Raw genomic sequence first — 288,358 nt, 5'->3', positions numbered from 1 at the left:
TTTGGAAGATAGCCTCAACCAATAGCATCCTTTTTTTTTTTTTACAAAAAAAAAAAAAAAAGAGTTTTACTCCTGGTGTTACAGCCACTGTTTCCCAGCAAAGCCATGGCTGGTCCACAGTGAACGCGTTTCTCACTCTGTCATAGATCTGTAGAATGAGGTGAGTTTGGAGGCTTTGAGAGCAGTGGTTCTCAACTAAGGAGATTTGGGTTTTGCCTGGAGATGTTTCTTTTGTCACGCTGGAAGGGGAGGCAGTATTGGAATCTGGGGGGTGGAGCCCAGGGACGCTGAAGAACATCCCACGAAGTAAGGGACAGCCCCCACCACAAAGTACCCAGTCCCGAAGATCACTAGTCCCGAGAACCCCACTTTAGACCCGGGGCAAGGTGAGTAGGCTTGTTACATCTGCTCTTATAGTCAGACAGGACATAGCAAGCTTGGACGACTATTGAGTCAGGATGGGTCTCTGAGACGCCACTGAAGCCTAACAGAGATGCGGGATGTTGGTGCCCAGGCAAAGCCCTGGGTGACCCACAGCTCAGGTCTCAGGTGGCGGGCTTCAGAGCGGGGTGTGCACCCTAGAGGCAGAGCGATAGTCATGGGCTAGGAGGAAAACATGAGAACGTTCCTTGATTAGGGTTTGAACAAGTTCTAGGCTTGCCCACCATCTCCTTCCCAACACTTGCCCCCCGAGTGTTCAAAAGAAGGAAGCTACTCCAAGTGGACTGACTTGGAGGAACTCCAGGCCATGTCACTGGTAGAGGAAGTGAGATGCGGGTTCAGGCTTGCAGGCCTGTGGTTGAGTGAGACATGGGGGAGAGACCCCAGAGCGTGTCCCTCCAAGGATGCCCTGGACACGGATGGCAGGTGATGCGGGAGGTGTGGAGTGGACAGGAAGCGGAGGTGAATCTGCACTCAGACAACGTATGCAACAGAGACAGGGAGAGACAACACGGCCTCTTCAAGGACAGCCTCGGCCTCTTGTCCAGCCCTGCAGGTCAGGAGACGTGTTACACCCTCGCCCAGCCAGCAATCTCCCCTCTTGTCTAAGCAGGTTGGTGAAGGCTGTTGTCCTTCACTGATGCCCCGTCTCAGAGACAACCCCACTGGAGGGCAGCTGGATGAAATGCAGGACATCCAGGCAAATCTGAATTCTAGATAAACAACGTTATACTTAGTACATCTCAGATATTATATGGGACATAACACAGGAATTATTCATTGTTGAATCTGAACTTCCCTTTTAACAGGGTGTCCTGTATTTCTAGCTGCTTACTCCTTGGAAGACAAGTTATGACCAACCTAGACAGCATATTAAAAAGCAGAGACATTACTTTGCCAACTAAGGTTCATCTACTCAAGGCTATGGTTTTTCCAGTAGTCATGTATGGATGTGAAAGTTGGACTATAAAGAAAGCTGAGCGCCGAAGAACTGATGTTTTTGAACTGTGGTGTTGGAGAAGACTCTTGAGAGTCCCTTGGACTGCAAAGCAATCCAACCAGTCCATCCTAAAGGAGATCAGTCCTGGGTGTTCATTGGAAGGACTGATATTGAAGCTGAAACTCCAATACTTTGGCCACCTGATGTGGAGAGCTGACTCATTGGAAAAGACCCTGATGCTGGGAAAGATTGAGGGTAGGAGGCAAAGGGGATGACAGAGGATGAGATGGCTGGATGGCATCACCGACTCAATGAACATGAGTTTGAGTGAACTCCGGGAGTTGGTGATGGACAGGGAGGCCTGGAGTGCTGCAGTCCATGGGGTCTCAGTGTTGGACACGACTGAGCGGCTGAACGGAACTGACTGAAGTCACCGCCACGCACTGGGCATCCCCTTGACCCCTGAGGCCTCCCCACTGGGCTGCCCAGGCCCCGGACACACACACACAAGGGAACAGGGGAGGATGGTGCCTGGAGGAGCCTCTGGGGCTGGGCCAGGCTCGGACCCTGGTGTGGCCGCTGTGTCAGGTCCGCCCGCTGAAGTCACCAGGGCAGGATGGCCTGAGGTCTGGTGGGAACCTCAGCATCTGTTTAGTTGAGCCCTGGGCAGTGCTTCCTATTTCCTTTCCCAGTCTCCAGTCTCCAGTCTCATCCAGTGGGAAACCTGGCTTCGTCTTGAAAAGGACAGGCCTGGAGCACAAACCGTCTGATTACCAGCTGCAGAAAAGAACACATGATATGACCACACAGTTGTCTCATCCCTTATCCACAACCCTGAATTCCAAAAAGCCCTCAAAAGACATATTCTGGTGAGTTTTTTAGAGACAAAACCACATATTGGGAGGCGAGACCGACGTGAACCAGCATGAGGCTGTGTTTATGCCCCATGGTTGAACAGTACCACCATGTTGGCAGTGGGAGATGAGGTTCAGGATAAGCCCCATGTACCTAAAGGCCCCCGAACTGGTGCCAGAACCTCAAAGGGTGTTGCTGGGTAAGGGATGATACAGTGGTAACAGAGCGTGTCTGCTGAGGGCTCAGATTGTGGAGCCCTGGGCTAAAGGCTTGACATGACCTCTCTCAGCTAGTCCTCACCACCTGTGAAAAGGATGGTTTTCATTTTTGATAAACTGTTTTTAAAAATTAAAGTATAATATATGAATAGAAACAGCCTCCCCGATGACTCGGTGGTAAAGAATCCGCCTGCACTGAAGGAGTTGCAGAAGATGCAGGCTTAATCCCTGGGTTCGGAAGATCTGCTGGAGAAGGGAATGGCAACCCACTCCAGTATTCTTGCCTGGAAAATCCCATGGACAGGTGAGCCTGGCGGGCTTTAGTCTACGGGATTGCAAAGAGTTGGACACAACAAAGCGACTAACACCTTCACTTTTCAAAGCCAACCTACCATATTAAGGTAGAGGTTTTAACAAAAATGCTTCAAAGGGAATGTTTGGGGTTGAATTGTGATCCCCTTCCTAACCCTGCCACCCCATTCATGTACTAAAGTCCTGACCCCCATACCTCAGGGTGTCACATTGTCAGTAGAGTGACTGCAGATGTAATTAGTGAATCTGGATTCATACCGGATAGAGTGGGCGTCAGTGTGATCTGGCCAGGGACCTTGTAGAAAGTGGAAGTTTGGACACGGGAAACCAGGCCATGCAGAGTGTGGGGTGATGAGTCCACAAGTCTAGGAATGCCAAAGATTGCCAGCAAACTTTCAGAAGCCGGAAGAAGAGACCTGGAACAGATTCTGCGGACAATCGACCCTGCCAGCACCTTGATCTTGACCTTGTAGCCTCAAGAACTGAGACACTAGACTTCTGCTGTTTCAGGCACTTGGTTTACGTTACTTTATCGCTGCAGCCCTAGCAAACCAGCACCCGGAGTGATTAGTCCCCTTTAGAGAGATGCCCGTTCAGTACAGAACGTTCATCACAGCATCCTCGAGGTAGCTGATTAGCTATTGTGTGTACAGTATGTTTTGCCTTTTAATGTGATCCAGGAAGCCATGTCCTGCGTCATCAGTTATATTTCTGAATGCCTGAAATGAAGGTGAGACACGACTTGGATGATAATCAAAAGCGAGCTGATTCTGGTCAGCAAGCCTCGATACACATGGTAAATGGGCTCCCACTGTCTGGGAACAACAGACGAATGTGTCTGACCTTTCGGGGTGTTCATCCACCAGGCTGCCTTCTCCTTCTTACCCCGTGGTCCAGACCCCTGTGGAGGATGAGCCAGACCATCTTCTAGGGCAAATAGGCCTTGACTGGAAACCTTGGCTGGAAGAGCTCATATCTACCCATGGCTGAGAGCTTGGCCACCTGATGTGAAGAACTGACTTATTGGAAAAGACCCTGATACTCAGAAAGATTGAAGGCAGGAGGAGAAAGGGGGTGAAAGAGGATGAGACGGTTGGATGACATCAGTGATGCAATAAACATGAATTTGAGCAAGCTCTGGGAGATGAAAGTGAAAGTCGCTCAGTTGTGTCCAACTTTTGCAACCCCATGGACTATATGGTGGTGGTGGTGGTTTAATCACCAAGCTGTGTCTGACTCTTGTGACCCCATGGGCTGTATGTAGTCTGCCAGGCTCCTCTGTCCATGGGATTCTCTAGGCAAGAATACTGGAGCAGGTAGCTGTTCCCTTCTCCAGGGGAATCTTCCCAACCCAGGGATTGAGCCCAGGTCTCCCACATTGCAGGTGGATTCTTTACCACTGAGCCACCAGGGAAGCATAGTGAAAGATAATGAAGGACAGGGAAGCTTGGCGTGCTGCAGTCCATGGGGTCACAGAGCGCTGGACACGACTTAGTGACCTGAACAGTGAACAACAAAGACCTTGTCTTCTCTGACTTGCCTGGGCAACCCCATCCCACGGGGGTCTCTCCAGAAGGTTGGGAGGTGGAGGGGTCTCTTCTCCGGGGTCTGGTCTCCCATCCTCCAGCTGGAAGCACAGAATCAGGGTGTTCTCTTCCTCGGAGCACGCAGAACTGGGCTAAAAATAGTGCAGCTTCTTAACACTACACGATGCTTTGATTACAGAGTGTGTTGGTTTCCTGTGGCCGCCGTCACACAGTACCATGAGCTGGGGGCTTAAAATGGCAGGATTTTTTTTTTTTTTCCTGGAGCAGCTCCGGATGGTGAGGAGTCCTGACCTGACAGACACACTCCCTCCCAAGTCTCTGGGAGGGCGTTCCTGTCCTTATTCTAATCCTGGGTGCTGCCAGCAAGCCATGGGGTTTTTGGATTTAAGCTGCATCACTCCAATCCTGCTTTTGTTTCCACAAAGCCTTCTCTGTGTATGTCTGCTGTGTCTGAACTTTTCTCTTGCCGTAAGGACACCGCCCTTTCCCAGGGTGACATCAACTTAAGCTGACGGCGTCAGCAAAGATCCTATCTCCAAATAAGTTCCCATTCTGAGGCTCCAGGTCGGCACGAGTATGGGGAGACACCATCCAACCCCGTACATTTATCTTCTGTTTCGATGGAAAATTTTTTGCTCAGTGAAATTGGCTATGTTTAAGAACATCTAGCTCCCTGGCCAGAGATTCAGAGACCTTCTGCGTAGTGGAGTGAGCGCTGTCTGCCAGTGGCCTTGTGGTGTGAGTGAGTCTTGCGATGTGAGTGAGACGTCACGGGAGTCTGTTTCTCACTCATGTGAAGATCAGAATGAATGACGCTGATGAGCAGGTGGTGTCCGCCTGAGCACCATTCCGGGACCCAAGGCCCTTCTGTTTCCACGTGGCCTCCGAGGTCCCTGTGCTCGGCTGCTTCCAGCCACGGAAGGGAGGGCATGAGGGGACACGGGGCAGTTACACTGGGCCAGGTCAGTGTGTTGGGGCTTCCCTGATGGCTCATCAGGTAAAGAACACCCCCGCTCCCCCCAGCTAGTGCAGGAGACACATGAGATGCGGGTTTGATCTCTGGGTTGGGAAGAGCCCCCCTGGGGAAATATATGACAATCCACTCCAGTATTCTTGCCTGAAAAATCCTATGGACAGAGGAGCCTGATGGGCTACAGTCCATGGGGTCACAAAGAGTCACTTCCCTCTGCCTCTGGCGCCTGCCCACCAGGAGCTCCAGGACATCCTTGCATGGCTGCGGGCTATCTCTCCGAGGAGCACAGGAAGCTGGGAAGGGTCCGTGGCCCTGGGTGGGGAGGAGGAGGGGAGGGAGGGGAGGACCACAGCTAGACTGGCAACTCAGGACGGCACCTGAAGGCAGGTCCTCCCGGCCCAGGCTGTTCTTCCAGCTTCTTCCCCTTGCTCCCTCCATATCACTGGGCGCCCAGCTGGTCTCCAGTCCGAGGTTTGCGTCTCCCTACTCTGCAGCACCAGCCCCTGGGACACCAAGATACAAACAGCAAAGGAACATCTTCCTTTTAAACGGGGCTTCCCTGATGGCTCAGCAGGTAAAGAAACCGCACCCCCCACCCCGACCAGCTAATGCAGGAGACACAGGAGATGCGGGTTTGATCCCTGGGTTGGGAAGACCCCCCTGGAGAAAGAAACGACAATCCATTCCAGCATTCTTGCCTGAAAAAATCTTAGGGACAGAGGAACCTAATGGGCTACAGTCCACAGGGTCACAAAGAGTCAGATGCAACAGAGCGACTAAGCATGAGTGAATGGAGGAAACTCTAAGGAACATGCTCTCGGACATGGCTGAGTGACTCTGGATGACCCAGACCAGCCTGTGGGCCTGGAGACGGGCTTCCTGTGTTTCACGTTCCCTCTGCCTCTGATGCCCACCAGGAGCACCAGGAGCTCCAGGACCCTGCGTCTCAGGACTGGGGTCTTTTGGGGAGAAACTGGTACTCAGGGAGCCGAGGCCCAGGTAACCCAGAGGGAGCACTCAGACCACACCTGGCCAGGCCTGCTCAGAGTAAACTCACTTGCCTGGTTGCTGGTTTTCAAACTACCACTGAAGGTCAAGTCGAAACCAGCTCTTAAAAACGGAACAAAATAGAATCGAATAGAAAAATACCAGGGTGCATAAAACAGTGAAAGTGTGAAGTCACTCAGTCATGTCTGACTCTTTGCAACCCACTGGATTGTAGCCCGCCAGGCTCCTCTGTCCATGGGAATCTCCGGGCAAGAATACTGGAGTGGGTAGCCATTCCCTTCTCCAGGGGATCTTCCCCACCTGGGATGGAACTCAGGCCTCCTGAAGGCAGATTCTTTACTGTCTGAGCCACCAGGGAAGCATTGCTTCATTAAACTTCTATACACATCTGTTCCAGGTCTGGATGTAAAATATTTCAAAGCCATTTGGAAGCCCTGGGTCTGCGTAGAAGAATTTGAAAATTGATGATGACAACACACCAGGGAGATAATAGTCATTTTCTAGATTTGAGAAATGCTTTGAGTGGCTGGGCAGGAGGGATTGTGCATGGAGAAGGAGCCTGGCCTGGTTTGAATTCCTGCAGGACCACACACCGCACCCCCCGCCCCCCGCCCCCCGAAGTGCATGCGAGGGTTACTTCATTTCCTCGAGCCTCTGTTTTCTTATCTATAAAGTGGGCTAAAATAGCCACCTTGATGAGGAGAAGGAGGTGGAAGATGTAACTCCTGATGTTTATTGAGTCCTTTCTGTCTCATGTCTTTGTCCTGGGCATCTTGTGTGTGTGACTTCAGTCATTACAGCAGCCCTCTGATCAAGTATGACTACTGTGAGGTCCATTTGTACAAAGAAACTGAGGCACAGACAGGCCAAGGACGCTGCCTGAGTGAGCTGTATATGAAAATACTTTATACCACTGCTTGTATCCACTGCAGCGAAGTGGGATTCTGTCCATGGGATTCTCCAGGCAAGAATACTGGAGTGGGTTGCCATTCCCTCCTTCAGGGGATCTTTCTGTCCCAGGGATTGAACCCGCTCATGTCTCCTGCACTGGCAGGCGGACTTTTTACCACTAGTGCTACCTGGGTGCCTGGCACATAGTAACAAACAAATGTTAATTTCCTTACTGTTAATATTGTTCTAAATGCTTTAAAAGATCCTTAAAGGCAGGCAGATGGATGAGCTGGTAGAAGGTGGTGTGCGATGCTGGCTAGAAACTCCTGGAAAGCCACTCTAAGAGGGCTCTGCAGGTGTTAGGTTAGACCCTGCCCCTCCCCACCGCCTCCTCATTTGAAACCTTGACTTCTGGGGCAGAGGGGGCGAGGCGGGGCGGGGCGGGGATGGGGGCGGTTAGTCCCTGCGGCCTTGCTGGGAGGTCTGACTTTGCAGCATCAGAGGAAACGGATGGAGAATTGCGAGTAGGGGCCTCGCCCTGGCCCTTAGGGGGAAGATCGGCAGTAGCTCCCAGAAGAAAAGACAATGACGGGCGTAGCTGCCAATAACCGGTTTACTTCAGGTTTTTAAAGATTAGAGACCCAGGAACCCCTGGCCTCTATACCCATCACCTGAAACCCATGCTGCTTCTGAGAAAAAAGCTTGAGATACAAATGCAGCTTCAGGAAGCCCCGCCTCCCCGCCCACGTGGCCACCCCAAGCCCCCCAGGGGACAGGAGGGTTGAGTTCCCCCAAGGGTGTCAGAAAAGTAATCAGACCAAACTACAGGAGGCAATTACGTCTTTGTTTGGCAGAAACTGTAAACAGAGAGCAAGAGGGTTGCATCACACCATCCCCGGGGCCCTGAGACACTTGCTCAGAAAACCAAAGCAGCGTCGCTCCTGTTAAGGAATGGATACGTTTCATCGGAGATGGCTGGTGCCGCAGGAAGACACCTCACCCAGGAAGAGGCCACCACTGATAGCCCTCCTTCCTGGCAGTGCTCCGACCCGGCCTGGTACCAAACAGCCTTTCCGCATCAGCTTACTGACATATGGTACTTCATACCATATTTTATTTAATAGCACAGTTGTTTTTATAGATGCCATTAGCCTTTGACTGTGTGGATCACAATAAACTGTGGAAAATTCTGAAAGAGATGGGAATACCAGACCACCTGACCTGCCTCTTGAGAAATTTGTCTGCAGGTCAGGAAGCAACAGTTAGACCTGGACATGAAACAACAGACTGGTTCCAAATAGGAAAAGGAGTACATCAAGGCTGTATATTGTCACCCTGCTTATTTAACTTATATGCGGAGTACATCATGAGAAACGCTGGACTGGAAGAAACACGAGCTGAAATCAAGATTGCCAGGAGAAATATCAATAACCTCAGATATGCAGATGACACCACCCTTATGGCAGAAAGTGAAGAGGAACTCAAAAGCCTCTTGATGAAAGTGAAAGTGGAGAGTGAAAAAGTTGGCTTAACGCTCAACATTCAGAAAATGAAGATCATGGCATCCGGTCCCATCACTTCATGGGAAATAGATGGGGAAACAGTGGAAACAGTGTCAGACTTTATTTTTGGGGGCTCCAAAATCACTGCAGATGGTGACTGCAGCCATGAAATTAAAAGACGCTTACTCCTTGGAAGGAAAGTTATGACCAACCTAGATAGCATGTTCAAAAGCAGACATTACTTTGCCAACAAAGGTCTGTCTAGTCAAGGCTATGGTTTTTCCAGTGGTCATGTATGGATGTGAGAGTTGGACTGTGAAGAAAGCTGAGCGCTGAAGAACTGATGCTTTTGAACTGTGGTGTTGGAGAAGACTCTTGAGAGTCCCTTGGACTGCAAGGAGATCCAACCAGTCCATTCTAAAGGAGATCAGTCCTGGGTGTTCATTGGAAGGACTGATGCTAAAGCTAAAACTCCAGTACTTTGGCCACCTCATGCGAAGAGTTGACTCATTGGAAAAGACTCTGATGCTGGGAGGGATTGGGGGCAGGAGGAGAAGGGGACGACAGAGGATGAGATGGCTGGATGGCATCACCGACTTTATGGACGTGAGTCTGAGTGAACTCCGGGAGTTGGTGATGGACAGGGAGGCCTGGCATGCTGCGATTCACGGGGTCGCAAAGAGTCGGACACGACTGAGCGCCTGATCTGACTGCTCTGACCTGGTAACTTGGTTCGCTTTCGTCAACAACATGCAGTCATTTAACTTTTGCACGGTGCTTGGCACAGGTGGCTCAGATGGAAAGAATCTGCCTGCAATCCAGGAGACCTGGGTTCGATCCCTGGGTCAGAAAGATTCCCCAGAGAAGGGAATGGCAACCCACTCAAGTATTCTTGCCTGGAGAATCCCCATGGACAGAAGAGCCTGGTGGGCTATAGTCCATGGGGTCGCAAGAGTTGGACATGACTGAGCAACTAACACACAACTTTCAGACACGGTATATACTGGACATGAATGAAGGTGGAATAAAGAGGTAACTTTAATAACATACATAATTATACAATCATAAAAATAACAAGATCAGAGTGAACTTGCTAGGGAAATTTGTTTCCTGTCATGCTTGTGGAAATCCCTCAACCCTAGTAGGTACACCTGTCTTGAGAGGGCTGTCTCCCCAGGTGACCTGGAAATGGTATCACTGGGAAGATTACACTCTGGATCTGAGGACAGGTAGAGGCGGAGGCTGCCTGGGGGAGGAGAAATCAAAGAGCCTCCTGCCTGAGCCCCAAGCCTGCATCCCAGAGAAGGGATGATCCGAGGTGCTGGAGCTTGGGTGCCTTGTCATCTCCCCACCTCAAGCCGAGTGGGTTTGCTCCAGCCGAGTGCTCAGATGGACACAGCGGCAGCAGGACTGAGCTCCAGAGCTTGTGGGTGGGTTTAGGATTCCAGAGTCCCCAGAATATGGGGTGGCATTGGACACATTCATCTCTGAGGGGAGGGGGCAGATGAGAGGGGACCAGGCTGGGCTGGGGTTATAGGAAAACGACCCTCCCTGATGCTCACTGAGGGTGATACCCGAATCCCCGCTGTGACTGCCCCCAGCCTCACCCTCGTCTAGGAGCAGAGCCTGAGCTGAAAGAGCTCTTCCCGCAACCTCCCTCCCTGTTGAGAAACCGCTTCCCTGTGCAACAAGAAGGCCTGGGGGATGATGGCTTCTCATGTCCTCTGGGCAGCACTGCTGTGAAGCCAGCCCTCAGATCCTCAGGGAGCAGGACACGAACAAATAATGAGGCCGTGGGGCCACGGACACGATGGCTGGGAGCCGTCTTTGCGCTCATTTCAGGGGCATGTTAGTTTGCTCGGTCTGCGTAACAGAACACCGCAGACGGGAACTTAAACATCAGGAGTTTTATTTCACACAGGCCCCTCCTGGAAGGCCAGCTGTTCACCTGTCTTCACAACTCCACTGGGCAAATTCTGGATGAAACCTTCCAGGTAGCCACGTGGGTAGGAGATGCACTCATACTTCGCACTAACAGAGGCCTCGTGCACGTGGCTGTCACGGAACTCCTCACAGGGCCTCCGACTCTGTCCCCAGGTAGGCTGGGACGTTCCTGGAGCAGCGCTGAGGTGGGCATTGCTCTTTTTCTGCTGAGAGTGAGAGCCTGCCTCCTCCTGGGATATGTGCTTTCCGCTAGAAGGTGCCAATGGGAGCTGTTACTGACTCCACCCACATGACCACCACTGATTGGTTGGATGTGGGCACCTGATCCCAGCTGGACCAATCAGGGCCCTTCCCTGAGATTCCTGAATTTGGGAGGGAGCCGCTGATGCTGTTACACTCTGCTGGTGAATATCCAGCGTCCTTGCCGGAGGAGGAGCCTGGGCTGGGGGGTAGGAGAAGGTGAACTCAGAGGCTGAGATAAGCCCTGGAGAAGTCAGCTTAGTCCCAGACGCTCAGAGGCCCAGCTAGGCCCTGAGTCTTTCCTGGGTGCTCTGAGCCTTCCCTCAGGTTCCTTTTATTCTTCAGCCAAAAGCGTTCACTAATATAAAGTCTGTATTTCATTCTTTTTGCGTCTCCAACTGGTGGCAAAAGGCCAAGCATGTACTACATCTCACATGATTATTGAGTGAATAAAATCGATGCGCTCCAGAGGCCGTGTGGTAGTTTCACAGTGTTCCTTAGGGCCAGGCCTGCCTTACTGTTCCGGTACATGGAACCTGATAGACCACAACCCGTCACAGCCTCTCCCTTGTGAGTGTGTGTGTGTGTGTGTGTGTGTGTGTGTGTGTGTGTTAGTGGCTCAGTCGTGTCCAACTCTTTGCGACCACATGGACTGTAGCCTACCAAACTTCTCAGTCCTTGGGATTTCCCCGGCAAGAATACTAGAGTGGATTGCTTTTTCCTTCCCCAGAGGATCTGGGTCACTTCAAATATGTTGAACGGCATTTACTTCACAGGCACCTTCAGGAGACTGTCCAGGTTATTTGCAAAAACAGTCTGCCAGCCTCCCGAAATCAGAACAGCCAGTGTTTTCCATCCTAAACTTGGGGATTAAGAGGCAAAGCTGTTGTAAGCAGAGCACCGGGGTCAGCACAGCTCTGAAGGCGTCCAGAGGAGGCGCACAGCTCAGCACAGCTTGAGACCGGGAAAGCTAGCTAGGACGCAACCCCACAGGACAAAGAAAGAAGGAAAAAAGGAAGTCCAGATTTTATTTCCCAAAGTCATGTCAATTTTATTTCCTAGCCTCACCTTAAAATCGATAAATAATTCAAGACAGAGTGAACTGGTTAGACAGTAACGTTATTTCTCCTCTGTGGCTATGCCTACAGTAGGGGTAGAAACAGGGAACTTGTGTATATTTTAGGAAATTAAGCATCTCTTTAAAAAATTAGGTTTATTCTGTATTTATTGGGTGGCACGGGTCTTAGTCGAGGCTTGTAGGATCTTTCAGTCACAGCCTGTAGGAGCCAGCTCCCCGCCCAGGGATTGAACCCATGCCTGCTACATTGGGAGTTCAGAGTCTTAACCACTGGACCACCAGGGAAGTCGTGCTTTTTTTGCTTATTTAAAATAAACCTTTTTCTTTCTGATTATAAAGCATACAAGTCTGTTTACAGAAGAATATCAGATGCCCAGGGCTGGGGCATGGGAGAAGGGTCAGACTTGCTTGGCACCCACCCCTGGAAGGGCCAGTCCAGGGGGCCTGGCAGGGTGGTCAGGGGGTGGGGTGGGGATGGACTCTTGGGAAGGAACACACCCCAGGGAAAACAGCCTCATACAAAAGGCTGGTCCTTAGTTTCTCTGCCATTGGAGCAGCAGGAGACTCGCCAAGTCTGCAGAGCAGAAAGCCGCAAGTCACCCTTCATGGGAAGGGCTTCCTGCCCTGGGGGGTGGGTGGCGGTGGGTGTGGAGAGCTCTCTGTTGAGCCCTACTTTGCCTTGGGGGGAGTCAGGGGAGCTCTCATGGTGGTGGTGGCCTCAGCAGAGAGATTTGGTGGAGTTGGGGGTTACTCTAGATTATCCCCCAGCTTTGATACATTGAGCCTCTGGCGTTGGTTTCCATGGCAATAGGCTTGGAGTCCCAGACTGTGGTGGCCATGAAAGGCTGAGTCTGTCCTGGTGTGGGGGCTGCGGGGGGAGAGGGAGGCTGTTCTCTGGGGACACTGGATGCAGTGTCTTTGGTGGGGCTGTTTCGTGGAGTGTAGGCCGCCCTCTGTTGGAAGCCTCACGACACTGGCAACAGTTCAAAGGAGTAATTAACCATGAGGTTCATTGTGCAGTTATCTGTTTTAGCAGTAGGGTGACCAACCTGTCTAGTTTGTCTAGGATTTCCTCAATGATAGCACTGAAAACACTGCATCCTAGAAACTCCTCAGTCCTTTGCAAACCCGGGACAGCTGGTCACCCTACTTAGCAGACAGATGGAAATCTTCATGAGCAGGACCCTCAGGTCTGTAATCCACAGCATCTCCTGAATCCCCACCCGGACACAGCACCCTGCACAGAGTGTGCATCCAATCAATAGTCACCAAAAAAAAGGATGACTATTACTGGAAATGCTCTGCAAATATTTGCTAAATGAATGCCCTCTTGCCAGTAAATGAACTCTTCAATATTGTAATATATTGCTAATACACGGGACACGCTGGATTTACAAACTTCTTATAAAGGAATGAAGATTTTTGTGGAAGTAAAGAGTGCTGGGTTGGGGTTGGGGGAGGGTAAGTTTAGCTGAGCTAAATCCTCTAAAAACAGATCAACAAATGACCTCCAAGACTTGATGTCTTGAATCAGTCTTAAGTGGAGATTATGGATTTCTGGATCTTCTCAGAAATGAGGGGCCAAAGCAGAAAGACAGATGTTGAAGAAATGCAATGATTAGGGAGAATAGGAACTTGTTACATGGCAGGTCACCTAATAGAGCAACTTCACAAACATTCCCTTGGATGAGACACATGAGATCATGGGCTTGGAAGAGTGATATGATTTGAAAGGAGGTCATCTGGTTGCTTTTCCAGCATGTTCTCCCACTTCCTCTTGACGGGAGGCACAGTGATGGAGCCAGTGGCCCAGTGGTTTCCAAGACCCAAGCCTCTAGATGCACCTGTAACTGTGGCTGATGCCCGTGTAACGATGTTAAAATGCTGGGAAGAACCTACGCAGCAAGTCTGGTTGCTTGTTCCCTGCGTGTCTCCAAGGAAACCTGGCGCCCTGACCAATCCTCGGCCCACCCTTGGGAGCATGGTTCCCAGGAGGCCTGTGATGTCAGTGACGGATGGTGTTGTGTTCGCCTGGAGCAGTGGACCGTGCCCTGCTGGCCTGTTAGGACGGTTTTGCACAAATGCCAAGACTGATGATGTGCACCTGGTTTCATTGCTGGAGCCTGGAATTTCAGTTGCGTGGCTGATTGATAGCCGGATGGGTCTATGTGACCCACCTCCTGTTAACACCTGGACCCTCAGGCATGTGTGGTTTTTTGCACAAGTGACTCTGCAGTTCTCTGTTGGAGAAAAAGCCTGTGCTGAGTGGGCTCAGATGAGGCGGCATGGCAGGGGGTCCCGTGCCAATTGGGGATTCTGCCAACATGTAGGGAGAAGGCAATGGCACCCTACTCCAGTACTGTTGCCCAGAAAATCCCATGGATGGAGGAGCCTGGTAGGCTGCAGTCCATGGGGTCGCTAAGAGTCAGACACTACTGAGGGACTTCACTTTCACTTTCCACTTTCATGCATTGGAGAAGGAAATGGCAACCCACTCCAGTGTTCTTGCCTGGAGAATCCCATGGATGGAGAAGCCTGGTAGGCTGCAGTCCATGGCGTCGCACAGAGTCGGACATGACTGAAGCGACTTAGCAGCAGCAGCAGCAGCAGCCAACATGTATCTTTCCTTCCTATTTCTGTTCTGCATCCTTTGCTGAAATAAATCTTAGGATAAATCACATCGTGGAGTCTTGTCAGTCTTCCTAGCGAATCACCAAACGTAGGGCGGTGTGGGCCCTCCAGCCCAGAACAGGAAAGAGCGAAGGCCAGTTCCTCTTTATTCTACTGGAAGCTGCCCAACCAAGGTCCATGCCCTGCACACTCTCACTCAGCCCAGCACCTTCCAGGTTTGAATGCAGGTGGTGAAGAATAAAGGGCAGAATAGTTACAGGCAAAGCAGGAGCTCCAACCATAATCCCCTTTGGTTGGGTTCCTTTTGGGCTCAGAGCCCCGGAGTCTGCCCATCTGGGAAATGCTGTGGGAAGCATGATGCCGGGGCAGAAGGGGTAGGGCGGGTGAAGGTCCTTGGGGGGCAGATTTCAAGGTTCATTGCCTTTTGGAATCTCTGGGATTTCTGAACTCCAGTTAATTTACCTAACTGGAGTCAAAGCCACAATGACTGCCCTGGACCTCTGTTACTTATTACTGGTTCAGCCAGGCAATCACTTTGGGTCAAAGTACCCTCTGGCCCTGCAAATCCCCCTCCATGTGTGCATATCTCTGTTTCACAGTCCAGAAGCACATTGCAAACCCATTCTCTCCTTCTATCTGTCTATCTACCTGACTATCTTTCATCTGTCTTTATATTTCTATATGTATAAACTGAATAGGCACAATTCAAATCCATTTTCTCTCTTTTAATCTATTCATCTGTCTATGTTTATCTGGTTGTTTACCTATAATCTTTTTACATGTAAAAACTGATGAGCACAATCACAGACTAAGTTGCTTCAGTCGTGCCCGACTCTTTGCGACCCTATGGACTGTAGCCTGCCAGGCTCCTCTGTTCATGGGATTCTCTAGGCAAGAATACTGGAGTGGATTGCCATACCCTCCTCCAGGGGATCTTCCTGACCCAGGGATTGAACCCATGACTCTTATGCCTCCTTCATTGCCAGGCGAGTTCTTTACCACTAGCACCACCTAGGAAGCCCAAACATAGACACAAGTACCAATTAAATATTTAAAGAGTAAGATAACTGAACAACTATAAATATGCTTGCTAGTCAAAACATCCCAGCATTTATTTTTAAATCCAAGTGAAAAAGTGAAAGTTGCTCAGTCATGTTCGACTCTTTGCAACCCCATGGACTATACAGTCCATGGAATTCTCCAGGCCAGAATACTGGAGTGTGTAGCCATTCCCTTCTCCAGGGGATCTTCCCAACCCAATGAGTACTAATCCAGAATAGTGAAAAAAATTCTTGTAAAAAAGGAAAAAGGTAGGACTCCTGCTTCTTGATTACAAAACATACTACAAAATGGTAATCAAGACAGTGTGGTACTTATGTAGGAAAACCATAGAGACCAATAAAAAAGAAACATGGAGTTCCAGAAATAGACCCATGTGTCTGTGGTCAACTGATTTTCAACAAGGGTGCCAAGGGCATTCAGTGGGAGAAAGAATGTCTTTTCGGGACTTCCCTGGTAGTCCAGTGGCTAAGACTCTGCTGAGACACTGCTCCCAATGCAGGGGGCCCGGGTTCCATCCTCTGTCAGGGAGCGAGATCCCGCATGCTGCAACGAAAGAACCCGCATGCTGCAGCGAAACTGAAAGATTCCAAGTGCCACCACTAAGACCAGGTGCAGCTGCATAAATAAATATTAAAAGGAGAATGTCTTTTCAATAACTGGAAGAGCCACATGCAAAAGAATGAACTGTGATCTTTACCTTGTGAAAGTAAAAGTGGCTCAGCCGTGTCTGACTCTTTGCAACCCCATGGGCTATACAGTCCAAGGAATTCTCCAGGCCAGAATACTGGAGCGGGTAGCCTTTCCCTTCTCCAGGGGATCTTCCCAACCCAGGGATCAAACTCAGGTCTCCCGTATTGCAGGTGGATTCTTTACCAGCTGAGCCATCAGGGAAGCCCAAGAATCCTGGAGTGGGTAGCCTGTCCCTTCTCCAGCAGATCTTCCTGACCCAGGAATCGAACTGGGGTCTCCTGCCTTGCAGGAGGATTCTTTACCAGCTGAGCTACCAGGGAAGCCTGATCTTTACCTTAGACCTATTCAAAAATTAACTTGAACTGGACCAAAGATTTATATGTAAGAGCAAAAACTATAAAAGGAAACATATAAGAAAACCTTTTTGTTATTGGATTTGGCAATAGTTTCTCAGATACGACACCTAAAGTACAAGCAACAAAGGAAAAAACGTCAATAAGCTGTACTTGATCGTGATGAACGTGACAGCATCAAAAGAAAAGTGAAAAGACAACCCACGGAGTCAGAGAAGGTATTGACAAAGTGACATATCTGAGAAGAGTCCCATATCCAGAATACGTGAAGATCTCTAACAACTCAATAACAAGACAAACAACCCAATTTAAAAATGAGCAGAGGACTTGCATAAATATTTTCTCAAAGATGATATACAAATGGCCCACAGGCATATTAAAAGATGAGGCTTAAACTGAAAGGCAACATAATAAAAAAAAAAAGGACAAAATGAACATCATGTGCCTCCAGATGGAAGAATGTGAGAAGGTTACTTAAGTGTGCATTCTCCCCTCAAAATCTGAAACGTCAGATAAGGCCAAATTGCAGGTCATCTCGGTGAAAGTTATACAGAATTTTTAATACTAGTCTCTTACAACTCTCTGGCAATGACTGTCTTGCTCTTTTATGCCCTTCAAAAATATCATTGTCATTCAAGATGAAGAGAAGGCTAACAAAAGATGTCAGAAGAAAGAAGACTAAACAGACTTGGCAACTAAATATAACGTGCAGTGCTGGTGTGGGTCCTGGGCTGGGAGAAACATGCTCTAAAGACCTCACTGGGGCACTTGGTGATCAGGAATAATATTCCATCAGTGACAAGTTTCCTGACTCAGATAACTGCACTGCGGTTACATAAAAGAACGTCCTTGTTCTTAGGAGATATATGTGGGAATATTTGGCTTCCCTGGTGGCTCAGATGGTAAAGAATCTGCCTGCCATGCAGGAGACCTGGGTTCCATCCTGGAGAAGGGAATGGCTACCCACTGCTGTATTCTCTCCTGGAGAATTCCATGGACAGAGGAGCATGATATCTGAAACCTACTTTTAAATAGATCAGGGAAACATTATTTATTTATCTAGGAAAAGAGGGATGATGTGGCAAAATCGGGCAAAATGTTAATAACAAGTATGCATATGGGGGAAGGGTACGTGGGAATTTTGGTACTGTTTTTGCCACTCTTCTGTAAGTTTGCATTTATTTAAAGAGAAAAAGTTAACATAAGTTAATATATTATTAAAAAAAAAAAAAAAGTAAAAATATTCCCAGCCAGGAGGCCTGAGAACAGAGCAAACTTCCAACTGACTCTGACATCAGCAGAAAGTCCCTGAGGCCTGGGGTTTGCCCGGGAGAGAGGAGCATCACTTCCTGGAAGAAGGTGAGGAGGAGAAATCGTTTCTGAGCCCACAGGAGCTTCTAGAAGAATCCATGAGTCCAGAGGCTTCGCATTGTTCTTAGCCTTAGAGGTCAGGCATGGCTTTCCAAGCCTGCTTCTTCCTGCTCAGGTGATCAGAGTTACATTAATTCTAGCCAAGGTGCATGGGTCGAGCCCCTACTGTGTGCAGGAGCCACTGAGAGTGAGGAGGTGATCAGGGGAGGAGTGTGTGTGTGTGCGTGCAAGGTATGTGTGTGCACGAGTGTGTATGTGTGTGAGTGCAAGCTGTGTGTGTAAGGTATGTGTGTGTATGTGTGTGTGTGGTGTGTGTGCACACATGTGTGTGTGAGGTGTGTGTGTGTGAGGTACGTGTATGTGTGCACATGTGTGTGTGTGTGAGGTATGTGTGCACATGTGTGTGAGATATATATGTGTGCGTGTGTGTTTGTGAGGGGTGTGTGTGAGGTACGTGTGTGTACGTGTGTGTGTGTGAGCTGTGTGTATGCATGTGTGTGAGGTGGGTGTGCATGCATGTGTGTATATGAGGTGTGTGTGACATGTGTAAGGGGTGTGTGTGCGTGTGAGGTGTGTGTGTGTGAGGAGTGTGTTTGTGAGGTGGGTGTAGACACCCAGCAGAGCTTTGCAGCAATACTATGCATGGGTTATTACAAATTTGGGGGTGGGGTGGGAAGGCAACCTCATTCCCTGGAGGAAACCACTTCCTCAGGGGAGGATGGGGAAGGCTTCGCAGTGTTTACTCTGAGCCAGGGAGCTTGGAGGTATTTCACGTGTTAACTCCTCACCGCCCCAGGGGACAAGGCCCACCACTGTCCCCTATTTCCAGACGGGAGGCTGAGGGATCCGACCAAGGCCCCTCCACCGGGGGCAGCTGCCACCAAGACCCGAGGCTCTTAGTCAAAACCGAGGTGGCCTCCCTAGCGCGGGAAGACGCAGCTGGCCCCTTTTTGATCCCGTCCTGGGACTTAAGTTGAGTTGCCTGCAGGGAACAGCTCTGAGCAAACACCAAGGACCTCTTCTCACCTCGGGAGACAAGCCGACAGTTTTGCAATATGGTGAGTTTGTACACGGAAGGAGATACGGCCCATCCCCGCTTGGGCAGCGGGCTTATCTTGTCACGGTTTTATTGCTCGGTTATGAATAAACTGCTTACAATGATCTTTGTGAATTTCACACCAAATTAGAAAAAAAGAGACGGGTTCAGCCACTTGGCATTTTAGGAGTATGAAAAATATTCCCAGGCACTAGTTCCAGCTTTCGTGCCCTCCCAGGTGGCGCTAGGGGTAAGAACCTGACTGCCAGAGCAGGACGTGCAAGAGACACAGGTTCGATGCCTGGTTGGGAAGTTTCCCTGGAGGAGGAAATGACAACCTACTCCAGTATTCTTGCCTGGAAAATTCCGAGGACAGAGGAGTCTGTCAGAATACAGTCCATGGGGCCACAAAGAGTCAGACACAACTGATCGACGGAGCACGCAAACACAAAATTTTTTTAAAAGTTGCTGTTAAACATATTTTGAGCATATTTTGAGTATCATTTGTGGAGTTGCCCTGCGTGCACTGCACCAGACCAAGGAAAAGCAAGTTTAAAGGGAGCCTCCTATTGTTTCCCATTGGAGGGTCATTTTTTAAAGGCCAGAAGTCCTTTGGGAAATGCTCTTGGCCCCTACTCTGGAGTTATAATTAAAGAGTTACAACCACACAAGGAGCCTGCATCTCAGTTCTTTGTTGACACTGCAAAGGAACACAGTAGCTAAACAGGTTGAATCTACACCATTTTTTTTCCAGCACAAACAGCTACTTGTCCTTGGTCAGTGGGCAGGTGACAACACCTTCAAACTCTTTAAAAAGAATATTTTGAGTCTAGCAGCCAATGAAGGCATCATGTACCCACTGGGTTTCTGGAGAGGGAAGGTCGTCTAGCCCAGTGATCACAAAGGCCTTCGTCTAACACAGGTGTTCTCAGACTCAGGAACCCTGAAGAAACCACCAGTGCTCAGACTTCCTAGTGGTCCGGTGGTTAAGGCTTCGCTCTCCCAAGGCAGGGGGCCGGAGTTTGATCCCTGATGGTGAAACTAGACCGCTTACGCTGCAACTAAGAACCCGTGCAGTCAAAAAACAACTACAAAATAAAACAACAACAACAAAACAAAACAAACCCCACCAATGCTGCCTGATCTCAGACCATTTTGACCAGACCCTGTGGGTGGGCCCCTGGGACCTGTGTTCTCAACAAGCTCCTCCATAAACAGAAACTGGAGGGTGGATTTGGGTCAGAAATGCCCAGAGCCGATGAAGTGAGCAGTGTTGTTGTCTTCTATCACCTAAGTACCAGGAAAAACTCCAGGACACCACGAACAGGAGGCCGCCGTGGGGAGCAGCTGGGCCTCTCTGATCAGGGCCCACTTGTGCTCCCGGCGGTATCACCCCTAGAAAACCACCAACAGATGCTTGTATGCTACCCATCAGGGCTGGCTTCCCATTCCCAGGGAAACAAGAACACAGAATGGGAAATTAGTATCCTGGGACCAGAGGGTGAACTGTAACTGAGCCAAAAAAGTTTTTGGAGGAGGGAAGCCAGGGCTAGGCCAGTGAGTACCAACCGCGTTTTCCAAAGGTGGCCCCAGGTCCTCTCCCATCTCCCGTGTTCTTCTGTGGTGTGACCTCGCCAGTCTCCCATCGAGAAGAGGGAGGAGTCTCCTCCTTCCCCGGGGACCTTGGTTACCTGCGGCAGCAGGAATGCTGTGTGATTCCGAGGCTGTGTCCCAACAAGCCCAAGCCTCTGCCCAGTTCTCTTGGATAGTTCCTTCTCAGTTCTCTTGGCAAGTTCCTTCTCAGGAGAGTCCTGCTCGGATCCCAGCTGCCCCTGCAGGAAGCCCACGGCACCCACAGAAGTCACCTGCAGGGGCTCCATATGCATTTTCAGCTGAACCCACTCTCAGGTCAATCCCACCTCAGGTGCTAAGAGTAAAGAAGCATCCAGGTGACCCCAGCCCCACACCATTCAGGTCTTCCTGCTGGGCCTTCAAACCATCCCCCCGTCCGCTTGTCGGAACTCTTGACCCACAGAATCCCTGAACATGATACCATGGTTCTTGTTTGATGTCATTACATGTGGGATACTCGTTACACAGCAAGGACCACTGAACATCAGGGCAAATCCAGCAGCAGCGGATGATTGGGTGATGGAGGCCTGGGGATGGGGACCCTCGATGAGACAAGGCCCTCCAGGCTCTGGCTAAGAGAGTGGGCTCTTGGGCTGTCCAGGGTTGAATCCAGCCTCTGCCTGTCACCAGCTCTGTGACCCCGAGAAATATACTTAACCTCTCTGGGGAGTGGAGAGAGTAATCGTCCCCATGTGAGCAGGTTGCTATGGGGATGAGATGCGCCGACGTGTGAACATCCTGGCTCCTGGGGATGCTGTAAGTGTTGGCAGGCATTTCCGATTTGCACGGAAATCAGCCCCAAACCGATCACAGGAGGATTTAGTTCTGATCTAGATGGCGCTTATCCTCGGAAAGCAGTTCTATTTCTTTGTCACAGAGCCTGATGGGGGAAGAAAGATAGGTTACCTGGCTCTCACTGTCTGTGTGCTGGGGGCATGAGGCCTGGAGATTCTGTGTTCAGAGGAGGAGGAGGAACTGGTGGGGTCCCAGGGAAAAGCATGCAGTGGGAATTGGGAATAGAGTCAGGCAGGTGGAGAAACTGCAGAGAAAGAGAGCCAGGCCTGGGCCAGGGGACGGTGGTGTCTTAGTGATGTGTCTGTGTGTGGGCAGTGGGGGGGGGGGGGGGGAGGGTGGCCCAGGGAACAGTGGGAGAAGCCCCTGGGAGAGAGCCAAGTTTAGACAGTGAAGGGCCGTGTAGGGGCACACGCCTTGTCTGGGTGCAGCCCACAGTTGATGAGTAAAAGGGTTTTATATGAGGCCTTCGCAGGAATCATGATGGAAAGTCTCTCTCTTCAGGGTCTCCGGCAGCAGGGTACCGAGACCAGGGAGGCCCTAGAACCATGCAGAGGCAGGACCCCCGAGCCTGTCCCCCAGAGCGTGGTACCCTCCCCATCCTCTGCCCTCTCTGGGAGAACCCTCCCTCTGAGATGGAAGGATTGAACATGGTTCTCAGCACACGAATGAATATACACCAACACGGGACCCAGCTCCTGGGTTGATTTTTCTCTTGACCTTTCTCTACTTGGGTGAATGAGCTGGCTCCACTTTTCCTGGTCACCAAATAGTAACAATTCCCTTGCAGCCAGTTCTCCCTAATCACCTGCGGGGGGCTGACTGCACTGGATGCCAAGCCAACGTTATTCAAGCTTGCGAAATGCCATCCCTGGGGGGGGGGGGCTGTTATAATAGTTTTAAGGACCTTGAAATTACTCTGATGAAAGTACTTATAATAAACTTATAATGAACTCCTATCACGCCTGCAAATCTGTGTGTACCATCTGCCTTTATTAAAGATGATGATTTGATGGTTTTTCCATAAAGGATCGCAGACGCCGCTCTCAGGCTCACCAAAGAAGATTTATGTTATAATCACTCTGGGCTCCCAAACGGTTAAGCGCCATCGTGCCAGTAGTTGGCACATAGTGGGTACTTAATAAATGCTTGTGGGATGAGAGTGAATGAGTAATTGAATAAAAGGCACTGGCAGGGATGATGACCTAATTAAATCTTGCTAATTTAACGATCTCAGCCCAGAGCAGCTGTGACTTGGAATGCCACCCGTGCAAGGGGCAGGCTTGCTCAGTGCCTGGATTCTGCAAACGGGAGGGAAAAAACCCAGAGCAAGGGACAGAGGAATGCCACCTGCCCTCTCAGCCACTGTGCCAGCCTGTCCAGGGGCATCTGCCACCTGGGCCCCACTCCGCATCCTTCTACCAGGCTCCCCAGGGGGCTCCCGGGTCTCAAATGTGATAGTGGAATAAGCCATTCCCCTGGAGACAGCACAGGAGTGGCTGAGCTGCCCTGTTAGGGACAGGTCCATGGTTGACCTTACCCAGTGTTGGCCCCCTGCCCTGGGAGCTCCTGACCCCAGAGGCCCCAGCGCCCAGCCAAGGATGCCTTGTCCAGTTCAGCAGGTTAGTTCATCTTTCTCCATGTCAACATCTTCCAGGATCCAGCCTACTACTCACCTATTTTGATTTGTATTTGGGAACTCTTTTAAGCCTCCAAAGGGTCTCCCTGGTGGCTCAGATGGTAAAAAATCTGCCTGCAATGCAGGAGACCTGAGTTCGATCCCTGGGTCGGGAAGATCCCCTGGAGGAGGAAATGAATGGCAACCCACTCCAGGATTCTTGCCTGGGAAATTTCCATGGACAGAGGAGCCTGGCAGACCACAGTCCATGAGGTCACAAAGAGCTGGACAGGACTGAAGGAGTAACACTTTCACTTTTCACTTTGAGCCTCAAGGCACACGTTCACCCTCTGGGTGTTTCTCCCATGGGAGCTCGGGCTCCCCAGGGTAGCCAGCCCCTGGCAGACGCGTGAGCCTTCTCCAGAGCCCAGGAGGATGCGTCACGGTTACACAGCAGATAGTTCACCCGCCGCAGAAGCAAGGACCCCAGAGAGAGTCACCTTGAGAAGTGACATGCATATTTCAGCATCCCTAACACTTGGACTGCTTTCAAACCTTGTGGTAAATTGTCTAAGATATATTATTTAAAAAAAAAAAAAAACAACCACACAACTTCAAACGCTGAGGGTGATTTGAATTCTAGCAAAAGCTGAGTCATTCAGAGCAGAGTCTGGGGAGAAAGGGGAGCGATCAAATTTGGATAAATAAGGCATTTTTAGGTGAAAACTGAGGACTGCTTTTGAAAGCAATTGAACTGGTTTTCTTATGTGCCTCTTCACCTGGATGTTGTAAGGACCACGTAGATGTCTCAGCAAAGGCAAGCTGTATTATTGAGAAGTAGGATGTACCAACACCCCATGACAACCTCCTTTTAGATGGGCAAGCCTAGGCATGTTTCTCAAAAGCTTGTCGTTTTCATTTATTGTCATAAGCATTGTTTCCAAAACGAATATGAATGTACCAGAATGATCATGGTATTGCTCTCTCCAAAATATTAGACCAAACTGTAAAAATGTCCTTGCTTTTAAAGAGCAACAGATTGGACTTCCCTGGTGATACTACTGTAAGACCCCACACTTCCCCTGCAGGGGGCAAGGGTTCAGTCCCTAGTTGGGAACTAAGAGCCCATGTGCCGTGTGGCACTCCAAAAAAAGAAAAAAACAAACAAACAAATAGCAGATTAGTGTGTATGTGTGTGTGTGCTGACCATTTTCCACTTTTTTTTCTGTCTTCACAAAAATAATAGAGGCGCCTGAAAAACAAGGCTTCTAGGACAGGGCTAGCCCCAATTCCTGTCATCTCAGAAAGGCATCAACTTCAGTTATTTACTAGCCCCTCTCCTAAATGGCTGCCTTCAGAACAGACTCTTTAGCAATCCATCCAAAAGCCCTCCCTCACCTCTGCCTTGTTAGCAAAATATGTGCCCTCGAAGGAAGCAGAAGTCCCCTGGCTTTTGCAAAATCTTTGGTGGCTCAGACAGTAAGAAATCTGCCCGCAATGTGAGAGCCTCAGGTTGGATCCCTGAGTCTGGAAGATTCCCCTGGAGAAGGGAGTGACTACCCACTCCAGGGTTCTTGCTGGGAGAATCCCATGGACAGAGGAGCCGGGCGGGCTCCAGTCCACGGGGTTGCAAGGAACACTTTTACTTTCTTGATAAAAGACACAGACGTGGTCAGAGCCTCCCCTTTTCCCTTCTTGCTGTCTTGAAAGAAGATATGTTGTCTAGAGCTGCAGCAGCCCTTTTGAAACCAAGAGGCAAATAGAAAAGCCCACTGGACAAGAGTCGGAGAAGCCTGGGTCCCTGATGGCTTTGTCCAGCAGTCTTAGACTTCTGGGCTTCTGAGCACACAGGAAGCACAAGGCTGTCTGCGCCGGTGGTCAGGCTCTCTGCACCCAGGACTGCCGGACCTCACCCACTGTCCACTCCCTTACTAATGAACATGTGGCAGGCCTAGTCGTCAGGCAGGCAGGTGGGCAGGCAGGCAAACATAGGCACTGGAAGCATTTCCAAGCCTGAGCTGAGGCTGTTTGTTTAGAGGAAGGGTGGGGAGAACCACAGAACTTCAAGGCTGATAATTCTTGTCTTGGAAGAATTCTAGAATCTAGAGTTCTAACATAATTACGAGTTTCTTATTTAAAAATGCATTAGAGCAGTTGTATACTAACATTTTATATTTGCAAGTGACTCATGTGCTTGGGAGGCTGTAATTTCCTTGTGGGTAGCGGGGAGGGGATGGGAGGCTGGTTAAGACCCCTTCTCAGGGAGGGGTGAAAGGGATCTGGTGTTTAACGTGGGCCTGCTCTGTGTCAGAGACTCCACCCATATCACTTCATTTAATCCCCACGCCCACCATGACAAGGAAGTTTTGTGCTCCCTCTCTCTTTTTTCTTATTAAAAAATTTTTTTTATTGTGATAAAGTCACATAATATAAAAACATACTATGTTAACCTTATTTAACTGCACAGTTCAGTGGCACTAACTACATTCATTGTGCAACTCTCACTATCACCCATCTCCTGGATTTTTCACCTTCCTAAACTGAAACTCTGACCCCATTGAACACTAACTGCCCAATCCGCCTCACTCCCAGCCTCTGGCAGCTGCCAATGAATGTACTTTCTGACTCTATGAATCTGATGATTCTAGGTGCCTCTTATGCTCACACGTTGGCCGTAACTCTCAGAGAGGTTGGGTAATTTGCCCAAAGTCACACAGCTGGTGGAACAGATCCCTCCCATAGCCCTAACCTCTTACCTTGTGCCTGGAAAGATTTGAGTCACAAGTTTTTGATACAAATCTATCAGAGAAGAGCCCAACCTTAGAAGCCTACAATTTGGGGGTCAGGGGAGGGGAGCCGGGGGCAAATTTGATAACTTCTTGGAAGGCTCTCAAATTTCTCCTCTTGTGTATTAGCTTAAGAAAATCACTGCATTGCTCTCTGGAATATTTATGGAGAATGTGAATTAGGAACTGTTGAAAGAGACATTAATAGATGTGAGATTTCTATCGTGATTAAACTAATGCTGTGCTCACAAGGAACAGACTGAAGGGGCCATCTGTTTAATCCTCCTCTCTTCTTGAGAGGATTTAGCAGATTTATGATTAAGTAACCCTGAAGACAATCACAGCATAGTCTTTCTCATGTCAGATGTGTGGAAAGATAGCTCAAGGTCGGAGCCTCAGATACGGTGTAGAAATATCCGTTACCCTACGGTCTTTTCAGTTAGCTTCATTTCTACCAAATGAATCCTGAAAGCTGTATCGTGACCCAGTGAATGGATGTAGGGTATCTGGAGGAAAGTTTAGCGAGCAGTTAAGAGATGGGAACGTACACAGTTTCTTCTGTGTTATTGTCTCAAACGGCCCACCTGGCATGGGGAGCTGCAGGGGAGAGAAGGTGAGACGCCCACGTTGTTGTTGTTCAGTCGCCAAGTCGTGTCTGACTCTTTGTGACCCAGTGGACTGCAGCACACCAGGCTTCCCTGTCCTTCACTATCTCCTAGAGTTGGCTCAAACTCATGTCCATTGAGTCGATGATACCACCCAATCATCTCGATGCCATCCAACCATCTCATCCTCTGTTGACCTCTTTCTCAGCATCAGGGATTTTTCCAATGAGTCAGCTCTTCGCATGGGTGGCCAGAGTATTGGAGCTTCAGCTTCAGCATGAGTCCTTCCAATGAATATTCAGGGTTGATTTCTTTTAGGATTGACTGGTTTGATCTCCTTGCAGTCCAAGGGGCTCTCAAGAGTCTTCTCCAGCACCATAGGTCTAAAGTTGAATTTTGTCAAGCCCCCTCAATCGCTCAGTTAGGTCCAACTCTTTGTGACCCCATGGACTGCAGCCCACCAGGTTCCTCTGTCCAATGGATTTTTCAGGCAAGAGTACTAGAGTGGGTTACCATTTCCTCCTCCAGAGGATCCTCCCGACCCAGGGATTGAACTTGAATCCTGTGTCTCCTGCATTGAAGACAGATTCTTTTCCCACTGAACCATTGAGGAAGCTCTACCCCAAATTCAGAGCTGAAGCCCTAACCTCCAGTCCCAGAGGATGTGACTTGACTCAGAGATGGGCTGTCGGAGATGTGATTAGCTAAGATGAGTTGATTCTAGAGTCGGGGGTGGTCCTGATCCAATGAGACTGCTACAAAAAGAGGAAATCTGCACACAGACATACACGTGGGGGGAATGTCATGGAACGTGAAGACAGACACTGGGGTGAAGTGCCTGCAAGCCAAGGAACACAAGATGGCCAGCAAAGCTCCAGAAGCCGGGAGAGAGACACGGACCAGGTTCTCCCCCACAGCCTCAGAAGGAATCAGACCTGCCCACTGCTGGACCTTGGACTTCTTTCTTCAGACCTGGGAGATGATACATTCCTGTTGTTTAAGTCATCCAGTCTGCAGGGTTTTGTTATGGCAATGTGAATAAGCTAATACACCCCACAAGGAAAGAGATGTTGATAACTAAGATGTCACAAGGAGTTTTCCAAGTCGGAGATGTTTGCTCATTTCTTCATGATTTCTGCCTTCATCTGAGAACAGCCGTGGGGCCCTTTATACAGGCTGGGCACCTTGCTGAGCACTTCAGGAAACTGATCCTGGCTTCCCTGCCCCCCAGGAATCCTAATTCTTGGGAAGAGAAAGAACTCCCGAAACTGAGGGGTCCTGGAGGCTGTCTCCATGCCGAGTGCTGGGTGATTACAGAAGCATGTGTGTGTGCGTGCTAAGTCGCTTCAGTTGTGTCTGTTTTGGACTCTATGGACTGTAACCTGCCAGGCTCCTCTGGCCACGGGATTCTCCAGACAAGAATACTGGACTGGGTTGCCATTTCCTCCTCCAGGGGATCTTCCCCTCCCAGGGACTGAACCCGCATCTCTTATGTCTCCTGCATTGCAGGCGGGTTCTTTGCCACTAGGGCCACCTGAGAAGCCCGTGTGCATATGCGGGAGCAAATGAGTATATGTGGGCGTATGAACCTGTGTCTGTTTGCATGTGTCTGTGTGTGCGCATGCGTGTGAATGTGTGCATGTATGTGCGTGTGTGTGAGCGAGTCGAGTGGCAGCTCTCACAGTAAATCCGTCCCAGATTTTGTTCCTGTCACTCTAGAAGTGAGGCTGCGTTCACCATTGCAGGAAAGGAAACCCACTGAAGGGTCTCCGCTCTCCTGAGGGATAATATAATGGAATATTATGCAGTCAGTGGAATTTCCATCTTGAGGAGTTTTTAGCACCTGGGGAGGCTGCCTGTGGTGGGTGGGAGACACCAGGGGGTGGACAGTGGCTATGGGGTCGTGAGGCTGGGCGCCTTCCTGGGGTCAAATTCAGGCTCGCCCTTTGCTGGCTGTGTGCCCTTGGCAGGCACCTCAGTTTCTTCATCTGTAAAGTGGGAACATCTGAGTACCAACCCCACGGGCAATGGCATGAAGCTAAAGGGGCTCTCAATTCCTTGACCTGTGGCGTCTGCTGGTTTCCATGGAGGTAAATATTTCCATAATGACCATTTCAAGCTCCCAGTGGTTTAAGAACTGAATCACAAAATTCCCGAGAATGTAACAGTTACTCTCCTCACATGCTCGTCGGGGTGATGGGGTGCTGGCGGAGCACACCACAGCCGGGGGTACCGTGGGGATTCAGTGAACATGTGCAGGAAACACAGGAGCAACGCCCAACACAGAAGACGGGCATCAGCCGTCATCGCCGTGCGGGTCTCTCCTGAGCCACGTGACAGAAGAGAAGGAGCAGAAGCAAGGCCCCACGATGATGCGCTGGCTTCCCTGGTGCTCAGCTGGTGAAGAATCTGCCTGCAGTGTGGGAGACCCGGGTTCGATCCCTGCGTGGGGAAGATCTCCTGGAGGAGGAAATGGCAACCCACTCCAGCGTTCTTGCCTGGAGAGTCCCACGGACAGAGGAGCCTGGTGGGCTACATGGGGGTCGCAAAGAGTCAGACACGACTGAGCGACGACCACTGCCATGATGATGCGTGCTGAACCAAGGGTGATGATGGATCGGATTCTGTAAATCCCAGGTCCAAAAGATAGTTTTCATTTTTATCTTTAGTTGAAGTGTGGTTGATTTACGATGTTCTGTTAATGTTTGCAGTATAGCAAACTGATTCAGCTATACATATATATTTATATGTTCTTTTTCGTATTCCTTTCCATTACTGTTTATTCCAGGATATTGAAAATAGTTCCCTGTGCTGTACACTGGGACCTTGTTGTTTATCCATCCTATATATACTTGTCTGCATCTGCTATTCCCAAACTCCCACGCCTTCCCTCCCCCAAGCCCCTCCCCCTTGGCAACCAAAAGTCTGATTTCTGTGTCTGTGAGTCAGTTTGTGTTTCGTAGACAGGTTCGTTTGTATCGTACAAAAAAATATATATTACCTTTTAAATAAATGGACAACTTCATTCCTTGACTTTGCTCTCTTTATTCATTTAGTTTCATTTTTGACCGCACCCTGTGGCAGGTGGGATCTTCATTCCCTGACCAGGAATTGAGACCACACCCCCTGCTCTGGAAGGTGGAGTCTTCACCACTGGACCCCTAGGGAAAGTACCCACCCCCCAAAATCATTTTTAAATATTTAAACGTGGCTAAAGTGGAATTCACCGGAATGCTGAGTGGTGGGATGGTAGTCAAGCGTGGAGGTCTGAGAATTTGTCCAAGGTTTGCACAATGAGCAGATAGAATGATGCAGTCATTTCACTTAAAGATGGGAGAAGTTCTGAAGATGGGGACACCATCTCTTGGCGGGGACAGGGAGGGGAGCCCCCAGGGTGTTGGGAGAGGCCGGGCCAGAGGAGACGGGGTGCCCAGAGTGAGGGAAGCTGGCTGCTGGAGGACCCAGCCCCCGGCCCTGGCCTTCAGGTGACAGTCTTCATGACCCCTCCATGCCCTCGGGTCTCAAGACTTTCCCTGGGCATGACCCGGCTCTCGGACACATCCTGTGAAAGGAAACCGACCCTTTTCTGTCTGGAGCTGTGGGTGTTACTGTTGGGTGTGTGGGGTTGACTAGTGTCCCCTGTACCTCCAACTCCTGTCTGCTTGGAACCTCAGAACGCAGCCTTATTTGGAAGCAGAGTCTCTGCAGACATAATCAAGTTGAGATCGCAGAGGGTCATGCTGAATGAGAGAGGGCCCCTCACCCAGCACGACCAGCGTCTTTGTAAGAAGAAGGCCATGTGAAGACAGAGCCACACAGAGGGGAAGGCCATATGATGCTGGAGGCAGAGACTGGGCTGATGCTTCTGCAGGCGAGGGAGCCCCAAGGATCGCTGGCAGCCCCAGGGCCAGAAAAGACGCAGGGAATCAACCCTGATGACACCTCGGTCCAGAACTAGGAGAATTCATTCTTTTAAGTGACAGTGACTGCAGCCATGAAATGAAAAGACGCTTGTTCCTTGGAAGAAAAGTCATGACCAACCTAGACAGCATATTAAAAAGCAGAGACATTACCTTGCTGACAAAGGCTCGTCTAGTCAAAGCTATGGTTTTTCCAGTAGTCACGTATGGATGTGAGAGTTGGACTATAAAGAAAGCTGAGTGCCGAATAACTGATGCTTTTTGTCCTGGAGAAGACTCTTGAGAGCCCCTTGGGTCACAAGGAGATCTAACCAGTCCATCATAAAGGAAATCAGTCCTGAATATTCATTGGAAGGACTGAAGCTGAAGCTCCAATACTTTGGCCTTCTGATGTGAAGAACCGACTCTTTGAAAAGACCGTGATGCTGGGAAAGATGGAAGGCAGGAGGAGAAGGGGATGACAGAGGATGAGATGGTTGGATGGCATCACCAACTCAATGGACATGAGTTTGGGTAAACTCTGGGAGTTGGTGATGGACAGGGAGGTCTGGCATGCTGCAGTCTATGGGGTTGCAAAGAGTCAGACACGTCTGAGGGACTGAACTGAAGTCACCCAGTTTGTGGCCCTTTGGTACAGCGCTTGAGGAAACGAATACATGGGGTCCAAGTGGAGAAAGCTCCCATGTGGGTGCTGTCCCTGGCCTGACCCCCAGGGCGGCGCTGGGGAGCTGGGGCCCTGGCTCAAGGCTGCCCTGAAGCAAGCAGGGGAAGCCGCTTGGTGCCTGAGCCCCAGGCAGGGACTGAGCACAGCTTTCTGTAAACATTTTCCTTTTCTTCAGAAACCTTCTTCTGATTTGCACGGAAAATGAATTCTTCCCGACCAACACGATGCACTGCCGGCGTAATCCTGCATGAACGATCCCCCAGTGATGCTCAAAAGAGAAAGAGGAAGAAAAGATGCCTCAGGGTGGCGCACCTGACGCTGGCTCAGCAGGGCTTTCCCGGGGACTGCCGGGGATGCCGGGGGCACCGGAGCCCAGGCCACCCCCCCTGGCTGTGCCTTTCCGGCTCCCAGGGGCTCCTCAGAGGCTGGGTGACGTCTCCCTGAGCTCTGGCCCGCACCCCGCCCCTTTCCCGCCTCCCCCACCTCGTCAAGGATGATCGTCCTAACCCAGCAGCTTAACAGTCACTTCAGAACTAGACCAGGCGGAAGATTAAGGCTTGCTAATTTGGAACCAGGACTGATGTTCTATAAAAAGCCAAGGCTTTGGGATCTGTTTGGCTTTTTTAAAAGTAAGCCATTTTAGAAACTCTTCCTACATGAAAAATGATGAAGTCAGTGCAATTTGTCCCTTTCCACGCCTGCTTCTTCTTCTGTGCACCCCCTCTTTTTCCAGCATCCCCCCCATATGCCCCTGTCCCAGGCTCGGGATGCTGAGGGCACAGCGGCCACACATGGAGGCTCATTCCGGGCAGGTCAGTGCCTATAAAGAGATGTGCCCCATCCTCACAGGAGTCTAGGATCAGAGAGGACGAGACAGGTTGGGGGACCTGTGACCCTCTGGGGTGAGGGCCCAGGGCCTGCGGTGGACGGGGCCACAGTGGGTGCAGGGAGGGGGTGACTGACCCCAGAAGGCCCTGCCCAGAGTGGCTGCCTTTCAGAAAAACGCTGCGGAGAGAGGAGCCCTTGGGAATGGAAGGAGCCTACTGGTATCACCGAGCCCAGGTGAACCATGAGGAACCGGGAGGCCTTCCTAACCCCTGGGAAGTCTCCCCCAGCACGTGCTCAGGGCCGGGCATGGAGTCAGGCCCTTCTCCAGACTGGGCCCTGGGCTGAGCAAGGCCAGGGAGACACACAGCCTCTTCACACTCTACAGCTCAGGTCAGTTCAGTCGCTCAGTCATGTCTGACTCTGTGACCCCATGAACTGCAGCATGCCAGGGCTCCCTGTCCATCACCAACTCCCAGTGTTTACTCATACCCATGTCCATTGAGTCAGTGATGCCATCCAACCATCTCATCCTCTGTCATCCCCTTCTCCTCCTGCCTTCAATCTTTCCCAGCATCAGGGTCTTTTCCAATGAGTCAGCTCTTCACATCAGGTGGCCAAAGTATTGGAGCCTCAGCTTCAACGTCAGTTCTTCCAGTGAACACCCAGGACTGATCTCCTTTAGGATGGACTGGTTGGATCTCTTTGCAGTCCAAGGGACTCTCAAGAGTCTTCTCCAATACCACAGTTCAAAAGCATCAATTCTTCAGCGCTCAGCTTTCTTTATAGTCCAACTCTCACATCCATACATGACTACTGGAAAAACCACAGCCTTGACTAGATGGACCTTTGTTGACAAAGTAATGTCTCTGCTTTTTAATATGCTGTCTAGGTTGGTCATAACTTTTCTTCCAAGGAGTAAGGGTCTTTTAATTTCATGGCTGCAATCACCATCTGCAGTGATTTTGGAGCTCCACAAAATAAAGTCAGCCACTGTTTCCCCATCTATTTGCCATGAAGTGATAGGACTGGATGCCATGATCTTAGTTTTCTGAATGTTGAGCTCTAAGCCAACTTTTCACTCTCCTCTTTCGCTTTCATCAAGAGGCTTTTTAGTTCTCCACTTTCTGCCATAAGGGTGGTGTCATCTCCATATCTGAGGTTACTGATATTTCTCCCGGCAATCTTGAGTCCAGCTTGTGTGTTCTTCTTCTTCCAGCCCAGCGTTATTCTACATGAACCCCAAATCTAAAGAGGAGGCAGCTCCATGGTGCAAAAATGAAGAATGCTGAGGCTGCCTGGGGAAAAGGAACTTGACTTCCTTTCTCATCTCTATGCATTAGAGAGCAATTGGGCAAGCAGAGTAACTCTGCAAAGCAAGCTATGTGAACACAAACACACACACCCACACCCTGAAGAGAAAATTTATGGTTTTCTCAGCTCCAGAGTGAGCAAAATTAAGTAGGATCTGGGAGCCTTGAGTGAACCAATTTCAGCTCCACTCTGGGGGCAGGAAATAGGTAGTCTTTTTTTTTTTTTTTGGCTGTGGCATGCAGCATGTGAGCTCTTAGTTCGCCAGCCAGGGACTGACCCCACGCCCCCTGCAGTGGAAGCCCGGAGTCTTAACCACTGGACCACTAGGGAGGTCAGCCTTTTTGTTGAGATTCACCCTCAACTTGTGTGTCTGTCTCACATGTTTTCCCTGCATCAGCCAAGCTAGATCTCCCGGGAAAGCTCACACACTGCGAGCAGGCCTCCACTTTCAGTGGTAAATTCCAGGATGTGCTTTTAGGGGTGCAAGTGTCTGCTGTGTAGCTACCGAGTGAAATGATGAAAATGATGAAAAGCCCAGACAGCAGGAAGACCCAGGACACAGTGAGGAAAGCAGAGGTCTAGACCACAGGTCCGGCCACGATCAGCAATACCATCATTAGGAGCTGGGACTCCTGGGCTGGGGGTCTCTTTGCCCGAAGATCTCCTGAAGCAAGCACCTCGGGGCGGGCCTGCCTCTGGTCCGCGGGGACTTGATGCCGCTCGGCCTTCTCAGATACAGCTGGGGGGTGTGCGGGTGCCGGAGGGCACAGAACCGGGTGGACGCCTTGGCCAGGGAGACTCTTGAGGGTATCCTTATTTATCCCAGTGTCCTTTTCTTCCAACTGGGGAGGGGTGAGTTGCCTAGATGGTCAAAGTCCCGCGCTAACAGCGTCCTGTGGATGGGGTGGGCAGGTGGCAGCTTCGCTACGAACAACCCTCCCCCGCCTCTGATATTTTCTTTTTCTAAGTCAGCTCATTGAAGTGCCAAACCATTTACACATCACAAATATAATTTATAGACTCATATGATAGTATAATTTTTGTAGATACAACAATAATTATCTAGTATAATTTATACATAGATAACTTATTTATATATAATATTTTACATAAACTGAAAGTGCAACTTGCTCAGTTGTGTCCGACTCTTTGCGACCCATGGACTGTATAGCCTGTATTATCCAGGCCAGAACACTGGTGTGGGTGGCCTTTCCCTTCTCCAGGGGATCTTCCCAACCCAGGAACTGGACCAGGGTCTCCTGCATTGCAAGTGGATTCTTTACCAACTGAGCTATCAGGGAAGCCCCTGATTTTACATAGTACAATGTAATTTATAATATTACGTAACTTACACCATATACTGGTATATGACTTTTTGCAAATGTGGACAATTATGTAATGATGTCATAATCAAAATACAGACCAAACCCATCACTTTCTGCACAATGATGCCCCCTTTGGGGGGTGGTCTTCCCTGCCCTGAAGTCCCTCACCATCCCCCTCTGCTTTCTGCCCCGTCCTGAGGTCCTGCTGAGCCTGGCAACTCTGGGAGCCAGAGCTGTGGTCACAGGCACTGAGTCCCTGGATTTCCGTGTGCAGCTTTCTCTGAATCCTATCCCTCCTCTAATGCTGTTGTTGTTATGTCTTTTTTTTTTTAAGCTTAAATATATTATTTACACCCAAACCAGACTTAATTTTAATTTTGCTTTCCAGGCTTTAAGGGAAGCAAATGCAGTCATAATATTTGAAAATATACTTCTTAGCTTATCTTGTTTTCAGCTGGGAGAACTGCCGTGCTTGACGACCAGTCAAGACACAGTGAAGCTCTTGAATCCTCTTTAATTCACTTCAGCTTTCTGAAATGTGCTTTGCAGGACCCTGCTATGATTAAAAACAAAACAAAAACAATAAATAAACAAAAACAACATAAAGCCAACAAGCCCCACCGAAACATCAAAGTCCAATTCCAATTCCAGATCTAGATTTAGATTGGAGAAGGAAATGGCAACTGACTCCAGTACTCTTGCCTAGAGAATTCCATGGACAGAGGAGCCTGGCGGGCTACAGTCCATGTCGCAAAGAGTCGGACACGATTGAGTGACTAACACATACACACAAATTTGGATCAGATCACCCTAAGCGTGGTTAGGATGAGATGGTTGGACAGCATCACGGACTCAGTGGACATGAATTTGAGCAAACTCTGGGAGATGGTGGAAGACAGAGGAGCCTGGCGGGCTGCAGTCCATGGGGTCTCGAAGAGTTGGACATGACTGAGCAACTGAACAGCAACAACCCGAAGCAAAGGCTTCCCTCATAGCTCAGTCAGTGAAGAATCTGCCTACAATGCAGGAGACCAGGGCTCGATTCCAGGGTTGGGAAGATCGCCTGGAGAATGGAGTGGCAGCTGGTATTCTTGCCTGGCGAATCCCATGAACAGAGGAGCCTGCGGGCTACAGTCCGTGGGGTCACAAGAGTCGGACATGACTTAGTGACTGAAACCACCAACCACCAACCCTGAGCAAAGTTCCGCAGTGTCCATTGTCTGTTCATCCTACACCTGACCAGAGCCACTGCTGTTCCTGAAGGGTCCCCTCCTGGAAGACGGGCCCCTCAGCCACCTGGTGGATGCTCCCTGTCTGAAAGAAATGAATCTCTCATTACTGCTAATTAAAGATCTCACATCACATGTTCCACTGAACTGTACCCGGAAAGCACTGCACGCCCATCCTTGCTGATGTTCCTATCCTTGACTGTTTTAAGCAAACGCTTACGTAAGGCAGCGCTGGCTCCGTATGGGCCCTGCTCACTCCCAGCCCCCGTCAGTCACTGGGGCCAGGCGACAGCCCCCTGGGGCTCCACAGGCGAGGGAAGGAGGCCTGGCTGCCCAGCTACTGCAGTCTCCTGTGATGATCCCAGCTGGAAGGTCTCCTTTCAGGCCAGTGGAAGGCTCCTTCTGGGTGCCCCCTTCCCTCTGCCCCCTGGGGCAGCAAATGGTTTCAGGGTGAATCAAAGTCCCTCCTCTGGGGCTTCCCATGGGGGGCTAGTGGTAAAGAACCCACCTGTCAATGCAGGAGACATAAGAGATGCAGCCCCTGAGTCTGGAAGATTCCCTGGGGGAGGACATGGCAACCCACTCCAGTATTCTTGTCTGGAGAACCCCTATGGATAGAGAAGCTGGGCAAGGATTTACAGAATCCGGCCCATCATCACCCTTGGTTCAGCACGCATCATCATCGTGGCAGTGGTCGTAGCTCAGTTGTGTCTGACTCTTTACAACCTCCATGGATTGTAGCCCGCCAGGCTCCTCTGTCCATGGGATTCTCCAAGCAAGAATACTGGAGTGGGTTGCCAGTTCCTTCTCCAGGGGATCATCCCAACCCAGGGATCGAGCCCAGGTCTCCTGCACTGCAGGCAGATTCTTTACCAACTGGGCTATATTCCCAGGGGCCCCTAACCCTAACCCTAACCCTAACCCTAACCCTAACCCCTAGGGCCCCTGGGTCTCTGGCTCTTTGCTGCTGCTCTAGGTGAGGATACTCACATCTTAGGGGGAATCTTCCCTGGCAGTTCCCCAGGCGCCGCCCCCATCCCCCCTAGATGTCCCACTGTTCTGCAATAAAGACCTCGTGAAAGTTGGGCTCAGCCTCCTCTGCCCTGGCCAAGCCTGCTCTGGGCTGTGTGAGGCTCAGAGGAGGGTGGGATTGGGGGCGGCCAAGCTTAGAAAGGAGAAAATTCAAGGAGGTGGGGGAGGGGAATGGCACCCACTGGGGAGTGGGGCGGGGAGGAAGAAAGACAAATTCAGATGCTTGTGACTCAGGAAGTTTGGCTACAGCAGCCTGGAGAGGAGAAGGGCGGGAGGGGCCATAAGGGGAGAGAGGAGGGAAGAAGGGGTGAAAGGGGGTAGAGAGAGCATCACTGGGGGCCGGGATGGGGGAGGTGAAAGTGCGGAGAAGAGGCAAGGCGGGGCTGGGAGCTGGGAGGTCCAGCTGGGGAGCTGGGGGGTGTTCCCTCCTCCCGCCCCTTGCTTTTATTCTTGCCTCCCAAGGACCAAGGGAGGATTCAGGATGGGGGAGGGGAGTAGGGAGAGTGGGGCGGACAGCGGATGGACCCCGAGCCCCGCCCGCCAGGAAGCGCTGGTTCTAAGAAGGGAATAAAGTTCCTGCTGGAAGAACGCGCTGTGCGAGTGGAAAGGAACAAACAGCCGCTCCCACGCGGCCGCCCGCGCGCGCGATGCTGGCAGCCGGAGGGGCCGCTGCCGCCGCGGAGGCAAGAGCCGGCTGCGGGAGCCGCCCCCCGCGGCCCTGCCTGCGGGTTAGTGTTGATCCTAATTACTGGGCACGGTGCGCTGCTCCAAGGAGTCTCTGTAAACACGCTCGGTGTCCCTTCACCCCCACTCCCCTGGTGGCTTAGACGGGAAAGACTCCGCCTGCAATGCGAGGAGACCCGGGTTCTGTCCCTGGGTCGGGAACATCTCCTGGAGACGGAGATGGTAACCCACTCCAGTGTGCTTGCTCGGAGAATCCCAGGGACAGAGGGGCCTGGTGGGCTGCAGCCCTTGGGGTCGCAGAGTGGACACGACTGAGCGACTTAACACTTTCACTCTTCACTTTCACCCCCACTTCACAGGCACAGACATGCAAAAGGACTCCTTTAAGAACAGGCTGATAAAATCCCGTCTGGAGGAGCACACAGTAGACAGTTAGCTTCGGCAGATTTTATCAAAGCAGATTCCCTGAAACAGGTTGAACGGAGGTTAACTTTGCATGGAGGAAGTTGGAGGAAGTTGAATGGAGAGGTGATGGAGTTGGGTGTTTGCAGGCAGAATCTCACAGTGGACCACCCTGCTGGTTGCTCCCCACCGCCTCCCTACACACACATACACACACACACACACACACACACACACTCCTCTGACTTCTCTAGATAATTCCAAAAGCTTTGTGACTGAATTTCAGCTGTGAATCAGGCCAGCCTGTTTCTAGGTGTTCAGGTAACATGTAAGCCAGCTTGCTGTCTCAGGGAACTTGCCCCCATTCCAGGCCCTTGCTGACCGCCTTCTGAGCCTCAACCGAGTTGGCCAAGGGTGAGCGGGCTGCCGACACAACAGAAGTGCCTCTGGTTTTCTGCAAAAGGATCGGCACGGAGGGCCTTGATGCAAAGAGAGCCCCAGGTTGATCAGCCTCCTGGTTTCTGGAATTCATCCAGCAGAGCTAAAGGTCAAGGTGAAGACGTCATCAGCTGCTGGAGCAGGGCCATGGGGGCCCCAGGCCCATCGGAGTGCTGTGAGGGGGGAGGGGGGAGGACCAGAGAAGGATGTGGGGTGCAAGGTAAAGAATCCAGTGTTGCGGATGGCTACGGGGAGATAAGAGAGAGATGGCCAACCTGCCACAGGCATCCCCAAGGCCAGTTCCAGTGTGGCCAAGGCCCAGCCCAACGTGTGTCCTGGCCTTGGACTTATAGGAGATCCCGTGGCTTCCCTGGTGGCTTAGAGGGTAAAGCATCTGCTTACAATGCGGGAGACCTGGGTTTGATCCCTGGGTCGGGATGATCCCCTGGAGAAAGAAATGGCAACCCACTCCAGTATTCTTGCCTGGAAAATCCCATGGATCAAGAAGCCTCGTGGGCTACAGTCCATGGGGTCGCAAAGAGTCAGACACGACTGAGCCATTTCACTTTCTTTCTTTATGGCTTCCCTGGTGGTCAGTGGTAAAGAATTCACCTGCCAATGCAGGAGATGCGAGTTTGATCCCTGGATCGGGAAGATCCTCTGGAGAAGGAAATGGCAACCCACTCCAATATTCTTGCCTGGGAAATCCCAAGGACTGAGGAGCCCGGTGGACTGCAGTCTACGGGTTGCAAAAGAGATTCATCGCCCCTGTGACAATAAACTCCACCCCCTGACCTGAGGGACCTGAAAGAGTTTCTGCTTCTTGGTTGGGGTTGGGGGGCAGGGCGGGGCGGGAGTAAGTAAAACCCAGGTACCTAAGTCAACTTCTGCCAAGTAGGATTTTTAAATGCAGAATGGGATGAGGTCAGTCAAGATCAGAGCTCAGCAGATTTCTCTGTGTCTCTGAGATGTGGAAAAAAAAAAAAGATCAGAGCCCTGGCCTCAGGCCACTCCTGCGGGTGGATACTCACCAGTCCAGCCCATCTCGGTCGGCTCCTGCGGCTTTATCCTTACATGCCTACCAGCATCCCGATTGGTTTTATTAACTCTCAGCTAAAACCCAGTTCTACTCCAAGTCTTCAAAGATTCATCAAGCGCCTACTGTGTGCAGGGCACTGGGTAGGGCCTGTGGGAGACGCAGGGATGATGGAGCTGCAGTGCCAACCTTCTACCAGCGCAGGTGGCATCCAGGGAGGCAGATGGCCTGGGGGCCCTGAAGCTGGTGTTAGTGGTCGCAGCACTTTATCACCTACAGTTCTCTGATCTCTGGAAAAACAGACTAAATAAGAACAGTACACAGTGGAAAGGGGGACAGGGGAAGAGTAATAGCACAGGAGAAAAACTTGACAGATGCTTCCTTGGCTGAGCGACCAAGGTCAACATCAACAGTGATAAGTCATGCTGACAGCGGGGACCTTTGGAGGTGATGAAAACGGAATTTACCTCCGTGACCGTCCTCCCCCAGCCCACCCTCCATGTCTAATCATGAGAAAAACATCAGGCAAATTCTGATAGGCGAGCATCCTACAGTCAGCCCGAGGAGTTCCTCAAAACTGTCAAGGTCATCACCATCAAGGAGAGTCTGAGAAACTGTCACAGCTGAGAGGAGCCTGAGGAGACCTGACAACTGAACGTGGTGTGGACTCCTAGATGGGATTTTTCAGCAGAAAATGAACGAGGTAAAATCTTCGGAAATCTGAATGATCTACAATCATCAGTTAATAATAGGTATCAATATTCGTTCATTATTTTTAATAAATGCCATTGTTGTTCGGTCCCTCAGTCGTGTCTGACTCTTTGCAGTCCCATGGACTATATCACGCCAGATTCATCTATCTCCCATTACCTCCCAGAGTTTGCTTAGATTCATGTCTACTGAGTCGGTGATGCCATCCAGCCATCTCATCCCCTGTCGTCCCCTTCTCCTCCTACCCTCAACCTTTCCCAGCATCAGGGTCTTTTCCAATGAGTCAGTTCTTCGCATCAGATGGCCAAAGTATTAGAGCTTTAGCTTCAGCAACAGTCCATCCAATTCAGGGTTGATTTCCTTTAGGATTCTAATATTAGATTTTATTAATAGGGAAAATGGTACAGGTCTTATAGGAACTCTGTACTTTCTGCTCAACATTTCTATAAATCTAAAACTGTTCTAAAAAGTAAAACCTGTTAAAAAGAACCCTGCAGGAATGAGGTTTGGGATGGCCAGTCTGTGAACCAGAACTGCTGCTCTCCAGGCATTCCGGTGACTTACTCAGTATCTTTCAATAAAGCCCTCTTCTGTTTAGGCTAGCTGCAGTAGGAGTTCGCTTGTTTGCAATCAACAACCTAGATGAATGCACACATTTACATACTTAGAGCATTTAAGAAAACAGCTGCAGGAGGTTTGGTGTCATTTTCCATTTTGAAGCACAGTCATTTTACAAAGGCAAGATAATGTGCATAAAATATCTAGGGGTAGCATCAGAACTAATGAGATCATATCTGCAAAACTCCCTGGAGCTACTAAAAGGCAAGGTACAGGTATTATCATCATGAGAAAAAAACAAGCTTTGAGAACTTTGGCAGAGAGGTGGCTAAAAGTGGAAATCAGTTCAATTACTTCTTTTAAAATAGACAAGTTCTATAAAAGTTAAAGATAAGTGATTTTTTTTCTTGGTAAATTGAATTCCTCCTTACTTCTTCAGTCAAACATTGCTGTCTGTTCTATGATCTCTCAATTATTTTTGGTGCTGGGCTCCCTCTGACAATATATCCAAGCAGCTTGAGTTTTCCTGCTTCCAGATTCTCCAGCACAATATTCTCAAACTTCAAAATCTAACCTCATTTTTGAGGGGAAAAAAATCATATGCTTTCCTTTAATGTTATTGGAAATTTAAAAACAAATAACATTAAAAAAGATCCAACCAATACAAATGGTAATAGTAGAAGAAAGGGATGCTTTTGTCTCTAAAGACGCATTTTAAAAATTGTCAGCTCATATAACACTGCAGTTTTTGTCCATCCTATAGGAGACAGAGACCGGAGCTCATCATGACCTTTAGACACCAGGTCTGTTGTGCTGTTTTGTTTTCAAAGTCTGTAGTAAAGAAAAAATAATGAAATACGTGTGGGTGAAAAATGAGGTCACAATAGGAATGCTTTCATATTTTTTAAAGATATTTTACCTCCAAGTGTTTGAAGTCATTGTGTCAGTGAAGATTCTGTCATGATTAACAGGGATTATAGTGTCTCATTCCTCCTGGTCCACCTTTAACCTGAGCTGTATTTCTTGTTTTTGTTTTTCCTTTTATAACCTTACAAGAGGCTATAAAAATCGGCCAACACATTTCAGAACATTCCCTCCTAAGTTCCCGACACATGGCCAGTTTCCCAAGATGTAATTAAAGACAGTTTGACCATTTTGCAAGCATGTAGCAAGAACCGTTTCAAAACTGGGCTAAAGACCACTGGCGCCCTTCTCTCCAGGCCGATTGGTGTCTTACAGTTTCTGAATTTGCCACACTCGCCCCCAGGCGTGAAATTCAGATTTAGCAAAGATTCCTTAGGTGGCAAGTAATTAGAAATCCGGCTGAGAGGACCCAGGGGATTCTGTGGCTCCCATAATGGAAGTCCAGAGGTGCGTAGATTTTCCTGAAGGTTGATGTGGGAACCGCAGCTATCTTCCTCTTGTGGAGACCATTTTGTTCCAAGTTTTGTTCCCCTTGTGGACTTGTAGAAGTCAAAGCCATCTTCTTCCTCCTTCACGTCCAGTAGGAGACACGGTGGGTCCCGTGATTGGATAGTTTCCATCATAGGCTTATTGCTGGTCCCAAGGTGTGACCGGGATGCTGTGCGGGTTAACCAAAGCCCAGCCTCTGGACATGGTATCCCCAGCCCACCCCCAACACCAGGCTTCCCCAGGACAGAGGGCGTGCACCCCGTGAAATCTGTCACCCCTAGAAAGGAGGAAAGGGCATCTACTGCCAGGACCTCTGTTGTGATTTTTGGAAGTTACCTTTGGCAGAAGCCTGAACAAGAAGCATTTCTCCTTGGCGATGTTTTCTGGCAGATATGGAATATGAGGGGAAAAGGGAATTTCTCGATAAACTCTGAAATGAGATTGTTCAGCCATGTCACCTAGAAAGTAGTTCCTGAATTCAGCCTAGACACACACTAGATGCAAGGTAAATTTTTCCATGGAATATTTAAAAGAAAATGTGATTATTTATTTTTGACTGTGCTGTGTCCTTGTTGCTGAGCGGCTTTTCTCTACCTGTGGTGAATGCGGTCTTCTCTCTCAGAGCAGAGCACAGGGTCTGGGGACTCAGGCTTCAGTGGTTGCGGCTCCCAGGCTCTAGAGCACAGGCTTGATAGTTGGGGTGTACTGGGTTAATTGCTCCACGATATGCAGGTCTTCCCAGATCAGGGATTGAACCCGTGTCTCCTGCATTGGCAGGCAGATTCTTTACCACTGAGCCACCAGGGGAGCCCTCTAAGAAATATTTTTCAGAACCTTGTCTTTGAAAATTTTAGGTTGAAAAAATATAAAAAGACAGTTTTAGCCATGATTTTTCAACTTCCATTGAGAAATGGACTTGGTTGGGGCGGTAAGTGTTTTAATAAGGGGAAATTTATATTCAAACTTGCAGGTATAATTGTCAGATAGGACAAGATTTGCTCGAGGATATCATTTTAAGAAGTTCACAGTCGTATGTTTTTACCTTCGTATTCCACACATAAGACACCTGCCTCTTCAGCAGGTAAAAATGTTTATTTCCCTTTGCCAATCATCAAACCTCAGTGGAGAACTTTGTGACTGGCATTCAAATTTTCATAGAGAGCAAAGCAAATCATCGGAGGCAACCTTCAGATGCATAGCTGTTCATGTAATTGATTACTATTAGTTGAGTTTTGCTTATCAATTCCTGGGCAGAACTTTGAAATGTAACACTGGTGATGTGCGATACAGAGCATTCCAAAAATGAGTGATTTCCTTTGATTTTCACTCGGTATCTGCAAAGCCCAGTATTTCGGGAGCACCACCAGGGCAGAACCTCACTGATGTTTTTTTGCAGTTTGAATCATTTACTTTGGAGAATTTTTACACAGCTTCAAAACTGTCATCAGCTTTCTCGATGATCTCTAAAACCACATTTCTTTTCCAACAGTATCTTGAGCTGTTGTGCCTCATCAAATTATTAAGCTCTTTTCCAACAGTATCTCAAGCCATTATGTCTAACCATATTATTAAGCTCAATTTCCTCGATTGATTTAAGTAATAGGGAAAAGAGGGTCATTAAATCAATATTTTGCAAAATGTGAAGTTTGATGTCCTAAGCTCATTTGCTAATGATTATTTGATTGAAAAATTGAACTGGCATGAACAGCAATCTGAATCTTTTTCTTAGATTCTTCTCCAAAGGAAACTTGGGCGGCAGTCAGAATGCAAATTTTCATGAGTTTCTTCACCATGAAAGGTGGCTTTGGTTGTTATTGTTGTTTTAATCTTAGTAATGGAAAAAGCTGAATCATACAAAACCTTCTGTGCTTTGTCAATTCCCGATGTTATATTCTAGTTCTGTCCAATCTTATGTGCAGCTGAAAGTTCTCTTTTGAAGGAAAAATAAATGGATAAATATAAATGTCCTCTGAAAATATTTTGACTAAAATATCATCTAAATCAAGAATTTCTGTCATAATTACACAGTATTTCTGGAACTCCAACGTACTGGAAAAAAAAATACTCCACCCCTTTGCGTGAATCCGTATATGACAGTAAACGCTGGCAAAAAGTTTTGATGCCATCTTCAGTCACCCAAAGTTAAAAAGGGGAGTAAGCAAAAATGAAAGGTGTTGATGGAAATAGCTGGTCCCGCACTTGCAGAGTGACGAGGGGTGTGGCGGTGGGTCCAGACCCCCAGGGAGGTCTGAGGTTTAGAATGCTGAGATCACTTTCAATTTCCGAGCACCATGCCCTTGGCCTAAGTCCATGGCATTAGACGTCACATTGTTGTCAATCAGTCGCTAATTGTGTCCGACTCTTTTTGACCCCGTGGACTGCAGCACGCCAGGCTCCTCTGTCCTCCACTATCTCCTGGAGCTTGCTCAAATTCATGTCCACTGTGTCCTTGGCCTAAGTCCACCACATTGAGTGTCACCATGGTAAGATTTAAATAATCTCTCTGGATAGTAGTCTAATGTTGCCCACTCAAGTTCAAGGACAAGCACTAACTTAAACAGAAGACGGTCCCAGAGTCTCCTGTTTTTTCTTTATTCTGGAGTCTACTTCCATACTTTATTACAGTATCTATAAAATCCGATGTTATTATTATTGCTTTTTTTTTTTTTTTTGCCTCACCACATGCTTTATAGAATCTTAGTTCCCTGACCAGGGATCGAACTCATGTCCCCTGCAGTGGAAGAATGGAGTTCTAACCACTGGACTGCCTGGGAATTACTTAAATTAAAAAAAGGCGAGGGGCTGCTTCCCAGGTGGCACTGGTGGTAAAGAATCCACCTGCCAATGCAAGAGATGCAAGAGAAGCAGGGTCCCTCCCTGGGTGGGGAAGATCCCCTGGAGGAGGAAATGGCAACCCGCTCCAGTATTGTTGCCTGGGAAATCCCATGGACGGAGGAGCTTGGCAGGATACAGTCCACAGGGCCACAAAGAGTTGGACACGACCAAGCGACTGAGCACACACACATTTTTAAAAATATAGGCACACTCATATTTAAACAGCAGACTCACATACCGTGAAGTAGTAAGCAGCAGAACAAGTTAGATTTTATAATCCAGGTGAACAGAATATATGGTGTTAACATATGAAAGTGAAAAGTGAAAGTGAAGTCGCTCAGTTGTGTCCAACTCTTTGCGGATCCCATGGACTGTAGCCTAGAAGACTCCTCCATCCATGAAATTTTCCAGGCAAGAGTACTGGAATGGGTTGCCATTTCCTTCTCCAGGGTATCTTCCCTTTCCAGGGATCGAAACTGGGTCTCCCATATTGCAAGCAGACGCTTTAACACATGAGTTTCCTCTAAAGCCTTTCTTGCTTTATTTTCTGCCTATATGCACCATTCAGGAGACTTATTTGGTCTCTGTAGTTTGTATTATGCAATAAATATGTTTTTAATTTCCCAAATATAACATTAGATTAGACTACTTAATATGTTTCACCAAATTTCTCATACCTGCCAGCCCTTATTCTGACATTTTCTCCAACTCCCACTAAACGCTTCTGAAGAAAGAGTCCTTGGGAATTAATTCCCTGGTGACTCAGTGTCTAGGACTCCACACTTCCACTGCAGGGGGCCAGGTTCAATCCCTTGCTGGGGCACCGAGATCCCAGAAGCCATGCAGTGTAGGCCAAAAAAAAAAAACAACAAAAAAAAAACTGTGCTTAATATGGAATGACCCAGCAATGAATCTCAGAGAACCAAGAGTTATCTGGTGAATCTTGACTACCCTGATTTTTTTTAAATGGACATAAAACCAAATTTTAAAGTAGGCAACTCTCAGGTTAGGAAGAGAGACATGTATCAAAATGCAATTTGTCAGTTTTTTATTTTTTGGTGTGGAGAATCATGTTTCCATTAAACAATATGTTACAAAGGGTACCTCTCCAGTGTCCTATATACATGGGAATTGACATAATAATCAAGGACTCAGGTAGATTAAAAGCAGGCTGTCCACAAGTTTGGATGCTAAGGTGCAGGGAACTTTAATGGAATATAGGAAAACCCTGTCTACCAACGGCACAACTTTCCAGGTTGTCTGATTCTAGTTTCTCATAGTCTTGGAGCTGTTTTCTATCTCAGTAAGTTGTAGGTTCCCGTGTTAATTTCTCAGGACTATTGTAACAAAATGCTGCCAACTAAGTAGTTTAGAGCAGAAATGGGTTGTTTCAGAGCTCTGGAGGCTAGAAGTCAGCAATCAAGGTGTCAGCAGGTCCGCACTCACTCTGAAGGCCTTGGGAGACTCTCCCCGACTCTCCCAGCTTCTCACTCCAGCCACCAGCCACGCTTGGTGATCCTTGGTTGATAGACGCATCACTACAGTCTCCGCTTCACATGAAGTTCTTCTTGGGCATCTGTGTCCAGACTTCTTTTTCTGAGGATAGAAGTCAAATTGGATTCGGGGCTCACCCTCATTCAGGAGGACCTCATCTTAACTCGGTAACATCGAAAAGATCCTCTTTCCAAATAAGGGCCCATTCACAGGTGCAGGGTGGAGGTGAGTTTTTGGTGTATGCTCTTCAGCCAGGCACAGTAACTGAGAGCAATGCAAACAGTTCGTGTTTACAGACATGCAAGTCTGTCCTGTTCAGAAGAGGTTCAACTGCCTTCTCTCCGTGGACCTGGAACAACCAGTGTTTCCTTCATTTGCACATTCATTTCAATATTCTTGATCTATAAGACGGTCAGCTCTTCGGAGTCTCTTTTAAACAGGTTCTCATGTGTGCCTGGTTCCTTCATTTGTTGGGTGATATCTTTAACAAGCATTTAATTTAATATGTATGTGAACTCATGGTATTACTTTAAAAAAAATTATTTTTCCCCCTATTATCCAAATGATTATTCTAATACACTGAACCAATCAAAGATAGTGCTGAATGTAATACAATATGAAGGAAATGGCAACCCACTCCAGTATTCTTGCTGGGAGAATCCCGTGGACAGAGGAGCCGGGCTACAGTCCATGGGTTTGCAAAGAGTCGGACGTGACTGAGTGACTAAGCACAGCACATATATGGGGTTAGAGTCAGAGAAGTGGATTTGGCATCTGGAACGTTTCAAAGATCTAAAACTGCCTTAAGCCCAGGGAATATCCGTAGTTGCACCTTGGGTGGCTTTTCCATCTTCAGGGTTGGCAAGCAGTCCCTCTGGCAGGAAAGACTAGGCCTGCCCCAGGAAGGGATTGTCAGCAAGTGGAGAAAGGTCGGAGACTCAGTTTCCCCACTGAAAGCTGAGAGTAGGAAGTCACCGGAGCTTCTGGGTTTAATGGTGGGAGGGAGCTGGTAACTCCAGATCTGGCCCGTAGTTACAAAAGTGTGGAAGGTTCTGGAAGCTTTTCTATGTATTTCTGTGCTCGCATTCTGGGCCACACGGAGAGAAGGCAGGCAGGTTGGAGGTGACCATGTCCTACTGCACAGCTGTGCCCAGGTATGGAAGGGTTGCCAGGGTTGTGTTAAAGAGGGACCTACTTAAGGAGGGTGACACCACTTGCCACTGCTGCTGGGAGGTGGCCGTGAGCTCCCTCGAGGTATAGGAAGGAACCTTTGTATTCTGTTACACAGTTCAGTTCAGTTGCTCAGTCATGTCGGACTCTTTGCGACCCCATGGACTGCAGCATGCCAGGCTTCCCTGTCCATCACCAACTCCCAGAGCCTGCTCAAACTCATGTCCATCGCTTCGGTGATGCCATCCAACCACCTCATCCTCTAAGTTAATCACTAAAGGGATGTTGCCTATAAGCTTATATTATACAAAACGGCCTATCTCTGGGAGCCCTGCTTCCCAGGAAATGAGCATTAAGCTAAAATATCTTTGTTTAGCTCACAGGAAACATTCTGACCAAGCCCACTTGTGAATAACTATGGGGAGGAGGAAATTAACACATTCCCTCTGGAGGCTGACTGGAACCAGGAATGTTTGAGTTTACTCCCCAACCCCCACCCTTTTTAGTATAGAAGAAGCCTGAATTCTAACTCAGGCAAGATGGTTCTTTGGGACACTAGTCCACTAACCTCTTACAAGCTCTGTTCCTTGCCCTCAGAACTCATCTGTTGGTTTATTGGCCTGTGGTGCAGTGAGCACTATGAGCTTGGACTCAGCAACAGAGATGACCCAGGACAGGTCCACCTCGATTTTGTGGCACCTGATGGCACTGGAGGTTTGGAGGGTATGATGATGATATGAGTGTGTGCTCAGTCATGTCTGACTCCTTGTGACCCCATGGACTGTAACCTGCCAGGCTCCTCTGTCCAAGGGGTTTTTCAGGCAATAATTCTGGATAGGTTGCCATTTTCTTCTCCAGGGGATCTTCCCAATGCAGGGATCAAACTTGAGTCTCCTGCATCTCCTGCATTGGCAGGTGGGTTCTTTACTGCTGAGTCTTCGGGGAAGCCCGTGACGATGATGTTCCTGCCTAATCTCTTTACCATCTTGTGCAATCAGTTTTCAGTCTTCCCGGATTGTACCTGGGTCTCAGGTGGCTGATTCTCTTGGCGAGTTCCAGTCTGCGTCTCTAGTCCCTTCTTCCAGAATCTGGGACCACTGGAGTCTATTTGGAGCAGAGGAAGCCCACAGCTCACCCTTTAGGATAGTTAAACTGGAGGAACCATGAGCTTCTGTTCTGAAGAACAACAACAGTAATGCCAGCACTAACGCATATATTCTTATTATGTGCCAGGTGCTGTTTTAAGCATTTTACATAAATTAGCTCATTTACTCCTCATTAAGAAAACTAAAAAGAAGGCACTATTACTGTTCTCATCTTTACAGACAGAGAAACTGAAGCATGAAGAGGTTAAACAGTAGTTGGAAGATTATCCTACTTGCCAAGGGAAGCTCATTGTTTCCTTTAGGTGGGGTGGGGATTCATAATGTCCCGCCAACAAGACAAACAGTGTTTATTTCCACTGGACCTGTTGAGGACGGGGAGCTGCTGGGCACAGTCTTCATCGTCAATGTCATTCTTTGGGTTAAAATGTGTGGTAATAGGTCAGCGGGACACACAGTACTAGCATCCTCTCACCGGTGACCTGGCCTTGGGGAATTTGGGGTAAACAACAATATGAGTAGAATGAGGAATGGTTAAGCTTCCAAGCCAAAGAGAAATGCCTGAACCATGAGTAGCACTAGAAACAGTCTTGAATTCCAGACCCCCAGAAGACCTGGAGGTGTGAGGGCCCCACCTCATGCCACTCTACCACTGAGTGGGGTGGAGACACGAATTACATTCTCAGTGGGAGGTAAGAGGTGGGGTGGGCAGTACCCCCCAAGGTTCCCAGGAGGACTTCTTGAGGGGCACAGCCTCCAGTTACAAGGATTAAAGGAATTTCTGGGGTGGGGAGAGAGCTGGGACTCTGAGTTTATCCTTCCTTTCATAATAAATCTTTACTGAGGGCTAATAATAAGAACAGCAGTAGTCATGTATGGATGTGAGAGTTGGATCGTAAAGAAGGCTGAGTGCTGCAGAACTGATGCTTTTGAACTGTGGTGCTGGAGAAGACTCTTGAGAGTCCCTTAGACTGCAAGGAGATCCAACCAGTCCATCCTAAAGGAAATCAACCCTGAATACTCATTGGAAGGACTGATGCTGAAGCTGAAGCTCCGATACTTTGGCCGTCTGATGTGAAGAGCCAAGTCATTGGAAAAGACCTTGATGTTGGGAAAGGTTGAAGGCAAAAGGAGAAGGTGGCAGCAGAGGATGAGATGGTTAGATGGCATCACCAACTCAATAGCCACAACTTTCTACAAACTCTGGGAAATAGTGGAGGGCAGAGGAGCCTGGCAGGCTGCAGTCCATGAGGTCAGACACAAGTTAGCGACTGAACAACCACCACCACAACAATAAGTGTACCCAGTCTCCTGTTGGTGAACATTTGCTTTCTTCTTTCTTCCCCACCTCCTTCTCTTCCTTCTTCCTCTTTCCCATGAAGAAGAAAGCTTCTCTGAAGAGCCCAGTCTGTGCCTTTTGGACATCTGCACGTTGTGCGGGCTACATAACCAGGAGTTGAATTACTGAGCCAGAGGGTTGATTCTAAGTAGCATTTTGAACCCTGATGTACCAACCCTAAACTTAATCATCCTGCTGTGATCCCACTCCCCCCACCCTGTGAAGAATGGACCAGCACCACGCTGGGGATATAGAGGGAAGACCCCAAACAGGTGTCCTGATGTGGGAGGAGCAGAGAGGGAGGGGTGGGGAGCACAAGTAATGCTAGGGAAAGCCTGGGGGTGAGGAGGAGGATCGGGTCTCTTACTTGGATGTCTGCGTGGCAATGGTGTCACTAAGTGTAAGAAGGGCAGAAGCAGAAGCCAGTTTGGGGGAGAGAAGTATGAGTTCAGGATGGCCCAGGAAAAGTCTTGAGATGCTGAAGGACCTCAGGGGGTACTACTCAGAGCACAGAAGTCTCTGTGTGTTCATAAAGCTTAACTCAGGAGCCCCATGTATGGGAGAAAGCCAGGGGGAAGATGTGATTACCTGGAGAGGATGGATACAGAACTAAGAGCCTTGGGCATCCCTGACCCTGGAGGGTCAGGGTGCCTGCTGAGACCAGGTAGGCTTCAAGGGGGAGAAAGTGGTGAGTGTCTAGAATGGCCATGGATTGGACAGAGGATTATTGAGGGGCTCTAAGACCCATGCTCAGCTCAGGGTGGAGACCACACCCACATTGGAAAGACCCCTTGATGGGTGGTACTTAACAGGCTTGGTGATGGTATGGGCAAGGGGTGGTGGGCATGACCCCAAGGGAAAGATGAAATGGTTGTGGGTGGTGGAAGGTCAAGGTAGGATCTGGAGGCAGAGTCTGGTTCTAGAAGACTTTGGGTGAGACCTCGTAAAAGTGACCTGAGACCAGGAAAGAAGAAAGAGCGGGAATGACAGTGCAGTGCTGGGTGAACCAAGAAGGGGTTGGAGGGTTCTGGGGTCTGGTAAGGTCTAGGAACCAGATCAAGTGAGGCATAAGAGCTGGGGTAGGAATGAGACTGCCTGAGTGTCCACAGCTAGAACGAAAAAAAGGCAGCCTTAGACTTACAGCAAATGTGTTCCACCCGATGTGTAGAACTCTACGATCTCAACGTCAAGTTGTTTTTGCAGCATTTTAACTTTACTCTCTAGTGTCTGCTCCAGCTGAGTGGCAAACGTTCACACATGACCCTGTGGCAGAACCAGGTGAAGTATTGTCACTAGAAGCATTTGCAAGGGGACAACCCTGCTTCGTTCGAGAGATCTGAGGCTCGGGCACATGGTGCCTGGGGGCATAGAGACATGTTCCGATTTTCTCTTGTGTGGGTACAGTCCTATTTTCTCCCCGGCAAGAGTCATCCCCAGGGCTTCCCTGGTGGCTCAGTGGTAAAGAATCTGCCTGCCAATGCAGGAGACACGGTTCAATCCCTGATCCAGGAAGATCCCACATGCCATGGAGCAACAAAGCCTGTGTGCCATGACTATTGAGCCTGTGTTCTAGAGCCTGGGAGAAACAACTTCTGAACCCATGTACCAAAAATACTGAAACCCATGCACCCTAGAGTCTGTGCTTCACCACAAGAGAAGCCACTGAAATGAGACACCCTTGCAGTGCAAAGGAGAGTAGCCCTGGCTCACCACAACTACAGAAAACCCAAGAGTAGCAATGAAGACTCTGTGCAACCAAAAATAAACAATACAATTATATATATAACAAATAAAATTTTATATATATATATATATATATATATATATATATATATATATACACTGACCAACGTCCGTATAGTCAAAGCTATGGCTTTTCCAGTAGTCATGTATGGATGTGAGAGTTGGACTATAAAGAAAGCTGAGAGCCAAAGAATTGATGCTTCTGAACTGTGGTGTTGGAGGAGACTCTTGAGATCCAACCAGTCCATCCGAAAGGAAATCAGTCCTGAATATTTATTGGAAGGACTGATTCTGAAGCTGAAACTCTAATCCTTTGGCCACCTGATGCAAAGAACTGACTCACTGGGAAAGACCCTGATGCTAGGAAAGTTGAAGGCAGGAAAAGAAGGGGACAACAGAGGATGAGATGGTTGGAAGGCATCACTGACTCGATGGACATGAGTTTGAGCACTGACACCCTGATGTCGCAGGGGACACCTGTTCAGTTACTGGTTGGGGAACTGATATCCCACAGGGTACGTGGCAATGGCCAAAGATAAAAATAAAGAATAGAGGGATATAGTTCAGATATCTTTAAAAGGAGAGACTATCTGAGTGAGACGCTCCAGCTGGAGAGCGATTTGGTTCCATTCCCCTGACGATCTTGTGAAAGGCAATCTGGGTCCAAGACCTGGGGCTTGGAGAGTGAGTGCAGACTGACATGGTGAGGGGCAGAGAATCATGGTCAGAACTGCTGGGGTCTCTGGCCTCTATGCTGCAGGGGTGGAGTTCCGGGGAAAGATACTCCCCTCCCCAGTTCAGCACGAAAGCTCTTCTGGTTGAGACTGGAAGGTCTGGGACAAGGGAGGTGGGGACAGCCAGAGTCCATCTGCCTACAAGACAGCAAGGACCCAGGTCCTCCATGACTCAGCAGCAGACACACACAAGCTGAGGCTCCCCTGAGGTTGAAGGGAGTTGAAATACTGACTCTCTTCTATTCTTCCAGATCTAATGCCCACTCATTCAGTCAACCGGCGAGGCAGCCACTGTCTGTCGCCCTTGCCTCCAGTTTGGGTCATAAAGATTCTGATTGGGCTGCTCCCCCACAAGACAAGTATTCGCTGGGCTCTACTGTCTGAGTCGGAGACAGATTCTGTGGGAGAGTTGCCATGGTTTCCTGCTTCAGTTGTGCTTGGAGCATCGGGCCCCCGTACCCCACCCTAGCCGGTCCCTCAGAGCCAGACCTCCATCACCCTGCTCCCGGGACCCTGCCATCGCCACCAGGACACCTAGACGCCCCCGGTGCACCAGCAAAGACAACAAGATTCCGGATCAACCTGGAGTTCCCCGCCTCCATCTGTGCCTTGTCGACTTTGACCCGATGATGCAGTTTGGAAGAACTTTGCCAAGTACTTTCTTCACTGATCTCCCGTGAGGAGAATGAGAAACTGATGAAGCTACAGAGCCAACAAGGTGGCCAGATCTTCCTCGAGGAGGTCAAGAAACTGGGCCGTGACAACTGGGAGAACAGGCTGAATCTGCTGGTGGTTTAGTAGCTCAGTTGTGTCCGACTCTTGCGACGCCATGGACTGTAGCCTGCCAGGTTCCTCTGTCCATGGAATTTTCCTGGCAAGAATACTGGAGTGGGTTGCCATTTCCTTCTCCAGGGGATCTTCCTGACCCAGGGATTGAACTCAGGTCTCCTGTGCTACAGGTGTTCTCTTGCATTGAGGGCAGATTCTTTACCAACTGAGCCATCAGGGAAGCAAGAATCCCCTGGAGCATGCTTTTGACATTGGGAAAGAAAACTGTAAACCAGTCATTACCAGAACTGCACAAACTGGCCACTGACAAAATAACTCCCACTAGGACTTCCCTGGTGGCTCAGATGGTAAAGCATCTGCCTACAATGGAGGAGACCTAAGTTCGATCTCTGGGTTGGGAAGGTCCTCTGGAGAAGGAAATGGCAACCCACTCCAGTACTCTTGCCTGCAAAATCCAATGGATGGAGGAGCCTGGTGGGCTATAGTCCATGGGGTTGCAAAGAGTCAGACACAACTGAGCGACTTCACTTTCACTTTCACTTTTGGGTAACTTCACTGAGACTCGTGACCTGAATGAGCAGGTGAAATCCATCAAAGAACTGGGTGACCACATTAGCAGCTTGTGCAAGTGTCCTGGCTCTGGCACGGCAGAGGGTCACTTTGACAAGTGCATCCTGGGAGACAGTGATGTCATGAGCTAACTAAGCATTACGCTGGTTTCCCATAGACATGGGGGTGACCTGGTCACCAAGGCAGTGCATGTGTTGTCAGGGTTACCTTTAGCTTTTCTAGAAGCAGGAAAAAACATCTACTTAAGTTCCTTCATTTACCTCATAAATAATTTTGCTCCCCTGACCTCCAAAATAAATTAGAGAACTTTCTTGAGGTTCTGCTCTGTGATACTGTTCAACCCTTCCAGTCTGGGTTATCTACAGCCCCAGTGGCTGGTAGCTCTGGGACATTCGCTTCATATGTCATGAGCATATCAACAGGTTCAGGCATCTTACTGTCAGAAGCAACTGCAAGCTTTCCAAGGCTGTTCTATCCCTCCCATTCCACTGACACTTACATTCTCAAGAAATTCTGCAGACATGGGGAACAGACTTGTGGACACAGGGAGGGGAGGACAGGGTGGGATGAATGGAGAGAGTAGCAAGGAAACATACACCGTTACCAGATGCAAAATTACATAGCCAGTGGGAATTTGCTGTATGATGCAGGGAGCTCACCCCAGTGCTCTGTGACCACCTAGAGGGGTGGGATGGGGTGGGAGGTGGGAGGGAGGTTCAAGAGGGAGGGGGCATATGTATACCTATGCCTGATTCATGCTAGTATAGGACAGAAACCAACACAATATTGCAAAGCGATTATCCTCCAATTACAAATAATTTAAAAAAAAAGAAAGAAATTCTGTCAACAGACTTCCCTGGAGGTCCAGTGGCTAAAACTCTGAGTTCCCAACACAGAGGGCTCGAGTTCCATCCCTGGTCGGGGAACTAGATCCCACATGCGCCAACAATGACAACGAAAGACCGGCATGCCCCTATGACAATCAAAGATCCCGTGTGCCTCAACTGAGATGCGGCGCAACCAAGTTAAGTACCCAAATAAAAATAAATATTAAAAAAAAAAAAAGAAATTCTGTCAAGGAGGATGTTTGTGAGGGCTGGCAGGGGAAGAGAGAGATCTGTGCTAAGAGAGAAGAAACCAGAACCAGGTCTCGAAGGGGTGCCGATCCCTGTAAGCATCCTTGCAGTCTGGTGAGGGGGACTCCGAGCCGACTGTTGCCGCAGGGACGGTGGGCGGAGTCACCAGCGGGGAGGAGCCTGCAATAAAATGTGCAGATTGAGATGCTGGGTGTGCGTCTGCTTCCTCAGTAAAACCAGGTGACTGAGTAACTGCTGATGAGAGAGGGAAGAACAGAACTGTGGGGTTTTTAGCATCGTAAACTGGGGGGATACTTTTAGTCCAAGAATAAAATGCCAAAATGTGGTGAATTCTTGAGACAACCTATACCCTCACAGCCAAAGAGTGAAAATGAGCTGATAAAAAGTTGTAAGTGTCGCCTGCACCTCCTGTTGTAAGAGGGGGGCGTGTGGTTCCCCAAAACCTGTGCCCAGGGTGCTGGTCTTTGGAATTGATGAGCTGATTGTTTCCGGGTTTGGTAGGACAATCTAGGTCTGGCAGGGTGGGAGGGTTGTCTTAGGTTTAGGAGCTAGAGAAAGCTGGGATCGAGATTGCTCAGCCATCTCTTATTTATTCATTCAGGAACAGGAGGCATGAATGGATGAGGACCCCACGGCTGGCATAGCTCACACTCCCACTTCCTTTCTGTCTTAATTCCAAAGCTCCTTCCTCAGCAGGACCTTCTCTAGCTCTCTCAACTCAAACTCTAACCCCTGGATCCTTCCATTTCCTCTCCTCATTTTAGTTTTTTTCTCGGCCCGTAACACTATTTCCCATGCTATGCATTTCATGTACTTATGTTGTTTATTTTACGTCTCCCCAACAGAATGGGAGCACCCCAAAGGCAGGAGTTATGGACTGAAATGCGTCCCCCTAATGTTGAAGGCTTAACTTCTCTGTTCTCAGAATGTGCCCTGGTTTGAAAACAGGGCAGTGACACATCTAATTACTTTAGATGGGACCACTGGGGTGGGCCCTAATCCAGCATGACTGGCGTCCCTTAAAAAGGGGGGAGATTCAGATCCCCAAACACACACAGATGGAGGCAGGGATGGGGTGATGTTTCTAGAAGCCAAGAGAATCAGAGGGCCAGCAAATCCATGGAAACCCGGGGAGAGCACAGACTAGATCCTGTCTCACAGCCTCAGAAGAAACTCACCTTCTGACACCTTGATCTTAGGCCTCTAGCCTGCCGAACTGTGAGAGAACACATTCCTAGTGTTTAAGCCACCCACTTTGTGGTGTTTTGTTACAGCAGTACTGTAAATAAACTAATGTAGCAGGGAATTAATTTTTACTTCAGTTTAAAAATATTTGCCCAATGACTCTACCATCAAGCACTGCATGTTCAGCCTAAATTCTCTCTGCCCTTAGCTTTGACCTCCTGGGCATGGTTTGACAGGAAACCCAGCCAGAGTTAGGCCGAGTGATAGGTGTAAGCCATACTGAATGATTGATGGTACTTAAAATTCTGATTTAGTCTTTGCTTTGATTATGGGATTTATGCTTGGTTTGGGACAGTGATGGGGCCTGGAGACCCTGCCCTAAGGACTGGTGGGTCCAGGCTCAGAGCTGTGTGTATCACCCCATTCCTCCTGATTGACAAGATGCACCTCTAGAGGCAGGACCACCAGTACTGGGTGAGACCTGAGTCTCCTTGGTGTGTGGTCCCAGCAGTCTGAGTATGATGGTTACATATGGCAAGATATTAATCTGGCTTTATAGAGAACCATTGATAGTCAGAGTTGGTACAGAATCCAGATATACCCCCAGGGTCCTATTTAGATAGGAAGGGAGTAGGGCACAACCTTTAAAAAAAATGACATAGCCATTGGATACGACATAAACTGGTTAGACCCAGCTAGGTCCAAGATGGTGATCGATTTGACTTCCAAGACACCTTGAGCCTTAGTATTTTGTTGTTGCTGTTGTTTAGTCACTAAGTCTCATCCGACTCTTTTTCAAGCTCATAGACTGTAGCCCACCAGTCTCCTCTGTCCATGGGATTTCCCAGGCAAGAACTGGAGTGGGTTGCCATTTCCTTCTCCAAGGGATCTTTCCAACCCAGGAATCAAACCTGCATCTCCCGCATTGCTAGTGGGTTCTTTACCTCTGAGTCAGAAGGAAAGTCCTTTGAGCCTTAACATACACTCATTGTAACACATCAGCAGGCTAAATGACGCACCTACAGGTGCCTAGATGGTTCCGGAGCTGACCATAAAAGGCCAGGAAATAGGCGGTGGTCCAGTTCCTGGAAATACCCATCACTTGCCCCAACTAATTGGAATAACACTCCCACTTTTAGCCTATGAAATTATCAGCTTATAAAAACTAACAACCCCACACCCTGGGGTCACTCTCACTTTCTGTTGATGGAATGTGTCTCTCTCTAAATAAACTTGCTTTCGCTTTACTATGGCTTGCTCTTGAATTCTTTACCGCATGAAGTCAAGGATGCTCACTTGGTAGCCTGCCCCAGGGACTCACCCAAGGTCTGGGACGTGACCATCTTGTAACATCTCATTTTTCTTTACTGACACACTGTGTCTTCCTACCTTTGATGATATGTTGCTTTTTAATTCCTGAAGGTCTGAAGACTTAGAAGTAACAAGTTCAGGTTGCTACTCGGTACCTGATCTTGTCTAAATTCAGAAGGTCCCAAGAGATGGCAGAGGTTGGTTTAGGATGCTAAGTCTTCTCCTGGTGGCTCAGAACGGAAAGCCTGCAATACAGGAGACCCGGGTTCAATCCCTGGGTCGGGAAGATCCCCTGGAGAAGGAAATGGCAACCCACTCCAGTATTCTCATCTGGAAAATCCCATGGACAGAGGAACCTGGTGGGCTACAGTCCATGGGGTCACAAAGAGCAGGACATGACTGAGCAACTTCACTTTCACTTTCAATCAAGACGGTGAGACATCCTCTTAGATGCTGGAGATTAAAAACTAGTAATAAATTAAGTTCCTGTGGTATAGCACAGGGAGCTATATTCAATATCCTGTGATAAACCATAATGGAAAAGAATATGAAAAAGAATGTCTATATAGCAGAATCACTTTGCTGTACAGGAGAAATTAATACAACATTGTAAATCAACTATACCTCAAAAAAAAAAAAAATCACCTAGTAAGACCTGGTTCTTGAATTTTGAGAATTCTCAAGTTATAAAAAGGAAGACAGTTTTGCAAAAAAATTGTTGGAAAACAGTAACAGAAAGTATTATAGGTGCGTGAACAAAGGGGTAATGATGGGAAAATAGATATTTGCCCTGTTCCTAGGGTAGAAGGCCAGGGTGGGTTGTGTAGTCTTCTGCTGAGTAATTCCTTGAATAGCTTTTTATATCACATATGACTCCCTAAGTTAACCTTAAAAATCCAACCACTTTTATTCAGATGAGGAGCCAAGGACTTTTGTCCTTGAAGGAAACATGGTTTCTCTGCTGCTGCTGCTGCTGCTAAGTCACTTCAGTCGTGTCCAACTCTGTGCAACCCCATAGACGGCAGCCCATTAGGCTCCCCCGTCCCTGGGACTCTCCAGGCAAGAACACTGGAGTGGGTTGCCACTTCCTTCCTCAATGCATGAAAGTGAAAAGTGAAAGTGAAGTCCCTCAGTCGAGTCCGACTCTTAGCAACCTCATGGACTGCAGCCCACCAGGCTCCTCCGTCCATGGGATGGCTTCTCTAGTTATACCCTTTTATCTCTAATTCCCATCAAGAGCAGGGACAAGGCAGAAGTGTTGGCAGTGAGGAGCACACATGCACATGCTTCTTCCACGTATTTACCCACAAGGGCAGAAATCCTCCCTAAGTTCTTAAATGGCTGCACCAGTCCCGATTACAGCGGGAGGGATCTCATCGCTGTCCACTGAATGGAGTTAGAGGCAGAGGGCGGTTAATCTCTTTAATAGGAGAGCCAGAAATACACAAGAGGCTGCTCCTTATATCTCTAAGTAGGTCAGATGGATAATCTGGCCCAGTCATTCTGTAGATGGACTCCAGGACATGCTAAGTTACTTCTATTTCATTGCTGAAACCAAGCAAATCAGATGGGACTTGAACCACGGGGTGGGACTGGAACCTGGCCAAAACCCAGACTGGGACTTGAAGGTGCAGTCTTTTTGTTATTGTTGTTAAAATATTTTATTTACCTGTTTTATTTGTCTGCATCATGTCTTGTTTTGGCACAGGGGAGCTTCATTGCATCATGCAGGATCTTTTCATTTCGGGCCTTGGACTCTCTAGTTGTGTTGTGTGGGCTTAGTTACCCTTTACTTCCCCAATCAGGAATCGAACCTATGGCCCTTGTAGTGGAAGCACAAAGTTCTAACCACTGGACCAAGGAATTCCCCAAGCTCAGGTTCTTGACATCTTGTAGCAGAAATAATTCAGTGAGAGACAAAGTGATAGGTACGAATTGGATTTATTTAGAAAGGCAATGGCAACCCACTGCAGTACTCTTGCCTGGAAAATCCCATGGACGGAGGGGCCTGGTAGGCTGCAGTCCATGGGGTCGCTGGGAGTCGGACACAACTGAGCGACTTCACTTTCACTTTTCACTTTCATGCATTGGAGGAGGAGATGGCAGCCCACTCCAATGTTCTTGCCTGGAGAATCCCAGGGACGAGGAGCCTGGTGGGCTGCTGTCTATGGGGTTGCACAGAGTAGGACACGACTGAAGTGACTTAGGAGCAGCAGCAGAAAGATACACATTTCATAGACAGAATGTAGTCTACCTCAAAAGGCAAGATGGGCCCTGAGAGAAACACATCTCACAGAGTGTGGACCATCTCAGAAGGTGAGAGGCCTGGAAATTTTGGGTGGTTAGTTTTTATGGGCTGAATACTTCCGTAGGTGAAGGAGTGGGAGAATTATTCTATTTCAGTGAAGGGTTGAGAGTTTTCAAGAATAGGGATACCCCCAATTTTGGGTATTTTATGGTTAGCCTCTGATGAACTGTCACGATGCTGGCTTCCCTGGTGGCTCAGAGGGTAAAGCATTTGCCAGGAATGCGGGAGACCAGGGTTCGATCCCTGGGTTGGGAAGATCCCCTGGAGAAGGAAATGGCAACCTTGGTAGGCTACAGTCCATAGGGTCACAAAGAGTTGGATGCGACTAAGTGACTTCATGATGCTGGTAGGGGTGTCACTTAGATGCTAATGTATTATAATGGAGGCTTCCTTGTTGGCTCAAATGGTAAAGAATCTGCCTGCAATGCAAGAGACCCAAGTTCCATCCCTAGGTCAGGAAGATTCCCTGGAGAAGTAAATGGCCACCCACTCCAGTATCTTTGCCAGGAAAATTTCATGAACAGAGAAGCCTGGCCATGAGCACATGAGTGCATAATGCGCATAATGCGTGCATATTACAATGAGCATATGGAGAGGCTCATGGTCCGCTGGAGGTTGGATCTTCCGCCATCTTGGACCTACTTGGTTCTAGCCAGTTTCTGGTGTGTCCTCATGGCTGTATCTTCCTTCCAAAGGTTGTGCCCACCCTCCTTGCGTCTTGTTTCAGGTGCTGAAATAAAAGCACAGAATGTAAAATCTGGGAATTAAGTTTTATCGAGACCTTACTGAGGATATAGTCTGGGAAACAGCCTCTCAGATAACTCCGAGGAACTGCTTTGAAAGAGGTACGGAGTGGAACAGGAAAGTGAAAGTGTTGGTCGCTCAGTTATGTCTGACTCTTTGTGAACCCATAGACTGTAGCCTGCCAGGCTCCTCTGTCCACGGAATTCTCCAGGCAATACTGGAGTAGGTAGTCACTCCTCCAGAGGCTCTTCCTGACCCGGGGATCAAACTTGAGTCTCCTGCATTGAAGGCAGATTCTTTACTGTCTGAGGGACCTATATGTATAATTTGCTGGGAAAAAACCATGGAACTGAACATCAAAAGATCACTGTGAATCACAAAGAACAGACATCTCAAATTAACGAGTTTAGTGCTTTTCTCTTTATGGAAAAATGCAAGAATCTAGGATCATGGAAATCTTCCCTTAGATGTTTATCTTAACCATCTAGGGGCAGACAGCCAAAGCACAAAATATTTCCTTTTTTTCCCTTTCCATTCTGGATTCCCCTGTCAGTGGGTGACTGCAATGCCTTATGACTTGATCCTTGTAGAACTGGAATGGCCAGCAACATTTTTTTTTTTTCTTTACAGATACAGTAGGAAATTTTTGGGAATATCCTAAGTATCAAGACTAGGAGTTGGTCAAATACAGGTGTAACTCAGTCAAGATCTAGAACTATTATGATTGCAACTCAACAGTGGGGATGTCATCAGAAGTCAGTTTGTCAGATAGCACAGTCTGCACTGTATCCCAAGGTGCACTGCCTTCCAAAAGAAAAAACGAAAAGCATTTCTCTTTCAGCTCACGTGGGTAGTTCTCTTGGCAAACAGGGCAACACATTTGGAGCACCTGTTGCCGCAGAGGAGTTTATGTCATACAGCAAATGGATACTCTAACTTTCATAATAATGAAAGTCAACAGTTACTACGTGCTAAAATTCAGACATATGAAATGCTTAAAATCATTCTGCCATTCGTTCTATTCTAGAGGTTGGGACCTTGGTTATTTGATGAGCAATGAACTCACCTGCCAATGCAGGAGACATAAGAGACGTGGGTTTGATCCTTGGGTTGGGAATATCCCTTGGAGGAGGGCATGGCAACCCACTTCAGTATTTCTTGCCTGAAGAATCCCCATGGTCAGAGGAGCCTGGCAGGCTGCAGTCCGTGGGGTTGCAAAGAGTCTGAAGTGACTTAGCACACACGCATGCATGGGGAGGGTTCATGCATGGCTCCACCGTTAGGTCATCTCACTTTGCTTTCTAAACAAATTTTGTGGGGAGTGTGCCATTACAGGTGCATTCAGTTTTCAGTCTTTAAATACACTGCTTGTAATTTTTTAAGACCTTCCTGTTATAGCTATTACAGTTAGGTGGCCTCTTTGAGAAATATAACTAAAATAGTGGATTTTTTTTTAAATAGCCCAAGGACAAATTATTCAACTGAATCAACCAGCTGTTTAATTGCCATACATATATAAAACTTAACTATCACAACATTGTCAATTGGCTATACCCCAATACAAAATAAAAAGCTCAAGAGAAAGAAGGAATATTAATATTTAAAAACTTAAACATCATCAATCAAAAGAACAGAATTCAGCTATTCCATTGAAACTTAACTATCTTGGATCAAATACAGTTCTGTAAAATGTTACCTATTAAGAGTTCTGAGTCCGTTGGCAGTTTTGATAAGCTGCTTTCTCCTTCTTGGGTAGATTTTGTACATATAATGTTGACTTAAAAATCCCCAAGGCCTAATTGTGTGTTCTCTCACAACACTGAGCATCTCTTGTCTTTGTGGTAAAAGGGGAGCATTTCTAAAAGGGAAAACCAGTTTGGTTTGGAGTTGGATCCCTCACAAAAGGCTAGTTTTTATTTGGAGCTGGCCATTTCAGAAATTTACCTTTAAAGGTTACACCATGTAGTGATATTTGCAACCGAATTTCCAAGGAAGGAAAGGAGGAAGTGGGGAACTCTGAAGATAGAGCTTAACTTTGGTGGTGAAATACCCAGGGATGAGGGCTGAGGGGTTGCCCACTCCTGGGGGTCCACTTCCCCACTCCAGGACCACAGCCCCATCCCTGGGGACCCCCAGCCCAGCCCTCTGGGTACTTTGATAGGCACAGCTGGCCTGGGGTTAGAGGAGGGGAGGGTTAGCAAACTCATCTCTCTGCCTGGGCAGAGGGGGAGGGTCACTTCAACTTGTAAAAATCCCCTGACTTCATTTAGCCTCTGGAAACACCAAAAACAGCGGTCAGTCTTGAAAGGTGGAAATTTCCAGTGGGGATTTATGTAAATATGGCTACTTAGAAAAGAAAAAGCAAACTATGACCCGGGGTATTTTTGGCTTCAGAGAGAAAGCCCCGGACTACAGGAGGTCGGTGCGCCCGGGGTTCACTTTCGGTTCAAGGCTCGCTCGGGCGTCCATCTCTCCTGTCCGCAGCCCCACCCCGTCCTCCCGACCTCGGGGATGCCAGGTTCCCAGTCAGCCCGGAGGACACTGGAGGCCACGGGGATCACCACGGGCAGGTCGCACAGAACGCCAGGGCCTCAAGATGCAGAGGCCTAGGCAGTTGGAACCTCACTCAGGCCCCCGCCAACCATCCCCGGTGGTGTCTTTGACCGCGTTCCCCACTGTGGCCCTCAGCCTGCCCGCCCAGGCCTGGAATCTTCTAGTTTGTCCCCAGCTCCAGCGGCCGCCCGGTTTTGTTCACCTTGGTGCCCCGAGGGCCTCTCAGGAGCTGGCACCGGGTAGGCACGCTGTCCAGAGCGGTGGAAATTAAAGAAGGAAAGGAGGGTGAGGAGACAGAAAGAAGCGCTGTTTCACCCGTGGGCTCCGCGTCCGCCCATGGACCTGAGGTGGTTTCTGTCCAAGATGCGACGTCCCCCGACGGCCCCAACCCTCACGCCACATCTCCCCTATCCTAAAAGCTTTTTCCATGAGGATTTGGCCCACGGTCCCACGATGCGTCTTCCTGTAGGAGGCCTGAGGCTCCCGGCGGCGGGGCTTCACCCTCTGCGCTGGGACCGACGGGGCGGAGTGGGGGGGTAGGCCAGGCTCTGGCCGGGGGGGACCGGGGTTGAGGGGACGGTTCGGGGATGGGACCCGGGCCATCGCTGCGGGTCGGCTCTCTGTGTTTGGCAAGCAGCAGCGGAGTCTGAGCCGGGGTGGTGGCTTCCGCCTGTGCATCCGTCTAGACTCCGCAGATAAAGGGACCCTGGCCAGGGGTGAGGGAGTGGGGTACCCTTCGGATCTGGAGCCGCCCCTTCTCACCCAAATGTCATTCCCCCAACCCCGGCGGCTCCAGGACAGCGGCTCCGAGGCGCTCGTTGAGAAGCCATCTGAAAAGGGATCGCTGGCCCGGGTCTTCTCCCTCGTCTCCCGCCTCGCCTCGGCCTGGGATGTCCCCGGGGGCAGCCCGGAACTCCCGGTTCAGAGGGGCAGGGTCCCCAGCTGGATACCATCTCCCACGCATCCACCCGTCCTCCGTGCCCAGGGCCGTCTTAACCCGGGAGCGAAGTTGGCCTCGGAGCCTAGACTCCCGGAAAAAATGCACAAACAGGCTGGGAGTCTCGGACGATGAGAAACTGCCCACCCCCCCCCCCAACCCCCTCCCCACCCCGCCACCCCAGCCCGCAGGCCTGACGCCCGGGGTGGCTCCGGGCCCAGGGATTTGGTGTTACCGACGGCTGAGCCCGCTGCGTCCTCCGACCCCCACCTTCACCCTCATCCCGAGAGCAGGGGCGGGGCCACCAGCCACGAGGGCGTTCAGGTTCTTTAGTTGTCGCTTCTGGTTCTCCCGCGTGCGCATTTCTCAGCTCCCGGGCACAGCAGCCGGCTGCACCGAACCCGCGGGGCCGAGGCGCCCCCTGCTTGGCTCTTAACTTTTGCCAGGATCACGCCGGGTGGTGGGGGGCGGGGGGCGGCGCGGGACCCCGGGGCGCGCACCTCCTCGGGCTCGGCCGTCCCCGCCCGCGCCCGCCCGCCGCGCTCGGAAAGCCCCCGCGGCTCCTCCTACCCCCGAGGGGCTTTCTCCAGCCTCCGGTGACTCGAGTCTTGGAGCGCGGCCGCCCGGCGCGCGTTTCCGCCGAGCTGGAGCGCGCAGAGCCCTCCTGCTTTTCTGGGGCCGCCGGGGACAAGGGGCGGTGACCTCGGTGCGCGCCCGGCGTCCCCGGCTCCCGGCCCGCTCCCCGGCCCCCCGGCCCGCGCCCCGGCCGCCGGCATGGTGCTGCTGGCCGGGCCCGGGCCGGAGGGCGGCGGGGCGCGCCGCGTGTCCCCAGAGCCACCGTCCCCACCCCGGGACGCGCAGGCCGGGGAGGACCCAGCTGACTACGAGGAGTACGAGGACTTCTCGAGTCTGCCCGACACCCGCAGCATCGCCTCGGACGACTCCTTCTACCCTTACGGAGATGAGGAGGAGTACAGCTCGGTGAGCGCGGAGAGCGCTCCGGAGCCTGTTCCGGAAGGCGTCCCGGAGGCGGCTACCCTCCTGCGCGCCGCCTGCGCCAACGACGTGGGGCTGCTGAGGGCGCTGGTGCGGCGAGGGCCCAGCGCCGAGGAGGTGCAGGAGACCGATCGCAACGGCCGGGTAAGAGCGCGCCCGTTCGGGGTTCTGGGCCCCTCCGCCCTCCTCGGCCCCGGCCCGGCGATGACTTTGCCGCGGCCGAGAGTGCCGTTTCCCAGCTCCATGGGAACGCGGGACGCCCGGCGCCCTGGGCGGCCTGCCCATCCCCGGCTGGAGGGAGCCGCACAATTGCTCCGTGGTCACAGCGCCTCGGGGACCGTCGCCAGACCCGCGCGCGTGCTCACCGCAGCCCCTTCTAGTTTCCCGCCCGCGAAGTCTTCCATGCTCCCCTGGGGCCCGCGCTGGGATCTGAGCTGGGGCGTCTCGCGGGTCCCTTCACTCCGGGTCCCCTCTGACCGTCAACCCTCCTCGCCTGCAGGGGAAACCCCTTCTGCAAAATGCCCCAGTCGCCCCCAGTGCCCCCAGGGTTCGGCCCTCTCGCTGCCCCTGCGCTTGGCCTTTCACGCCGGAGCGCGGATCGGCTTCTGCTCGCCTCCCGGGTTCGAAGTTGGTTCTGGGACCCCCTCCTTCCTCGCATCCCTCCCCCTGCCCAGGCGCGGCTGCGCCCGATGACCCACGCGGTGGCCGGCCAGCGCGATGTCCGACTGGGCTATCCTCACGGTCACCGCGGAGAGCCGAGGGCCATCGCGCGCCCCCCTCCCCGGGGCAGGTCCCTGCAGGGGAGCACAGCGGGGCGGCAGGAGCACACCCGCAGGGCAGGCGGGCGTGGGGGTGGGGAAAAGCACGAGGGATCCATGAGTCATGACAAGACTCAGGGACGATGAGAAACACTGAGAAAAAAAAAGAAAGAAAAAGTTGGCTCGAGAAGGACTGGCTCTCGGAACGCAGCCCACCAAAGCCGCGGGAGGAGACAAGCCGCAGGGTGAGCGCAGCGGCCAGGTGCCCGTGGTCGGTGCCCAGCGGACAGTGGCCGCGGTCTCCCTGCCTGTTACGGTCCCCGGGTCCCGCGGGATGGGCAGTCTCTGCCTGGCGCGCAGCCGGAGGGAAGGTGCCTTTGCTGGGGAGGTCCCATACTGATGGGAAGGATGTGCGTCTCCTTGGAAACCGGGGGAGCCGGGTGCCTTTGGTTTATCGCGGGGGGTGGGGCTGTGGGGCCCCGGGGTGTTCCTCCCCTGCCTGTGGTCTGGACCCGGCTCAGGCAGACTGGAGCTCCTGCAGGTATGGTCGAACTTGACACCGCAGTTGAACTTGGGGAGGGCTCTCCGCTTGGTGTAATGTGTCAGGTGGTGCTGGCCCCTAGATCTCGAAGGCTCCCAGAGCTGGAGAGGGGCCCGCGTGGGCAGCATCACCCCGGTGACCCTGGGACACCCCAGGGATGCCTGCACCCCAGCCCTCCCTCTGGCCGCCAGGAGGCTGACTGTGCAGCTCTGCTTTCGCTTTTACCAAGGTGACTTTTCACAGATGTTCACGGGAAACCTCAGTTTCCTGAAGCAGGTAACCGGGGGCTGCCTTAAAGGAAGCCCCACAAGGGTTAGGAAGGGTCAGGGATGGGGTGGATCTCTCCCCTGTTGGAGGCAGCTTGGGGTCTCCTGGGGCCTGGGTTGCCCAGCCCCCACTCTGGGCTCCACTAGGCTGTGCTTTGTTGTGTTTCCTTTGGGGGCAAAAAATAAAAGTTGGAAAGCAGCTGTACTGGAGACCACTGAGGACAACATGAACCATCCCCAAGGGGCTTGGGTCTGTTGTACTGAGTTTTGCAGCCTCTTATGAAAGCCTCGAGGGCTTCCCTGATGGCTCAGTTGGTAAAGAATCCAGCTGCAATGCAGGAGACCGGGGTTCGATTCCTGTGTCGGGGAGATCCCCTGGAGAAGGGAAAGGCTACCCACTCCAGTATTCTGGCCTGGAGAATTCCAGGGACTGTATAGTCCATTGGGTTGCAAAGAGTCGGATGCGACTGAGCAACTTTCACTGTGAAAGCCTCTCCCTCAGTGCAGAGTCAGGGGTGGCCAGCTCCGGTCTCTGCCTCAGTTTCCCTGCTGTGATGTGGGGCTGATGGCAGCTTCAATCTGCCAGGTTACTGAACACTAGATCCCTAGCGCACAGCTCTCTGACGTGGCCGTGTTTACTGTTTTGTCCTGTTTTTCACTCACCTACCTTCTCCATGCTCAGAAGAGACATCCTCCAGGTTTTTTTTTTTTCCTGAGATCAGGCAAAGCTATTTTTCTCTGTGCTTTCCCCCTTGATTACAGAGTCTCCCTTCATTTTTCTGCTCTGAGCCTCCTCTCTGCTCCCCACCAAATCAGGATGGAGAAATGGCCCACAGCCCATCAATGACAAAGGCCCACAACCCATCAAGCCCTTTTATCTTTTGATCAGAAGAAGTGGGTCCTGTGTTCTGGGCTTTGAGGGGGTGAGGCGAGAGCTTCTGTTCTTCCTGGTGGCTTCTTGATCTTGTTATCAAACAGCCTCTGTCTTTCTGAAGCACTTTGAAAGAATGAAGTGTCACAAAGGCCAAAACACAACCCTGTAGCAGATGGGGTAGTGAGTCACTGATGAGCGTTCACTGCAGACCCACTGTGTGCCAGGCACGAGTGGGCACTGCAGGGTCTCCTGAATCAAAGGGTCTCTGCCTTGAGAGTCTTCACCTTTTAATTGAGGAAGAACTCAGAGTGATAGTACCAAGTGCTTAGACGATAATAATAGTACCCAGTGCTTAGAGAGCAATAATACCCAGTGTTTAGAGAGTAATAGTGCCCAGTGCTTAGAGAGTAATAGTGCCCAGTACTTAGAAAGCAATAATACCCAGTGTTTAGAGAGTAATAGCACCCAGTGCTTAGAGAGTATTAGCGCCCAGTGCTTAGAGAGTATTAGCGCCCAGTGCTTAGAGAGTATTAGCGCCCAGTGCTTAGAGAGTATTAGCGCCCAGTGCTTAGAGAGTACTAGTGCCCAGTACTTAGAGAGCAATAGCACCCAGTGTTTAGAGAGTATTAGCGCCCAGAGCTTAGAGAGCATTAGTACCCAGTGCTTAGAGAGTAATAGTGCCCAGTACTTAGAGAGCAATAGTGCCCAGTGCTTAGAGAGTACTAGTGCCCAGTGCTTAGAGGGTAATAGCGCCCAGTGCTTATAGCCAGAGGCAGGATGTGAGAGGAGCTCTATAGAAGTGCAGAGCAAACATCTTGGAAGCCGGGACGTGAGGACAATCAGGGAAGCCCAGTGAAGGGCGACTTTTGGAGGTGGTGGTGGGAGGACCTTCTAGGCAGGCAGATGGCTCCAAGGCGGTGGTCGGTCACGGTGCGGGACAATGTGGTCGCTGAAGCCAGAGGGGCTTTCCAGGGCTAGCTGCTGAGGGGCCGGCCTGGAGCTGCTGGTTAAGAAATGGGAAGCTGGGAAATCTGGTTTCAGCGTGCTGGTGTCCGGTCTCGGGGCCGTGATATCCCTCCGCACACGGCCACACGACTCGGCTGCTCACAGCCTTCAGCTTCAGGTCTTCAGGGCGTCTCCTCAGGGAAGTCTTTCCTCCCATCCCCAGCCAAGCCAGCAGCTCCTGGAACCAAGGGAGGACAGTCCGGGTGTTCAGCAGTTGAGGCCTGCAATGGCAGGTAGGGTGGTCATTCGAGAGAACCGGTGACGTTCTAGCAAAGACGTAGAGAAGAGGGCTTCGTTGGTGGTTCGGGGGTTAAGAATCCCCCTGCCGATGCAGGGGACACGGGCTGATCCTGGCCCGGGAAGATTCCGTATGTCAAGGGGAAGCTAAGCTCGTGTGCCACAGCGCTGAAGCCCGAGCACCCTAGAGCCTGTGCTGTGCAACCCGAGGAGCCACCTCAGTGAGAAGCTTGCGCGCTGCAAGTAGGGAAAGGCTGATCATAGCCATGAAGACCCAGCACAGCCAAAAACAAAACAAAACAAAAAAAAACCCGAGTCACATTATTTAAAACGAAAAGATGCAGAGAAGAAAACTCGGAAAGAGCACTTCAGGAAGAGGGCACAGCAAGTGCACAGGTCCTGAGGCAGGAGCTGTTCAGGGGCTGGTCTGTGATCAGTAGCAGTAAAAAGCTTATGGAAAGTCTGAGCGTTTTTGCTGGAGGACAAGGGGAATTGCATTAACTGGCAGACTACTCAGGCCTTCCTGGTGAGTCAGTGGTAAAGAATCCACCTGCCGATGCAGGAGTCGCTGGTTCCATCCCTGGGCTGGGAAGATCCCCCAGAGAAGGAAATGACTACCCACTCCAGCATTCTTGCCTGGGAAATCCCACAGACAGAGGAACCTGGCAGGCTTCAGTCCGTGGGGTCACAAAGAGTCGGGATAAGTGACTCAGTGATATCTGAGTGACTAGATAACAACAACTGAACTGCTCACAGGCTGCAGATAGCAGCCTCCCAGAAGGAAAATGTCTCTAAAGGCTTTTTAGGGGTTGTGTTTATTGAACTGTTGATCTCTGGTCCATTAAGAACAGAGTTTGCCGAGATGAGTGAGGTTTCATTTGGCTGGAGTTAACTAAGGATCAGACTTGTTTTGTTTAAGAAGGTGTGTTCTGGGGACTTTGCTGGTGGTCCAGTGGTTAAGACTTCAGGTTTCCAGTGCAAGGGATAAGGATTTGATCCCTGGCCAGGGAACTAGATCCCCTGTGCTACTCTGCATGGCCAAGAAAAAAAAAGGTCTGTTGTTTCCTGGCTCCTGAGATCGGTAGAATTTTGGACCTAGCTCAGCAGAGTCTCCTTCTAAAATATTTATTGTTCTAAAAGGATTGCATAACTGAATATGCAACATGTAAATATTTGTCAAACAATCCTTCAGAAGTATTCAGAGTGTGCTCTGCTGTCTTGTAGATTTATGCTTGTTTTGTTCCCGCTGACTCGGGGACAGTTCTCCTTGTTAATTCTTCACTTCTCTCCTGAGGTAAGGCCCTGACAACTCTGCAGAGAGGACTGCAACCAAAGGAAATGTTTGTGCTGTGTTCATTGTTACAGAACGGTGGTTTGAATGTCAGACAGCTCTTGAACCAAATTAGGCCCAATTCTGCTACCTTGAAAATATTGTACTCTTTCCTTTAAAAAAAAAAATTAAATTTATTCTGGCCATGCCACGTGCTTATCAGAACTTAGTTCCATGGCCAGAGATTTAACCCGGGTCCTCAGCAGTGGAAGCAGAAGCCTTAACCCCTGGACGACCAGGGAAGTCCCCCTCCTCTCTTGATGGGACTCTTATCTTACATGTTTAAGTTCCAGTTCCTCTTGCTGAAATGTTTCCAAGACTACTTCACCCATTTCCTCAGTTGGCTCAGGAATGGCTGCATTCACCATCTGCATGATTTTGGAGCCCAAGAAAATAAAATCTCTAACTGTTTCCATTGTTTCCCCATCTATTTGCCATGAAGTGATGGGACCGGATGCCATGATCTTAGTTTTTTGTATGTTGAGTTTTAAGCCAGCTTTTTCACTCTCCTCTTTCATCTTCATCAAGAGTCTCTTTAGTTCTTCACTTTCTGTCATAAGAGTGGTGTCTTCTGCATATCTGAGGTTATTGATTTTTCTCCCAGCAATCTTAATTCCAGCTTGTGCTTCATCCAGCCCGGCATTTTTCATGATGTACTCTGCATATAAGTTAAATAAACAGAGTGACAATATACAGGCTTGAGATAGTCCTTTCCCAATTTGGAACCAGTCTGTTGTTCCTTGTCCAGTTCTAACCGTTGCTTCTTGACCTGCATACTGATTTCTCAGGAGGCAAGTCAGGTGGTCTGGTATTTCCATCTCTTTCAGAATTTTCCACAGTTTATTGTGATCCACACAGTCATAGGCTTTGGCATAGTCAATAAAGCAGACGTAGGTGTTTTTCTGGAATTCTCCTGCTTTTTCTATGCTCCAGCAGATGTTGGCAACTTGATCTCTGGTTCCTCTGCCTTTTCTAAAACCAGCTTGAACATCTGGAAATTCACGGTTCACGTATTGCTGAAACCTGGCTTGGAGAATTTTGAGCATTACTTTACTAGCGTGTGAGATGAGAGCAATTGTGCTGTAGTTTGAACATTCTTTGGCATTGTCTTTCTTTGGGATTGGAATGAAAACTGACCTTTTCCAGTCCTGTAGCCACTGCTGAGTTTTCCAAATTGAGTGCAGCACTTTCACAGCATCATCTTTTAGAATTTGAAATAGCTCAACTGGGATTCCATCACCTCCGGTAGCTTTGCTCATAGTGATACTTCCTAAGGCCCACTTGACTTCGCATTCCAGGATGTCTGGTTAGAGGTGAGTGATCACACCATTATGATTATCTGGGTCGTGAAGATCTTTTTTGTATAGTTCTGTGTATTCTTGCCACCTCTTCTTAATATCTTCTGCTTCTGTCTGTCCTTTTTTGTGCCCATCTTTGCATGAAATGTTCCCTTGGTATCTCTGATTTTCTTGAAGAGATCTCTAGTCTTTCCCCATTCTGTTGTTTTCCTCTACTGATCCTCATTGATCACTGAGGAAGTGATATATTTTTAAAATGTTTATTTATTTGGCTGGGCTAGGTCTTAGTTGCAGCATGTAGAATCTAGTTCCCTGACCAGGAATCCAACCTGTGCTCCTTGCAGTGGAAGCACAGAGTCTAAACCACTAGACCGCCAAGTGGGTCCCCCATTTCTTTCATTTTCTGGTTAAAAAAGGACAGGACTTCCCTGACAGTCCAGTGCTTAAGACTTCATGCTTCCACTGCAGGGGGCAAGGTTTGATCCTTGGTTGGGGAACTAAGATTTCACATACTGTGAGGTGTGGGAAAAAAACACAAAGTGGGAAAAAAAAAAAAGGACACAATTTTTTAAAGAATAATTTTAGGTTCACAGCAAAATTGAGGGGAAGGAGCAGAGATTTCCCTTATATCCTCTACTCTCCCGAGGCACATCCACCTGCCCCCATTGCTTACATCCCCCACCAGAGTGGTACGTTTGCTGTAGCTGATGAAGTTACACTGATCCATCACAATCAGCCAAACTCCACAGTTTACCTTGGTTACCCTTGGTGTTGGACACTGTATTGTTGTTTCATTTCGGTGTCATGTTCGACTCTTTTGGGACCCCATGGGCTGGCTGTAGCCCGCCAGGCTTCTCTGTCCATGGGATTTCCCAGGCAAGAATACTGGAGGGGGTTGCCATTCTGTGGGTTTGGACAGATGTGTAATGACTCGTATTCACCACTGTAGTGCCATAAAGTGTCCCTTGTGTTCTTCATGTAAGTGTGTCAGTTATCTATGGCCACAGCAATGCTGCATAACAAATAACTGAAACCTCAGGGTGTACACACCAGTCACATGTTGCTGAGGGTGGCCCAGCCCAGCCCATCTCAGCCAGATATGCTTTTAGCTGGGGGTTGGCTGCAGATGGCAGGACGGGGACGGTCTTGGCTGGGGTGGCTGGTCTCTGTCTGTGTGGTTTCTCCTCCTGCAGCAGGCTGGTCTGGGCCTGTTCTCCAAGGCAGGGGCTGAGTTGCCAGGGAGCCAGCAGAGCAAGAAAGGTTCAGCGTCAGTTCTGCTGAAGCAGGTTACAAAGCCAAGCATGAATTTACCCTCTAGTGTGAACTTGCTTTTGCTTGTAGTCGATGCTGTTCACTAACCCTCAGCATTTCTGTTTATTTAAAATGTATCTTTATTGAGGAATATTTCAGATAGGTGCCTGAGGAGAAGGTATCAAGAACCTCCCATGTCCTAACCGTCCAGCCTCAGTGAGTATCAGCTCCTGAAGGCCTGTTTTAATTTTGATGGACAGGATTATATTTAATGCTGCTTTTGGTGTGTGTGTGTGTATAGGTTTCAGAAACCTAGGAGAAGCATTATCAGGGGGTCTTGAAGCCGGGATGGATTTTGGAGCTTGGTGGTCCCTATCATTTTTTAGTAGAAGAAAGTGGGGCTCAGAGAAGAGGGCCTCTAGATACGTCAGGAGAGCTGGCTTCTAGAATGACCCGGCAGCTGTTCATGGTCTACCTTTTGACCCCTGTGAGCCTCCCCAAGGGGTTTCTGAGCCTTCCACCTTTGCCTCCTGGCTGCACTTGAGGAATGGGCTACCCAGAAATTCTGTGTACTGATTTTATACTGTTGATTTCCTTTCCAACCTATGTTTGTAAAGGAAGACTAAGACAGAGATGTTATAAAAATCTAAAGCAGTAAGATGGTTTAGAAATTCTTTTGGAATCTCATTTATTTGCCCAACCTTCATGTCAATATGATAAGTGAGCTATTAGTTAAAACTATTTTGAATGACAACTTCTAGTAAATATGGCTACAGTATAGGGAAGGCTTTACAGTATAGGGAAAGCTTTAAGTGTGATTTAACTAATTTTAAGTTTCTAAAATTCAATTCCTCTGACCAGACCTTTAGGTCAGTAACTGATGGTTATAGGATTATTCTGATTTTCTCTTTCTTTCTGAATCCATTATGGTAATCTATGTTTTTCTAGGAAGCTGTTCCATTTTTTTTCCTAAATTTTAAAGATTAGTAGTATGAGCTTTTTACAGAATTCTCTTTTTAATCTCTGCTATAACATATTATATCCTGTATTTTTGCATTTTTTGCATTTAAGCTGTTTCTCTTTTGTGGTGTTGCTTAGTCACTCAGTCGCATCCGACTTTGTCTCTTCAAAAATATGTTATTGTCTTTTCAGAGAATCAACTTTTGTTCTGGATCTGTTTCCTTGTTCGCTATTTCATTAATTTCTGCTTTCCTTTTTATTATTTCCTTCCTTCAGGTTTATTCTACATATAACTTTCAAAGTATCACTTTCATTTTTCCCCACAAGTTTTGATATGTAACATTTTATTATTGTTAGGTTTTCATTTATATTAATGATTTCTTTTTTTTTGACCTAGCAGTTATTTAGAATGGTATTTAATTTTTTAAGTATATATTGTTAGGCTTTATATAAAATAACCTTTGAAGCCTGATTCAGAGACTATGGTCTGCGTGATACTCTGAAAATTTTTGAGACTGACTTTATAGCCTGTTGGGCCAGTAATTCTAAATCATAATGAAAGTCGATCAGTCACGTCCGACTCTTTGCGACCTCATGGACTATACAGTCCATGGAATTCTCCAGGCCACAATACTGGAGTAGGTAGCCTTTCCCTTCTCCAGTGGATCTTCCCAACCCAGGGATTGAACCCAACTCTTCCACATTGCAGGCAGATTCTTTACCAGCTGAGCCACAGGGGAAGCCCAAGAACACTGGAGTGGGTAGCCTATCCCTTCTTTAGCAGATCTTCCCGACCCAGGAATCGAACTGGGGGTCTCCTGCACTGCAGGTGGATTCTTTACCAACTGAGCTATGAGGGAAGCCCCACTATCTAAATCATAACCATGTGATATTTTATAATTTCTCCAAATTAAGTCAAAATAATTCCATATGTAAAAAATATGTAATTTCCTTTAATTAAAAGAAATAAGAGGGATGTAGAGAAGTTGTTAAACTATGTGAACAAAGGAAATATGTGAACAATGGAAATATGTTTCATTCTAGATGGTTGGGAAGTAATTCTTTTAGACAATTGGTAGAATAATGGTGTATGTGTGTGTTTATGAGTTCAGGTTTTATGATGAAGTAGGATATTAAAAATCCTTGATGTCACTTGATGTATGTGTACAAAAAGAATAGAGACTATTTTTTAATGGTATTTCTGAATTTTAAAGACAGTTGAAGGTGGCATTTACTTATTTCTACTAAGTCAGAGACACGGAAATGAAGCGAGACGTGAAATCCCAAGTGCCAGTTGGGTAGGTGGCAGAATTGGATTGGAAGAGTAGGATTTGAGAGCAATTTCCAAGTATCAGAAAAGCAGTGTATGCTTCTAAAGGCATATCGATGTCAGCTGTGAATGAGTTCAGATCCAGGGCAGGCATGTGATGGGTAGGGGGAGATGAAGGAATCAAGCATTTCCCTCTGGCTTCTGTTTCTGAAATGTAGCTGGCTCATGGGTGAGAGGTCACACCTGGTGAGGGACATCCCAGCGGAGAGAGGTGTGCAGGCAAGGGCAGGGGAGAGGCAGGACCTCTGCTCAGGGCTGGTGCCCGCCAGTGAAGGGTGTCACATTTATAGCAGCACACTTGCTGGGATAAGGAAAGACACGTGAATTCAGTTGAAAATGAAGGGCTTCCCTGGAGGCTCAGTGGTAAAGAATTCGCCTGCCAGTGCAGGAGACATGGGTTCGATCCCTGATCTGGGAAGCCCCAACATGCCTCGGGGCACCTAAGCCTGTGAGCCCCTAGGGTTGAGCCTGTTTCCTAGAGCCCATGCTCTGCAGCAAGAGGGCAGCGAGAAGCCTGTGCCCCACAACCAGAGAGGAGCTCCTGCCTGCTGCAGCTGGGGAAAAGCCCACGCAGCAGTGGAGGCCCAGCACAGCTGAAGAAATGAATAAAGGAAGGAAGGAAGATGGAGAAATTAGGCTGAGTGAAAAAAAAAAATCTCTAAGGATTATATGCCATGTGGTTCTATTTACGTAATCTTCCCAAAGTAATGCAGTTGTAGAGATGAGACCTTCTCTTGGGCTTCCCTGGTGGCTCAGCTGGCAAAGAATCCACCTGCAATGCAGGAGACCTGGGTTTGATCCCTGGTTTGGGAAGATCCCCTGGAGAAGAGAAAAGTTACCCACTCCAGTATTGTGGCCTGGAGAATTCCATGGACTGTGTAGTTCATGGGGTCGCAAAGAGTTGGACATGACTGAGCGACTTTGACTTTCAGAGATGGAGAACAGATGGGGGGTTGCTGGGTTAGGGCTCTGCGGGGAGGAGTGGATGGTACTCTGGCTGGGGCAGGCCTGCTTCTAGATCGTGGTGGTGGTTACCCGGAGCTGCACGAGGGTTACAATGGCAGAGGACCACACACAGACACACACAGACACACACAGACACACACACACACACACACACACACACACGCCAGGGACCCCTGAACAAGCTCTGTGGAATGCAGCAGTGCCCCTTTCATGATGCTCTTGCACTATAATTATGCAGATGTTGATACTGGGGAGACAGGCTGAAGGGGTGGCTTTGTGTCAGTTGACCACTATTTCAAAATCAAAAATTTAGTAGAAATGAGGGGAGGCATGCATTACCTTTTATCTGCAGCCCTACCACATGAATAGACTGGATTTTGGAAGCTAAAGCAAGATCAGATGTGGTTAATATGGGGAGATGAGACTGATGGGAATGTTGGGTGTTTGAATGTTGCTACTCAAGTGTGGTTTAATGAGGTGCTCATCTAGGGTTTTTCCCCAAATGCAGGATTGCAGGCCCTCCCTAGATGTACAGAACCAGAGTCTGCGCTCTTGGTGATGGGCATGTTCACTTGTGGGAAGAGCTATGGAACTTTATTCTGAGAGGAGAAAGCAAGTGTGGTGGCCAAAGATGGTAGCCTTAGGTCGGTCACATGACCCTGGACAAGTCACATGGTCTTCCCAGCCTCAGTTTCCTCTAGATGCCCATCTAGAAAAGGGGGTGCTTTTTATGAGGCTCACAATAACCTCATGGAAGTTCTAGGCAGAATGAATCAGTGACTTAGGCATAACAGGGGGTGCTCAGTGAGGGCAGCTGTTGTTTCTGTGGGTGAATTAACCTCAAGGTGGGTTTCTAGTCCTGCAGCTTCAATTTCAGCCAAGGGAAAAGGTGGGGGCAAATTAACCATCTAGCCAAAGAAGAGCGGTCAAGCCAATAGTGTGTCTGTCACTTGATAAGGGCCTGTTTGTAAATGTAAACGTTAGTTAAGAGGGTAGATCTCGGGTTATGCATTCGTACCTTGAGGACAGTGGCGGCTGGGGCCATGGGTGCAGATGAAGCAAGGTGGGAGGGGAGGGCCGGGGACTGGGACCCCATCTCGGGAGCACCTTTGACTGTGGGCGGTGGCGGTGGTGGCTTGGAGGAGAATGGACAGAGTCCAAACTCATTTCCTGTGAGTTCATGGTCATGCAGAGCCCTGGCTGGGAGCCCTGGTACATCCTGGGACTCTCAGTGCCTGACCCAGTTGTGACATTCTGCTGTGAACAAGCAGCTGCGGTGGGTTCCTGAAGTCCCCTTCCACTTCTGTTTCACCTCCTGGGCATCCCCAAGGACCTGGCCCTGCCTGCTTCTGGGCAGGAGGGTCAGGCTGCATTGCTTCCTTCTAGACCTTCCAGCCTTTGTATATGGAAACACAATGGTCATGTGCTAAAAATAGCAGCGGTGACATAGCCGCCTGGATGGTTTTGTGGATCTGTGAGTCAGGCGTTTTTTCCTTGGTCATAGGAAATGGGTGGGTTTCTAGGAAATGAATTCTGTGTACTGTAGCCCGGGATGGTCCGGCGTCTGGACCAGGGCGAGGAGTCCTGGTATCACCCAGAGACGCTCCTGCCTGCTGACCATCTTGTTTCAGAGGACCAGTTCTTTGGGGAGCCTGTGCTTCCGCAGTGCAAAGGGACATGGAGGACGCCATGAAGCAGGGGAGGGAGTGACTGATGCGTTGTTACCCACAGGCCCAACTCTGTTGAGGGGTGCTGGCACAGGCCACCTCTGAGGCCCCCAGGCTCACTCTCCATGTGCGCTGGTGGGTGGGAAGCACCCACTGGTGCTGAAGGGGGATCGGGTCTCTCCGGTCTGCCCAGAATTTCCTTGTGTTGGCATCAAGGTCCCACATCCTGGGAAATCCCTGTGCTCCTGGCCAACCGGGATGGCCCATCATCCTGCTTAGGATGTGTGTGTGTTTGTTGGGGCCACACACAAAGTGTCACCTCACAGAAGCTGAAAGGCCCACTGACCACAGAATTCCTCCTTCAGCAGAACCTGGAAAAGCTACTTAGGAGGAAAGCTGTTCGTTAAGTTCTAGTTGGACCACAAAGAAGCGTGAGTGCCGAAGAATCGATGCTTTCAAAGTGTGGTGCTAGAGAAGACTCTTGAGAGTCCTTTGGACAGCAAGATCAGACCAGGCAGTCCTAAAAGAAATAAACCCTGAATGTTCATTGCAAGGACTGATGCTGAAGCTGAACTCCAATCCTTTGGTCGCCTGATTCTAAGAGCTTACTTACTGGAAACAACCCTGATGCTGGGAAAGATTGAAGGCAGGAGGAGAAGGGGAGGACAGAGGGTAAGATGGTTGGATGGCATCACTGACTCAATGGACATGAGTTTGAGTAAACTCCAGGAGATAGTGAAGGACAGGGAAGCTTGGTGCACTGCAGTCCATCGGATCACAAAGAGTCGGATACAACTGAGCGACTGAACAACAGTAGTATCTGGGGCACGTCCACTGAGAGGGAAGCATCTGCCTGAATGTAGTTGTTTAGACTGGGTCCTTTGATATCATGAGAGAGCTCTCAGACATGGGGGACACAGCACAGATGCATCTTCCTGGGAGGATTTTGGGAGACAGGAGAGCCCTTGATCTGTGTGGACCCAGGGCAGGAGGCCCTGGAGTGGGGTTACTCTCCACTGCTATACCTGGAAAGCAGAATAAATGCATTTCTCTAAAAAATTGAGCGACTTAATCACATAGACATATATACACTACCACGTGTAAAGTAGGCAGTCAGTGAGGAGTTGCTGAGTAACACAGGGAGCCCAGCCTGGTGCTCTGTGATGACCTAGAGGGTGGGGTGGGGAGAGAAGGGAGGCATAAGAGGGAGAGGGTACATGGATAATTATGGCTGATTTGCACTGTCGTATGGCAGAAACCAACACAACATTGTAAAGCAATTTTCCTCCAATTAGAAAATAAAATTTAAAAAATTCAGCTACTTGTCATAAAATGCACCAGGAAATCTCTGGTGAATTTGTTTTAAACAGAAATAACGATTTTAAAATATCTGGTGTAAACAAATCTAAGTCCTTTGGTTTACTTAGAACGAGGTACAAGTACATGGGGGCCTTCCCTGGTGGCTCAGATGATTAAGAATCCGCCTGCAATGCAGGAGACCCGGGTTCAATCCCTGGGTCGGGATGATCCCCTGGGGAAAGGAATGGCAACACACTCCAGGATTCTTGCCTGGAGAATTTTGTGGACAGAGGAGCCTGGCGGGCTACAGTCCAAGGAGTCGCAAAGAGTTGGACATGGCTGAGCAACTTTCACTCACTCACTCACAAGTGCAGTGCGTTAACCTACTTCATTTGTAAAAGGCAGTGACTCACAGTGATTCTACTAATAATATCATTGGGCCCAAAAAGTACTTAAGGTACTGTTACATTATTTCTTAAAGTTACCTAAGGTTAATTGGCTTGAGGGGCCTTTGAAAATAACTGAAAACTCATCAACATTTTGTTTGCATCTGGCAAGTTCTATCTATCAATCTGCAGATGGCTTGATTTCCACGTGTTTCTTAAAAAAATATATTTATTTTATATATATCACCTATTTGGCTGCATTGGGTCTTAGTTGTGGCACTCAGGATCGTCACTGCAACATGCCGGATCTTCCGTTGCAGCGGGTGGGCGGGCTGTCTAGTCGTGGCGGGGGGCTCAGTACTTTCAGCTTGAGGGCTTAGTTGCCCTGTGGCATGTTAGTTCCCCACCAGGGATCAAGCCCGTGTCTCCTACACTGCAAGGTGGATTCTTCACCAGTGGACTACCAGGGAAATCCCGCAACATAAGTTTTAGCAAATATGTGCAGGCTCATGTTTCCTTGTCAATGACATGAGTACTTTAGAAGAGAGTCAAAGTAAGAAGAAAAGAGGGACTTTTTTCTTAAGTCACTAGCACAGGCGGTGCTAGTGGTAGAGAATCCGCCTGCCAATGCAGGAGACATCAGAGATGTGGGTTCAACCTCTGAGTCAGGAAGATCCCCTGGAGGAGGGCATGGTAACCCTCTCCAGTATTCTTGCCTGGACAAACCCATGGACAGAGGAGCCTGAAAGGGCTACAGTCCATGGAGTCACAAAGAGTTGGACACGACTGAGCGACTTAGCAGGCATGCAGGCAAGAAGAAACGAGACCTTTCCCCACCCCCAAAGAAGTGGATATTACTGAATGTTAGCTATTAAAACCTGTTTTCATCCATTTGGGCTGCTGTGACAGAACACCCGGCCGAGTGGCTTATAAAAATCAGATATTTATTTTTCACAGCTCTGGAGGCTGGAAATTCAAGATCAGGGCCATGCAGATTCAGTATCTGGTGAGGGCTCGATTCCTGGTTCACAGACAGTCATCTTCTCTGCATCTTCACTTGACAGAGCCAGGGGAGGAGCCCTGTGGGGTCTCTTTATAAGAATACTCATCCACCTTCATGATCTAATCCCCCAAAGGCCCCACTCCTAGGACCATCACACCTGAGGGTTAGGATTTCAGCATATGAATTTTCGGGGGACACAGACATTTAAACTATAGCAAAACACATTAACTGCTGATGCATTTAAAGTGTCTTTCCACTTGCAGAAAAGGTACATAGTTTTTGTTTTTTTTTTTAATATTTGTGGAAATATTTGTGCAGGTCTTTTACTCAAAAAATTCCTGAGTCTGTATGTGGACCATGGGATGGGTTTACATATAGAGAATCTCTCTCTCTAAAAATAGAGAATCCTGCTTTTCTGGGATTTTAAACAGAAGTTTAGATGCATAAAACGAAACAGTTCAAAATTAAGTGGTCAGAAGATGCCTAGAAGTAGAAAAAAAAAAATTCTCAAAGGAAACTAAACCTTTGAAGCTCTACGTGATGGGAAATCCCCAAAACGCAAAATTAAAGGAAGTAATCAAAAGGAAAGTGAAGAAAATGTATTTAAAAAAACACAGTGTTGATATATAATTCACACAGTATACAATTCACTCATTTAAAAGTTTACAATTCAGTGCTTTTTAGTATATTCACAGATGTGTGCAGGCATCACCACAGTCCCCTTTAGAACATCCATTGAGGAAAGAAACCTTGTACCCGTCAGCTGTCCCCTTCTATTCCCCGTCCCCTCCAACCCTAAGCAACTAGTATCTCCTTTCAAGATCTTGATTGCAAATTTCTGGTAAATTACGGTATATGGTAAGAAATCACATTTTTTAAAAAAGTATGCAAAGCCCCAAATTTTAGCCATGTCACAGTGAGCCTTGGGCAGAGCTGTCCTTTTATTCACCTCTGCTTGCGTTTGCTGATCTGTCACTGAGGCCCTCAAAGTGTGGTCCCCGTGCAGCAGTGTCTTTGGGGACCTGGGAATTGGGAACTCTGGAGTGGGATCAGCACTGTGTTCACAGCCCTCCAGGGAGTTCTGATGTGCACTCTGGGTACTCCTTGTTGTTCAGTCGCTCAGTTGTGTCTGACACTTTGTGGCCTCATGAACTACAGCACGCCAGGCTTCCCTGTCCTTCACTGTCTCCTGGAGTTTGCTCAGACTCATGTCCATTGAGGTGATGATGACATTCAACCACCTCATTCTCTGTCACCTGCTTCTCCTCCTGCCCTCAATCTTTCCAGCATCAGGGTCTTTTCCAATGGGTCAGCTCTTTGGATCAAATGGCCAAAGTATTGGAACTTCAGCTTCACCATCCAATGAATATTCAGGGTTGATTTCCTTTAGGACTGACTCCATCTCCTTGCTGTCCAAGGGACTCTCAAGAGTCTTCTCCAGCATCACATTTTGAAAGCATCAATTCTTCAGGGCTCAGCCTTCTTTATGGTCCAACTCTCAGATCTGTATCTGACTACTGGAAAAAAACATAGTTTTGACTATATGGACTTATATGGGGATTCTCCAGGCAAGAATACTGGAGTGGGTTGCTATGCCCTCCTCCAAGGGATCTTCCCAACCTAGGGATCACACCCAGGTCTCCCACATTGCAGGTGGATTCTTTACCATCTGAGTCACCAGGGAAACCCTGGGTACCCCTGGTGGACTGCATTTCCATCTCCATTAATGTTTCTGCCAACTCCTCCTGGAAGAGTCTGTGCTTGGGCACGGCCTCGCTGTCTGGTCTGAAGAGAGGCTGGAGGTCCGCGTCCTCAGGCTTGTCTGGCTTCCCCACCTTTTTTGCTCTTGCATCAGGGGATAATGGTTGTGCTGAGAGCAAGACCAGCCTGGTTTTGTCCTTGCCCGGGTCTCCGGGGCCGAGGACTGGGGAAGTGCTCAGTGAAGGCCGTGGATGGCTTGTCACCGCGTCCCTGCCCCGCTGAGAGAAACCCCTTCCTGGGTGGACTTGGCCCCCACTTGCTCCTGCCTTGGCGGCTGTCCCTCGCCGCCTCTCATGACCTTTTCCACCTTTCCCTGTGCTAGTTCTTTCCCTTCTTCTTGCAACATCTTTGGATCTCTCTGGTCCTAAAAAAGAAAACACACACACGCACAAACTCCAAATCAAAGAAACCCATGATTCACTTGCTCGCAGGCACCTAAAATTCCTCTGCTTCTGAAAGCCAAGGGCATGTGGAGCAGGTGGGTACTTGCCCCGGTGACTGACGTCCAGCCTCGCCCCGGGGGCTGGGAGGCTGTTCCTGCACCTTCTCTGGTTGCCCCTGCCACTCAGTCTGCAGTTTCATTGTTGGGCGTCAGAAAGCATCCTTTCCTGGGTTCTGGCTTCACGCTCTTAAGCTCTGATTTCTTCCCTCCCAACCCACCCTTGGCCTAGGACAGGGCTGCCTGTGCCTTGTGTCCCCGTCCCTACCATCAGCATTTTGGAATCAGAAACTGACACCCCTCCCTGGGGAGCTGGGGGGTGGGGTAGAGTGCCCATGGTGGGAGCAGCCCACTGCATGATCTTGTCTGTGGCCTGACCTGGGATGACAGTATCCGGTCCCTGAGGCTGGGATCACACCCCCAAAGCCACCTCCTGAGACTCCTGGGTCCCCCGCACACTGCCCACTTCCAGTCTCCCCTGGACCTTCTGGTTTCTACTTCTTTGCTCTGAGGCTCTTTTAACCAGCTTGTCTCTCTTTACTCCCCGGCTGTGGTTATTTTTAAGTGTCAACGTGGTTAGGCTATTGCACCTAGTCATTTAACCACACTAGTGCTGTTCCGAGTATCTTGTGCACATGCTTAACAGCCACCATCTTCTGGCTTGAACTCAGGATGACCACTGATGATCTGGGTGGGTCTTGTCCAATCAGTTGAAAGCTTCAAGAGCAAAAACTGGGTTTCTGGGGAAAAAGAATTTCAGCCGTGAAACTGCAGCATTGGCTCCTGCCTGAGTTTCCAGCCTGCCAGCCCCCGCCATCATGTGAACCAGTTCCTTAAAATACATCTCTTTGTGTCTCTATCCCCAATTGGTTCTGTCTCTGCAGAAGCCATTCCTTGAGAATCTTACCTGCTGGCAGAACCCCCACCCCGCCCCCAGGCTGGTCTAGCTGATGCCAGCTCTCAGCCCACGACTGCTCTCCCGAAGTCAGCCTTGCAGTCAAGATCAGCTGCAGGGTTTCTCCCGCCAACCTCCCAGCAGCTCGGACTTTCCGTGAACTCATCGTGACCCCCAGCCCCAACTTTTTGGCACTGCTTCTGTTTGCAAGCCTCTGTGAGCATATAACCGCCGCAGCCCCGGGGCTCTGTGCTTGAAAGGGTCCATGTTTGAGGTACTGCTCTGCTGTTGCTGTCCTGAAATTCTTAATGATTTTGAATCTGGGGCTCCTTATTTTCCCTTGGCATCAGGACTGCAAATTACGTAGCTGACTCTGGTTGCTCCATGCTGGCTGGCTGCTCATATTTGCAATCCAGCAGTTGACCCAGCCTCACTCATCTCTCATATACAGCCGTGTTCTCAGCCCTGCACCGTCTCTGGTGACGGTGTCCCACTTTTCACTGGGGTCTCACTGCCTCTCTAATCTGGGGCTTGGAGACATCTCACCTTAACAAACGTGGTACTTCCCCGTGGCTCTCCCCACCGCGTCTCACCACTTATCAGTCTGTTCTGCTACCACTGGGTTGATTTTCATTTGTGTAGCTTGTGTTACAACAGCATCATCTTCAGAAGCTCTTTCTTGGACTTCTCAGGGGCTCAGTGGGTGGGAATCCGCCTGCCAATGCAGGACACATGGGTTCAATCCCTGGTCCAGGGAGATTCCCCATGACATGGGGTCGCTAAGCCCGGGCGCCTCAACTACGAAGCCCTTACTCGAGAGCCAGTGAGCCACAACTACTGAAGCCCGCGTGCCTAGAGCCCTGTGCTCTGCAGCAGGAGAAGCCACCACAACGAGAGGCCCACGCACTGCAAGGAAGGTTACTAGAAGATTACTGTCCGTAAGTAGAGAAAGCCCGCCTGCAGCAGCTAAGACCCAGTGCCTCCAAAAAAAGGTTAAAAAATAACGAAGCAGCAGCCCTTCCTTGAAGATTCCCCCAGCAATACTTGATTTTCCAGTTTCCTTTTGTGTCACAGAAGCAGGTGATGTGCTGTCCCCAGAATCACGGCTGATCCTTCTTCTCCCGAGGACAGACACGTTCCTCTCTACTATTGCAAGGCAATCTCAGTGCCACCTTCTCTGAGAACGCCCACCCCCCTCGCTGGGTGGCTTCTCTCTGAGGCTGGAATCTCATCACTTTTGCAATTTGTTGATGAGATTCCTTTCTTTCTGCTGTGTTTTTTAATGATTGGTTGATATTGTCTCTCTCTACGCTTGATGAGCTCCATGAGGGGAAGTCCTTGGCCTCATTCATTCAGCTTGTGTTCTCTTGAGTCAAGCAGAGTTAGTTGCAGATAGTAGGTGGTTTGTATCTGCCTGTTGGATAAAGTTTGGCTATTGTGTCTTGCTGCCAGTTATAGAACCTTGATTTGAAAATACAGTTTCAGGTCTCACATTTAAGTTATTAATCATTTTGAATTGGTTTTTGTGGTTGGTGTAAGATAAGGGTCCAATTTCATTCTTTTGCAAGCGAACACATTCCCAGTACCATTCATTAAAGAGACTATCCTTTCTCCATTGTGCATTCTCCACTGGTGTCTTTGACTAAAATTAGTTGACCATACCTGTTTGGACTTCCCTGGTAGCTCAGCTGGTAAAGAATCTGCCTGCAATGCAGGAGACCCAGTTTGATTCCTGGGTCAGGAAGATCCACTGGAGAAGGGATAGCCTACCTACTCCAGTGTTCTTGGGCTTTCCTGGTGGCTCAGGTGGTAAAGAATCCGCTGCCATGTGGGTGATCTGGGTTCGATCCCTGGGTTGGGAAGATGCCCTGGAGGAGGGAACGGCTGCCCACTCAAGGCCTAGAGAATTTCAAGGACTGTATAGTCCATGGGGTCGCAAAGAGTCAGACACGACCGAGCGATTTTCACTTTGACTTTCACACATGGTTGGGTTTATTTTGGGCTTTCTATTCTGTTCCATTGATCCATGTGTCTGTTTTTGTGCCAGGATTATACTGTTTGGATTACTATTGCTTTGTAATAGAATTTGAAATCAGGAAGTGTAATGCTTTCAACTGTGTCGTCTTTATCAAGATTGAATTGGCCAGTTGGGGTCTTTTGTGGTTCCATACAAATTTTGGGATTGTTTTTCTATTTCTGTAAAAAAATGCCATTAGAATTTTGATAGGGATTTTGTTGAATCTGTATGTCACTTTGGATAGCATGGACATTTTAGCAACATTAATGCTCCTGTATCTTTCCACTTATTTGTGTCTTCTTCAATTTCTTTCACCAAAGTTTTATAGTTTTCAAGGTACAGATCTTCACCTCCTTGATTAAATGTATTCCTATGTATTTTATTCTTTTTGATCCCATTGTAAATAGGATTGTGTTCTTGATTTCCTTTTTCGGATTGATCTTGGTTGATGCAAAGAAATGCAATTGATTTTTGCAGGTAGATTTTTGTATCCTGTAACTTTACTGGACTTGTTTATTCTAACAATTTTTTTTTTTTGGTGGAGTCTTTAGGGCTTTCTCTATATAAAATCATGTTGCTGTTGTTGTTTAGTTGTGTCTGACTCATGTGTGACACCATGGACTGTAGCCCCCCGGGCTCCTTTGTACATGAGATTTCCCAGGAAAGAATACTAGAGTGGGTTGCCCTTTCCTTCTCCAGGGGTTCTTCCTGACCTGGGAATCAAACCATTTGCAAACAGATAATTTTACTTGGTCCTTTCTTATTTGGATGCTTTTTATTTCTTTTTCTTGTCTGCTACTTCTGGCTAGTACTTCCAGTAGTGTCTTGAATAGATATGGTGAGAGTGGTCATCCTTGCTTTGTATCAGAAGTTAGATGAAAGACTTTCAGTTTTACCCCATTGATTAAGATGTTAGCTATGGGTTTCTTATAAATGGCATTTATTGTATTGAGACTTCTCAACCTTGGCACTACTGATGTTTGGGGATGCCTGATTCTTTGTTGTGGGAGCTGACCTGTGCATTGCAGGTTGGCGAGCAGCTGCCCTGGCCTCCACTCGCTAGCATACCTGTCCTGCCCCAGGGTGACAACCAAAAATGTCCCCAGACATTGCTAAATGTCCCTCTATAGGGACAGAAGGGAAAAACTACTCCCTGCTTGAAAATTACTGAAATAGAGAATAAAGGCACCAAAATTGTTTAAACTGTATGTAGACATGAGTGCTTTTTTATATGGAGAAATTCTTGAGGCTGTAGAAGGATCTAGAGTATTTGGCAAGCCTGGTTGCTCTCTCCTCCCTCTTCTCAGTGAAAGTTTTGTCAGATGCTTTTTATTTTTTAAATTAAAAAAATTTTGTTTACTTGCCAATTTTCATTATATGAAATGTGTAAGCTAGAGAATTAATTCTATATACATTTTTTTTTTTTGGTCTCACCATGCGGCTTGTGGGATCTTAGTTCTCTGACCAGGGATTGAACCTGGGCCCTTGGCTGCAAAAGTCTGGAACCCTAATCACTGGCCCACCAGGGAATTTCCTGATTCCCTGTCAGGTGTTTTTTGGAGGGCTTTTTTTTTTTTTGGTATTTTTTAAAGTTAAAGAATTTACATGGTGACTGCAGCCACGCAATTAAAAGATGCTTGCTCCTTGGAAGAAAAGTTATGACCAACCTAGACAGCATGTTAAAAAGCAGAGACATTTCTTTGCCAATTAACGTCCATCTAGTCAAAGCTTTGGTTTTTCCAGTAGTCATGTATGGATGTGAGAGTTGGACTATAAAGAGAGCTGAGTGCCAAAGAATTGATGCTTTTGAACTGTGGTGCTAGAGGAGACTCTTGAGAGTCCCTTGGACAGCAAGGAGATCCAACCAGTCCATCCTAAAGGAAATCAGTCCTGAATATTCATTGGAAGGACTGATGCTGAAGCTGAAGCTCCAAACCTGATGCGAAGAACTGACTCATTTGAAAAGACCCCGATGCTGGGAAAGATTGAAGGCAGGAGGAAAAGGGGATGACAGAGGATGAGATGGTTGGATGGCATCACCGACTCTGAGTAAACTCTGAGTCTGAGTAAACTCTGGGAGTTGGTGATGGACAGGGAGGCCTGGCGTGCTGCAGTCCATGGGGTCGCCAAGAGTCAGACACGACTGAGCGACTGAACTGAACTAAAGTGACTTAGTAGGAGATTTGTATTTACCAGCTCTTCTGAGAGCTCCTATTCCATGAGAAAGAAATCTATGAGTAGAATGCCTAGCACTTGTAAACACTTCTCAGTTTCTTATTTGGAGTGTTTGTTGTTAGAATCTTGACATTTGACTGTTATTTTCCTCTTGAAAAATACTCGTAATTGGACAAGTAGTGCTTTTAAACATGTAATACGAGGAGGTTTCCCTGGGAGGCGTGACCCATCCACTCCATATCCACCGAGCCTGCCGATCATGATGATGACTCCGTCTTTATCCTCGAGCCAGGAGGACCTTGGAGGGCCCCACATGCTCGGTGGAGATTTAATTGCTGATGAAGCATATGAGGAGCCAGAGATGGCCATTTCACGCCTAGAGGACAGCATGTGGCACATTCTATCAGGAAAACAAGCAGACGCTGGGCAGCAGTTCCTCCTTTAAAAAGAAACATCAGGATAAAGTGTGTGCCCTGCACTGGGCACTCTTCTAGGGAACTGAGCGCTGAGTAAAGGGGAAATAACCATTTAGATGGAGCTCCCATGCTTTGGGGCAGGAAGAGAGGTGCTTCCCTTGTGGCTCAGTCGGTGAAGAATCTGCCTGCGATGCAGGAGACCTGGGTTCAATCCTTGGGTCCGGAAGATCCCCTGCAGAAGGAAATGGCAACCCACTCCAGTATTCTTGCCTGGAAAATCCCCATGGACAGAGGAGCCTGGTGGGTACAGTCCATGGGGTCTCAAGAGTTGGACACGACTTAGCGACTAAACCACCACCACCAGGGGTAGACCAGCAGGTCACGGGTTACACAGCTTCGGGTGGATGCTCTGGAGACAGCCTTTGAGTACAGACATTGTGGAACTGAAAATCTTCAGGCATGGGCATCTAGAGGAAGAGTGGTCCAGGCCGAGGGAGCAGCAGGAACAAAGGCTATGAGGTGGAGGACCTGAAATGTTCTGGAACAGCCAGGAGGCCAGACAGGCTAGAGCAGAATGAAGTGGTGGAGCCGCTAGGAGCAGAGATGAGAAGTCCATCTAGTCAAATGGAGTGATGACCTCACTCAGAGACAGACTTGGGCAACGTGTTAGAGGAGAAAAGAGTTGCTTCCACTCTGAAGTGTAAGTTTCAGTAACATCTCCCTGAAACTGGTGCTTTTTCAGGAGGACAGAGTGTTCCAGGCTAGAGCTTTATAAGGACTGGTGGTGAGCTTGCCTCTTATATTATACTTAACTAGATTGATGCTTTTTCAATATTTATGTCCCCAGATCATCAAGTATTTCACAGATGCATACGGCATTTGCAACTACTTTCCTCAAACACTGTCCTTGATTGACAAATCCCTTTTTGAGCTTGCCATCCAGTATCCTTAAGCTTTGGCTTTTAGTTTTATTTTTCTATTATTTTTTTTGGCCCAACGCAAGGCCTTCAGACTGACAGCCTTCTTGGTGTCAGAGCCTGGGCAGGAGTCCCGAGGCCCCGGAGAGCTACACATCCTGGGGCTCTGTCTTCAAGGAACCGGATCAGTGAGAAAGTGGTTTGGAAAGTTTGTCCTACGGCTCAGCACCATGCTGAGTATTATGGTTGACCCTTGAACAATGCGGGGTTCGACCAGGGATTGCTGCAGTCCATGGGGTCGCAAAGAGTCAGACACGACTGAGGGACTGAACTGAACTGATAGCCGATGAAAGAACAATGCTGTGATAGTTTCAGGTGAGGAAGGCAGGGACTCAGCCATACATACACATCTATCCATTCTCCTCCAAACTCCCCCGTCCTCCAGGCTGCAAGCTCTGGCTTCTCAGATCTCACTTCAGGTCTGGGTTGTCATTTCCACTCCACACAGCAAATCTGAGAATGTGATTATGTGAGTCTTTGGAGCATGAGGCTTCGCTCTTGTGAAAGGAAACCCCAAGAGAACCCCCTTAAATTAGAAAACAGTTCCTGTGAGCTTGTGGCTTCTCCGGTCGGCCTGTGGCCTGGCTGCCCAGAGGTTGTCTGCCTGAGAAGTATGGTGGGCGCCCCCTCGGAAGGGGAGTTGCTGGGTTTCCACCAGGGATTGAGGGCTCAGATGCGTGCATCAAGCACAGAGATAGTTCTGGGGCCAGAGATACAGGAAGGCACCTCTGAGCACAGCGAACCCCTCCCACCTCCTTGCTCACCTGCATGGATGCTTCCTGATGCCTTCTCAGGGTCGGGGCCTGGGCAGGAGTCCTGAGGTCTGGAGAGCTACATGTCCTCGGGCTCTGTCTTCAAGGAACAGGATCAATGAGAAAGTGGTTTGAAAAGTTTGTCCTTTGGCTCAGCGCCATGCTGAGTAGTACGGTTGACGCTTGAACAATGCTGTGTTAGCAGCTCCACCCCCTGTGCCGTCAAAAATCCGCATGCACCTGCCGTCTCTGCCTCAAAAACAAAGGAACTGATAAGTGACTCACCCAAGTGCAGGAAGATGAAACGGTCTGGACAGTCTGCACTCACACCCTAGCTGTTTTGCTTCCATATATTGTGATGTCTCATGGGACAGAAACTTTCCCCTCACCCTTACTTGATTTCAAGATCTGTAAAATGAAAATACACACTTTATGAACTGTATTTAGTATGTGTGTAAGTGGACCTGGGGCTTCCCAGATGACTCGGAAATCCCATGGACAGAGGACCCTGGGAGGCTACAGTCCATGGGGTCACAAAGAGCTGGATATGACTTAGGGACTAAACAACAACACAGCTCCAGAAAAGTGGACCTGTGCGGTTCAGACCCGTGGTGTTGGCGGGTCAGCTGTATTTCTTTTTTCCATCTTGTGACGGTGGGAATCGTGCAGCTCTGCAGGAAGGAGAAAGAGCCAGGAGGTCTTTGCTAAGTCGCTTCAGTCGTGTCCGACTCTGTGCGACCCCATAGACGGCAGCCCACCAGGCTCCTCCGTCCCTGGGATTCTCCAGGCAAGAACACTGGAGTGGGTTGCCATTTCCTTCTCCAGTGCATGAAAGTGAAAAGCAAAAGTGCAGTCGCTTAGTCATGTCCGGTCTTTAGCTGGTTGGAAATCATTGTCTGAACCTGATACACTGTGGAAACACCGTGTGTATGGGACCCTGTAACTCAGTGTGTGTATGTATGTGTGAAATGCTTTCTTATCTCTATTTTCCATCCACTTCATTACAACATTAGACCAACCGAATGGTTCTCATTTTTTCATGCCAAGTTTTTTGGTGTGCTCTCTTAATGCATAATTGAGGAAATTGCTATTGGTCTCCTGTAGTCAGCAGATTCAAATAGGGAAGGATTTTTTTCAGTGCAAATGCAGGCCTTTTCCAATAAATTTACATCTCTCTGGACATTTATTCTTTGCTTCCTGGCTTTCAGCAGCAGTATGTGCTTGGCTCAGAGGCTGGGAAAATCTTCTGCTTGCTGGATTTCCAGGGGCACTGAAGTTGGGGGTCCCAGAAGTTTTCACTGTGGCTGATGCTTCTGATACGAGTAATTTGTGAAGGCTTTTCGGGATAGAACTTGATTTTTCCCTGGGAATGATCACACCAACTTCTGTTAACATTTGGTGCGATCTGTCAGTCTGTGTATCTGTAAAGTTGATTTATAAATACAGTTCTGGACCCTGCTTTTTTTTTTTTTTTACTTATGAGCGTACCCTGAGCTCATTTCTATATTAAACTGCTTTAGAATCTTGAGTTTTCAAAACCTGTTTCTGTATACGTCATTGTTTTGTTAGTCATTTTTGGGTATTTTGGTTGTTTCTGAGATTTATGAATAATGTCCTGACGAATGGATGTCTTAGTATATTTTCTATTGGCACTTGGAGCATTCCTTTTCAGATCAGTCTTAGAAGGTATATTATTAGTTTTATGAGTATGCGCCTTTTAAAGGCCATCTTGCTTTCTAGGAAGATTGTACTAATTTCTCCTTCCACCCACACACTATAAAACTGCCTGCCTCTTTTGCCGAGTCCTCATCATACAGCACATTGATTATCAAAACTGTTGAAATGGCTTATTGGTCTTTGCAACATTAAAAGTTGTACAAGCTTATAGTCAGATAACATAGGTAGGTAGTCAAATATGAAAATCACTGATCTAGAAGAATTAAATTTTTGATATACCTTGAGTCATTTGTTATAATACTGCTTTTTTATGACAGTTATAATACTGTCATCTGCTTTTTTCCTTAGCAACTTATTGAGGCTATGTTTTAATATCTGCATATACACATCATTATTTTTCATTACTGCAAGATATCTTGTTTTTTGGATAGTTTTCATTTTTAGAAAATGCGTGACTTCCTTTTTTTTTTAGAGTTCGGCATAAGAAGTGAGTCATAATTAGTCTTTGGTGCAGGATTCACAGTCAGTTTCTGTGAGTTCTGGCTCAGGCAAATACACAGGAGGGAAAGTGAGAATGAGGATAAATACATTCAACTTTTACAAAAGCAGAAAGATTAGAACTATTTTACTTAAACACATTAAGAGGTGATTTGTAGTTTGTCATTTATGGGCAGTATAGTGGTCTGCATATATCTTTGCCAATTGATCTAATTATTTTTAAGGAAATTGTTGCGTCTTGAGTTTGGAGCCACATGGTGGGTTCTGTTATTTTCACAAATACTCCTGCTTCTCCCTGGAGCAGGGGTAGACTTCTCTTCCTGTGGCGTCTCACTCGGGTGTGCCTCTTGCTTTGGCAAATTCAGTGTGAGATCTGACTTGTGTAACTCTGGTCATGATTTCTAAGACCCAGCGTATGACTTGCCATACCTTCTTTCCCCTCTGTGACGAGACCCATAGTATTGCAATCAGAGGGAGAACAATTGGGAAAGAGCCCACCTGCAGTGGACATGTCCTGTGGGAAAGTGGACTTTTGTCATCAGCCTTTGAAATTTAGGGGCTGATTGTTACTGCCTTACAACCTACTTATCCTGACTGACTGGCTGTAACACATGGTAATTGATCACCTTCAGAAGAGTGAGCCTGCTTGCCAGTTACAAGAGTGCCTTTTCTTCCATTTACCAAAGCTAGTTATGTTCACTCTTTTTAATCTCTTCTAACTCATGGTCAGAAAATGATAACTCACTTTAATATGTGTGTCTTTGATGACTACTGAGGTCAAACATCTCTTTCTTTTACTTCTTTATATCCTTTGCCTTTTTGTTGTTGTTAATCTGTCTTTTCTTCCTGAGTTCTAAGAACTTTAAAAATATGCTAAAAGTATTATTCTTTGTCGACCATATGTTCCACATTGCTTTTCCAGTTTGGGTTTATTTTCTAAATCTTATTTGGGGCTTGCAGAATTTTTTGAATTTATGGCTTGATATCTTTTGTCAGTTTTGAAAAATTTTCTGCCACAGTCGTGTCAAATATTGTTTTGTCCCATTCTCCTTTTCTCCCCCATTCTGTGACACCACATTCCAATATACTAGAACTTTCTACCCTGATCCATTTTTTCCTCCTTATCTTTTCCATCCTTTCCCCCGCGCCTCCCCCCCCGCCCCCCAACTGTCTGGGCATTTCTGGTTAACTCATCTTCCAGTTCACTAACTCCCTCTTTACTTTAATCTACTTCTTCATTCCTGTTAAAATTCTTAGTTTTAGTTACTATATACTTTATTTCTAAAATTTTTTGTTCTTCTTTACAGATTCTCTGCTAAAATTTTGTTTGTCATTGTGTTCTGTTATATATGGGCTTCCCTGGTGGCTCAGAGGTTAAAGCGTCTGCCTGCAGTGCAGGAGACCTGGGTTCAATCCCTGGGTTGGGAAGATCCCCTGGAGAAGGAAATGGCAACCCACTCCAGCATTCTTGCCTGGAGAATCCCTTGGGCGGAGGAGCCTGGTGGGCTACAGTCTGTTACATGTGAATTACAGCCTCATACCTTCAATACACAGCTCTTAGAGAGGTTTTCTGTTGTCTGTTTTTCTCCTGGTCCTTTCGCCTGATACTTCTGGTAATTTTTTTTAACGTTAGGTACTGTAAGTGAAAAATTGAAGTAGCTCTAGGTGGTGTCGTCTTTCTCCGGAGAAGATTTAATTTGCTTCTGGCAGCTAGAGTGGGACAGATGATAATAGGCTGTGTAGGTCTCTGTAAGGTCTGGTCTGTCTCTGGCTTGCCTTTCTTGTGGGCCTAGCCCATCGGGCTTCCTAAGAGAACATGGAATGTTCAACAGGCCTATCATCCTTGGGAGGCCATGGGCTCCAGTGGCATCTCCTTAATCCCTGAGACGGTGGTTTATCGTCTGCTTCACACCTTTGGTCATCGCTGCTGTTCTCTGCTTGGTTTCTCAGCCTCTCAGCTTTTGTTGTTGTGTAGATGCTGAGTTGTATCTGACCCTTCGTGACCCTATGGACTTGTAGCCCACCAGGTTCCTCTGTCCATGGGATTTCCAGACAAGAACACTGGAGTGGGTTTCCATTTCCTTCCTCAGGCGATCTTTCTGACCCAGGGATCAAACCCACATCTCCTGCATTGGCAGGTGGATTCTTTACCACTGAGCCACCAGGGAAGCCCCTCTCTGCCTATATGAATCAGCAAATACCCTGACAGGGACAGATATGAGAGTGGAAGCTTATCTCAGAGCTTTCACCTTCTTTCTGGGATGTCAGGCCCACAGGTCGCAGTTGTCTTGGAAGTCTGATGCCTCCAGATAGATTTAAAAACAAGTTATTCCCTCTTACTCATTGTTTTCAGTGGGAAAATGAATCTCTCGAAGCAGGGTTGTCATGGCTGGAATGGAAAGTTCTATCATTTGCCTTTTACTTTCTTTAGACTGTTTTGCTGAGAAGGAATAGATTTCTGTTTAGTCAGATTTCTCTTTTTCTTTATGGTTTCTGGCTTTGCTATCATGCTTCAAATGCTTTTTTAAAGCAATTTTGTAGAAATAGTTATCTAAATTTTCTCCCAGCGTTTTTATGGTTGTATATTATTTAATGACTCATTTTGGCATAAGACATGAGGTAAAGATCCAACCTTATCTTTTCCCATATGGCCAGGGCATTTGTCCAACACCATTAATTGAGTAATCTATCTTCTACAAATGTCTGAAATGCAATTTTTTTTGTTAAGTATGTGGTGTCTCATTAATATTTTAATTTGCTAACTAGTATTTTTTTTTAATTTTTCTGTTCTTTATCCCCTTAAAATGTTGTGCTTTTGGTATATTTATATTGATATTTAATACATTTGTGCTTCTCAGTTGCTCAGTCATGTCTGACTCATTGTGACCCTGTGGACTGTAGCCCACCAGGCTCCTCTGTCCATGGAATTTTTCAGGCAAGGATACTAGAGCAAGTTGCTAATTCTTATTCCAGGGATCTTCCCAACCCAGGGATCGAACGTGCCTCTCTTGCATCTTCTGCATTGGCAGGTGGATTCTTTACTGCTGTGTCATCTGGAAAGCCCCCATACTACACTTGATCTTAGTCAAAAGGCCAAGAAATAGTGTTTGTATGATTACTTAAATAATCCTGCATTAACTTGGTTGGTATTTTAAAATTTCCTTTTAATCTTCCTTATAATTCTTTCTGTAAATGAAAGTTGTTTTTGTGTACAATAAAACTTTTATCTTTTATTTGTTATTTTATTCATTGTTATGCTATTGAACAGAGAAGGCAATGGCACCCCACTCCAGTACTCTTGCCTGGAAAATCCCATGGATGGAGGAGCCTGGTGGGCTGCAGTCCATGGGGTCGCTGAGTCAGACATGACTGAGCGACTTCACTTTCACTTTTCACTTTCAGGCATTGGAGAAGGAAATGGCAACCCACTCCAGCGTTCTTGCCTGGAGAATTCCAGGGATGGGGGAGCCTGGTGGGCTGCTGTCTGTGGGGTTGCACAGAGTCGGACACGACTGCAGCCACTTAGCAGCAGCAGCAGCAGCAGCAGCAGCAGCATGCTATTGAAATCTTTCCTGTCTCATCAGTTAACATTATATAATATAAATGTATGTCTATATTTCTTTTTGCTCTTAATTTTTTAGTCCTTTTAATCTGTGTCTTGATACATGGAATGTGTGTTTCCTGCTTAATAATCAATTTTTTCAACGATGTTGGTTAAATAACCTATCATTGTCCAGATTCTTCCTTAAATACACCTTGACCTTTGTTAACAAGGATCTTATTTTGGGCCATCTGCTTAGTTTTTACCATTTAAGATCCTTTGTTTTTCATTCTTAGTACTTTGCTCTCCTCTTCCCATTAAAAAACACTGAGCTATACTTGACATATAAGACTATATTAGTTTCAAGTGTACAAAATAAAAATTAAATATTTTTATATACAGTCATCTTTCTGTATCCATGGGTTTTGAATCTTCAGATTTACATCCATGGATCAAAAATATTTGGAAAAAGAAATTCCAGAAAGTTCCAAAAAGCAAAACTTGATCTTGTTGCCAGGTGGCAACAATTTATATAGCATTTACATTGTGTTTATAGCTATTTACATAGCGTTTACATTGTGTTAGGTATTAGAGGGAATCTAGAGATGATTTGAAGTGTAAGGATGATGTGTGTGGGTTGTATGCAACACTGTCATTTCATATAAGGGAATTGAGACTCTGCTGATTTTAGTATCTGTGGGTGTCTGGGAACTGATTCCCTGTGGATACTGAGGGACGGCTGTATTGTGAAATGACCACCACGGTAAGTCCAGTTAACATCCATCACCACACATAAGCACGATACTTTTTTTTCCCTTCTGATGATACAGTGTGTAAGATCTTCTCTCTCAACAACTTTAGAACAAAAAAATAGAACGTTGTTCGCTCTAGTCACCATGCCGTACGTTACATCTTCATGGCGCATCTGTGTCTTAACTGGACGTTTGTGTCTTTTGATCTCCTTCCTCCTTTTTTTTGTTAAAATCGCACACACATACACAGTGGAAAAGAGGATCTTACTTACACATGCGCTTGTGTGAACAGCTGCGGCTGCTCACCCCAGACCCTTCCCCCTTCCGCCTGCTTCCCAGACCTGATAACCATCCCCCTTCCATTTCTTCTGGTGGCCACGCCCTGTTGATGGACAGCTTGCTCGTAACGGGCGTTTTGATTGACCCATTTGGGACAATACTATTGACTGCCTGCAGCAAAGATGGCGTTTTTGCTGACCCACAGCTCTCTTTCTCTAGGGGCTTCTCTAGTGGCTCAGAGGTAGAGAATCCGCCTGCCAGTGAAGGAGACGTGGGTTCCATCTCTGGATTGGGAAGATCCCTGGAGAAGGAAATGCCAACCTACTCCCATATTCTTGCCTGGAAAATCCCATGGACAGAGAAACCTGGAGGGCTACAGTCCATGGGGTCACAAAAGAGTCAGACACGATTGAGCAACTAAACAGCAACTCCCCTTTCTCTCCCTTCTTTACAATCACACACACACACCCATCATCTTTTATATTTATGGTTCTAATACCTTTGTTTTCTGTGTCCTCAGCCCATTGAGAGTGATGCTCTCAGCTTGAAAGGCCTGGGGCCCATCCTTCCTGTGGCAGCCTCCACAGACATTCCCCCAGCGGAGCCCAGGTTGTGCCTGGACCAGCCCTTGTGGTTCTCCTCAGGACTGCAAGACATACCTCAGCAACCACTGTCAGGAAACTTTGAAAAAGCAAGTTTTATTACTTCCAGGACCTGTTGGGCACAGGGTGTGCCTGGGCCCACATGATGGGGGGCGGGGTGCAGGTGGGGAGAGAGAGAGATGACCACCTGGGGTTGTGCTTCATTGGCAGGGCAAGGGCCAGGGTTTCTCACGTTCACTCTTTTTTGGTGAATTTAAAACAAAAGAGTGGGAATGAAAGTGTAGGAAGGAAGGCGCCCATCTGGATAGATGGGCTGCTATGTAGGTCCCCTAAAGCTTTCTAAACAGAACATCATGTGGGGGACTTCCAGCCTCTCTTTGTAGTTGAATTGTTGGCCGTGTGTTTATCTGAGATGGATATCTCTGAAATACTAATGAATGTCTCAGCAATCCTGGAGACCTGGGTTCGATCCTTGGGTTGAGAAGATCCCCTGGAGAAGGGAATGGCAACCCACTCCAGTCTTCTTGCCTGGAGAATCCCATGGACAGAGGAGCCTGGTGGCCTATATAGTCCATGGGGTCTCAAAGGGTCAGACACAACTGAGTGACTAACACACACATGGCAGTCTAAAGCTTGACGTCAGGCACTTACGTTACAAATCAGGAAAGCTAGTTGTGGACTTCCCTGGAGGTCCAGTGGTTAAGACTGCATGCTTCCAATGCAGCGGGCACAGGTTCGAACCCTGGTCAAGCTAACTGTCCAGAACCTATGCATGTATTTTACTTCAACCTTCCTCTTTTGCTTCAGCTCTAGTCAGTATTTCTGGACGTCTTCTCCTTTAAGGAAGGTCATTCCTGACCCTTCTGTACCTCCTCTGCCCACACCACCTCTCTCTGTGTCCTGACAAGATTAATAACATTTTTTTCCCCTCTGACTGTAATTATTCTTATGTACACCTTGACTTCATCTGTTGACTGAGTCTAATGGTTGGAGACAAGTAACATTTATCTCACTGTTATAACATTATATAATGTAGCTCTTGTTAACTGAAGATTGAAGTGTGTTCAGACCACCTTTCCTTTTCTAGGCAATAACCCATTTAAAAATGGCATATATTTTTTTATGCTATATTTCTTTTCATTTGTTTTTTGTGGAGCTTTAGCTATTAACCCATTATGTTCTTAAAAAAAAAAACCAAAAGGCTGGTCTTAGCTATTATAGCTGTACTGTTGAAATTTGAGTGTAGCAAAGGACTTCCTTTTCTCTGGATGTCATTTGAGATAATGAAACTTTGCACATGGGAAATCTCTGAACCTTCCATTCAGTGTGGCCGTGAACCTACAATTCCTCTATTTTTATTTTTCATTTTATTCTTACATTATTATTTTTTGGTCGTGCCGCATAGCCTATGAGATTTTAGTTCCCCGACCAGGGATTGAACCCCGGCTCTTGTCAGTGAGAGTGTAGAGTCCTAATCACTGGACCGCTAGGGAATTCCCTAAAACTGCTCTACAGAATAAAATCTATTGAAACAGCAATAGCGACAAAATGTTGCAGGGGTGAGTTTGGAGTATTTGATCAACTTTCAGGCTGCTGATTTTGGAAGGACCCCAGGCATGTGTCATTCTTAAGTAAGAGACCGGAAGCCAGAATGGATTACATAAGGCAGGAGAGCATCTTAGCCGTCTGTTAGTCTGTGAATTGCATGTGCGTGACATGCTGTGGCAGCATCTTCCTGTGGGTAGATAATTCTTGGGAGTGTAAAATTCTCCTTAACCGGGAACCGGGAACTTGGAACAGTGAGTGAGCTGCAAGCTGGTGGGCTCCACTCAGAACTCATGTTCTAGGGAACCATAAACTCGCTCTTCGTGTGGATTGATACACTTCGATGGTGTCAGTGGCCCAGGTGGTGGGTTTTCTTTGCATTCAGCCACTCTGAAGGAGCAGCATTTGTATCCTACAATCTCTTTGCAGGTTATTCTTTCTGTTCATTTCCATAACCAGCTGTTTTTTCCATTTGTTAAAAGTTGAGGTTACCGGTAGCAGGAGGAATCAAAAAGTTAAGCAAATTACCAGGCATGTTGAGTGTTTTACTGCCCGGCCTGGTTGGATCTTATTTTTGCAAATGCACCAAGCGATGCTTGCCTCTACCACAAAGGTGTCTCAATCCAGACTCAAGTTGACAGCGGGTTTGCACGTCCTCCGCTGACCCTAGGAGAGGATCCCTCCTGCCTCTCCCAGTCCCTGGTGGCCCTGGGCATTTTTGGCTGGTGGCTCCATCATTCCAGCCTCTGCCCTCATCTTCACATGGCCTCCCCTGCCATGCCTCTGCCTCTCAAATCTCCAGGATGACCTCACCAGGATGACCTGGTGGTCAGTGGTTAGGATTTCACCTTACAATGCAGAGGGTGCGGGTTTGATCCTTGGTTGGGGAGCTGAGACCCCATATACCTCGAGGCCAAAATACCAAAAAAAAAAAAAAAAAGAAGAAGCAAGATTCTTGACCTAATTCTATCTGCAAAGACTCTGTTTCCTAATGAGAGCATGTCCACAGGCACCAGGGGTTAGGACTTGCGTATATCTTTTTTTGGGGGGATATATCTTTTGAGGGGGACTCAGTGGGTAGGTGAGGAAGAGAGGTCATGGCTCAGATGTCTGAGGGGAAGGAGACGTCTCAGAAGAGGGCTCTGGGGGGCGGGGTGTGCTAAGGGTGGGGGTGTCTTGACAATCCCCCCAGAGATGAATGAGATGCTGCCTTCTGGGCTCATCCCTGTGTCCCACCTGGATGTTTTGTCCCATTTGTTTCTCACCGCCACCATCCAGATGATTATGACGCTGGAACTCTGGCCATTGTTCATTTTTTCCCTTCTTGCTGGACGGGCGGGCATGAGGTCGGAACCGAGGGTGGAGATGGTGGAAGATGCTGGGGTGTGGAAGGTCCCAAGTTCTGATCCTTGGTACAAAGGACACTGTACTCACTGACTCACGGGAGACTCCAGGGTGACCCTGTTTGCTGGGAGGGATTGGGGGCAGGAGGAGAAGGGGACGACACAGGATGAGATGGCTGGATGGCATCACTGACTCGATGGACATGAGTCTGAGTGAACTCCGGGAGATGGTGATGGACAGGGAGGCCTGGTGCTGGGGACCAGCCCCAGCTGATCCAGGGTATTCGAAGGAGAGACGGCCTAGGCGACTATTTATATGCTAATTAGAGATATAGAGAACAATAGAATGAGGATAGCTCAGTAGGAAAATTCAGTGGAGAAAAGAAGCTGAGTAGCTTGGTTTACGCGGGAGACCAATAAAACTTCAAGACAAGAAGTTTGCACCACTTACGTAGGCCGCAGGCGCCCTCTCGAATAGCGGAAGGTGCCTCACCCTAGACACCTTCTCGAGTGGGTCTTAGAAGCCCAGGCATAATTAGTAAGCGTGGTGGGTTCCGCGCTCCAGATGGAGACTCAGCTGGAAGTTAAAAGAAAGAATGACATGGGGAGACCAAGCGTTGGTGAGCAAGGCCCGTAGCTTTATTTTTAACAGGGGCTTTTATACCCTAAGTTACACATAGAGGATAATAGGAGATGCAAAGTCAGCAGTCTTTGATTCTTATCAAAAACCAAGGTTTCTTTCCTGCAAATTTATCGTATACAAATGGTTTAGGTGATTTACATCATCTTCTGGCCAGAAGGCCTACTAACATTTTATGACTCTTGACAAGGACTTATCAACAAAGACTTATTTTCTCTAAGAGTAATTATTTTAAGGTTTGGCACCATCTTCCAAAGATAAAATTGCATTCCTATAGGGCGGATGTGTAGTGGGTTTACAACAAAGAAAGAATTTATTACCTTAAGGGTCTAAAGTTACTAACACCAAGGCCACTACTTATTTTTTACTATATACCAACTATTAATTAATACACATTCAAGGATACAATTCAGGGGATGTGAAAACTTGGCAACAAGCATTGACTCATCAATGAAATCCTTTACTAGTTTATTCTGACAGTTTTTAAGTCTCTGAGAGGCTCTAAGCTATTTGAATATCTTAAGCTTCCCGTGCCTCTGGAGGCTAGGAGACTGTAAACAATCGTATGCATAGCTGCAGGAGTCCGGGTAAACTTGTCAGGCGAGTTAGAGAGCCATCTGAGGGGTTTGGATTTAAACACTCCTAATTGCCGAGGAACTTTATTAATTGGAGCTGTAAGTTAACTCTTTGACAGAGAGAGAGAGATGGTGGTAGGGGACAGCCCCCAGTAAAGTCAGAGGTGAGAGCACAAAGCAATAAAGTAGGCAGACTCTGGTTTTTGGGGGGAAAATGCTCGAGAATATCCGGGGGGACTCCTGAGGCTCGATCCCGCCTTTGCGTATGCCGAGCCTCCTTCCTCATGACCTTTGTCATGAGCAGAATGCCTCACCGGCTCCCCGCAGCCTGGTGTGCTGCTATTCATGGGGTGGCAAAGAGTTGGACACGACTGAGCGACTGAACTGAACTGAACTGGGGAACATACTGGTTTTGGCATGCGTCAGGCCAACTGTTCCCCGGAAGGAAAAAAACAAACCCAAAGAAGCCAACGAAACGATTCCACAGGGAGTTCCCTGGTGGTCTAGCGGGTAAGAGTCTGCCTTGCAATGCGGGGGATGTGAGTTTGATCCCTGGCCAGGGAGCTAAGATTCCACATTCCTCAGGGCAATGAAACCTGTCCTGCAATGAAAGATCCTGTGTGTTGCAACTAAGACCTACACAGCCAAACAATAAATAAATGTTAAAAAAAACCAAACAGCTCCACATGCAAAGACCCAACACAGCCAAATAATACATAAATATTTTAAAAACCAAACGACTCCACATGCGTCCGTTCCCTTTGAAATTAACTAGACTTTGTGTCCCATACCATGAACCTCTGATTCAAGTTGAATGTCTCTCGTGTGTCCCTGCGAGGCTTCCTTTAATTGGCAGCAGATTTCTGGGCCTTGATTTGTTTACCGAGAGTCCTGAATGCTCTTGATGTGTTTCTTTTCTGGGCAGATAACGGATATTTTCTTAGGGCCCCGAGTCAGAAGCCAGCTCCCTCTCCTCTCATTCTCCCTGCCCCCCATGCCTGTGACCTCATCACTCTGGGGCTGGCTTCCCACGGCCTCGATGGAGTCCCATCTACCCCGGCCACTCAGAACGAAAGGGAAAGTGTCAGTCACTAAGTCCTGTCTGACTCTGTGACCCGTGGACCTCAGCCCGCCAGGCTCCTCTCTCCGTGGAATTCTCCAGGCAAGAATACTGGAGTGGGTTGCCATTGCCTCCTCCAGAGCGACTCAGGAGGTTTCTCAGCCCTGGTCCGGTTTTTCCTTCATCACACCCTTCCCAGCGCTATCAATGCCTTTCGGCTTTTTAACCAGGCTTTGTGGGAATAATTGTTTCTTGAGACATACTTTACTTACAGTAGAGTGCATAATAGATTCTTCTTGGGCAGCTGGGTGATTTTTGACACATTCTTGCTCTTGTGCAATCATGCCCCCAGCTCTGGTTAAAGAGCATTTGCTTCACTGTGGTAAGTTTCCTTTTATTCCCTCCTACCCAGGCCCGCCCTTCATATTTCTTTCGCCATGGGCTAGTCTAACCAGCCTGGGGGCGGCCGTGGAGTCAGAGTGTGTACTTCTTCCAGGTGAGACAGAATGGCTTTGAGATCTACCCAGGTTGTGTGCGGGCTTCCCAGGAGGCACAGTGTTAAAGAACCCGCCTCCCAGTGCAGGAGACGCAGGAGATGTGGGTTCGATCCCAGGATTGGGAAGACCCTGGACAAGAAAGCGGCAACCCACTCCAGAATTCTTGCCTGGAAAATCCCATGGACAGAGGAGCCTGGCGGGCTCAGTCCATGAGGTCACAAAGAGTTGGACATGACTGAGCATGCACACACACACACACACACATGCACACACACACACACACGTATGGGTATCCTCAAGCTGCTTTCTTTTCTTTTTTCATTTTCAACAGCTCTATTGAAGTATCATTCATAGTCCATATAATTTGTCCACTTAAGCTATAGAACTAAATTTTTTTGGCATATTCCATTATGAAAAATTTTAATGTGTAAAGAATATAACATAAAACCCCATTTTTAATGACTGTAACCAGCTTTCAGTTCAATGGCATGAATTACATTCACAATCTTGTTCAGTTGTCACTGCTAGCTGTTTCCAAGATTTGGTCATCACCCCAAGCAGAAACTCTGTAACCTTGGCAACAACTCCCCTTGCCCTCCTCCGCCTGGTTCTAGTAGCCTCTAGTCTACTTTCTGCTCTGTGCATTTGCCTAATCTAGATATTTCACACACACGGACTCATGCAACATTCACCCTTGCACGTCTGGCTTTTTTGACGTAGCACAGTGTCTTTAAGGTTCGCCATGTTGTAGCAGGGGTTAGAATTTCATCACTTAATTTAAAGGAATAGTAGTCTATTGGGTGGATGGAGCACATTTTGCTTATTCACTCATCTGTTAATGGACTCTTGGGTTTGTCCTGACTTTTGGCTACTATGAATAATCCTGTTATGAACATGGGTATACAAATATCTGTTTGAGTCCCTGCTTGAAATCCCTTTGGGCGTTTACCCAGGTGTGGAACTGCCAGATCATATGATACTTCTATGTTTAGCCTTCTGAGTAATGCCCCGGCTGTTTTCCATAGTGCCTGCACTATTTTACGTTCCTATCAGCTGTGCCCACGGGTTCCAGTTTCTCCATGGCCTTCCCTGTGGAGAAATTGCGCTTGGTAATCTCTGCTTGTTGTTGTTTTATTTTTATTTGTAACCATTCTGGTAGGCTTCTAAGATGTAGCCTGGTATGGGCAGTATGGAATCTCATTGTGGTTCTGGCCATTTGTGTATCTTTGGCTAAGTTGTCTTTTATGACATATAGTTTGCACACGGAGAAACACAAAACTCTTAAGGGTATGGGTCCATAAATTTTGACAGATGAATATAAGCATATAAATATCATCCAGATCAATATATATGATGTTTCCATTAACCGGGAAATTTCTCCCATATAATCACCCCCTTCACTGTTTTTTTATCACCATAGATCAATTTTGTCTGTCTTTGGATTTCATTAAATGGAAACAAATAGCAATGTACTTTTTTGTGTTTGGCTTATTTCATATCACGTAGTGAGTTTGAGTGGAGAAGGCAATGGCACCCCGCTCCAGTACTCTTGCCTGGAAAATCCCCTGGACGGAGGAGCCTGGTAGGCTACAGTCCATGGGGTCGAGGAGAGTTGGACACAACTGAGTGACTTCACTTTCACTTTTCACTTTCATGCATTGGAGAAGGAAATGGCAACCCACTCCAGTGTTCTTGCCTGGAGAATCCCAGGGACGGGGGGCCTGGTGGGCTGCCGTCTACGGGGTCTCACAGAGTCAGACACGACTGACGCGACTTAGCAGCAGCAGTGAGTTTGAGATCTATTGGTACTGTTGCCTGTATCAGAATTTAGTTTTGGTTGCTGAGTGGTGTTTCTAAGCTTGACTATAAGACAGTGTGCTTATCCAGTCTCTATCTCTCTTTTTATAACAGCTCTTTATTTTATTTATTTATTTTGGGTGCACCATGTTGCATCTGGAATCTTAGTTCCCTGACCAGGGATTGAACTCAGGCCCCCTGCATTGGGAGCATGGAGTCTTAACCACTGGACTGCCAGGAAGTCCCTGCTGAATGAATGTTTGGATTGTTTTTGATTTAAAGCGTCCCTAAACATTGGAGAGGGAAGTGCAACCCACTGCAGTATTCTTGCCTGGAAAATCCCATGGACAGAGGACCCTGGCAGGCTGCAGTCCGTAGGGTCACAAATAGTCAGACATGACTTAGCAACTGAGCATGCAAACATTCTTGTACACCTTTTTGTGTGGACATAGACTTTATTTCTTTTGGGACTATGCTTGTGAGTGGAATTGCTGGATCAGAAGGCAGACATGTGGTGTGTTTTATTAGAAACTGCCAGTTTCCCCATATGGTTGTCCCATTCAACACTCCCACCTGCTGGGCGCCCCATACCCTCACCAGCATTGGGTGTTGTCAATCTTTTTAATTTTAGTCGTTTTGGTGGGTGTATGGTGGTATCTCAGTGGGGTTTTAATTTGCATTTCCCTGATGACTAATGATATCAAGAACCTTCATATTTGGAAAAGGTTACAATTTAAATTTTTGAGTTAAAAAAAAAAAAAATCAAGTTACAAGACATTAATGAACACCTGGAGAACAGACATCCCTAAGCCCAGAATGTTCTGTTGAAGCTGTCCGCCCTGACAGCTATGAGTCAGACAGACAGATGTCAGTTTCCATTACATCTTAAATCACAAAGGAGTAAAAGGCGAGCGGGGAGGGCACAGATTTAACGAATATTTTGGAAATAAACAGCAGAAAAGGAGGAGGAGCTCCCCTTTCACCACCCCCACCCCCCCACCTGGCCTCCCATTTGAGAGGCAGGATTTTAGAAGGAAAATCTGCTCATGACACACCCTGCCTCAGACCGTGAGTGGTTCTCTGCTAGTGCTTCGGGCACAATTCAGATTTCTTAGCTCCTGTCAACACTCAGGACTTGGAGAGCTGTCTCCTCCTCCGTAGGCAGCCGGGTGAATCTGCTTGTGAGTTTCCTGATTCCCTACGAGCTGTCAGTCCCCAACCTTTGCTCATCTGACACTCGGACCACCATCTCCATCCTCCCTAGGACCCTGGGACTCCTGCCTTTGTTTGGCTGACCAGGCCCAGCTGTGTGGGTGCCAGTCCTTCCCCCGGTCTGGAAGTGTTTCCAGTCTTCTATCCCCTAGGGCCAGGCTGGTCTTCATTGTAGACTCTCTTGTCTCTTTCTCCAGACTGAATTTCCTAAGGGGGGCAGGCTGTCTGATTCCAAAGTTCGTCTTTGTCTTCTCAATACCACCCCACCCAGGTACCTGGAGAGGTTACTAGCTTGTTGGATGGTGACCAGTGCTCATGGTTGAGGGAGAGAGAGTTCTGGAAGCAGCGTCATCCTCCTCTCCTGGGAGCCTGCCTTCCACGGCGCTTGTTCTGTTTCATGCACTGTAGGGCTAACAGTCAATCTATCAGGCAGATACAGACCGCAGAGCCTTGCTATCTCACATTCTGTCTGTGGTCCCTCTGTCCTAGCCCAGGGATGCAATTTGCCAAAGGATGACTCAGGGTGAAGGATCAGAGAGCAGGTGGCAGACAGCCAATCAGGGGGTCATTTAAGGAAGTGCTGTCGGCACCTGGGCCAGGACTAGGTGAGAATTTGATACACATATGATGGGAACTGGACATGACGAGAAAGTGGATGCGCCTCCCAGAACTAGTCGGAATGCAAATTAACAGGGAAAGCAAGCTGAGCTCCGTTTCTGGGATCTGGGAGAAGTCTGTACCGTAGGCTCCCAGGTATAGCGATAGCAGCCATCATTCTTCCGAGAGCCCCAGCCTGTGCCCCGGGGGCTTCACATCTTTTGTCCTTTGGACCAGCCGTGGTCTTGTGAAATGCAGGTTCTGACCCATTAGGTCTGGGCCGGGGCCCAAGGATCTGCATTCCTAACAAGCTCTCAGGTGATGCTGCTGCTGCTGCTGGTACAAGAACCCTCGCTTTGAGTGGCCAGGGTCCAACCTGAACCAATCAGAACACAGTAGGTAGACTGGGGGAATAATTACCAGGTTGTTTATTCTTCATGCATTGGATTGGATTGTCCTAATCCCAGGTGGTGCTAATGGTAAAGAACCTGCCTGCCAATGCAGGAGACATAAGAGACGCAGATTCGATTCCTGGGTTGGGAAGTCCCCTGGAGGAGGGCACGGCAAACCACTCCAGTATTCTTGCCTGGAGAACCCCATGGACATAGGAACCTGGTGTGCTACGGTCCATAGGGTTGCAAAAGTCTGACAAAACTGAAGTGACTTAGTACTTAGCACAATTTATATCACTTTCTATGTGACCCAAACCCGTGTTTGTGCATCACAGACCTAATATTTGTGAAAAAGTGGCCTTGAAAAAAGTCGTAGAGTTTTATTATCACAAGTAGAACATGCCATTGTCAGAGCTTACAGCAGAGCAGCTGGAGTGAGAGGCACTTAGCTGAGTAAGTTAAACATCAACAAGGGTTTCAGTTCTTTGAGGTCAACATAATGGACAGCTTGGATTTCTTTCTTGAGACCTCATGGAGTGTTTTTGTAAGAGATGCATAAAGCTGATCATGATGTACAGATCCTGAAAGGTCCAGTTGGTTTTTCCTGTATTGATTGCTTACTCGATGGTAAAGTTATGTAAACTCTCCCCAATTCCTTCCAGAAAAGGAATAAGTAGCAGTTTTATCTTGCTTCTCCAGTTTCTTCCTGGTCTATGAATTTGCCACCGACTGTAAGCAGGAGATTGGGAAGCTTTATCAGAACTTTTCTTCCTTAAAAATTTAAAATTTTCTGATTATTAAATAGAAGTAAAGTCATAATAGGAAAACATGGGACTTTTTTACTACAGAAAAGTATAAAGAAAAAGAAGTCACCTGTATGTCACCATCCAGAATTTACTGAATTCTTGCTGCCACTTTTTTTGCATTATTGATACATAATTTTACAGACTAGTTTATTAAAGCATATATTTTCATTTTATAGTATGATTTCAGTCTTCCCTCATAACTGAAATTAATCTTTATATAACCTCATTTTTATTATTTGATCACATACAAGATTATGTAATAAAAATGTTCTTCAACTTTTTTAAATTTCTAAAGGAAAAAGTTTTTGAAAAAAAGGGAAAAAATGGCATTGTTTTCATGCGTTCTGAGAGTGTAATGAGTTTTAAGCCCCAAAGGGGAAATATTCTTAGCTGGTTTGTAGCATTAATTGTATGTCTCTGTAACCGGCATAATATTTAGTAGCTCTCAATAGTTATTAATGAAATACTGGTACATTTTATTTAATTATGTATTTCTTTGTAGAAGCATATGTTCAACCTGAATCTAAGGATCCAGTTCTTAGGATGAATTTGTTAACATATGTGTGGGCTTCAGAAGACTGTGATCGGATTTTGAAGTCTATCCTTAGGGCTTGCTGGTGTTTGGATTACTTATCTAATGCTGCCTGACATTGTAACTGAAAGTAGGGTCCAGCTGCTCACTACTCAAAAGCCAATAAAGAGGCCAAGTTGGTGGACAGGAAACGGACGTCTGTCCAAAGGTCGACTCCCCCCCACCCTGTCAATAGTCAGGGGGCTAGAGCTCTTGTATGCAGAGGGAGGGGCTCCATGCAGAAACAGCACAGTCAGCTCTGACAGTCATGGTGAAATTAGGCATCGATGGTCTGACCAGCGTCATGTTGGTTGTTTCGGGTGCAGTTAATCTTCAGTTCCGGGGTCCTTTTCTTCCAGTTTCTTTGAGGCCAATTCTCAGAACTGTGGCAGCTTACGTCATGGCTACAGACTGGTCACCATGCAGTTAACTTCTCCACCTGGTGGGGGTTTCAGTATCTACAAGACAGCCCACAGGAGGTGGTTCAGAATGTTATCTGTAGCCCGTGAGGAGGAAAGAGCCTTGACTACGCTTGATGATCAAACTATTTTTATGTGGTCCCCTTTGCCTGTTTTTCTCTGTTTCTGCCTGTTCCCATTTCTCTGATTAAACTTACTCTTTGGCCAAAGTTTTTCCATAGACAAAAGGAATGCAGAGGGCATGAGAGACAAGGACCATAGGGTCCTTCTCTGTTTCAACATCACCCCCAAATACAGTGACTTGAAAGACATTAGGGGCTTCCCTGATAGCTCAGTTGGTAAAGAATCTGCATGAAATGCCGGAGACCCCAGTTTGACTCCTGGGTCGGGAATATCCACTGGAGAAGGGATAGGCTACCCACTCCAGTATTTTTGGGCTTCCCTTGTGACTCAGCTGGTAAAGAATCCACCTGCAATGCCGGTGACTTGGGTTCGATCCCTGGGTTGGGAAGATCCCCCGGAGAAGGGAAAGTCTACCCACTCCAGTATTCTGGCCTGGAGAATCCCGTGGACTGTATAGTCCACGGGGTTGCAAAGAGTCGGACATGACTGAGCGACTTTCACTTAAAAAGATAATTAGCATTTATTTTTGTTCACAGTTTCCAAAACTCAGGAGTTCAAGGGCACCTTGGCTGGGCAGTTTTGACCCAAGATCTCGCATGAGATTGATATCAGATGTTGGCTGGGGCTGTAAGATCTGAAGGGGTGAGTGGGGCTGGAGGGCTACGACCCTGGTGTGTGTTCAGGTGAGGGGGCAGCCCACCCTGATGTGAACTCTTTCTCATTGAGAAGGTCAGTTTCTGCTCCTTTTTGTCTTCCGTATTTTTGCTCTTTCTGTTCTCTTTAAAGATCTCTGTTGAGCTTTGTATACCCATCATAAAAATTCCAAGCTTAAGTTCAAATAGATTAACTAAATAAATGGTGAGAGGAACATGTTATTATTGACAGTCACTGCCTTCAGGTCAACTGTTTGCAGGTGTGGCTTTCCAATACTGAATGCTTGTAAGAAGATTGTCTTAAAACCAGATATTATTGAGAAAATTAAACAAGCTTCTGGGGTATATAGCCTTTGGAATAGGAGTTGTTTTGTCAAAAGTTTTCACTTTCGTCTCAGGTTCAAAGGATTTGTTAACAAAATAAGCCACTCGTTGTATACAAATAAATACTACGAATATTTATTAGAGAATTATCTAGCATGCTTTCAATCTACTAACATTAAAAGAAAAGAGACCTATAAAGAGCAGAGAATATATCACCAGATTGGGTTTTGACCAACAGTTCTGGGAAGTTCCATGTCTCTGCACATCTGGAGTTCCAATTGGGAAAGGGTCCCAGGTAGCACGTCCACTCCGTGGGTGAGACTTCAAAGACTGCAGTTTGGGGTTCCCATTTGTAATTCCACAACAGAAATGCAAACTGATATCGTCATCAATCTGTGACTAAATTGCAAGCCTGGTTTCCTGTGAATGCTGTTTGTTTTGTCTTGTGAAACTTGGGATGTTACTAAGCCTGGGGCTTGGTTGGCCAGGTCTCCTCCAGGGGCTCAACAATCTCAAGATTTCTCTCCCATCTTATCTACAGCGCTGCAAGTCCTGTACTCCCAGCTGGCAGGTAGTCACAGTCACCCACCGTCAGGGCAGTGTCCAGGCAGGTTAGAAGCAAGGTCAGAGGCCTGCTCTGCTTTGTCTCTAAGCCTAAGCGAGACTATTCATTTAATTTCCCTAATAGGAGTATATAAACAAATTAAAAGTATTTGGAGTATTAAAAGTATCTGTATGTATGTATTTGGAGATATATATATATATATATATATGCATATGTGTGTGTGCTAAGTTGCTTCTGTTGTGTCTGACTCTTTGCAACCCCATGGACTGTAGCCCACCAGACTCCTCTGTCCATGGGATTCTCCAGGGAACAAGACTGGAGTCGGTTGTCATTCCCTCCTCCAGGGGCTCTTCTGACCCAGGGATTGAACCTGGGTCTCCTGCATTGCAGGCATATTCTTTACCATTTGAGCCACCAGGGTGGCTTCCTATATACATTTTATATATAATTAATTGGATTTGAACAAGAGACTATATATAATTGAACAAAGTAGTTTCCAAAAATCACTAACAATCTAAGATTATAAATCCAAACAAGTGGTTTGCATTGATAATAAAATTCACATTTTATGCAAAATTAGTCTACAGGGAAGTTGTTTTGAATTATAACAATCTTGAATTTATCCGTTTCTAATCTGAAGATAGAGGCTTCCTTGGCAGCTCAGTTGTAAAAATCCACCTGCCAGTGCAGGAGACCTGGGTTCAATCCCCGGATCAGGAAGATCCCCTGGAGAAGGAACTGGCAACCCACTCCAGTTGCCTGGAGAACACCAAGGACAGAGGAGCCTGGCAGGCTCAGTCCAGGGAGTTCCAAAGAGTCGGACATGACTTAGTGATTAAACAAAAACAACAAATCTAGAGGTAAGCCCTGCTGCTGAGAGAATTCTCCTGCTATAATTTTCTATGTTTTGTGTTTAGTAATATTTGTTTTATTTCTTTATTTAAAACAATTTATTAAGCATCTCTTTATTTAAAGCAGATGAGTGAAAATTAAGTATCACCTATAACCTCACTGCCAATATCATTTTCTTTGTATAATGAGAAAATGAGTGTGCCTCAAAAGGACATTGAAACAGATTTCAAATACAAAATACAGCCTCGAAGGCTCCTCTTTGCCTGTTTGTACTGAAGGTGACCAGTTAAATTTCTTCTATCCTCTTTCAGAAAAGTAAAAGATCTTTTACTAACAGTGTCATTGCAGGCACCATGCACACATTTTAGAAGTTCACTCCAAAAGAGGTTATGTCATACAACGTTGTCCCTTGGTATCCAAGGGTTAATTGGTTCCAGGACACTACCTCCCTCATTACCAAAATCCAAGGATGCTCAAGTCCCTTAAATAAAATGATGTATTATTTGCTTATAACCAATACAATTCTCCTATGTACTTTTAAATCACCTCTAGATTATGTATAATGTCTAATTCAATGTAAATGCTATGTAAATAGTTGACAAAACATAGCTATTCAAGTTTTGCTTTTGGAGCTTTCTGGAATTTTTTTTTCCCCCAAGTATTTTCCATCTGAAGTTTGTTGAATCCAGGGAGGTGGAATCGTGGATATGTAGGGCCGATTGTTCACTGTTCCTACCTGTGGTTCTTCTTTTTTTACTTACTGCTACCCTGTGAAGCTCTTTCCACATCAGCACGTGCTTTTTTGCCTCCTATTGGGGTCAACAAATACCCCACAGTGTGTGTGTTTCACTAGCCAGTCATCTTCCATGTATATTTGGGTGGTTTTCAGGTTTTTGCAGGTATAGATCTCTTGATGTACTTTTGATGTCCCTAAGAAGAAGCACAAGCTGGAATCAAGATTGCCGGGAGAAATATCAATAACCTCAGATATGCAGATGACACCACCCTTATGGCATAAAGTGAAGAGGAACTAAAAAGCCTCTTGATGAAAGTGAAAGTGGAGAGTGAAAAAGTTGGCTTAAAGCTCAACATTCAGAAAACGAAGATCATGGCATCTGGTCCCATCACTTCATGGGAAATAGATAGGGAAACAGTGGAAACAGTGTCAGACTTTATTTTGGGGGGCTCCAAAATCACTGCAGATGGTGATTGCAGCCATGAAATTAAAAGATGCTTACTCCTTGGAAGGAAAGTTATGACCAACCTAGATAGCATATTGAAAAGCAGAGACATTACTTTGCCAACAAAGGTCTGTCTAGTCAAGGCTATGGTTTTTCCAGTGGTCATGTATGGATGTGAGAGTTGGACTGTGAAGAAAGCTGAGCGCCAAAGAATTGAAGCTTTTGAACTGTGGTGTTGGAGAAGACTCTTGAGAGTCCCTTGGACTGCAAGGAGATCCAACCAATCCATTCTGAAGATCAGCCCTGAGATTTCTTTGGAAGGAATGATGCTAAAGCTGAAACTGCAGTACTTTGGCCACCTCATGCGAAGAGTTGACTCACTGGAAAAGACTCTGATGCTGGGAGGGATTGGGGGCAGGAGGAGAAGGGGACGACAGAGGATGAGGTGGCTGGATGGCATCACCGACTCGACGCACGTGAGTTTGGGTGAACTCCGGGAGTTGGTGATGGACAGGGAGGCCTGGCGTGCTGCTATTCATGGGGTCGCAGAGAGTCAGACATGACTGAGCGACTGAACTGAACTGAACTGAAGGTGAATCCTTGCAGTGGAATTCTGGGAACTGCTTTCGTTTTCTTTGCTTTTGGATGTTGCTTTCATATCTATATTATCCAGCCTCAGATCTGGCTGTGCCAGCCTAGGGTGATGCTTACCACACTAAAGGCAATTGTCTTCTTTGAGGTCTTCCCAAGACCTTGAGTCATTTCCTTACTTAAAGGTGGAAGTAAGATAAAAAGCCCAGAGCTCATGACACCTCATGTCAGTGCTGCAGTTCAAAGTTGAGTTCTTGTCCTGGTGGGAGATTCTGACACATCTCAGGGGTGTTTCATTCATTCAGAAAGTGTTCATTCAGTGTCTTGTAGATACCAGGCACGGGGGGAAAGGTTAAAAAAGCTCCATGATGAGCTCTCCGTTTTGAGTTCATCTTCCAGTAAGGAGTGGAGTGTGCGGGGAAGTCCAATGAGAGCATCAGAAAATAGGCAGTTAAAGGGTTTGACCCAGGATGTGTAGGAGAATCTGATGAGTGACAGGTGGGCTGAGTGATGAAGCCTGGCAGGTCTGCAAAGGTTCGAGGCAAGAAACTGAGGGAGGCATAGTTACAAGGCATGACCCTGGGGAGAACCCAACCAGGGGGCTCAGTTCAGAAGCCTATGCTCTGGCGCTAAATGGTATTCATGGAACAGTGATTTCCAGGCTGGTGTGCTGGCCTTGTGTAAGATGTTTTTGGAATATGTGGCATGACATCGTTACCAAATTTTCATTTTTCATGCCAGGAAAGAAATTAAAAAGCTAATAATAAATTGCCTATCCCTGTTATTTTATAAAGGAAAGTACATTTTATGGCCAATTAAGTAGTAAAGACATAATCTTAAAGGACAATTCTTCCCAAGGAAAAAATAGTCACTATTGGCACGTTTATAAATACATACTACTATGTTGTAGATGGTAACTGTTGACACATTTATAGATATGCATATGTGGTTGTTGTTCAGTCGTTAGTCATGTTTTACTCTTTGCAACCCCATGGACTGCAACACACCAGGCTTCCCTGACCTTCTCTATCTCCTGGAGTTTGCTCAAACTCATGTCCATTGAGTCGGTGATGCCATCCCGCCATCTCATCCTCTGCTGCCCTCTTAGTTTGCCTTCAAATACATAGGTCTCACCAGCTACATTAACAAAAGCTGATATTTCGTCATAATTGTTTCAAATTTCTGCCAGAAATCAACATGCCAGGGGACTTCCCTGGTGGTCCAGTGTCTAAGACTCCAGGTTCCCAATGCGAGGGGCCTGGGTTCCATCCCTGGTCAGGAAACTAGATCCCATGTAGGTGTTTGTTATATTTCTGTTTTAGTTTGCTCGGTGTTGGAATTTTTGCCACGGGGTTGGTGGTAGCTAGTGCGAACAGGTGGTCAGGTGCTGTGTCTGGTTCTGTCTGGTTCCCCAGGGTCAAGCTGATCCCTGGCACAATCAGCCCTCAGGAAGCGTTTGTTACAGGAGCTGTGCAAAGCCTGCGGTGTTCCTTACTGTGATGGGCTGCTGAGAATGCTGAGGCCACATCCTGCAGTGGGAAAACCCCTGGAGATCTGCCTGATGGCCAGTGGTCACCCCCATGCCCCACTCCCCCTGCACCAGACCTGGACATGCCCTTTTCCCTTCCTCCAGACTTGTAATAGCACTCCACAGAGACTAATCCAGCTCAAGTGCGTTTACAGGGAAACTGATGTCATAGCATGTAAATTGCATGCAAATCTGAATGCCTGGGGAGTTGAGAGGAAGCTTGCTGCCTGTGCTTAGTGGTTGACTTCATTCAGCAGCCCTGGCTCAGTCGCCAAGGGTTTGCCTTCCCAGCACCGTTTCATAAAGAAGAATTTAAGACCTGCAGTGATGGGCTTCTCCGCAAGCTGTGTGTGTGTGTGTGTGTGTGTGAGAGTGTATCCCCCACACAACAGAGGGCACCCTCTCTCACAATCATTCCAGACTGTGCTCAGTCACTAAGTCGTGTCCTACTCTGTGACCCCATAAACTATAGCCCGTCAGGCTGCTCTGTCCATGGGATTCTCCAGGCAAGAATACTGCAGTGGTTTGCCATTTCCTCCTCCAGGGGATCTTCCCGACCCAAGGATTGAACCCACATCTCCTGCGTCTCTTGCCTTGGCTTTACCATGGAGCCATCTGGGAAGCCCCATTCCAGGTTAGGCCCATGTAAGGGATTCCTGTCTGCGGAGCTGACCTTATAGCCTCTTTATACCCATCATTTCTTTCTATAATATGTTGAAATAATGAGCTAATGTCATGGGAAATTAGAATTATTAAGCCCTTTATAAGATACCCCTTTCCTTCGGAATCTTGTTGGGAGAAGAGCTTAACAAGATGGTTAGAAGGTGTTTTCAAAAGACTTTCAGAATGGAGAATGCAAGTCAGCCTTCTTGCACGATTTGTGTATCCACATCACTGAGCCAGGCTGAACCACAAAGCCAGTCCCTCATGGGGACCTTGTCTCTCTTACAACACTGTATTTGCTGTAACCAAGTAGTATAATTTATTTTCACCATGGATCTCCACCTTCATCCCCCAGTGGAATATATTCTTTTCTTAGGCCTTGATACTAATTTGCACTGTCTTTCAAGTTAACAGAGGAAAACTTTGCTGCAGTTTTTTAGTGCTAGAAGGCCAGCCCAGCAGCTGTTTTATGATGTTTGTCTGACAGATTTTCAGGCTCACGGACAGCCTTTCTCTGAGGTTATGGGCTTTACTGCTCACCTGCCATCTGTCCCCTGACTGCATCAGCTATCCCAGCTATAAACATGGCTCTGGGGACCTGGTAACAGGTCTCAGAGTGCAATGTCCTGTCACACGTATCAGCAAATGTGGGTTTTATTTTTGTTTTGTGTGCAGTTTTGTTGTTGTTTTGACTGCACCTCGTGGCTTACAGGATCTTAGTTCCCCAATCAGGGATCGAACCTGGGCCCCAGCAGTGAAAGCACCGAGTCCTAGCCACTGGACTGCCAGGGAATTCCTGCCAATGTTTCACGAGATACATGAAGCCTAACCCACACTGACAAAGTAATAGTTTCGATGAGAGTTATTTAAGTCTGCAAGTTCAGGCTGTTGATTAAAAAAAAAAAAAAAAAATCACCACCTGAAAGTTGAGAGTTGTGTTTTATTTGGTGGGAATTTATAGGACTTTAAGCCTGGCAGAGAGCATCTCAAGGAACCCTCGGGGAGGAGCCAGGTTATGTAGAAGTTTTGCAACAAAGGACAAAGTCTGAACAGCAGAAGATTATTGTTAATTAAAGAAAACCAGATAACCCGAAGTATGGAATTTAGTGCTTTTCTATGTATGGGAAGATGCAAGAGTCTGGGCGCCCTGAGATCATTCCTTTGATAGGCACCTCAGCTGTCTGGGGCCAGTGTCCTGAGTTTTCACATCCTGAGTTTCCTTGGGGCTCACCATAGGGAGTGGCTACAGTCTGATGGCTGCTAGATGGCAGGTGTTCTTTCCTGGCTGAGTTCCCCCTGGGTTCACCAACTTGCTGTCCCTGGTGGCTGCAATCACTGGTGACTCTGCCGTCCTTGTTTACTGATGTGGCAGGAAATATTCCTGTTCTCAAGGCAACGTTACTGTAATAGCTGCTGGGCTCCTTTGATGTTTACTTCACTAGGTCTCCTCCGATTCTTTGTGACCCCACGGACTGTAGCCCACCAGGTTCCTCTGTCTATGGGATTTTTCAGGCAAAAATACTGGAGTGGGTTGGCCATTTCTTTCTCCAGGGGATATTTTTGACTCAGGGATTGGACCTATGTCTCCTGCATTGGCAGGCAGATTCTTTACCACTGGCGCTACCATTGGAAGCCCTCACCAATGAAAGTGATGGTGCAAAGTTCAAATCCATTTGCCGTCTAAAAAGAAACTGTTTACCAAAGTTCTAGTACTAGTTTATGTATTCAGCAAGGATATATCAGCCTAGCTGTGTTCTTGGGGCCAGGGACCTGGCAGTGACCATCCTGGAATTAACTTTCTTGTCATGATGCTTAATCATAAATGAGATTATTGAAACAATGCCCAACACATTTTACCTAACAAATCATGCCCACGATAGTGGTCATGCATGGTTGCCTTTTAGAAATATATCTTGAAGAGCCGACTCACTGGAAAGGACCCTGATGCTGGGAAAGATTGAAGGCAAAAGGAGAAGAGGGTGGCAGAGGAGGACATCTGTTAGATAGCATCACTGACTCAATTAGACACGAATTTCAGCAGACTCTGGAAGATAGTGAAGGACAGGGAAACCTGGTATGCTGCAGTCCATGGGGTCGCAAAGATTCGAACACGACTTAGTGGCTGAACAATGACAAACATCCTTAGAGGACCAGAATCCTGAATTTCTTTCATAAGGTCACATAAACTTTTCCCTGCTCCTATTGGTGGTATTATTATGGAGAAAGGAATTTTATAGAAATAAAAAATTTTCGATTAACTGACGTTTACTATCTTTCTTCTGAACTTTGAAGAATTGCACTATGAATGGTGAAATGTTTTCTTACAATTGGAAATGGGCAACGTCCCCTTTCTTCTGTATTATCGGGAATTACTCCGTTACGGTGCCATATGGCTGTGGGGTTTGCATGTGCATTTTGGTGCCTCAGTCTCTCCCCTCGCTGTTTGTGAGCTCCGGTTTCTCCTGCCCATTGCCCCCCCTCCCCTCTTCACAGATGGTTCTCTCTCTCTTTTCTTAGTTGTTTACAGTTGTTGCGATAAAACTGTATTTCCTTATGAGACTTATTAATGTAAATACTGTTTGCTTTCTTGTTTTTCATTGTGAATTAAAATCATGTAAGTTCCTCATGAATATGGCTTTGTTTTAGAGGATTCTAATTGTACCAAAGGGTTTCCCTGGTGGTTGAGTGGTAAAGAATCTGCCTGCCAGTGCGGGAGACATGGGTTCAATCCCTGAAATCAGGAAGATCCCCTGGAGAAGGAAATGGCAACCTACTCCAGTATTCTTGCCTGGGAGATCTCCATGGACAGAGGAGCCTGGCAAGCATGGTGTCATCCATGGGGTGGCAGAGAGTCCAACTTGACTTAGCAACTGAACAACCAGTGACTAAACAACCACAACAATTATACCGAAACCGTGAAAAGAAAAATGAGTTCTCTGAAATGTTCCATCCCCAGTGACCTTGTATTCATCAGGGGTCTCCAGAGAGCTAGAACCAGAAGAGAGTGTGTGTATCTACAGATATATAGAGATACACATAGTTAGATGTGTGTGCTCAGTCGCTCAGTCATGTCTGACTCTTTGTGACCCTGTGGACAAACTGTAACCCGCCAGGCTCCTCTGTACATAAATACACACATGTTGATTTAGAGAGATATAGCCATATAGGTGATGAGATTTATCCATAGCTGTCCATTTATGTCTGTATTTCTATATATGAGGGAGGGATAGAGAGATTTATTTCAAGGAATTGGTTCACACAATTATGGAAGGTTGGGTAAGCCAAAATCTGCAGGTTAACTGGCAGGCTGGAGACCCAGGGGAGAATTGTAGTTTAGGCCCAAAGGCAGTCTGCTAGCAGAATTCCTTCTTGCTTGGGGGAGATCAGTCTTTTTCTATTCAGGCCCACAACTGATTGGATGAGGCCCACCCACATCATGGAGGTTCAGTTCAGTTCAGTTCAGTCGCTCAGTCATGTCCGACTCTTTGCGACCCCATGGACTGAAGCATGCCAGGCCTCCCTGTCCATCACCAACTCCTGGAGTTTACCCAAACTCATGTCCATCACGTTGGTGATGCCATCCAACCATCTCATCCTCTGTCATCCCCTTCTCCTCCTGCCCTCAATCTTTCCCAGCATCAGGGTCTTTTCCAGTAAGTCAGTTCTTTGCATCAGGTGGCCAAAGTATTGGAGTTTCAGCTTCAGCATGAGTCCTTCCAATGACTATTCAGGACTGCTTTCCTTTAGGGTGGACTGGTTGGATCTCCTTGCTGTCCAAGGGACTCTCAAGAGTCTTCACCATTTAGCATCTACTGATTTAAATGTTAATCTCATCCAAAAAATGCTTTCACAGAAATATTTAGAATAATGTTTGATGAAATATCTGAGTACACATAAAATTAACTCTCTTCCATTCCCCTTTTATCTTGGTGTAATCCTTCTAAGTGTTTTGTGTCCATTTTCATGTGTGTGTGTGTATGTGTGTGTGTTGAGAGGTTTAACACATTTAGAGGATGATCTTTTTTCTCTCCCTCCCCCTTAGTCTGTTAATATAATAAATGATGTTGTTAGAAAATGTCAGACACTCAGTCGTGTCAGATTTGCAACACCATGGACTGCAGCCCTCCAAGCTCCTCTGTCCACGAGACTCTCCAGGCCAGCATACTGGAGTGAGTTGCCATGCCCTCCTCCAGGGGATCTTCCCAACACAGGGATCGAACCCAGGTCTCCTGCATTGCAGACGGGTTCTTTACTGTCTGAGCCACCCAAGGAGGCTAGTGTTATACATCCTTTCTTTATTTTTTTTCTTTTAAAATTTTTTTGATGTGGACAATTTTTTAAAAACCTTTATTGAATTTGTTAAAATTTTGCTTCTGTTTTATGTTTTGGTTTTTTGTCTATGAGGCATTAGCTCCCGGACCAGGGATTGAACCTGCAATCTGTCCATTGGAAGGTGAAGTCTTAACCATGAGACTGCCAGGGAAGTACCTATATCATCCCTTCTTCCTGCAAGGAATGGGGTTTTGGTTTGTTTATCTTTGTTTTTTGATGTACAGATGCTTACAGTTTTTAAGCAAAAACAGTTTGACATTTTGGTGGTTGTTGCTCAGCCTTTTTCACTATATGTGGGCTTTGAAAATTATGGCTGTACTTGGAGGACCTCGAGTTTCTAGCTGATCTCCATATGGGGGCTTCCACTTGTAGGTAGCTTACTTTTATTTTACTCTAATAACATTTTATTCTCATAAATGCTTTGCTTGTAATTTAAAAAATAAACTATCTGTGGCCTCAGAGAACCACGTGCCAAGTGGGCTTCTGTGGATTCAGCAGGGGGACAGTACTTTCCTTTGCAACAGTCCTTTGTTGAATGGTGTTGGGAGGCCACGGTCTGGGGTCGCCACTGTACCTCTCCTTCTAGCTTCCTGTAAGGGGTACCAAGATGCTCCAGACGAAACAGAGTTTGTGTGTGTGTATTAGTTGCTCAGTTGTGTCTGACTGTTTGGGACCCCATGGACTGTAGCTCACCAGGCTCCTCTGTCCATGGAATTCTCCAGGCAAGAATATTGGAGTAGGTAGCGATTCCCTTCTCCAGGGGATCTTCCCAACACAGGGATTGAACCTGGGTCTCGTGCATTGCAGGCAGATTCTTTACCATCTGAGCTACGAGGGAAGCCCCCCGAAGAGTTTAAGTTATAGCTAAATGCTAGTTTTAAAAATGCAAATGTCAGATATTTGGGACAGATTCCCAGAAAATAGGAGAAAAAGGCAATGATTTTTTGTTGTTGTTGCTTTGGGTTTGTTTTAAAATAATTGTATTTGTTTTTGACTGTGCGGAGTCTTCTTGCTGTGTAGGCTTTTTCCTCTTGCGGTGAGCAGGGGCTGCTCTCCAGTTGTGGTCCGCAGCCTTCTCACTGCAGTGACTTCTCTTGTTGTGAAGCACGGGCTCTGGCATCCACAGGCTTCAACAGTTGCCCACCTGGGCTCTAGAGCACGGGCCTGATAGTTGCTCCGTGGTGAGCGGGATCTTCCTGGACCAGGGATCGAACCCGTGTCTCCTGCATTGGCAGGCAGATTCTGTACTTCTGAGCCACCAGGGAAGTCCCAGCTAATGATTTTTAATATTGTGGAAGTTTCTGTGGAGACTAGAGCTACTACTTCTGTGTTCAGCACCATTTTATCCTGAGCCCTTATATTTCGTTATCTGTGTTTTTTTCTGATAATCTTCACTTCTGACTTAAGGTCATGCTAAGAGTTCCAAGGCCATTCTCAGGAGGGGCCTATGTACATTTGGGGAAAGCTTACCTTAAGGGCTGGAAGGGTTGTGATTCTAGAAAAGACCCTTCTTGTTGGGGTAGAAGAGTGGGGGTGAGGATGATTCGAAAGAATCAAGAACTTCAGGAACCCTGGGGAGCATTTCTCTATTCATTACTTGCCAAAAGAAATTCTTCCTTTTAATATGGAATTCTTTTTTTTTTTTCCTTTTGGCCACACCACCACATGGCTTCTGGGATCTTAGTTCCCAGACTAGGGATTGAACCTGAGCCCTCCCCAGTGAAAGTGTGGCTTCTTAACCACTGGACCGCCAGAGAACTCCCCGAATCTTACCTAAGCGTTGGATGGCAGGATTAGCAAAGGCAGATGTCCTTTCAGATGTTTCTGAAGCACAGGTTTGCAATATATATTTAAAAAAAAACAAACTTTCAAAATAACTCTTTCCTTTAATCCAGAAATACTACTTCTAAGAATGTCTCTTGAGGAAAATAAGAAATGATATGCACACAGCCTCAGCTCTAGGAATTTTCAAGGCAGGTTTGACTCATAATAGTGAAAAATGGGAAACAATCTCAAGTCCAAGAGTAGAAATCCATTAAATTACTAAGATTCTGCCATATGTATAATGTCCCACAGCCGCTGGAAATGTTGACACACAGGTACTTTTGTTACTGTGTATTTCTGACAAACATACAGCAAATAGTCTTGTGTTTTGGTTTACATTTTTTTTTTTAAAGTATGTGTGTGATTGTGTGTCTGGACTGAAAACTTTTTTTTCTAATCTATATTTTTGGATTTTTTTTTTCCTGTGGTAAATCTGAACTTCTTATGGAATTATATAAAAAGGAAGTGGCTATATTTTGTACAACATGCCTCATTTGTAAGTCAGGAGGAGATTGTAGAATATTTGAGAAATACTATCATCCAAAGAAGTTCAAGGGGAGTCTCACATCCTCTGGGCCATTGCAGAGAGTCAACAGGTTAGCTGGTGGGATGGAGGTGTTGGTAGCAGTGAACTCTGGTTATCAGAGACACAGAAAGCTTGTAAGTTAGAGCCTGGCTGGGCTGACTCCATGCTCCTTTCTCCTTTAAATTAAATTATTGTGAAATATTTCATCCTATAGATAGAATGACCTGTTTCAAAGATTGGATAAGCAAGAAGGAATGAAATAGCCTTTACTGTAGTCACAGAATTATACAGCTCATTTGGCTGCAGTATGAATGTCAGCATTAAAGAATCAATAGTGTTCTTTAAAACTTCAAAAATTGTAATGCTTGACATTTAGTATAGTATATTGGGAGAGCAACTTGGAGCCTTATTGAAATAAGCAGGGGGGTTGCTCACCTCTTCTCCTCATTCCATGAAAAAATACATTCTTATTAAAAATCTGGTACAAATAACAATTACTGAAGCCCGAGGGCCCTAGAGCCGGTGCTCCACAACAAGGGAAGCCCCTGCAGTGAACAGCCTGGGCACTGCCACTAGAGAGGAGTCCCCGCCCACCACCACTGGAGCAGAGTCCCCGCCCACCGGCACTGGAGAGGAGTCCCCGCCCACCGCCACTAGAGAGGGGTCCCCGCCCACCGCCACTGGAGCAAAGTCCCCGCCCACCGCCACTAGAGATGAGTCCCCGCCCACCACCGCTAGAGAAAGCATGTGTGCATCAGCAAAGACCCAGTGTAGAAAAAAAAAAAAAAAATCTGGTAAAAAGAGCTGGGCCACCTGGGGTTGTCCTAAACTTCAGCTTTGCATCCCCAAGCGCTGGTGGGTGCAGCTGGCAAGGCTCAGTCACCTGCTCATTCACTCCTGATTTCTAACTCTGGGGTTTATTTTGGGATCTCACTGAATCCTTTGTTGCAAAGTGCCTTGATCACCTTTGGCCGCTGTAAGGAAACATCATAAAATAGGTTTTTGTGACCCCACGGACCATACCATCCATGAAATTCCCCAGGCCAGAATATTGGAATGGGTAGCCTTTCCCTTCTCCAGGCGATCTTCCCAACCCAGGGATCGAACTCAGGTCTCCCGCATTTCAGGCAGATTCCTTACCAGCTGAGCCACAAGGGAAGCCCGACAACAGGAAGCTTAACAACAGGAATTTATTTCTCAGGGTTCTGGAGGCTAGAAATCTGTGGTCAGGGTGCCGGCACGTGGGGCTTTTGTCCTGATCCTGGTGCACAGTGACCACCTGCATTTTCGTCTGTCCAGCATCTGCAGGAGTCCCTTGTGGGGTCTTTTTTTCTCATGCCAAGCATGTGGATTTCTCTGACACCAAATCCATGTTGTTTTTCTACACCAGTTCTCCAGTTCTCCAACCTCAGCAGGGTGTCCAACAGTCCAATTCAATTCTGACACTGTCTAGAGTCAGTGGGGACCCGTGGGTTCAGGGCTCAGTCCCACAAGGCCGCCCCCACCTCAGATGCAAGTCGTAAGAATCAGGGGCCTCCTTCTGACTGACTGGCTATAAATTTAGGGGTTCCCACAGCCCTTCCTTGGGTTCAGTAATTTGTGAGAATGACTCACACAACTTGAGAAAGTGCTTTAAGTCCCACTGCGTGTGTGCTCAGTTGCTCAGTTGTGTCTGACTCTGTGCGACCCCATGGACTGTAGCCCGCCAGGCTCCTCTGTCCATGGGATTTCCCAGGCAAGCATACTGGAGTGGGTTGCCATGTCCTCCTCCAGGGGATCTTCCTGACCCAGGGACCGAACGTGATTCTCTTGCATCGGCAGGTGGATTCGTTACCACTGAATCACCAGGGAAGCCCCTTAAGTCCTATTACTGCTTTATTATAAAGGCTGCAACTCGGGAACAGAAGCACAGATGGAAGAAAAGCACCAGGTGTGGGGGCAGGGTTGTGGGACTTCCTTACCCTCTCTAGAAGCTCCCCCTCCCAGCACCGCGAAGTGTTCACCAATGCAGAAGCTCTCTGCACCCTGTTGTTTCAAATGTTACGGGGGTTTCATTAAGTAGGCATGGTCTGTACAGCTGTTGAATCATTAGTGATTGGTCTCAGTTTTCAATCCTTCTCTACTCCACCCCAGAGATAGGAGTGGGTATGTGGGGGGAGCAGTGGAACTAACAGATCAACCCTTCTAAGCTTTCTAGAAACCAGCTCCAACCTGAAGCCACCTGGCACCCACCTCCACCGTGAGTCATCTCATCAGCATACAAAAACTGAATTCCAAGGGCCTTAGGAGCTGTGTGTGTGGCTGAGGGGAATGGGAACACCACACCCCTGACTCTCCACTCTTCAGTCAGTCAATTCAGTCACTCAGTTGTGTCTGACTCTTCATGACCCCATGGACTGCAGCACGCCAGGCCTCCCTGTCCATTACCAACTCTTGGAGCTTGCTCAAACTCATGTCCATTGAATCGGTGATGCCATCCAACCATCTCATCCTCTGTCGTCCCCTTCTCCTCCTGCCTTCAATCTTTCCCAGCATCAGCGTCTTTTCTAATGAGTCAGTTCTTTGCATCAGGTGGCCAAAGGATTGGAGCTTCAGCTTCAGCATTGGTCCTTCCAATGAATATTCAGGACTGATTTCCTTTAGGATGGACTGGTTGGATCTCCTTGCAGTCCAAGGGACTCTCAAGAGTCTTCTCCAACACCACAGTTCAAAAGCATCAATTCTTCAGCGCTCAGCTTTCTTTACAGTCCAACTCTCACATCCATACATGACCACTGGAAAAACCATAGCCTTGACGAGACGGACCTTTGTTGGCAAAGTAATGTCTCTGCTTCTTAATATGCTGTCTAGGTTGGTCAAAGCTTTTCTTCCAAGGAGCAATCATCTTTTAATTTCATGGATTAAATGAAAGTGATTTGATTTTAATCAAATCTGCAGTGATTTTGGAGCCCAAGAAAATAAAGTCTCTCACTGTTTGCATTGTTTCCCCATCTATTTGCCATGAATTGATAGGACTGGATCCCATGATCTTAGTTTTCTGAGTTTGAGTTTTAAGGCAACTTTTTCAGTCTTTTCTTTCACTTTCATCAAGAGGCTCTTTAGTTCTTCACTTTCTGTCATAAGGGTTGGTGTCATCATATCTCAACCATCATATCTGAAGTTATTGATATTTCTCCCAGCAATCTTGATTCTAGCTTGTGCTTCATCCAGCCTGGGATTTCACATGATATACTCTGCATATAAGTTAAATAAGCAGGGTGACAATATACAGGTTTGATGTATTCCTTTCCCGATTGGGAACCAGTCTGTTGTTCCATGTCCAGTTCTAACTGTTGCTTCTTGACCTGCATACAGATTTCTCAGGAGGCAGGTCAGGTGGTCTGGTACTCCCATTTCTTTAAGAAGTTTCCACAGTTTGTTGTGATCCACCCAAAGGCTTTGGCGAAGTCAGTAAAACAGAAAACTGTTACTACTTGAATAGAAAACTCGGTTGATTTCTACCCAACAGCCAGAATTTAATGCAGGTGATTGACAGCGGACTGCCCCAATCACTCCCCATCTCACTGAGAGCAAACTCTAGTGTTGCCCTGACCACTGAGACCACCTGTGGTCAGCAACCTGCAGGCTTGTCCCTGGGTGGCCAGACCTGGCCCTCTGTCTGCACCTTCCCCCTCCACGTCCCCTTGGCATCTTCTTCCACCTCCTCTGTCCATAGCCGATGTCCCATCTCAGTGAACCCTCCCGTGCACAGTGGACCCTGGTCTCACAACCTCCCTGACCCGAGGAGTCTACTTTATAACACATTCACGTCTTAGGTCTGTAGCGGATGCCTTTTCCTCCGGTTAGAATGGAATGCAAATTATTGGTATCTGGCAACTCTGCAAGGAAGTAAGAGACTTCCGTTTGGCAGGCTTCCCCAGCTTCTGGAGCTGGATGAGAAATAAATCTATGTTGAGGTGGGATCGTGATAAAGGCAAGAAATAGTTAAATGCAAGACATTTTATAAATAAATAAATATTTAAGCATAATGAGAACCACTTTTCTCACTGTTGACAAAGGGAATTGCATTCATGGCAAGGAAGAAAAACTAGAAAGAACCCAGTGAGGTTGGGTTAAAATCAGTTGTTGATATGAATGTAAAAACAAACAACAGCAACAACAAAGAATGGAATGCAAGTGCCCTGAGGGCAGGGCATACCCGAAAGTGTCTGGGCACAGCGCTCCCCACACATGTGAGAACAGACCATGGCCGGCTGCTCCAGCTGGATGCTGAGAACTGAAACTGGGTCCTTGACCTCTCACCCCTGCTCGCCCTGCCCACTGGGATGCTGGCAGGGTCTGCAGTGATGATGCTCGCTCTGCCCTTCTGACCCACTTCCCTCTTCATTTCTAGACCGGCCTTATTGTCGCCTGCTACCACGGCTTTGTGGATACTGTGGTGATCTTAGCAGAGTGCCCCCATGTTGATGTCAACTGGCAGGACAGCGAGGGGAACACGGCCCTCATCACGGCTGCCCAGGCAGGTAAGACCGAGCTTCACCTTCCCTCCCCAGAGCCCACGAGGTCGGACCAGGGCCCCCAGGCCATGGGGGGCCTGCACTTGACCTCAGCTCCTGAGACTGGTGTCGCAAGTGTGTCACTGATCAGAGGTCATGCTTTACTGCTGAGAAGGACAGGAAAGGGTCGAGGGTGGGTGCATTCTGTTTGTGCATTTGGGACAGTGTGTTGCTGAGTCCACGCCTGCACTGCTGTCTGCAGGACAGGACAGTCAGTCCAGAGACACGGGTTGGAGCAAGGAATAGTGACTTTATTCAAAAAGCCAGAAGACCGAGGAGATGGTGGACGAGGGCCCCCAAAGAACCATCTTACCCAAGTTAGAATTTAGGCTCATTTTTACTAAAAGGGGAGAGGGGTGTGTGTGGCTGGTCGCTTACAACCTTCTTGGTGCTAGAATCCTCTGTTCTTGCGGCTGTCTGAGCAGGTCTGGTCACAAGGTTCCTGTAAATCTCCACCAGGACAATTGTTATTTTCTGCTCTGCCACCCTTAATCTCTATATGAATGGAAACGTGTTACACTTTTAAAGGTCAGAGCCTTGAGAATGGGCCGTCCTGTACAGTTCAGGCCTAGGCAGCATTGTCTTACAAAAGGTGGAGATCCAGCATGACTAAGCACGGGCCTCGGAGCACAGGGGTTGCGCTGAAAGGAATAGACCCAGTGTGGAGTCAGGTCTGTTCTCTGTTACAAGTGCAGTTTACCCGCTGGTGCGGGACTCAGTGTGGGGCGGAATTAGCTCTGCAACTGCCCGAAGCCTTTGACCGTGAAACTGTACTGGACACCCAGCTTCCACGTCAGCTCTCCTAGAGCCTAACACCCCACCAGTGCTCGGAGACCCAGGGTCCGAAAGATGCTGGTGAACTCATGAGTGGGAGAGACCCTAGTGACAGTTAATGTATAAAATGTGGACACATTTAGGAGATAACTTTGCACTTTGCCTGGAGATGTAGAGAAAAACCAGGGGCTTCTTGCTGAGAGGGTGTTAGCATGACAAGGTGGGGCTTGTTAGTGAGAGCACCTTGTAAAGGGTAAACATCCTTCCTGCCCAGGATTTTTATCTCTAGAGGTGATCCTTACACCAGCATTGCCAAGCGAACTGTGCACAGCTCTCCGATTTGGAACTGGATTCGGACATTCCTGGTGGCTCAGATAGATGGTAAAGAATCTGGCTGCACTGCAGGAGATCTGGGTTCGATCCCTGGATGAGAAGATCCCCTGGAGGAGGGGATGGCAACCCACTCTAGTGTTCTTGCTTGGAGAATCCCCATTGACAGAGGAGCCTGGTAGGCTACAGTCCATGGGGTCACAAAGTGTCCGACAGGACTGAGCAACTTAACTTTAACATTGTGAGACGAACATGAAACTATGCTTGTTCCTTCAGACCCACGCTTTATTTGTAACTGTAGCATTAACTGGGTTTGTAATTGACCGCTTTCAAAATTCTTGGCTTTCAAAATTCTATCTATTGCATCACTTGGGTTCTCAGCTTCCAGGAGAGAAATTGCTTCAGGCTGAGTTCAGAAGAAAGGGTGTTTGTCTATGAAAGGAATGTGGGCCACCATTTAGTGTTGCTGAGTGTTACTGAGAGCTGCAGAGAACTGGAGTCAGGGCCGGGAAGCTGCAGAAAATGCCCCGGAGCAGACTGCATGTCGATTCTGGAAAGGGAACTTCTGTGGGGGCCACCCGAGGCGGACCCTGCTATCCCACCCTGCATCACCGACTCCCATGTCTAAGCCTGCCTGAGTGGCTGATCTTGGAGCTCGGGCGAAGCAGAGACTCAGTGTCCTGCCGTTTCATCCTTTTAACTAGTTATCTGAGCACACCTGCTTTTCAATCAAGACGCCTAAGGTGGAAAACCGCCAGAGTCAGCCAGGTGTTTGGACTGTGCTCACTCACACCTGTCCGCGTGAAGCCTTCCCTCATATGGAGGCACTCCGGACTCTGAAAGCCCAGGTGCAAAAGAGTAAAAGGATTTTGTGAGAAGCGTTCAGTGACCGAGGCCTTATCACTGATTAACCGCCCACTGACCAAGGACCAAGGCAGGCACCAGGGGTAGTGAAGTGAAGGGCGTTTCTGCCCTTGAGTAATTGTCCAGCTCAATAGCCATCTGATGGGGCTCCGATGGAAGGTGTGTCCGGAGATGTGGGGTGAGAACACCCCATCTAGCCTGGTGCTTTGGGACTGGGGTCATGGAGGAGGGGGCCTGTGCTGGGCATTGCAGAAGTCAGAGGCAGGCAGTGCCTGTTCGGACACCATAAAGCCCGGGGACCCAGAGGGAGCTGGCTCATCTTAGGAAGGGCAAGGACTGAACGCCTCTTGGATGGGGGAAGAAGTGGCCCCATGAGGAAGCAGGACCAGGTGATCAAGGGTCTAGATCCAAGGTGAGGAGGTGCACTTGGGTGGCATGAGGCTGGGTGGGTGGTGACGGGGGCGAGATGACCCTGGTGGACATGGAGTCCTTGTCACAGAGCAGAGAAGAAACACAGGCCGTGTGGCAGAAAGCTCAGGTCCCAGGGGTTGAGATGGTAGGCCACAGCGGGAGAGGTGGGTCTGGGCTGGCTTTCAGCCCTTCTGGACGGTGGGTGATGCCAACTCAAAGAGGTGTGCGTGAAAGGGTAGGTCATGAAGGGACGTACAAAAGGAGAAACACCATCTCCACTTGGGTCCCAGGCCTTTGAAATGCTGAGCCATCTAGGTAAGCGGTCTCCACGGCCGGTGGAGAGTGTAGAGTGCCAGACTCCAGTTCCCTCTGGGATTGCCACAGGTTGGCAGGCATCTCTGGGCAGCGGGGCCATGGCGTGGACTGGAGCCCAAGTCTCATCCTAGAGCATGAGAACGAACAGGAAGAAGAGGTTACTTAGTGATTTGCAAGAGCTCTTTGTGTGTGTAAGGGTATCAGTGGTGCCTATGCTATCAATACCCATGAGGCCCTTTCTGAATTCTTGCCTATTTGAAAATATTTTTATTTTGTAGTCACACAGAAAATAACAACTTGCCGTTTTCCTGTTTAAAAAAAAAAAAGAACCGTGTTGCAGAGGAGCAATCCGAGTGCAGCCTGATTTTTGTCTTTGTGACACCCTGATGTGTCTTAAACTGTGATGATGCCTGCCCCCCATCCTTGACAGGGCACAGAACCCAACCAACCACCGCCAACAAAAAAACCCGAAAACAGCCATACTGTGTATTTCCATTCCTTCTCTCTTTGTTTGACTCATGTTAGGCATATTTTTATTTTCGGGAACACTTTCTTGTTACTTCTTTGAACACTGCATCAGCCTTGTTTTATTTTTTCTTTCCGGGATTCCCTCTTAGGTGTAGCTTAGATCCTCCTCCCTAAACTCTTTGTCATCATTGTTTTTTCTTTTCTCTTCTTTACTCTTAGCATCTTTGGAAATGCTCCACATGACTTCATTTGTTTGTTTTAACACTATTCATTGGGTTGTTGTTGTTGTTCAGTCGCTCAGCTGTGTCCAGGTTCTTTGCAATCCCATGGACTACAGCACACCAGGCCTCCCTGTCTTTCAGTATCTCCCAGAGTTTGCTCAAACTCATGTAGTTTTTTCTTTATGAGCATACTAATGTCTTAGTCCATTTGGGCTGCTATTAACAGAATCACCATACATTAGGAGCTTAAACAGCAGAAATTTATTTCTCACAGTTTTGGAGGCTGGAAGTCCAGGGTCAAGGTGCTGGGCCACTTGGTTCCTGGGGAGGCCTCTCTTTCTGGCTTGCACGTGGCATCTCCCTGCTATGTCCTTGCATGGCAGAGAGAGGAGATCCAGGGGTCTCATGTCTCCTCGTGTAAGGACACCAGTCCTGTTGGATCGGGGCCCCACCCATATGACCTCATTTAACCTTAAGTTACCTGCACAAAACCTCCATCTCCAAGTACAGACACAGTGGGGACTGGGGTTTCAACATGGGAATTTGGAAGAATACAAAGTTCGATTATCTTTACGCAGGGTTCGTGCCTCTCTGACTGGTTTATTTAAGTCAAAGATGACATGGCTAGTGGGAAGCTACTGTACAACACACGGAGCTCAGCTCGGTGCTCTGTGATGACCTAGAGGGGTGAGATGGGGCCTCGTGAGAAGGAGGCTTAAGAGGGAGGGGATATATGTATACATAGAGTTGATTCACTCTGTCGTACAGCAGAAACTAACACTACATTGTAAAGCCATTATCCTCCAATAAAAAAACAATAAATTAAAAAGATGATGGCGTAGGTCCTTTCAAGGTTAGAGAGAGGCCCAGCAAAAAGAGAAGAAAAGGGCTCCGTGTGTTTTCCAGGCTCTGGGTCTGAGCCTGGGACCTAGAGGGAGAAACCCAGGCAGGCTGGGATCAGTCACCCCAGCTGCTCCTCTCCCTGGGCTGCAGGCGTGAAACCCCAGCTGCTCCCCACCCTGGGCTGCAGGTGTGGGACCCCAGCTGCTCCCCGTCCTGGGCTGCAGGCGTGGGGTGGGCCAGCAGCCTGTGCCATCATGGTTGAATGTCCCCTGCCCCCTGCCTGGTGTCATCTCTGCAGCAGTAGGAGCTGGGTGTGGGAGCACCACGGGCTTGGCTCATGTGCCTGGGGGTTGGAAACGGCATCAGTGGCTCTCCATGCATCTCTGTAGCCCCTCTTTCTCTGGGGACACTGGTGGAGCCCCCCGAGGTCTCATACCTGTACATTACAGGTCAAATACCTGTAATGCCCTGTCCTTGCCTGCAACCTGCTTCTGTCTCCACTGCATTTGACAGAAATTCCTTCCAGGAATTCTGGCCAGTGGATGGTGTCTTTCTGTGGTTTCTGGTACAGATAAGTCTTCTGCCCGTTGCTTTTGTGGGAAGTGGAGACAGGGGGCAGACTCCTGTGTTCATGGACTTCCTGCTCTGCCCTCAAGAGAGCTGGTGGTCCCTGGTGGAGCCTCCCCTCCAAAAAGCTTAGACTGCAGAGCAGCTGGTGGGATGCAGATGGCTGGGGTGTGTTGAAGTGTGCAGGTACCAGCGGTGAGGGTGTGGGGGGGGTTGGGACTGCAACCCAGACTGGGTCATGCCGGAGGAGGCTGGCAACGTGGCGGCTCTCCTGGTGCTTTCTCCACGGAGCCCTGCCGATGTTCTGATAAGCTGATTGTAAAATATAGTAGATAATGTTTGGAAAATAAAACACACAAGCAATTAAAGTTAAGGGTGAAAATCACTTAGCTCCTCACTGCCAGGTCTTTCCGTTTTTACTTTCTGGAGGGAACCATTGTTAACGATTGGACGTGTCGATGAATTCTGTTTATCTTCTTTTAGAAACAAAACGTAATGTATTTCCTCTTTTTCCTGGCTTCCACAGCCCTTGACCTATTTAACTGATTTGTTCATGCTCTGTATGGACTTCCCTCCCCCTGGCACGGTGTCCGCTCCCTCCACTGGGGCCCTGACCCACCCAGGCCTACAGGGAGCCTCCTGGCTCTGCCCACCAAGGTTTGGCACTGAATTGTTTGGGAGCAGGGAAGGGTGGAGTGTAGTTTTTGTGCTGTTCAGTTCAGTTCAATCGCTCAGTCATGTCCGACTGTTTGCGACCCCATGGACTGCAGCACACGAGGCCTCCCTCTTCATCACCAACTCCTGAAGCTTGCTCAAACTCACATCCATCGAGTCGGTGATGTCACCCAATCATCTCATCCTCTGCCGTGCTATATTTTAAAGAAAACAGTGTTTCCTTCTTTATCTTAATTGCCTCCATGTGAGGACATGATTTTTCCCTAATATACTGATACAGCTGGGGATGGTGACTTGCTGCCCTCCTCCCTGAGAGTATCATGACCTCGGAGCACAGAGCTTGGTTGTCAGACTTGAGCTTGTTTCTGAACCGAACTTGGGTCCGCTTGCCAGCACACAGTAAAGCCAACCTCCTGACCCTGGGTTGTGGTGAAGGGAAGGGCAGCATTTATTGCCGGCGCCAAGTAAAGAATCCAGGCAGGTAGTGCTCCAAAGGCTGCAACTCCTTGAAGGCTTTCAGGGAGGGGTTTTTAAAGACAGGATGAGGAAGAGGGGTTTCGGGTGTCTGATCAGCTTGTGAACATTCTGCTGATTGGCTGGTGGTGAGATAACTGGAAGTCAACCTCATCAACCTCTAGTTCCAAGCGGTCTGGGGTCTCGTGCTTATGGGCAGCATACAGTTAAGTTCTTCCACCTGGTGGGGGTTTCAGTATCTGCAAAACAGCTCAGAGGACGTGGCTCAGAATATCACCTGTGGCCCTTGAGAAGGAACTGAAGGTCCTTGACTTTATTTAATGGCTAAACTATTACTCATTTGTTTTGCTTGACTGTTCTCCTTTATTTCTGCATTTTCTCACTACTCTGATTAAATTTATTCTTTGGAACTTCACTTTCATGCATTGGAGAAGGAAATGGCAACTCACTTCAGTGTTCTTGCCTGGAGAATCCCAGGGATGGGGAAGCCTGGTGGGCCGCTGTCTATGGGGTCACACAGAGTTGGACACGACTGAAGCGACTTAGCGGCAGCAGCAGCAGGAGGCTAACCTTTTTTTTTTTTTTGTACAAAGAAGAGGCTGGCAGAGGTTGTGGTCGGGGTGGGGGTGTCTGTCCTGGGAAGGCCCCGGAGGATCCTGCTCAGTTACAAGCTGAATCATCATAACCCACAGGTGGATAATCTGTGTTTTAACCCAGATGGCTGGACCCAGTCCCCAGAGTTTTGGATTGTGTAGGTCTGGGACTTCCCAGGTGGCTCAATGGTAAAGAATCCACCTGACAATGCAGGAGACTCGGGTTCAAGCTCTGGGTCGGGAAATCCCCTGGAGCAGAAGACGGCGACCCACTCCAGGATTCTTGCCTGGAAAATCCCATGGACAGAGGAGTCTGGCGAGCTGTTGTCTGTGGGGTCACAAAGAGTCGGAAATGACTTAGTAAACAGCAGCAGCAAGGCCTGGGGTGAGACTCGCAGTGCACGTTTCAGCGAGTTCCCAGGTGAGGCTGGTGCTTCAGGTCTGGGGACCTCACTTTGGGAATGGAGTGTCACAGGTTCCCATACAGAATGGTGGCCCCGGTGCCTGTCAGCGGGCCTCGGAGCTGGAGCTGGAGTGGTTCACGGAGCCGGGTGAGATGTTATCACAGGGACACAGCCATCACTAGATCACAGCGAGGATAAAGGACAGCAGCTGAGAGCTTCTGTTATGACTTTCACGTACTGATATTTTAACCGAAGAGGCTGTGATTTCAGTGGATAGAATCAAATGATGCCCCGTTTTAATCCAATTCTATAACCAGCTTTATTTATTTGATGATTTCTTACTACCAAAAAACATATAGTAATAAGTGCTTATGGTGAAAAATCACTACAGAAGTATTGTTTTAAAAAATCATTAGAAATTTCCCAGGGCTTCCCTGGTGGTCCGGTGGCTAAGACTCTGCACTCCCAGTACAAGGGGGTCTGGGTTCGATCCCCGGTCAGGGAACTAGATCCCACATGCTGCAGCTAAGACCTGGTCCAGCCAAATAAATATTTTAAAAAACTGTTTAAAAAAAATAAAAGAATTGTCCCTTCTCTCTCTCCCCGGTCTCTCATTGACTGGCCGCATTCCAGCTGGTTACTTTGCCAGAACTCAGTCTCTCCTTTTCAAACACAAAGTGTGTGCAGGCACCTTTTATTTACTTGGATGGGGCAATTCTGTAGAGACTTGATTTTAATTGTTTTCACTCAGTAGATCTAGGAGATCTTTCTGCATGGACCAGTGGACACGAGATTTGCCTGGTTCCTACAGCACACACCTGAGTGATGGTGTGTTCACGTCCGTGTCCCTGGCGTCCAGTAACTGAGAAAGTCAGTCAACTGTGGCTCATCTTTACTATACAAGATCTTCTTTTAAAACATATTTATCCGGCAGTCACTTCATGTCCAATGGCTGTGTTAAGTGCTGGGTCTACAGGGGCGGTCAAGGGCCCACGTAACCCCATCTCCTGAATTTAAAGTCTCATGCTCGAGGGTTTCTGAATTAGCCGGTTACAGACAACGCCAGAGTGCAGCCGTTCGTGTCGGGGTCGGGGCTGGTGGGATGCGAGGGGGACAGTTTGGAGGGGGCGGGGGCGTGTACCCACCAACATCCTGGTGGTACAGTAGAGCAGCAGGTGCACTCAGAGGCTAAACCGAGCAATGGTTAAGGGGACTGCGAGTGGAGATGGGGCCCGAGCTCAGGGAAGGGTCCTGGGGGCGGGGGAGAGGGGAGGGCTGCCCCCAGGAGCTGGGGCCTGGGTCACCTGAACCCCCTAGCTAGAAGGCAGGCGGGGACCAGAAGCACATCCCCTCTGGCACCTTCCACAGGGCCCCTGCTAAGTCACACCCGAGACTTCAGGGCTAAGGGACCCCGCAGGTGTGGTTTGTGGAGGTCAGAGCAGGGCAGAGAAGGAAAGAGGAGAAATGTACGCACAGATTCTTAGAACTCAATCGCTTCATCAAAGGACCGGCACGTTTTCAACCTGTCCATTTACGGAGCCCCTGCCAAGTGGCTTTCTGTTGTTGTTGTTGGCCTTGCCACAGGGCCTGTGGGATCTTAGTTCCCCGACCAGGGACTGAACAGGCGGCCCCGGCAGTGGAAGTGTGGAGTCTTAACCACTGGATCACCAGGGAAGGCCCTACCAAGTGGCTTTTAGGAGAAGCTGTGCCAGTTTCAACTTCCCAGCATATCCCCCAGGGCTGAGAACGCGTCAGCTCAAATGGACTTCGCTTACTGTTTGCACTTGTGTGTGTGTTAATGCTTAGTCGTTTCCGACTCTTTGCAACCTCATGAACTATAGCCCACCAGGCTCCTCTGTCCATGGGGATTCTCCAGGCAAGAATACTGGAGTGGGTTGCCGTTTCTTTCTCCAGGGGATCTTCCCATTCCAGGGATTGAACCCAGGTCTCCCGCATTGCAGACGGAGTCATTACCGTCTGAGGCACAGGTGCAGTTGCGTTTCTGTGATTTTTACTGGCGCCTAGGATAGGACACGACTGAAGTGACTTAGCAGCAGCAGCAGCAGCAGCAGGATCTGCTCTGGCTTTTGGGTGCAGTCTCCTGAGTGTCCAACGAAACAAGCTTCCACGATGAGAAAACGGCCTTCTCTTGCAACATGACCTGTCTGAAGGCAACAGTTGGGAGTGAAGGGTGGTTGCTTCATTTTGTGGTGTTGTGTTGTCAGGACCTGGGCCCGGCTTCTCAGAAATTCTTGACCTTTTCCCTCTGGGCTCAAGATGGCCTGGCAGCTCCAAGCAGCGTGGCTTCACGTTACAGCATAGGAAGCTTTGGGAAGGAGCAAGTCCCAGTCCATGTTCTGTTCTCTGAGATGGGAGAGCATTTCCAGAAGCCTGCAGCACAGCTTTGGTTACAGCTGTCAGGCTTGCCTCACATACCCGGCCCTGACCAAACAAGTCACTGGCCAGGGCGGTGCAGTGACCCCAGTTGACTTGACCTGGTCAGCGTTGGCCCCACCGAATCTTTGTGGTTAAGGAAGACTGGGAAGTGACCACACGTTTGTATTATTTGATATCACAGCTGTGTATCTTGGCTGAGAGTCAGGAGCCCGGCCTCGGAGTGTAAATTAGGATGCAAATGCCTGATCTGCCTGTCCGGTGTTCTCTTCAAAGCCTAACCTCCTCGAGTTCTGCAGAATCAGGATACAGCTGAGGGACTTCCCTGGTGGTCTAGTGGTTAAGACTTTGCCTTCCAATGCAAAGGATGGGGGTTCAATCCCTGGTCGGGAAGCTTAGATCCCCTATGCATTGTGGCCATGGTCAAAAAACCAAAACACAAAACAGAAGCAATATTATAACAAATTCAATAAAGGCTTTTTAAAAAATGGTTCACATAAAAAATAAAATGTAAAAGAAAAACACAACTGAACCTGAATTAGGCTTTTTCTATGGTGAGAATGTATGAAAATAAAGCCTCCAAGAATCCCTAAATATCAGTAATACCAGTAATTTTAACCTCTACCAGACTTGCCCTAACAAAAATATAAAGTGAGATAATGGAAGGAATGAATTACATCCCGGAGGGTGGCTTTGTTTATTGTTCAGCCTCTTGATCTCGTCCAACTCTTTGCAACCCCATGGACTGCAGCATGCCAGGCTTCCCTGTCCTCCACTATCTCTGGAAGTTTGCTCAAACTCATGTCCATTAAGTCGATGGTGTCATGCAACCATCTCATCCTCTGTCATCCCCTTCTCCTCAGGCCTTCAATCTTTCTAAAGCATCAGGGTCTTTTCCACTGAGTCGGCTTTTTGCATCAGGTGGCCAAAATATTGGATGGCTTTAGGTGTTTCCTTTTCCTGTTTCTTGTTCCCCTTTAACAGAACAGCAGAAGATGAAATCAGAAAACCACAGGGGTCTTCTGAACTGGTGATAATATCAAGTTGATTCAGCACACATGGCCTCTGGTGCATCCCTGAAGCCTGTTATTCCTTGAACATATCTTTAAAGTTCTGCAGGAAATGCACTGAGAGCCAGTCTGGCATTATTTTTTAACTTCTTTATTTGGTATTTTTGCCTGTGCTGGGTCTTCATTGCAATGTGCTGACTTTTCTCTAGTTGCAGAGAGTGGGGACTGCTTTCTAGCTGTGGTGAGCAGGCTTCTCATTGCAGTCACGTCTCTTGTGGAGCACAGGCTCTAGGGCTCCTGGGCTTCAGTAGTTGTGATTCCCAGGCTTAAAGAGTGTGATCTAAATATTTGTGGTACAAGGGCTTAGTTGCTCCATGGCATGTGGGATCTTCTTGGACCAGGGATCGAACCTATGTCTCCTGCATTGACAGGTGGATTCTTTACCACCAAGTCAATGGCAACCCACTCCAGTATTCTTGCCTGGAAACTCCCAAGGACAGAGGAGCCTGCAGGCTACAGTCCATGGTGTTGCAGAGTCAGACACAACTGAGCAGCTAACCCCAAAGAAGCCTTTCATGACATTCTTCATGTCACTTGCTGCTGGAGCCAGGAGGCTTCAGGCAGCGGCCGGGGGCTCAGGCTGCCTGTGTGTGTTCCGACTTGTGAACTGGATCTGGGGAGGGCCCCACTTTCGAGGAGAATGTATGACTTGGCCTGAGCCGGGGATAAACGCCTCTTCATTGTATTTATCTTATTTTATTACCACTACACCCGACCATGATTTGAGTCTGACTTCATTGTGATTTTTATGGATTTTTGAAGGGTTTTGCTTTTACTTGGTTTCTGTTTAAAATAAATTAGGGCTTGGCACGTCTCTCAGGTTTCCTAGCACTGCCTTGCCTTTTCCCATAAACTCGTTTTCCGAGCCTTTCTGACCGTGCACAGCAATGCCACCTCCTTTGAAGCTGCTGGCCCTGCTCCCCAATTAGAGAGGATGGTCCTGCTCCCCAGTTAGAGAGGATGGTCCTGTTCCCCAGTTAGAGAGGATGGCCTGTGTGTGCTCCCCAGCTAGAGAGGATGGTCCTGTTCCCCAGTTAGAGGATGGCCTGTGTGTGCTCCCCAGTTAGAGGGGATGGCCTGTGTGTGCTCCCCAGTTAGAGGGGATGGCCTGTGTGTGCTCCCCAGTTAGAGGGGATGGCCTGTGTGTGCTCCCCAGTTAGAGGGGATGGCCTGTGTGTGCTCCCCAGTTAGAGGGGATGGCCTGTGTGTGCTCCCCAGTTAGAGGGGATGGCCTGTGTGTGCTCCCCAGTTAGAGGGGATGGCCTGTGTGTGCTCCCCAGTTAGAGGGGATGGCCTGTGTGTGCTCCCCAGTTAGAGGGGATGGCCTGTGTGTGCTCCCCAGTTAGAGGGGATGGCCTGTGTGTGCTCCCCAGTTAGAGGGGATGGCCTGTGTGTGCTCCCCAGTTAGAGGGGATGGCCTGTGTGTGCTCCCCAGTTAGAGAGGATGACCTGTGTGTGCTCCCCAGTTAGAGAGGATGGCCTGTGTGTGCTCCCCACTGCTGCTCCCACGTGCAGCCCCCCGCCCCCGCTTCTGGATGGGAACAAAGAACCTGTCCTCTTCATTGGTGCTGCTGGAACCTGATATTTCCAATCAACAGTTCCCTCTACTGGCCTCATTGGGGAAATTCCATTCCGAGTACCTGCTGTCAGAGCAATCAAGTCTCGGTGTGTGCGTGCTGGGTCACATCCAACTCTTTGTGACCTTTTGGACTGTAGCCCGCTAGGCTCCTCTGTCCCTGAGATTTTTCAGGTAAGAATACTGGAGTGGATTGCTATTAGACAACCCTAATTTGGTAACGTTTTCCCATTTTTAGAGCAGCACAGGTTTATTGTCTGTTTCCTTTCCTTGAATGAAAGCATAAACAAGACTTTTAGCTTATAATTGGTACCGGTTACGTGTTGAATGAGTCAAAAATTATTAATTGTGATGGCCCTGTGATCTTGATAATGTGCTTTTATGACTTGTGCTTAGTTGTTCAGTCATGTCCGATTCTTTGAGACGCTGTGGACTGCAGCCCGCCAGGCTCCTCTGTCCATGGGGATTCCCTAGGCAAGAATACTAGAGTGGGTTGCCATGACCTCCTTTAGGGGATCTTCCCAGCCCAGGGATCGAACCCAGGTCTCCTACACTGCAGGCAGATTCTTCACCAACAGAGCCACCAGGGACTTGAAAATTAACAACTTTTTTGATATGTGAACATCTTTCAAGGGAGAAGTAGGAATCCTTCAGCTTTTTTACTAAATATTTACCAAGTGTGCTGTCCATTGGAAGTTTTGGACTTGAGATCAGGGTCATGAGGGTTATGGTGGCTGTGGGAATCCATGGCCACATGGAAATGTGAACTGTGAGGCATCATGGTTTTGGTGCCTGATTCAATCTTGGGGGACGAGGGCAGAGCTTCCATTGGAAGCAAAGGAAGAACATATCTGGCAGGGGGACTGCAAAGACCAGTAGATTAGAGAAAGCATGGCACACGGGTGAAGGGAAAGAGAGTTGTAGTCTTCCCTGATGGCTCAGTGGTAAAGAATCTGCCTGCCAATGCAGGGGACTTGGGTTAGATCCCAGGTCGGGGAAGATCCCATATGCTTCAGGGTGACTGAGTCCGAGCACTGCAACTACTGAGCCTGTGTTCTAGAGCCCAGGAGGTGCAACGAGAGAAGCCATCTGAATGAGAGACTCGTGCACTGAGGCTAGAGAGTAGCTCCTGCCTGCTGCAACTGGAGAGGAGCCCGAGCAGCAGTGAAGACCCAGCACAGCCAAATATATAAATAAATTACAATTTTAAAAAAGAGAGAGAGTTGTATAATTACAGAGTCCATGCGTGCAAGAGCTGAGGATAAAGAGGGGATATAGGGAAGGAAAAATAACCTTCTCTCTACCCTACTGGATTCCCAAGTGAGACCCCTGTAATAAAAGACTAACAAGAGAGAACCAGACACCTATAAACACATGGACCTCATGTGTAAGTGGGGGACACCCAGCTAAAGATGAGTAACTCAAGCAGGTGGCTCAGAACTCTGGCTTATGTGTCATCTTCCTTAAAGACAGAAGATGGAAATATATGCCATCTCCATATATTTATGGAGAAATACAGGACAGAGGAAAGCAGTTTTTTAGTGTCTCATTACAAAGAAGAAAAACTGTACCCCTTTTTGGGTATGTGAATGAAATGATGGATGTTAGCTATACTTACTGTGGTAATATTTCACAATATATGGAAGTCAAATTATTATGCTGTACTCCTTAATTCAGCACAGTGCTAGATGTTAATTATATCAATAAAACCTGGGAAAATAAAAGAATAAAATAAGAAAATGTATGTCCTGCTTTTAGGCACATGGGGGAGGACAGGGAGCTTTTCTTGTATCTGCTTCTTCTCTGTTGTCTTTGGCTCAAATAATTCTTATGCCACAGTTGCATGTTTTGGGTGGCATATTCGGCTACCCTTCAGAGAGCAGGGCTAGATAGAAAGAAGCTAGCTGGTTAAAGAGTCAAGAATTTATCTAAAGAGTAGAAAGCATGAGAGGGTTTAAGTAGTAGTTGTGTCGATTGGAAGAGTTTCTTGCTGATAGTGTAGAAAATGGAGCATAAATGGGACAAGTTCAGTTAGGAGAGGAGTGGACCCCAGGAAGGATATGGTGGTGGCTGCCATCCAGGTTAGAAGTGGGGATGGGGAAACATGGACAGGCTTGTAAGATGTTTAAGAGGTGGCTTTGGCAGAATTCCTCCATACTTGGATGTTGATGGGATAGGGGAGGGCTGAAGAGAAAGCCCAGACTTCTGGCTTGGGCACTTTGGTGGGTGATTGCTGATATTCATCACTGACAAAGAATGTGGATGGGAGGAGTAGGTTTGGAAGAAACATGTTTTAAATTTTATATGTTGAATTTGATTTGTTGGTGGAACGCCCAAGATGAAATATCCAGTAGATATATACTTAGGTAAGAAACTCAGGAAAATAGATTAGCTAGAGATAAGTGATCTGGAAGTTTTAGGATGATGACTTGATCCGTGAGGGTGGATAGGATCACCGAGGGAGGGTATATGAGATGAGAAGAAGGCTTAGTCATGCATCCGAGTAACAGTGGCATTTCAGAAAGCAGAGAACAGAAGAATTCACAAAGAAAATTGAGGGGTGGACAGAGAGCTAGGAAGAAAATCAGAAGGGTGAGCTATCAGGACATTTGCAGAAAGTGTTGGATGGAGCAGACACGTGGTTAATGCTATGGAAATGTCTAGTAAGGTGGGAACTGACTCATAACTGTCAGATTTTTGGTACAAGACAGTCATCGGGGAATGAAGGAAGATGGTTTCAGGAGGATTGGTGGGGGTGTAAGTAGCAATAGTGAGAGCAGGTGACTGGAATTCAGACTGAAAAGATGTCATATGATTGGCAGATGACTGGAGTGCAAAGACAGGGCCACAGGGATTATTGTTGATCATTGCAATGGACTGGATGTTTATGTCCCCCTCCAAATTCATATGTTGAATCCTAATCTCCATGGGATGGTAATAGGAGATGGGGCTTTAGGGAGATAATTAGGTCATGAGGAGGGGATCATTCATGAATAGAATTAGTGCTCCATAAAAGAGACTCCAGAGAGCTTCCTTACCCCTTCTGCCATGTGAGAACACAATAGGACAACTATCTATGAATCGGGGAGTGGGCTCGGAAGTGGATTCTCACCAGAGAGAATCTGCTGGCACTTTGACCTTGAACTTCCCAGCCTCCAGCACTGTGAAAAAATAAATATTTCTTGTTTAAGCCACTCAGTCAATGGCAGTTTGTTACAGCAGCTCGAATGGACTAAGACAGTCGTGTATTTTAAGCCAGGAGATCCTTGAGCACGTGTACCAGCTTATTGCTGCATGACAGTCTCCAGCCCTAGTTTACCGTGTTTATAGTTGATGCGTCTGTGGATGGGCTGGGAGCCGGCTGATCTAGACGGCCTTGGCTCACGTGTCTGTGAGTGAACCACACCCGTCTGCCTGGGCCGCTCTGCTCCATGGATTTCTCATCCTCTTCCTGGAACCATCACGTCATCTTGGGCACGTTCTCCTTAGGCAGATAGTCCTGCCAGTGTGTGTGTTTCGAGCTTCCACAGATGTCAAGTGGGCCAACCCTGTTTTCTTTGCCTGCACTGGGTGTTAACTTCTATGCTCAGGCTTTGTCTGCTGGTGGTGCGAGGGCTTCTCATTGTGGCGGCTTCTCTTGTGAGGCATGGGCTCTAGGGTGTGAGGGCCTCAGTAGGTGTGACGCACGGGCATACTTGCCCCGCGGCGTGGGGGATCTTCCAGGACCAAGGATGGAACCCGTGTCCTCTGCATTGGCAGGCAGATTCTTAACCAGTGGACCACCAGCGAAGTCCCAGTGTTCTTAACTGAAGAATGTTGAAGCCACATGGCAAAAGGTGAAAAATTTAAGCCATAATACAGTCTGGTGGGAATGAATTTGCAAGGTGGGAGAGGTTGAAGAGAAAGAGGAAGTAATTTGTAGCGTGAATATATTCTCCAGCAGTGGATGGGGAATGTCTTTAAAGCACTGGATGGGGAGGAGAGATTGGCATTTCAATAGGAGAAGAATCCTCCCCTCTTTTCTAGGAGGGATGTGGGGAAGTTTGGGGGGTGATGGGGGGAAAGTAGAGGGAGTTCCCTTCTGTGGTTTCAGTTCCCTCTGTGAAGTAGGAGGTGCAGAGGGGTTTCCTGTAACAGTGGGAAAGTTTAGGGCTTTCCTGATGGCTCAGGGGTAAAGAATCCGCCTGCCAATGCAGGAGACACGGGTTTGATCCCTGGTCGGGGAAGATCCCGCATGCGGTGGAGCAACTAAACCTGCACACCACAAACTATTGAGCCTGTGCCCTGGAGCCAGGGAATCACAGCCCCGCCACAGCCACTGAAGCCCTCGCCCCTGGAGCCTCCACTCCGCGACAAGAAAAGCTGCCTCAAAGAGAAGCCCACTTACTGCAACTAGTGAGCAGCCCCAGCTCACCGCAATAGAGAAAAGCCCAGGTGGCAGCAGGCCCAGCAAAGCCAAACAATAAATAATTAAGAAAAAAATAAAAGAGAGTGGGAAAGTTTAAAATTCCCCACTTGGGGCTTGGGGTATCGTCACTCAATGGAAATCAAGGGTGGACATGATGCTTCTAAGAATGTATAGATATTAACCTTTTCTCTTTGAAACCATGGCAATGATCCAAAGGGAGCTTTGCTTTTCTTCCGCAACATAGATAGACAGATAGGAAGTCAGACTTGGCCACCATGGACTTTTCCACCCTCGTGTACCCTCAGGGAAAACACCACTGGCCAAGTAATCAACAACAGCAGCAATATCCAAAGTAGAGTCAGAACCCTGGGGCTGGGGTGTCCCCAGGAGTCACCTTTGGCTTTTCTGTTGTTTGGTTCAGCCCAACAATTACCGAGACGTGTCCATTCACTTCCTTCTGAGTCAGCATCTCCTCTCTACCCTCCTGTCCTGCTGGGGGTCCAACCACATCTTCTCTGTCCATTGCACGCCCACCCATGAGCCCCCCTCCCCCTCCACTGGTGAGGCTTGTGTATGGCGTGGATAGGATCTGCACCTAGCAGCCGGATGAGAATCACTGTCCCTACCTTGCAGTCTATTGAGTGGCCCTTGCCTAGATTCCCCTTTCATAAGACAAACTTTTGATATTAGAATAGTTCAGACTTACAGAAAAGCTGCAAAGATTGTGCAGAGAATTCAGAACACCCCACACCTGGTTACCCCTGTGGTAGAATCTTACACTATTATGACACAAATTTTGTCTATTATCGAACAAAATAAACCCGTATTGATGCATCTTTATTATTAACTTATGTCCATCTCTTAAAATTCAGACTTCCTCGTTTTTCCACCAATGTACTTTTTCTGTTCCAAGATCCCGGCTAGGGTCCCACGTGATGTTTCGTTGTCGTGTCCCCTCAGGTTCCTCTTGGTGTGACAGTGCCTCAGATTTCATGACCTTGACAGTCTGGGGAGTGCTTGTCTAGTAGTCTGCAGTGTGTGTGCTGAGTGACTTCAGTCATGCCTGACTCTGCGACCCTGCAGACTGTAGCCCGCCAGGTTCCTCTGTCCATGGGATTTCTGAGGCAAGAACACTGGGGTGGTAGTAGTCTGTAGCGGGCGGGTCCCTCAATTTGTGTGTGTCTGTTGTTTTTTTCATGATTAGAGTGGAGTTGTGGGTTTTTCAAAGGAGTACCACAGTGCTAGTCTCATGATGTCCCATGAAGGGTTTTGTTTTTTTTTAAAGTGTTCAATGACACCAGTTATAGACGGTCAGGCTGACTTTGTTCAGAATCATCAGACAGGCATGAGCACCATTGCAATGGGCAAGTGGGAATTTATAGCCATGGAGCAGAATGGCAGGGGAGGGGTCTGTGGATGGAAAATTACTAAGGCGGAAGGAACATCAGAGGGATTCTGGCCAAACCAACCTAGCAAGATTCTTGATGAAGATGGGCCGGGGTGATTGGATATCCCCTGCGGGGTGGTGGGGGATGAAGAACAGATCAGATACTAGAGTGGAGCAGGGGTGAGTTAACCAGAGTTCAATTGACTTACTAGCTGGGTTCTTGCTAAAGTGAGATTTTGCAAGGAAGAGCACAGATGCACTTGGGAGAAGGTTCAGGAGCCTGACTGAAGTTTGATCAGCAGAGAATCTTTGTCCGCCCACCTCTGGACACGACTGTTGACCCTGATCACCAGGCTGAGGTCGTGTTGGCCAGACATCTCTCTTGGAAGATTACTACCCCCACCACCATCTTCATAGTTTACTCTTCGGAGTGGAGTCTGTGCACAGCCCACGAGTGAAGGAGTGGGTTCTACTGTGTCACCTCCTTGGGACTGGAGCACGTGCATAAGTTATTTGGAGTTTTTCTGCCCAGAGATTTGTCTATTAGGCACTTTTTATACATACCTTGTCTCTCGTCATTTTCACCATCGTGAAGTTGATATTATCTCCGTTTTCCAGTTGTAGAAACAGATTCAGTGACGTTGACTGACCTTCCCAAGGTCACCCGGATTTTAAGTGGCAGGCTCGAAGCTTGAACTTGGGTGTTCTCAGACCCAGCTCTCTTAAGTACTCAGTTCTCTGTCCACATGGCTACTTAGTCACCCCACTGAAGCTGAGTCATCAAGAATTAACTTATTCCCTGGGTCACTTATGCCCTGCTTTTAGGCAGGGTAAGGCTAACAGGGTCCATGGGAGGGGGTGTTTTTGAGCCGTGTGTGGTCAAAGTCCACTCTGAGGACTTCAGGGACCAAATCCTATTCATATGGTCCATGGTGACTAGGCTCAAACTAGATTTTAATGTAAGACACATTCTGTTTTATAAGGAAGTTCAGTTAAGTCACTCAGTCATGTCTGACTCTTTGTGACCCCATGGACTGCAGCACGCCAGGCCTCCTTGTCCATCGCCAACTCCCAGAGCTTGCTCAAACTCATGTCCATCAAGTTGGTGATGCCATCCCACCATCTCATCCTCTGTCATCGCCTTCTCCTCCTACCTTCAACCCTTCCCAGCATCAGAGTCTTTCCCAAGGAGTCGGTTCTTCGCATTAGGTGGCCAAAGTATTGGAGCTTCAGCTTCAGCGTAAGTCCTTCCAGTGAATATTCAGGACTGATTTCCTTTAGGATGGACTGGTTGGATCTCCTTGCCGGGTTCTATTTAGTTACCTACCATCTATCCATCTATCTATGATCCATTCATCAATATATGTACCTACCTATCTGTCTGTCTTCCCTGTCTATCCATCTATCATCTATCTATTGCTTACCTATCTATCATCTGTCCCTGTATCTACTTACCTATCATCTATCTACCTACTTATCATCTGTCTATCTTTCTTACTCAAGGAGAAAGCTCCTTTTGGTTAATTGTCATCTTAAAGAAGGTTAACATTTATTCATTCTTAGCAGCGTCAGGTCCATCTTCTGTTTCAGCTGAGTGAGGTTGTCTGTGCGATAAGAGGTACTGTTCTGTCATCCTGGGGAAGCCAGCGGGACCTGGGAGTGATTTCATGGGTCATGACAGCTTGAGTCCGAGTTGTCAGAACGCATGGGCTGCGTGTTGGTTTTTCCGATCTCTACATAACACACAGGACAGATCTATATAACGGACCGTTTGCTTTGTGGATCCTAGGTATTCCTTCTCCCTGCCTGTTTAGAGCGTTTAGCATGTCAGTGCAAAGGACATCCTGCTGAAGATGCGTCCGACACACTCCTTCATGTTTTTTAGAAAAAATGGCTCTAAACAAATTGCAATTTGTTTCACTACGACCCTGGCTAAATCTAACTGACAGGTGCTGCAGAGCGCTTAGCTGGCCCACAAACGCAACTGAGATCAAAAGACCGCCCTCCCTCTGCCCCCGCCCTGACAGTTTGCCCCAGTTAAGCTGCTTTGGGGATCTGACAGCCAGCATCCTTCCTGGGTCGGCGGGGGGCGGGGGGAATGGCTGGGGTGGCGTGGGTTCTGTAAACAGCAGAGAGTCAAAAAGTGTCAGCCTCTGGTTGGAATCTGTGAGTCACAGAGCGGAAAGGTCCCTCTCATTTGTTTCTGGCTTGTTAACCCCGTGACAGGACCGTGTTAGTCAGTGCTCATCTCAGAAAGTCAGCGAAGTTTCACCTTTTCATGTTGGCAATGAGGTCAGGAGGCGGGCTGAGGTCTGCCACGGGGAGCAGACCACACTGCTTCTGTTAGAGTCCACACCCTGGTTTTTGCTGCTTGTTCGTTTTTAACCCGGAGGCTGATGAGAAGGAGGTACTATCGCTCGGCCAGCAGCCTGCAGTGTCTGGTGCCTTTTGGGGAAGGAAACCCAGTCCCACGTGTACATATGTCTTGATCGGGGTGCGACGACAGGGAGGACAGGGCTCCCACGTGGGAGGAGTTAGTTACTGAGGGGCGTGCACGTATTGGCAGGGCCAGGGTGGAGCCCAGGCGATGCCACTGCAGCAGGAGAAGGGGCTTCTGCCTGCCGCTGTGCTGGGGGCCTCTGTTGGCTCGGCCTCCCAGCCTGCAGGGCATGTGTGTGTGTGTGTGTGCGTGCACATGCGTGTGTGTATGTGAGTCTTAGGAAACACCTTGTGGCTCGTGCCTGCCGTCTTCCGGGGAGGTCTTACCTCCTCTGCCATAGCCCCAGTCTCACGCAGTGCCCTTCCTGGTACCAGTCAAGGAAGGAGCCTCAGGTTTCCTGGCCTCTTCGAGGTGCAGAAGCCTCCCTGCAAGGAGCCGGTGGTGCCCAGTTAACAGCAGAAAGTACAGTTCAGTGTCCACCTGGCCCTACACCTGCAGCCCTGACAGTGAGGGGGGTTCCGAGGGACCTGCACGGGGTGGGGATGAGGGGCTTTCAGAGCTGAATCCTCAGGGTAGAGGGATGGAGACTGGGGACTTCCCTCGTGGTCCGGTGGTGAGGAATGTGCCTGCCAGTGCAGGGGCCGTGGGTTCTTCTCCGCTCCGGGAAGATCCCACATGCCGAGGGGCACCTCAGCCTGTGCCCTGAAACTCCTGAGCCCTGGAGCCTGGAAGCCACTGCAATGAGAAGCCCAACACTGCGACTAGAGAGTAGTCCCCGCTCACGGCAACTAGATAAAGCCCTCATGCAGGAACCAAGACCCAGAGCAGCTCCCCCCTCAAAAAAGGATGGAGACTGGTACCCAGGCCCTCGTGCAGACTGCCCGCACTCCTGAGGTGTGTTAGCCATCATTAGGGCCAGGATGCAGATGGCAAGCAAGAGGGGCTGGGGGTGCCAGGGTCAGGGCGAAGGGGAGCAGAAAGGGAGGCTGTCCTCCACCTTGGTCCTGAAACAGTGACATCTGAGCTTCTGGGACAGTGGTTCTCAACAGGGCTGATTTTGCCCCCAGCGATACTTGGTGAGGTCCAGAGACACTTGCGGTTGTCATGCCTGGGAGGGACGGAGGTGTGGTAGCTACCATGTCTAGTGGGCAGAGTTCAGGGAGGCGGCTGACCATCCTACAGTGCACAGGACAGCCTCATTACCCATCCCAGGTGTCGGACAGCAGCTTCGGACAGCTCGGGCATTTGACCCCAGAGCCTCTTTGTGTGTTGTCTGAGGATCTTTCTCGGGGTGAACCAGGAGCATCCTGGGAACACAGCTTCTCACATGATGTTCTCCTTATTCACCGCTACCTAAGAGTGTGCAGGCTTTTTGAGAATCCTCTGAGAATGAGCAGAAAATCCGGCCCTTTTTTTTGAAGTACAGGGCGATGAAGTGGAGAAATTTATATTCTGATATGAATATTCTTACCTGCTTGGGTTAATGGATGAGGGTCTGGGTAGCAACACTCCCTGTGTTCTCTGTGGGTATGTGTGTGTAAGAGAGAGAGAGAGAGAGAGAGAGAGAGGACCTTCTGAGCCATGCCAGGGTGGCAGTATGCACTAACACATCCTGTTGCTATGGTGATGAGATGCAGACTGTCTCCTCTCTGAGGCTCTGGAATTCTGGGAAATGGCTCCTAGCTTCCTTTTCTGTTCTGCATTGCCCTCTCCTGCTGGGAGCTGACAGAATCCGCATGCGACCAGCTCAGGTGTGCCCCCGCAGCCTCCCTGCTGCCCATGTCCACTCCTTAACAGGTTGCCTGGACAGCTGGCCTTCAAGCAGGTTGGCAAAAGGGAACTCAAGTGAACCAGAGGCAGCAGCGCTGTGGCCCAGGCAGGGTCCTCCGTCGCCTTGTATCCTGGACTCCTGAGAATTTTTTCCTGTGGCTTGGGAGGCAAACACACACGCTGCCCACCCTCCCAAAGATGGTCCAGCCCTGCAGGCGGACGCTGCCCCATTTTGCTCTGTGTGTAGGAAGCCCTTCTGGGATGCCCACTCTTTGTGGAGGGTGGTCCATCCACGTGTGCATTTCTCTTTGCAGGGCACGTCACCATCACCAACTACTTGTTGAACTATTTCCCTGGTCTTGACCTTGAAAGGAGGAACGCATTCGGGTTCACGGCCCTGATGAAAGCAGCCATGCAGGGCCGGACAGAGTGCATCCGAGCCCTGATGCTAGCAGGTACGTCCCCACCTTTCTTCTGTGGTCTCAGGGCCCCAGGCAATGCTGAGTGTGCTCCTTAAAAAATATGTGTTGGGACTTCTTGCTGGTCCACTGGCTAAGACTCCACACTCCCGATGCAGGGGGCCAGGGTTCGATCCCGGGTCAGGAAGCTAGATCCCACATGCCACATCTAAGAGTTCACATACCACAACTAGAAAGATCCCGTCTGTTGCAGTGAAGAGCGAAGATCTTTTCCTCCTCATGCTAAAAGAGAATCAGTGCCCATCAGTAGAGCACAGCCTCCTTGAGTTATTCTGACAATTAAGTGAGAAATGTTCATGAAGCCCGCACCCAGGGTCAGGCACAGAGAGAGCGTCTTCACATCTCAGTCAGTGGGAGACGCTGTTGTCGCTGTTACTTGATTTCATCATCTTAATTTATTTTGGTTTTGTTCTTGGCTCTGGCTTCAGCTGATCTCGCTGGACCCTACGAGCTCCTAGAGAGAAGGCGTGCCCTCCCATCTCAGTACCTTGTGTGTGCACGTGTGAAGTCGCTCAGTTATGTCCGACTCTTTGCCACTCTATGGATGGTAGCCCTCCAGGCTCCTCTGTCCATGGGATTCTCCAGGCAAGAATACTGGAGTGGGTTGCCATTTCCTCCTCCAGGGGATCTTCCAACCCAGGGATTGAACCCACATCTCTTATATCTCCGGCACTGGCAAGTAGATTCTTTACCACTAGCGACACTTGGGAAGACCCTTGCCTTGTGATTAGATTGGAGTTAGAGGATCCCCAACCTACTTTGGATTGTTTTTTATTTTTTCTCCTGCTTTACTTAACTAGAGTGTTTTAGGAGATGCTGTAAGAAAAATAAATTCTATAAGCAAAGACAGGCTTCAAAGATGAAAAACTTTTTTGTAACTAAAAAAGATCTTAATTGAAATTAATTTCATTGATTGTGCTTTTGACTCAATGACAGTTTCTTTCTTTTTTTTTTTTTTTAAAGAGCAGTGGGCTTCCCTAGTGATTCAGCAGGAAAGAATCTGCCTGCCAGTGCAGGAGACTTGAATTTAATCGTTGGGTCGGGAAGATCCCCTGGAGGAGGAAGTGGCAACCCACTCTAGTATTCTTGCCTAGAAAATCCCAGGGACAGAGGGGCCTGACGGGCTTCTCTGTCCATGGGGTCGCAAAGAATCAGACACGACTTCGCAATTAAACAACAACAATCAGTTTCCACGAAGTTTATCGGGGACGTTGGGGAGGGATGGTTCCTCCTAATTAAATGGTGATTATGATGCTTTTGTGTTTGGGGGGTCCTTCATCTGCTTTTACTACTTCTGGATCTTATAATTGAGTGTAGCTATTTACTTTTACCACCAAAAACTTACCCTGTCGATCCAGGAATTTTCCCCATGTGAATTCATTTGAATTACAAACCCTCTTGCTCTTAGATCAATTGCCTGCTAATCACTCTAGACCTTGCGTGGGATTTCCTGTCTTTCTTTTTTCCTGGGTCTGGTGCAGGTTTCAGGCAGTTACAGGATCTCAGAACCATTTTTCAGATCTCAGGAGAGATGGGTCTGCTTAAGACAGTGTATTCAATGCTAATGTGTTTCCCCCTTTTCCTCTGTTATTTGGTTAACAAATTTGGCATTAGGTTTCATATACTTTCCCTTTCCTGTTCCCATCTGCGTGATCACAACCTCATCAGTCTAGAATAATCCCTCATGAGTACAAACCTCTAGGCCTGCATCCCTGGACTGAACGTGGTCAGAGCAGAAAGACGCATAAAACCAGCTGGATCCTGGTGTCAAATTCCAGCTCCTCCGTTCAGCCTCTCTACAGCCAAAGCCAGTCACCTCCTGCCCTAGGCCTGTTTCTTCTTAATATTCAGCGGACGTCAGTAGTTACTGCAGAGCGTCGTGATGGGGACTGACTGAGTTCACACATGACACGGACGGTTGCCTGGAATGGAGGAAGCTGTCGGTAATGGTTGAAAAAGTAAAAAAGTGTGAAACTGTTAGTTGCTCAGTCGTGCCCTACTCTTTGTGATCCCACGCATTGCATCCCAGGCTCCTCTGTCCATGGGATTCTCCAGGCAAGAATACTGGAGTGGGTTGCCATTCCCTTCTCGGGCATCTTCCTGACTCAGGGATTGAACCAGGGTCTCTTGCGTTACAGGTGGATTCTTTACCATCTGAGCCACCAGGGAAGATTTGGTTATCATTATTGTTATTACGGATTTTATTATTTTTTTAATTAATTTACTTATTTATTTTTGGCTGTGCTGGGTCTTTGTTGCGGCGCATGGGCTTTCTTTGTGGCGAGTGGGGGCTACTTTTTCTTGCAGTTTGAGGGTTGCTTCTCTCCTGTGGAGCACGGGCTCCAGGGCACGCGGGCTTCGGTGGCTGCAGCTCTCAGGGTCCAGAGCACAGGCTCAGTAGTTGTGGTGCGAGGACTTAGTTGCTCCAGCATGTGGGATCTTCCCCGACCAGGGATCGAGCTCGTGTCCCATGCCTTGGCAGGCAGATTCCCCTCCACTGTAACACCAGGGAAGTCGGTTATTAGTGACTTTGTGTGTTTAATATGATTTGTTAAATGAAAAACTATGGTATACTTTTCCCTTTGAAAATATGCTTATGATGAGATACTTCACTTTCTTACTTCTCAATCCTGGTCCTATCGACACTGGGGCCGGGTGACTCTTCAGGGTGGGCTGTCCTGTGAATTGCAGGCTGTTCAGCAGCACCCCTGGCCTCTGCTTGCTAGGTGACTGTAGCACCTCTTGGTTCGGACAACCAAAAATACCTCTGGACGTTGCCAAACGTCCCCTATTGGGAAAGTCGACTGTTGTTGAAAGCCACTGATGTGATGTAAATGGGAAACGATGGGGAAAGTGAAGAGAGAATCTGACGCCTTCTTCAGGAAGCTTTTGACTGCCCTCTAAGGCTTTTGTTGTTTAACTTTAGAATATTTTCATTTTCTGCTGTTGCCACTAAGTTAGCTTCTACTTTTCCCCAGGAAAGTGGGTTACATTTTCCTCTTACAGTAGATGTGTGTGTGTCTGTTTTAGAAGAGAAAACAATATGTGATTGAATGTCTTTTCTGAATTTGATACATAGCAAAAAGGATACTTGTTGAGATATTTAAATAATTGGCATCAGTATTTTAAAGTCTTCTTATTTCCATTTGAATTTATTAAGAAAAACTAAAGCCTGTAAAGATCCTAAAATCTGAGTATTGCTTTTGGATTGATGTTTATGTACAGCTAAGAACAAAGTACAGAATCAGGTCATCCTGTGATCATTTTAAAAGCAAAAGGCATTTTTGCATTACTACATAATAATGGTTAGGATAAAATTGTGTATCTCATTCTCATTTTTTCGAGTGCAATATTCTTCTGAACCTGAGTGTCTTTCTGAATCTGGGTTGAATTTCATTATATTTAATAAGAACTATTTCCTTTTAGAAATAATGAATCATTGAATTGAATGCCACCCCTAAACTGTTTAGATTTTCTAATAGTTCATAATCTATGAGTGCCTATGAGCTCTTATCTTACCTTGTCAGGCAGAACAAGGTAATGTCAGAATTACCAAAACTTAGGCTTTTAATAAAAATATAACTAGGTTCTAAAAAGCTGATCTGTTGGCTCTTTCGTTTTGGGCTTCCTAAGGAGAACTGTCAGCTCTGCTGATATCACAGCGGGGTTGGAGCTGGGTGGTGCTGACTGCAGAACCTTGTTAATTCAGTGGAATATTAATGCCCCAAAGTGATGGGTGTGTTTAATAAGTGGCTCTGAGAACCGTACAGAGGATGTGATTATCTCTGAAGAGAAGCAGAACCCGGCGGAGGTTGGTTCCAGACTTGCTTAAGAGAGCTGGCTTTCATACCTGACGTGTGTCATTGCTGCGGCATTTGGGGAGCAAACACAACCAAACAAAAGCCTCTAGTTTCCCTGTGATTGTGGGGAACAAAACAGACAGAAAGGAAGGTGGAGGAGGCTCATCTAATGAGCAGAGAGCAGAGGCATTACCGCTACTGATCATATCCTCATCCTTGTTGTAGGCAAGCCCTGACTGTGTGTTTCCGGAAAGCCAAAGGATATGATGTCCCCAGAGAGGTTTCTTTCTGCTTGTAGAGGAAAACATGGATTTCCCATAATTAAGTTGGAATAGTTTCAAGTTATTAAGAAGAGGAAGGGCAAAAAATCAGGGATTTTATATCACCAAGGGCACAGTCTCAGCTTGGGCACCCACGAAAGCCAGCTGTGAGACAAGGACACAGAAGTACTTGTTCTAGAAAGTGAAACCAGGGGCAAGTATTTGTTCGAGAGAGTCACCCCAGGAAGCCAGTCAGGGATAAGGAAGCCAGACTGGGAAGACTGAAAAACCAAGCCATGTGAGTTACCAGGTGGGCACGTGGGAATCAGCACTGCTGAGATCTCTCAGACTGAAGTGCCTGGGGATGGGGTGGGATCCCTGCCTTTAAGGGCTCTTCCTGATGACCCTGCCTCCTGGTTTATCATATTGATTATATCTCAAGATATCATATTGATTAATATATTGAATATATCCTATTCATATTTAATATCATATTGAATAGCATATCATATTGAATATATCATATTGATTATACCCCAAGATGATGTATTGATTATATATTGAATATATGATATTCATATTGAATAGCATATCATATTGAATATCACATAGAATATCATATCATATTGAATATATCGTATTGATTACACCCCAAGTGCCCGAGATATAGGCCGGAGGTGGCCCAGGACAAGGCCAGTAAGGGCTGGTCCCCACTGATCTTGTGTGACCGTCACCGCCAGAAAACAGTGATTCCCTCAGTTCTTGTCCTCTTGATGAGAAAGAATTCAATTAAGAGACACGGATCAGTTTTAAGGAGCAAGAGTTTTACTGAGCAAAGCAAACCTGCGTGCCTGAGAGAGAGAAGCGAAACCAGACGCCGCCCCAGGACAACGGGGTAGCATTGCTTTTGCAGGGTGGAAAATCCCACCTTTTCTGCGTAATTTGATGACAGGTTGATTGACAGCTGTAGGTTGTGTAACTTCCTCCTTGCCCACAGGTGCTTAGTCACAAGCACCCAAGTGAAACCCCAGGGGGTTGGGGGGCGGGGGGAGGGCAAACAGCAATGCTAACTTACTACAATTGGGCATAATAAACCCAGGGTTACTATGAGTCACCTTTTAGATCTCGGTGCGCCTGCGCCGGCCTGGGCAGGTGGTTTTATCTTGTTTTGTTCTGATAAGGCTGGAAACTTAGCGGTCCTTGACCACAAAAGGGGAAGCTCTCTGGGTGTGTTGTAATCACCTGTGTCTAGGTGGGGAGGGAAAGATGACCCCCCCCTCCCCATCCAAGATGGAGCAGGGACCCACTCCTGTCTAACATGAGCAGAAAGGCCTCTTGTGGGTGTGGGTAGAACTGGAGTGGGGCCTTCATTTGAAGGGTAGGTTGCTCAGGGATAGGCTTCCTGGGGTGGCTCAGATGGTAAAGAATACGCCTGCAGTGCAGGAGACCCAGGTTCAAACCCTGGGTGGGGAAGATCCTTTGAAGGAGGGTATGCAACCCTCTCTTGTATTCTTGCCTGGTGAATCCTATGGAGAGAGGAACCTGTCAACAGTCCATGGGGTTGCACAGAGTCTACAGTCCATGGGGTTACACAGTCAGACATGACTGAAGTGTCTTAGCACATCACGTGGGGTTGGGGGCTTACAGAGACATAGGAAAGGAAGTGATGCATCCTGGGCTCTGCCTGCCTCCTACTGGTCCCATGGACCTGGCCTTGACTCTTGGGGGAAAGGGTCCTAAGAATGAGCAACAGAAGGTAGATTGTCTTCCTTTAGTCTCTTTTAGGGGAGAAGGCAATGGCACCCCACCCCAGTACTCTTGCCTGGAAAATCCCATGGATGGAGGAGCCTGGTAGGCTGCAGTCCATGGGGCCGCTAAGAGTTGGTCACGGCTGAACGACTTCACTTTCACTTTTCACTTTCATGCATTGGAGAAGGAAATGGCAACCCACTCCAGTATTCTTGCCTGGAGAATCCCAGGGACGGGGGAGCCTGGTGGGCTGCTGTCTGTGGGGTCGCACAGAGTTAGACACGACTGAAGCAACTTAGCAGCAGCAGCAGCAGTCCCTTTTAGGAGGTTTGTCTCTTCCAGTAACAGAAATCCCGACTTGACAGTTGATTAAATAAAGCAAGCATCTATTTGTCTCACCTCACTAGAAGTCACCCAACAGAGTCGGCCCTGACTCCCTGAGAACATACAGATCCAGGTTTCTTCCTCCATGCTTTTCTTGACTCAGCATTGCCCCCACACCCTCCACCCCTCCACCCCCCCCCCACCCCCACCCCTCCACCTTCCAGTGTGTTGACTGGTCACCTCATGAAGAGTTCGGATGCTCACTGGAGCTCCAGCCTCAGATCCGTGTCTCGGACAGGAAGCAGCATCACTGATAACGTGACCCCTTTTTCTAAACTTAATCAATTTGTTCATTTATGGCTGTACTGGGTCTTTGTTGCTGTGTGTGGGCTCGCTCTAGTTGTAGCAAGCGGGGGCTACCCTCTAGTTGAGGTGCACGGGCTTCTCATCGCTGTGGCTTCTCCTGTTGCAGAGTGTGGGCTCTGGAGCACGTGGGCGTCAGTAGTCGTAGCTCTAGAGCAAGCCCTCAGTAGTCTCGGTGCCCAGGGTGTAGTTCCCCGACCGGGGATTGAACCTGTGTGACTCCTGCATTGGCAGGCGGATTCTTAACCACTGGACCACCAGGGAAGTCCCAAAGGTCCCTTTGATCAGGGATGCAATGGCCTTCTCTTTGGGGCTCCCTGACCAGTTGTAAGGGAGGCTGGGAAAATGGAAAACAAGATTGCAGGTCATAGAGGTTAGAACTATGATCCTCAGTGGGGTGGAGATGTGTGTGGTTCCTTGGGGGACATCTTTGGCTGTCACAGCTGGTGGAGTGCTACTGGCATCTAGTGGGCAGAGACCAGGGGTGCTGTTTAAAGTCCTGCAATGCACAGGAGAGCCTCCACCACATACAGTCATCTGGCCCAGATGTCAATGTTGTTGCTGTTCAGTTGCTCAGTCATGTCCGACTCTTTGTGACCCCATGGACTGCAGCATGCCAGGCTTCCTTGTCCTTCACCATCTCCCAGAGATTGCTCAGACTCATGTCCGTTGAGTCAGTGATGTCATCCAACCATCTCATCATGTCATCCCCTTCATCTCCTGCCTTCAGTCTTTCCCAGCATCAGGGTCTTTTCTAATGAGTTGGCTTTTTGCATCAGGTGGCCAAAGGATTGGAGTTTCAGCTCCAGCATCAGTCCTTTGAATGAATATTCAGGACTGATTTCCTTTAGGAAGGACTGGTTTGATATTCTTACTGTCCAAGGGACTCTCAGTCTTCTCAAACACCACAGTTCAAATAGTTCCGAGGTTTTGAAACTCAGGGTTAGACCAGTGATGATGGACTGCCTAGAACTGAGTAGTTGCTGCCTTGAACAAAATAGAGGATCCTGTATAGACAACTCACAGCACCCAACTTGGTAGCAAATGAACTAACTGTCAGGAGCTCAGCTCTTGTCTACACTGCTGAAGCCCTGGGTGAACCAACAGGGAGGTAGGGGTGAGGATACCAAGAGTCTCCTGGTCAGAAGACTGGTACACTGGCCTTTCAGAGCTGCTCCATACTCTCTGAGAGGTATGTGCATAAAATGCTAATCATCAGTACTTGTCTGTCATGATTTAATGACTGTGTCCAGGCCTTTAATATTACCCTGAATCACAGTGATTTCTTAAGGAAGTGAATCCCTTGTTTGTAGCAGGACTCAAGACTCTTGCGCGGCAGTACAGTCAGAATGGCCTTTGTTCTTTCGAGTGTTTGTATTTTCCAAGATGATTTTGGAGAGGAAGAGGCACACTCAACTTTTGACAGCTGTTCCTTTAGTTTTCCATTAGCATTTGAAAAATGTCTCTTTCAGGCAGTGTTCATTAAGATTTTAATTTTGCAGTTTGCTCCTTTTCAAGTGACATGCAATTAATTAAGGCTTAATGTGTCATCTATTTTTTGCAATGACATTTTTACTGCCCCCTTTTCATTTGAGTCAGTTTATAAATTGTACTCTAGCTAATGAGTTCCATCCTGATTTCCAGTTTCAAATAATTATCACTCTTCTAATATGGTGATTCTTTCATGTGTCACAGAATTAAGAGTGTTACTGGGCGAATTCAGGTGAGCTGGGTCTGCCTGGGCCATTGGCCACGGCGGCTGCAGGGCAAGGAAGCCACTGAGACCCCTACTCCTCTTTTCAGTGCTTATTCCCCAGCCTTCGAGTGTCGGACACTCCAGTCTATGTGGGACGTACATGCAGAAGCCTCTTCCAAGCCTGGTCCCTGCAGAGCGTGCAGGCTAGATAACTGCCCTATTTCCCCACATTGTTTTGCCAGTGGAAATATGACTAAGGGGACTTGAAATCCTGAATGATTTTTAACTGTATATGCAGCTGAGATTGGACCAAGCTTAACTGAACAGCAATTCCTTATTAATTTCTCTTTTACTGAAACTTACAAACATTTCATCAAGTTGAATTGAAGATTAACTTTGCAGTATCAGGAGGGGCAGTGGGTGGTATGGGGAGATTTGTGAACGAAGTGACTTGTGTAAGGGAGATTGTGAAGATGTAGGAGGCAGATTTCTCCAGAAAGACATAACAGGTGGGAGATATATAGTAATAGAATTATTTTAGGGAGGTTTTTTTTCCAGTAGTCATGTATGGATGTGAGAGTTGGACCATAAAGAAGGCCAAGCACTGAAGAATTGATGCTTTGAAACTGTGGTTCTAGAGAAGACTCTTGAGAGCCCCTTGGACTACAAGGAGATCAAACCCATCAGTCCTAAAAGAAATCAACCCTGAATATTCATTGGAAGGACTGATGCTGAAGCTGAAGCTTGAATCCTTAGGCCACCTAACGTGAAGAGCCAACTCATTGGAAAAGACCCTGATGCTGGGAAAGATCGAAGGCGGGTGGAGAAGGGGACGACAGAGGATGAGATGGTTGGATGGCATCACTGACTCAATGGACATGCGTTTGGGCAAACTTCAGGAGATAGTGAAGGATAGGGAAGCCTGGCGTGCTGCAGTCCATAGAGTTGCAAAGTGTTGGACACGACTGAGCAACTGAACAGCAACAACAATGTTACGGAAATTGGCATTGGTAAGCCTGGAATCTGTAGGACATGCCAGGATCCTGGAGACTTGGGCAGGAGTGGATGCTGCGATCTTGAGGCTGGATTCTTTCTTCTCCTGAAAACGTCAGCTTTTGTTCTAAGGTCTTCAGCTAGTTGGAGGAGGTTCACCCACATTTTGGGTGCTAATCTCTTTGACCTAAAGTCAAATGATTGTGGATGCTGATTGCATGTACAAAACACTTTCACAGTGCACTTAGATTACTGTGGGATTAAAGCCCTGAGGACCTGGGCCGTGTCAACACAGAAAGTTCACAGAGGAGGAGGCCTCCCTGCAGGGCGGGGGGAAGTGCAGACTGTTGAGGGTCAGGACCCAGGTCTGGACACTTCTCTCTTATCAGCTTCGAGGCTTCAGGCAGTGCCCTCAGCAACCATGACTGCCATCCATTGTAACAGACGTTTATTAAAATCATGCCTCCCACCAATCAGAATGATATGTGTTCAGGAAGCAAAAACAACTAAGATGTGCCTCTGTCCTGGAAGCCCACAGTCTGGTAAAGATGACAGACCCGTGACCAGCTAACCTGAAGCACCAAAAGTGAACAAACACACACTTCCTGCAAAAATAAGAATCATAACCTCCGAGAGTGAGATCTTGGAGGAAAAGGAGAGTTGATAGATAAATAAGACAGCAAATGCTTTGCCAGTGACAGTTACTGGTAGTATTTTTAGAACATTCTAGTAGCATCCGCCAGGTGTTACAAACCACCTGTCTCTCCATTGCCAGAAAGCCATGAAGTCTCATTTCTATATTAAAAAAAATCCACAATTTAGGTGCTGAGTTTAAGCGGTTTTCTTTATAGGAAAGAGGGGCTTTTCAAATGGTGCTAGTGGTAGAGAATCCGCATGCCAAGGCAGAAGACCCAGGTTTGATCCCTGGCTTGGGAAGATCCCCTGAAGAAGGGAATGACAACCCACTCCAGTATTCTTGCCTGGAGGATCCCATGGACAGAGGAGGCTGGCAGGCTATGGTCCATGGAGTCACAGGGTCAGACACGACTGAGTGACTAAGCACAGCACAAACCATGAAGTCGGGCACTTAAAGGTGGGTTGTGTTATAATAGTAAATGCCAGGGGTGACACTCAGGTGTGGGTTCGCCCAGGTGGCCCAGCTCCAAGGTAGAGTCAGCTGTCTCCATCTCCTGTTGTCTTTTGTTTTCTGTCTGTGGAAGGGAAAAGGTCTGCTTGCATCCACCCATTCCTATTTTCTCTTTCTGGTTTTCAGGGGCGGATGTCCACGCCAGGGACTCCCGCAGGGGTATGTCCTCCCAGGAGTGGGCTACCTACACTGGACGGTTTGAAGCGGTTCGGGTCATCCAGAGGCTACTAGAGCGACCCTGCCCGGAGCAGTTTGGGGTAAAGTACAAGCCAGAGCTGCCACTGGCCCTGGAAGCAGGTCAGAAGCCCACAGGCTCCAAGAGCTGCTTGCAGAAGCTTACGGATTTTGTGCGGTCCACGCTGACCTCCCGCTCGCGCCAAGGCATGGAGGACGGGGGAGCCCTGGACCACATGGTCAAGATGACCACGAGCCTCTACAGCCCCGCCGTGGCCATCGTCTGCCAGACCGTGTGCCCTGAGAGCCCTCCCTGTGTGGGCAAAAGGCGGCTGGCGGTGCAGGAAATCCTGGCGTCACGCGGGGACCAGGACACGCAAGCCCAGGAGAGGGACAAGGGGGAGGGTCCCGGGCCGCAATCCCAGACCTCCCAGGCCGCGGGGGTCTCCAAAGAGGAGGCCCCCAGAGCCGGCCTCGCGTCTTCGCAGCCGCCGGTCGCCCCCCGGAGGGCCAGCCTCCTGCCCCTGCAGCTGTTGCGGCGGAGCAGCGTGCGGCCCGGCGTGACCATCCCCAAGGTGCGCGTCAGCAAGGCGCCCGCTCCCACCTTCCAGCCGGAGCGGGCGGCCCGGGGCAGCACCAAGGACAGCAGCCACCTGCAGCTGCCCAAGTGGCGGTACAAGGAGGCCAAGGAGGAGAAGCGGAAGGCCGAGGAGGCGGAGAAGCAGCGGCTGGCCGCGGCGCAGAAGGAAAAGCGGACGTCGTCCTGGAGGAAAAGGACGTGAGGGCGGGTGTGTCCGGCGCGCGGGGGCGAGGCAGGACGCAGAGCCCGCCAGCCGGGCATACGAAGCTGGCCGGAGCCCCGGGGGAGGCGGCGGGGACGCTGGGTGTGGTCCTCCCTGGAAGTGTGCGCCCCTGCATTTTACGCACAGCACCTCCCAGGGCGCACAGAAAACGTTCCTGTTTGTTCAGGCCGCACCCAGGAGTGAAGTGGGCCAAGCCCTAATTGAATCGCCTGAAACCAGTTCCCCCAGCAATCAGTACTCGTAGTGGGCATTCTACCTAAAACTCGACCATTGAGCCACCCGAGAAGCCCCCCTTGGAACCTCAGTGCAGAAAAATTTAAGACCAGTTTATCCAAAGGACATTTTCTGTATAGTTCTGTATTTTTCAGTTATGATCAGACTTAGAGCACTTGACCAGTGATAGGGCTCTTTGTAAATACTTATGACGGTCTTAATGCATTTGTCTGAAGACCCTTTGTTCAAAATACTGTTTCTAGCAGTAATTATTTGTGCTATCTCTATGATTTCACATAGAATCTGTGGCATTCTCCTCCTGTCGACCCCCTTTTGCTTTTTTTATTGGGGGGGCTTTGCCTTTCCATCTCCTTGGGGGTGCTCTAAAGCACCACACGTCCTTAATTGGATTAAGTGATGTTGAAGATTTCTATTGGATAAAGGCATTTGCTTTACCGCAAAATACTCAAGTAAGACAGGGGAGTCACATTTCCTTTAATTTCTGAAGCTCTCTTTTCCATCCAGTGGTAAAAATGGAGAAAACCCAATTGTCAAAGTATGAGACTGCATAGAAGAGTGTGTATTTATTGCTAGAACTAAGCTCATTTTAAGCAAGGGGTTTTAGATAATCTGCATATAAAGTCTTGAACATACTCAAAAATAGAAAAAAAGTGTTTAAGAAGATGGGGGCAACGCTAATAAATTATTACTAGAAATACAAAATTAAGTTATGTGCTCTTAGACAATTGAATTAAAATATCCTTAAGATGTAAAAAGAAATGCTAGATGTATAGAGTTCTGCAAAACTACTGACACAGGTGGGCCATACATTTTTTGAGAAATAGGGATTAGAGCTGAATGTTAAGCAAACATGTTTTTGGCAAATTCTCCTGGAGTGAGCTGGGTTGCTTCCTCCTCCCGACTCAATTCTGACAGATACCTGGTGTGGAATTTTATTTTTCCTTTGATGAAAGCCCCTGGTGTTCAGTTTATCCTCATGCAGGCTTTGTAGACTTGCCAAGATTCGGGAACTTTGGCGGTGCACGGGTGTGGTTTGCCCCAGGCCCTGAGCGCTCCGTGGGAGTTTTCTGTCCATACTTTTATCTCCAAAAAGCTGAGAAATACTAAAGAATCTCTGGCTCTCTGGGTTGCAGAGTCTCTCTCACATATGCACTACCAACAGCACTTTATTTAAATATTATCCTGCATATAAGCCATAGATTTAAAACATTACAGACCAATGGGAAGCTGTTTATTCTGTCTCTGGATTGAAATCGTGCTCCCTGGCCACGTGGTGACGAGTGCCCATCCATCTCATGATGTGGGCAGCGTGGCACTGGCTCGCCCTCCTTTTCCCCCCACCCCCCACTATCAGACACTGAGCATCTTACACTCATCTCTCCAAAAACCTCAATTAACAGACCATCAGGCTGCACCCAGGCTAATGGGAGGCAGATGTGACGATAATCCATCTTTTAAAGTCAGATTTTAGTGAATTCTTCCCTTGTTCCAGAAGGGCCCAGGAAGAACGGCCCAGAGGTCTGGACCTGCTTTGAGCATCACTGATGTGGTTGGCTGTAGGTCACCCTTGAGCCTAAGAGTTGGGCTTGGCCAAGTGCCCTTGGATGAGATGAGCGCTGGTCCCCGAGGTGGAAAGAAACACGTCTTTGTTTCCCTGATGGGCCAGTCTACACCCTACATTGAGATTATGTTTTGTGTTGATATGTTTTGGTTGCTTTGAATGGTTGGCTGCACTTTTCTCCCCAAGGGCTCACCCCTCCTTCTCCTCCAGTGTCGGTCAGGGATAGGGGCACCGACGGGCAGTGTCCCCCTCAGCTCTGTCACCACTCAAGTTCCCTGCTGGCCCTTTTGCCTCCTTTTTCTTTTTCTTTTTGTTTTCTGCCTATCTTCTGCTCCAGATTTAGCTAAAATGCCTTGATCATCCCTGGCGCCACTACTCAGAGGTCTAAAAAGAGCAGAAAACTGTGGAGTCATGAGAGATCAACAGTGTCCCTGATGACTTACCGTGTCGTGCCCTCCAGACACTCAAGAGTGAATGGACAGCAGATTTCACCTGCTGCTTCTGTGCAGAATTCCGCCCCACCCACCACCTTCTTTTCATTTAGGGAGGGAGATTTAGCTTGCTCTCCTGACAGTTGGGGCTTCCCTGGTGGCTCAGCTGGTAAAGAATCTGCCCACAATGAGGGAGGCCTGGGTTCGATCCCTGGGTTGGGACGATGCCCCTGGAGAAGGGAAAGGCTACCCACTCCAGTATTCTGGCCTGGAGAATTCCATGGATTGCATAGTCCATGGAGTCGCAAACAGTCAAACACGACTGAGCAACTTTCAGTTTCACCTGACAGATGAGAGCACCGCCCTGCTGCACAGAACAAGGAGGATCCGGTGTCTGCTTTGTACTCCTGATGTTTATTAACTGTAAATAGTGAATTTCAACTTGACAGGTACCTTCTCAGGGATTTATATATAAATAGAGTTAGGGGGAAAGGTGAAGTATATTTTAATACTTTTTAGCATCTGAGTGAGTTGTTATCACACTAGACAGAAGAAATATTTCTAAGATAATGTCAGTGCTGCTTTTTCCCCAGGGCGATGCCTGGGAATCACCCCTCCCATTGAGACTTCTTGATTCTTAGAACCTCGGGACTCTGGTGGCTGAAATGGCTTTGGAGTGGACGTGAAGTCACTTCTCAGGGCCTCTCAGTTGCCTCTCGTGGAAGCGAACCCTTGTATTTAGGGAAAAAAAATTCAACCTCTGTGTACGAAGAGGTGGCTGTGACAACACAGATGGGCCACCCATCGATTTTACCTCTAGAAGTGGTTCTTCCCCATCCAATACCTGCGTGTGTGGTGTGAGAAGGATGGTGTTTCTCTCTGCTTCCGTGAATCACATGTTCTACAGTCAGCCCTGTGCCAGGCTCACTGCCGGGAGAGGGCAGGGAAAAGCTGGAATGACCATGGTGTTTAGAGACCTTCCATGTCTTCGGCTACACCCAAGGAATGCAACATTATGAACCTTTGTGACTTTTTTCTGCAGCGCCTCCCCACGGGCTCCTGGCGGCACCAGAAACCTCAGAAATGGGCTTGGAAATTGCACTAGGTCATCATCTCAACTTCCGGCCCTCCTGCGACTCGCTCCTTCTGCGGTGGAGGGTTGAGTTTGTGATGTCAGTTGGAAAGTGGGATTTGTAGGTGTGGGGATGGGTGGGCCAATCCAAGCTGCCTCTGCCCACTTCCTTCGGGGCCATCAGTGGCCAGCCAGGTCTCTGGAAAGTCCACTGAGTAGAGATGAGGCTCTGAAACTGAATCCCACGAGGTGAGGGCCAGACCACAGTACTGAATTGGATGCAAAGCCCTCAGTCTCCGGGAAGAGTCACAGGTACCCAGTTACTATGAAGTGAAGCACTCCTAAGGGATGGATGAAGGAGCCAAGACTAATAAGAAGGGCTGATCTGTTTCCCACAGCCTCTGGCAGGGGCACAGTTTTCCCCCCTGACCCACACTACATTAAGACAGAAGACCGTCTCTGCATCCTTCGCCCGAGCTTGCTCTGCGAAATGAGCCCTAGTCCCAGGCTCACCTGGGACCCCTCACTGTTTCATCCTCCATCCTGATATCTAATACGATGCAGGTATTCCCTGCAGTGCTGAGATTGATCAGGAACTATTGTAAGCTTCTTGTTGCAACTGTTTTTACCAAATGAAGTGCTGGCACTTTTTAAGTATTTGCGGACATTCTAACACGCCCCCCACGCTCACGAGCCCCATGGGGAGCTGTTTGGATTCTGCCCTTGGCTGTGGGTGCCCAGCTCACGGTGATCCCTCAGGACTCTGGCCTGTGTGTCTGGTCCTTGCTGTTCTGGGCAGTAGGCTCACACTGAGCCCCTTTCAGCGGGGCCTGGGGGACCATGTCTTCTTGGGAAGGAAAGCGGGAGGATCCATCAGGAGCGATTAAACAACAAAGTCCCATTCACCTGGACAACTGGCATTGATACATAAATTGATACATAATCGTGACCACGGTGGGGGCGGGGTGGGGGGGGGAGGCTGTTGCTATAAAGAACTTGCAACAAAACAGCTCTTCCTGAAACCCTGGTTGCCCTGCCAGTTCCAGCATGGAGAATTTGTTTCAAACCTCTGGGTAACTCTTGTGTCAGGGATGAATTCGTGTGTCTTCATTAACATTTAAAACCAGCAGCTAAAAAAAAGTTCACTGGAAGTTTTTTTTTTTTAAGAAATAGAAAAGCAAACAAAATCGCCCCACTTCCCCAAACCATCACAACCTGGTTTGATTTAGCTCATTTTTGAGGAACTCAGTTGAATGAGATGGCTGCTGTTCAATCTCTCCTTCCCCTGACCCAGCCTGAAATAACGCTCTTGTGAAAGGCAAGCCCTGCAGTGGTCTGACGGCTCTCAGCTGCAAGGGGAGGCGTGTGACGTGATGTGAGCGGGTGCACACACACCCACAGGAAGGAGTTTGGGTTTCGTGCTCACGAAGGGGACTGCCACTATAGCTGCCAGGGAATATCAGCTATGACCTGGTGTATTTGAGGATGAGACAGCCCAAGACCCCCACCGGGACCCCTCAAGTGTGTCCAGTGTGGCACAGAACACAACCAGCGTGTCATCACCCAGGTGTCCTTGTCAAAAGGTGGTGTTGGCCTGGGCGGCTCCTGGATGAGGTTGTGTAGCCGGGCCTGGGTCCTCTCTGCTGTTGGCTGCATCCCTGGCGTGGAGTGGCAGAATCCAGAGGGGATTCTTGGGGGGAGCTCCACCAGGTATTCGGCCTGGGGTCACAGATGGTTCGGTACCAGGCTGACTTAAGAAGCAGAACCAGGAGGCTGCTGAGAATTCCCCGAGTCTGTCCAAGTGTTGAGATGCCCTAATCGATCACTGCTCATGCAGTTTGGTTTTTGAGAGAATCACTTCATGATAACGGGACATTTTTCTCCTGTTTTTGAAGAAAATGTGGATGAGAAACTAAACGAACCCAGGCAGGCCCAGCAGTGGCCTGTGCTGATGCTTTATGAGATTTTTGGGAGGTCGCATTGAAGCACTTTAACACCAGTTTCTGAGCAGACGTTCTGGAAGCTGGTTTGGAAACTCATGGCTCTTTCAAAACTGGATGAAAACCAGAAAAGGATGCTAGAAACCTGGCAGTGTTACCAGCAACCCTGTGAACCTTTGGGACATCCCAGGGAATTTGAGTAATAGACCCCATTGAAACAAACAGGCAAGGCAAATCTCATTGGAATCCTTTTCATTCAAACCCTCGTTCTCCCTGGCACACGCTGGGTGTCTGAAGATACGTCTTTAACAAGGGTGATGAAGAATTGTGTGCACTCTGCACAGGGGCCAGGCTTCAGGTTATGTCACGTTGGTATAAGCTTTGTTTTCTGAATGTAAAACTATTTTCATTGTCATTTCTAAAAATCCGGTGGGTTTCTGGACATTGTAAAAATGTTGAATAAGGATATAATTGTGTAAATTTCATAGCGTTTTATTTTGAGGTGAGAGTTTTGTTACGGTTTATAAAAGATATTTTCCTATTTAGACCTCAGGGCTATTTGGGGACCTACAAATAAAGGTGACCTCAGCCATTTCAATTCTTGATATCCAAAAGGTTAATCATCTTTAAGTTAGATGGGATATATTGTTCAGCAGAAAGAATGTGTCTTTCCCTTTGACCTTTGAACAAACTCTGTACCTAAAGTTTAAAAAGTATAACAAGATGTGGTCATGTAAAACTGTGGCTACAGAATTAAAAATCACTTGTGAAATAAACAGTCTTATGGTACAACAGTGTTCTATTGGGATAAACCTAAGTGTGTATAAATTAGGAAATGATACTATGATACCAGTATTTTTAATGTTACTCATTTTGAGCGAAGTAGGTGTGCACTCCCTTCATCTGACACACTCTTATTTTTCACATTGTATCGCAAAGGGAAGATTTTTTTTTACATGTGAAAATAATCTCTTTGCATCCTGCCTCTTCTCAGAAGTGCCCACTGGTGGGGAGGCATCCTTCGGCCATGCCCCTCTGTATTTATTTACATGTCTTCTATGACTCTGGGAAAGATTGAGGGCAGGAGGAGAAGGGCGAGACAGAGGATGAGATGGTTAAGTAGCATCACCAACTGAAAGGACGTGAATTTGAGCAAACTCTGGGCGATAGTGAAGGACAGGGAAGTCTGGTGTGCCGCAGTCCATGGGGTCGCAGAGAGTAAAACACGAGCTAGAGTAAAACACGAGCTAGAGTAAAACACGAGCTATAACTGAACAACAGCGCTATATAGAAACAGAAATGTAGTTTTATATGTGTCCTTTTATGTAAGTGGTACAGCATAAATGCATTTTAGTTTCTTTTCTTTACCCAGAACACATCCTTGGAAAGCTTTTTAAAGAATTAAACAATTAATTTCATTTTCTTCTAACAGCTAAAAAAGTAATGCACAAAAACAAGAGAAATCCACCAAATACAATAAAGGATGAAAAATGACTCAGGCTCCCTCAGGGTGGTCCCTCAGACACTTGTGCATCTTTCTAGAAATGCACTTATATGTGTGTTTATTTATCAGTTGATTTACAGTGTTGCATTCGTTTCAGGTACACAGCAAAGTGATTCAGATATATATATGTGTGGGTGGGTACAAAATTTATATGTAAGTATATATTGTTGTTATTGTTCAGTCACTAGTCGTGTCTACAGCAACCCCATGGACTGCCAGGCTTCCCTGTCCTTGAGAGTTTGTCCCTCTCCTTGAGAGTTTGCTCAAGCTCATGTCCGTCGAGTCAGTGATGCTATCTAACCATCTCATCCTCTGTCGCCCCCTTCTCCTCCCGCCTTCAATCTTTCCCAGCCTCAGGGTCTTTTCCAATGAGTCAGTTCTTCACATCAGGTGGCTAAAGTATTAGAGTTTCAGCTTCATCATCAGTCCTTCCAATGAATATTCAGGGTTGATTTCCTTTGGGATTGACTGGTTGGGTCTCCTTGCAGTCCAAGGATTTTCAATACACAAAGGACCCTCCTTATTAGGAAATCTGTGAGCTGACATGAAAAGTGAGAGAGGCAGTCTTTATTCTCCTCACTGACCCTGGTGATGGAACCTTCTTCCAGCATCATGAGGCTCCAACGAGAGGGGTTGGGGGGTGGTGACTGGGGGAGTGAGGAGGGGTGAGAGATGGCCATAAGGCACGGTATTCCTGGGATGTTCTTCGGGCCTGCCGGCCAGGCCCCAGGACCAGTGCCTCTGCTCTGGGCAGTCCTGCGGTAAAGAAGTCATGCCCCTTGAGTTCCTCAAGGGCTTTTGCTTGCAGCCCTTCAGTGGTCAGTGGCTCCCAGCAGGTAGTTCCTGCTGTCTCCCATAATGATGACCAGGCTGGTTTCCAGCCAAGGATATGAAAGGTGACCCGGAAAACCCCTAGTCTGCTGACAAAATACTTTGATGTAAAGATGGCTCAGGTAAATTGTCAGCTCGCCCACAGCCCCCTGTCCCCCAGGGACCACTGTCCCTGTGGCAGGACCACCCTGCCCACCTCTCATTGTCTGCCTGTTCATCCTGCCCAAGCTCATCACTGCTCTCATTTAAAAACCCCCAAAACCGAACAAGATGTTGATGCATTTTTCTGGATAAAAAAATTTTAAGTATATAAATGAAACTCAAATCCACCTTGCTATTTCAAAAGTGTTATTTAAAACACAAAATCAAGAAGTCATTTAGCTGCAAGGATATGATGTCAGCTGTTCATGGTTTGGAAAAAGAAGCTTTAATAGGACCAAGAACTGAGTGGAAAAGATGAACCAGGAGGGCTCCGCTCTGGGCCACCAGAGATAGGAGGGTTTGGGAACACGGGTTGTGGTGGGGAGGTTGCCACCCTATTGTGAAGAAGGCTGCCAAATGTCCCCACTCTCTGGGCAGAGGAGTCCCTGAGCCATCCCACAGTCCCCCCACTTCTTGCCCATGGGGTTGGGGGGACCAGTTTTTACCTTCTAACCTGAGTGATGGTTGAAAGCTGCAGACTGGCCATCCTTCCTGACCAAGCCCCATTGCAATGGGTCTCCCTTGTTTGAAGCGTATGATATCCTTTGTGAGGTGAGAGGTCAGAGGTTGGGGGTCAGAAAAGCAAAAATTCCTGCCTTCTCCTTCCCACTGCTGTGCACATACTGGGCCTGTCCTGAGCCCCAGTCTGTGTTTCTCTGACTCTATACACGCTTGCTTCCTTGGTGGCTCAGGCAGTGAAGAATCTGCCTACAATGCAGGAGACCTGGGTTTGATTCCTGGATCAGGAAGATCCCCTGGAGAAGGGCATGGCAACCCACTCTAGTGTTCTTGCCTGGAGAATCTCATGGACAGAGGAGCCCAACGGGCTATAGTCCATGGGGTCACAAAGAGTCGGACACCACTGAGCGACTAACACTTTGACTCACTTTGCCTTTTCACACACTCCTAGTCCTAGTACCAGGCCAGGTGGCTCTTGTGATATCTGGGAAACTCTTGTGTTCTCCTGGAGCCAGCAAATGGACGTCTGCAGTTACATAAAGCAATGATGCTCCAAAGGCCAGGGTTCCCAAGGCTGCCAGCATCAGCACCACTTGGAAAACTGTCAGAAAGACAGCTTCTCAGGCTGCACCTGGATTATTCTCCTGTGGTTTCTGTAAAAGGTTATTTGCATGGCTTCAAGCAGCTGAAATGCATCCCCTAGTAGTTTGGGAGGGCAGAAGATCAAAATCTCCCATGCCCGCCCCCTTAAAGGCTCCGAGGGTAGGTGCTTCCTTGCCTCTTCCAGCCCCTGGTGGTTGCCAGCACTCTTGGTTTGTGGCAGCCTCCATCACCACATGGCGTCTTCCTTCTCTGCATCTGTGTCCACATTTCCCCCTTTATGTACGGCCACTAGTCATCGGAGTCACACCCACTTACCCTAAGCAAGCGTGGCCTCATTGCAACTTAAGTATATGTGCAAAGACCCTATTTCTGACTAAGGGCATATTCACAGGGACTTGAGTTTGAGCTAACTCCAGGAGATGGTGAAGGACAAGGAAGCCCAGCGTGCTGCAGTCTCTGGGGTCACAGTCAGACACGACTTAGCTACTGAACAGCAACAACAGCACAAGGGCTTGGGGTAAGTCCTTCTGGGGGGCACAGTTCAATCTGCAGCACCCAGCAGATGTGTCAGAGATGCTGAAAGCCTGGGTGTTCATCTTCCCTAACTTGGTGCCCTGGCCAGGCCCTTTCTCAACACACACACTCACGCTCTGCCCCACCTCTCTGACCACTGGCGTCATGTCATGGCCATCCTCTCCCCCGCAGCCCTCACTTACCCCTGAAGGCTAGAAGCAGGTCTCCATCCTGAGAACCATTCTCTGCATCCCTGCCTGGGCATCTCAACAGCCCCTGGCTTTACATGCCAGCTAGAGGCTGCTGATCTTTAGCTGTGATCTTGACCACCACTTCTAGCCTCAGTGGCCCACAACCCACAGTTCAAAGCCAGCCACCACCTGTATCTGTAAGTGTGATTGTACTAAAGCCCAGCCCGCTCGCTCAGTGACATGTCGTCTACGGAAGTCTTTATTCTCCAGGGGCACAGTGGGGCAGCTGTGACACTGGCCATGTGCCCACAAAGCCTCAAGTTTTGACTCTGAAAGCCTGCCGACTCCTGCTTGGGCACCAGTCCAGGTGGTGGGTGTTTCCATCTGGGTGTGGAGTCAGCACTGAAGACCTCATGTACCCCAATTTTTTTTCTTTCTTAAAAATGGAGACATAATTGACATAAAACATTATATTGCTTTCAGGTGTACAACATGATGCTTCACCGTCGTCGTTGTTCAGTCGCTCAGTCACATCCGACTCTTTGCGACCCCATGGACTACACTGTGCCAGGCTTCCCTGTCCTTTGCTATCTCCTAGAGTTTGCACAAACTCATGTCCATTGAGGCAGTGATGCCATCCAACCATCTCATCTTCTGCCACCCTGTTCTCCTGCTGTCAATCTTTCCCTGAATCAGGGTTTTTGCAAAATAATCACTACCATATCTAGTTCACATTCATCACTACATACAGTTATCGTGTTTTTTTTCTTGTGATGAGAATTTTTTTCAGATTTACTACCTTCAGTAGGTCAGTTCAGTCAGTTCAGTTGCTCAGTCGTGTCTGACTCTTTGTGACCCCATGAATTCCAGCACACCAGGCCTCCCTGTCCATCACCAACTCCTGGAGTTCACCCAGACTCACATCCATCGAGTCCGTGATGCCATCCAGCCATCTCATCCTCTGTCGTCCCCTTCTCCTCCTGCCTCCAACCCCTCCCAGCATCAGGATCTTTTCCAATGAGTCAACTCTTCGCATGAGGTGGCCAAAGTACTGGAGTTTCAGCTTTAGCATCATTCCTTCCAAAGAACACCTATGACTGATCTCCTTTAGAATGGACTGGTTGGATCTCCTTGCAGTCCAAGGGACTCTCAAGAGTCTTCTCCAACACCACAGTTCAAAAACATCAATTCTTCGGCGCTCAGCTTTCCTCATAGTCCAACTCTCACATCCATACATGACCACTGGAAAAACCATAGCCTTGACTAGATGGACCTTTGTTGGCAAAGTAATGTCTCTGCTTTTGAATATGCTCTCTAGGTTGGTCATAAAGGAGTAAGCTTACTACCTGAGCAACTTTCAAATATGCAGTACAGTATTATTAACCATAGTCACTGAGCTGTCCATTACATCCCATGACTTATGAGACTTACTATTTTACAGCCGGAAATTTGTATCAGTGGACCCCCTTCTATCTCATTCACCCTCCACATCCTGCCTCTGGCAACCCCCAGTCCCTTCTCTGTATCTTATGAGTTAGGGTTTTGTTTGTTTTTTTAAGATTCCTCATATAAGTGAGAATATATATATTTTTCTCTGTCTGACTTACTTCATTTAGCATAAATGCTCAGACTCCCAAGTAAGTGAGTAGAGCTCTGAACTCTGACCCTTCTCTTGCCCAATCTCCACACCCACCCACTGGCTTCCCATTGGCTCTGAAAGCTGCTTGACTTTACAGAGGCCACACCCATGATCCAACAAGCCTTTCTATCCGGAGACTAAAAGTCTGGTGACAGCTGAAAAGTGAAATTGTTAGTTGCTCAGTCGTGTCTGACTTTTTGCAACCCAAAGTGCTGCACTCAATACGCCAGCAAATTTGGAAAACTCAGCAGTGGCCACAGGACTGGAAAAGGTCAGTTTTCATTCCAATCCCAAAGAAAGGCAATGCCAAAGAATGCTCAAACTACCGCACAATTGCACTCATCTCACACGCTAGTAAAGTAATGCTCAAAATTCTCCAAGCCAGGCTTCAGCAATATGTGAACGTGAACTTCCTGATGTTCAGGCTAGTTTTAGAAAAGGCAGAGGAACCAGAGATCAAATTGCCAACATCCGCTGGATCATGGAAAAAGCAAGAGGGTTCCAGAAAAACATCTATTTCTGCTTTATTGACTATGCCAAAGCCTTTGACTGTGTGGATCACAATAAACTGTGGAAAATTCTGAAAGAGATGGGAATACCAGACCACCTGATCTGCCTCTTGAGAAATTTGTCTGCAGGTCAGGAAGCAACAGTTAGAACTGGACATGGAACAACAGACTGGTTCCAAATAGGAAAAGGAGTTCATCAAGGCTGTATATTGTCACCCTGTTTACTTAACTTATATGCAGAGTACATCATGAGAAACGCTGGACTGGAAGAAACACAAGCTGGAATCAAGATTGCCGGGAGAAATATCAGTAACCTTAGATATGCAGATGACACCACCCTTATGGCAGAAAGTGAAGAGGAACTCAAAAGCCTCTTGATGAAGGTGAAAGTGGAGAGTGAAAAAGTTGGCTTAACGCTCAACATTCAGAAAACGAAGATCATGGCATCCGGTCCCATCACTTCATGGGAACTAGATGGGGAAACAGTGGAAACAGTGTCAGACTTTATTTTTCTGGGCTCCAAAATCACTGCAGATGGTGACTGCAGCCATGAAATTAAAAGACGCTTACTCCTTGGAAGGAAAGTTATGACCAACCTAGATAGCATATTCAAAAGCAGAGACACGACTTTGCCAACAAAGGTTCGTCTAGTCAAGGCTATGGTTTTTCCTGTGGTCATGTATGGATGTGAGAGTTGGACTGTGAAGAAGGCTGAGCGCCAAAGAATTGAAGCTTTTGAACTGTGGTGTTGGAGAAGACTCTTGAGAGTCCCTTGGACTGCAAGGAGATCCAACCAGTCCATTCTGAAGGAGATCAGCCCTGGGATTTCTTTGGAAGGAATGATGCTAAAGCTGAAACTCCAGTACTTTGGCCACCTCATTCGAAGAGTTGAGTCATTGGAAAAGTCTCTGATGCTGGGAGGGATTGGGGGCAAGAGGAGAAGGGGACGACAGAGGATGAAATGGCTGGATGGCATCACTGACTCGATGGACGTGAGTCTGAGTGAACTCTGGGAGTTGGTGATGGACAGGGAGGCCTGGCGTGCTGCGATTCATGGGATCGCAAAGAGTCGGACACGACTGAGGGACTGATCTGATCTGATCTGATCTGATGGAGCTATGGAGCTATGGAAGCCCTCCAGGCTTCTCTGTCTATGGAATTCTCCAGGCAAGAATAGTGATGAGCAGGACCTGAAGGAAGCTGGAAACACACCTGGGGCAGCCACCCACCCCTCACGTCATCTGCCCAGGCATTGAGGAACAGACCTGCCACCTGCAGCTTCCCGTCAGCGGAGACGCTGGGGTGGGTGGCAACCAGTGCCTCTTGGGACCTTGCTGATTAAGACCCTGTTGATGGGGGCACTGGTGTTTAACTAGGAAGATATGTGATGAATGTGAAAACCAGCTACATCAGCTCTGTAGAAACAGCAACATGGAAAATACTCTGCGTCATTAGACACAGCCTGGCTCTCCTCCCAGAAAAGCATACGGGGAAGAAGATGCTTGGCTTGCTTAATTAAACCAAACAGAGACAGGCATGTCCTAAGCTGTATGGGGAAAGGTCTTTGGAGACAGACAGGGGTCTGGTCCTGGCTTTGCTGCACGTTCGCTGTGATGCTGGCAGGACAGTCATTTTCCTACAGAACAACAGGTCCCTGTGTGAATGCTCCACACCCTGCCTGGTACCGCTGGGCAGAAGGGTGCTGGGGGCCACTCTGAGCACAGACTGTGTGCTGGTGACCTTGACTGACAGTCCTCAGGCGTTCTCTGTCTCTTCTCTGCCTCCATTCCTGATCCGGAATGTCTCTCAGCACCCCAGTGACTCTCCATGAAAGGCAGATCAACATAATAAGGCCTGTGGGGGGCATAAGGTGAGACAGGGGTTTTCAAGGCCTTCTGGGTGCTCATATCCTCCCCAGAGAGAATCAGACCAGAGCCCTTCAGCCCAGACCCTATGTGAGCCCCAGTTCTGGTGAGCTGCCTTGGCTTGAGCATGGTCTCTGAGAAGGTGGAAAGGTGACCCAACTCCTAGTCCCCAGGGCCACATTGCACTCATGGCCTTTGTGGTTCCATTGCTTAGTCATATCTGATTCTTTGTGACCCCATGGACTGCAGCACATTGGACTTCCCTATCCTTCACTATCTCCCAGAATTTGCTCAAACTCATGTCCACTGAGTCAGTGATGCCATCCAACCATCTCATTCTCTGTCGTCCCCTTCTCTTCCTGCCCTCAGTCTTTCCCAGCATCAGGATCTTTTCCAATGAGTTGACTCTTCAAATAGGTGGCCAAAGTATTGAAGCTTCAGTCTTTCCAATGAATATTTTCCTTTAGGATTGACTGGTTTGATCTTGCTGTCCAAGGGACTCTCAAGAGTCTTCTACAACACCACAGTTCAAAAGCATCAGTTCTTCAGCACTCAGCCTTCTTTTTATGGTCCAACTCTCACATCCATACATGACAACTGGAAAAACCATAGCTTTGACTAAGCAGACCTTTGTCTGCAAAGTAATATCTTTGCTTTTTAATATGCTGTCTAAGTTTGTCATAGCTTTTCTTCCAAGAAGCAAGTTTCTTTTAATTTCATGGCTGCAATCACCATCTGCAGTGATTTTGGAGCACAAGAAAATAAAGTCTAACGCTGTTTTCATTGTTTCCCCATCTATTTGCCATGAAGTGATGGGACCGGATGTCATGATCTTAGTTTTCTGAATGCTGAGTTTTAAGCCAGCTTTTTTACTTTCCTCTTTTATCTTCATCAAGAGGCTCTTTAGTGCCTCTTCACTTTTTGCCCTTAGGGTGGTGTCATCTGCATTTATGAGGTTATTGATATTTCTCCTGGCAATCTTGATTCCAGCTTGTGCTTCATCCAGCCTGGCATTTTGCATGATGTACTTTCTATACTGGGCTTCCCAGGTGGCAGTAGTGGTAAAGAACCAGGCTGTCAATGCAGAAATGTAAGAGATGCGGAGTTGATCCCTGGATTGGGAAGATACCCTGGAGGAGGGCATGACAACCCACTCCAGTTTTCTTGTCTGGAGAATCCCCATGGACAGAGAAGCCTGGCAGGCTGGAGTCCATAGGGTGGCACAGAGTTGGCCATGACTGAAGTGACTTAGCACGCATGCCTGCACTATGCTTATAAGTTAAATAAGCAGGGTGACGATATACAGCCTGATGTACTCCTTTCCCAGTTTTGAACCACTTCGTTGTTCCATGTGCGGTTCTAACTGTTGCTTCTTGACCTGCATACAGGTTTCTCAAGAGGTCTAGTGAACTCTATGATCTGGGGTTGGCTTCACTGCTGAGATGTCTATAGCGCCCAGAACAGTGTCCCATACTGGCTGGGTCACCATCTTTCCAATGATGGTGAAAAGGAAGAAGGATAGTTCCTGAGGATAAGTGATGCCTTTCTCCCCAGAGCCTGTGTGAAGCCAGGCTAGGAGGTCCGTCCTTAGGCCTCTGGGAGAATTTAGCACTGGATTTCCATGCAGTGAAAGTGAGATCTAGTCTTTCAAGATTTAGTCCCTTTCACAATCTGGTCCAAAGAAGACCTTCAGGAGGAATGGGTTTCACACTTCTCCTAGGGTTACCCATCCTGAAAGCACGGCCAAACATCTCTGAGATGCCAAACAGGGTTTGACAAGCAGAGGACCTTACTGTTCCTCCAACTCTGGGGGCCATACTGGCTGGTCAGAGTGTGGGGATGGGAATGAGACAGTGGGGGATGGATTGTGTAGAAATGACAGTGGAGTGTTCTGCTCTTTAAAGACTGGTGGTGAAGAGCATAGCACTTGGCATCAGATCGATCTTGGCTTTGCCACTTACTGGTTACATAAATTAAGTAAATTTTGCACATCATGTCTTAATTTCCTCATCTGCATAATAGCAATAATAAAAGCATCTACCAAACAGAGTTGCTATGAGTACCTGGTACATCAGATCAGATCAGTCGCTCAGTCGTGTCCAACTCTTTGCGACCCCATGAATCGCAGCACGCCAGGCCTCCCTGTCCATCACCAACTCCCGGAGTTCACTCAGACTCACGTCCATCGAGTCAGTGATGCCATCCAGCCATTTCATCCTCTGTCGTCCCCTTCTCCTCTTGCCCCCAATCCCTCCCAGCATCAGAGACTTTTCCAATGACTCAACTCTTCGAATGAGGTGGCCAAAGTACTGGAGTTTCAGCTTTAGCATCATTCCTTCCAAAGAAATCCCAGGGCTGATCTCCTTCAGAATGGACTGGTTGGATCTCCTTGCAGTCCAAGGGACTCTCAAGAGTCTTCTCCAACACCACAGTTCAAAAGCTTCAATTCTTTGGCGCTCAGCCTTCTTCACAGTCCAACTCTCACATCCATACATGACCACAGGAAAAACCATAGCCTTGACTAGACGAACCTTTGTTGGCAAAGTCATGTCTCTGCTTTTGAATATGCTATCTAGGTTGGTCATAACTTTCCTTCCAAGGAGTAAGCGTCTTTTAATTTCATGGCTGCAGTCACCATCTGCAGTGATTTTGGAGCCCAGAAAAATAAAGTCTGACACTGTTTCCACTGTTTCCCCATCTAGTTCCCATGAAGTGATGGGACCGGATGCCATGATCTTCGTTTTCTGAATGTTGAGCGTTAAGCCAACTTTTTCACTCTCCACTTTCACCTTCATCAAGAGGCTTTTGAGTTCCTCTTCACTTTCTGCCATAAGGGTGGTGTCATCTGCATATCTGAGGTTACTGATATTTCTCCCGGCAATCTTGATTCCAGCTTGTGTTTCTTCCAGTCCAGCGTTTCTCATGATGCACTCTGCATATAAGTTAAATAAACAGGGTGACAATATACAGCCTTGATGAACTCCTTTTCCTATTTGGAACCAGTCTGTTGTTCTATGTCCAGTTCTAACTGTTGCTTCCTGACCTGCAGACAAATTTCTCAAGAGGCAGATCAGGTGGTCTGGTATTCCCATCTCTTTCAAAATTTTCCACAGTTTATTGTGATCCACACAGTCAAAGGCTTTGGCATAGTCAATAAAGCAGAAATAGATGTTTTTCTGGAACCCTCTTGCTTTTTCCATGATCCAGCGGATGTTGGCAATTTGAACATCAGGAAGTTCACGGTTCACATATTGCTGAAGCCTGGCTTGGAGAATTTTCAGCATTACTTTACTAGCGTGTGAGATGAGTGCAATTGTGTGGTAGTTTGAGCATTCTTTGGCATTGCCTTTCTTTGGGATTGGAATGAACACTGACCTTTTCCAGTCCTGTGGCCACTGCTGAGTTTTCCAAATTTGCTGGCATATTTTGTTTATTAAGAGGGAGAGAGGGACAATAATGGTGTGATGGTGATGGTAGTGATGGTGATAACTAATTTAGGCTCAGAATCTCTTCCTGTGGGTAATCTGTCTACTTGGATTCTTTTCTGGTTTATGAAAAATAGTAAGTTTGATTTAGCTTATATAGTTTAAACAAAGTGTTAATAAACACCCATTTATCATGTCTTCTTATGTTCAGTTTATCTAATTGTCCTTGAAGAAAATACTTGTTTATAAAATGAGTTTACATTCTTAGATATTGCAGTTTTGTGCCTGCAAAATAAAAATCTTTGCTTTTGCTGTTGTTTCCTAGGAAAGTTTTTTTTTTCTGGAGATCTTTTTGATATGTTAAGCACCTCTATGAGGATAATTAAATAATTTAACATGAAAATGAAAGTGAAGTCGCTCAGTTGTATCCAACTCTTTGTGACCCCATGGACTGTAGCCTAACAGGCTCCTCTGTCCATTGGATTTTCCAGGCAAGAATACTGGAGTGGGTTGCCATTTCCTCCTCCAGGAGATCTTCCTGACCCAGGGATTGAACCCATGTCTCTCGAATTGTAGGCTGATGCTTTACCATCTGAGCCACCAGGGAAGTCCAATTTAACATATGAAGGTAAAATAAAGTAATTATTAAGCCAGAAAAAGCTTTAACTGTGAAACCAAAACAAAAAGGACATGAGGAACTTTTTTAGTTTTTTTAACTGGCATGATGGGCTTAGCATCAGCCTGCTGCTAAGTCACTTCAGTTGTGTCCGACTCTATGTGACCCCATAGATGGCAGCCCACTAGCCTCCTCTGTCCCTGGGATTCTCCAGGCAAGAACACTGGAGTGGGTTGCCATTTCCTTCTCCAATGCATGAAAGTGAAAAGTGAAAGTGAAGTTGCTCTGTCATGCCCAACTCTTAGCAACCCCATGGACTGCAGCCTACCAAGCTTCTCCGTCCATGGGATTTTCCAGGCAAGAGTACTGGAGTGGGGTGCCATTGCCTTCTCCGAGCATCAGCCTGGGAATGTTAAATATACATGATGTGACATTCTGTGTAATTTGAGGGGGTTCTCTTATTATGCTTTATGGAAACCTGACTATGGTTACCCAAACATGTTTATTAGATTTTGTTTATGGGTTTTTTTCCCCTCTTTTTTGTTATTGTTTTCATTCAGAAGTCATTTCTATTCCTAAAATCTGCCCACTTATGTGCACCTTGTATGTGGCTGACAGGTGGCACTTGTCCAGATGTGGGTTTCTCACACTGGTCCCATTGGGTGAGGATGGGTGTTCTCCCACAGTGCGCTGGTTTCCAGTCTGCAGGTAGACTGAGAAGATGTGGGAACCACAAACACTGCAGTAGCCTTTCTGGTTCCGGTGTGATATATTGGGTACTTGTGAATTTTGGTGACCGGCATTGAGAGGAATCTCCCCCTAACTGAGTGTTGCTCATTTACACCGAGTGACTGGTGTGGTTCCACATGGCTTCCTGGGCAGTGATGGCTCCCCGACAAATAGTGCTTTTTCGGAAGTGACTGAACCTGAGAGTTTCTAGCCAACTGACATACAATGGCATCAGCATCCTTAGCACTAAGGGAGAGAATTTGGTGATAAAGCAGGTGACTTTTACATACCTTGTGCTGTACTCTGGCACTCTAGGTACTTCATGCAGCTAAAAGTAGAACAAAGTCACTGAACGCTTTCAGAACCGAAGGAGGGACAGGATGGCAGCATTCCAAGTCTAGGGTCTAGGTGATGTGGAGTCCTAGCCTAGGATCTAGGTGGCGTGGTAAGTTCTAAGGGAAAAAAATATGGCCACGCTCTCAAGAGTGCACAGCTAGCCTTAGCCCTTCTGTGAGAGAAACAGGGACTTGTGGGAGGCGCTGCGGAGGGCTGGAGGCGGGGACTATGCTAGGAGACAAGGATACAGGACGAGGACACAGTCTTGAGCCGAGGGCGCGCTTTGCCTCCACGAGGGTCTCCCCGCCCCCACATCACGCTTGGCCGCTCGCTTGACGCAGGCGCTCGGTTTCCTCTTCCGGTTCCGTCCTCCCCTCTGCCGCTTGTACGGATAACTCTGAGGTGAATCAGCTTGAGACAGACACGATCTATTTTGGAAAACAGGCTGCAATTGTTTGGAGAGAAGTTTCTAGACCTCCTTTTGAGGCTATTAAATCAGCTGAGCCAAGAGCCTGAGCATTTGTCCCGCCTGTCCTGAGGGAGAGTGCAGGGGAAGCCAACCAGAGACCGTGGTCTCCACTCTTTGTATCGGTGACTGAGAAAACAGCCATTACGTTGTCGAGCAAGGAAAAAGCTTGCTTTATCTACAATTTTCCATCGCACCCAGGAGTGAATCTGCATCATAGCAATTTGATATCTTTTGCTCCAGGGACTGAAAAGCATACAAGCTTGAGTTACTTCAGCTGCTTCCACAAAACATGCTCTGTCTCTGACACACATATAACTTTTTTTTTTTTTCCTCATGATTCCAGGATGAGGGGAATTTGCCTTTTATTGTTTAATTGTATTACTATAAGAACAGATCACCGACTCAATGGACATGAATTTGACCAAACTCCGGGAGATGATGAAGGACAGGGAAGTCTGGCTGCTGCAGTCCGTGGAGCTGCTAAGAGTTGGACATGACTTAGCAACTGAACAACAAGGAGAACACAACAGTGTTCCCCAGCCTCCATATTGCCGATGTTTTTGGTCTGGATACTTTGTTTCAGGGGCTGTCCTGAATATCGAAGGACTTTTATGAGCATCCCTGGCCTCTACCTACAAGATTCAGCTGCTAGCATCCCCGCTTCCTCTCCAGTCCCCCTGTTGTGACAACCAAATATGTCCTCAGACACCACCCAGTGTTCTCTGGGGCTGACACTGCCCACTCCCTCTGTGAAAACCACTGCCCTTGAGATAATGAAGATCCTTACTAATACTCTAAAGGCTTCAATACATCTCTGTTCAAAGAAAGACCCAAGCAGGTTTCTGTTAAATTTGCACAGAAGCTGAGCCCTTGTGTTACAAAATGTGGAACTCTCTTTTAGGTGACCCTTGTTAGCACAGAATGACAATGCTGAAATGTAATCAAAAAGCTCACTCCGGGCTTCTGGATAGAGTCCTAAATGTTCTCCAGACTATAACAGGTCATTATATCAGATCATGTGGGTTCTTTTCCAGTTGACAAATTGGATTTTTTTTTAAAGCATGGCAGTTGGATTTGTAATAATATTTAAGATTAAGTGGGAAGATGAGGGAAAAATTATTTTCTCTTGTCGTGCATGCCCTTAATTGAATTTTAGAATGTCTGTTCAGAAGAGCAAGTTCAATGTTAGACAGAAGGTTGTGAGGATGCCACATGGTCAAAGTAAAAACAGATCCATGATGTTCCGAGAATTCCAAGAAAAATGAACTACCATGAACTCTTGTGATGGTCTATTTTATGTGTCAACTTGACTGGGCCACAATGCCTAAATATTTGGTCAGATATTATGCTGGATGTTTCTATGAGGGTAGTTTTGGTTGAGACTCACATTTAAACCAGTGGACTCCTGAGTGAAACAGGTTACCTTTCATAATGTGTTTGGGCTTGAATAGAGCTCAAGATTGTCCTTCCCAGAGAAGAGAGAATTCTCCCAGCAAAATGCTTTTGGACTTGAATTGTGTTGGCTCTTCTCTGGGTCTCCAGCCTGCTGGCCCACCCTGGAGATTTTGGACTCATGAACCTCCATACGGGACTTCCCAGGTGGCTCAGTGGTAAAGAATTCATCTGACAATTCAGGAGATATGCATTCAATCCCTGGGTTGAGAAGATCTCCGGGAAAAGGAAATGGCAACCCCCTCCAGTATTCTTGCCTGGAGAATCCCACAGACAGAGGAGCCTGATGGCCTACAGTCCACCAGGTTGCAAAGAGTTGGAGATGACTGAGCAAATGAGCACTCAGTAAGCACGGGCCTCCATAGTCACATGAGCCAATTCCTTAAATCTCTTTTTCTATCCATCTATCATGCTGCAGTCCATGGGGTTGCAAAGAGTCAGACACGAATAAGCGACTAAACTGAATGGATCCATCTATCATCTATTTCTTTATGTATATTCTATCTATCCTCCATCATCTACATACTTATTTGTATCTATTCTATTTATCAATCTATCATGTACCTATTTCTTTATATCTATTCTATCTATCCATGTACCATCTATATGTTTGTTTATATCTGTTCTTCCTGTCTATCGTCTATCGATCATCTGTCTATCTGTCACCTATCTGCTGGCTCTGTTTCCCTGGAGAACCTCAGCTAATACAACAATTGAGGATATTTCAAGTACACAAAACTTTCTGGTTGACCGCCACCACCCACTCACTCCCTCTCTGTTCTTCAGGAGCATATGGCTATAGATGTCTCCTGGGAGGGTTATGAAATGCCTGTTTTTTTTTATTTTTTTGTTTGTTTTGTTTTCATTTTTACACTGCAGGGGCAGCAGGATGCCAACTCTTGGGGGAGAAAAGTTTACTTTGGGGTTTGTAGAAGGAAGCATTTAACCAGCACAGTAGCTGCGAAGTTAGAAAAAGCTGCAGGGTTGCAGAAGAACCCCACAGGCTGCTGAGGTAGGAGGCAGATGTTTAAAAAAGAATTCATTAATTAAAAACACTTTGGGTCTTGTGGTATCTCCCACCCTGCAGGCTCTCCCTTGAGTCCTGCCCTTTGTCAGGGTGCATGAGCCCAGTGCCCACTGGGGTCAGGTGGTCCCTGCCCGCCGCATGGGCTGTCATACCTGCAGCCTTGCTCCTGAGCACACGTGGGCTTGTGGGAGAGCCAGGACTGGGTCTGGGAGCAGGATCGTTCCAGGCTGGTGTGCACCGGTGCACACTTGAGTCAGCATTCGGCAGTGTAACCTCTGAGCAGGTTCAAAATGCTCAGCTCAGAGCCTGGTTGCCTTTGCACCTGCTCTTCAGCTCCCTCCTGGCATTGGCTTTAATTGGGCAGACTCTCACGATGTCTCTGGTCTTGCATCATCAATTAACAACCACCACAATAATGATGATAAATGAACATAGATGGCATGCTTACACAGCCCCATCGGGGAGGTTCTGGAGGCTTCCTCTTGCTGGTGATGAAGCTGAACCCAGAGAAGAAAACCCAGCTGCCCAGCTGGGGGAGGAGGGACATAGACTCTGAGGGAGCACCTCCCTGGGACTGCATCGGGGGTGCTGACTCTGACCCTCGTTTGAGGATGCAGCTGAGTGTCCTCTGAAGCAGACAGGCATCGATGCCACAGACATGGACCTGAGAAGCAGCCCAAGTTCCTTTCTCTGGCCCCAGACAGGAACTGTCCCAGGGCTTCTCATTCCTTTAGGAGGGCATGTGCCAAAAAGTGAACTGGTTTTCCCAGGTCAGGCCAGGCAGCAGAGGGCCAACGGGGACTTGGCGTGAGGGTGCCTGTTTCTTGGTGCCCGGGTGGGTCTCAGGCTCCAGCAGCAGCAGCTGGGCAAGCTGGAGGCACTGGAAGATGACGTGTTCCCCTCCGGTACCTCCCAGGGCTGGACTCCCTCCAGTAACACCTGTAAATTACAATCGCATTTCTTGCTGAAACCATTCAAGGGCTGAGTTTGTACTGGGGTGACATGAGCCCCAACAGAGACCAGGGCACAGCATGCAGGAGCCGGGGCAGAAGTCAGCTTGGTTGATCTCAGGGTCACACGGGATCCCCAGGGGGTCCTTTGGTCCCAGGGTGCCCATCCCTGCTCCACAGGTCACTCACTATGCCTCCTGTCTTCTCTGTGTTTCCTTGCTGCTGGTCCTGCACAGCATCTACAGTGGCACTGAGCCAACCATCTCCTTCTGGAATCTTCTCTCCCTGCTAACCCACAGTCTCAGCATTGCACAGTTCCAGCATGCTGTTCATGTTGGAAACCCTGTCCTACCGAAACTGGTTTCCCTATTAACCAGGGGGTTAATGCCTGCAATTTTCATCTTTTACCAAACTCTGCGTACACAGTGGCCCAATTAGACAGGTGAAGGGCTGAGATCCAGAGATGCTGATTGAGAAACTTCTTACCCCAACAGGGGCCAGGTTGGAACCAGGCAGGTGTGAGCCTGCACCAATGCAAAGCCCACCACCCTAACCCTTTCCTCAAGCACCCCCATTGAAAGTGAAGGTCTCTCAGTTGTGTCTGACTCTTGGGAACTCTCCAGTCCAGAATACTGGAGTGGGTAGCCTTTCCCTTCTCCAGGGGATCTTCCCAACCCAGGGATCAAACCCAGGTCTCAGACATTGCAGGCAGATTCCTTACCAGCTGAGGCACCAGGGAATCCCCCTATTCATCACCTTATAATTACTGGTATGTCTGCTCTGACTGGTACCTTCCTTAAGGATCCTGAAAGGAGTGTAAGAGTCCATGGGTCTATCGTAGTCACAGACACATGCAAGCATCCTCTCAGTTGATTTTATTTTTTAAATTAATTTTTTCTGGAGTAGAGTTGCTTTACAATGTTGTGTTAGTTTCTACTGTACAGCAAAGTGAATCAGCTGCACCAGTACACATATCCCCTTTCTTGGATTTTCTTCCCATTTAGGTCACCGCAGAGCACTGAGCGGACAGGGGAGACCAAAGGGCTGCAGTCCATGGGGTCATAAAGAGTTGGACACGACTGAGCGACTAACGCACACAGAGCACTGAGGAGGTGCCTTACAATGAAGTTCTCATTAGGAACCTATTTTCTACATAGCATCAGTAGTGCATACATGTCAATGCCAGCCTCCCAATTACTCCCACCCCAACTCCTTTCCCCTCCTTGGTGGCCATATATTTGTCTGTCTATATATTTCTGTTTTGCAAATAAGATCATCTATACCCTTTTTCTTCCCTGGTGGCTCAGACAGTAAAGCGTCTGCCTACAATGCGGGAGACCCAGGTTCGATCCCTGGGTTGTGAAGATCCCCTAGAAAAGGAAATGGTAACCCACTCCAGTACTCTTGCCTGGAAAATCCCATGGATGGAGGAGCCTGGGAGGCTACCGTCCACAGGGTTGCAAAGAGTAGGACATGACTGAGTGACTTTACTTTCATACCATTTTTCTAGATTCCACATACATGCATTAAGTGCACTATTTGTTTTTCTGACTTACCTCGCTGTGTGTGACAGTCTCTAGGTCCATCCTCAGTTGATTTCAGAACATTTCCATCACCTCAAAAAGAAGCCCTGTTTCCTTAAGCTCTCACCCCCTGTATCCTGCCTGCCCCCCCACCCCCAGCCCTGCGCAGCCACTGTCTCTAGATATCTCCTGATTCTGGACATTTCATGCAAATGGAATCCTATGATACATGGTCTTTTGTGACCGGCTTCTTTTACTGAGCATAATATTCTCAAGGTTCACTCATATTGTCCCATTGATCAGTATTGCATTTGTTTGCATGGCCAAATAATGGAACGATATTTACAATGGAGTAATATTCCATTTGTGTGTATGTGTGTATATAACATTTTATGTATTCAGTTTTCAGTTGATGGACCTATTTGGGTTGTTTTTACCTTTTGGCTGTTATATATAATGCTACCCTAAACATCTGTGTACAAATTCTTGTGCAGACATGTGTTTTCATTTATTTGGGGTATATACAGAAATAATAGACATGCTGGGTCACACAGTAACTCTGTTTAATTGAGGAACTGCCAGCCTGTTTTCCTAAGTGGCCGCACCGTTTTTCATTCTCTGTATGAGTCACTGCGCACGGGTCTGATTTCCCCACGTCTTCAAGGCTTATTATTTGGACTTTTGATCCCTGCCATCTCCGTGGGTGTGAACGGGTATCTCACTGTCTTGATTTGCATTTCTCTGGTGACTGATGATCTCGAGCATTTCTTGGGTGCCTATTGGCCATTTGTGTATCTTCCCTGGACCAGTGTTGGCTAACAGTGGCTTTTGACCCTGGGCACTAAGCTTCAGTCTCAGTCTTCCCATCTGTGAAAAATGGGCTGACTACCACCTGTAGAGCACTCTTACAGAAGATACGATATGTGCTATTGGGACACAGTGACTCTGACCTGAGGATGCATGCAGCAGAGAGCTGCAATCTCAGGAGCTACTAGAACTGGGGGTGGACGGCCCCCCCACGGCCTGGGTCACTCATCCCTTGGCATTTCTGCCTTGCTCTCTTCCCTGTCCCCCCCCACACAGGCTTTGGCTGCTCTGTGTACAGCAACACTATAACAAAATCTGTGGTGGGCAAAACTTTCTCACAGTAAAGCTCAGGAACCAATTGACCGAATGAACAGCTATTCCAACAGTGTGAGCTGGGAGCAGGGTTTCTGGCTTTTCATCATGTGGTTGAGGTCCTGAATTGAATAGTGTCCCCCCGAGAAGATAGATAGTTCAGGTCCTGATTCCCAGGGTCCATGAACACGACCTTATTTGGAATTAGGCTTCTTGCAGATCTGATTTGTTGAGGTGAGGTCATCTAGGTGGGCTTCCCTAGTGGCTCAGATGGTAAGGAATCTGCCTGCAATGCAGGAGACCTGGGTCCAACCCCTGGATCAGGAAGATCCCCTGGAGGAGAAGGGCATGGCAACCCACCCCAGTATTCTTGCCTGGAGAACTCCATGGACAGAGGAGCCTGGCGGGCTACAGTGCATGGAGTGGCAGAGTAGGACACAACTGAATGACTAATGCTCCCACTTTTCACACTGGATGGGGATGGCTCTAGTCCAGTGACAGCAGAAGCAGAGCCTGGGTCTCTGTTGCAACAAGTCAGTGATCACTAGGCATTGCCAGCAGCCGCCAGAAGTGGCCGAGGCCGAGGAGGATCGTCACCTGCCGCTTCTGGGGAGGCGGCCCTGCCCACACCTTGACTGCAAACCTCTAGGCTCCAGGACCAGGAGCTCACGCATTTCCACTGTTTCCAGTCTGGGGTACTTTGTCATGGTGGCAACTAACAAATGCAGGTGACAATGATGTTTGTGACAATGTGGAATGCCCTGGGGGGCAATTCTGCCCCGTTTGTTGTGTGCTTGGTATTTCTATTTGTGTGTGTTAGTCACTCAGCCATGTCCGACTCTTTGTGACCCCATGAACTGTAGCCAGCCAGGCTCCTCTGTCCATGGGAGTCTCCAGGCAATAATACTGGAGTGGGTGGCCATGCCCTCCTCCAGGGGATCCTCCTGACTCAGGGATCGAACCTTGGTCTCCTGCAGCTCCTGAATTGCAGGCAGATTCTTTACCATCTGAGCCACCAGGGAAGCCCAAGAATACTGGAGGGGGTTGCCTAACCCTCCTCCAAGGGATCTACCCAACCCAGGGATCGAACCTGGATCTCCTGCATTGCAGGCAGATTCTTTACCCTCTGAGCCACCAGGGAAGCCCTTCACAGTCATATAGTAACTAGATATAATGAGTGTAATAAATGGTGGAAGACCTGTGGCTCTTGTCATTCTCAGGTCTGCTTAGATATAGATCATTCTGAAAGATAATACAGACTTTGGAAGAAGGTAGGCTGCATTCTCTAAGTGGAGGGTCTGGGCCCTAATGAGTCATAGAAAGTGTTTGGTAACCTCCTCCCAACAAATGTCTACACAAACATTTCTCAGAAGGTGACATGGCCTGGTAAGTCAATGTTATGTACCTAGAACAACTCTCTACCCAGTGACACTAAATGCGCAAGACCCTCATTCTGTCCTCAACTTAGAAAGGGGGGTGGAAGCGTGAATGCAAACAGCAGCCTCCAGAGGTGACACCAGGGGCCGGGGGAGGCCAGGGCTGGGGACACAGACTCTGGTCATACGTGCCCTCCCCTGGCTCAGGGCTGCCAAGCTGCCCTGTCCTTCTAGGGTGAAAACAGGTCAGGGTCCCTCCCAGCTCACATCTGTAGTCTGACTCTGGATCTCAAAGCTAATAATTAGGATTATTTTCTCATCCTGCTCATAAGGGTTCCAGGGGATCTTTGGATAAATTAGGTGAATGTCTTATTTGTCAAACGCTGCTCACAGCCACCCCTGGGCTTACTACTAATCATTCTTCCCAAGTCTGTTCCCAAAGGACCTTCTGAGCACAGGGCCAGCTGCTCGGCCCAAGGAGTGCATTTTAACCCACCATATTAAAGCTTTTCCACTTTATGACATTTCAAAGGAGGCGATTAGACTCGAGGTGCCAGGTGTCCAATAGTTTGGCTTTGTGTCTGGGAAACAATTTGTGAACATACTCCTTATTTTTGCATGTTCGTATTTCTTTTGAAACCATCTGGCAACCCTAGCGAGATGAGAAAGAACAATCTCTGAGATATAAGAGAAAACAAACCACGCAGGAGCTTTATTAGAATGATTATTCTTGAAGTTAACCATTGATAAATTCATTCAGGGGAACAATTTGCTTTCAATGATCAGAAGCCCACAGATACACACCAGATGTAGCTAAAAGGACAAGAAAAACGCACAGCACGGCGCTCCTGGCTGCAGCACTGCAAGGTGCCAAGGATGCGCCTTCATCTCTGCAGCACGTGTGCAGCGGTCCACAGACTGGCCCAGCGCTGCCTGCTCTCAGGATCCTTCAGAGATGCCGGCTCCGGGAGGTTGCCAGGAGGAGGCTACACACCCAGGTGGCATCTCCAAAAGCCAGCCTCTGTTTATAGGAACATCTCAGTGATGAAGAAATATGAGATGTGACTATGCACTGCCTTGAGGGTGAGACCCCGGCTCCAGAAGTCAACGAGAGGGGAAACCAAGCCGCCTTTAGGCTGTGAAGCAGGGCTGGCTTTTCCCCTAGAGAGGGGCGAAAGCTAGGTCTGCGTCACCTTTACCAGTCGTGGACCTGGAGTTGGAAAGAGTGTCAGAAAGGCTGTGGGGGGCCTGCTGCCCCCATTGCGGACCTGCTGCAAATACCGCACTGGCAAGTGGGCCAGTCAGGCCACACCAGCTCCCAGAGCATCTGCTCCGGGAGATTCGAACAACTGCTTTTCGGAAAAGCAGGGCGCCCGGTTGCTGTGAGGCAGTAAGCAGTGTAGGGCAGCTCTGGGCAGGAAACCCAGGCAGAAAGCGGAGGGTAATCTGAGGTGCCCAAGTGAACGGTGCCCTGGGGCAGAGGTTGTTCTGACACTGACTGACTGACAAACAGGCTTTTCCAGCTCCAGTGGTGGGTGATGCTTCTACTTTTCCCTCGGGGAGGAAAGGCAGGTTTTCATCCCTTCCATCTTTCCCTGTGGTCAATGCTTTTGCTCTAGCGTTCCAGGATTAGCCATGTGTCTATTCCTCCACCTGGTCAGGGATCACTCCAAGAACTCCAAAGCGGTTCTCGAGGTGATCACTGAAAAAATGAAGGTTCGCCTTGATTTCCTGGCGAGCCTGTGTGGATGGTGGGGCCGTGCAGGACTTGGGACCCACACTGAGAAATCTCATTCTGGAAGTATTGTGTTTGGGCAGTATTTTTCAGCCAGGTGACTCTTGGAATAAAAGAGCCTCTTCAAAGTGGTAGGCTCTTCTCTGGCTTTTCTGGGAGAGCTCGGATCCCTCCTCACACAAGGGAGGGAAATTCAGCGATGCTGTTGTCTGCTGCATATCCTCCCTACTCAGGTTTTCTGAAATTAACGCCTTCATCTCTTTCTCTTCCCTCTAGGTGTTAAGATTTGATTGTCCTATTACTAAAAAGCATGCAATGATTGAGCTTTCCCCTGACTTTAATCTAATCCTCCCAGATTTGTGCCTGCTAATTTTTAAGACCACTGGCAGGGCAACTGATGAACCAGAACTGAAGCTAAACTGGGAACAATGTCACGTCACTCAGGTCTTGGTAAGTTCTGCTCAGGGCACAGAGAGAGGCGTGATGGTCCTTGAAAGACATCAGCCAGGACTCCCTGGAAGTGAGGTTTGGGGGTCTGATTCTAGTTTTAGAGCTGGAAATTGAAGGCTAAAGAATGGGTGCTTTGCTTTGTCTTAGAATTCCCGATGGGGCAGTGTTTTGAGGAAGATGCCAGTTCTCTTCGCCAGAGGAAATACAAAGTGTCAGGGAACCAAGGTGTGGCTGGTGAGGGCGCTGGGTCCTCGCTGGTCACTTGCGAGGTTGCTGGATGTGCTGGGTCCTCGGGGAGGGATGCCTGTCTATGGAGGCATGGGGCTTCTGGTGGGCCACCTGGGCGGCCGCTGGAGGGAAGTCCTTGTCACCCTGTGGGAAGACACGGAAAGCACTGGCTCAAAGCACTGTCTCATCAACCGTGGACAGCTGGTTGAGTTCATGCACGCCTGTCTGCTCAGTCACTCAGTCATGTCTGACTCTCTGTGATTCCATGGACTGTAGCCTACCAGGCTCTTCTGTCCATGGGATTTCCCAGGCAAGAATACTGGAGTGGGGGAGCCATTTCCTTCCTCCAGGGGATCTTCCTGACCCAGGGATCAAACATGTGTCTCCTGCATTGCAGGTGGATTCTTTACTGTCTGAGCCACCAGGGAAGCCTGAATAAGTTCATGAGCAAGAACCAAACCCAGCATTCTCTGGCTTCCCTGTGCGAGTGGGTGGGTGGTGGAGTGGACAACCTGTTGGAAGGTGGAAACCCATCTCCTAGGACTGTGGGGAGGTCCTGAGGCTTTTTGGGGAGTTTAAAGGGGCACAAAGACCCATGTACCTTCCAGAAGGTGAGAAAGCTCACCATCTCTGCCCCCACACCAGGGGTCAGGTACCACATGACTCACTCAGAACTAAGCTTGGGTGTTGGGTGGCTTTCTTCTGCTAGAGCAGTTCTTGTGGTCGTTTTGAATCCCATGGACAGAGGAGCCTGGTGGGCTATAGTCCATGGGGTCACAAAAGAGTTGAACCCGACTCAGCGACTAACACTTCACAGGTATTGCCATGTAATTCTTATTTCAAATTTCTTCAACCATTAAAAAATGTAAAAACATTGTCAGCTCACAGATCCCCCAGAAACCCTTTGGCCTGTGGACAGGCTGCTGACACTGGTCAAGTCTAAAGAGAAAGAAGACAGAAGAGGGTGGAGGAGAGGCAGGCAGGTGCTCTGGGCTCTTCCCGGCCACCACCCAGTCTGTCCCTGACCACAGAAGCACGTTCTGTGGACAGGCGGGCAATTAAGAGCCACCCCACCCCTGGCTCCCGGGTGGATGAGCGGGGTGGAGTAAGGACAGGAGGAATCAGGAGATTGTGCGCTGAAACCCTGAAATGATGAAAGGGCTCTTACCCGGGCGATGACTCCGGAGATAAACACGGTCGGCTTGGGTGGACTGGAAGACAAGAAGGAAGAGACATGGGCCACCACGACTCTCAGAGAGGAACACGCAGGTGATGCGAATGGGGAGACTGACTTCGTGACCACATGGCACATAAGGAGCCCCCGGAGGGAGGCGGGAGCACGCCTCTGGCCGTTATTTCATCACATGGACCCGATGGCCGCCATGCTCCAGACACCCGGGGGTCCCCTTCCTCCTGAGGCTGAGCTCAGGCGGAGAGGGAGAACGCTGTAGCAGACAGAGGACGTGTTGCTGAAAAGCATTCTCTCTGTTTTTGGTCAATCCTTCAGCTATGGGCAAGCCCAGTGGTTTTGGTCTCAGCAGACTGTGGACCTGGGTGATCCCTGGAGCAGGGAAGGGGCAGGGTCACAAGAGAACAGGAGACTCCAGGCAAGGAGCCTCTGGTCCTCTGGGCTGTGAGGCGCTCCCCTTGCCAGAGTCCTTGGCTTCCAGAAGCTTCTAATGGGTGAGATTCTCAGAGCCGATTGATGCAAAGCTCTTGGCCTTTCTGGGATGCCAAGTATTAAAAACGTAAGGTCCATGCTTCCACTGCCGGTGGCACGGGTTTGATCCCTCGTTAGGGAACTGAGGGGCTTCCCTGGTGGCTCAGACGGTCAAGAATCTGCCCACAATGCAGGAGGCTTGGGATCGATCCCTGAGTCAGGAAGATCCCCAGAGGAGGGCATGGCAACCCCTTCCAGTACTGTTGCCTGAGAAACCCCATGGACAGAGGAGCCTGGCAGGCTACAGTCCATGGGGGTCACAAAAGAGTCAGACAAGACTTAGAGACTAACACTTTCACTTCACTGTCTTAGGGAACTAAGATCCTGCATGTCCCATGGTGTAGCCAAAGAATAAAAAAAGAAAAGAAAAAGTAAGGTCCTTGTGAAGCTCTTGCTATTTCTTAATCTCTTTCATCATACTGACTGACCCACCCTGTCACCAATACTGAGGGAACAGGATTTAGGATGAAAGCACTACATGTTCATTGTTCAAAAGCAACAAGCCAAGCACGTTAATATCACTTGTAGTTCTGCTACCTGGAGAGAACTACTGTTGACGTGCGGGACGTCCTTCTAGCCTTCCTTTTTGTGGACAGAGAGATGCACTTGTTTCCTTATTAAATTGTCTTCTTACCAAAAGAGTCACCTTGTTTTGTAGTCTGCATTCTGCACTTAGTATCTGGTGAGCATACTTCTATGATATTATAAACTCTTCTATGGGTTCAATCCCTGGATTGGAAAGATCCCCTGGAGGAAGGCATGGCAACCCACTCCAGTATTCTCGCCTGGAGAATCTCACGGACAGAGGAGCCTGGCAGGCTACTGTCCATGGGGTTGCAAGAGTCGGACATGACTGAGGTTACTTAGCACTCACACATATGCCTTTATAAAAATAACCGCACGTGTCATAGTTTAGAAGCATCACAACACAGTTCCAGGTAGTACACAGGTGTGCACGCTTCTGAAATGTCTCAATGAGAGATAAGGGGACCCAGAAGCCATTAGGTGAATCCAAGGCTGGCCAGTCAGGGTGGACAGTGGGGTGAGGGCAGCTCTGGGAAGCGGGTGGCTTGGCTTAAGGCTGGTCCTGTGGGCAGACAGAGTGGAATCATCACGCTTGAGCTGCCCAGCCCACCTCCCACCAGCTGTGCTGCTCTACCTTGGAAGGAAATCACTCGTTTTAGCTTTCTTTTGCTGCAGGCAAAAGTCCCAGCATTCAGAAAGTTCGCTGTTTACATTGGAAGTTCAGTTCAGTCACTCAATCGTGTCCGACTCTTTGCGACCCCATGGACTGCAGCACGCCAAGCCTCCCTGTCCATCACCACCTCCCAGAGTTTACTCAAACTCATGTCCATCAAGTTGGTGATGCCATCCAGCCATCTCATCCTCTGTCGTCCCCTTCTCCTCCCACCTTCAGTCTTTCCCAGCATCAGCGTCTTTTCAAATGAGTCAGATCTTCACATCAGGTGGCCAAAGTATTGGAGCTTCAGCTTCAGCATCAGTCCTTCCAATGAATATTCAGGACTGATTTCCTTTAGGATGGACTGGTTGGATTTCCTTGCTGACCAAGGGACTCTCAAGAGTCTTCTCCAACACCACAGTTCAAAAGCATCAATTCTTCAGCACTCAGCTTTCTTTATAGTCCAACTCTCACATCGATACATGACTACTGTATAGCTTTGAATAGACAGACCTTTGTTGGCAAAGTAATGTCTCTGCTTTTTAATATGCTGTCTAGATTGGTCATAGCTTTTCTTCCAAGGAGGAAGTGTCTTTTAATACCAAAGAGTTTAGCAAAAACACTTGAAATTCCCCCAAGTAAGTTCTGTTACTCCATGAGACTAAGGACTTCAAGTCTTACTAAGCAGCACAGAAATGTTCCCCACATGACGCTGGTTTTGTTTTATTTAGCTTTTGTTGTGTGGTTAACTGGGTTGGTTATTTTTTTTACAAATATGGCTTGGCTACAGGATCAACAGCAAGCCAGGGATGAGTAAGTTTGGTCCAAGTGTAAGTCTCTGATGTCATTATGTTTGGATTTGTCTGGAATCCAAGAACACCATGCCTCGACTGCTCCAAATCACCCACCAGCTCCACCTCCAGGGATTTCACAGCCAAGGGTTTCCCATTGGAAGCTTGAGAACCATGCTCCGGATTCTAATATTTTAGAGGAAGCACCGAATGGCTTTCCATAGTGTTTCCACATCTTAGATTCACACCAGCAATGCAAACGGGCTCAATTTCTCCACACACTCACCACTTTAAAAAAATTATACATTTATTTATTTAATTTATTCATTTGGTGAGGGCGGGTCTTGGCTGCAGCACTTGGGACCCTCCATCTTCTCTGTGGCATGCAGGAGCTTTCAGTTGCAGCACTTGGGATCTAGTTCCCTGTTGTTGGTCAGTCGCTAAGTCGTGTCTGATGCTTTGCAATCCCCTGACTGCAGCACTCCAGGCTTCACTGTTTTTTCCTATCTCCTGGAGCTTGCTCAAACTCATATCCATAGAGTTGGTGATGCCATCCAACCATCTCATCCTCTGTCGTCCCATTCTCCTCCCGCCTTTAATCTTTCGCAGCATCAGGTCTTTTCTAATGAGTCAGTTCTTCCCATCAGTGGCCAAAGCATTGGAGCTTCAGCTTCAGCTTCAGCACCAGTCCTCCCAATGAATATTCAGGGTTGACTTTCTTTAGGATGGACTGGTTAGATCTCTGACCAGGGATCAAGCCTGGGTTCCCTGCTTTGGGAGCTCAGAGCCTTAGCCACTGGACCACCAGGGAAGCCCCCTCACCACTAATTATTTTCTGTTATTTATTTTTTGATAGAAGCCAGCCCAGTGGGTGTGAAGTGGTATTTCATTGTGCTTAGATTTAGCAACTAATTTTAAGGATAAGCTTTCTTATGGCAGGGAATAATAAACATTTGTATTGATCATTCAAGATCTTTATAGCATAAAATCCACTGCCCCCAACAAAGTCCTCTCTCCTCTAAAACACCGAAAAGGCCATAACCAACCATAAGGACACATGGCAACTGCCTGTGCAGAGGTGACCGACTGAAGGCTAGCCCCTCGTGTCTTATCTAAGAGCGATCTCTGTTTCCACATGTCTGTTTGGCAGAGTGTGTGTGCAGTGCTGGTTTTCATCAGACTTGGTCTTTTCCATCTTCAATTAATAGCATCTCAAACTGGTCAGGGATTGTCTATTACCTTCCTGTAGTAAAAACCCTCTCTAAACTTGAGACATGGTAGCTTAAATTCACAAACCCCAGTAAAGTGTGTGCTCTCCAAGCTGTGCTTGCAAAAACACACTTGTTTAAATTCCATTAGGGTTCCACGTGAAGCATAACCTACATTTCCAAGATTCTATAAACTGTGAGAGCAGCTTTGAGGATTTATTTAATCTGATGAGAATCATTCTGACAGATGTTGGTTTGAAGAAGCAACATTACTTTCACGAAACAGAGACAGTGAAAAATATCATTCCTGCCCTCCCCACATCCTTAGGCCTTTTCAGTCTTTGAAAACCATATTTATTTAAATTTAAAGGAACCGCAAACCTGATGGAATTAGCGGGAATTTAGAGCCCCTGTAACTGTCCCATGGAAAGGGCAATCTGCTCCAGCATTCTTGCCTGGAGAATCCCGTGGACAGAGGAGCCTGGGTGGGCTGCTGTCCATGGGGTTGCACAGAGTCAGACACGACTGAAGTGACTTAGCATGCATGCATGCATTGGAGAAGGAAATAGCAACCCACTCTGGTATTCTTGCTTGGAGAATCCCAGGGACAGAGGAGCCTGGTGGGCTGCTGTCTGTGGGGGTCACACAAAGTCGGACATGACCGAAGCGACTTAGCAGTAGCAGCAGCAACCCTCCCATACATCAGCAGATATCGCAGCTCTCTCACACTTGGCCTGTGTAGCTGCCAAACATTTGATGCATGTGGGTTTCCAGTATTCACCTGTCATATATGTGTTAGGTGCTTAGTCGTGTCCAACTCTATGATGGCTCCTCTGACCATGGGATTTCCCAGGCAACAATCCTGGAGTGGGTTGCCATTTCCTTTTCCACAGGGATCTGCCCGATCCAGGGATCGAACCTGGGTCTCCTGCATTGCAGATGGATTCTTTACCTGCTGAGCCACTTGGGAAGCCCATTTTACAGGTGAGGGACAGTAAATCAGAGAGGTCCAGTAAGTCACCTGATGCCTGTGTAGTGGATAAGCACTCTGAGCCAGACTTGGAACAAGGGCAGCCCAGAGCGTTAGCCTGTTGCCCTCATTTCAGGGCTGAGAACTGGGTCATGGAACAGCCTCTATTTTTAGATTCTGGATTTTACACACGATTTAGAGTTGCAGATTTTTAAAGTAAGTAATCTACATGCAGTCAGAGGATCCACTATCCAGGCAGACAGTACAAGGTATTCAAATCAGCCTCAGCACTTTCTTTCTGACTTGGTAACAGATTCTTTTTCCTTGAAAACCATCATTTATGTCTCTAGCACTTAACTAGGGCACAGAGCACTTCCATATAAGTTATTAATGCACCTGATGCTCTTCAGCAGGTGTTTCCCTCGTTACAGGTGAAGGCGCGGTGGCTAAGAGGCTGCACTTTGTTCGTGGTCCTTGGAAGCACAGCCTGGAGGACGCAGGCCTGGACCCCTCAGCTCTGTGCTCTGTGTTGGTTCATGGGCCCCACCGTTGCCCACGTCTCAGCTCCCAAGCTTCAGGAGCAAAGCTTGGTTTCAAACTATCCATTGAGTCAAAATGCAGTCTACACGGTCTAAGAAGGAGGCCCAGAGGACGGTGGCAGGTGGATGCCAGCTGAGTGTGGGTTCTGATGTCAGACCATCCCAACTCTGCCAGTGATTGGTGGGTGGGCTGGTGTCTGACCTTCTGAGGCTCAGTTTGCTCACCTGTGGAATGGGTGGCAGTGGACCCTCTCTCACCAGGAGCTACACATACGCACGCTGCCTGGCACACAGCAGGTGCTCCGCAAATGGCAGGTGCCGGGGTGACGAGGACATCCCCAGCCCTCCTGTGTCTCCACCCCTGATTCACAGCTGGCTCAGTTCTGTCTCATCTTCAGATCCCCTGACCGTGTAGAATAACCCTGCTGATCCGGGACAGAGAAGCTTCCAGGTAAGCAAAAAGAGGGTCTGAGATACATACACAGATGTCACCAAACCATGGACTTGAAGAAAAGAAGCCCTCTGGGTCCTCAGTCTATCTGATTCCTGTTTGACCCAATCGGAACGGCCTGCTTGTTAGTTTCCCAGCCCACGGAAGACTGGAACAAAGCCTGGACAGTGATAAGGCCACTTGAGCTTAAGGTGGGGCGGCTGCCCTGCAGCGGGCAGCTCCACCTGGCCCACCAGCTCCTTGTCCACCCACAGCTGTGGTCACAGCACAGGAAGCAAGCCGGCAAGGAAGCTGGTGGGGACGCTGGTAGTGGCGGCGGGAGCATCCTCATGTCGGCTACGTGAGGACCTGGGAGCCATCATCACATGATGCTCCCGCTCTTCCTGGTGAGAAAGCATGTGAGTGCTCAGAAAGGGACTGTACTCTTAAAATCTCCCTAAAGGCCAAAGCTGCCTGGGAATCGGGCAGCAGGGCTCTGATGAACGCTCGGACCCAGAAAGTTGCATCAGAGTCTCGATTTCATTTTCTGACGAGCGGCTAACACCCGGGATGCGGGGTGCGGGTGGTTGGGGTGGGGGTACTTTGTAGAAGGAACCCAGAGCAGACCTTGAGACGTGGAGTTTAGGCTGAGATCTGAGTGTGAGCATGTGCACACACGTGTGTAACAGGAAGGACACGACGCCACAGCCCAGTGAGAAGGAAGGGGCTTGGCTTCATCTGCTGTCGTCAGCAGAGTGCCTGGGGTCCAAGCCTCTCACCTCTTAGTGATGGAAGTGGGCCAGTTTGGGCTCAGGTCCTGTGACGGACTCCTGAGAAAAGCTATCTCCTTGCTGGGAGGACTGGGCCTGGAGGTGGTCCAGAAGCTGAAGCTCTGGCTATAGTCTGTGACTCTGTGTTCAGAGTTTACTGAGAAATATATACCACCTGGGGTGATGTTGAATAGATTTCCTAGTAAATGGAAGGAAGGCAAGCAAAAAATCCTTCCTGGCCACTGTTAATTCTTGAAATATCTTTCTGGCTTGGCATTCGCTTATTAAAGTTATTAATTTTCTGGACACCAAAATCCTAATTAGCATGCCTGGTGCCCAGAGGGAGCCCTCGCACTTGACTGCACCCAGGCACCGCTTTGTCTCCCACTGTTCGAAGCTTGGCAGTCAAGGCTGCCTCCCTCCTTCGGCCTGATGTCAGGCGCTTCAAGAGCTCTCCCACAAGATGGCACTGCTGGTCCTCTGAGCTTGCGACTTTCAGGCCAGCCAGGCTTTGTCCGGCTCGGCCAAGCCCGGGAAACTTGCCCCAGGAAACTGGGAGTCCAGGGTGGGCAGGGGACACTGGCACCCTAGGGTGTGCCCCCTTCTCCCTAAGGGCGAGGCCATTGTTCAGGGGGTCTGACTACAGGGAAACCAAGTACGACTCAAGGGCTTTAGGAGAAATTCTAGATCTAAAGAAAATGATCAGGAATCCAACTCCTTCGAGGATTTGGCATTCGGAGTTTGCAAAATCCTTTAAAAAAAAAATTTGACTGCATCAGGTCTCGCTGCAGCACTCAGGATCTTTGTGGCTCACATGGGATCTTTTGTTGTGATACACAGGCTTCTCTCTAGTTGCGACGTGTGGGCTCAGTAGTGGCGGAGCTTGGGCTTAGTTGCTCCATGGCATGTGGGGTCTTGGTCCCCCCACCAGGGATCAAACCCGCGACCCCTGCATTGCAAGGCAGATTCTTAACTGTTGGACCACTGAGGAAGTCTCCTGTAATGTCTTTTTAAGGGCGTGAGCAAAGGCGCTCCTCTGGGGGACAAAGTCTGAATTTGTGTTTACATCTTCGTTTCAACAAGAAGACCGAGCTTCAGCATCAGCCATGGTGTCTCTAGTTCTCTGACTCAGGCCTGCTGATCCCAGGGGGCCATGACTTTGGGACAAAGCCCAGCCCAGCCTGTTTCTCTGAGTCTGTCCCAGACATGAGTCTCCATGCCAGAAGATGCTCTTTGGAATTGCAAAAAGTCTGCCCTCCAGATGACACTCCGCCCACAGATACCAGACTGGTTGTTGATCCAGATGCCAGCACCTCACCACCTGCTTATTTCGAGAAGACTGCCTCCCCTAGTACTGACTGTGTAAGGCGAGGATGGACTATGTATAAACAAGTGTCCGACAGACACTCTAGCCACGGTGGCAGCTGCCTTACCAGGACCTCGGAAGCCCCTTCTTCCCTCTAGACACGTATTTCTAGAAAGCTACTCTAAGCTTCCCACCAGTGTCTTTACACATAGGACCGTCTCATTGTGTGACCTAACAAGTGTTCCCTCCTCTGTCTTCCCTCTGCTCTCACCTTATTCTCTCTCTCTTGCTGGATGCAAAGAGGATAAGATAAACACAGTCCTGATTCTAATTCTTAGCTTGCATCCTAAGGATTTCATGCACAGGTGCCGTTCCAGGCCAGCGTGTGTGTGTCTGCATTCATCACGATACAGAGTGGTCACCACGTCCGATGAGGGAAACCTAGCCTGGTCGCCTGAGCGTGCTGGGGTGAGCCGAGCATCTGCAGGGCTTGGGAAAGCACCGCCTTCTGCCACTGTCTCTACCAAGTGCAGTGAGGACTCGGCAGCAGAGAGCAAAGCTGTGTAACGGAGTGTTTGAGGGCTGGGCTTTGGAGACAAAGGGCTCTGGGTTCAAATCTTAGTTCAGAGGAGTAGCCTCCTTGAGCCTCCGTGTCCATCTGCAAAATGGGAGCAATTCCTCTTTTAAAGAAGAGTTGTTCAAGTGAAATAATGTATATAAACTGTGCTTACGGTAGGATACTGCCCCCACTGGCAAAACCAGTTGGTTACAACAGAGACTTGCTCTGAGCTTAACCTGAGAACACTTCATGTAACTATCCGACATTCAGTGTAGCGATCATTCTATGTATTAAATATTCTAAATGTTACCTCATTTCAGTAAGTAGCACTTACAATGAGCGAACCCATCTTCGATTCTGAACACATTTGTTTCAGTGTCATGCTTTTGAATTCCAATATTGGGAAGTCCAGGTGGCTCAGATGGTCAAGAGTCTGTCTGCAGTGCAGGAGACCTGGGTTCGATCCCTGGGTCAGGAAGATCACCTGGAGAAGGGAATGGCTACCAACTCCAGTATTCTTGCCTGGAGGATCCCATGGACAGAGCAACCTGGTGGGCTGCAGTCCACGGAGCTGCAAAGAGTTGGACACAACTGGGCAACCAACACTTTTCACCAGTGAATAGCTAATGCTGACTGCTGCTGCTGCTGCTGCTGCTAAGTCTCGTCAGTCGTGTCCGACTCTGTGCGACCCCATAGATGGCAGCCGACCAGGCTCCCCCGTCCCTGGGATTCTCCAGGCAAGAACACTGGAGTGGGTTGCCATTTCCTTCTCCAATGCTGACTAGACAGGTGCTAAAAATATATATATATTTGTGGCCTACAGCTTGAAATCAGATCTCATTGGCTGTCTTCAGGGTCAAGGTTATGTTTTATAATGAGCTGGGGGTTCATGGTTCAAAGTACAAAGTATGTATTTTCTAGAAGACAGCTATTATGGCTATAAAAAGGAAAATGATTGTGTAAGTAGGAAAAACCCTGACAAGATGACTGTTAGTAGAATTCCTACTAGAAAGAGGTACACACTGATGTTAAATCAAATACAGACACCAAAACCCTCCTCTGATCTGGGTCTACTCCCATCCTGGGAGGTGCAGGGGGCTGGCTCTGCGTGGGACCAGCTCTTGCTAGGCTGGTTCTGGGAGACCCCAGCCAAGAAAGAGGAGACCCGGATTAACTCTCTCCCGGGAGACTGTTAGCAGGTCTATCTTGGCTGTGGGAGCTTTGCCTCTCACAAAAGTCAAGACATGGCCTGGGAGGACCAGTCACAGCTCAGGTTAAAGTCAAGTACATGGAGAGATGGATGAGAGCTTTTGGATTTCTCTGCTGCTGGATTCCCCAGTAATTACATCCTTAATCCACCCTCCAAACTCACGGCGCAGAGGGACTCCATGAGCTGATAGCGGCCGTGGCTCTCTCCCCAGGCAGCCCGGTGCACACGATAAGCGATAAGCTGTGGTCCTCAGTGGTCTGCGGATTTGCAGATTCACCCGCCGCCTGATTAAAACCCTGCCTCTGTGGACCCTCTTCAGATTGCACCACGCCCTCCTGCCTTTTCCAGAATTAACAGAAGAAGAGGCGCCGAGTCAAGTACACAGAAAAGTAAATGCACTGCAAATTCTGCCTTCTTGAAACAAGCCAACGCGTGAGTTAGGACAACTCCCATTCAGTCAGGCAGCTCCCACCCTGTCCCACGCACTGAGAGCAAGCTCTTGGGAATATCCTGCTAGCACGCAGCGCAGCAGGACAGACCACGTCAAGGTCCCTGCGATCGTGGGGAGTGCACGCTGGGCGCTGGTCAGAGCCTTCACTCTCTCCCTGCTGGTGAACAGTCAGGAAGCCAAGATTCCCTCCACAGTCCAGGTCACTGTCGGGGGTGGAAATCACTGTTCAGGACCCTATGGTTTATTCTTGACTCATCAGTTTCATTTGTTGGGTTATTTGTTGATTCATCAGTTTCACTGACTTATTCATTCAACAAGAATATGTGTGTGTATACACGTACACAGCCTAAGTACCCAACATGCCTCAGAATTGGGAAGGCCTCAAGTTGCATCAGATGCGTCTCCCACTTGCTGCCTGGGCGGCGGCTGCAAGGACCTCCCCCCGCCTCTCATCACGGTCCTCCTCTCCCCCACTAACACCCACTGGGCAGCACTCTGGGTTAGGGGCCAGGGGGAGGTGGGAAGATGAAAGTCCTCAGGGAGCTGGGCCCAGAGACCCCTCGAATGTCATCAGGAAGCCCACAGGGCACACCTGTGAGGTTCCCCAGATGCCAAACTGGAAAATGGCTCATCACCATGTTCCAGAAATGGGTTTTCCTTATTTCAGTGTGGCCAGTCTCCATGACAACCACAGGGAAACCAAGCTCGTCCTCATCGACAGGAAGGAGGTCCACAGGCTGATCCTCCAATGGGGACAGGATCCTCTAGGGCTGCTCCTGAGTACCAGCAGGGGACCAGAGGCTCACTCTGAACTTGACCAAGGATTCCAAGTGGGGAAGGAAGGGCAGAGCCCCCAAAGCTCTCATTGCCACCCTCCCTTCCAGTGTCCCTTTGGGTACTGTCTTCCTGAAGGCCCTTTGCTTTCCATGGAGGCACCCAGATAATCTCCTTTTGCCACTGATGATGCATTCATGGTACCCGATATTAACATGTGAGGAGGGTAACAGGAGAAGGAGGCAGCAGAGGATGAGTTGGGTAGATAGCATCACCGACCCAATGGACATGAATGTGAGCAAACTCCAGGAGACAGTGAAGGATAGAGGAGCCGGGCTACAGTCCATGGGGTCGGAAAGAGACCGAGAGACTGAATGACAATCACAACAATAGCCATGCAGCACCTGAGCCTCAGCGTCCTCATCTGAGATGTGGAGCTCGTCACCCCTGGATCCCACAGGGATTCAGGAAGATCAGGGGAGCGCTGTTTGTCAGGCATGCTGCATACGAGGTGGGACTCCAGAAGGAGCTGTCATGAGGTTAGCGTGTGAACGAAAGCAGATTTATCCCCATGTCACCGTGTGGACGGCGAACTGGACGGTGGTCATAGTACTCGCAAAAATTAAAGCAGAGAAGCACATTCTTGTGGCTGGAGGAAGTGTAACCTGTAACCATGAGGCAGTACTTGGGAGACCACGATATGGATTGTGCCTGGGGCTTTGGGGGAAGAACTGAAGCTGAACCAGTGCAGCCTGGAGCTTCCTGCCAAGCCTAGTTATACCCGGAGAGATGGTCCCACGGCCACAGTCACACAGAGGGTGCCCAGGATGAGACTTCGGGCTGAGGTCTCAGCAGGCTGGTGATGACTGAGCTCCTGGGGGTATTAGGGCTAAATGTAAGCTTGAAAGTGAAAGTGTTAGTCTCTCAGTCGTGTCTGACTCTGCGACCCATGGATGGTAGCCCACCAGGCTCCTCTGTCCATGGGATTTCCCAGGCAAGAATACTGACTGGAGTGGGTTGCCATTCCTTTCTCCAGGGGGTCTTCCCAACCCAGGGAGTGAACCTGGGTCTCCTGCATTGCAGGCAGATTCTTTACTGTCTGAGCCAGCAGGGAAGTGCCAATGTAAACTCAGTGTTTAAGACATCAAAGAAGAACCTCTATTTTGAGATGGCAGGCATTTACACACGCCGCCCAGGGCCTGCCTTCCACCACCATTGGGCAAATAAACCCATACTGAAGGCCCATCTATTCTGAGGGGGTGATGGAATGTGTGAGGACAGTGTGGTCACATTTCAGAGGAGCCGAAGGTTGCCCTCAGTCAAGGGCAACTGTGAGTTACCGTCACAAACGTAAAGGATTTGGGATGTAAACTAAGGCTGGGAGAGTTTTGTTAGGGTTGGGAGAGGCGGGCAGTTCAGTTGAAGAGCAGGTTCTGGCTGGGAAGCTGGACTTGGTGCCATCAGGATCCGGGGTGGCAGAGATGTCTAGGGTTTGGCAGGTTCATCCACATGGGTGTGTTCACCACCCTCTGTGCCTGGGCTTGTGTGCTGAATAAACACTAAACAGGCCTCTGGCTGAGTTCTACAGACCCAACATCACCAACAGAGCCTAACTCTGGAGGGTGGTCTGGGGCTCAGGACACATCTGACCTACATGCAAGTGGACCCAGGGCCCCGGTACCTCTGGGTTTCTCTGGGTCACATGCCACAGGTGAGCGAACCCTGCCATTGATTTGCACCTTGTTGTTGAAAACTAGGACACATTGCCAGACAAGGAGAAACTCCTGTGTGACAGGGAAATAGTGTTTAAAACCAGAGCTCTTCCCGGGAATGTGGGCCACGTGGTCTCTGGAGCAGAGGGTATGAGTCCCCTGGGTTTGCACTGTCCGCAGCCTCGGTTACTGCATTCGATGGTGGAGCTCTTGTGATGGACACCAGAGGGAAGGGCCCTAGACTAAGAAACGTGACTCCCAGGGGGCTACCTGGAAAGGTGTGGGGCAGGGAGTCTGCTGGGGAGTGGGTGCCTGGCTGAGAATCATTCGCCTGGGGGAATCAGAGGGCCGTGTTCCACATGAGACACTCGACCAAGCACCCAGATAAACATCACCGGTGTCCGTGCTTCTCTCACGGAGGCAGGAGAGGATGGAACGGGAGTACTAACTTGAAACACTGGTTTTTGTTTTTTGTGTGGGTTTTTTGGTTTGTTTTTAAATATTTCTGGAGTACAGTTGCTTTACAATGTTGTATTATTTTCTGCTGTACAGCACAGTGAATCAGTATATATATATATGTGTGTATATATCCCTGTTACAGGAAAAAGCCATTGCTGACTCCACGTTGGAACTGTTTCTTTGACTTGCTTTCCGTTGCTTTTGTTATTATAATCACGCATAATGGGCTGCCTCAGAGAATCCTGCCCCTCTGCCTGACCTAAACCAAAGCGCTTTTGTTCATTTAGCACCCTGTCCTCAAAGTGGACAGCAGGAAGAAATTAACACCTCCCCTGCCTGAGGCTTGCTGTTCTAGGAGATTCTTGCAAGATTAACGGCCCTTTTACTTTGCTTCCTCACCTCCCCCATAAAGGAACCTGGCATCCAGATCCCGATAAGATGGTTATTTTGAGACATTAGTCTGCCATCTTCTCCATCAGCTAGCTCTCTGAATAAAGTAATACTCCTCGCCTCAACACCTTGTCTCCGATTTGTTGGCCTGTCGTGAGGTGAGCAAAGCGACCTGGGACTTGGTGACACTCTCTTTTTGGATTTCCTTCCCATTTAGCTCACCACGGAGACAGTAGAGTTCCCTGTGCTATACAGTAGGTTCTCGTTAGTTATCTATTTTATGTATATTATGCTGTGCCTGTGTGCAAAGTCATGTCCAACTCTTCGTGACCCCATAGACTGTAGCCTGCCAGGCTCCTCCATGGAATTTTCCAAGCAAGGATACTAGAGTGAGTTGCCATTTCCTCCTCCAGGGAATCTTCCCGGTCCAGGGATTAAACCCATGTCTCCTTCACTGGCAGGCAGCTTCTTCTGCCACTGAGTCACTTGGGAAGCCCTATTTTACTCATGGTGGTGGTTTAGTTGCTAAGTTGTGTCTGACTCTTGTGACCCCATGGACTGTAGCCTGCCAGGTTCCTCTGTCCATGGAAGTCTCCAGGCGAGAATACTGGAGTGGGTTGCCATTTCCTTCTCCAGGGGAATTGAACCTGGGTCTCCTGCATTGCAGGCAGGTTATTTACCGACTGAGCTAGGAGGAAAGCCTATTTATGCCCAGCAGTGTATATATGTCAATTCCAATTGGGATTCAAACACTGTTTTAAAAGAAATAATTTGTATCCCCTATAGGAAACCCCAGTCAAAGAGGAGTTCTTCTTAAGCTCAAGATGTTCTGTTACCTTTCCTCAGCATTTGCCTCAAAAAGGCACTGATTTGAATATAAAGGGGAAAAAAGCAACATCTTTATGGTTCAGTAACAGGTCTATTGGAGAAGGCAATGGCACCCCACTCCAGTACTCTTGCCTGGAAAATCCCATGGGTGGAGGAGCCTGGTAGGCTGCAGTCCATGGGGTTGCGAAGAGTCGGACACGACTGAGCAACTTCACTTTCACGCATTGGAGAAGGAAATGGCAACCCACTCCAGTGTTCTTGCCTGGAGAATCCCAGGGACGGCGGAGCCTGGTGGGCTGCCGTATATGGGGTTGCACAGAGTCGGACACGACTGAAGCGACTTAGCAGCAGCAGCAGCAGCAGCAACAACAGGTCTATGAGTTCCTAAAACAATTACTAGTGACATAAATTCAGACATTTTCTGCATCACAGTTTTCAAAACAGATCACAAGGGCAGAAGGCATTGTATATTTGTCTACTACCCTTTCTTGGAAGAAGAAACAAAGCAGCCAACCCCCTCCTGCCTGTTCCCTGGCCAGCAGAGAGAAGACAGAATTGGCCCCCGTGCTCGTGGGAGTCACACGTCCCTGACTCCCTGGGACAGTCCAGCTTTAGGCCTCGGTCACAGTGTCACTACTATTTGCACCTCCTTTCACGCTGGAAGACATACCAGTCTAAACACGTTGCATGGCAGCTCCAAGCCAAGACAGAATTCTAGAAGGATCCTCACCGTTACTCGGGCTCGTAGGCATTTGATCATGCATGTTAGCAATTCTTGAACTCCTGCCCATATAACCTGAAAACCTGAGCTATCGTCGAGGGCAGCACACGGGTTTTCTTTCCATTGTTTTCCCTGCACTGACCCTTCCCCAGCTGTGTTCCCCTGAGGACTTCCCACGTATCGTGATACAGCAGAAGTGCTTACATGCCCAGCGCCCCTTCAAGGTCAAGGTTAATGGCTGAATTTACACTGTCCCCAGCACCTGACGTAGTATCTGGTGCACATAGAGCCTTAACAGATGCTGTCAGCACGAATTGAGTGGTGGGCACCAGTCTATAGTAGTGGGGGGTGGGAGGGTGAGTTGTGGCTCATGTCTTAGGAATGCACAGAGCTCCTCTGGCACCAGAGCCTCGAAGGCTTGCAAGCAGCAATTCAAAGCTTTGCTTTTGTTACCTACTAGGCTGGCTGGGCCAGATCCACTGGCGAAGGGGGTGGTGGACCTGGTGTTTTCAATCAAATGGGCTCTTTCCCCAGCTTTTGCCAGAATGACCTTGAAGACTAATAAACAGTCTCTCCCTATTAAGACAGGGCTCAGGCTAAGAGGTACCTCTTAAATCATCTCATGCCAAACTGAGAGTGCTGGTGGAACGATGAGTTAAGTCTTAGAGGATAAGAACAGTTAGCCAAGGGCAGATGGAAGAGAGAGAAGGGGCGAGCACCTTACTGAGACCACTGTCCAGAGTCTACGAATTCAATTTCACAGGAAAAGAATCCATCAACTTTTTCTATGGCCATTCCTGGTAGATGTCAACAGATGGGTTGGGTTTCTTTGCAGGACTCTCATCACATTTCCCTAAAAATATCAAAAATTACAGACCTAAGGCACAGGTTCAAAGGCAGACAACCCTGTAAAGAAACTGGAGTCTTTTTTAATAAAGTGTGACTTCACTTTACTGCAAGAGGGACCATAATGTCCAAGGCGTTGTCTCCAGAGCTTGGGGAGGATGCACTTGGGCACCTGCTATTCCAACTCACATCACAGACAGGTTTTTAAGTTCCATTTACCTCTTCCCTTTGGGGCTTTGCTGGTGGCTCAGACAGTAAAGAATCTACCTGCAGTGCAGGAGACCCAGGTTCGATCCCTGGGTTGGGAAGACCCCCTAGAGAAGGGCATGGCAACCCACTCTGGTATTCTTGCCTGGAGAATTCCATAGACAGAGGAGCTTGGTGAGCTATATAGTCCCTGGGGTCACAAAGAGGCAGACACGACTGAACGACTAACACTTGCCTCTTCAGCTGGATTCTTAAATATGTGTATCGGGAGTAGTTGTTGGGAATTCTATTTTAGAATTTTGGAAGGATCACCAAGGAAGGAGCCCAGTGACGTTAGCTCTAAAAGGGGTCTTTCCTCTAACAATTAAAAGAAATATACCACAGGATTATGAGGGCTGAGTAAAACATTAAATCATTAAGAAATTGCTATAAATAAGCAGTGTTCATTTGATCACTCAAAACGGACTGGTTCTACAAGACTTCCAAGGCTCATAAAATACTGCTGGCTTTTGGCGGTAGCTAGCACCTGGTTTGTGGCTTCCCTGGTGGCTTGGTGGTAAAGAATCTGCCTGCTAATTCAGGAGATGTGGGTTTGATCCCTGGGTCAGGAAGATTCCCTGGAAAAGGAAATGGCAACCCACTCCTGTATTTCCATTCCTGGGAAATCCCATGGACAGAGGAGCCTGGCAGTGCATGGGGTCTCAAAAGGATCAGACATGACTTGGCAGCTAACCAAAAACAACGAGCAGCACCTGGGGTGCATGCCAACGGCTTCTTTAACCCAGCAGCCTGGGTGTGGGGTACCAGGGAGCCTTCTCCGTGGCTGGCCTCCCAAGGTGCCCCAGTGGAGCAGAGAGCAGGGCCCTGTGCTGTGACGTGGGTCCCTGCCACCCAGCCCGGGGCTGGGCACTGGCTGGCTGTGACTTTAAGAGGGAGGCAGGGAGGAAGGAGAGAGAGAGGGTCACAGATGAAACCTCTTGCCAGGTGCCGTGACAATGATGACTGTGACAGTGACAAGTGAAACACAGGGTGTAGCAACCTCCCACCTGCACCCAGGAACAAGGCAGCCTGCGCCTCCAACCCCGAGCCCACGCAGGTAATGTTCATCTTCACATGGGCCTTTGTGCCTCAGAGTCTCCAGTATCTCCCCTGACCTCAAACCAAAACCCTTGGGGCCAGATAAGTTTCAGAATTCAGATTTTGTTGCAAACATTACAAAGGCACCACACTGCATAAATTGTGATTAATGAATATTCCTGAAGGGGTCCGGGCAGCACCCCTTAGTCAAAACCACTCATATTTTCTACAGCCAAACATATGGAGGTGCCACCAAGTAGGATAAACAAGAACTATAAATAGTTGCACTTCAGTTTCTGCCACCGTATGAGTTTTACTGTGAAAATATGAAAACCTCTGCAGTTTTCAGAGCCCCCTTGGACTGTGCACTTTGCTTCTCTGGGGACACTGGGGCACTTTCCGCTCGCTGCCTCCTAGGAGGCTCCCTCTGCTACCAAGCAAGAGAAATGGATTTGAAATAAACAAGACAGTACAGCTGTCGAGGGGTAAAAAGAATCGTAGGCATTAGTCTGGGATTATACAGAGAAGCTGCAGTCAGCTTTGTACATTTATCTATAGACAGCAAAATCTGATTCATGCATTTAAGCCAAACCTTTGGCAAGGCAGAATGAAACAGATGCAACCAGGAAATTCCTCCCAGATTGGCAGCCCGCCCCAGTGTTTTCTGGGTTCAGACAACTTGCACTAATAACCTAGTCTCGCATTTGCAGCTGATCTCAGAGCCCACGCTCCAGCCACTCTTTGTGAGGTGGGCAGCGTGGGTGGCATGTGAGGAGCTTGCCCTCTTTTATACAGATGAGGAAGCCACCTAGTGACAGAGGAGACTGTGTTTCCTGTGGTCCCCTGTCTGAGAGGAAGTGGGGTCCCGACAGGAACCTGGGTCCTCAAATTCTCGGACAAACTGTCCTCCTAACACCGGCCACATGCACAACTCTCAGGACTCTGGCCCTCAAATGTTCCAATCACTTCTAGTCTTTTTAAAAAATTATTATTTATTTTTAATTGAAGGATAATTGCTTTATAGTATTGTTGTTGTCTTCTCTGGTGGCTCAGAGGGTCAAGAGTCCACCTGCAATGCAGGAGACCCTGGTTTGATCCCTGGGTTGGGAAGATCCCCTGGAGAAAGAAATGGCAACCCACTCCAATATTCTTGCCTGGAGAATCCCACGGACAGAGGAGTCTAGCAGGCTACAGTCCACGGGGCTGCCTAGAGTCGGACTCGACTGAGTGGCTAACACACACATTGTGTGCCAGCCACCTCTAGTCTTGTAATGTGATTCGAATAACCTTGGTCAACTAATTCTTGGAAACCCTGCTGCCCATCTCCTCCTCTTGGAGATTTAAATGTCCTGAGCGCACGAGGACCCTGAGATGTCGTAAGGAACCCAGATGAACTTCATTTCACACGTATTTCTTAAATGCATTTGAATATGAAATCTCTGGGGTAGAACTCCCATCAGCTCTGACACATTCAGGGACGCTGATTAAAGGCAGCTCCAGTTGCATTCCAGGCTGTGCATAGAGGTGAATGCGGCTGATGCACTTGGAAAGTGTTTTATCTCCAGGGTTGGAAGAGAAACCACAGTGATTTAGAACCCATTTTTCTAATCCTCCTTCTTTTCCTTCTCACGGCCAGTAATCCCCGGCCACATGCTGTTGGAGTCCTGGATGGACAAGCCGGGCTCCCTCTACTGCTGAGTGTGAGCAAGGCTGGGAATCCTGCTCACAGATGCTTGAGCACCTTGTCATTCACGGGGAGACACAGCACCCCCACCGAGAGCTGAATGTCCTCACTGGAACACACAGTCTGTGCAAAACCTGGTGGACAATGGGCATTTTTCACGGTGAAAGGGGACCCATCTGTGGTCTAAGCCTCTGCTCTCCTCCAGCGTTCCTTTCCAAGCCAGTATACCCTTTCCTGGGGCTTCCCCATTGCCAGTGGTAAAGAACCTGCCTGCCAATGCAGGAAACCTAAGAGATGGGGGTTCGATCCCTGGGTTGGGAAGATCCCCTGGAGGAGAACATGGCAACCAACTCCAGTATGCTTGCCTGGAGAACTGCATGGACAGAGGAGCCTGGTGGGCTACGGTCCACAGGGTTGCAAAGAGTTGGACAGGACTGAGATGACTTTGCACACATGAATGCACATACCGTTTTTCCTGGCTGAGCAAGATGATGAGGGCACAGCAGCAGATTTAAAAGCAAAGTGAAGTTATACCTTTGGCTCTGATTTTTCCTTTGGAATTTATTTGATCTATCAACATGCTGGGAAATTCCAGAAATTATGAAATTCTTGGTCAGGTGGGAGAACTAGACCAAGTATCACTGGTGAACATTTGTTCCCGGAGCTGGAACAAAGCGACATTCAAGTGGTGACTAGGAATTTTACTTTCATTTGGGTAATAGTAAAATTGCCCTTGAAAATATGTGAGATCCCTAGAAACAAACCATTTTTCAAACATGTACTATTAGGTGGGACAAGAAAGCAACAATTATTTCCAAAGTTAGGACGGGGGAATTCAAGCTTTGCTCAGGGTCAGCACTTGTATCAAACAATGGGACACTAAAGGCTAAGGGTAAGTAAAGTAAGGGTTAGTCACTCAGTCGCTCAGCCCATGGTGTCGCCTGACTCTTTGCAACCCCATGGACTGTAGCCCTCCAGGCTCCTCTGTCCATGGGATTTTCCAGGCAAGAATGCTGGAGTGGGTTGCCCTTTCCTTCTCCAGGGTATCTTCCCTATCCAGGGATCGAACCTGGGTCTCCTGAACTGCAGGCAGATTCTTTACTGACTGAGCTACAAGGGAAGCCCCGGGGACACTGAAAAGATGCACTAAAACCTGTGAAGCAGGTGGCAGCGCCTGGGGCAGCATGGACCACTGCCTCCTGCCAGCCTGTCCTGTGGATGGCATTCCACAGTCAGAACAGACCCCGGCGGCCCCCTGTGCCCTAATGTTCTAGAACCACCAGAGGGATCTACTTACAGTGGGAGGACTGCTTTCAGCTCTAGGATTTTGACCGTAAAGGAGGTGAAGGGTCTGTTTCGGACATCCTGCTAAGAGCTAATGTTTCTCTGAATCTGTGCCAGGAACAGATCCAAGTGCAGGTGGTGTGTTAACTCATGCAGTCTTCACAAGGGGGCCTGATCAGGTAAGCTCTATCATCAACCACAACTTGTCCACTGATGAGGAGGCCAGGGCACAGAGAGGTTTAGCAAGCTGCCCAAGGCTACACAGCGAGTAAGAGGGGAAGCTGGGATCCACACTCACAAATCTGGGCCCTCCGGGGCAGGCAGTGCTTTTCAGAGTCCAAACCTCCACATACTTTAAAGTCTTTTGAGGTTGCGACACAATCCTGTGAATTCACCCAAATGTTGCTTATTTGATAAGAAAATCAGACGGTGACTGATGAGTTGCTAAGACTAACTCACTTTACTAATCGATGGCCAGGCATCACTGCAGCTCCATGTAGTAGGTGCCTCTGAAAGGCCAGAGTGTGCCAGGGCACAGAAATGACCTGGGGGCACAGACACCCAAATTAAAACTTAAGGAGAAAAAGCTGAATCTTCAGTTATTAATCCTCCAGTCTGCCTGATGCGAACAGCCAACTCACTGGAAAAGACTCTGATGCTGGGAAAGGTTGAAGGCAGGAGGAGAAGGGAGGCAACAGAGGATGAGATGGTTGGAAGGCATCACCAACTCAATGGACATGAGTTTGAGTAAACCTCTGGAGATGGAGAAGGACAGGGAAGCCTGGTGTGCTGCAGTTCATAGGGTTGCAAAGAGCCAGACAGGACTTAGCGACAGAACGACAAGTCTGGCATTGCTTAAACTACTCTCTATCGGACAGCTTTGATCAAGACCCACAATAAAAACTCGGGTCATGTAACACCGGGACCCAGTGTGTGCACACCGGCACACCTAAACAAACAGCTCTGACTCTTACAGCCTGGGAGGCACCCACATATTTTCTGCTTGATCCAAATGCTGGTCTGTTTCCACCCACTGAACGGGCTTCAGGACCTACCAATGGACTATAGCCTGTATTTGGAAAGTCCAGTTTACTCTGAGGAGTCACAGGAAACCATAGGCCTTCCTGTGCCTCCACTTTTGTCTGTAATTATAATAATGCCTGAACATCACTGTAGGGCTTCACAGGGAAATGCCTGCTCTGCAGGGCGGTTACAAGAATCGGTTGGCAAACAGCTAAGGGTCTCTGACCAGGACACAGTGTCCTTGGACCAGATGGTGAGGCGCTGGAGGGTGGCTTGAGTGTGTTGTCAGGCGACTGATTTTTCCATTAGAGGAAAACCTTATTTAGTCAGATTTCACTGATTTGAAGTTTATATCCATTAGGAGACAGTCTGGATGAGTAGGCAACATAAACAAGATGGCAGGAAGGATATTAAAACCCCTTACGGAAGAAAGGTTTGGGGAAGAAACCCCAAACACTCAACAGTGAAAATATTATCTGTGTATCATCTGTATACACAAATAGTGAATACATTTATTACAAAGAATTCTTACTTAGCCATGAAAGCACGACTCTTCTACGAGGAATTTTACTGGCAACACTCTAATTAGACAAGCCTGAGTTACAGTATGGTTGCAAAAGCAACAACATCACATTTCTTTTTATTTTCTAACTTGGAATTCTAAAAAAAGTATCCAGTTGTTGAATACAATTAATATGAACTGGTAAAGTTCTACTGCATGAGGTTATACTTTATAAGAGCTGTTAGGTATGCCATTCAGAATACATACACACATTCCTATAAACGGTCAGGCAGGGGACTTGCCCGGTGGCCCAGTGGCTAAGACCCCAAGCTCCCGATGAAGGGGGCCTGGATTCGGTCCTTGGCCAGGAAGCTAGAGCCCCCACGCCGTAACTAAAGAGTCCGAATGCCGCCGCTAAAGATCCCACGTGCTGCCACTAAGACCTGGCGCACCCAATAAATAAACATTTTTCTAAAAAGAGGCAAATTACTTGGGATGGCGGGTGACAAGTCAAAGTCCAGTGAATTCCATTTGACCCCACGTTAGTCTCCTGGAGGCTGTGTAGCTGTGCCCAGGGGGCAAGAGCCAAACAGAGCGTGCCCCAGAGAGGAACGAGGCAAAAAGGCCAAGGGCTAGCGCCTTCCACCCGCAGAGAAGGCTTCCTTTCCCACGCCGCTGTGAGCTCCCCGCTGCCCCCTGCAGAGGGCTGTGGACCGGCTCGGCAGATATTGAGGCTGCACGGGGTTTGCGGTTTTCTCTGTGCTGGGACTCCCAGGCCAGGTCACAGCTCAGGTGTCCGTGGAATTCCCAAGAGGTGACCACGAAAGGCACTGACGAGACTTCTCTGACTGCGGGACTCTTAAATTTTTTTTTTTCAATTTTAGCTTTTTCCTTTAAACTTTGCAAACATACACAGGAGTAGATAGCATCCTATGCACTCGCACCCAGGTTCTACAGCTCACATGCTGACATTGCTCCATTATCTGTGCCTCCCCACTAAACTTGGTCTCGTGGTGGCTTTTAAAGCAAATCCCTGGTGTCACGTCATTCCATCCATAAACATTTAAGCAGATACCTCTAACAGACAAGGATTTTTGACAGAACAAGACAATACCATTTTAGGACACCCAACGCAATTAATATTCATTTAAAAAGTAGTATGTAATCAATAATGTGTTCAATTTTCCTGATTTGCTGAAAATAAAAAATCTTTTTTCCCTTGGTTTGTTTGAAGCAGTAAAAGAATACGTGGAACTTTAAAAATATTTGTATTAAAAAACACTTTAAAAAATGCTGTTCTGATTGTGCCCTGTTCATTGGGTGGCCCGCAGGTCATTTCCTGGGCCTACCTTGTTCTGTGTGGGACCCGCTGTCTGGTGGGTAATCAGTGGGTGTGGGCCCTGAGGCCACCCAGCGGGCCCCTGGTTCTCAGCCAGAGGCCTCTTGGGAGAGACTGCAAGGAACCCCAAGGGCACAGGAAGACAAAGAGGCGGGGAAATTGGGGCCACAGGACTTTTTATCAGGATCCTTTAGGGGGCTGGCCGGCTGGGATGAGCAGGCTTGAAAAATTCTACACAAGGATGCACCCACATCTCACAGTATCATCGAAAAACATGGCTAATGTAAAATAAGCTGACAGTTAGCTCCTTGTAACATGTCCCAGGGGGAGTCCTCGAAAGGCAAGCATGGCTGTCAGTGCTCAGCCTAATTTATCACGTGTCCCTCGTGTGCTTCAGGGCAGTGGCTCTAAGCATGGGCCCCACACGGCAGCGTCAATTTATTGGGAAGGGGCTGGAGAGGCAGACTCCCCCGCCCCGCCCCTCCCAGATCTGCTCAACCAGAAATGCCGGGTGGGGAGGGGGTGCAGGGCTGGTGATCTGTGTTTCACCTACTCCCAGGAGATGCCGCCTTGACTCAGGCTGAGAACCAAGCTGTCCCCAAGGTCATGGTGCTCACGGGGAGAGGGGCCACCCTGGAGGTCCAGTCTCCTCCACCTTCAGAAACAACTAGGGGAACACTTGCTCCCGCGTGTGGCGGGTGCTGACGACGGGACAAGAGTGTGTGTGGCGGCTGCTCGGTCATGTCTGTTTGCGAACCTGTGGACTGTAGCCCGCCAGGCTCCTCTGCCCATGGGGATTCTCCAGACAAGAATGCTGCAGTGGGTTGCCATGCCCACCTCCAGGGGGATCTTCCCGACCCAGGGATAGAACCTGGGTCTCCCGCATTGCAGGCAGATTCTTTACTGTCTGAGCCAGCAGGGAAGCCCCAGCTAAGACAAGGCACAGGGAAATAAAGAAATATTTTAAATAAGCATTCTGGCCCTAACTCTGCACCCCGTCCCACTGCAGAGGTTGACAGGACCCTCCAGGGTGCAGTCCCCCCAGTTCCGGGCAGGCTTGGGGTGCCCTGCGGAGCCGCAGAGCTGGAGCAGGTGGTGCTGCAGGGAGCCCTGCTGGACGAGGACCGAGGAAGAAGAAGCACAAGCTCTGTAATGAACTGGCAGTGCAGGCGGCTGAGCTGAGAGCCCTCTTCACGCTAGAGGGAGTCTCGTCAGTCCACCCTGTTATAGTTGGAACTGGAGAAGGTACTCAGGACCGGCAGAGCTGCAGACCTGCTGTCCAGTCGCTTCAACTAAGCGGTGGGCCCTCCCCCCGAACGGAGGTGCGTACGGGGTGTAGAACCCTGAGAACCACGCCAGCACCCAGACCTTCGAAAACTTGTCTGATGTGCCAGAAAATTAGAGTGAATTTGAACTTGTGTGAAAGATGCTCAGTCGTGTCTGACTCTTTGCGATCCCGTGGACTGTAGCCGGCCAGGCTCCTCTGTCCATGGGATTTTCCAGGCAAGAAAACTGGAGTGGGTGGCCATTCCCTTCTCTGGGGGATCTTCCCAACCCAGGGATCAAACCTGGGTCTCCTGCATTGTAGGCAGATTCTTTACCATCTGAACCACTAGGGACATTCTGCTATAACATGGCTCTAAGAGAACAAGGGTTCTTAATCCGAGGGGTCCAGAGATAAAAAATCAGGCAATCCGTGAACTAGGTTAGGGGAAAACAAACAAACCAAAACCAAACCCTGTCTTTTAATTTTCATTCTCTCTCACTGTGAATTCAGACAACAAGCCACAATAGTGTGAGCAGAACCTGTAACTCCTAATTCACTCTTACATCGCAGCTACCTTGAAAAACAGTTTACAGTCACCACCATTTCAAAGTGACAGCCACGATCATGCAATCTCGTGATTAAATTCTTTAAGTAAATGCAGCCCAGTTTAAAATAGGGCTTCCCTGGTGGCTCAGACGTTAAAGAATCTTCCTGCAATGCAGGAGACTCAAGTTCGATCCCTGGGTTGGGAAGATCCCCTAGAGAAGGGAATAGCTACGCACTCCAGTATTCTTGTCTGGAGAATCCCAGAGGAGTCTGGCGGGCTACAGTCCATGGAGTTGCAAAATGTCAGACATGACTGAGTGACTAACACACACACACACAATATTTTGATAACTGCATTTCATACCTCTTAGCACACCTAAGAAAATTTGTATTAGGAAGAAGCAAAAACAAAAAATAGAGGAAAAATATAGAGGAAAAAATTCAAAAGGATTTGAAAAACGAGGAAACACAGATGGACAGACGGTAGGCTCTCCTGTTAAGACAGCAGGGGCTTCCTATGTGGGTCCTTCCGATAGCATGAGTCTCAAATGTGGCTCTAAACTGCCCGGCACCCACTGTGGAGGGAAATAAGCGAATAGTTGCTGAGCTGCTATTTTTAGAGCCGGGAGAAGGGAGGACTCCCCCCCCACCACAGAGGGCCAATGCTGCGGAGCACAGTGAAAGAATGAAAATGAAAAGACAGGGTTCGGTTTTGGTTTGTTTGTCTTCCCCTAGCCTAGTTCAAATATTAAAAAATTAAATGAATGCCGTAGCCTGATGGCCTGGGTCTGCTCCGTGGAGGAACGCTTCTACACCTGATACTAGAAAGTGTTTGTGACGTGATGGTGATGACTCCAAAGATGGCTCTAAAGAACATGGGGAGTGGACTTCCCAGGTGGCCCAGCGCTTAAGACTCCAGGCTTCCACTGCAGGGGACCTGGGTTCCACCCCTGGTCTGGGAAGTTCCCCAAGGGCGTGTGGTGCAGCCAAGAAAAGAGACTTTTTTAAGGGACTTCCCTGGTGGCCCAGTGGCTAAGACCCTGAGCTCCACAATGCAGGGGGCCTGGCTTTGATCCCTGGTCAGGGAACTCAATTCCACTTGCCACAGTGAAGACCCGGTGCAGCCAAGTAAATAAATATTAAAAAAGGAGATAAAGAACATGGGGGGTCACCTCCCAGCCCACGGGCTGCTGACACTCCCGGCCCCTCCAGGTGACACTCGGACAAGCTGAGTCTAATGGCTGTGCCCTGCGCCCTCTCCCCACAGGACATCGGCAGCAGCCAACAGTGCGGTTCCCGGAGCAACAAAAAACTCAGATAGTGATCTCCCTGTCCCTTAGGCCATTTAACTAGCAGTTCCTGAGACCCCAGCAAAGGCCCCTATGAAATGGTTGCTTGGTTATTTCTAGGGGGTAATGGGGTCCCCTCGGAGAAGGCAATAGCACCCCACTCCAGTACTCTTGCCTGGAAAATCCCATGGACTGAGGAGCCTGGTGGGCTGCAGTCCATGGGGTCGCTGAGGGTCGGACACGACTGAGCGACTTCACTTTGACTTTTCACTTTCATGCATTGGAGAAGGAAATGGCAACCTACTCCAGTGTTCTTGCCTGGAGAAGCCCAGGGACAGAGGAGCCTGGTGGGCTGCCGTCTATGGGGTCGAACAGAGTCGGATACGACCGACACGACTTAGCAGCAGCAGCAGCAGCAGCAGCAAAGGTGTCCCCTGGAAAGCAATTCACAAGTTTATCTGGGGAGGAAAGTGAAAGTGTTAGTTGCTCAGCCGTATAGGACTCTTTGCAACCCCATGAACTGTAGCCCGCCAGGCTCCTCTGTCCATGGGATTTCCCAGGCAAGAATAGTGGAGTGGGTTGCCATTTCCTTCTCCAGGGGACCTTTCTGAGCTAGTTGAACCCAGGTTTCCTGCCTTGTAGGCGGATTCTTTACTTGAAAAGCAATTCACAAGAGTTTATCTGGGGAGGAAGCAAGACAGAAGTGAAGGAGTCACACAACTGTCAGGAAAGGAGGGGGTTAGTGCAGGTTTCCAGGCAAACGGGGCTGTTTCTCCCATGCTGTGGAAAGAGCTGGGCAGCTGAGCAGGACGGGAGCTCTCCTGCCTTGTCCATCATCCGTGCCCTGGGGCCACGAAAGCTCACCGTGGAATTTTCACCGGGAGGCTGCACCGAAGCATTTATCACTTTCTTTGCATGTCAGCTTGTCACATGTAACAATTAATTTGATGATCCCAAATTGGACCTGACAAGAAGCCTCTTGATGATACGGCACGCCTGGTATTCGGCAGAGGTGAACACCATTTCTAATTTCTCCGGCAGAGACGCAAGGATCAGCCGGGGCCTTGATTCTAATTCCCAGACCACTCAACTGGGCGCCGGCTGGCGGCCGTGCAGCCCCCTCCTCTGACAGCTGTGGACGATTTTAGGAAGCGCGTGTCCCAGGGTTGCTCACTGATCATTTACAGTTTTCAGGATGTGAGGAGGACAGGCAGAGACTGAGTGCCACCGCTGGAGAATCAGTGGGAAAGCAAGGCTGAATAAACTCTGACAGCAAGTCAGGAAGGAAGAGCATTTGGTTGGGGAACCTGATTAACGATGAACTTTGCAGGAACCCATCAATGGTGCCAGGTAAACGCCCTTTGGACTAGACATCCGTGGGCAGCCACCTCATTCCATCTCCTCCCCTCCGACAAGCAGCTGCTGATTAAACCCGGTGTGTGGGTCCCCTGCCCCGGAGAGCAGATGCCCTGGTCCCCCTAAGGAGAACGGTTTAGGGGAAATATGTGTGCTAAGTCGCTTCAGTCGTGTCCAACTCTTTGTGACCCCATGGACTATTGCCCGCCCAGCTCCTCTGTCTATGGGATTCTCCAGGCAAGAATACCAGAGTGGGTTGCCATGCCCTCCTCCAGGGGATCTTCCGGACCCAGGGGACCCAGGGATTGAACACTGTCTCTTATTGGCAGGCGGGTTCTTTACCACTAACGCCACCTGGGAAGCCCAAGGGAAATATATCAGAGTCTAAATGAAGACACTTGTCCCCTGACAGTGATGCCTCTCAGCTCACACCCACCACCCAGCAACGGGCCCTCACGCTGACTCTTTCTGGAAATCACTATTCCCGACCTCCCTTTAAGGGATTCAGTTAGGAATGAGACCACAGAACCAAATATCAATCACCAAAGCTGCATAGCGAGACATTCGGTGTTCAATGTACTGAGAAATGCTCTTTACATGTCTTCTAGCCCCTGGCAGCTGCAGCCACAGAGTCCTGGCCGTCAGAAGGTCAGCCGTCCTTCAGAATCATGCCCCTTGATGAAATGGCCAAGCCAAAGAAATATAGTCAGACATGCCTCACTCCTCTGCCGCCTCACTTCCTTCCTGCTATCACGTGCTTCGTTGCTCAGTAGTGTCCGACTCTTTGCAGTCCCATGGATTGTAGCCCACCAGGCTCCTCTGTCCATGGGGATTCTCCAGGCAAGAATACTGGAGTGAGTTGCCATGCCCTTCCTCCAGTGGATCTTCCCAACTCAGGGATTGAACCCAGGTCTCCCGCATTGCAGGAAGATTCTTTGAGCCACCAGAGAAGCCTAAAGAGCGAGCAGTTTACAAAAGAAAACCAACGAACTATTTCTCTCATCTGAAACAGTATTTATGACAATAAACTCTTAAGCTGATAGGAAAGAGAAGATACATTAATAGCTTATTAGATAACAAATAAGAATGTAAAAAAAAAGGCAATTAATTTAATCCCTTATATACACATCTCCTGTGCTCAGTCACTCAGTTGTGTCTGACTCTTTGTGACCCCGTGGACTGTAGCCCACCAGGCTTATCTGTCTACGGGATTCTCCGGGAAAGAATACTGGAGTGGGTTGCCATTTCCTCCTCCAGGCAATCTTCCAGACTCAGGGATTTAACCCACATCTCTCATGTCTCCTGCATCGACAGGCGGATTCTTTATCACTAGCACCATCTGGGAAGCCTATGTGTCTCCTATCCTATAAACATCATTTGAGTTGTGCAAGATCCCTCAACTAGGTAGTGGTACAACTGGCCCAACTCAGGTCTTTCAGCTGGATCCTTCTATTCTACCTTGATACCCCGTGAGAACAATTATGTGGCTACGAACCCTAGAAACAATACTAAGCTCCTCTGGAGCAGCATAATGTTTATTGGTAAGCCCACGTCCTTGGGACATTTGGGGAGAAATAACAGATGAGAAATAGAGGTGCTTATAGAAACAACTGTTAAGAATACTCAGGCAATAAAAAAAAATAATAACCAGGCAAGAAAGAAAACAACAGTTCTGAGTATTTTTAGTAAAGGAACAGACAGCATGCTACAGTCACTAACATACAGTGCTTTTCAAGGAGAGACTGTATTGCAGACTCTGGGTCCAAAGTAAAAGAAGGAATGTGTGAAAGCAAGCGCCTGTCTCATTAGAAGTCTTGGTCTGAGTTGGCTCTACATTTTACTATATGTCACCATCTTCTACCAGTCAGTCCTAAAGCAACTCCATCCTGAATATTCACTGGAAGGACTGATGCTGAAGCTGAGGCTCCAAACTTGGGCCACCTGATGTGAAGAGCCAACTCACTGGAAAAGACCCTGATGCTGGGAAAGATTGAAGGCAGGAGGAGAAGGGAGTGACAGAGGATGAGATGGCTGGATGGCATCACTGACTCAATGGACATGAGTTTGAGTGAACTCTGGGAGATAGTGGAGGACAAGGAAGCCTGGCGTGCTGCAGTCCATGGGATCGAAAAGAGTCAGACACTACTGAGCAACTGAACAATAACATCTTCCTCCTCATTATATTGCAGAGTCATCACAGTGCAGTGTTGCTGGGGCTCCTAAGGATGTGTGAAAAGGATGCTTATCCATCTTGACCTGCATCTGAAGGGGCCTGGCTGCCATCCGAGCGCATCTGCCAGCCATCCATTTGGAAGATTATTGAAGAAATGCCGAAATACAGATGCGGCATCGTTCAGGGGCAGAAAGACACATATAGCACAAAAGTAAACCTGAGAGATTTGTTTAATGAGCTGTTGAGCACAGGCAGCCCATTTCCCTGTGCTACCCTAAAACTGTCTTACAATAATTTTTAGTAAAAACTTAAAAAGATTTAAGAGCCCAGCACCTCTCATCCTGTTTAAGCCTGAAATGGTTTATAAATACCTACCCAAGAACTGGGTTGGGAAGATTCCTTGGAGGAGGAAATGGCAACCCACTCCAGCATTCTTACTTGGAGAATTTCAAGGACAGAGGAGCCTGATGGGCTACAGTCCATGGGGTCACATACAGTCAGACACAACTAAGCGACTGAGCACACAGGAGCACCCAGGAACTACTCTACCCACAGGGGAATGCAGAGGACCTCAGTGAGGACTAAGCCATCTCCCCAGGTTTCTGGAGGACAGAATTCTGTTTTCTCATCTCCTCCCACGTGTATTGGAATTCTAGAACGTGGAAGTATCTCCATAACAACCAGAGACTGATGTTAATTCATGCTGTGTTGTTAGTTCTCTCTCCTCAAAGCTTGCAGAGATTCACTGCCTCCTCCCGTTTCACTACAAAAGTCCAGAAAGAGAAACAGATTGGTCTACAAACCTTGTGCTACAGATGAGGAGATAGGCCCCAAAGGCCAGCATTCTACCTGGGACCACCCAGGGGCCACAGGCCAGGACACAGGGAGCCGCCAATGTCCCCCACCTGCCCCCATTTCCACCTCCCCAGCCAACATGCTGTAGGCACATTTCAGGAAAACGTGGAAACCTGATCCTTGAGGATGACGGGTACCCAAGTGACTTGACTGCACGGTCTTAAGGGTGGTCGAGATTTAAAAAGGAAACCGAGAAGACCAACAGATAAACCAACAGATGAAAGGCCTGAGCCGGTTTCCAGGGGACTATTTCTCTGCTCTGGTTCTGGGTCTCCCTAAGAAGCCCTCGTGCTCGGCCCCACACCTGGGTGTTCAGCGCTTCTCATTCAGGATGACAGACATCTGGACACAAAGCCACAGGCTCTGAGTGTCCAGAGATACTCAGGGTGGGATTCCTTCCCCTTCCCAGGAGGAGAGGTGGGTGTCAACTGACGCTTGCTGGCCTAAGCCTCACTCCACTTCAGGCTCCCCTCTGACTCCACAAATGCAGAAAAAGATTTCTCGTAGAAATCCACCCCACAGGCTCAGCCGTGCAGAGGGTGGCAGTGGTTTGCATCTGTTTCTACCTATAATCACATTCAGAAGCTCTGGCAAAATGAAAACAGCCTCTCCCATTCTGTAACAGTATTTGTTCTGGGTCCCTGTGGCACCACCCTTCCCATTTAGGCCATTATTTCTTTTTTCCACCTAAAGTCATAACGAATTTAGGAACCGTGAGTCACTGGTTTTACCTTGACGCCAACTTCCTCTCATTTGTACTTCGGTCTGGTTTCCTCTCTTTGCAGCTGACTTTGGAAACCTTGAATCTATGGCTTCTCAGATAGTGCTGGACCCAGTCTCGTCCAACCAGGGATCAAACCCATGCCCCCCGTGATGAAAACACAGGGTCTTAACCACTGGACTGCCTGGGAAGTCCCAGGCTCTCTTTTCAATAATTGCTCTCCAACTCCTTGTGAAAAGAGGGCCAGTTGCCAGAAGACAAGGGCCGGGCAGAAAAATAGCAAGTCTTTGTTGTGGGTTTTGATTTTTTTTTAATGTAATAGTAAAGGATATTTAAAAAAACTTTTTATTTTATATGTGTGTATAGTTGACTTACAATGTTGTGTTAATTTCAGGTGTACAGCGAAATGCTTCAGTCATACATATACACGTATCTCTTCTTGTTCAAGTTCTTTTCCCATTTAGGTTGTTATATAATAGTGAGCGGAGTTCCCTGCGCTGTACAGCTGGTCCTCATTGGTCCACTTTAAATATAGCAGCGTGAGTCTTTGGAATCATAGGTTTGGGTTCAAATCCTACTTCCGTCAGTTTCTATCAGAATGACCTTGGGCACATCATTAGCCTTTCTGAGCAAATTTCTTCATTCATAAAATAAACGTCCACCTTTCCTGTAGGTTGGGAGGACAAAATAAGACTAAGTATATAAAGCACTAGTTTAGGAGCGGCCGGTATTTATCATTATTTGACTATCAGACTTTCTGAATGATGTTGAATTGGTTGTTTGATAGCAGGGACCATCTTCTAAACTTATTCCCTGAGGCCTGATTAAGATGAGACATAGTCATAAACGCACCCAGCTGAGTGATAGATGCTTTCTCAATAGATTCAAGTCCCATAGAAACAGGGTTCAGTCCTGCTCTCTGGACAGTTCTCAGAGTGTCTGCCTCCTTCTCTTTGCAGGACTTATAAATACGGTGACCAATTAGGAAGTTATAACTACTTATGAACAGCCAAAAGGTAAATTGTTCATATAACATTCTCTACCTTTTATAAAACATGGGCTTCTCAGGTGAGAACCCTCAGTAAAGAACCCTCCTGCCAATGCAGGAGTTGTGGATTGGATCCCTGGGTGGGGAGGATCCCCTGGAGGGGGAAATGGCAACGCACTCCAGTATTCTTGCCCGGGAAATCCCATGGACAGAGGAGCCTAGCGGGCTACAGTCCATGGGGTCACAAACAGTCAGACACGACTGGATATGCAACCTTTGGCGTAGTGTTGATACACTTCTGACAGGCACATAGACTTCATCAGACAGACAGGGATGGGGTCTGACTACTCTAAGTGTGGTGGGAGGAGGCAGCACCAATGCCACCCTCCCAGAACCTCAGGCCCACGCACCACACCCCCTGCCCCCGCCAGCCCATGGCATTCCGAGGTGATTCATAAATTCTCTGAAACCTGAGAGGCTCTGTCCGCTCCTGAGGAGCACTGCTGCTTGGCTGAGCACCACTGGGCAAGTCCCACGCTGTCCACACCTCCTACCTCCACCCCACCTGTTAAACTGCAACCTGTAAAGGATCTGGGTTTTACTTTACCTGCCAGCCAGCCAGTGTGGGGGAAACGGGGAGATGTCAGTTACAGATGTCATATATATATATGCTGCTGCTAAGTCGCTTCAGTCGTGTCCGACTCTGTGTGACCCCATAGACGGCAGCCCACCAGGCTCCACCATCCCCGGGATTCTCCAGGCAAGAACACTGGAGTGGGTTGCCATTTCCTTCTCCAATGCATGAAAGTGAAAAGTGAAAGTGAAGCCACTCAGTCCTGTCCGACTCTGAGCGACCCCATGGACTGCAGCCTATCAGGCTCCTCCGTCCATGGGATTTTCCAGGCAGAAGTACTGGAGTGGGGTGCCATTGCCTTCTCCAATATATATATATAGTCATATATATATGTATGTATGCATATATATGTGTATATATATATATATATGTATGTATGTATGTATTTATAGCTTCCTGATAGCTAAGCAGTAAAGAATCTGCCTGCCATGCAGGGGACTTGCATTTGATCCCTGGGTTGGGAAGATCCCCTGGAGGAGGGCATAGCAACCCACTCCAGTATTCTTGCCTGGAGAATCCCATGGACAGAGGAGCCTGGCGGGTTATAGTCCATGGGGTCACAAAAGAGTTGGACATGACTGAGAAAAGCACATATACACACACATATACTATTATATAACTTAATACTGTATTAAGAGAGTAGATCTTAAATCTTATCATCACTAAAAATGTTAATTATCTTGAGGGGGTGGAGGTGTTAACTAACCTTATTGTGGTGGTCACCTCACAATGTATACACCTATCAAATCATGCTGCACACCTTGAATTTATGTATATGTCAGTAATATCTCATTAAAGCTGGGAAAAGATAATAAGAGTGGAAAACCTGGAGGGGATCAGGGTTTGGTGGAAGAAAATGATGTGTTCAAATCTGTAGGCAATTTAAAACATTTTTTAGGATTGAGATATCCAATCTCTATATAATAGAGATTTAATAGACAATTACATATAACATTAGGATATTTTTAGTTCACTTTTTTAGACACCAGAAAGTGAACTCTTATTTTTTTATTTGTTTACTTTTAATTTTATTTGTTTACTAGTAATATTTGTTGACAAATTTCTATTGTTTTATGAATTGTTTATTCATGTTCTTTTTAATTCCTTGGGACTCTGACAGTTTTACTATCAATATTCTCCCCATTCATTTTTGCAGTCCATGTTTGGCTTTTAATCATCACTGGGTTGCATCACTTAGCAGCTGCTGCTAAGTCACTTCAGTCGTGTCCGACTCTGTGCGACCCCATAGACGGCAGCCCACCAGGCTCCGCCATCCCTGGGATTCTCCAGGCAAGAACACGGAGTGGGTTGCCATTTCCTTCTCCACTTGCTGCTAAGTGACTTAGCAGCAGCAGCAGCTATTAAAAAAGAAAAAAATGTAAGTATGAAGTTACTTAAAATGCTGGGGAAAAGGTTTAGACAGCCCAAGGGGCAGGCAAGAAAGACAACACTGGGTACCTTTGATGGATCAGCACTCCTTTCCTTTGGCCTTATTTTCCAGAGCTTCAGGGAAATGAAATATAAATAGATGTACAGAGTGGTAGATTCTGGGCGCAAGAAGTCAAAGTAGTGCTACTGATCTATATGCACTCTTCTGTGAATGTTCTTCGGACAGGTGACCCGCCAGTAAGTCCAAGTGAATGGATATCATCAAAGTCCCAGGTTCAAATGAACCGAGGGCCAGGAGGAGCATATCCTGCCTGACGGTAGGTGTTTTTGGTCACGACCCGCTGCAGCTGCTGGGAGAGAAACACCTGTACGTGGAGACCTCAGGCATGGTGTGAGTGAGGAGAGGAGGGCATGGGGAGGAGGAGGCGGCAGGGAGACCCCGCCCAGCTCACACTCCAGCAGGAGCATCGCTCACCCAACCTGTCCGCAAAAGCCCCTTAATGCTGTTCCCTGGCAGCTGCAGTCTCTCCCTACCTGTCAAAATTTCATATATGTTCCCAGGCTCAGAGTATCAACTCTTAATTGTTAACTGAACAGCAGGTTCAGTAACTACACTCACATGTTAACCATCTTAGTTTTTCTCTCAACTCCCAGAACTTATCCAATAGTGCAGAGTATCAACGGTACTTTCTCCGCAAAAAGTGTAGATTTCAAAACTGTCAAAAAATGACTGCATCTGGTCCGCTTTCTACTGAATCTCTGTGTCATAAAGTGAACTTCAGCAGCAAAGGTCCAGCTATCCCGTAGGAAGGAATGTTGTTAAAGACAAGGAAACCAGTTAGCCCCCCTATAATCAAACTTAAAGATTATACTCCACTGCCATCTTTGAAAACGGGCACCCAAACCAGAACTTGGCTGTCTCTACTCTGTCATCTTGGCTTTCCATCCTTTCATTCTCAGGCCTCCCATGATGTCCCCAGAAGGGTAAACAGCAATTACTTCTCTAAATTTAGTCAGCCTGGCTGAAGACGCTCTAAGTTTCACCACCATCACACTGAAGGAATCAGCTACAAAAGGAGCAACAGATGCCATTTGGAATCTTTGCTCCCTCACTTTTCATCTTTAGTCCTGACTTACACAAGTTCAGAGTTAGCCAAAATAAAAAGTTCGTGGTGGCGGTCCAACTTTTGGACAAATTCTTGGGGGTGCCAAGGACATACTCTTCTCGAACGTTCTGGGATGCTCCCCTGTGGGGCTGTGCTCACCTGAAGTGCCGGGAAAGAAGCCAACCACCCCTACCAGCACACCAACCAGCTCGTAAGTAGAACTGTGTAATATCTGTCCTTTTGTGAGTGGCTTATTCCACTTGTTTTTATTGTTCAGTTGCTCAGTCATGTCTGACTCTTTTCGACCGCATGGACTGTAGCCTGCCAGGCTCCTCTGTCTGTGGGATTTCCCAGGCAAGAATACTGGAGTGGGTTGCCTTTTCCTTCTCCAGGGGATCTTCCTGACTCAGGGATCGAACCCACGTCTCCTGTTTTGCAGGCAGATTCTCTACCACCGAGCACCTGGGCAGCCTATTTCACTTGACACAGGTTGATCCATGCTGTGGCATTGTGACGGGATTTCCTGCTTTCCTAAGGCTGCCTCGTATTCCGCTGTATGTCTACACCACATGCTGGCTACCTAGTCATCCCTGATGGACATTTATGCTGCCTCCACCTCTTGGTTATTGTTAATAATGCTGCCACGGGTGTGCAGATAACTCTTGGAGACGCTGTTTTCAATACTTTTGCGTATACACCTATACGTGGGCAAGGGCTTCTTCTTAACATAAAAATCTCTGTGGATCTCTTCCCAAAAGATGTTTTGCTTCTGGTATCTGACTTTTCTAGGTCCTTAATAAAATCTGGCATCTTATCTGTCAGGAGCTCCCCCTGGAGAATCTGGATTAGGTGACCTCTCAGGTGTGTCCAGCTCTAATCCAACGATTCTATGAGAATTTCTTGAGTATAATGCCATCCTCATGACTCTGGCACACATTAATGAGTATATCTTCCCCTACAAGATGTACACAACCAGAAATCAAAGTCAATCTCTCCCTAGAGAGAGCTGAGTGCTCAATGGAATATCCCAGAAGGAGGAAGAATTTTCTTCCTTAACACCGACCTTACCTGGCTCACCTCTTTCACCCGCTGGAAAATAAGAGGTAACCAAGTTACTAAGTTAATTAACTATTTACCTTTAAAGAATCAAATGCTAAGCTCATTATTACTGATTCACTAAGCATTTTCTGAGTGCTATGCATTCTGACCCAGTTGAAGTCAACAGAGTTTATTTTTGTTTTCCTCATTCATTCTTTTTTTTTAAAAATAGAGTTTATTTAAATAGAGGGCTTAAAAATTTCAGGCATAGTCATTGTAATGTAATAAACTCAATAAAGGGCTCTTGTTTCTATGTAGTTATTTTTCTAGGTAGCATTATTCTATGTCGTTATTATTACATATTGCATTCTGTAAAATCCAGCCACTGGAGAGTTGATTTAAATTCAGTTCCTATGTTTATGTAATAAGGAAATGCTCTTGATAAATATTGCAACCCTCTGAGGAGCACCATAAAAACAAAAGAATTATCCATTCCAAGAGGCTGGTTCCGGTGCAGATGCACAGGGCTGTGTCTGGAGACGGAAGCCGATAGCTCCATCTCCTTTCTCCCCTTTTTCCATCTGATGAAAGGCGGAGGGCAGCGTGGAGGTCTGGTCAGGAGGCTGGGGGACTGTGAAGGGAGGGAAGTGGATGCTCAGAGCGCATCAATCACACATCGTTTCTGCATCCCTTACGGAACCAGATACTGGCTAAATACTGCCTCCAAGCCCATGACCAGTAGCACCAGGTGCCGGAGGACAGTGGAGCCTGTCGCACATCCCTTCTCAGCCTCACCCCGGCAGGGTCCAGCCAGGCTCCCCTGACGCAGGGATGCCCACATGCTTCCTCCCTCCACTGCATGGTGAGGTTCTGATTCACCACCCACCAGACCCCAGCCTGCCTCAGGGCCCATCTAAGGGGAGCTCAGACTCTTGAGTTCCTGATGACACCACTGCCCACGACTCCTGGGACACAAAGTATTCTGCATCCCACACCAGTGGCTCTGTATTCATTGAGCAATTCTGGACAAAACTTCTTAATGTACCTCGTTGTGCTCCTCCCCATCATCCTAAAATACATGTAGCCATGGGTTTTGGAAGACATGGAACTACATACAACCAGAGAGGGGCTTCCCCGGTGTCATAGGGGTAAAGAATCTTCCTGCTCAGCGGGAGACATGGGAAGCCTGGGTAGGAAGATCCCCTGGAGGAGGGCATGGCAACACACTCCACTATTCTTGCCTGGAGAATCCCATGGACAGAGGAGCCTGCTGGGCCACAGTCCATGGGGTTGCAGAGTCGGATGTGACTTTGTGACTGAGGACACGCATACAACCAGGGAACTCCTATCAGAGCCCCCACCCATAAGTCAATGATGAAGGAAGTCCTTGTCTCCAGGAGGCCACAGCACAGTCAGGGAAAAGGATAAACGTGCAAATTATTTTATTTACATCTATCCTCTATCTAAAAAAACCTCAAACACAATGAACTAAGCATCAGCGCTGTTTACTCACAGGGACTATTTTGCCCGTCTGCGGCTGACTGTCCCCCACCCGGCCTCCTGGTCCTTGGGGCTCCGGATGGAGCAGCAGGGTCACCACCCGCAGGGCCCGGTGCCCCTTCCTTGGCTTCCTGTGTCTGACAACATACGCATGACACTGTCTGGTTAGTGGGCTAAGTAAATTCTCTAGTTCTACCTTTGATACATTTCAAGAACCTAGAACTGTGCTCAAATATACAATGAATGAATTTAAACTAACTGTGACAAGATGAGGGGGTTTCCCAGGTGGTACTAGTGGTAAAGAACACGCCTGCCAATGCAGGGGACGTAAGAGACTAGGGTTCGATCCCTGGGTCGGGAAGATCCCCTAGAGGAGAGCACGGCAACCCACTCCAGTATTCTTGCCTGGAGAAAACCATGGACAGAGAAGCCTGGCGGGCTACAGTCCATGGGGTCACAAAGAGTAGGACACGACTGAGCGACTTAGCACACACATAACAAAATGAACATGTGGCTTCAAAAACTACTGCAGAAAGAACCCTCCAGAGGCTGAGGTTACCACCAAGATACGCACAATAAAAAAAGAGACAAGCTCAAGCTTCTTGCCCTGGTACAAGTCTTTCACGAACCACATTACAAACACTGAAGATCTAATTAGACTTGACAGGAAGCCATTCTTTCCCACAAAACCTGAAGTCACCAGGAAGGACATTAGAAATTTAGATTTACATCCTGAATCATTAATGAGAAACACTACCTCAAGGGTATTTGGACCTTGAGATATGAGCTAATGACAATAAAAAGTCATAATGGTTGGCAGGACATTTAAAACATTGCTTATTTCACCTTGATCTCATACATTAATATTCATTTTGTATACATTTTACAATGTATATAACAGTAGCAAAATATGCAGAGCATAATTTAAAAATGAATATACAAATATGGGGGGTGCAGGCAAACAGCAATTTTTAAATTGATGGGGGGACTTCCCTGGTGACCCAGTGGCTAAGACTCCGAGCTCTTAATGCAGGGGGCCCGGGTTCGATCACTGGCCAGGGAATTAGATCCCACATGCCACAACTAAAGATTCCACATGTTACAACTAAAAGACTTTGCATACCTCAGTGAAAATCAAAGATCCCGCGTGCCGCAACTAAGACCCAGTGCAACCGAGGAAATGAGTAAAATAAATACTTTTTAAAAAAATTAAAAAAAATAAATTTGGGGGGTGCACAGTCACTCCCCTGATAGAGGGTACCCACCGGGATGGGAGGGGCAGACTGCTGCAGTGCTCCGCCTAGGCAACTGTACATGCTCGCACAGAAGCAGGAGCCATTTGCCGTGTGGGCCTCATAGCTGCTAAGTTATTGTGCTGCTGTTGCTGTGGGATGTCACGGAAGCTGGGCACTGCCAACCAGTGTCTCATGCCATGAGGTGCTGAAGCTTGTTAACAGTTGAATTGTGTGTCCCTCTGCTTCCCCTGCTTCTTATGTTAAAGTCCTAACCTCCAGTAGCTAAGCATGTGGCCTTATTTGAAAATAAACTTGTTGCATAGTTAATAGAAGCAGTGACAGATTTTACTTTCTTGAACGCCAAAAATCACTGCAGATGGTGACTGCAGCCATGAAACTAAAAGACGCTTGCTCCTTGGAAGAAAAGCTATGACAAACCCAGACAGCATATTAAAAACCAGAGACATAACTTTGCAGACAAAGGTCCAACTAGTCAAAGCTATGATTTTCCAGGAGTCATGCACAGATGTGAGTTGGACCATAAAGAAGTCTGAGTGCTGAAGGACTGATGTTTTTGAACTGTGGTATTGGAGAAGACTCTTGAGAGTCCCTGGGACTATAAGGAGATCCAACCAGTCAATCCTAAAGGAAATCAGTCCCGAATAGTCATTGGAAGGACTGATGTTGAAGCTGAAGCTCCAATACTTTGGCCACCTGATTCGAAGAACCAACTCATTGGAAAAGACCCTGATGCTGGGAAAGATTGAAGGCAAAAGGAGATGGGGGTGGCAGAGGATGAGATAGATGGTATCACTGACTCAATGGACATGAATTTGAGCAGACTCTGGGTGATGGTGGAGGACAGAGGAGCCCAGTGTGCTGCAGTCCATGGGGTCACATAGAGTTGGACGCGACTTAGCAACTAAACAAGAATTAGTTAAGATGAGGTCATTAGGGTGGGCCCTGATGCAATATGACTGGCATCCTTATGAACAAGGGAAACAGGCCCCCGACACACACAGTGAGACAGCCGTGTGAACACTAGAGTTCTCCTGCCTCAGCCCAGGAACCAGGAGGGGGACTGAAACAGATCCTCCCCTACTGCTTTCCGAGAGGGCACGGGCCTGCTAACACCTTGATCTCAAATGTCTCGACCCCCAGGACTGTGAGACAATCCTGGGTCTGTAGCACTTTATTCTGGAAGCCCTAAGGAAATGAATTCACTGCTTCTTTGAGGGGAGGCAGGCTGCCTGGTGAGAAGGTCCTACTATAACCCAGGTGGAAATGCCAGCAGGTGTACCTGAGCCTTTGCAGAGTGATGGGGACAGGAGGGCTGCCTTGAGGAGGGGCTTCAGACTCCGTGATGCAGACAGATGCTCCCTACCCCTTGGCAGGTTCTCCCGTGCTACCCACTGACCCGGGCTGCCATGTGGGGACCCGGGCATCTGCATGAGCTCTGTTAACCTTCTGCAGCCCAAGCAGCTCCAGGCAAAACAATGACTTTCACAGCTCGCTGGTCAGCATACAAACTGTACCACTTCATCCATGCCCAGGTGGCCTACAGACACAGAACCACTGACCATTGAGACTCCCGGGCAAACCTGACAGAGCTGCCCAACAGCAACGAGACTCTCCCCGTGTCCCCATCAAGGCAGACAGGACCGTCCATCGCTATTTCCTGCTGCCATGACAACGTGCCTCATGTGCCTTCTATCTGGAGGATCTTGCTGTACCTTCAAGAAGGCTCTTCCCTGGAGGTGGCATCTCAGTCCACAAGCAGTTGATAACCCGTTGCCCCATCACAAGGACATCCCCTGTTATTCAACACCCCACCTCATTAAGACTCTTCCTGTGGCTGAGGGCAGGGGTTGGCTGCCATGTCATGGGTCCTGCCTGCTAACCGGGGCACCCAAACAGCATAGGAGTGGATGGCTGGCACTCAGCACTCCTAGTCCACTGGCAACTCCACACATTATGGGGAAAGGGTTACAATGTTTCTAAAAGATAGCTGACGACTAGCCTGGATATAAAAGATGATCCTATTGCAAAGTAAGGATGATGCTGAAATTGGCTCACAAGCCTCATTCAAGTTCAAACATGAAGATAATGGCTTAAAGATAAAAATTCTCAGGCGTATAGGGTGTACTATCTCTTAACCTCAATGTTTTCAATTTTCCATTTTTTACTTAAGAATTAACTTTAACTGAAAGAATCATTAATAATGGCCACAGATTATCATTTGGCATCTTCTAGAGATTGATTCGTTCCCCACCCCCAACTATGGGAAGCTCTTACCCTCAGGACCTCAGAATTTAACCTTTTATGGAAACAGGGTCTCACAGAAGTAAATGAGTTCAAATGAAGCTTTTAGGGTGGGTCCTAATCGAATATGAGTGGGGCTTTGCAGGAGGCGCCAGTGGTAAAGAACCCCCTGCCAATGCAGGAGATAGAAGAGATGCGGGTTCAGTCCCTGGGTCGGGAAGATCTTCTGGAGGAGGAAATGGCAACCCACTCTAGTATTCTTGCCTGGAGAATCCCATGGACAGAGGAGCTTGGCGGCTACCGTCCATAGGGTGCAAAGAGTTGGAAACAACTGAAGCAACTTAGCATGCATGCATGATGTCCTTACAAAACGGGAGAGAGACACACACAGAGGGAAGGTGAGACGACACAGGGAGAAGGCCACATGAGGACAGAGATCAAGGTGATGTATCTAGGACTCCCCTGGTGGTCCCGTGGTTAAGACTCTGAGCTCCCAGTTCAGGAGGTTCATTCTCTGGGGAACCAAGAGCCTGAGTACTGCACAGCATAGACAAAAAAAAGTGATGTATCTATAAGCCAAAGATGGCCAGCAAAGGAACCAACCCTGAGGAAACCTGGATCTTGGAGTTCCAGCTTCCAGATCTGTGAGACAATACAGCTATTTTAAGCCACCCAGTTTGTGGCATTTGTTACAGCAGCCCCATGGTAACTCAGCCTACATCTAGTAACAACTGTTTCAGGCTGGAGTTATCAGTGACGGTGAAGAACAACAGGTGAAAGCTTGTTGTGAAACAAATACAGCACTTTCACGGTCATTCACAGACACAGAGCAACAACAAGGAACATCATGGATATGCAAGTTCCATCTGAGGTCCAACGAGATAACTCTCTGCTCCCCCTACCTTTTTAAAAAAACTTTTAATTTTGTATTGAGGTATAGCTGAAGAATCGGTGCTTTTGAACTGTGGTGTTGGAGAAGACCCTTGAGAGTTCCTTGGACTGCAAGGAGATCAAATCCTAAAGGAAATCAGTCCTGAATATTCATTGGAAGGGCTGATGCTGAAGCTTCAATACTTTGGCCATTTGATGCGAAGAGCTAACTCCTTGGAAAAGACCCTGATGCTGGGAAAGATTGAAGGCAGGAGGAGAAGGGGACAACCAAGGATGAGATGGTTGGATGGCATCACCCACTTGATGGACTTGAGTTTGAGTAAACTCCAGGAGTTGGTGATGGACAGGGAAGCCTGGTGTGTTGTAGTCCATGGGGTCACAAAGAGGTGGACAGGACTGAGTGAATGAACTGAACTGACAGCCAATTAACAAACAAAGTTGTGATAGTTTCAGGTGAAGAGCGAAGGGATTCAGCCATAATATACATGTGTCTACTCTCCCCTCAAACTTCCCTCCCTCCCATCCAGGCTGCCACATAACACTGAGCAACTCTCTGCCTTCTTATTTCAGGTCTTCTACTGTAAATGAGTGTCTTCTACTGTAATATCGTGGTCTCCATGTAAATTCCTTGCTTAGCAATTAATAAGTATATTGGGGGAAACAGACTGTGCAAATAGCCCATTTCTCCTTGAGTTTTTGCCCTCTAATTGTAGCATCCCTCAGTGTATCCTGCCGACAACAATTACTGCGGTGTTTGCCTATTGGTAATATTCTAGTTTACACATTTATTCATTGGAATTCTTCTATAAAGAAGAGCTGCCCCTTCTCATCTATGTATTCAATTATTTATATCAGTATGGACTCATGGATATCTATTTTACTCTAGGGGTTATAATCTAATACTATCATTATTTAAGTTATCACAAATTATTCCAGCTTTGCCATTAGGTGCGCCTTCTGGTTGGTTTCTGTGTTGTTCTGACATGTCCCCATCCTTTTGGGAACACTTCCTTGTGTTCTGGCACTACAAGCTGTGCCAGGCTCATCTGGTACTTTTCCAGCCCTGGTTCTGGAATGAACCACTTCTCCAAAATACCCTCAGAGAGGGCGATGGCACCCCACTCTGGTACTCTTGCCTGGAAAATCCCATGGACGGGGAAGCCTGGTGGGCTGCAGTCCACGGGTCGCAAAGAGTCGGACGCAACTGAGTGACTTCTCTTTCACTTTTCACTTTCATGCATTGGAGAAGGAAATGGTAACCCACTCTGGTGTTCTTGCCTGGAGAATCCCAGGGATGCGGTAGCTTGGTGGGCTGCCGTCTATGGGGTCACACAGAGTCGGATACGACTGAAGCGACTTAGCAGCAGCAGCAGCCAAAATACCCTTGACTGGGGAATGGTGTTTGGAAACCAAGATCCTGGCCCTAGAGGGTGCTCATGGCTATGTGGTGACAGTTCTTTAATGCCCTGTCAGTGAACACAGCTCGGATGTATGTATCTCTTCCATGTATGTTTATTTACATATGTATGTTCGCATCTATACCTACTGTCCATCCATCCGTCCATCTATTCATCCAGTTAAGCTATGAGTTCATACTGAAGTAAAGTGTTAGTCTCTCAGTCCTGTCCAACTCTTTGTGACCCTTTGGCCTGTAGCCCTCCAGGCTCCTCTGTCCATGGGATTCTCTAGGCAAGAATACTGGTCTGTCCATGGGATTCTCCAAGCGAGAATACTGGAGTGGTTAGCCATTACCTTCTCCAGGGGATCTTCCTGACCCAGGGATGGAACCTGTGTCTCTTGCATTGCAGGCAGATTCTTTACCATCTGGACCACCAGGGAAGCCTGAGTTCATACTAATACCTCTAATTCTAATTAAATATTACAGTTATCTTAGTCTTCCCCTTTTTCTGACCGTGAGAAACTTGACTCTTCATCAGTCACAACATATTTATTTTGTTCAATCTTGGTGCACACATAAAGCAATTTCAGAATCACTAACCCAAACTCCTGTATGAAACATTGACTAATTGGAGTGTAGCATTTATGCATTTCTTTTTTTGCATTTTTTTTTTTTTTTGTCTTTAGCCTTATAGTATCCAGTCAAAATAATGTTTCCTGAAGTTACTTAGGTTAGGTCATTTTTTTCCACTGTACTCCTTGCAGTCGATAACACTAAGCATTTGTGTTACACTTAGGGCCATCTGTTACTGTGTGTATTCCATCTTGGGTATTTCCCACATCCTGGAAGATTGGAATTGTTTGCTTATTTTGATGGGGGAGGTATGTGAACATGAAACAGCATCACAGCCCTAAGTCAGTCCTGTACAAACTGTGGAGCTCAGGAAGGGCTGTTCCTTCCTGACCCTTCCCCTTTCCCCTACCTCACTCCTTCTACCCCTTTCCAATCCACCCCCAGTCCACACCTAACCCTTCCACTTCTACTTTACTCCTCTTGCCGCCTACCTTTTAAAATACTTTCTACCCAGCTCGATTCACGCTCGGGCCTCAGCGCATGCTCGCCACTACACTGTATGTTAGTGGGTGCTAATGACCCCTGAAGTCCATTCTATGTCTGCAGTTTCTCTGTTACATAATGAAACTGGACATTTTGACTTAATATGCTCAGCAGACAGATTTGAGAAAACAATCACAGCTTTCCTTGATTGGGTCAGTTCTGAGATCGAGTCTTGCACCCACTCAGGAAAGTATGAGCTCACAACAATGAAACCTCTTACTCGTCTTGGATACAAAGGGCCGCAGGTAACTAGAATTCAGCCTGATGGGAATGTTTGGAAAACATTTTCAAATTTCTGCTACATTATTTTTTTTTAATAGCATTTTAAAACAATTTGGTGGTATAAGGAATTATCTTTTTAATATATGAAAAATGATAGGACTAAGGGGACAAAGGGTAACATAAAGATTTGCAAAAGAAAAGTACAAGTAAGAGGGCTTTGAGGTTTTTTGGGGTCATACAACAACCTCTTTAATGCTCCAGTTGTTCATTTTCTCTGCAATCAGTATTTGATTTTCTGATTGGGAAAGGAAGCCACCAGAGATGAATCAGTAAACGCAAAGCCAGCTTTAAATATCTAGGAAGGAAAGCAGAGAGTTTTGCAAACGCAGACCCAAGGAGGAAACTGGCATCTGAGATTATGCGTTTATTTTCATATCTGGAGAACGCTTGGCTCAAAACATGATAAAATAGAAAACTTTAGGATGAGGGTAATGTGAATTTTGAAGTCACATGCCATGACATTTCCAAAAGAAATTAATGTAAAACATTACATGTCTGACTAATTTCTGGAAATAACTATGGCCTTTCCATATGTAAAGGAAAACCAGCCCAGTGTCCCAAAAGCTTGTTACAAGCTGTAATTAGGCCATCTACTTTGGTGAGGTTGCATGGGTGGGACTGTGGGCTGAGGAATATAGGAAAGGTTGTGGGCAACCCCAGAATCAGTGTTTATTTTATAGAGGGATCTAGGACTTCCCTGGTGGCTCAGATGGTAAAGAATCCACCTGCAATACAGGAGACCTGGGTTTGATCCCTGGGTTGGGAAAATCCCCTGGAGAAGGGAATGGCAACCCACTCCAGCATTCTTGCCTGGAGAACTCTATGGATAGAGGAGCCTGGCAGGCTATAGTCCATGGGGTCGCAAAGAGTTGGACACGACTGAGCGACTTCACGATGACACGAGGGACACGGGACTCCAAGTCAAGACAGAGTTAGGGCTGAATCCTGGCCTTATCTGAACCACTGACTGGGTCAGATAAGCTCACTAAGCCTCGTTTCTTCATCTGTGTAATGGGCAGCTTTTAGATGGTGTGAACATTAAACCCAATGGGGAGCACTTACTAAGTGCTCAGCACAAAACAGACACTCAGTTGGTACACATAGTCCAGGGGCTAAGAGTAGGGGGCTCTGAACCCAGCTTCCAGTCTGGGATGCTGGCTCTGCCCCTTACTTGCTGTGTGACTTTGCAAAAGTCACTTAATCTCTCTGAGTGATTGAAGTGGGAGTAGTAATCCAGAATGGGGATAATAATGAAAAGCCAACTCCCAAAGGGGGATGAGAATAGAGTAGTTGCAAGGATCAAATGAATCAACATGGGCAGAGCCCCCATTAGAACTGGGCTAGGTTCCCTGCACTCTGTAATACCATCAGTGATCGTTATTAACTATAATTATTCAATCAGGCCCCTAGAAAAACGGAGGCTGCGTGGTGGTGGAAGTGGACTGTTACACAGAATACCAGGTCTGGTGCGGGGAGTTTGGAAGTTGTATTGGCAACATATGCCGAGAGCTGCAGCGTCTACAGAGGCTTCCTCGCCTCTGTCAACAGTGTGTGGGGGGTTTAACCCACAGCAGCGAGGAGAGAAGCCATTGTCCAGAGGACAAGAGCCATCAGCCGGACCAGGAACATGGCGCAACAGTGTGACTGCAGGGAACAAACATACCCTGGCTCATGTGCAAACCTCGCCCTGCAGTCAGCCTGATTCAAAAGTACCTGGTTCCAGAGCAAACCAGCCTTCACGGTGGGTAAGAGACTAAAACCTAGGGTGCTGGGTATCCCCCTCCTTTCTCTTGCAATCATTCACCCTCTGGAACGTTTATTCACATTGTGCATCTTCCATAAATGCTGTATTTCATCTCATGAGAAAAAAAAATCAATAGAAAATGAATGGGCTGTTCTGTCGTTATTTCTAAACACGATAAGAAATGATCAGCTGTCACTGTATTGACACTGTGTTACACACAGAAGTAGCTATTTGTCCCTTATTCCACTTAAACATGCAGAAAAGCATATTTCATTAATTTCCCAGGATTCCTGCCCCCCCCACCCCCCCAGATACAGCTCTCTGTTTCATCCTCTCTCTTCCTTCTTAAGGAACCCGTGGATTTGAAGGGAAATGACATTCCAGGTTTCTAGTGGAAGAATGCTACAGGTCACATGTTTTTATCCTCGGTTCCAAGTCCAAGAATGTTCTCAACACCTAACGTTCTAACTCTTTTATGCAGGCAAAACTTACCCTGAACTGGTCCAAGTCTGTAAATCTTTAAAATGCATCTCAGCTGGTGTAAATATCATACACAGATTCCAACAGGCTGCTCGAGACCCCACAATGGGTACTGTATGAAATGCATATGGTCTTTTTCTGCTAAAACCTGCTTCCTCTCCCAAGACATTAGAATTTCTGAATTCTGATATAAATTAGGCCCCACGGTTTTCAGATACAGGACCGTGGACCTGTAGGAGAATTCGTGATGTGGTTATGTTCCAAACACAAATCTGTGAAAATAGTTAGTGGAAGAAAATTCGAGACTTTTCTTTAAACCACCTTCTTCTTTTAAAAAACCAGAACTTGAGCTGATTTTCCTGGTGCTGATATCTCATGACTTAAAATGGGCAATAATCACTCAGAAACTTCTCCCCAGATTTTGTCCTCCCCTCCAGGGACCGCCCTAAGTGACACTCAACGTTTTCCAGAAAATACCCAATGGCACAGCATATACATAAGCAGATATGTGGGGTCACCAAACCCATGCACGTCCTTCTCGGAGGGTGCCTGATGTCAGGAGCTATTCTTTTGGAAGCCTGGCCTGCTCGGGACCCTGGGCTTGGGGTTCATTCCTACTCAGTGTGGCAAGCACTGGCCTCTGCGGACTTCAGTCTCCCATGGGTAACCTGGGGAGCATTCCACCTGCTATTTAGGACTTTTGGAATGAAATGCACAAAGATGGGCTGGCTGCTCTCCACACTTCCTTTTCTTCTGGCTGAGACGAGGCTGGAGATGAGTTACATGGTGCAAAGCTTAGTGTTCACTTCCCTTTCTGGGGACACGCTCAGACAGGTGGGGACTGGTGGCGTGTGGCTGTGTGTTACAGGTGGAAGGAGATGGGCTTGTAACAAGGTCTTTGGACCAAACTTGACATCAGAACCTGCAAGGAAAGCAGGTGTAAACAGAGATGGTGGTGTTGCAGGAAGGTGAGCTGTTGGGGACCCAGGGATCTGGGGGCAAAGACGTCATTTAAGGGTACTCAGTTACTCATCAGGGTGTGGCCTCAATGATTCAAGGTTTGGCTGAAACTGGCAAAGCTCTAACGCTTGTGAACACTATTTAAATCAGTGGTTCTCTGCCCTGACAGCCCAGAGACTCAACCAGAACAGCATTTTCAAAGGTCTGTGGGTGATTTCAATGTGGTGGTGGAGGGCTTCTGCCCAAAGACGGATGAATCCACTTAGATTTATTCGGGGCAAGAGAAGAAGGCGTGCCCCAGCTGTCCTGTTTCTCCTCTGTCTGGGGGACAGAACCCCCTCCTCACTGAGCAGGAGAGGAAAAGCTCACAGCACAGGGCCCCAGGAGCTCAGGGTTTATCAGAAGCAAGCAGCAGAGAACAAACGTTAATGTTTAACCGAATAAGGGTGACTTGTGAATCCAGAACTTTCCTACCTGGGGCTTTCCCACTCCTGGTCGTCCTTGTCCTTCTCTTCTTTGGTGTCTCCAGAATGCGGGTGTTTCTGCACAATTCGCATCCCACCAGCTTTCACTGAAATGAAGACGAAGGTGTGTGATCAGTGTGGACATGCAACCACCAGATGGCAGGGGAGCTACTCAAAGGTGTGTGGCTGTCCTGTGGCCCCAAGTCCAGGCCAGCTGGCAGTGACAGCTATTAATCATGGAGAATAGTGCTATTATTGCAGTTCTTGAGTCACTAAGTCACAGCTGACTCTTTGCAGTTCTGTGGACTGTAGCTTACCAGGCTCCTCTGTCCATGGGATTGTCCAGGCAAGAATACTGGAGTGGGTTGCCATTTCCTTCTCCAGGGGATCCTCCCAACCCAGGGACTGAACCGTGTTGAAGCCCCAGTACTGTTGTGGGAGATTTAGTATGATAGGATGCTCAACACTGTCTCGTGCTCTGGAGCCACTTAGAAACTTTCCAAGGCTCATCTGTGTGTCTGGTCTCCTTTCAAGTTGGTTAAGAGCAGCGGTGGTACCAGAGTACAAACCATGTGGAGAAAGCGGCCGCCGGCTTTTAGGTTTTGTACGGTTTTGTGAGGCAGCAGCGGCCACTCCATCCCTGCCTGTGACATTCTCTCAAATGCCGATGGTGCTCTGATGGGGATACAGCCACAGGCGACACAGGACATCGGCCATGTCACAGCACAAAGCCCGCTCTGGTTACGGCCTTTCCCAGACTGTGCTGTGAAACCCTGGGGTTGGCAGAAGGTAAGTTCGTTTTTAAAAAACAGCCTTATTGACATATAATTCACATACGATGTGGTCCCCCTAGTTAGAGTGTACAGTTCAGCAGTTTTGTGTATATTCAGAGTCACACCACTGTGGCCACAATCATTGTCAGACAATATCATCACCCTCAACAGAAACCCATCAAGGGTCCCTCTCCAACCCCTCCTCTCCCCTCAGCTCCTAGCAACCAGTCACCTGCACTGGCCTATTCCGGACATCTGACAAATGGATTCGTAAAATACGCTGCCTTTGGTGACAAGATTTTTCTCTTACCATCATGCTTCCAAGGTTTCCCCATGTTGTGACATGTGTCAGTACTTCATTCCTCTTTTCTTGTAAAGATTTTTTTTTTTTGGATGTGGACCATTTTCAAAGTTTTTATTGGATTTGTTACAACACTGTCTTGGTTCTCTCTTGGCCTTTTGACCTCGAGAAATGTGGGATCCCAGTTCCCCAACCAGGGATGGAACCCACACATCCTGAATTTAGAAGATAAAGTCCCAACCGCTGGACCGACAGGGAAGTCCCTTCATTCTTTTTCATGGCTGAATAATATGCCACTGCATGGATAGCCCACATTTTAAGATGCACTCATCTGTGCATGGCCATGTGTGCTTTTTCCATTTTGGCTACCGGGAATAAAGCCATTATGAACGACTGTGTATGCACAAGTTTTGTGTGGCCACACGGACTTATACCCTTATTTCCTTGGTACATATGTAGGAGTGGAATAGTTGAGTGACATAGTAATCCCATATTCACTCTCTTGAAAGATCTTCAAATGCTTTCCAAAGCCATGGCACTGTTTTACACTCCAACCAGTGGAGGTTCCAATTTCTCCACATGCTTACCAACTCTTGCTATTGCATTTCTTTGTAAATATAGTTGTTCTAGTAGGTGTGGTATCTTATTATAGTTTTACTTGTATCTCCTTAATAATTAATACGTTAATGCTGTTTTGCAAGAGAAAAAGCAGCAATAAAAATGGAGATTCTAGGATCTAGTAAGTGTGGAAAGAGCTAGGTTGAACAAACTAAGTGGGTTTCCTCAAGACAGATATTCTGCCTTTAGCATGCACTGTAAGCTTTACATGGGCACACAGAGTGTGCAGTCTTTCCCAAGTGTATTTGACCACAGAATGTCCCTCCTTCCCCAGTAATGCTGGTTATCATCCTTTCGGACTCCTGTATTCCACGGGATAAAGTTTGGAAATGCTGGCCTTATATGAATAGCCAGTGTCACACAGCAGTTGACAGCATTGTGTTTTAGAGTCAGCAGGTCCCTCCATGTCCTCAGCTACATGTTCTCAGAGTAGTCAGCTGCTCAAAGTCTCAATGCTTCATCTCCAGAAAGGGGTTAAGAGCCACGTCCTAAATTGGAGGAGTTTAGATGAGAAGAGAAGCTGTAAGTCCTAACTCCCAAAGTGATGCTGTTTGGAGGTGGGGCTTTGGAAAGTGCTTAGGTCATCAGGCTTCCCTGGTGGTTCAGATGGTAAAGAATCCACCTTTGTTGCAAGAGACCATTCAGTCCCTGAGTTGGGAAGATCCCCTGGAGAAGAGAACAGCTACCCACTCCAGCATTCTTACCTGGAGAATTCCGTGGACAGAGGAGCCTGGCAGGCTACAGTCCATGGGGTCGCAAAGAGTCAGACATGAGTGAGTGGCTTTCACTTTTTTCCTTCCTTTTCACTTAGGTCATAAGGGTGGAGCCCTCATGAACAGGATTAGCGCGCTCCTAAAGAGACCCCTGAGAGCTCCCTCACCCTTTCTGCCAGGGAGGACAGAGAATATAGTTGTCTGTGAACCAGGACATCACCAGACATTGAATCTGCTGTTGGCCTGACCCTGGACTTCCAGCCTCCAGAATGTCCTTTGTTTATAGCCACCAGTCGATGGTATTCAGTTGTAGCAGCCCAAACAGACTAAGACAGAGGTGCACGGCAGCTTCCCAGCACTTAATGGAAAGCAGACTTTGCTAACTGAGCTCACTGTCCAGGGTTCGTATGTGGGGCTCACAGCACTACCCACCCCCCAACCTACCCACACCCCTCCCCCTCTGCCCCAGGACAGCCACTCCATGTTCTGTCACAGCCCTGCTTCGATCACAAAGTACAGCCAGCTGGTCAGGCCACTTCTTCCAGCGTTTCAAATTAAGTTGTTCTTGCTGTTCAGTTGCTAAGTCTCATCTGACTCTTTGTGACCCCATGGACTACAGCATGCCAGGCTTCCCTGTCCTTCACTATCTCCTGAAGTTTGCTCAAACTCATGTCCATTGAGTTGGTACAGCCAAATTTAAGTTGGACCCTGCTGATGACAGCTCAGGACTGCTTTCTTTGTGATGCTGCAAACAGGAAGGAGAATGTGAGACACCTTGAGGCTTATACACTTGAGGTTTATTAGTTTTCAATTTCCCTGGGAGAACTCAGAAAGCTGCTGGTGGCTGCAGCATGGTCAGTGGTACCCAGAGGCACTCGCTCAGAGGAAGGTAAAGCAGAGGCATGAGAAATAAAAGACTGCATTTAATGACACGTCTGCTGGCCTAGGTTTGGGACGAGATTCTCCCTGCTGCCGCCACCACTTCTTTTCAGTGTGGATATTCCATTTGTTAAGAAAGAAGTATAATCCTGTCCAGTAATTCTCTCAAAAATCTGATTTTATCCTGAAATTTTTTGAAGTAGGAATAATTATCCTGACTGATTTTGATTCCAATCATTTTATCTTTTCATTTCTAGAGCGTTTCCCCCCTCGAATTCATCTGGTCTTTATTTGAGAGCATTTTACTTGTTTCCCATGTTTTTGATTCTTTTATACATTTTATCATTCTAGGCATACTTGTCTTATGGTTGTATACCTAATTTTTTTAGTTTTAACTTTTGGTTGTGCTGGGTCTTAGTTGCTGCTCACAAGCTTCTCTAGTTGGGGCTGTGCACCTCTCTAGTTGTGGTTCACAAGCTTCTCAAGGAGGTGACTTCTCATGTGGAGTACGGGCTCAGGAGTTGCTCTTCGCAGGTTCGAGCTCGGCTCAGAAGTTGTGGGGCACAGGCTCAGTCGCTCCACAGAATGTGGAATCTTCCTGGACCAGGGATCAAACCAGTGACCCCTGCGTTGGCAGGTGGGTTCCTATTCACTGTACCACCCGGGAGTCCTATGTAATTATTTTATCATCAGGAGTCTCACCCCCACTGTTCGTTTTTCTGAATCTGGCTCATTTAGGGGGACCGTCTTCAGTGAGCCTCTGTCTGTGGGGATCCTACGGGGGTGGTCTAGGCAGCACCCCTTGGAGAGATGCTATGCATGCTTCTGTCAAACCAAGGGTAAGGGCAGCAGAAAATCCTTTTTACATCTGATTTCTCAGGACAGGAAAGACCAAAGTGTAAATCTGAACAGACTGCCCATGTACAGGCAGATCTGCAGTTACAAATTCTCAAGGAGACTCAGTTCTCCATCTGGAGGCCAGGCTGAAACACACCAGCTTCCTCACCAACCCACTGTGCTGCTGGACACTTTCCTGCACCCTTTCTCCACGGGTTTGGCTCCTGAGCACCCAGCTTGTAGCTGGGGTCTTAAGCTAAATGAGGCTGTGTGTGTGTTGTGGAGGGGGGAGGTTGCCTAATTAAACATGAGTTAAAGTCGCTTCGGTCATGTCCAACTCTTTTCAACCCCATGGACTGTAGCCTGCCAGTCTCCTCTGTCTGTGGAATTCTCCAGGCCAGAATACTGGAGTGAGTAGCCATTCCTTCTCCAGGGGATCTTCCCTACCCAGGGATCGAACCCAGGTCTCCTGCATTGCAGGCAGATTCTTTACCATCTGAGCCTCCAGGGAAGCCCAACACGACTGGTGTTCTTATCGGAAGAAGAGGAGACACCAAGTCACTTCCTGCCTCTTGGGGGCCCAAGGCTCAGACTAACCGTTCTCAATTTAGTTTCTTCTTTGGGTGTTGCTCCTAGAGATCACCCTCACTTTGGGCTAAGATTTAAAGAAGAAAAACAAAACAAAAATACCATTTTCAGGTGGCTTCTCAAGATTTCCAGGGTTATGAAGCCTGCCAAACCTTAAGAAATGGAGACTGAAAATTCTACAATTATGTTTACGTTATTCTTTACCCACTCTCTTGAAATGTAAGATTATGAATGCTTTTGTTTGAACAATAAGGCTAGAATCGTCCCATTAAACATTAAAAAAAAAAAGCAATTTCCTGCCCCACTTATCCCAATCCTATCCCATGTCCATAAGAAATGGATCAAAGGTGCTGTTATGAGTTGAACTATGACCTCCCCAAGTTCGTACATTGAAGCCCTGATCTCTGGAACTTTAGACCTGACTGGGTGTGGAGACAGGCCTCTAAAGAGGTGATTAAGGGGACCTCCCTGGTGGCCCAGTGGTTAAGAATCTGCCTTCCAAGGCAAGGGATCTGGGTTTGATCCTGGTTCAGGAACTAAGATCCCACACGCTGCAGGAAAACTAAGCCTAGGCACCTCAACTAGAGAAAGCCCGCATGCTGCAACAAAGACCTAGTGCAGCTAAAAAAAAGAGAACTAATCAAGTGAAAAAGAGGCTGTTAGGGTGGCCCTAGGGCTTCCCAGCTGGTGCAGTGGTAAAGAATCCACCTACCAATACAGAAGACATAAGAGACGTGGGTTTGATCCCTGGGTTGGGAAGATCCCCTGGAGAGAGGAATGGCAACCCACTCCAGTATTCTTGCCTGGAGAATCCCATGGACAGAGGAGCCTGGCGGGCTACAGCCCATGGGGTCATAGAGAGTCGGACACGACTGACTTTATACTCACACACACACAGAGTCACACACTCACACACACACAGGGTGGCCCGAATCTGATAGGCCTGGTCTTTTTATCAGAAGAGGAAGAGACACCCGGGACACACGTGCACAGAGGAAAGGCTACATGAGGACACAGAGGGAAGGTGGCCATCTGCAAACCAAGGAGAGAGGCCTCAGGAGAAACTACACCTGTTGGCACCTTGATCTTGGACTCCTGGGCTCCACGACCGTGAGAAAATAAATTTCCGTTGATGGAACCACCCAGTCTGTGCTATTTTGTTATAGCAGCCTGCACAAAGTAATACAGATGCCCATTTAAAAATAATCTCTGAATCATTTCAACTTGGCAGACAAAACACCTTGACACTGTAAGTCCCGGGTGTATTCTATCAACTGGCTAAAAGTAAAAAGGGTGTGCAACTCACTACAAAAGGAACAGATGATGAGTGTCAAGGTGATGTTCAAAATAATCAAGTCTTGAGAAGCTCGCAGGGAGCCTGTCCACTCCTCTCTTGAAGTAGGCACACACTCCCAGACCCACACCTCCATTTCAGCACTTCATTTAATCCAGTTTATAAAAACAATTAACTTCATCAGTCTCTCACAGTATGGGTGGTGATTAATGCTGCAATAAAGTGGCAATAATAATAACTCAAGGCTGAGACAGATTCATTTTAACTTGCATGACTGCCAAAAAATATGACAGCATATATTTATCGATTGTTTTATCACTGTCACTAGGACCCTTCATTGGTCAGAAAAACAAAGGAAGAGTTACTTCTGCAGAAATCTTTGCAGAATTATTTGCAAATGCAAGTATTTTTCTGAGACAGTGGTAAAAACTAAAACAGACTTTTGTTGTGATGGTTGTTATTCAAATGTGAGCTTCAAATGTAAAGAATAACAAGCTTCCTCTTGGTAGGAATCCTGGGCAGAAGTTAAGGTTTAGTTATGAATTCTGGGAGCCAGATCCCCAGGTTCAAGTGCCAGCTCTACATGTGCATGTGTTTGTGTGTCTGTGAGTGTCCAGGCAAGCTGCTGGCACTCTGCCTCCGGGTCCCATCTGTGAAGAAAGGGTGGCAATGCTCTACCCCCAGAGGTTTTCTGAGGACTGAAGAGGTCGCCCACATGGAACACCTCCATCAGGGCCTGACTCCCACAAATGCTCAACTCCTGGCTACTCTCATTCATTTCAGTTGCTCAGTCGTGTTTGACTCTTTGCAACCCCATGGACTACAGCACACCAGGTTTTCCTGTCCGTCACCAACTCCTGGAGCTTGCTTAAACTCATGCAATCCAGCTGGTGATGCCATCCAACCATCTCATCCTCTGTCATCCCCTTCTCCTCCTGCCTTCAATCTTTCCCAGCATCAGAGTCTTTTCCAATGAGTCAGCTCCTCACATCTGGTGGCCAAAGGATTGGCGTTTCAGTTTCAACATCAGTCCTTCCAATGAATATTCAGGACTGATCTCCTTTAGGATGGACTGGTTGGATCTCCTTGCAGTCCAAGGGACTCTCAAGAGTTTCTCCAACACAACAGTTCAAAAGCATCAATTCTTTGGCACTCAGCTTTCTTAATGGTCCAACTCTCACATCCATACATGATTACTGGAAAAACCATAGTTTTGACTTTGCTGGCAAAGTAATATCTCTGCTTTTTAATATGCTGTCTAGGTTTGTTATTAAGCTAGTTAAGTTTGTTATTAAGGTTTGTTTTAACACTGAGCACCCAGCGCTCAGAGCCCTCTGTGTGTGTGTCCTTGGTGGCTTACCACCTCCTCCCAGTTTCCTCTGTGTGAAGTGGGGGTGGCAGGACCTGAACACCAGATCGTTGAGGGAGCCGTGCACCCTCCATGGTGAGGGACTCCCCGCCCCAGCAGCTGACCACCTCCAGGACTGTCCTCAGCCCATCACCATCTAAGGAAGCTTTTGGAAGAGTTGAGGACCCTGGATAACCCTTCCCACTGGGTGGCCACGTGCCAGGCCCGGTTCTAACCACTGACCAGTTACCACCCCACCCACCTCACCCTAACCCTGTGGTGCAGATCACCCCCCAACCCCAACCCCAGGAGGAGGGGAAGCCACAGCGAGCAGAGGTAGCCGGTGCCCTTAATCTCACCCCACAGGCCTCTTCCTGCTTGAACATTCCAGGAAACAGAGCATCAGTGCTCCTCAGAGAGATGCCTCCGGGCAGGTTCTAGGCCCAACCTGCCCAGGAAGAAAGTGCTTTGATGTGGAAAGCTCTCTGTGAAGCAGCTTTTCCTGCCCACAGAGCAAAGAGGGCGGAGGAAACCTCGGCCTTTGTCAGGGGAGGAAGCAACCGAGGACAGTGAGCCCTGGGGCGGGGCAGCCCCCACCCCCCCAGGTGCAGGGGTGCCTGGCTGTGAAAGGGTCCCCAACAGACGGCTCCATCCCCTCAACAGCAGGCCAGGAAGACCCACAGCTGCAGGCCAGGCAGGGTGAAGAGGAGGGTGTCCCCAGCGGGCTTGAGACGGTAAGAGCGCCCGGAGCCAGGGAGGGGCCAGCCCCGGGGACCAGCAGGGCAGGACCCCCGAGCAGAGGCTTCCCTTTGCTCTTGCAGGGAAGTGCTATTGAAATGTGATTCAAAGGAAAGCAAACCCACCAAAAAGAAGCCAGGAAAGGCTCTGAGAATTGTTCCGGCGAGAACAAAAGGCGAGCAAACCAGAGACGCCCAAGGTGCAGATCAGGGGTGAACCAAATCCTCCCAGGTAGAGCAGGGCTGTGGCCGGAAAGCGAAGTGGGCACGAGACTGGGCCCTGGGATGGGGACAGTGGGTGGGACCAAGGCACAGGGAGGCGGTCATTCTCCGCGAAGAGGAGGGGCCCCACCCGGAGAGGGGTCTCCTTGGCCAGCAAAGAAGCCACGCCCATCCAGGGAGGCTGGCGTCCTGAGCGAGGGGCGCGCCGCAAGGAGTGGGAGAAAGAGGGGCAGCGGCTCTGAGTTAAGGGGACCCCGGGAGCTCCCCAGCCCCGCGGCCACGTTCAGTCAGTCCCCACAGGGGCTTTCCACAACGGGTGATGCTTGCCCGAAAAAATGAGTCCCCGATAAATTGCTGAACTTGCACCCCTGATGGCTTCCTCTCTGAGAAAACAGAGGATGAAAGAAGGGAAACTGCTATTCTCCACTCAGAGGCGAAAGGTGTTAGGGTGGGAAGGCCCTTAACTGACACGGAGGAACCTTGCTCGCTCTCCAGAGGTGGGGTGAGGTTCAGAGACCTCGCGCGTGGGCTGGGACTAGAGAGGCCTTCGGTCTTCCACGCAGTGCGGGCTCCATCCCCCTGCGGCTGTGACCCAGAGGTCAGAGTGCCTGGTCGTTGTTCAGTTGCTCAATCCTATCCGACTCTATGGCGCCATGGACTGCAGCACACCAGGCTCCCCTGTCCTTCACTATCTCCTGGAGTTGACTCAAACTCATGTCCACTGAGTCGGTGATGCCATCCAACCATCTCATCCTCTGTTGGCTACTTCAACTCGTGGCCTCCATCAGGGTCTTTCCCAGGAAGTCACCTCTTCCCATCAGGCGGCCAAAATATTGGAGTTTCAGCTTCAGTCCTTCCGATGAATATTCAGGGTTGATTTCCTTTAGGATGGACTGGTTGGATCTCCTTGCAGTCCAAGGGACTCTCAAGAGTCTTCTCCAGGGCCACAGTTCAAAAGCATCAATTCTTCGGTGCTCAGCTTGTGTGGTGACGGGGCCAAGACCTGCCAGACAGTGACTGGTCCAAAGGTGAGGAGTGGGAGAGGCAGACACAGGGGAAACTGTGAGTTCAGGGAGGTTGGTTTCAGAAAGCCCAGGGAAGAGCAAGATCCCTGCCTGGAGGTTCTCGGGGACAGGCAGCCCGACAGTGTTCACTGACCACAACCCCAGTCTTCCCTGCAGTGAGTGGGGCCATTTACCTGGGTCGTGGCTGATTCCAGGGAAAATAGACTGCGGTAAGCAGGGTAATGTCCCCCTCCCCACCAAGCTGGCCACACTCTAGTCCCCCACCTGTGACTATGCTTGGCAAGGAGGAATTAAAGTTGCAGATGGTACTGAGGTTGTTAATCAGCTGACCTCAAAATAAGAAGGCTATTCTAGATTACGTGGCTGGGCAACTGTGTTCACAAGGGGAACCTGAAATGTGACACAGGAGCATCAGCGTGCCTACTGTGAGGAAGGCTGGAACAACTGTTGCAGTGGAGGAAGGGGCCGTGCACCCAGGAGCGTGGGGGCGTCTGGAAAGTGGAAGCGGCAGAAACGGGGTTCTCCTCTGGAACCGCCAGATGAACCAGCCCTGCAAATGCCTTGATGTCTGTCCAGTGAAACTCATTTTGGACTTCTCACCTCCAGAACTGTAAGACGATAGAGCGGTGCTCTTTTAAACAACAAAGTTTATCGTCCTTTGCTACAGCAGCCACGGGAAACTAATACAGTGACACCTGGCATTTGCAGGTGGCATCTCCAGGCCCCCACACCTCAGCCTGCACTCAGTCCCCTCCGAGGAGTCCAGACAGAAGCAAACCTTGACTTGTTCAGCCACTGCGATTTGGACCTGTCTGTTACAACAGTGAATACAACGTAATACAGCTGATATAACTGTAACTAATACAGGACCTGATACAAAAGTGTATAGTCCCTATACAAACAAAAGAGTCTATGAAGCTGGGAAGGGGAGGCCATTCACAAGACCAAGTAAGAGTGTGCAGGCATCTTATGAATTGAACAGGACACTCACAGAAGTGAGGGGGAGGAGGCACATGTCAGCCAAAGTCTCAGAGCACAGAGGGGAAATCTTAAACACGTCGTAGAAGTGCCTGGTCCACCCCAACTGGAAGCTCTTGAAAAAAACAAAAAAATGCCGTGACTAAAAGGGTCTCTCTTTTTACTTGGCATCTCAGGAGCAAAGGCGAGCTTCCCAACTGGCACTAGTGGTAAAAAAAAAAACCTGCCTGCCATTGCAGGAGACATAAGAGATGTGGGTTCTATCCCTGGGTCGGGAAGATCCCCTGAAGGAAGAAATGGCAACCCACTCCAGTATTCTTGCCTAGGAAACTCCATAGACAGAGGAGCCTAGCGCGTTACAGTCCACGGGGTTGCAAAGAGTCGGACATCGGACATGTCTTAGCAACAGAGCACACCCACACAGGAGCAAAGGCAGACACCTCTGTCCTGTACCTTCAAGCGCTGATCAGTGTGACTGGGTTGAGCACACTGGGGGGCATGATTAGCACACCTTTGATTTCATGGCTAATACAATAAAAACCAAATCAGTCTTGCCTTTCTAGCAACAGAGTGGCCTGGATAATACGAAACCTCCAAAGGGAGGTAATTCAGGGGGAAGTGTCACCCACAACCTTTTAAATGCATCCTGAATGATCAGTAGACCAGAGAACTGAATTATTTTGAAGTTACTAAAGAAAAACAAAGTGGTCTTTTTTCCACTATAATGAATAGAATTGTGTTTGTATTTCCATTTGACTCAGTTCTAGAAGGGACATAAAGTCTACTCTCGAAAGGAAACCACACACAAGATTAGTAACACTTCAAGCCATCACGTACTAGATTTATGAGGACTTTCCTGACATACAGTCTGCGTCCCCTGGGGAAATGGGAGGGGACCAGGGTTGGCAAAACGTATGTTATGAAGAGACGTTATTCCCACCACTGCCAGAAACCCACGGAAACTGGCAGGAGTGAGTCACAGTGTGGCTTGTCACCGAGTCCCCCCTTCTGTTGGGGATCAGAGTTCTGCTATTAGATGAAACAGAACCTCACTCACTCGGTTCATCTGTTATTTACAAGAATTCCCAGAAAAGCAGCAATCTCATTTCATTTCTCCACAAATACTTGGTCGCCGAGAGCAGTGGCGAGCTCTCAAATCATGAAGACTTGGCTACTTTTACAGAGGACCCAGCCACCAGCACATCACAGGATGCCAGGCAGTGCCCACCAGCACTCAGTGGGTGGACTCTGTATTTATGCACACAGTCCCCTTCCTCCGAGTCTCTTTAGGAGCCTCGTTAACCTCACGTCCCGGAAGGAGGACCTGGTGAAGAATGGAGCCCCTTTGAGAAGGGCTGCTGAGGTTCAGCAGCAGCAGCTGAGGTTCCAGGAGGCAAAGCCCCGCCCCCCCGCCCAGGGGAGCCACCCTGAAGTCACTGACTTGGGGGTGTCGGCAACACTCCAGAGGGCTTGGCCAGGTTTAAAAACGGCATTGTCCCCTTGATCCCAACTGCAAGGTGACTGTTCATTAGTGCCAAGCACTTAGAACTAACTGGTGAAGGGGAGCAGGCTGCCACCCCCAAAACCTGACTCTTGGGCAAGTATGATTTTGAGTTGATTTAAGAAACAGCACACAAGGAAAAGCTGGATACAGAGAAGTCACCCTTGCTGGGAACTTTTACACTCCAAAGGGAGATCTCCACGTGTAAGTATCTCTTTTTCTAACAGGAAGAGAAAGATGACTAAGTCACAGGAGAATCCTACTCTGCATAACGACCTTCCCCTGGCTTACCAGGCATTTCCTGGCTCCCTCCCACAAGGGGAACCTCCTCTCCAGGGCATGTTTTAGGGCATGTTTTATCATTAGTATTTAAGGTGGGGCTTGGGAGTCACTCATTTTTCTTGAGCATCTGCTATGCATACAGGAGAGATATATGTTATTGAACTGCTTCTTTTTCTTTATTAGTCTGTTCTTTATCATAAGGGGGATCTCAGCCAGAAACCTAGAAAGATAAAGGGAAAGTGATTTTTCTCCCCTATACCCCACACCCTAAGCATGCACACATACTAAGTTACTTAGTCCTATCCGACTCTTTGCACCCCTCTGGACCATAGCTTGTCAGGCTCCTCCATCCATGGGATTCTCCAGGCAAGAGTACAGGAGTGGGTTGCCATACCCTCCTCCAGGGGATCTTCCTGACCCAGGGATGGAACCTGCATCTCTTACGTCTCCTTCACTAGTAGGCGAGTTCTTTTCCATTAGTGCCACCCGGGAAGCACCCCACGCCCTGTAACACTCGGCAAACATGAGTTACGATTTCCATGATGCTGCTGCTGCCTAAGCTGGCTGAGAGTCCCGCTTGCACCACCAGGACACGCTGGAGACAGCTCAGCAGTGGAGGGAAGTTGTGGGCCTCGCGTGCCAGGGAGGAAGTGAGAGGCAGTAAGAGGATGTGGAGAAACTCACAAGCTATTTATTAGGTATCACAGAGCCAGGCCCTGCTCATCAACGGGACCCAGGCCCAGAAGCAAGGGGCACAGGCAGACAGGTAGAGGTTGTGGGATGCAGAGAAGCGTACCTGGTTCAGAGAACAATAATGAGAAAACACAAAAGAACATGAAGAGAGTCACGGAGGAGAATTTTATTGTTTTTGATTGCAGACTTAGGCACAAGATTTTATCATCCAACTTAAGCACTTAATGAAAGTGTTTCCAATGTTTCAAGGCTGTTATTTTGACTTAGGAACTGGGTTCTGGGCTATCCGTGATGATTACGCTTTATTATAGTAGATGTTTTTTTTTCTTTTAACGTTCACTCTGCAGAACTGTCTGTTCTCTGGTCATGCTGGAGTAAACAAGACCACCCAGACCTTTCTGCCAGAAAAGGCTTCCACGCAGAGGTCTCTGTGCGGTACTAACTGAGAGGCAAGACACTGCAACCAACAAAAGGTCTCTTTCTAACCTGCACCCCTGGGCCAGAATGCCAGGCCCTTCCTCCAGCTCTGGCCAAGTGTGACCACCCTTGCGAAAGCCAGGATGACAGTGACGGCTTCCTTAGTGGCTCCTGCTGGACTGGGGTCTCAAAGCCTTAAAGAGTCACTAACCTGAAGTCACTGGAGGAGTTTACCTGAGGCACTGACTGTCCCTGGGCTCCAATCCTATAGATGGTGACATTAAGCGCAGAAAGGAAGCTCTGCCCTGCTATCTCCTCAGGGACCATCTGGCACAAACCTCCCATTTCACGGATTAGGAAAACCGAGCCCTAGAGAAGTGACCAGCCTCAAACTCAGAACTCAAGTTCACCACTATGCCAGCACAAATACATTGGCTCCCTTCTCCTTGGACATAAATAAGATACTTAATTCGTGATTCACACAGCTTAGCTGTTTACAATTCAGAGAAAACTCAGAGTCCTTCGTGAAATTTCTCCCAGGGAGTTAATAGCAACAGTTTATTCCTCAGATCTTAAAGATCTCCATATGGCTGTCTCTGTATGCAATTACTGCCACTTTGCTTTGGTATCGTCCCAACACGGACATTCTACTGCTACTCACTCCCTGGGGACAGGGGAGCCCCAAGCAGACTGCGGCTGTGTGGCTGAGGGTCACCAGTGTAAACGAAGGTGTTCCCTCCTGCCTGGCTGCCCAGGTCATCAGGCAGCTGGGCAAGAACCCGCAGTGGTAGGACTTATAGGCCAGAGTTATCATGAAAGGAAACGCTTTGAAGTTCTTTTTTAACTTAAAACTAATTCAACACAGAGGTCCCCAAAATCTATTTTCCATTACAGTGGAACTGTTTTCTACAATCCCATGCCTCTCACACCCCCACCCCCATGCATCGGTTAGCCATTTTTCTTTCCTGGTGCCTGTCTTGCTGTTGAGAGCTTGTTTCACTAATGAAAAGTATGACCTACGCTGGAATGCAACATATGTTAAGGAACTGCTATATTCACTGTGGAGACAAAGAATTAGTAGAGACAAAGAATTAGTGCCCTATGGTGGGGACGGCAGGCAGAAATTGGGGAAATCTTTCCTTCAACAAGAAGATGGCATAAATGTTCCACAGAAAGCAGCCATGTTTGGCTCAGGCCTCTGTTACTAGCAGACTGAATTGATACTCTTCACTAACGTGTGGAATGAAGACCCTAAAAACCCCACACGCCGAAGCCACTGGGAGTCAGTCACCTCTGATTCCCTTAGTGCCCGTCCATATGGATTGATGGTCATTTCAAAGGAGAGGTGAAAAAAGCAATCGACCCGTTTGGGCAGATTCGAAAGAGCAAACAGGAACTGTGCTCAAAAGGGGGAGGAGACGATATGAAAATAAAGGCTGCTCAGAGTCTCATTTTCGAAGAAAAAGACTCCAGCATTTAACTTCCTTGTCTCAGAAGTTTAGGATGTATAGAAGCAAAAAGCAGAACAAAACAAAACAAAACCACTTTTGAGGAAAAGCAGAATGAGAAAGAAACTGGAGGGCGGGAAAAAAAGTCATATTGAGTGGTTAACGAAAGGAAAAAAAAAAAAAAAAGATTTCCACTCCTTTGGTTCTTTTTTGTAATGCTGTCAGCTTACAATTAATCATCGCCAAGACGCTGAGAACTCTGTGATTTGTCATTGTTTCGGCTCCTCGTTTTCCTTTCTAAAGCATCTGTGCATTCTAAGGAAGCATTCACCGCACAAACTTTTGGGGACACATTGTTCGGCTGGGCTTCTTTCAAGTCAGTCTAATCTGCACGCAACTCCCACGGACTTGCGATGTTTTCGCGTAAACAGGTGTCGCCCGCGCGGGGCTGAGTCTACCTCAGACCGCACGAGCGGACCGGCGGGCCGCCGCCTCCCCGCCCGACACCCCGCGTGCCCCGCGCCCCATGCCCGCGGGTTCGAGCCCGCCCTCCGGACCCGCGAGAGGAGAGAAAGTGGGAATGCGTCCGTACCGGCGGGCGGATGTCCAGCTTTCGTCTCCAGCTTCCCCTCGGGAGGCGAAGACATGGTGCGAAGCCGGTTTCGGACGGACTTAGGCGGCGGCGGGCTCGGGCGGCCAGGAGGGAAGCGCGTCGACAGCGAGAAGCGCGCGCGTTGCGCTCCGGGGTCGCGCACAGGCTAGCTGACCGCGGCCGCCGGGAGGGGGCGCGGCCGGCGCGCGCCGACGTGGCACGGTCCCGCCCACCCGCGGCTGCGCAGTGGCGTCACCGCGCTCTCCCAGCCCAGCCCCGCCCCGCCGGCCCCCGCCGGCCCCCGCGCGCGCCCCGTAGACTGAGCATGCGCAGTCCTTAGCGCCACGTAGGACGCCAAGGCTTGAAGCTGAGGAGGAAGAAGGGGGCGCGGGGAGGGCTGGGCGTCGGTAGACGCTGGCTATGCTGGCGAGGCAGGAGCGGGAGACTGGGTGAGCGTAGTCCAGCGGGAGGGTGTCACCCACGTGGGCGGTGGTCCGCCAACCCGCCAGAAGGACTGTGACCGTGGTGGGGAAGCTGAGCCTCCAGAGCTGGGCCCCCAGGCTGGTGGTGCGTGTCGTCGTCGGGGAACCCGCCGGTCTTCCACGTCGTCCAACTCACATCTGGAGCCGCAGTTAGGAAATGAGACACCAACGGGGACCGACCAGGGGTACGAGAATAGCCCGGATTTATTGAAGTTCAGTTAAGTCACTCAGCCGTTTCCAACTCCTTGCGACCCCATGGACTGCAGCACGCCAGGCCTCCCTGTCCATCACCAACTCCCAGAGTTTACTCAAATTCATGTCCATTGAGTCGGTGATGCCGTCCAACCACCTCATCCTCTCTCGTCCCCTTCTCCTGCCTTCAATTTTTCCCAGTATCAGGGTCTTTTCAAATGAGTCAGTTCTTCCCATCAGGGGGCCAAAGTATTGGGAGTTCCAGCATCAGCAGCAGTCCTTCCAATGAATATTCAGGGCTGATTTCCTTTAAGGATGGACTGGTTTGCAGTCCAAGGAACTCTGAAGAGTCTCCAACACCACAGTTCAAAAGCATCAATTTTAGGTGCTCAGCTTTCTCTATAGTCTAATTCTCACATCCATACATGACTACTGAAAAAACCATAGCTTTGACTAGGACCTTTGTTGGCAAAGTAATGTCTCTGCTTTTTAATATGCTGTCTAGGTTGGTCATAACTTTTCTTCCAAGGTGTAAGCGTCTTTTAATTTCATGGCTGCAGGATTTACTGAAAAGATGCTAGAAACAGGACATTCGGGGGTGTCCCCCACCCCGGAAAGAAGATGAGGCAGTGCTGTGAAGCCTGGAAACCTGGATAAAGGTTTTGGAAGGTTGTACGTTTGTGCCAAGATGATGGCTTTGCAATGGGTCTTGATTCTGCCCAAAGCTGAGTTGGTCTCGTACTCTGAATCACGTCCTTCTCACCTTCTCAAGCACTTTGCCATGACTCGTATCCTCTCCTGCACAGTCAATCCCACTGTACTGTTAGTATCCACACATGTCATGTGGTTTTGAAATGGAAACACCGCGATCTCTCTCGGCCGTATGTCTAGCTTTGACAGCACAGCTGCTTGAAGACCACCTCACCCACTCTCACTCCTCAACCCAGTCCAATCCATCTGTTTGTCATCCAGCTCCACAGAGGCTGCCACCCACCAGGAAGGTCCATTTATCAACATCACTCATGTCCTCTCTGCTGCCCAGTCCAGTGGTCACTCTTCAGCTCTCATCCTCATTGACTTCTGGGCAGCACTTGACCTCGCTGACTGTGCCCCTCTTCGTTAACTGACATCAGGCTTCACTATCACTGCCTTGATATCCAGGGTTTGGACTGGATACCTGCTGCTAATTCTCAGTGGTGTTGGTTGGCTCCTCTTGTAGGTTTCTAAACACTTGAGAATCCCAAGGCTCAACACCAACCCTTTTCTCCGCCTTGCCTTGGCTTCCTTGGCCCATGAGGCCCATTATCTGTGTGCTTGTGGGTCACAAATCTGCAAACCTATCTTTCTACACCTGTCCCTCCACTAAGCGCCAGGCTCACATTCCACTGCTCCCTCAGCCTCCCTAACTGGAGGTCTCACCCAGTGCTGCCCAGCTCTTTGCTTCAGGGCACGTGTAGAAATGCACACACTACGGGTGGATCTGGAACTATTCCCCCCATTTCAGTGGCACTACTAGCAAGAGAGCTGTTGGCCAGGCAGCAGTCATGATCTAGTTGTCATTGTCTTGCATTCACATCCAAACTTGCAGACAGGTGTCAGCAGCTTAGAAGAAAATCCGAAATCAATAGTGGGACACTTTTAAGAGATGCTCCATCACTAACACTATTGATAGAACATACTGAGGAATACACAGACACTGACGATCTGGATTCTAAATAGACACTTGAAGGACATGTAACCAAATTAATTGTAAGAATAATTTCTGTGAGTGCTATATAGTTAAAAACTTAAGTCTAAAAGAACCATTTCTAAGAAGTACAGGAAAAACATTCTGGGTTAGAAAACACTGTGTTATAGTTTAACTGGACTCATTTTTTCCCCTTCAGTCAGTCAATTCAGTCACTCAGTCATGTCTGACTCTTTGCAACCCCATGGACTGCAGCACGCCAAGCTTGCCTGTCTATCACCAACTCCCGGAACCTGCTCAAACTCATGTCCATTGAGTCAGTGATTCTATTTAAGCATCATCCTCTGCCACCTCTTTCTCCTTTTGCTTTCAGTCTTTCCCAGCATCAGGGTCTTTTCCAGTGAGTCAGTTCTTTGTATCAAGTGGCCAAAGTATTGGAGCTTCAACTTCAGCATCAGTCTTTCCAATAAGTATTCAGGACTGATTTCCTTTAGGATGGACTGGTTGGATCTCCTTGCAGTTCAAGGAACTCTTCAAGAGTTTTCTCCACCACTTCAGTTCAAGAGCATCAATTCTTTGGCACTCAGCTTTCTTTATGGTCCAACTCTCATATCCATACATGACTACTGGGAAAAACATAGTTTTGACTAGATGGACCTTTGTTGGAAAAGTAATGTCTCTGCTTTTAAATATACTGTCTAAGTTGGTCATAGCTTTTCTTCCAAGGAGTAAGCATCTTTTATTTTTTAATTTTGTGGCTGCAGTCACCATCTGCAGTGATTTTGGAGCCCAAGAAAATAAAGCCTATCACTGTTTCCATTGTTTCCCCATCTATTTGCCGTGACGTGATGGGACTGGATGCCATGATCAGTTCTTTGAATGTTGAGTTTTAAGCCAACTTTTCCACTCTCCTCTCCCACTTTAATCAAGAGGCTCTTTAGTTCTTCATTTTCTGCCATAAGGGTGGTGTCATCTGTATATCTGAGGTTATTGATATTTCTCGCGGCAATCTTGATTCCAGCTGTGCTTCATCCAGCCCAACATTTCACATGATGTACTCTACATAGAAGTTAAATAAGCAGGGTGACAATATACAGCCTTGACATACTCCTTTCCCGATTTGGAACCAGTCTGTTGTCCCGTGTCCAGTTCTAGCTGTTGCTCCTGGACCTGCATACAAATTTTTCAGGAGGCAGGTAAGATGCTCAGGTATTTCTATCTCTTTAAGAATGTTCCACAGTTTGCTGTGATCCACATGGTCAAAGGCTTTGGCATAGTCTATAAAGCAGAAGTAGGTGTTTTCTGGGACTCTTGCTTTTTCGATGATCCAGTGGATATTGGCAATGTGATCTCTGGTTCCTCTGCTGTTTCTAAATCCAGATTGAACATCTGGAAGGTCTTGGTTCATGTACTATTCAAGCCTCACTTGGAGAATTTTGAGCATTACTTTGCTGGCATGTGAGATGAGTGCAACTGTGCGGTAGTTTGAACATTCTTTGGCATTGCTTTTCTTTGGGACTGGAATGAAAACTGACCCTTTCCAGTCCTGGGGCCACTGCTGAGTTTTCTAAATTTGCTGGCATATTGAGTGCAGAACTTTCACAGCATCATCTTTTAGGATTTGAAATAGCTCAGCTGGAATTCTATCACATCGATTAGCTTTGTTCCTAGTGATGTTTCCTAAGCCCCACTTGTCTTCACATTCCAGGATGTCTGGCTCTAGGTGAGTGATCACACCATCGTGGTTATCTGGGTCATTAAGCCGTGTTTTTTTGTATAGTTTTTCTGTGTATTCTTGCCACTTCTTCGTAATATCTTCTGCTTCTATTAGGTCCATACTATTTCTGTCCTTTATTGTTTCCATTTTTGCATGAAATGTTCCCTTGGTATCTCTAATTTTCTTGAAGAGATCTCTAGTCTTTCTCATTCTATTATTTTCCTCTATTTCTTTGCATTGATCACTGAGGAAGGCTTTCTTATCTCTCCTTGCTATTCTATGGAACTCTGCATTCAGATGGGTATATCTTTCCTTTTCTCCTTTGCCTTTTGCTTCTCTTCTTTTCTCAGTTATTTGTAAGGCCTCCTCAGACAGCCATTTTGCCTTGCATTTCTTTTTCTTGGGCGAGGTATTGATCCCTGCCTCCTGCACAATGTCATGGACCTACGTCCATAGTTTTCAGGCACTGTCTATCAGATCTAATCCCTTGGATCTATTTGTAACTTCCACTGTGTGATCGTGAGGGATTTGATTTAGGTCATACCTGAATGGCCTAGTGGTTTTCCCTACTTTCTTCAATTTAAGTCTGAATTTTGCTATAAGGAGTTCATCATCTGAGCCACAGTTGGTTCCCGGTCTTGTTTTTGCTGACCGTATAGAGCTTCTCCATCTTTGGCTGCAAAGAATATAACCAATCTGATTTTGGTATGGCTTTTTTCCCCTTAGTGGCATATAAAGTCATATGTTAAGAGTGATGGCAGTTTAGATTCAGTGACCCATGATATTGGAAGTAAGCCTGGAGGTAAGGAACCTTCTGAGGAAGGAATTAACTACCCAGGGGCCCTGGAGGCTCTGGTCCCCACTGGGCTGCAATGAGGACTGAGAGTATCCATATACTTGCCTGAGACCTGTTTTGGGACTACACTGATCAAGACCTTCTGGTATAACAGCTGTGCCTAGTTTTATATGTAGAACCTGAACTCTTGAGTCACCCACCTACCCACAGAGACCTTCCCATCTAAAGGAGAATCCGGACTATTCATTATGATGGGAGTACCTGCCTAATCCCTTGCATTTTACTGCAGAAAATACAGTTATTTAAGGAATTGAGCTTGAAAAAAAATACCGATATTTCCCTTGCAGCTAGGAGTGGTCAAGAGACAGTTCCGGCCATTGAAATACAAGTGGAAGTTGACTGGGGTTTTCTGGGGAAGTTTCTACATTTTTGAAAGAGGACCACTTTTCTTCCTGTTGACTTCATTGTTCAGATGGCCTTGAATTCATACAGAAGGTAGAAGCCAGAGTGATTGTACTGCACCCATGAGGCAACCAAAGGCATATAAGCCATATGCAAGAGGTGGCAGAGCAGGAAGACAGATGGAGGTGGGGCTTTGAGATTCTGTGGAGGCTTTACAGAGCAGCTGACCCTGCCTCCAGACTGTTGTGGAAAACAGTCCCCTGTTAGATCCAGCCTCTGTGGATGGTATCTTTACATGCAGCTAAATGCAACCCCTCCCCGGTGATGGGGCCCTGCCTGTCCCCAGAAGCTCCTCTGTAACAGCGACTCTGGACACTGGCCTCTCTGATGTTCCTCCCATGTGACAAGCTAGTCCTTCCCTCTGGGCCTTAACATTAGCTGTTCCCTCCACCTAGGATCATCTCCCCCAGATTGTTGAATGGCTAACACCTCCCCATTCTTGAATAAGGGTTTGAAAGAGCCTAGCTTGACCTAGAGAAGGTCCTGATCTAGAGAAGGCAGCCCAGGCCCTTGACTCTCACCACTTTGTCTTCATCCTCATCAGTCATCTCTCTGCCTGGGCATTGCTGTCTTTCTCCTCTGATGCACAGTCCGTTTCAGCCCCACAAGGAGAGAGTTCCTGTCCAGCTTTCCCGCTGCATTCTCAGCACCCAAAACCGGGGTGGGCACAGATAGACATTCTCCCCCATCATTCTGGAGTGTAGATACATTTACTTTCTCACAACTGTTGCATAAATGAAGAGCAGCAAATGAGGTCTACACGCAGAATGAGAACTAAACACAGTCACGGAGGAGAGAGGAGCCTGGCGTGCTGCAGTCTATGGGGTCGCGGCGTTGGATGGAACTTCGTGATTGAACAGCAACAGCAACTGGAGATGGCGCGAGTTCAGGTGGCCGTGAGTCTCTTCTGATACTCTACTTTCACTCATAAGTACATTTGTCCTTCTGTGTGTTATATGTTCGTGTGTGTGTGTGTGTGTCCAGGCACACAAGTCCTCTATCCTGAGGATAAATGTCAGGCACAACTCTTTACGTGGATGTGCACACAATAAATATTAGAATTCCTGAGTGAATAATCTTACAAGTGCACCATACCTCTGGGAGTAAGATAGGCTGACCCATTTTTACCAAGAAAAAAGGCAAACAAAAGGGAAAAGAAAGGATTGTTGGACTTATGTGGGACACAACCCTGTTGAGTGCATCCTGGTACCAGAAACCAGAGCATTAAGCCCCAAACCCATTGCCTCCCACCACTGGCTGCCTTTTAAAGTAAGTTTTGGGAGCTAATTTTCCCTTCCTCTCTTAAGAAGGCTCTCTTGTCATCCCAAATGATACTGGGGAAAATGGCACTGAATCTAAGACACTACTTAATATGAATGCTGTAAACACTGAAAGAGTATTCAAAGAAGAAACAGAAAATGCAGATTCTCTCCTCTGTGTGTGTGTGTGTTTTGTGCCTTCAGTTACGTCCCTGAAACATTCCGAACCTCAGTTTCCTTATGTGCAAGTTGGAGATGTGAACGCTGCCCTCCCTCAGGCCTGGAGAATCCAGGGCCTTCCCAGTGCCCCCTGCACACCCATATAGCTCTCCATCATCTGCTCTCCATAAGATCCTGAGATACCAGAGCTTCTCTGCCCTCAAGGATGAAGGAGCCAAGCCTATGAAAGGCCAAACTCGGGCTGGTCCTCAGGGATGTGAAAGGCCAAGCACAGGGACTGGTAGCTAATTGGGGAGACCCAGGAGAGCCCAGCTCTTGCCACGGTCCTTGGATGCACCTTTAAAAGTGCTTTATAAGTAGAATATACTATGGTATGTACTGCTGTTACTGCAGAAGAAGTTCTCGTTGTTGTTCAGTCACTAAGTCATAGACCAACTCTTTGTGACCCCATAGACTGCAGCATGCCAAGCTTCCCTGTCCTTCATCATCTCCTGGAGTTTGCTCAGATTCACGTTCATTAAGTCGGTGATGCAATCTATATGCAGTTCTTATTCAGTTCAGCTCAGTTCAGTCTCTCAGTCGTGTCTGACTCTTTGCGACCCCATGGACTACAGCATGCCAGGCCTCCCTGTCCATCCTCAACTCCTGGAGCTTGCTCAAACTCATGTCCATTGAGTTGGTGATGCCGTCCAACCATCTCATCCTCTGTCATCCCCTTCTCCTCCTGCCCTCAATCTTTCCCAGCATCAGGGTCTTTTCAAATGAGTCAGCTCTTCGCATCAGGTGGTCAAAGTATTGGAGTTTCAGCTTCAACATCAGTCCTTCCAATGAACACTTAGGTCTGATCTCCTCTAGGATGGACTGGTTGGATCTCCTTGAAGTCCAAGGGACTCTCAAGAGTCTTCTCCAACACCACAGTTCAAAAGCATCAATTCTTTGGTGCTCAGCTTTCTTTATAGTCCAACTCTCACATCCATACATGACCACTGGAAAAACCGTAGCCTTGACTAGATGGGCCTTTGTTTGCAAAGTATTGTCTCTGCTTTTTAATATGCTGTCTGGGTTGTATTCATTAAATACAAGAATTATCCCACGGTGTTTTAAAATAACCGCACCTATCAATCAGTTTGATGAACATTGCGTTTTCATTTCGTGCTGACCCATGCCTCTGTCTTCTTGTGCTGTTGTCTAATGGATGAGAATTTTTATATTCTTACTCACCTCACAGGATTTCTCTTCCATTGTTGATTTTGCTTGGAAGGTGAAGGCAGCAGCCACTCTGAACTTTGCTTTGTAACATCCAGGATGTTTCTCAGTATATTATGTTGTGGGGGTTTAAGTAATATTTATTTAAATATAATTTCTTTGACACCCACAAGTCACATACAATACTTGAAGAAGATAGATAAGCATGTCCCAAAGCCAAATAAGAATGGTGGGCTATTTCGTTCCCTCCCTCCGGCTCTTTCTCTCTCTGTCTCTCTCACACACACACAAACACACACACACACACACGGAGTCCTTCAGGGTTTCATTGGACCCCAACTTGTCAGTTAGTCACAGGGTAATTGAAAAGCATTTTGAGGCATTTTGCAAAAGTAATTCAACAGCTGGTAGAGGATCTTAAGGTCACTTTTCATCACATCTGAGGTCATCCTTTAGCTAAGGATATTTGAAGAAAAAAAAAAAAAAAAAAACAGCCCAAATCTCAGCAAAATATTCCTCTTATCTTTATTTGGAAGTTGGAGAATAGAAACTGCAAAAAAGATGGGAATACGACAACCATGAATACTGATTTGGCACAGAATTGCAAATGCTACGTAAGTTCTTTATGAAAAATATGTTTTAGCAAGAAATGAGGGTGGAGGGTAGGGATAATTTTGTTTCTGGCTGTTTCACTGAGTCATTATTTGACCTTGCGCAAGCTACTTCCACATTCTGTGATTATAGTGGAGGCAATAATACACCTCTCAGGTGGGGATTCAAATAGTTACTCAATATTATGTCTTAGCATTTATCCCTTGTATAAAATGTCCTACAAGCGTATATGAATTGCTATAAGTACGAAAAACAAACATGACAAAGATATCAAGAATAAAGAGGCTTTCAGCAGGATAAAATCATCTCAAGGGAGTATGAAACCTGAAATAGAAGAACAACGTACTTTTGTTAGCTTTTTTTTCTTTTTAAAGAATCTAGCCAGGTTCCCAGATAGCTCAGTTGGTAAAGAATCCACTTGCAGTGCAGGAGACCCTGGTTCGATTCCTGGGTCTGGAAGCTCTCCTGGATAAGGGATAGGCTACCCACTCCAGTATTCTTGGACTTCTCTGGTGGCTCAGCTAGCAAAGACTCTGCCTGCAATGCAGGAGACCTGGGTTGGGAAGATCCCTTGGAGAAGGGAAAGGCTACCCACTCTAGTATTCTAGCCTGGAGAATTCCATGGACTGTATAGTCCATGGGGTTGCAAAGAGTCAGACACAACCCAGCAACTTTCACTTTCATCCAGGTTTAGTGGTACTAAGACATTATTTTACCCTTTTCTTCTTAGTTTGTGTGTGCGTGTGTGTGAAAGGCTGTGAGTATGTCACATTTAGAGAGCTTAAGTGACAGATGACCAGCCAAAGGACACTTAGGCTTCACTCCTTTCTCTTCAGGCCCAGAAGCCTCGACTCAGCTTTCCATGTGAAATCAGTCTGAGGAGGAGAACCTGTGAATGGCTGAGGTTTGAGTCTCAGCCTTCTCACACACGAAATGTGCAACATCAGAGAAACAACTCGCTGTGCGCCTCAGCGCCCTCACCTAAAGGTGGGGATCGTAACATGCCCCTCTAGAATGTTCACAGAAAGTATTATACACGTGACACCGCATTGAAAGTTCTGGCTACACTTTAAAGGGCGAAGCATGAGTTTAGCCAAAGCACATTACTTGTTAGAGATTTTAGATCAACATCCAACTAGGCATTTATTTTAAAATACAAAACAGACAGTGAAAGTTCTAGGACAGAAAGGAGATTCCCGCAGGTTTGTGAGTGGGTAGGAATAGTGATAAGGAATAGGTTTCGAGGGAGGGAGTGTGTGGAACAGAACCTTCCTGGTGACAGAAGGCAGCAGGAGGGCGTTACCCCAGGAGAGAAACGTGGAGGGAACAGCAGCCCACGTGCCAGAGGCCTGGTTGGTCCGGCCTGACGTGAGGTGGGAGTAATGATGCACCAGAAGGTCCTGGTTTAAGTCCCGCTGAAAAGACCGCTGGGCTCTTATCTCTGCCTCTGCATTCAGTCTCTTGCAATATCATGTCATGTAACCTCTGGGAAGGAGAAGGGATGACAACCCACTCCAGTATTCTTGCCTGGAGAATCCCATGGACAGAGGAGCCTGGTGGGCTGCAGTCCATGGGATTGCAAAAGAATTGGACACAACTGAGCAACTAACACACACAACCTCTGGAAAACTTCCTTGTACACTTAAGAGAGAATAAGGGGGGAAAGAAAAGCAAATAACATTTCAGTAGTATTTAAAAACATTCGTTTTGACCTCACAAGTGCCGTGGATAGATAGAAAACCTCCATGGACCACACTTTGAGAACTGCTGTCCTAGATCATTCTTCAGACACTTGTTGATTTAACAATAAGAAAAATATTTATGTTTGGATTAAAATACAATTACCACACTGTAGTCAGTGGTAATGTCTACCCTACAACCGGCCGGGATTACAGTGGCTTGGGGGTGTTGCCCCGGGTTGGCCCAAGGCAGCAGGGGGACTCTCAGGGGCTCCCCTCTTCTAGGCTGACTCACTGGCCTTGGGCCAGCGATGTCAGCTGGGAGGAAAGTGTGAGGATGGCCTTCAGAGATGGGCTTCCCCAGTCATGACAGCTGTTTCTGGATTCACACAACTCACCCGCTGTGCTGTTTGCCTTTGAAAAGGCAGTCTGAGCAGTCTCCAAGTTTTAATAGTGTCGCTGACATGATTTTTCAAAAGGGCTGCCTTGCACAGGCTTGAAAAATTGAGATGTAGTTGACATACAGCATTGTGTAAGTTTAACACTTATGATGTGTTGATTTCATACATTTATATATCAAAGGATGATTACCACCTTAGCGTTAGCTAACACCTCTATAATGTCATATAATTATTATTTCTCTCTCTCTCTCTTTTTTTGTGGTAAGAGCAATTAAAATGTAGTCTTCTAGGAACTGTGATGTTTAGAATACAGATACTATAATCACTATCCTGTGTGTTAGATCTCCAAGACATTTTATGTACTAGTTCTGGGGGCTCAGATGGTAAAGAATCCACCTGCAGTGCAGGAGACCCTGGTTCGATCCCTGGGAATATCCCCTGGAGGATGGAATGGCTACCCACTCCAGTATTCTAGGCAGGAGAATTCTGTGGACGGAGGAGCCTGACGGGTTACAGTCCCTGGCGTCACAAAGATTCAGACATGACTGAGTGACTAACACTTTCACTTTTCAAATTTGTACGTTGAACAAGATTTCTCCCATTCCCCACTCCCCCCTACCCTCACCATTCTACTGTCTGTTTTTATGAGTTTAGCTCCTTTAGATTCCACTTGTAAGTGATGTCATACAATATTTATCTTTCTCTGTTTGACTTATCTTACTTAGTATAATGCCCTTAAGGTCTTTCCCATTCACAATTCCAGCAAAACAATAAAATAGTTAGGAATATGACCAAGGAAATGAATATGAAAACCACAAGACTTTGATGGAAGAAATTGAAGAAAACACAAACAAATGAAAAGATATCCCTTGTTCATAGATTGGAAGGATCAATATTGTTAAAAATGTCCATAATACCCAAAGCCATCTTTGGATCAGTGCAATTCCTATCAGAATTCTAATGGCATTTTCCACAGGACTAGAAAAACCCATTTTTCACAGGCTTTTAAGTAAGGAATGGCAAAAACCTCAAACAGGATACTCTTGGCCACATTTTTCTCTTCCAAACTGCATAATGTGCCTTTTTCTTATTAGGCAATCTGAATGTCTTGACTGCTTTCAAGAAATACTTTCTATGAATATGTTTTGAAAAATGATGAAAACAATATACTTTGGAAAACCTAAATAGAAGTATTCTCTATGTCCAAAGGAGAAAGTGAATCACTACATATCAATAATCCTGGAGGCATTAGAGTCTATCATTTATTCTTTGTATGTTCCCTCAGGCTTCCAGGAAAAAAATAGATAAGGATTCTTGCTTACTATATCATCTTGTAAATTATCCTTCAATTTATGTTTGCTTGTTGTTTCATTGTTAAACAGAGGTTATGAGTTTTGGGATGGAAGGCCACATAAGTGAAGTTTCATTTTTATGTTGATGATGTTCACCTAGATCACCTCCCCAATAGAAAGGGTTTTATTTATTTATTTATTTTTTGTATTTTTTTGTTACTGGCTTAAAAAAATTTTATTTATTTACTTTAATTGGAGGCTAGTTACTTTACAATATTGTAGTGGTTTTTGCCATACATTGACATGAATCAGCCATGGGTGTACATGTGTTCCCCATCCTGAACCCCCCTCCCACCTCCCTCCCATCCCATCCCTCAAGGTCATCCCAGTGCACCAGCCCTGAGCACCCTGTCATACATGGAACCTGGACTGGTGATCTATTTCACATATGATAATATACATGTTTCAATGCTATTCTCTCGGATCATCCCACCCACATCTTCTCCCACAGAGTCTAAAAGTCTGTTCATCTATGTCTCTTTTGCTGTCTCACATATAGGGTCATTGTTACCATCTTTCTAAATTCCATATATATGTGTATTGGTGTTTTTCTTTCTGACTTACTTCACTCTGTATAATAGGCTCCAGTTTCATCCACCTCATTAGAACTGATTTAAATGCATTCTTTTTGATAGCTGAGTAATATTCCATTGTGTATATGTACCACAGTTTTCTTATCCATTCATCTGCCGATGGACATCTAGGTTGCTTCCATGTCCTGGCTATTGTAAACAGTACTGTGATGAACACTGGGGTACATGTGTCTCAGAAAGGGTTTTAAATATGGTTATTTTATAGATTTATAAGGATTCCCAGGTGGCCCAGTGGTAAAGAATTCACTTGCCAATGCAGGAGACCCAAGAGGTGTGGGTTCACTCCTGGGTCAGGAAGATCCCTTGGAGTAGAAAATGGCAAACTTCTCCAGTATTATTGCCTGGAAAACTCTATGGGAAGAGGAGCCTCGTGGGTTATAATCCATGGAATCACAAAGAGTTGGACACAACTGAGTATGCACAAATATTTTATAGATTTAGGTTAATTTGTTCATGAATTCAGCTCTTTATTAGGAATCAGTGTGAACATACACTAAATTTTTTATACCCTAATCTTGAATTTGCCTAATTTGATAATTTTTGAATTTGATAATTTTGCTAATTTTTGAATTTGATAATTTTTGATTTTGCTAATTTTGCTAATTTTTGAATTTGATAATTTTGCTAAGTCGCTTCAGTCATGTCCGATTCTGTGTGACCCCATAGATGGCAGCCCACAAGGCTCCCCGGTCCCTGGGATTCTCTAGGTAAGAACACTGGAGTGGATTGCCACTTCCTTCTCCAGTGCATGAAAGTGAAGAGTGAAAGTGAAGTCGCTCAGTTGTGTCTGACTCTTTGAGATCCCATGGACTGTAGCCTACCAGGCTCCTCCTTCCATGGGATTTTCCAGGCAAGAGTACTGGAGTGGGGTGCCATGGCCTTCTCCAAAAAAACTGATAATAATCTATTAATAAGTGTATACCTGGCCTTGATTCTGGAAGATAACTTTTGAGCTCTTTCATTTGCAGTTTTCTTCTCTCTCACAGTTCTGGGGTTAGAAATAGAAAGTACTTTCTTCTACAAATTTAAAGCCTATTTTCCCTGCTGAAGTTACCTTGGTTTCTTTTTAAGCCATCTTTTTATCTCAGCCAAATAATTGATTAATTATTCCATGCAGGCTAAAGTATCTGTGTGTGATTTTTGTAGACCAGAGAAGTCTGTAAGTGATGATTTTAGCCAGTATCCTAGCTCTTACCGTGTTTGCAAGAAAAGTCAGCTCAACTGTTGCTCAATGTTTAAAAAAAGGTCCAAGCTTGGGAAATATGATTGCTATTAATTTAGATAAGAACATACCCTGAGCTGATCCTTCAGGTTTGGAGGGGCCCCCAGGGCACCATTCAGAGTTTTTCACTGACATAAATTAATAAACTGCCACTGACTATAGAAAAGATAAAAGAAAATATACAACTTTCAGTAGCTGGAAATTTACAACGTAACTGTTCATCTCCCTACCTGGTGGCTCAGACGGTAAAGCGTCTGCTTGCAATGCGGGAGACCTGGGTTCGATGCCTGGGTCAGGAAGATTCCCCTGGAGAAGGAAATGGCAACCCACTCCAGTACTCTTGCCTGGAAAATTCCATGGACAGAGGAGCCTGGTAGGTTACAGTCCACAGGATTGCAAAGATTTGGACATGATTGAGCAACTTCACAAAAAAAAAGAAAAACAAAGAACCATGGAACGTTTGGGTAAAGAAAAGTTACACTTAAGCTAATCCTTGCAGGGTCCACAGAAGAGCTAAAACGTGGTGTGATGTCACTCCAGCAAGATGGGAGAGTAATTACTGGGCCACACCTGGGCTGGATTTGGCTTATTCACTGCTCCCTTTTCACTTAAGGATGTTATTGTTCTTTCCTCTGCTCCCCTTCCCACCTTCTCTCCCCTCCCCTCCCCTCTCTTCTTCCTTTTTCTTCTCAGAAAGAGAAACCAACTCTGAATATTTACTGGAATCTTGTAGAATACTGGAAGAATTCGTGGAATTAAGGAGAGGGCTCCTGTAACTTCAGGAAGAAACGTGGACCAATACCTGAGCTTCTCTCTCTACAACACCATCAGAGGATAACTCCAGGCAAATGTTCATCTTTGTGTCTACTTGGCTAGGCCACAGCACCTAGGCATTCGGTCAAATAGCACTGTAAATGTTTCTCTGAAGACATGTAAAGAATGAGATTACCATTTAAATCAGTAGACTTTGAGTAAAGCAGCTTACCCTCCAACCAGTTGAAGGTCTTAATGGGGGGGAAAAAAAAAGACCTCCCATAGGTAGTGTACTAGTCAGGGTTCTCCTGTTACCTGCTGCTTACTCATTGGGGAATGTAATCTTTAACCCCATTCCTTGTATAACACCAAGTCAGAAATACGTGTAAGAGAATTGCATCGAGCCCTAAACCCACACCTAGTGAGGAATAGTGCTAGTGCATAAATCACGCCTACTGTTAGGAACTCAAGCTGCAAAAGCTCCCTGGCTTTGTATCAATTTAGCTCACCACCATAGATTATATATCTTATGTCAAATCTCTTGCTTGTTGGAAGATTCTCAGACTTCAGGGTCTAGTTTTTTCTCCTTCCATGCTTGCAGGTTGCAGGTAAATAAAAAGTATTGTCTCTAGTGGATCTGTGACATAAATAGAAGGTTTGCTCCCCTCAGCCACTCTCTTTTTGATACTACCCTGCTGGAGTTTCTGGTGCTAAAATCTGCCCCATCCCATGAGACACAGTGTTGGTTCCAGGCTCTCCATCAGCTGCCCACAGCGCTCTGCTTTTATCCTGGGCTCCTCCCTGGTGTTCTTCACAAGTTTTTCCAATGTCACTTACATGACTGGAGAACTGAGTGGTCCTTGAGATTCCAGCAGGATCCTCAGCTACTGTAGCTGAGAAAGAGGAAGGAACCTTGTCCTTATCACCCACTCACAGGGGATGGTCCTGATACACATATACTGGCCCCAAGTCGCCCCCCCGCCCCGACCCCTGGCCCCCTGCCCCCGGAAGCCCTGTCCTTCCTACTGAGCCAGAAGGGAAGAGGGCAAGGCATAACCTTTAAAAGAATGACATTACTGTTAGAGATGTGACATAAACTGGTTAGAACCAACTAGGTCCAAGACAGTGAAAGATTTGACTTCCAATAGCCTATATCCCTTGGACAAGGAGATCAAACCGGTCAATCCTAAAGGAAATTATCCTGAATATTCATTGGAGGGACTGATGCTGAAACTGAAGTTTCAATCCTTTAGACCTGATGTGAAGAACTGACTCATTAGAAAAGACCCTGATGCTGGTAAAGCCGGAGGGAAGGAGGAGAAGCAGGCAGCAGAGATCAGATGGTTAGATAGCATTACTGACTCAGTGAACAAGAATCTGAGCAAACTCTGGGAGATAGTGGAGGACAGAGTAGGCTGGCGTGCTACAGCCCATGGGGTCACAGAGTTGGACATGACTTAGCAACTGAAAAATAACAACAAACCCCTGTTATAATATATTAGCATCTAATGACATGCCCGCCAGTTGACAGTTCCAAAGCCGACCATAAAAGGCCAAAGACTGGGTGGTGGTCCAATTCCTGGAAATCCCTGCCCTTGAAATAGTTGGACTAATCCTCCCATTCATTAACTTATGAAATTACCCAGCCCATAAAAACTAGCCACGCAGTATTTCAGAGCCTCCTGCCTTCTGAAATGGCCCATACTCTGTGAATTGTGTTTTTCCCAGGATCACTCTTGCTCTTTTGAGAAGGACCACATTCTGTTTACGGAATGTGTTTTCTCACTAAGTAAACCCATGAACTTTCCCTCTCACCAAATTCCTTCTGTGGTGAGACAAAAACAACAACAACAACAAAAACAAAAACAAAAACTGAGCTTCATTAAGTCCTGAGACCAGGGGTGTGATTTTAATTAAAAGATGGTGGATTTGAATCCCAGCCCGTGGGTTCAGGCCCCTGTCTGGGTTTTGGCTGGGTTTGAGTTCTATCTGAGTTAAGCGGTTTCGCTACCATCCCAGGGTTATAAGGGCAGGAGGAGGGAACTACAGTCCCTTACCAGACTCTGAGGACAGACCTAGAAATCTCAAGACTAAAAAGGGGTTTCCTGATTTTATAGACTTTCTTTAATTCAGCAGACACCTTTGAGGACCTACTCCATGCCAAGCACTTTTCTAGAAATTGAAGATAAATTCTCAGCTTTTGGGGGGCTACTTGTGGCTCAGCTAGTAAAGAATCCATCTGCAGTGAGGGAGAGCTGGGTTTGATCCCTGGGTTGGGAAGATCCCTGGAGAAGGGAAAGGCTACCCACTCCAGTATTCTGGCCTGGAGAATTCCACGGACTGTATAGTCCATGGGGTCGCTTTCCTTTTCACTTTTCTCAGCTTTTTTAGAGCTTATATTCTGGATGACTGGAGGCTGAAAGGGTGCAAGGTGACAAGTGACAGAGGTCAGCTTCTGATATTCTGCTCTAAACCAGCTGAACCCCGGCCAACTCCCCAGATCCTGAAGCTTTGAGATGTTAACATGCCGTGTTGTTTGTGCAGGTGTACTGAACAAAGAGTTCCTCCGGGACACATTTTAAAAGATAAAATCCAGGTGTGCTGGTGGTTGTGGTTCTCTGTTCAGGTCAAGCGAGACCCTTCAGGAAGAAACTGTGGGCGTGGAGGGATTTATGCCTTTCAGATGTGACTCAGACCCTGAGAGCCAGGGTAGGTCTGTTGGTGAGGGTCCTTCCTCCTCTGGGGCAGGGATGGGCACACTGCAGCTCATGAACCAAGTCCAACCTGCCTCTGGTTTTAATTAAAGTTTATAGACACTCAGCCATGTGCATTCATCTGTGTATTGTCTATGGTTACTAGCCACATGCTGCAGTGCTGGAGTTGAGATATGGTAGATATGAAGCAGGCTGGAGAGCCTAAATTTTATTATTTGAGCCTTCATAGAAAGTTTACAGACTCCTTCAGAATAATGGGTCTGTGCATGAAAAATGTTGCCTGCCATCAGTAAACAAAGAAAGTTGCAGCCTTCAAGCCACTGCAGCTGCCCCCAGTGGTGAGCCTTGAGGGCACTCAGGATGGAGCCAAGCAGGCTGCCTCTGTGATTGCAGCCACCCCCAACTGTGCACCCTGAGGGCATCTGGGCGGGAAAGAAGAGGATTCTGGCCCCAGATAGTTGAGGGCAGATCAAAGGAATGATTTCAGTGAGTCCAGACTCTTGCATCTTTCCATACACAGTTCAGCTCAGTTCAGTTCAGTCTCTCAGTTGTGTCCAACTCTTTGCAACCCCATGAACTGCAGCACACCAGGCCTCCCCGTCCATCACCAACTCCCAGAGTTTACCCAAACTTATGTCCATTGAGTTGGTGATGCCGCAATCCAACCATCTCATCCTCTGTTTTCCCCTTCTTCTCCTGCCCTCAATCTTTCCCAGCATCAGGGCCTTTTCAAATGAGTCAGCCCTTTGCATCAGGTGGCCAAAGTATTGGAGTTTCAGCTTCAACATCAGTTCTTCCAATGAACACCCAGGACTGATCTCCTTTAGGATGGGCTGGTTGGATCTCTTTGCTGTCCTAGGGACTCTCAAGAGTCTTCTCCAACACCACAGTTCAAAAGCATCAATTCTTCGGTGCTCAGCTTTCTTTATAGTCCAACTATCACATCAATACATGACCACTGGAAAAACCATAGCCTTGACTAGACAGACCTTTGTTGACAAAGTAATGTCTCTGCTTTTTAATATGCTATCTAGGTTGGTCATAACTTTCCTTTCAAGGAGTAAGCATCTTTTAATTTCATGGCTGCAATCACCATCTGCAGTGATTTTGGAGCCTTCCAAAATAAAGTCTGATACTGTTTCCACTGTTTCCCCATGAAGTGATGGGACCGGATGCCATGATCTTAGTTTTCTGACAGAGAAATTCATTAATTCAAGTTAAATTCATTAACTTGAGATGTCTGGTTTCCTTTGTTTAACAGTAGCGTTTTGATATTCCGACTGCCTGGTCTCTGTTGCAAATCTCCCTATATATCCTGGCTCCTGCCTTATCTTCGAGAACAATCCCTCAAAGCTGTCTGAGAGGTTGCTTCCCAGGCCTACGTCCTCAGTTGTGTCTGCCAAATAAAACACAATTCTCAGCTTTTAGGTTGTGGATCTTTTCAAGTCAACAAGTTGTGTCAGTTTGGGGGCTTTTCACTTTGCTTACCCCTGGTTTCTCCAGGTGACAGTCTTGCCTGCTCTTTTGTACTATTGAATTCTAGTATCTCGCTCACAAGCACTCGGACACCGCCAAAATCAGGGAATTTAACTCTGTGCAACAGGAGTTTCTTTCCCTTGGAAATCCATGTCCCCAGCTCCATGAAGTTTCTTGGGTTCTGTCCCAGCCCCTCAGTCTCACCCTTCATGAGCCCAGGTTCCCAGAGCTCTGCCTTCACATCCTTCCTGTTCAACCTCTTATCTGTATCATCCCCAGTCACCACTTCAGTTAATGTCTCCACCATCAGCACAGTGAGTGGGGTTTTGACTAGTAGATAAATGGAAAGGAAATAAGGGAGCTTAAGAAAAGGAAGAGAAGGGAGGTCTCCAAACATTCAGAGATGCAGAATGCTCATCTTCTAATTTTTAGCTTGTGCAATTCTTTTCAGTCGACAGTTCTCAAAGTGTGGTCCCCGGACCAGCAGCACCTGCGTCGCCTGAGACCTCGCAAAAATGGAAGCTCTCAACCCTAGAGCTACTCAGTCAGAAATTCTGGGGTGGGGCCCAGCAACCTGTATTTTAGCAAGCCTTCCAGTTAATTCCCACTCATGCTAAAGTTTGAGAACCATCAAACATTTGACTTTTTTTTTTCTATAATTTTTCAGGACCTGCTAGGAAGTTGAAATTCCAAAGCAGTCTTTGAATTCCTGATATACCCTTATTTTTTCACGTGATTGTTAAGAAAGTGAATGCTGCATGTTGAGATGCATTGGCTGAGACATTTTAAGGGAGGCATCTTATACAGTAATGGCATTACTGATTAAGAACTGTATTCACCACAGAAAGGATCATTAACTGATTTTATGACACTTACGAGGGCTAATGTTTAGCTCACTGATTTATGAACATCACATCAGTCTCCCTTTTAAAAGTTAAATCTCTTCAGTTTTTGATCACAGTTGAGGAGAAGACATTGATTGATTATGTGTATTAGTGCTCCATGACTACAAACAACTCCCCATATTATCCCAGGAGGCTGTGAATGAGTCTCATTACAGGTTCCCATGTAAAGGCAAAGAGGCAGACATGACTGAGCAACTGAATAAAAGCAACAATGTATAGGCACAAGAGGGTAAGGTTGATGCTGCCCCTGAGGCTGCTAACTTTTACCCACTATTACCCTCTTTTAAAGGAAAAATCCCCCTGCCTCTTGGCACTCTGAGTTTGAATGTTTGGGATTTCCAAAGTGTAGTCTAAATGAGGAAATGGAAGAGTGAGCACTGGAAGCCTTTAGTCCATTGTTTGGAATATTTTCCTGGTTATGTAGATGAATGATGAGTGAAAATTTTGCAAGAAGGAGGACCCCTTCCAGGGTCCGAGAGTGGCTCTTATCTGTTGTTGTTTAGTTACTAAGTTGCGTCTAACTCTTTGCAAACCCTTGGACTGCAGCATGTCAGGCTTCCCTGTCCTTCACTATCATCTCCCTGAGTTTGCTCAAACTCATGCCCATTGAGTTGGTAATGCCTTCCAACCATCTCATTCTCTGTTTCCCCCTTCTCCTTCTGCCTTCAATCTTTTCAAGAACCAGGATCTTTTCCACTGAGTTGGCTCTTTGTATCAGGTGGAGAGTATTGGAGCTTCAGCTTCAGCAGCAGTTCTTCTCATGAGTATTCAGGGTTGATTTTCCTTTCCAGACCAGCATTTACTGGTCTGATCTCCTTGCAGTCCAAGGGACTCTCAAGAATCTTCTCCAGCACTGTGATTCAAAAGCATCAATTCTTCTGTGCTCAGTCTTCCTTATGGACCAACTCTCACATCTGTACGTGACTACTGAAAATACCATAGCTTTGAATACATGGACGTCAAGGGCCTTAGGAAGCATCATTACCAACAAAGCTAGAGGAGGTGATGGAATTCCAGTAGAGCTATTTCAAATCCTAAAATATGATGCTGTGAAAGTGCTGTACTCAATATGCCAGCAATTTGGAAAACTCAGAAGTGGCTGGAAAAGGTCAGTTTTCATTTCAATCCCAAAGAAAGACAATGCCAAAGGATGTTCAAATGACCACACAATTGCACTCATCTCACACACCAGCAAAGTAATGCTGAAAATTCTCCAAGCCAGGCTTCAATAGTACATGAACCATGAACTTCCAGATGTTCAAGCTGGATTTAGAAATGGCAGAGGAACCAGAGATCAAATTGGTAACAACCATTGGATCATTAAAAAAGCAAGAGAGTTCCAGAAAAACATCTACTTCTGCTTTATTGACTATGCCAAAGCCTTTGACAGTGTGGATCACAATAAACTGTGGAAAATTCTTCAAGGGGTGGGAATATCAGGCCATCTTACCTGCCTCCTGAGAAATCTGCATACAGGTTAAGAAGCAACAGTTAGAACTGGACATGGAACAACAGACTGGTTCCAAATTGGGAAAGGAGTACATCAAGGCTGTATATTGTTACCCTTCTTATTTAACTTATATGCAGAGTACATCACGTGAAATGCCAGGCTGGATGAAGCACAAGTTGGAATCAAGATTTCTGGGAGAAATACCAATAACCTCAGATATTCAGATAACACAACCCTTATGGCAGGATGTGAAGAAGAACTAAAAAGCCTCTTGATGAAAGTGAAAGAGGAGAGTGAAAAAGTTGGCTTAAAACTCAACATTCAAAAAACAAAGATCATACCATCTGGTCCCATCACTTCATGGCAAATAGATGGGCAAACAATGGAAACATTGACAGGCTTTATTTTCTTGGGCTCCAAAATCACTGCAGATGGTGACTGCAGTCATGAAATTAAAAGACTTGCTCCTTGGAAGAAAAGCTATGACCAACCTAGACAGTATATTAAAAAACAGAGACATTACTTTGCCTATAAAGGTTCATCTAGTGAAAGCTACGGTTTTTCCACTAGTCATGTATGGATGTGAGAGTTGGACCATAAAGCTGAGTGCTGAAGAATTGATGCTTTTGAACTGTGGTGTTGGAGAAGACTCTTTAGAGTCCCTTGGACAGCAAGGAGATCCAACTAGTCCATCCTAAAGAAAATCAGTCCTGAATATTCATTGGAAGGACTGATGCTGAAGCTGAAGCTCCATCATTTGACCATATGGTGTGAAGAACTGACTCTTTGGAAAAGATCCTGATCCTGGGAAAGACTGAGGGCAGGAGGAGAAGGGGATGATAGAGGATGAGATGGTTGGGTGGCATCACTGACTCGATGGGCATGAGTTTGAGCAGGCTCCAGGAGTTGGTGATGGATAGGGAAGCCCAGCATGCTGCAGTCCATTGGGTGGCAAAAAATGGAATACAACTGGGAAACTGAACTGAACTGATATGGACCTTTGCCAACAAAATGATGTTTCTGGTTTTTAGTATGCTGTCTAGGTTTGTCATAGCTTTCCTTCCAAGGAGCAAGAGCTTGCAGGCAAATTCTTTACTGTCGGAGCCACTGTGGAAGCCAGCTCTTATCTAGTGCTCAAAAATGAATTTTCCAAGGAGATAACACACGCTGACAAAGCAAGAGACATCACTGAGGAGGAACACCGAAGTGGAGAGTAGTAGGGTTGGGGAACCCAGGAGGACTGGTCTGCCACATGGTTCACAGTCTCAGGCTTTACGGTAATTGTTTAGTTTCTGGGTTGTCTCTGACCAATCAGTCTGACTCAGGGTCCGTCCTGGTGGCACATGCATCACTCAGTCAAATGGGTTCCAGTGAGAAGGATTCTGGAGGTTGGTAGGACATACAGACTGAAATCTCCTCTCTACTCTTAATCTTTCCCACATTCTTCCAGTTGGTGGTAGCTTGTTAGCATCATGTTCCTTACCAGGACATCCTGTCATAAGATAACTAATGTAAGTGGTTACTACTGTGCCTGGCCACGGTGGGCAGTTTGGGTCAGTGGTCCCCCTAACAGAAAGATTCCATCAAACTTCCTTGATCTTGTGATAATGGCCTGACTCCTGTTTCCAGGTGCTCAGACTCAAAGGAGCTCCATCAACCTTCTTCCTCTGTCTTCACTCTCAGTTCACTTCAGTCGCTCAGTCGTGTCTGACTCTTTGTGACCCCACGAATCGCAGCATGCCAGGCCTCCCTGTCCGTCACCATCTCCCGGAGTTCACTCAAACTCACATCCATCGAGTCGATGATGCCATCCAGCCATCTCATCCTCTGTCGTCCCCTTCTCCTCCTGCCCCCAATCCCTCCCAGCATCAGAGTCTTTTCCAATGAGTCAACTCTTGGCATGAGGTGGCCAAAGTACTGGAGTTTCAGCTTTAGGTTTAGTAAGTTCCATCATGTGCTTTGTCTTTCATCTGTACCCCCCAAACACATAGGATTTTCATGGACAGCACGATGTTTTTCTGTTATATCATTAACTGAAATAAATACGTAAATAGTACTCCTCTTCTGGTTGATTTGGTAGAAATTCATTATTAGAATGGCAAAGGGAAAGTATCAGGTAATTTCAGGTCTTCCCATGGTCACCCCATTGATTCAACTGTCACACGACTTGAAAAACAACAGGAGAATTCGCCGGTTATGTGTCCTCTACTTGGACGGTGATTATCCTTACGGACTCAATATGATTTGCATCTGTTTGTGATGAAGCATTTTATACATGTGACCAAAATACCTTTGTTCAAAATAGGATCATACTAGCACTACTGTACCTTTACTGCTAATTTTTATTTTATTCCCAAATAGAATATATGCTTTTCTCAACTGAAGGTTTGGCTGACTACACCTGTGAACAAAATTTTGCCTGATGCCTGTTGGGTAAGTAAAGTTTTATTGGAACACAGCTATGCCCACTCTTTTACATATTACTTAATGCTGATTTTGTGCTCTCATGGTAAGGTGGAATAGCTGGGACAGAGGTTATATAGCCTTTAAAGCCAAAAAAAGTTTACTGTCTGATTCTTTGCAGGAAGTTTGCCCACCCCTGTCAACTGCATCACTTAATGACACCAAGAGAGACAGCCTCAAGGGTTAGGCACAGACTGGCTTCTTTACGACGTGAAATCAGGTAAAGGCTGCTTCTTTCCTGTTTCAGCTGTGCCCATGTCACCAAAGTCTTGGCTCCCTGTAACCGATGCTGAATAGAAATACAGAGACAGAGTTTGGAGGGAATGAAAGATGGCTTTATTCCTCTGCCAGTCACGGGGGGAAGACACGGCAGGCTACATCTCAAGAACTGTGCCCCACCCCCAACATGGGCAGTCGGGGGGATCACAAAGGTGGAGCTCACAGTCCGGGGTATATGGTAAGGAACAAAGCAGTGAGAGTCTTGCTTGCTTCTTTTTCTTGCCTTTTTTCAAAACAAAGCTGCTGTCAGGTAGCCCAGTAATCAGGTCTGTTTGTCTCTGGTTTATCAGCCTGAGACCTTTTTTCTTAAATGTAAAAAACTACAAGGGGTGGTCTGTTACAAGCGAGCACAGATTCTCTTCCTATATAGGTCATTACAGAATATTGAGTAGATTTCCCAAGTGCTATACAGTAGGTTCTTGTTAGTTATCTATTTTACATATAGTAGTGTGTGTATGTTAATCCCCAGCTTCTAATTTACCCCTCCCTCCCATGTTTCCTCTTTGGTAACCATGTTTGTTTTAAAAATCTGTGAGCCTATTTCTGTTTTGTAAATAAATTCATTTGTATCATTAAAAAATTAGATTCCACATATGGGGATATCATATGATATTATCTTTTTACATCTTTTTTCTTAAATGTAAAAAGCTGCAAGGGGTAGGGCTTCCCTGGTGGCTCAGAGGTTAAAGCATCTGCCTGGAATGCAGGAGACCCAGGTTCGATCCCTGGGTCGGGAAGATCCCCTGGAGAAGGAAATGGCAACCCACTCGAGTACTCTTGCCTAGATAATCCCAAGGAGGGAGGAGCCTGGTAGGCTACAGTCCATGAGGTCGTAAAGAGTCAGACATGACTGAGTGACTTCACTTTCACTTATGTTTCTCTGTCGGACTTACTTCACTTAGTATGATCATCTCTAGATCCATCCATGTTGCTGCAAATAGCATTATTTTGTGCTTTTTTTTATGGCTAATATTCTATTATATATATGCACCACATCTTCTTTATCCAGTCATCTGTTAATAAGTAGCTACATTTTGGGGACAATTTGTTATGCAGCTATAGATAACCATTACACAGGAGGAAAAAAAACAAACAAACAAAAAAAACCGACAACCCAGAGCTGAATGAGGGAATGGTATAGCTTTCAGCTTGATAGAATTTGTTCAGTCTGCTTTAGTTAAGTTAAATGCAATTGGAGAATATTATGCAGCTATTAATAAATTATCCCCCTTTAGAAGCAGACTGTTAATTTGACATGAGTTCAGACATCCCCGCCTATTTTTAAACACATGCTGGGGCTCGCTGTCCTCTCATAGGTTTGCATAGTGTGCTGGGTCTTCAGCTATCTTTATGCACAGACCTAATATCTAAGCTCCTGTGGAAAAATGGCCTTATACATATGAACTGGCTAATATTTATACAAAAGAAAATGCCAGAAAAATGCTTACTTTGTATTGAGCTGCTGCTATTTCTTTCTTTGAAAATGAAACTATGGCACATCACAGATACAGGTGTGGACTTTGCAAACATTCCCGCTTTGACCCATGCTCACTTGGTGGAACAGCTGTCGTGCCCAGCAGCTTCTAGCACCTGCGCTCTGCAGAGGAGCCGTGCGCAGCAGGGCACTGGGCAGCTGCAGCTGCCCCAGCATCACCCCAGCTGGATCCGCTCACCCCGCTGCCCCTCAGACCCCTGGCAGCTGCCTGAGTGGCTGTCAGCCAGAGCTGTGCCGGCAGCGGGAGCAGGACTCAGCTGCCAGGGCTGCTTGGCCCAAGATAAGCTGCTTCTGGAAAAGACAAATCAACTCAACTTGTATGCTCTGCTCTTCTTCGGTCATTCTCATCTGCAGAATCTTGAAGCTATTTTCTGAACATGGGTATATGCTTAGAAAGCACACAGCCCTGGACACGTGGACACACACGCAGACACATATGTGTGTGCAGACACCTTCAATCTCATGTTTGCTTCATGTGGATGGTTAACAGAGCCGAAGAGTCCTCTGGAGCTTGTCCATCCAGTGCCTTTAAACCGACCATCCCTTGCCGTACCTTGGGGGTGATTTTTAAATGCAGATTTGGAGTCCCGTCCTGACCTAGTTGGATCAGTTGTTGGTGTTGGCGCCCAGGAGTCTGTATTTACGACGGATGGTAGTTTGCCCATAGCCATCTCCACCCAAGCGGCCCTATATGTTTGGTGAGTGGTGACCTGTTTTAGTTTATTTATGCTGCTGTTAACAGGCTTCCCAGGTAGCGGAATGGTAAAGAATCCACCTGCCAATGCAGGAGAAACAGGAGACATGGGTTTGATCCCTGGGTTAGGAAGATTCCCCTGGGGGAGGAAACAGCAACCCACTTCACTATTCTTTCCTGGGAAATCCCATGCACAGAAGAGTCAGGCGGGCCACAGTCCATGGGGTTGCAAAGTATCAGACATGACTGAGCAACCGAGCAAACACACCGTAACAACGTACCACATAGACTCACGGGCTTGAACCAGAGGTGTTTACTGTCTTGTAGCTCGGAAGGCCAGCAGTCCAGACTCGAGATGCCTGCAGGCTGGTTCCTTCTGAGGCTGGGAGGGAGAACTTGATTTCAGGAGTCTCTCCTCAGCTTGTAGACAGCCGTCTTCTCTGAGTCTCTCAACAGGGTCTTGCCCCGTGTGTGTCCAAATGTCCCCTTTTTATAGGGACACCCATCTTATTGGATTGGGACCCACACTAATGACCTCATTTTAATTTGATTACAGCCTTTAAGACCCTCTCTCCACATACAGTCATGGTCTGAGGTACTGGGGTCAGGACTCTAACATGTCTTTTTGGGGATACAATTCAACCCATTGAATACTTTGAATGGTAACGGATTCAACTTTGACTTTTTTCCAAACTTTGGAGTTTTACCCTTCACTTCCTCCAGAAGCTCCCTGCCTCAACAGTCAATATTGAGGTGTTGAGAAACCATGGGTTGCTGGGTGGTGATAGCCCATAATAGTATGTCCTGAATTTTCCACAATAATAACATGATCATGGCTATGTTTATGGGCACTTACTATCTGTGCAAAGTGTCTTATATGCATTATACAATTTTAACTTTCACAGCAAATTTTGAAGAAATTGCTGTCATGTCTCTTAATTTAGAGATAATAAGCCTGAGGCATAAGGAAATTGGGTAATTTGGCCAAGACCTCAGAACTAAGGCTTCCCTTGTGGCTTAGCTGGTAAAGAATCCGCCTGCAATGTGGGAGACCTGGGTTTGATCCCTGGGCTGGGAAGATCCCCTGGAGAAGGGAAAGGCTACCCACTCCAGTATTCTGGCCTGGAGAATTCAATGGACTGTATAGTCCATGGGGTTGCAAAGAGTTGGACATGACTGAGTGACTTTTCACTTTCAGAAGTAGTAGACGCAGATTAGGGCCCCAGTCCAGGTCAGAACAATTCTAGAAGCCATCCTTTTCTCTATTGTACATTAATTGTTATGAAGTTTTCAGTTCAGTTCAGTTCAGTCGCTCAGTCATGTCCGACTCTTTGAGACCCATGGACCACAGCACACCAGGCTTCCCTGTCTTTCACCAACTCCTGGAGCTTGCTCAAACTCATGTCCATTGAGTCGGTAATGCCATACAACCATCTCATCCTCTGTTGTCCCCTTCTCCTCCTGCCTTCAATCTTTTCCAGCATTAGGGTCTTTTCTAATGAGTCAGTTCTTTGCATCAGGTACCCAAAATATTGGAGTTCCAGCATCAGGATCAGTCCTTCCAATGAATATTTAGGACTGATCTCCTTTAGGATAGACTGGTTGGATCTCCTTGCAGTCCAAGGGACTCTCAAGAGTCTTCTCCAACACCACAGTTCAAAAGCATAAATTCTTCAGTGCTCAGCTTTCTTTAAGTTCTAATTGTTACCAAAGCCTCTTTGCATTTAGCTGGTTTTTCTTCCCTATCTCATAGGTCTAACTTTTTTGTTCCCCTTCTGTAGCCTGAGTGACTACATTCTTTCCTCATTGTCAGATGCTTCCATAAGATTTCTAGGCCCTTTTGAGCCCTTAGTTTTCCAGGGTCCACACCCCTGTTCTTTCCTTGGGTGCATGCCCAGCATCCTCTGACCACAGTCCGCCTCTTGGACTCTCCGGTTGGCTGATATGCATCTTAATGTGTTGTCCCGGTGTAGACTGGAGCTAGGTTTACACACAGTCTTGCTATAAATGAGCTGGCTTATTATGCTCAGAGTAAAGAAACATCTCCCAGTCAAGTGTGCTTGTTGTCCCATCAAGACAGACCACACAGCTTCTGTTCCTTCCACGTAAGTACATCAGAATATGGGCTAAGCACACATTGTGGGCCAGGACTCTATGTATACATCACCCTAAGCAATGCATTCCCACTGTGTTGACCAGGGCAAAGTTACAGACCAAGGAAAGTGAGCCTCAGTATTCCGGGGACAAGACCCTACTGATGGGACCATTTCTGGGGTTTCCAGCTCACTGTACAGTGCCGACCACAAACTCCCCTCTTAAGCGGGTTTATCATGGTTGGAATTATTTGGAATTATCCAGGGCTTATTCCAGCCTCTGGAACTGGGAAGGACTCTCCTTCTCTCCATCTTACTCTCTTTGGTTTGTACAGTTGCCCTTTAGGTAACCTTAGAATTCTAGAGATGGTCATTGTCCCACATCCATGGTTTTGTACTTGGCCTGATGCGTATGGAGGAGATTGACATCACCAGCTTGTGTAGGGCTGTTCAGTGTGGTTGATTTCAGCGTCTATAATGGGACAAGAGCCCAGCTGCTAGCCCTCCTTCCCCTCCCTCCCAAACAGTGATGAGCTCTGGCTCCAGGTGTTCTAGATTCTGGGGTCCCTGCAGTTGAACAAGACACATAGGGTTCCTGCTCTCAGGGGCGTTCTAATGGTGGGTTGACAGGTGACAAACGAAGTAAGCCCATGACGTGTGCTCAGGTTGTGTTAACCGCAATGATGGAAATAAAACAGGATAACAAAGGGTGTATGTGTGTGTGTGTGTGTGCGTGTGTGTGTGTGTGTGTGTGAGCCTTCTTCTACCAAGTCTGTCCAGTGCTCAACTTTCCAGCTTCTAATTTTTGCTTTCTTAGCAGACCTACAGTCTCTTGATACATCCTGTGTCAGTACCAGCTTACCTGTTTCAGCCCCCTTCGTTTGTCAGGTGAAGATCTGCAAAGTGATTTTTGAATTTACCCCAATAGTGGAGTTAAATTAAATATGCAATCAATCAGCTTAAAACTACAAGTGGTTCCTGCCAATGTTTTCAGTCAGCCCGGCACGATTCTGGACTTCAGATATGATATGAACTCCTCAACACCACCTCTATTTTGTGAGAGTTGGTGGAAGCAGAGCAGAGCCCTGGAGAAATTGCAGAGTCCAGCAAGATGGTCTTTGTTTCCTGTTCCTCTGCCCTTTCAACTCCTTGGCAATGCCCCTGTCCACCTCTCAGCCCTCTTCATCCTGGATCCTCTCCACTAATCAAAACAAGAAAAAAGAGGCTATCATTTATTTATGATTAGGAGGAAAATCAGGGTCATGGTTACCAGGCCTGGGACCCTCTCTTCAGGAATAACAGTGCATTTTTCAGTAACCTCCACAGTTCTCATTCTTGAGGACCTCCAGCTTTGCCAAGCAAGTTCTAGGTCAGGGACCCTGGCAGGTCATCATACAAGGAAAGAGGAGCTATGAGGCCAGTGCTGGCCCCGTCTACATCAGTAAGGCCCAGACAAGGCAGCCAGGGATGGGATCCGTATCAGAACAAATACTGCCTTCCATGGAGGGCAAAGGCCCTCAAGTCCGGGGATGGAGAGAAGGCTCTTTCAGGCCTTTTCCCTGAGGTTCGACAGGACAGAGCTGATGGTCATATTGAGTGTCCTAGAGCCCCTACTTGGGCTATAACTCAGGGAAAATGATGTCAGGCTGTTTTTTAAAATTAACATTTTAGGAACCACTCTCCTCTTGTGGAGTGGGAGGGCCTACCCTCTTTAAATGACATCTCAGACACGAGCCACCTAAGCTGCCTGTCTGCTGGGCACTGGGGGTGGGGTGGGGAGTCTGGGTGCTGTCCTGAGCCCAGCCTCTGGGTCCCTGGGAGACCCTGCTCTGGGTGGAGCAGTTCCCAGGGCAACCTCCCAGCCTGCTTCTGAGTGGTCTCTGGATTGGGTCAGGTCATCTCGGTTACTTCTGGGCTACTGACGGGGTAATCCAAGCAGGGGCTGGGGCCTCCCCCGGCTGCAGCCCCAGGCCCAAGTCCACTCCAACTTCCTTGGAGTTCTACCCTGTGGGGTGACCACCCCTTTTCCTGGCTCTTCCCCACTGGCTCCCTCCCTTTGCTGCCTTCACAGAGGCTGTGGCTCCCTCTCCCCTCATTCCTCCCCTTCCTTTAGCCTCTGTTCTTTCCTCCTCCTGTGCAAAGATTTTCAGCTCCACAGAGCTCATTTCCTGAGTATCATCTGTCCATCTTTACACTAAGTCTCTGCCTCTAGGCAGAGGCACCGGAAGCTTGGGCCAAAACTGGAAGCCGGAAGTGGGAAGTGAGAAGCTAGAAGCAGCAAGTGAGAAGTGAGAAGCAGGAAGCAGTTGTTTCTGCTGCTTCCAGATTCCTTCCTTTGGGGCCCAAGAAACTTCATCCTGGTCAAGACCAGTGAGATTAGGGATGTAGAGAATCCTGCCCTTGGAGCTAAACTGTAGAAAATATTCAGGAAGATGGTTAACCAGGATGCTGATTTCAGCGACAAAGCAAGGTGAGATAAGGAAAATTATCACGGAGCTACTGCAGAAATGATTTCAATAACTATCATATGAATGAGTGACATGATCCAGGGCTACTTGTCACGGGGTGAATAAACACTTATACATATCAAAAAATGTCAACCTAACTTGGAGACAAGCTTACATTAATTGTAGAGGCAAATCCAGCTGATATATGTCCCACCTTCCTGGTGAATTGCTCAGGTAGCATGGTCTAAAAAACAACTAGAGACACTGGCCTGTAATGAACACGGTGTGGACATCTCACTGTGAACATTTTATCAAATATGCTACTTCAGTTCAGTTCAGTTCAGTCACTCAGTTGTGTCCGACTCTTTGCCACCCCATGAATCGCAGCACGCCAGGCCTCCCTGTCCATCACCAACTCCCGGAGTTCACCCAGACTCACGTCCATTGAGTCAGTGATGCCATCCAGCCATCTCATCCTCTGTCGTCCCCTTCTCCTCCTGCCCCCAATCCCTCCCAGCATCAGGGTCTTTTCCAATGAGTCAACTCTTCACATGAGGTGGCTGAAGTACTGGAGTTTCAGCTTTAGCATTATTCCTTCCAAAGAAATCCCAGGGCTGATCTCCTTCAGAATGGACTGGTTGGATCTCCTTGCAGTCCAAGGGACTCTCAAGAGTCTTCTCCAACACCACAGTTCAAAAGCATCAATTCTTTGGCGTTTTGCTTTCTTCACAGTCCAACTCTCACATCCATACTTGACCACCGGAAAAACCATAGCCTTGACTAGATGGACCTTTGTTGGCAAAGTAATGTCTCTGCTTTTGAATATGCTATCTCGGTTGGTCATAACTTTCCTTCCAAGGAGTACTTGGGTTTCCTTCCTTTCAGAGTTGACATGTCATGTAAAAATTGAGCGCAAATAAAACTGTCCTGTCATGTAGTATTTCAAATGCTCTCTAAGATCTGTTTCTAAAGCATGCACTCTCAAGGGGAGTAATTCTGCACTCAAAGGGGGGTGAAAAATCATTTTTTAGTGCATCATTTGTATAGCTTTTTATGAACAAAGCACAGATATATAATACATAAGTAGATATACAGTATGTCTTTAGTCTTAATATTTCACTGGGGAGTAATTAGGACAAAAATATCTAAAAAGAATCTTTGAGGGGTAGAGGTGATAAAAATTGAGTTGAGAAACATTACTTTAAATGGATGATACTTTTGTGAAGGTCTCTATTTTAAAGTATGATCTGCTAGTTAATTTTTAAATTAGAGATCCAGATTTTCAGATCTTGAGCTGCTTAAGACAAGACAGATCTATAGCAAGTCACTTACTGCTAGAAGGTAACATCCATCCCTCTTTCCCACAGCATGGAGGCCCCCAGGAGAGTCTTCCAGCCGGGAAGTCTGTGCCACGCTGTTTTAAAATAATAAGGCTGCTTATTGTCCACAGCCCGTGAAAGCAGTCTCATTATTGTTTTATGGTCAGATCTCTTTGGTAATAATAGTACTGATAATTACAACACTGTGTTTCATCAAACCAAGACTCAATTGATTGTAAGATGTGCAGTTAAAGTTTGACACAGTGCCAGGATGCTGCAGACTGTCATATGCATGGAAGAAATGGTAAAATGTGGGAGAACTGGAGCAATGAAATGTAGAACCAATAGCTGACAACTGGTGAGCCTTCACCACGTGCCTGGTGTATCTCAATGAATAATTTCAACAGTAATGCTGATTACGTATGATGATACTTATTACTACCTCTATTTTTCAGATGAGGATAACTGAGGTTCAGAGAGGTTAAGTAACTTGCCAAGGATTGTACAACTTCAAAATGGTGGAAGAAGGAATCAACTAGAGGACTCCAGGACCCTCATGCCTTGACTTTTGAGGAACACAAGGCTGCATCTTTTCTTGTTCTATCCCCCATTACCTGGAAAAGCAGGTTCACCTCCATTCATTCAATGTCCAAGTTTCTGGAAAAATGTACAAGATAGGATTCTTGTAACTTTCAAATTCAAGAGGTGGAAGTTATTTTATAAAGAAAGGTTTTGAAAAGAACGCTTTGATAAGGCAGCATCTGCATGCCCTCCTGACCCAATTTAGCTTGAACTTGGGGTTGGTCCTGACTCCTACCTCCCACAGTGGGATTGTGGCTGGACATTCACCTTTTTGTGTCTGTCAGTCCTAAAGTTTGAGCCTCATAAATCTAGGCTCTGATAGCCCAACAGTGTCACTAATGAGCTCCTGGAGGATGAGACATTAAACCCACATTTCCAATAGGTTTACAGTCTTCTGCTTTGGGTTACTGTCTGGGGGTGGTGTTCTGTTTCTATCTCTTCTTTGCCTTCATTCAGATTGCTGTTCTGTAAAGGATCCTGGCTGTCCAGAGTATATTTAGCTCATTTGGCAGGGACACTTTCTTAACAGTATAGAGATAACCAATTGTATAGTTTATATTGGAATTGAGGATTTTGCCTCCCTCAAGAATATTATAATCTTAACTACTGTTTGAGGCTCCATTGCTTTTAGATAAATACAAAAATGTGTTTTCGCTTCCCCTATTCTAGTGAGCGGTTTTTCAAATGGACTGTAACCGAGGCTTTCTCTGTTTGCATTGAGAGTCATCTCAGGTTTATTTAAAAAACCTAATAAAAATGTGAGCTGCACACAACTAGGCCAAAGCAGAGGAATGAAAAGAAATTGTTTGGTGAGGATTTTGCAGAACAATGGGACGAGGCTGTTGCTCACAGAAGGACTTAGTTTTTTTCTCAGGAGGGGGAAGTTTACATCTGCCCACCCCAGCTAGTCACTCCAGAAGGTTCACACGACCCTTCACCCTTCATAGAAAGCGATCCCACACATCTGAGGCAGAGACTCCTTCCACGTGACCTCAGTTAGATTGAGGTGCCTTTCTAGTAAGTTCTTTTCTGGCTTTGTGCATTATAAAGCCTTTTGAAGTTATTTTAAACCAAAACAAACAAAAATTTCAAGAGATGATGTCTCCCTGAGCTTACGCTTACCTGGTGATGTTTATCCTGCCAATTTCTAGACTGAAAAGCATCCCACCTACGTTAACTGTTGTTGTTCAGTCTCTAAGTCACAGCTGACTCTTTGTAACTCCACGGATGGCAGCACGTCAGGCTTCCCTGTCCTTCACTATCTCCTGGCGTTTTCTCAAACTCATGTCCACTGAGTCAGTGTTAATTATGTATTTTGGCAAAAGTCAAAAGGACTGTTTTTCCCCCTAAGATTTATCCCTGGTTTTTGTTTACTTCAATAAATATTGTCAGTTGAACAAACAAACTTTGGCCAGCAGCTGGGCTGGTGTTTGGTTCTGTTTCTTGCGAGGGTTGAGTACTGTGGTCTTTTAACTTGCATTCACATCACCTGTGATTCCCTGGTACCCGAGCAGAAGGGATGCTCACCACAGTTGGTCTGAGGAGTCTCTTCCTGACCACACTTTCAGTGACATGTCAGGGCCTGAAACTAGCCTCAAGAGAGCATTTACACCCCAGAAATTGGCAAGCCCTACAAATCATGGCGGGCTTCCCTAGTGGCTCAGTGGTAAAGAATTCACCTGCCAAGCAGGAGACCTGGGTTTAATCCCTGGGCCAGGAAGATCCCCTGGAGAAGGGAATGGCAACCCACTCCAGTATTCTTGCCTGGAAAATCCCATGGACAGAGGAGCCTGGCGGGTTACAGTCCCTGGGGTTGCAAAGAGTCAGATATGACTTAGCAACTAAACAACAACAGTAACAAATCATGGCCCACCCACCGCTCCCTATGCTATGCTATGCTATGCTAAGTCGCTTCAGTCATGTCCAACTCTGTGCGACCCCATAGACAGCAGCCCACCAGGCTCCATTGTCCCTGGGATTCTCCAGGCAAGAATACTGGAGTGGGTTGCCATTTCCTTCTCCAGTGCATGAAAAGAGAAAAGTGAAAGTGAAGTTGCTC

At 47.7% G+C, this 288,358-nt stretch overlaps 2 protein-coding genes, 2 long non-coding RNA genes and 1 other non-coding gene across 6 annotated transcripts; 4 read left to right on the top strand and 1 right to left on the bottom strand.

Annotated features, from left to right (window-relative positions):
• The first annotated feature begins 64,173 nt into the window (after positions 1-64,173).
• On the top strand, positions 64,174-165,896 carry ANKRD33B (ankyrin repeat domain 33B). Of its 2 annotated transcripts, XM_027520073.1 has the most exons (4): positions 64,174-65,128; positions 125,946-126,075; positions 148,407-148,547; positions 159,030-165,896. In XM_027520073.1, the coding sequence occupies exons 1-4, from the start codon at positions 64,763-64,765 to the stop codon at positions 159,857-159,859; spliced, it is 1,467 nt and encodes a 488-aa protein (XP_027375874.1). In that variant the 5' UTR covers positions 64,174-64,762; the 3' UTR covers positions 159,860-165,896. The 2 variants fall into 2 exon arrangements, with proteins under 2 accessions (XP_027375874.1, XP_027375875.1); XM_027520074.1 differs by lacking the exon at positions 148,407-148,547.
• A 21,244-nt stretch (positions 165,897-187,140) lies between these two features.
• Positions 187,141-254,011, bottom strand: DAP (death associated protein). The gene is made up of 4 exons (XM_027520532.1): positions 253,790-254,011; positions 238,554-238,650; positions 190,037-190,079; positions 187,141-189,012 (listed from the first exon to the last, which is right to left on the bottom strand). Exons 1-4 carry the CDS (start codon positions 253,842-253,844, stop codon positions 188,899-188,901), a joined length of 309 nt encoding a protein of 102 aa, XP_027376333.1. The 5' UTR covers positions 253,845-254,011; the 3' UTR covers positions 187,141-188,898.
• A 107-nt stretch (positions 254,012-254,118) lies between these two features.
• Positions 254,119-287,704, top strand: LOC113879085. Its single transcript, XR_003507190.1, has 4 exons — positions 254,119-254,456; positions 277,289-277,360; positions 277,512-277,610; positions 286,173-287,704. It is a non-coding gene; the product is annotated as an uncharacterized LOC113879085 (long non-coding RNA).
• LOC113879086 lies at positions 258,505-269,013 on the top strand. The gene is made up of 3 exons (XR_003507191.1): positions 258,505-260,015; positions 263,219-263,369; positions 268,323-269,013. It is a non-coding gene; the product is annotated as an uncharacterized LOC113879086 (long non-coding RNA).
• TRNAS-GGA lies at positions 278,335-278,406 on the top strand. Its single transcript has one exon. It is a non-coding gene; the product is annotated as a tRNA-Ser (tRNA).
• Positions 287,705-288,358: the final 654 nt, after the last annotated feature.

This window comes from Bos indicus x Bos taurus, chromosome 20, assembly GCF_003369695.1.
Source record: "Bos indicus x Bos taurus breed Angus x Brahman F1 hybrid chromosome 20, Bos_hybrid_MaternalHap_v2.0, whole genome shotgun sequence".
Taxonomy (NCBI): domain Eukaryota; kingdom Metazoa; phylum Chordata; class Mammalia; order Artiodactyla; family Bovidae; genus Bos; species Bos indicus x Bos taurus.
The sequence above is the reverse complement of the archived record's forward strand: the minus strand, read 5'-3'. Positions and strand labels throughout refer to the sequence as shown.

Coding starts and splice junctions, on each gene's coding strand:
- ANKRD33B (XM_027520073.1), top strand. CDS start 64,763: ATGGTGCTGCTGGCCGGGCCCGGGCCGGAGGGCGGCGGGGCGCGCCGC. Junction 65,129..125,945: donor AGACCGATCGCAACGGCCGG/GTAAGAGCGCGC, acceptor CTTCATTTCTAG/ACCGGCCTTATTGTCGCCTG. Junction 148,548..159,029: donor CCGAGCCCTGATGCTAGCAG/GTACGTCCCCAC, acceptor TCTGGTTTTCAG/GGGCGGATGTCCACGCCAGG.
- DAP (XM_027520532.1), bottom strand. CDS start 253,844: ATGTCTTCGCCTCCCGAGGGGAAGCTGGAGACGAAAGCTGGACATCCG. Junction 190,080..238,553: donor CAGGAGTGGGAAAGCCCCAG/GTAGGAAAGTTC, acceptor CTTGTCTTCCAG/TCCACCCAAGCCGACCGTGT. Junction 189,013..190,036: donor TCTCCGGAGTCATCGCCCGG/GTAAGAGCCCTT, acceptor GTCTTCCCACAG/GGTGACAAGGACTTCCCTCC.